Below are 288,358 nucleotides of genomic sequence, written 5' to 3'. Positions count from 1 at the left end.
GAGTGCCCATCATTGAAGAAGAAAACGTATTTATTTACAAAAAAAAAAAAAATTAACAGAAACAAATAAAAAAACTTTTTTTTTTCTCAAAATTTTTGCGCAAAAAAAATTAAATAAAAATTGCAGAGGTGATCAAATACCAACAACAGAAATCTCTATTTGTGGGAACAAAATGATAAAAAAAAAAAAAATGTAGTTTGGGTACAGTGTAGCACGACCGCGCAATTGTCATTCAAATTGCGACAGCACAGAAAGCTGAAAATTGGCCTGGGCAGGAAGCAGCGTAAGTGCCCCCCGGTATGGAAGGGGTTAACCACTTGCCACCCAGGCCAATTCTGACATTTCTCTCCTACAAGTAAAAATCATCATTTATTTGCTAGAAAATTACACAGAACCCCCAAACATTATATATATATATTTTTTAGCAGAGACCCTAGAGAATACAATGGCTGTCGTTGCAACTTTTTATCTCGCACGGTATATGCGCAGCAATTTTTTTGAACTTGCTTTAACCCCTTGCTTACCGGGCACGTGTACCCCCTTCCTGCCCAGGTGAAATTTCAGCTTCCGGCACTGCGTCGCTTTAACTGACAATTGCGCGGTCGTGCGACGTGGCTCCCAAACAAAATTGACGTCCTTTTTCCCCACAAATAGAGCTTTCTATTGGTGGTATTTGATCACCTCTGCGGTTTTTATTTTTTGCGCTATAAACAAAAAAATAGCGACAATTTTGAAAAAAATAAATATATTTTTTACTTGTTGCTATAACCAGTTCCCGACCACCGCATGTACATATACGTCCACAATATGGCACGTACAGGCACATGGGCGTACAGGTACGTCCCCGCCTTACCTCGGTTCGGGGGTCCGATCGGGACCCCCTCCGGTACATGCGGCGGCCGGGAACGGTGTACGGGAGGTCCGGGAGGAGGGGGCGGCTACTGGTTTCCAGCCGTCCCCTCTCGATCTCCCTCGGCGAATCGGATTGCAGCAGAGCCCTCCCTGCCTGTGTAACTGTAAACACAGGCAGGGAGGAAGTGACGTTTTCTCCCCTCTGGCGGTCTTTTCGTTTGATTCCAGAGGAGAGAAGACGTCAGTACTGTGAGTTGCACCAACAGCACACTGACACAGCACACATAGGCACATAACCCCCCCCGATCACCCCCCCCAGCACCCCCAGATCACCCCCTGTCACAGTGTCACTGATTGCAGTGATCATTTATTTTCTGATCACTGCTTTTAGTGTCAGTGTGACAGAAAAAAGTGTCAGGGCAGTTAGGTTTAGGCCCCTTTAGGTCCAGGGTAGCCCCCTACCCCCCCCCCAATAAAGGTTTAACCCCTGATTGCCCCTAAAGTTAACCCTTTCACCCCCTATTGCCAGTGTCACTAAGCGATCGGTTTCTGATCGCTGTATTAGTGTCACTGTTGCCGCTAGGCAGTTAGTTTTTTTTGAGGTTCGCCGCCAGGTTTATATAGCGTTAGGTACCCCCATAAATAAAGGTTTTAACCCCTGATTGCCCCTAGAGTTAACCCTTTCACCACTGATCACTGTATAAGTGTCACTGGTGACGTGGTTAGCCAGTTAGTTATTTAGTTATTTTAGGTTCGCCACCAGGTTTTTAGAAAGCGTTAGGTACCCCCATATATTACCGAATAAAGGTTTTAACCCCCTGATTGCCCCCTAGTTAACCCTTTCACCAGTGATCACCGTATAAGTGTTACGGTTGACGCTGGTTGGTTAGTTTGCTGTTTATAGCATCAGAGCACCCGCCGTATATAACCCAATAGGTTTAACCCCCTGATCACCTGGCGGGTGATATAAATTTAATTTTAGCGCCAGTCAGGGTCTGCGTCACCCCAGGCAGCGTTAGGTTAGAGCCAGTACCGCTTACACCCACTCGCTAAGCATACACCCCCCTTAGTGGTATAGGATCTGAACGGATCGATACCTGATCTGATCAGATCTATACTAGCGTACCCAGCAGTTTAGGGTACCCAAAAACGCATTGTTAGCGGAATCAGCCCAGATACCCGCTAGCACCTGCGTTTTCCCCCTCTGCCCAGCCCAACCCACCCAAGTGCAGTATCGATCGATCACTGTCACTTACAAAACACAAGACACATAACTGCAGCGTTCGCAGAGACAGGCCTGATCCCTGCGATCGCTTACAGTTTTTTTTGAAGCGTTTTCTACATTTGCTTTTCTATAGTCAGGTGCTTTTTTTACCTGTGAATCCTTACCATTGTACCACTAAATTTAGAGTCCAAAATGGCAAACCGAAGGTACAATGATAAGCAGGCCTTTGAGTTCATGTGCATGTCAGATAGTGAAGAGGAGGAGGTCACGCATCTGACAGATTCTGGCTCAGAATATGAACCCATTTACGACAGCGGCTCCATGTCAGATAGCTCGCACGACGAAGTTGAGGTCCCTGCTAAGGCCAGGCGTACCCGATCCCATTCTGATGTTGTTGAGCAGCAAGAACCGCAGGACCCTTGTATGGAGCAGAGATCCAGTACTAGCGCCGCTATTCCTTCTGGTGAATTGGCAAGCACCAGCGGCCTAGTACACCCTGGTCGTTTATCCAGCACTGCAGTAACACTTGGTGACGTGGCGAGTCCCATAAGTGCAGTTGAAGCTGGCGAGGTGGCAAGCACCAGTAGTGTCCCGCTGCCACCAAGAAAAAGACAGAGACAGGCCCGTCGTGCCCTTCCTGTAGAATTTGCCTATCCTGATTGGGTCCCCACCACTTCTACAGCACCTGTACTTCCCCCATTCACTGGCCAACCCGGTATTCAGGTGGATACAGCGAACTTTATGTCACTTGATTTTTATTCGCTGTATTTCACGGAAGATCTCTATAGATCTATTGTGGACCAGACCAATTTATATGCTGGTACTTACATCGCCGCTAACCCCCAGTCTCGCCTTGCCAAAGAATGGAAACCTCTCGAGGTTTCCGAATTTAAGACCTTTCTGGGCCTTACCCTCAACATGGGCATACACAAATTTCCGTCATTGCGGATGTATTGGTCCACACATCCCATTGACCATATGTACATTTTCTCTGCTCACATGGCCAGGAGACGATACGAGGCGATCCTGCGGTTCCTGCATTTCAGTGACAATGCACTTTGTCGTCCACGTGGAGACCCTGAATTTGACCGGCTCTACAAAATTCGGCCCCTCGTAAACCATTTCAACGAACGTTTTGCAGCCTTGTTTAATCCCCAGCAGGTTGTATGCGTTGATGAGTCCCTGATTAAATTTGCTGGCCGCTTGTCTTTCAAACAGTTCCTTCCCAGCAAGCGTGCCAGATACGGGGTCAAGCTCTATAAGCTCTGTGACAGGGCCACAGGCTACACATGGAGCTTTAGGGTTTACGAGGGAAAAGATAGTCAGGTAGAGCCGGAAGGATGCCCAGATTACATGGGGAGCGCTGGCAAGATTGTTTGGGACTTGGTGTCACCCTTATTCGGAAAGGGGTACCATTTGTATGTGGACAATTTTTACAGCAGCGTGCCACTTTTTAGCCACTTATTTGATCAACAGATTGGAGCATGTGGCACCGTGCGACCTAATCGCCGGGGCTTCCCCCAGCGGCTTGTAGATGCCCGTGTTAGGCCGGGGGCGAGAGCCTGCTGCAGATGTAAAAATTTGCTCGCTGTGAAGTGGCGGGACAATAGGAATGTTTTCGTTCTTACCACCCTTCACGCAGACACGACAGTCCAAATTCGTACGGCGACTGGTGTTGTGGAGAAACCCCTCTGTGTCCACGAATATAACCAAAACATGGGAGGGGTGGACCTCAACGACCAGTTGATGGCGCCGTATCATATTGCCCGTAAGACGAGACGCTGGTACAAAAAAGTGTCTCTACATTTATTTCAATTGGCTCTACTGAATGCTCATGTCGTATACAGAGCTTCAGGACGGAATGAATCCTTCCTTCAATTCCAGAGGGATATCATCACAGAACTCCTGTATCCAGGCGGTTCTGTACCTCACCATCTCCTACCAAATGCAGTAAGCCGACTGCATGAGAGGCATTTTTCTTATGTCCTCCAGAGTACCCCTACCCAACGAGCCCCCCAAAGAAAATGTCGTGTCTGTACCAAGCGCGGATTTAGGCGTGACACCCGTTATTTTTGTCCCAAATGTCCTGGCAATCCTGGTCTTTGTATTGGTGAATGTTTTGAACGCTTCCACACACGAGTTAATTATTAGTGTAGGGTGAAACATTTCACAGGCTAGGCTCACTTACACAGGGTCTCCCAAGATGCCATCGCATTTTGAGAGACCCAAACCTGGAACCGAAAAGTTGAAGTTACAGTTCACAGTTACAAAAAAAAGTGTTAAAAAAAAAAAAAAAAAAAGTAAAAAATAAAAACACACAAAAAAATATAAAATAAAAAAACCAAAAATAGTTGTCGTTTTATTGTTCTCTCCCTCTCTATTCTCTCTCTATTGTTCTGCTCTTTTTTACTGTATTCTATTCTGCAAAGTTTTATTGTTGTTATGTTTTTTCATGCTTGCTTTTCAGGTATGTAATTTATTTTACTGTTTTCAGGTACGCCATTCAGCTGTTGCGCGGACTTATTTATCTTGACAGCAACAGCGTTTGCTCCCACGATATATAAAGCCGCGACTCCAGTGCTGTAGGAGGTGATTTCACCACCACAGTTAAAAAAAAGAGCATATATGCCGAAGCATGCGGGCAGCAGGGGCGGAGGAGCGATTTTGCTCCTAATGCCGCGTACATACGGTTGACATTCCTACGGAGGCTTTCCCGTGGAAAAGTCTGACCATGTGTACACGGCATAGAAAAGTCCGACCGTGTGTACGCGGCATAGAAAAGTCCGACCGTACGCGGCATAACTTTTTTGCGGGAGGATGCCCCCATGCTTTGGCATATATATATATTTTAGGCACAGGTTGCGTTAAAAAATGTTTTATTTTTTACTATGTTTTTTTATAGGTATTTGCTTTGCAGGTATGGTATGATCTTACTGTTATACTGGAATGTTACTTTGTTTTAATGTTAACCATCATTTGCTTAGCAGGTACGCCATTCAGTTGCAGTGCGGATTTATTTAGCGTGACAGCAACAGCGTTTGCTCCCACGATATATAAAGCCGCGACTCCAATGCTGTAGGAGGTGATTTCACCACTACAGTTCAAAAAAGAGCATATATGCCGGAGCATGGGGGCATTAGGGGCGGAGGAGCGATTTTGCTCCTAATGCCGCGTACATACGGTTGACATTCCTACGGAGGCTTTCCTGTGGAAAAGTCCGACCGTGTGTGTACACGGCATAGAAAAGTCCGACCGTGTGTACGCGGCATAGAAAAGTCCGACCGTACGCGGCATAACTTTTTTGCGGGAGGATGCCCCCATGCTTCGGCATATATAAATGGTGCATGTATGCCCATCATTAGAAGTGGGTGGATGAAGGGAGGTATTCTAATGGTGGGCATACCCACCGATCAATCTTTTTTTCGTTCAGCCAATAGGCTGCATGAAAAAAAAAAAAGATTACAATACATGTCCAACAAGAACCATCAACGTACTGGTATGTTGCAGGACTTTGAATGGTTATACCAGAATGATGCCTGCGGGTTTAGGCATCATCTTGGTATCATTCTTTTCAGCCAGCGGTCGGCTTTCATGTAAAAGCAGTCCTAGCGGCTAATTAGCCTCTAGACTGCTTTTACATTCAGTGGGAGGGAATGTCCCCCCCCCCAGATATAAACGGCGCCATTGAGAATATGGGAAAGCATTTTATCACACCGATCTTGGTGTGGTCAGATGCTTTGAGGGCAGAGGAAAGATCTAGGGTCTAATAGACCCCATTTAAAAAAAAAAAAGAGTACCTGTCACTAACTATTGCTATCATAAGGGATATTTACATTCCCTGAGATAACAATAAAAATGGTAAAAAAATAAATAAATGGAAGGAACAGTTAACAAATAAAATAAAAAAAGCGAAATAAATATATAAAAAAATAAAAAAATTAAAAAAAGCATCCCTGTCCCCCCCTGCTCTTGCGCAAAGACGAACGCAAGCGTCGGTCTGGAGTCATATGTAAACAGCAATTGCACCATGCATGTGAGGTATCACCGCGAAGGGCAGATCGAGGGCAGTCATTTTAGCAGTAGACCTACTCTGTAAATCTAATGTGGTAACCTGTAAAGGCTTTTAAAGGCTTTTAAAAATGTATGTAGTTTGTCGCCACTGCGCGTTTGTGCGCAATTTTAAAGTATGTCGTGTTTGGTATCCATGTACTCGGCCTAAGATCATAATTTTTATTTCATCAATAATTTGGGCAATATAGTGTGTTTTAGTGCTTTAAAATAAAAAAAAGTGTATTTTTTCCCCAAAAAATGCGTTTGAAAAAACGCTGCGCAAATACTGTGTGGAAATTTTTTTTGCAACACCTACCATTTTAATCTGTAGGGCCTTTGCTTTAAAAAAATATATAATGTTTGGGGGTTCAACTTTACTTTCTTGCAAAAAAATAATATGTTTTTATGTAAACAAACAGTGTCAGAAAGGGCTTTTTCTTCAAGTGGTTAGAAGAGTGGGTGATGTGTGACATAAGCTTCTAATTGTTGTGCATAAAATGCCAGGACAATTGAAAACCCCCCCAAATGACCCCATTTTGGAAAGTAGACACCCCAAGCTATTTGCTGAGAGGCATCGCGAGTCCATGGAATATTTTAGATTTTGACCCAAGTTGCGGGAAATATAAATATATATATATATATATATTTTTTTTTTTGCGCAAAGTTGTCACTAAATGATATATTGCTCAAACATGCCATGGGCATATGTGGAATTACACCCCAAAATGCATTCTGCTGCTTCTCCTGAGTACGGGGATACCACATGTGTGAGACTTTTTGGGAGCCTAGCCGCGTACGGGACCCCAAAAACCAATCACCGCCTTCAGGCTTTCTAAGGGTGTAAATTTTTTATTTCACTCCTCACTACCTATCACAGTTTCGAAGGCCATAAAATGCCAAAATAGCACAAAAAAAACCCAAATGACCCCATTTTGGAAAGAAGACACCCCAAGGAAACTGCTGAGAGGCATGTTGAGTCCATTGATTTTTTTTTTTTTTGTCCAAAGTGATTGAATAATGAGAAAAAAAAAAAAAAAAAAAGAAAAATGTGTCACTAAATGATATATTGCTCACACATGCCATGGTTATATGTGGAGTTGCACCCTAAAATACATTCTGCTGCTTCTCCTGAGTACGGGGATACCACATGTTTGGGACTTTTTGGGAGCCTAGCCGCGTACGGGACCCCGAAAACCAAGCACCGCCTTCAGCATTTCTAAGGGCGCAAATTTTTGATTTCACTCCTCACTACCTATCACAGTTTCGAAGGCCATAAAATGCCAAAACAGCACAAAACCCCCCCAAATGACCCCATTTTGGAAAGTAGACACCCCAAGCTATTTGCTGAGAGGCATGTTGAGTCCATGGAATATTTAATTTTTTTGCCCCAAGTGATTGAATCATGACCAAAAAAAATTAAAATAAAAAAATGTACAAAACATTGTCACTAAATGATATATTTCTCACACATGCCATGGTTATATGTGGAATTGCACCCCAAAATACATTCTGCTACTTCTCCTGAGTACGGGGATACCACATGTGTGGGACTTTTTGGGAGCCTAGCCGCGTATGAGACCCCGAAAACCAAGCACCGCCTTCAAGATTTCTAAGGACATAAATTTTTGATTTCACTCACACAAATCTTGAAGGCAGTGCTTGGTTTTCGGGGTCCCGTACGCGGCTAGGCTCCCAAAAAGTCCCACACATGTGGTATCCCCGTACTCAGGAGAAGCAGCAGAATGTATTTTGGGGTGCAATTCCACATATAACCGTGGCATGTGTGAGAAATATATCATTTAGTGACAACGTTTTGTATTTTTTTTTTTTTGGTCATTATTCAGTGACTTGGGGCAAAAAAATTAAATATTCCATGGACTCAACATGCCTCTCAGCAAATAGCTTGGGGTGTCTACTTTCCAAAATGGGGTCATTTGGGGGGGTTTTGTGCTGTTTTGGCATTTTATTGCCTTCGAAACTGTGATAGGTAGTGAGGAGTGAAATCAAAAATTTATGCCCTTAGAAATCCTGAAGGCGGTGATTGGTTTTCGGGGTCCCGTACGCGGCTAGGCTCCCAAAAAGTCCCACACATGTGGTATCCCCGTACTCAGGAGAAGCAGCAGAATGTATTTTGGGGTGCAATTCCACATATAACCGTGGCATGTGTGAGAAATATATCATTTAGTGACAACGTTTTGTAAAAAATTTTTTTTTTTTTTTTTTGGTCATTATTCAATCACTTGGGGCCATAAAATTAAATATTCCATGGACTCAACATGCCTCTCAGCAAATAGCTTGGGGTGTCTTCTTTCCAAAATGGGGTCATTTGGGGGGGTTGTGTGACATCTTGGCATTTTATGGCCTTCAAAACTGTGATAGGTAGTGATAGGTAGTGAGGAGTGAAATCAAAAATGTATGCCCTTAGAAATCTTGAAGGCGGTGCTTTGTTTTCGGGGCCCCGTACGTGGCTAGGCTCACAAAAAGTCCCACATATGTGGTATCCCCGTACTCGGGAGAAGCAGCAGAATGTCTTTTGGGGTGCAATTCCACATATAACCATGGCATGTGTGAGCAATATATCATTTAGTGACAACTTTGTTCAAAAAAAAAATCAGTTTGTCATATTCCCGCAACTTGTGTCAAAATATAAAATATTCCATGGACTCGACATGCCTCTCAGCAAATAGCTTAGGGTGTCTACTTTCCAAAATGGGGTCATTGGGTTTTTTTTTTTGCTATTTTGGCATTTTATGGCCTTCGAAACCTTGATAGGTAGTGAGGAGTGAAATCAAAAATTTGTGCCCTTAGAAATGCTGAAGGCGGTGCTTGGGTTTTGGGGCCCCGTATGCGGCTAGGCTCCCAAAAAGTCCCACACATGTGGTATCCCCGTACTCAGGAGAAGCAGCAGAATGTATTTTGGGGTGCAATTCCACATATAACCATGGCATGTGTGAGAAATATATCATTTAGTGACAACTTTTTGTAAACATTTTTTTTTTTTTTTTTTTTCGTCATTATTCAATCACTTGGGACAAAAAAATTAAATATTCAATGGACTCAACATGCCTCTCAGCAGTTTCCTTGGGGTGTCTACTTTCCAAAATGGGGTAATTTGGGGGGGTTTTGTACTGCCTTGCCATTTTAGCACCTCAAGAAATGAGATAGGCAGTCATAAAATAAAAGCTGTGTAAATTCCAGAAAATGTACCCTAGTTTGTAGACGCTATAACTTTTGCGAAAACCAATAAATATACGCTTATTGCGATTTTTTTTACTAAAGACATGTGGCTGAATACATTTTGGCCTAAATGTTTGACTAAAATTTAGTTTATTCTATTTTTTTTACTTTTTGTTATAAGAAAAATCATTTTTTTTCAAAATTTACGGTCTTTTTGCGTTTATATCGCAAAAAATAAAAATCGCAGAGGCGATCAAATACCATCAAAATAAAGCTCTATTTGTGGGAAGAAAAGGACGCAAGTTTCGTTTCGGTACAACATTGCATGACCGCGCAATTACCAGTTAAAGCAGCGCATTGCCAAATTGTAAAAACACCTCTGGTCTTTAGACAGCGTATTGGTCCGGAGCTTAAGTGGTTAATAAATATCCCAATTTTTTTCCTCAGTCTAAGCGATACGTATTCTACATATGTTTGCTAAAAAACGCAATAAGCGACTGGTTTGCGCAAAAGTTATACCGCCTACAAAATAGGGGACAGAATTATTATTTTTGTTTTTACTAGTAATGGCGGCGATCTGCGATTTTAATCGGTACTGCGACATTGCGGCGGACACATCGGACACTTTTTGGGACCATTCACATTTATACAGCGATCAGTGCTATAAAAATGCACTAATTACTGTATAAATGTGACTGGCAGTGAAGGGGTTAACACTAGGGGGTGAGGAAGGGGTTAAATGTGTATCCTGGGTGTGTTCTAACTGTGTGGGGGGAGGGGGGTGACTGGGGGAGGGGACCGATGCTGTGTGGGGGGAGGGGACTGACTGGGGGAGGGGACCGATGCTGTGTGGGGGGAGGGGACTGACTGGGGGAGGTGACAGATCGGTCTCCTCTCCTCTGACAGCACGTGGAGCTCTGTGTTTACACCCCATCATTACACACAGAGCTCCACCACGTCCCTGCTGTGTTACCGACGATCGCGTGTACCCGGCGGACATCGCGGCCTCCAGGCACACGCATCGGTATCTCAGTGATGCGGCGGGCGCTTGCCCCGCCCAGTGCCCAGGAGGAGGGGCGGCCGTATAAAGGCGGCGAGTCAGAGAATTAGAGCCACTCTGCGGCCGTTGGGAAGTGGTTAAAAAACACACATTAAAGTTAGGCCAATATTTTTTGGCATAACGTGAAGTTACGCCGACATCTTTGAATGACAATTGCGCGGTCGTGCTACACTGAAATCTTTATCATTTTCCCACATATAGAGATTTCTTTTGGTGGGATTTGATCACCTCGGCGCTTTTTATATTTTGCGCTATAAACAAAAATAGAGCGACAATTCTGAAAAAAAATGCAATATATATTACTTTTTTCTATAATAAATATCCCCCAAAAATCTATAAAACATTTTGTTCCCCTCAGTTTAGTGCGATACGTTTTCTTCTACATATTATTCATAAGAAGAAAAAAAAAGCGTTTGATTGGTTTGCGTAAAAGTTATCGTGTCTACAAAATAAGGGGTCGCTTTATGGTATTTTTATTATTATTTATTACTACTAATGGCGGCGATCAGCGATTTTTGTCAGGACTGCGATATTACGGCGGACACATCGGACCATTGTCATTTATACAGCGATCTGTGCTATAAAAATGCTCTGATTACTGTATAAATGTGACTGGCAGGAAGGGGTAACACTGGGGGGGGGGGGAGGTAATTGTGTTCCCTGGGAGTGATTCTTACTGTGTGGGGGGAGGGGACCGATCGGTCTCCTTTCTCCCTGACAGGACGGGGATCTCGGTGTTTACACCTCATCGTTACACATCTACGGTCCCGCTCAGTTACTGGGCCATCGCGGGTGTGTCCGCCGGGCACGCACATCGAGACCCCAGTGACACGGCGGGCACGTGCCCCCCCCCCCCCACAGGAGGAGAACGGAGAAATCTCCTCATCACACAATCATCACATCCCATAATATATATAGAGAGAGAGAGATGATTGGGGGAGGGGATCCCATAATATATATATATAGAGAGAGATGATTGGGGGAGGGGATCCCATCCCATAATATATATAGAGAGAGATGATTGGGGGAGGGGATCCCATCCCATAATATACATGGAGGAGGAGATGATCGGTATTTATGGCACAATGTGAGATGAGATGAGATGAGATCCTCCCCTCCCCCCCCCCCGGGTGTCACCACAACAGGAAGTGATCGGAACTCTCACTGAGGGGGACACCCCTCCCCCTCCCCCCGATCATCTCCTCTCCCCCCCTCCTCTGTACGATCTCCGGTACTCACGGCGGATCTCCCGATCACTCATCTCCGATCCTCTCCCGCTCTCTCACTTGTATCACACTCCGCTCTCCGCGACTCCTGATTGGCCTCCTCCAGGCCCCGCCCTCATTTAATTGGTCTATCCGGCTGTCACTCACCCAACACCCACCAATCTAAAGAGAGGAGCAACCGCGGGACCAGAAGATTGATGACCTACAACCAAACAAACACGTGACACGAAAGAGGCAGCCAATCACAGCATCGCGGGGCGGAGCGACACAAGTCTCCAAATAGGACACTAATGACCCTCCCCAGACTCCTCCCACACCAGAAGGACCCTCCCCAGTCTCCTCCCACACCAGAAGGACCCTCCCAGACTCCTCCCACACCAGAACGACCCTCCCCAGTCTCCTCCCACACCAGAAGGACCCTCCCCAGACTCCTCCCATATCAGAACGACCCTCCCCAGACTCCTCCCACACCAGAACGACCCTCCCACACCCAGCCCCATACACCTCTACGATTCTATTGTGCGACAATGACGTCACCAGACAGCGCCGGAAAGGAACCCACGTGTGGCCGATCCACCGATCTCCCCCCCTCACCCTCTCTACTCCGCTCCGCTCTATGTTATCGCTATTCTTACCATCCCCCAATAGTGTCATCTCCCTTCCCCTCCTCCCCTGTGTATATTCTGATCTCCCCTCCCCCTGTGTGTAGTGTGATCTCCCCTCCCCCTGTGTATATTCTGATCTCCCCTCCCCCTGTGTGTATTCTGATCTCCCCTCCTCACTGTGTGTAGTGTGATCTCCCCTCCCCCTGTGTATATTCTGATCTCCCCTCCCCCTGTGTGTATTCTGATCTCCCCTCCTCACTGTGTGTAGTGTGATCTCCCCTCCCCTGTGTGTATTCTGATCTCCCCTCCCCCTGTGTGTAGTGTGATCTCCCCTCCCCCTGTGTGTATTCTGATCTCCCCTCCCCCTGTGTGTAGTGTGATCTCCCCTCCCCCTGTGTATATTCTGATCTCCCCTCCCCCTGTGTGTAGTGTGATCTCCCCTCCCCCTGTGTGTATTCTGATCTCCCCTCCCCCTGTGTGTAGTGTGATCTCCCCTCCCCCTGTGTGTAGTGTGATCTCCCCTCCCCCTGTGTGTATTCTGATCTCCCCTCCCCCTGTGTGTAGTGTGATCTCCCCTCCCCCTGTAGGTAATGGATTTGGGGGCGGAGCTCCTGGGGTTGCTGGGGGCGGGGACTCGGTTGGATGTGAAGATGGGGGCGGTACAATGTGTGTTGGGGGTGAGCGGGACCCCCGAGGGGAGGCGGAGCCTGTGTCAGTTCCCAGGATTGGTGGCGGCCATCTTTGATCTGACCTCTGACCCTCCGGTGACCCGGGACTCCTACCACATCCTGGTCAACCTGACCTCTGACCCCGCCTCTCACCGCCCCCTGCTGGACGTCCCCGCCCTTCTCCCCACCCTGATTGGTCGTCTCTTCCAACCGAAATACGAATACACCGACTCCGTCTGCTCCGCCCTCTGTAACCTGAGCCGGGAGGAGGAGCCATGCCGCGCCATCCTGACCGCCCTTCCCCCCACAGGACTGGCACAGATTGTGGAGATGATCTGTGGCCCCCAGCACACCAACCTACAGTACCTGGGGCCCCTCCTCTGCAACCTCACCCAGCTGACCGAGGGGCGGGACTTCCTACTGGACAGGAGCAGGTGAGACGCCTCTGTGGGCGGAGTTCCCCCCCAATCTCCTCCTTTTATGTATTTAAAGTGGATGTAATAAGGCCTTCACCTTGTAGAGTATAGGACGTCATCTGTGCCCGGCATCATCACCAGGAGTTGTTCCAGAAATCCTCTTATCTTTCTTCAGTGAGATAAAAACTGACACACAGCTCCTCCCCCTAGGTGTCAGCTCCTCCCCCTAGGTGGCGGCTCCTCCCCCTAGGTGGCGGCTCCTCCCCCTAGGTGGCGGCTCCTCCCCCCTAGGTGTCAGCTCCTCCCCCCTAGGTGTCAGCTCCTCCCCCCTAGGTGTCAGCTCCCCCCCCCTAGGTGTCGGCTCCTCCCCCTAGGTGGCGGCTCCTCCCCCTAGGTGGCGGCTCCTCCCCCCTAGGTGTCAGCTCCTCCCCCCTAGGTGTCAGCTCCTCCCCCCTAGGTGTCAGCTCCCCCCCCCTAGGTGTCAGCTCCTCCCCCCTAGGTGTCAGCTCCTCCCCCCTAGGTGTCAGCTCCCCCCCCCCTAGGTGTCAGCTCCTCCCCCTAGGTGACCCTGAGCGCTTCACTGGCCCGGCCGGACAATTTCCCAGACAAAATGGTAACCCATTCCTCTGTGGGCACCCGGTGTAGGGCACATTGCCGTTCAAAATCAGCCAGGTACCCATCAATCTCCCCTTCAGTTTCAATGAAGTTCTTAAAAGCAGCAAAATGTATCTTTCTCCTTTCGGTTGGTGCTGCTGTGACTTCTGCTGCTGCAGAACCTCTTTGCCGTAGCCAATTTGCGTCCACAGCCGCTATAACCCGGTCTATGATCTCCGGTGGAGGGTTAGGACCATACTGTGCCAGTCTTAGTTTGACAGCCCGATCAAAGCTTGCCTCCTCCGGGGTCCTGTCCGTTACGCTGGGCCTTTCCGTTACGCTGGGCCTTTCCGTTACGCTGGGCCTTTCCCTTACGCTGGGCCTTTCCGTTACGCTGGGCCTTTCCGTTACGCTGGGCCTTTCCGTTACGCTGGGCCTGTCCGTTACGCTGGGCCTGTCCGTTACGCTGGGCGTTTCCGTTACGCTGGGCCTGTCCGTTACGCTGGGCCTTTCCGTTACGCTGGGCCTTTCCGTTACGCTGGGCCTTTCCGTTACGCTGGGCCTTTCCGTTACGCTGGGCCTTTCCGTTACGCTGGGCCTGTCCGTTACGCTGGGCCTTTCCGTTACGCTGGGCCTGTCCGTAAAAGCTGGGCCTTTCCGTTACGCTGGGCCTTTCCGTTACGCTGGGCCTGTCCGTTACGCTGGGCCTGTCCGTTACGCTGGGCCTGTCCGTTACGCTGGGCCTGTCCGTTACGCTGGGCCTGTCCGTTACGCTGGGCCTTTCCGTTACGCTGGGCCTGTCCGTTACGCTGGGCCTTTCCGTTACGCTGGGCCCTTCCGTTACGCTGGGCCTTTCCGTTACGCTGGGCCTTTCCGTTACGCTGGGCCTGTCCGTTACGCTGGGTCTTTCCGTTACGCTGGGCCTTTCCGTTACGCTGGGCCTGTCCGTTACGCTGGGCCTGTCCGTTACGCTGGGCCTTTCCGTTACGCTGGGCCTTATCGTTACGCTGGGCCTTTCCGTTACGCTGGGCCTTTCCGTTACGCTGGGCCTGTCCGTTACGCTGGGCCTTTCCGTTACGCTGGGCCTTTCCGTTACGCTGGGCCTTTCCGTTACGCTGGGCCTTTCCGTTACGCTGGGCCTTTCCGTTACGCTGGGCCTTTCCGTTACGCTGGGCCTTTCCGTTACGCTGGGCCTTTCCGTTACGCTGGGCCTGTCCGTTACGCTGGGCCTGTCCGTTACGCTGGGCGTTTCCGTTACGCTGGGCCTGTCCGTTACGCTGGGCCTTTCCGTTACGCTGGGCCTTTCCGTTATGCTGAGCCTGTCCGTTACGCTGGGCCTTTCCGTTACGCTGGGCCTTTCCGTTACGCTGGGCCTTTCCGTTACGCTGGGCCTTTCCGTTACGCTGGGCCTTTCCGTTACGCTGGGCCTTATCGTTACGCTGGGCCTTTCCGTTACGCTGGGCCTGTCCGTTACGCTGGGCCTGTCCGTTACGCTGGGCCTTTCCGTTACGCTGGGCCTTATCGTTACGCTGGGCCTTTCCGTTACGCTGGGCCTTTCCGTTACGCTGGGCCTTTCCGTTACGCTGGGCCTGTCCGTTACGCTGGGCCTGTCCGTTACGCTGGGCGTTTCCGTTACGCTGGGCCTGTCCGTTACGCTGGGCCTTTCCGTTACGCTGGGCCTTTCCGTTACGCTGAGCCTGTCCGTTACGCTGGGCCTTTCCGTTACGCTGAGCCTGTCCGTTACGCTGGGCCTTTCCGTTACGCTGGGCCTTTCCGTTACGCTGGGCCTTTCCGTTACGCTGGGCCTCTCCGTTACGCTGGGCCTTTCCGCTACGCTGGGCCTTTCCGTTACGCTGGGCCTTTCCGTTACGCTGGGTCTTTCCGTTACGCTGGGCCTTTCCGTTACGCTGGGCCTTTCCGTTACGCTGGGCCTTTCCGTTACGCTGGGCCTTTCCGTTACGCTGGGCCTTTCCGTTACGCTGGGCCTTTCCGTTACGCTGGGCCTGTCCGTAAAAGCTGGGCCTTTCCGTTACGCTGGGCCTTTCCGTTACGCTGGGCCTTTCCGTTACGCTGGGCCTGTCCGTTACGCTGGGCCTGTCCGTTACGCTGGGCCTGTCCGTTACGCTGGGCCTTTCCGTTACGCTGGGCCTGTCCGTTACGCTGGGCCTTTCCGTTACGCTGGGCCTGTCCGTTACGCTGGGCCTTTCCGTTACGCTGGGCCTGTCCGTTACGCTGGGCCTGTCCGTTACGCTGGGCCTTTCCGTTACGCTGGGCCTTTCCGTTACGCTGGGCCTTTCCGTTACGCTGGGCCTTTCCGTTACGCTGGGCCTTTCCGTTACGCTGGGCCTTTCCGTTACGCTGGGCCTGTCCGTTACGCTGGGTCTTTCCGTTACGCTGGGCCTTTCCGTTACGCTGGGCGTTTCCGTTACGCTGAGCCTGTCCGTTACGCTGGGCCTTTCCGTTACGCTGAGCCTGTCCGTTACGCTGGGCCTTTCCGTTACGCTGGGCCTGTCCGTTACGCTGGGCCTTTCCGTTACGCTGGGCCTTTCCGTTACGCTGGGCCTGTCCGTTACGCTGGGCCTTTCCGTTACGCTGGGCCTTTCCGTTACGCTGGGCCTTTCCGTTACGCTGGGCCTTTCCGTTACGCTGGGCCTTTCCGTTACGCTGGGCCTTTCCGTTACGCTGGGCCTGTCCGTTACGCTGGGCCTGTCCGTTACGCTGGGCGTTTCCGTTACGCTGGGCCTGTCCGTTACGCTGGGCCTTTCCGTTACGCTGGGCCTTTCCGTTACGCTGAGCCTGTCCGTTACGCTGGGCCTTTCCGTTACGCTGGGCCTTTCCGTTACGCTGGGCCTTTCCGTTACGCTGGGCCTGTCCGTAAAAGCTGGGCCTTTCCGTTACGCTGGGCCTTTCCGTTACGCTGGGCCTTTCCGTTACGCTGGGCCTGTCCGTTACGCTGGGCCTGTCCGTTACGCTGGGCCTTTCCGTTACGCTGGGCCTGTCCGTTACGCTGGGCCTTTCCGTTACGCTGGGCCTGTCCGTTACGCTGGGCCTTTCCGTTACGCTGGGCCTTTCCGTTACGCTGGGCCTGTCCGTTACGCTGGGCCTTTCCGTTACGCTGAGCCTGTCCGTTACGCTGGGCCTGTCCGTTACGCTGGGCCTTTCCGTTACGCTGGGCCTGTCCGTTACGCTGGGCCTGTCCGTTACGCTGGGCCTTTCCGTTACGCTGGGCCTTTCCGTTACGCTGGGCCTTTCCGTTACGCTGGGCCTTTCCGTTACGCTGGGCCTTTCCGTTACGCTGGGCCTGTCCGTTACGCTGGGCCTGTCCGTTACGCTGGGCGTTTCCGTTACGCTGGGCCTGTCCGTTACGCTGGGCCTTTCCGTTACGCTGGGCCTTTCCGTTACGCTGAGCCTGTCCGTTACGCTGGGCCTTTCCGTTACGCTGAGCCTGTCCGTTACGCTGGGCCTTTCCGTTACGCTGGGCCTTTCCGTTACGCTGGGCCTTTCCGTTACGCTGGGCCTTTCCGTTACGCTGGGCCTTTCCGTTACGCTGGGCCTGTCCGTTAAAGCTGGGCCTTTCCGTTACGCTGGGCCTTTCCGTTACGCTGGGCCTTTCCGTTACGCTGGGCCTGTCCGTTACGCTGGGCCTGTCCGTTACGCTGGGCCTGTCCGTTACGCTGGGCCTTTCCGTTACGCTGGGCCTGTCCGTTACGCTGGGCCTGTCCGTTACGCTGGGCCTGTCCGTTACGCTGGGCCTTTCCGTTACGCTGGGCCTTTCCGTTACGCTGGGCCTTTCCGTTACGCTGGGCCTGTCCGTTACGCTGGGCCTTTCCCTTACGCTGGGCCTTTCCGTTACGCTGGGCCTTTCCGTTACGCTGGGCCTTTCCGTTACGCTGGGCCTTTCCGTTACGCTGGGCCTTTCCGTTACGCTGGGCCTGTCCGTTACGCTGGGTCTTTCCGTTACGCTGGGCCTTTCCGTTACGCTGGGCCTTTCCGTTACGCTGGGCCTTTCCGTTACGCTGGGCCTGTCCGTTACGCTGGGCCTTTCCGTTACGCTGGGCCTTTCCGTTACGCTGGGCCTTTCCGTTACGCTGGGCCTTTCCGTTACGCTGGGCCTTTCCGTTACGCTGGGCCTTTCCGTTACGCTGGGCCTTTCCGTTACGCTGGGCCTTTCCGTTACGCTGGGCCTGTCCGTTACGCTGGGCCTGTCCGTTACGCTGGGCCTTTCCGTTACGCTGGGCCTGTCCGTTACGCTGGGCCTTTCCGTTACGCTGGGCCTTTCCGTTACGCTGAGCCTGTCCGTTACGCTGGGCCTTTCCGTTACGCTGGGCCTTTCCGTTACGCTGGGCCTTTCCGTTACGCTGGGCCTGTCCGTAAAAGCTGGGCCTTTCCGTTACGCTGGGCCTTTCCGTTACGCTGGGCCTTTCCGTTACGCTGGGCCTGTCCGTTACGCTGGGCCTGTCCGTTACGCTGGGCCTTTCCGTTACGCTGGGCCTTTCCGTTACGCTGGGCCTGTCCGTTACGCTGGGCCTTTCCGTTACGCTGGGCCTGTCCGTTACGCTGGGCCTTTCCGTTACGCTGGGCCTTTCCGTTACGCTGGGCCTTTCCGTTACGCTGAGCCTGTCCGTTACGCTGGGCCTTTCCGTTACGCTGAGCCTGTCCGTTACGCTGGGCCTTTCCGTTACGCTGGGCCTGTCCGTTACGCTGGGCCTGTCCGTTACGCTGGGCCTTTCCGTTACGCTGGGCCTTTCCGTTACGCTGGGCCTTTCCGTTACGCTGGGCCTTTCCGTTACGCTGGGCCTTTCCGTTACGCTGGGCCTTTCCGTTACGCTGGGCCTTTCCGTTACGCTGGGCCTTTCCGTTACGCTGGGCCTTTCCGTTACGCTGGGCCTTTCCGTTACGCTGGGCCTTTCCGTTACGCTGGGCCTTTCCGTTACGCTGGGCCTTTCCGTTACGCTGGGCCTTTCCGTTACGCTGGGCCTTTCCGGTACGCTGGGCCTGTCCGTTACGCTGGGCCTGTCCGTTACGCTGGGCCTGTCCGTTACGCTGGGCCTTTCCGTTACGCTGGGCCTTTCCGTTACGCTGGGCCTTTCCGTTACGCTGGGCCTGTCCGTTACGCTGGGCCTGTCCGTTACGCTGGGCCTGTCCGTTACGCTGGGCCTGTCCGTTACGCTGGGCCTGTCCGTTACGCTGGGCCTGTCCGTTACGCTGGGCCTGTCCGTTACGCTGGGCCTTTCCGCTCCATCCATTTGGACAAGTTCTGTGATCACGTCCATCTTCTTATGGTTGCTGGACGGTTCTCCTGTAGTCCTTGTAGCTGTCCTTTAAGCGATGGAATTATCCCACTGCTAGCCACCAATTGTAACGGAACCCCAAATGGGACAGGGGTTAAATCCGTTCACGATATTCCATTCCACCCAAGACAGCTTATCGACACTCCACAATCAGGCAAACAAACACGACCCATAAGAATTCCCCCCCCAGACACGAGACACACAGCTCTGTGCTTCTGGTTTCAAATGTCAGACAACTTTAATGGTTTCTTCGCTTGCTTATATGCAGTACACAGGTTACAGAAATCACATGAACAATCAAACTCTCCACCCCCCTCGTCACACCATGGGGGGCTTCAATCACATTCTTTTACATAATGATATTCAGAGTTAATTATCCCCCAGACGTTGCGTCTCCGACAAGTACATTCCACACATAAACAGTATACATAATGAGAGGGCTAGGAGCCAGGCTGACTCTCAGCTTCAATCCACAGAAGCAGTCTTAGCATCTCAACAGCCTCACACAATGGAAGGCCTTTCCAGAGCCAGCCTCAATTAGCATGTCGCTAGTCAGGGCTAATCATAGAAAAGAGTCGGTATTGACCGGTGGGGTCACAATATTCTTTACAGACATTATAGAATATATGGTAGATTACTGTCCGTGTTAAAACAATCCAATATATGTCTCTTTATTTCCTGGCTCAACCTGTGCCCAAAAGTCACTCCTGTTACAGGGAGTGTGGAGGCGGGGCGGGGAGTGTGGAGGCGGGGAGCGTGGAGGCGGGGAGTGTGGAGGCGGGGCGGGTGGAGTGTGGAGTGTGGGGCGGGGAGTGTGGAGGCGGGGCGGGGAGTGTGGAGGCGGGGCGGGTGGAGTGTGGAGGCGGGGCGGGTGGAGTGTGGAGGCGGGGCGGGGAGTGTGGAGGCGGGGCGGGGAGCGTGGAGGCGGGTAGTGTGGGGCGGGGAGTGTGGAGGCGGGGCGGGTGGAGTGTGGGGCGGGGAGTGTGGAGGCGGGGCGGGGAGTGTGGAGGCGGGGCGGGGAGTGTGGAGGCGGGGCGGGGAGTGTGGAGGCGGGGAGTGTGGAGGCGGGGCGGGGAGCGTGGAGGCGGGGCGGGGAGCGTGGAGGCGGGTAGTGTGGGGCGGGGAGCGTGGAGGCGGGGCGGGGAGTGTGGAGGCGGGGCGGGGATGAAAAATATGAGAATCGCGCCTCTCAAACATGTGATGAATTTATTGCCGGAGAGAATCTATTCTGGCGGATTACATTCCAGTTATGAATCTTGCCTGTGGCTTGTCGGAGGAAGGAAGGGGGCGTGGAGGTGGGGCGGGGAGCGTAGAGGTGGGGCAGGGAACGTAGAGGTGGGCTGGTGACATGTAGCAGCTTGTCGGAGGAAGGAAGGGGGCGTGGAGGTGGGGCGGGGAGCGTAGAGGTGGGGCAGGGAACGTAGAGGTGGTGTCAGGGCTCCATTCCCGGCTCCATTGAGCTCCCGCGCATGCGCGGTACGGCAGCGCGCCGTGTGCGTGGAAGCGCGCACGTGCAGGTATGCGACAACCCTGGGGCCAATCAGAGGCCGGACACTCCTATTTAAACCAGCAGCCTTCCCTGAACAGGTTGCTGGTTTGTCTTCAGCTCCTATGTGTTTACCTGTTGCCGTACCTGCCTGTTTTGACCCGGAATTCCTGACGACTCTCCTCTCACCTGGAACCTCTGACCCTTTGGCTAATGTTACCTGGATTGCTGTTGTCTCCTGCCCCTTGACCTTGGCTTGCTCTCATGGACTCCCTCTGAACTCTCCTGCCCTTGACCCTCGGCCTGTGACTCGGATTTGCCTTCATCTCCTGTGGACCCTACCAGACTTACCTACCAGTTCCTGCCTGACCAACGCTTGTCTCCAGTCTTCTGCACCTGCCCTGCTTCTGTCAGCTGCACCAAGTCTGCCTGCCAGCTCCCGGCACCGGTGCCTCCTTGTGCCGTCCCTCCTCTGTCCCAACTCCAGGGAGTGGTCTGCACAGGGTCGCAAAGGTGAGCCGCCCTCAGCATCTCGGTGAGTACAGGCGCTGACAGGTGGGCTGGTGACATGTAGCAGCTTGTCGGAGGAAGGAAGGGGGCGGGGAACGTAAAGGTGGGCTGGTGACATGTAGGGAGGAGTGTAGAGGTGGGGCGGGGAGCGTAGAGGTGGGGCAGGGAACGTAAAGGTGGGCTGGTGACATGTAGCGGCTTGTCGGAGGAAGGAAGGGGGCGTGGAGCGTAGAGGTGTGTGGAGGTGGGGCGGGGAGCGTAGAGGTGTGTGGAGGTGGGGCGGGGAGCGTAGAGGTGGGGCGGGGAGCGTAGAGGTGTGTGGAGGTGGGGCGGGGAGCGTAGAGGTGGGGCGGGGAGCGTAGAGGTGGGGCAGGGAGGAGAGTAGAGGTGGAGTGTAGAGGTGGGGCGGGGAGCGTAGAGGTGTGTGGAGGTGGGGCGGGGAGCGTAGAGGTGGGGCGGGGAGCGTAGAGGTGTGTGGAGGTGGGGCGGGGAGCGTAGAGGTGGGGCGGGGAGCGTAGAGGTGGGGCAGGGAGGAGAGTAGAGGTGGAGTGTAGAGGTGGGGCGGGAGCGTAGAGGTGTGTGGAGGTGGGGCAGGGAGCGTAGAGGTGTGTGGAGGTGGGGCGTGGAGCGTAGAGGTGGGGCGGGGAGCGTAGAGGTGGGGCGGGGAGCGTAGAGGTGTGTGGAGGTGGGGCGTGGAGCGTAGAGGTGGGGCGGGGAGCGTAGAGGTGGGGCGGGGAGCGTAGAGGTGGGGCGGGGAGTGTAGAGGTGGGGCGGGGAGCGTAGAGGTGTGTGGAGGTGGGGCGGGAGCGTAGAGGTGTGTGGAGGTGGGGCGTGGAGCGTAGAGGTGGGGCGGGGAGCGTAGAGGTGGGGCGGGGAGCGTAGAGGTGTGTGGAGGTGGGGCGTGGAGCGTAGAGGTGGGGCGGGGAGCGTAGAGGTGGGGCGGGGAGCGTAGAGGTGGGGCAGGGAGGAGAGTAGAGGTGGGGCGGGGAGCGTAGAGGTGTGTGGAGGTGGGGCGTGGAGCGTAGAGGTGGGGCGGGGAGCGTAGAGGTGGGGCGGGGAGCGTAGAGGTGGGGCGGGGAGTGTAGAGGTGGGGCGGGGAGCGTAGAGGTGTGTGGAGGTGGGGCGGGGAGCGTAGAGGTGTGTGGAGGTGGGGCGTGGAGCGTAGAGGTGGGGCGGGGAGCGTGGAGGTGGGGCGGGAGCGTAGAGGTGTGTGGAGGTGGGGCGGGGAGCGTAGAGGTGTGTAGAGGTGGAGCGTAGAGGTGGGGCGGGAGCGTAGAGGTGTGTGGAGGTGGAGCGTAGAGGTGGGGCGGGAGCGTAGAGGTGTGTGGAGGTGGGGCGGGGAGCGTAGAGGTGGGGCGGGAGCGTAGAGGTGTGTGGAGGTGGGGCGGGGAGCGTAGAGGTGGGGCGGGGAGTGTAGAGGTGGGGCGGGGAGCGTAGAGGTGGGGCGGGGAGCGTAGAGGTGGGGCGGGGAGCGTAGAGGTGGGACGGGGAGCGTAGAGGTGGGACGGGGAGCGTAGAGGTGGGGCGGGGAGCGTAGAGGTGGGGCGGGGAGCGTAGAGGTGGGGCGGGGAGCGTAGAGGTGTGTGGAGGTGGGGCAGGGAGCGTAGAGGTGTGTGGAGGTGGGGCGTGGAGCGTAGAGGTGGGGCGGGGAGCGTAGAGGTGGGGCGGGGAGCGTAGAGGTGGGGCGGGGAGCGTAGAGGTGTGTGGAGGTGGGGCAGGGAGCGTAGAGGTGTGTGGAGGTGGGGCGTGGAGCGTAGAGGTGGGGCGGGGAGCGTAGAGGTGCGTAGAGGTGGGGCGGGGAGCGTAGAGGTGTGTAGAGGTGGGGCGGGGAGCGTAGAGGTGTGTAGAGGTGGGGCGGGGAGCGTAGAGGTGTGTAGAGGTGGGGCGTGGAGCGGAGAGGTGGGGCGGGGAGCGTAGAGGTGTGTAGAGGTGGGGCGTGGAGCGGAGAGGTGGGGCGGGGAGCGTAGAGGTGTGTAGAGGTGGGGCGGGGAGCGTAGAGGTGGGGCGGGGAGCGTAGAGGTGGGGCGGGGAGCGTAGAGGTGTGTAGAGGTGGGGCAGGGAGCGTAGAGGTGGGGCGGGGAGCGTAGAGGTGGGGCGGGGAGCGTAGAGGTGTGTGGAGGTGGGGCGGGGAGCGTAGAGGTGTGTGGAGGTGGGGCGGGGAGCGTAGAGGTGGGGCGGGGAGCGTAGAGGTGTGTGGAGGTGGGGCGGGGAGCGTAGAGGTGGGGCGGGGAGCGTAGAGGTGTGTGGAGGTGGGGCGGGGAGCGTAGAGGTGGGGCGGGGAGCGTAGAGGTGGGCTGGTGACATGTAGCGGCTTGTCGGAGGATGGGAGGAGATATTGGAGGTGATTGATCGGGATGGGAGGAGATATTGGAAGTGATTGATCGGGATGGGAGGAGATATTGGAAGTGATTGATCGGGATGGGAGGAGATATTGGAGGTGATTGATCGGGATGGGAGGAGATATTGGAAGTGATTGATCGGGATTGGAGGAGATATTGGAGGTGATTGATCGGGATGGGAGGAGATATCGGAGGTGATTGATCGGGATGGGAGGAGATATTGGAAGTGATTGATCGGGATTGGAGGAGATATTGGAGGTGATTGATCGGGATGGGAGGAGATATCGGAGGTGATTGATCGGGATGGGAGGAGATATTGATCGGGATGGGAGGAGATATTGGAGGTGATTGATCGGGATGGCAGGAGATATTGGAGGTGATTGATCGGGATGGGAGGAGATATTGGAGGTGATTGATCGGGATGGGAGGAGATATCGGAGGTGATTGATCGGGATGGGAGGAGATATCGGAGGTGATTGATCGGGATGGGAGGAGATATTGGAGGTGATTGATCGGGATGGGAGGAGATATCGGAGGTGATTGATCGGGATGGGAGGAGATATCGGAGGTGATTGATCGGGAGGGGAGGAGATATTGGAGGTGATTGATCGGGATGGGAGGAGATATTGGAGGTGATTGATCGGGATGGGAGGAGATATTGGAGGTGATTGATCGGGATGGGAGGAGATATCGGAGGTGATTGATCGGGATGGGAGGAGATATCGGAGGTGATTGATCGGGATGGGAGGAGATATTGGAGGTGATTGATCGGGATGGGAGGAGATATCGGAGGTGATTGATCGGGATGGGAGGAGATATCGGAGGTGATTGATCGGGAGGGGAGGAGATATTGGAGGTGATTGATCGGGATGGGAGGAGATATTGATCGGGATGGGAGGAGATATCGGAGGTGATTGATCGGGATGGGAGGAGATATTGGATGTGATTGGTCGGGATAGGAGGAGATATTGGAGGTGATTGATCGGGATGGGAGGAGATATTGGAAGTGATTGATCGGGATGGGAGGAGATATTGGAAGTGATTGATCGGGATGGGAGGAGATATTGGAGGTGATTGATCGGGATTGGAGGAGATATTGGAGGTGATTGATCGGGATGGGAGGAGATATTGGAGGTGATTGATCGGGATGGGAGGAGATATCGGAGGTGATTGATCGGGATAGGAGGAGATATTGGAGGTGATTGATCGGGATGGGAGGAGATATTGGAAGTGATTGATCGGGATGGGAGGAGATATTGGATGTGATTGATCGGCATGGGAGGAGATATTGGAGGTGATCGGGATGGGAGGAGATATCGGAGGTGATTGATCGGGATGGCAGGAGATATTGGAGGTGATTGATCGGGATGGCAGGAGATATTGGAGGTGATTGATCGGGATGGGAGGAGATATCGGAGGTGATTGATCGGGATGGGAGGAGATATTGGAAGTGATTGATCGGATGGGAGGAGATATTGGATGTGATTGATCGGGATGGGAGGAGATATTGGAGGTGATTGATGGGGATGGGAGGAGATATTGGAGGTGATTGATCGGGATGGGAGGAGATATTGGAGGTGATTGATCGGGATGGGAGGAGATATTGGAGGTGATTGATCGGGATTGGAGGAGATATTGGAGGTGATTGATCGGGATGGGAGGAGATATTGGAGGTGATTGATCGGGTTGGGAGGAGATATTGGAAGTGATTGATCGGGATGGGAGGAGATATTGGAGGTGATTGATCGGGAGGGGAGGAGATATTGGAGGTGATTGATCGGGTTGGGAGGAGATATTGGAGGTGATTGATCGGATGGGAGGAGATATTGGAGGTGATCGGGATGGGAGGAGATATCGGAGGTGATTGATCGGGATGGGAGGAGATATTGGAGGTGATTGATCGGGAGGGGAGGAGATATTGGAGGTGATCGGGATGGGAGGAGATATCGGAGGTGATTGATCGGGAGGGGAGGAGATATTGGAGGTGATTGATCGGGATGGGAGGAGATATTGGAGGTGATTGATCGGGATGGGAGGAGATATTGGAAGTGATTGATCGGATGGGAGGAGATATTGGAGGTGATCGGGATGGGAGGAGATATTGGAGGTGATCGGGTTGGGAGGAGATATCGGAGGTGATTGATCGGGAGGGGAGGAGATATTGGAGGTGATTGATCGGGATGGGAGGAGATATTGGAGGTGATTGATCGGGATGGGAGGAGATATCGGAGGTGATTGATCGGGATGGGAGGAGATATTGGAGGTGATTGATCGGGATGGGAGGAGATATTGGAAGTGATTGATCGGGATGGGAGGAGATATTGGAGGTGATTGATCGGGATGGGAGGAGATATTGGAGGTGATTGATCGGGATGGGAGGAGATATTGGAAGTGATTGATCGGGATGGGAGGAGATATTGGAGGTGATTGATCGGGATGGGAGGAGATATCGGAGGTGATTGATCGGGATGGGAGGAGATATCGGAGGTGATTGATCGGGATGGGAGGAGATATTGGAAGTGATTGATCGGATGGGAGGAGATATTGGAGGTGATCGGGATGGGAGGAGATATCGGAGGTGATTGATCGGGAGGGGAGGAGATATCGGAGGTGATTGATCGGGATGGGAGGAGATATCGGAGGTGATTGATCGGGATGGGAGGAGATATTGGAGGTGATTGATCGGGATTGGAGGAGATATTGGAGGTGATTGATCGGGATGGGAGGAGATATTGGAGGTGATCGGGATGGGAGGAGATATTGGAGGTGATTGATCGGGATGGGAGGAGATATTGGAGGTGATTGATCGGGATTGGAGGAGATATTGGAGGTGATTGATCGGGATGGGAGGAGATATTGGAGGTGATTGATCGGGATGGGAGGAGATATTGGAAGTGATTGATCGGGATGGGAGGAGATATCGGAGGTGATTGATCGGGATGGGAGGAGATATCGGAGGTGATTGATCGGGATGGGAGGAGATATCGGAGGTGATTGATCGGGATGGGAGGAGATATCGGAGGTGATTGATCGGGATGGGAGGAGATATCGGAGGTGATTGATCGGGATGGGAGGAGATATTGGAAGTGATTGATCGGGTTGGGAGGAGATATTGGAGGTGATTGATCGGGATGGGAGGAGATATTGGAGGTGATTGATCGGGATGGGAGGAGATATTGGAGGTGATTGATCGGGATGGGAGGAGATATTGGAGGTGATTGATCGGGAGGGGAGGAGATATCGGAGGTGATTGATCGGGAGGGGAGGAGATATTGGAGGTGATCGGGTTGGGAGGAGATATTGGAGGTGATTGATCGGGATGGGAGGAGATATCGGAGGTGATTGATCGGGATGGGAGGAGATATCGGAGGTGATTGATCGGGATGGGAGGAGATATCGGAGGTGATTGATCGGGATGGGAGGAGATATCGGAGGTGATTGATCGGGATGGGAGGAGATATCGGAGGTGATTGATCGGGATGGGAGGAGATATCGGAGGTGATTGATCGGGATGGGAGGAGATATTGGAGGTGATTGATCGGGATGGGAGGAGATATTGGAGGTGATTGATCGGGATGGGAGGAGATATTGGAAGTGATTGATCGGGATGGGAGGAGATATTGGAGGTGATTGATCGGGATGGGAGGAGATATTGGAAGTGATTGATCGGGATGGGAGGAGATATTGGAGGTGATTGATCGGGATGGGAGGAGATATTGGAGGTGATTGATCGGGTTGGGAGGAGATATTGGAGGTGATTGATCGGGAGGGGAGGAGATATTGGAGGTGATTGATCGGGATGGGAGGAGATATTGGAGGTGATTGATCGGGATGGGAGGAGATATTGGAGGTGATTGATCGGGATGGGAGGAGATATTGGAGGTGATTGATCGGGATGGGAGGAGATATTGGAGGTGATTGATCGGGTTGGGAGGAGATATTGGAGGTGATTGATCGGGATGGGAGGAGATATTGGAGGTGATTGATCGGGTTGGGAGGAGATATTGGAAGTGATTGATCGGGATGGGAGGAGATATTGGAAGTGATTGATCGGGATGGGAGGAGATATTGGAGGTGATTGATCGGGAGGGGAGGAGATATTGGAGGTGATCGGGATGGGAGGAGATATCGGAGGTGATTGATCGGGAGGGGAGGAGATATTGGAGGTGATTGATCGGGATGGGAGGAGATATTGGAGGTGATTGATCGGGATGGGAGGAGATATTGGAAGTGATTGATCGGATGGGAGGAGATATTGGAGGTGATCGGGATGGGAGGAGATATTGGAGGTGATCGGGTTGGGAGGAGATATCGGAGGTGATTGATCGGGAGGGGAGGAGATATTGGAGGTGATTGATCGGGATGGGAGGAGATATTGGAGGTGATTGATCGGGATGGGAGGAGATATCGGAGGTGATTGATCGGGATGGGAGGAGATATTGGAGGTGATTGATCGGGATGGGAGGAGATATTGGAAGTGATTGATCGGGATGGGAGGAGATATTGGAGGTGATTGATCGGGATGGGAGGAGATATCGGAGGTGATTGATCGGGATGGGAGGAGATATCGGAGGTGATTGATCGGGATGGGAGGAGATATTGGAAGTGATTGATCGGATGGGAGGAGATATTGGAGGTGATCGGGATGGGAGGAGATATCGGAGGTGATTGATCGGGAGGGGAGGAGATATTGGAGGTGATTGATCGGGATGGGAGGAGATATTGGAGGTGATTGATCGGGTTGGGAGGAGATATTGGAGGTGATTGATCGGGAGGGGAGGAGATATTGGAGGTGATTGATCGGGATGGGAGGAGATATTGGAGGTGATTGATCGGGATGGGAGGAGATATTGGAGGTGATTGATCGGGATGGGAGGAGATATTGGAGGTGATTGATCGGGATGGGAGGAGATATTGGAGGTGATTGATCGGGTTGGGAGGAGATATTGGAGGTGATTGATCGGGATGGGAGGAGATATTGGAGGTGATTGATCGGGTTGGGAGGAGATATTGGAAGTGATTGATCGGGATGGGAGGAGATATTGGAAGTGATTGATCGGGATGGGAGGAGATATTGGAGGTGATTGATCGGGAGGGGAGGAGATATTGGAGGTGATTGATCGGGATGGGAGGAGATATTGGAGGTGATTGATCGGGATGGGAGGAGATATTGGAGGTGATTGATCGGGATGGGAGGAGATATCGGAGGTGATTGATCGGGATGGGAGGAGATATCGGAGGTGATTGATCGGGATGGGAGGAGATATCGGAGGTGATTGATCGGGATGGGAGGAGATATTGGAGGTGATTGATCGGGATGGCAGGAGATATTGGAGGTGATTGATCGGATGGGAGGAGATATTGGAAGTGATTGATCGGGATGGGAGGAGATATCGGAGGTGATTGATCGGGATGGGAGGAGATATCGGAGGTGATTGATCGGGATGGGAGGAGATATTGGAGGTGATTGATCGGGATGGGAGGAGATATTGGAGGTGATTGATCGGGATGGGAGGAGATATCGGAGGTGATTGATCGGGATGGGAGGAGATATTGGAGGTGATTGATCGGGATGGCAGGAGATATTGGAGGTGATTGATCGGGATGGGAGGAGATATTGGAGGTGATTGATCGGGATGGGAGGAGATATTGGAGGTGATCGGGAGGGGAGGAGATATTGGATATGATTGATCGGGATGGGAGGAGATATTGGAGGTGATTGATCGGGTTGGGAGGAGATATTGGAGGTGATTGATCGGGATGGGAGGAGATATCGGAGGTGATTGATCGGGATGGGAGGAGATATTGGAGGTGATTGATCGGGATGGGAGGAGATATTGGAGGTGATTGATCGGGATGGGAGGAGATATTGGAGGTGATTGATCGGGATGGGAGGAGATATTGGAGGTGATTGATCGGGATGGGAGGAGATATTGGAGGTGATTGATCGGGATGGGAGGAGATATCGGAGGTGATTGATCGGGATGGGAGGAGATATTGGAGGTGATTGATCGGGATGGGAGGAGATATTGGAGGTGATTGATCGGGATGGGAGGAGATATTGGAGGTGATTGATCGGGATGGGAGGAGATATCGGAGGTGATTGATCGGGATGGGAGGAGATATTGGAGGTGATTGATCGGGATGGGAGGAGATATTGGAGGTGATTGATCGGGATGGGAGGAGATATTGGAAGTGATTGATCGGGATGGGAGGAGATATTGGAAGTGATTGATCGGGATGGGAGGAGATATTGGAGGTGATTGATCGGGATGGGAGGAGATATCGGAGGTGATTGATCGGGATGGGAGGAGATATTGATCGGGATGGGAGGAGATATTGGAAGTGATTGATCGGGATGGGAGGAGATATCGGAGGTGATTGATCGGGATGGGAGGAGATATTGGAAGTGATTGATCGGGATGGGAGGAGATATCGGAGGTGATTGATCGGGATGGGAGGAGATATCGGAGGTGATTGATCGGGATGGGAGGAGATATTGGAAGTGATTGATCGGGATGGGAGGAGATATTGGAGGTGATTGATCGGGATGGGAGGAGATATTGGAAGTGATTGATCGGGATGGGAGGAGATATTGGAAGTGATTGATCGGGATGGGAGGAGATATTGGAGGTGATTGATCGGGATGGGAGGAGATATCGGAGGTGATTGATCGGGATGGGAGGAGATATCGGAGGTGATTGATCGGGATGGGAGGAGATATTGGAAGTGATTGATCGGATGGGAGGAGATATTGGAGGTGATCGGGATGGGAGGAGATATCGGAGGTGATTGATCGGGAGGGGAGGAGATATTGGAGGTGATTGATCGGGATGGGAGGAGATATTGGAGGTGATTGATCGGGTTGGGAGGAGATATTGGAGGTGATTGATCGGGAGGGGAGGAGATATTGGAGGTGATTGATCGGGATGGGAGGAGATATTGGAGGTGATTGATCGGGATGGGAGGAGATATTGGAGGTGATTGATCGGGATGGGAGGAGATATTGGAGGTGATTGATCGGGATGGGAGGAGATATTGGAGGTGATTGATCGGGTTGGGAGGAGATATTGGAGGTGATTGATCGGGATGGGAGGAGATATTGGAGGTGATTGATCGGGTTGGGAGGAGATATTGGAAGTGATTGATCGGGATGGGAGGAGATATTGGAAGTGATTGATCGGGATGGGAGGAGATATTGGAGGTGATTGATCGGGAGGGGAGGAGATATTGGAGGTGATTGATCGGGATGGGAGGAGATATTGGAGGTGATTGATCGGGATGGGAGGAGATATTGGAGGTGATTGATCGGGATGGGAGGAGATATCGGAGGTGATTGATCGGGATGGGAGGAGATATCGGAGGTGATTGATCGGGATGGGAGGAGATATCGGAGGTGATTGATCGGGATGGGAGGAGATATTGGAGGTGATTGATCGGGATGGCAGGAGATATTGGAGGTGATTGATCGGATGGGAGGAGATATTGGAAGTGATTGATCGGGATGGGAGGAGATATCGGAGGTGATTGATCGGGATGGGAGGAGATATCGGAGGTGATTGATCGGGATGGGAGGAGATATTGGAGGTGATTGATCGGGATGGGAGGAGATATTGGAGGTGATTGATCGGGATGGGAGGAGATATCGGAGGTGATTGATCGGGATGGGAGGAGATATTGGAGGTGATTGATCGGGATGGCAGGAGATATTGGAGGTGATTGATCGGGATGGGAGGAGATATTGGAGGTGATTGATCGGGATGGGAGGAGATATTGGAGGTGATCGGGAGGGGAGGAGATATTGGATATGATTGATCGGGATGGGAGGAGATATTGGAGGTGATTGATCGGGTTGGGAGGAGATATTGGAGGTGATTGATCGGGATGGGAGGAGATATCGGAGGTGATTGATCGGGATGGGAGGAGATATTGGAGGTGATTGATCGGGATGGGAGGAGATATTGGAGGTGATTGATCGGGATGGGAGGAGATATTGGAGGTGATTGATCGGGATGGGAGGAGATATTGGAGGTGATTGATCGGGATGGGAGGAGATATTGGAGGTGATTGATCGGGATGGGAGGAGATATCGGAGGTGATTGATCGGGATGGGAGGAGATATTGGAGGTGATTGATCGGGATGGGAGGAGATATTGGAGGTGATTGATCGGGATGGGAGGAGATATTGGAGGTGATTGATCGGGATGGGAGGAGATATCGGAGGTGATTGATCGGGATGGGAGGAGATATTGGAGGTGATTGATCGGGATGGGAGGAGATATTGGAGGTGATTGATCGGGATGGGAGGAGATATTGGAAGTGATTGATCGGGATGGGAGGAGATATTGGAAGTGATTGATCGGGATGGGAGGAGATATTGGAGGTGATTGATCGGGATGGGAGGAGATATCGGAGGTGATTGATCGGGATGGGAGGAGATATTGATCGGGATGGGAGGAGATATTGGAAGTGATTGATCGGGATGGGAGGAGATATCGGAGGTGATTGATCGGGATGGGAGGAGATATTGGAAGTGATTGATCGGGATGGGAGGAGATATCGGAGGTGATTGATCGGGATGGGAGGAGATATCGGAGGTGATTGATCGGGATGGGAGGAGATATTGGAAGTGATTGATCGGGATGGGAGGAGATATTGGAGGTGATTGATCGGGATGGGAGGAGATATTGGAAGTGATTGATCGGGATGGGAGGAGATATTGGAAGTGATTGATCGGGATGGGAGGAGATATTGGAGGTGATTGATCGGGATGGGAGGAGATATTGGAGGTGATTGATCGGGATGGGAGGAGATATTGGAAGTGATTGATCGGGATGGGAGGAGATATTGGAAGTGATTGATCGGGATGGGAGGAGATATTGGAGGTGATCGGGATGGGAGGAGATATTGGAGGTGATTGATCGGGATGGGAGGAGATATTGGAGGTGATTGATCGGGAGGGGAGGAGATATTGGAGGTGATTGATCGGGATGGGAGGAGATATTGGAGGTGATTGATCGGGATGGGAGGAGATATTGGAGGTGATTGATCGGGATGGGAGGAGATATTGGAGGTGATTGATCGGGATGGGAGGAGATATTGGAGGTGATTGATCGGGATGGGAGGAGATATTGGAGGTGATTGATCGGATGGGAGGAGATATTGGAAGTGATTGATCGGGATGGGAGGAGATATTGGAGGTGATTGATGGGGATGGGAGGAGATATTGGAGGTGATTGATCGGGATGGGAGGAGATATTGGAGGTGATTGATCGGGTTGGGAGGAGATATTGGAGGTGATTGATCGGGATGGGAGGAGATATCGGAGGTGATTGATCGGGATGGGAGGAGATATTGGAGGTGATTGATCGGGATGGGAGGAGATATCGGAGGTGATTGATCGGGATGGGAGGAGATATCGGAGGTGATTGATCGGGATGGGAGGAGATATTGGAGGTGATTGATCGGGATGGGAGGAGATATTGGAGGTGATTGATCGGGATGGGAGGAGATATTGGAGGTGATTGATCGGGATGGGAGGAGATATTGGAGGTGATTGATCGGGATGGGAGGAGATATTGGAGGTGATTGATCGGGATGGGAGGAGATATTGGAGGTGATTGATCGGGATGGGAGGAGATATTGGAGGTGATTGATCGGGATGGGAGGAGATATTGGAGGTGATTGATCGGGATGGGAGGAGATATTGGAGGTGATTGATCGGGATGGGAGGAGATATCGGAGGTGATTGATCGGGATGGGAGGAGATATTGGAGGTGATTGATCGGGATGGCAGGAGATATTGGAGGTGATTGATCGGGATGGGAGGAGATATTGGAGGTGATTGATCGGGATGGGAGGAGATATCGGAGGTGATTGATCGGGATGGGAGGAGATATTGGAGGTGATTGATCGGATGGGAGGAGATATTGGAAGTGATTGATCGGGATGGGAGGAGATATTGGAGGTGATTGATGGGGATGGGAGGAGATATTGGAGGTGATTGATCGGGATGGGAGGAGATATTGGAGGTGATTGATCGGGTTGGGAGGAGATATTGGAGGTGATTGATCGGGATGGGAGGAGATATCGGAGGTGATTGATCGGGATGGGAGGAGATATTGGAGGTGATTGATCGGGATGGGAGGAGATATTGGAGGTGATTGATCGGGATGGGAGGAGATATTGGAGGTGATCGGGAGGGGAGGAGATATTGGATATGATTGATCGGGATGGGAGGAGATATTGGAGGTGATTGATCGGGTTGGGAGGAGATATTGGAGGTGATTGATCGGGATGGGAGGAGATATCGGAGGTGATTGATCGGGATGGGAGGAGATATTGGAGGTGATTGATCGGGATGGGAGGAGATATTGGAGGTGATTGATCGGGATGGGAGGAGATATTGGAGGTGATTGATCGGGATGGGAGGAGATATTGGAGGTGATTGATCGGGATGGGAGGAGATATTGGAGGTGATTGATCGGGATGGGAGGAGATATCGGAGGTGATTGATCGGGATGGGAGGAGATATTGGAGGTGATTGATCGGGATGGGAGGAGATATTGGAGGTGATTGATCGGGATGGGAGGAGATATTGGAGGTGATTGATCGGGATGGGAGGAGATATCGGAGGTGATTGATCGGGATGGGAGGAGATATTGGAGGTGATTGATCGGGATGGGAGGAGATATTGGAGGTGATTGATCGGGATGGGAGGAGATATTGGAAGTGATTGATCGGGATGGGAGGAGATATTGGAAGTGATTGATCGGGATGGGAGGAGATATTGGAGGTGATTGATCGGGATGGGAGGAGATATCGGAGGTGATTGATCGGGATGGGAGGAGATATTGGAAGTGATTGATCGGGATGGGAGGAGATATCGGAGGTGATTGATCGGGATGGGAGGAGATATTGATCGGGATGGGAGGAGATATTGGAAGTGATTGATCGGGATGGGAGGAGATATCGGAGGTGATTGATCGGGATGGGAGGAGATATTGGAAGTGATTGATCGGGATGGGAGGAGATATCGGAGGTGATTGATCGGGATGGGAGGAGATATCGGAGGTGATTGATCGGGATGGGAGGAGATATTGGAAGTGATTGATCGGGATGGGAGGAGATATTGGAGGTGATTGATCGGGATGGGAGGAGATATTGGAAGTGATTGATCGGGATGGGAGGAGATATTGGAAGTGATTGATCGGGATGGGAGGAGATATTGGAGGTGATTGATCGGGATGGGAGGAGATATTGGAGGTGATTGATCGGGATGGGAGGAGATATTGGAAGTGATTGATCGGGATGGGAGGAGATATTGGAAGTGATTGATCGGGATGGGAGGAGATATTGGAGGTGATTGATCGGGATGGGAGGAGATATCGGAGGTGATTGATCGGGATGGGAGGAGATATCGGAGGTGATTGATCGGGATGGGAGGAGATATTGGAAGTGATTGATCGGGATGGGAGGAGATATCGGAGGTGATTGATCGGGATGGGAGGAGATATTGATCGGGATGGGAGGAGATATTGGAAGTGATTGATCGGGATGGGAGGAGATATCGGAGGTGATTGATCGGGATGGGAGGAGATATTGGAAGTGATTGATCGGGATGGGAGGAGATATCGGAGGTGATTGATCGGGATGGGAGGAGATATCGGAGGTGATTGATCGGGATGGGAGGAGATATTGGAAGTGATTGATCGGGATGGGAGGAGATATTGGAGGTGATTGATCGGGATGGGAGGAGATATTGGAAGTGATTGATCGGGATGGGAGGAGATATTGGAAGTGATTGATCGGGATGGGAGGAGATATTGGAGGTGATTGATCGGGATGTGAGGAGATATTGGAGGTGATTGATCGGGATGGGAGGAGATATTGGAAGTGATTGATCGGGATGGGAGGAGATATTGGAAGTGATTGATCGGGATGGGAGGAGATATTGGAGGTGATTGATCGGGATGGGAGGAGATATCGGAGGTGATTGATCGGGATGGGAGGAGATATCGGAGGTGATTGATCGGGATGGGAGGAGATATTGGAAGTGATTGATCGGGATGGGAGGAGATATCGGAGGTGATTGATCGGGATGGGAGGAGATATTGATCGGGATGGGAGGAGATATTGGAAGTGATTGATCGGGATGGGAGGAGATATCGGAGGTGATTGATCGGGATGGGAGGAGATATCGGAGGTGATTGATCGGGATGGGAGGAGATATTGGAGGTGATTGATCGGGATGGGAGGAGATATTGGAGGTGATTGATCGGGATGGGAGGAGATATTGGAGGTGATTGATCGGGATGGGAGGAGATATTGGAGGTGATTGATCGGGATGGGAGGAGATATTGGAGGTGATTGATCGGGATGGGAGGAGATATTGGAGGTGATTGATCGGGATGGGAGGAGATATTGGAGGTGATTGATCGGGATGGGAGGAGATATTGGATGTGATTGGTCGGGATAGGAGGAGATATTGGAGGTGATTGATCGGGATGGGAGGAGATATTGGAGGTGATTGATGGGGATGGGAGGAGATATCGGAGGTGATTGATCGGGATGGGAGGAGATATCGGAGGTGATTGATCGGGATGGGAGGAGATATCGGAGGTGATTGATCGGGATGGGAGGAGATATCGGAGGTGATTGATCGGGATGGGAGGAGATATCGGAGGTGATTGATCGGGATGGGAGGAGATATCGGAGGTGATTGATCGGGATGGGAGGAGATATCGGAGGTGATTGATCGGGATGGGAGGAGATATCGGAGGTGATTGATCGGGATGGGAGGAGATATCGGAGGTGATTGATCGGGATGGGAGGAGATATCGGAGGTGATTGATCGGGATGGGAGGAGATATCGGAGGTGATTGATCGGGATGGGAGGAGATATCGGAGGTGATTGATCGGGATGGGAGGAGATATCGGAGGTGATTGATCGGGATGGGAGGAGATATCGGAGGTGATTGATCGGGATGGGAGGAGATATCGGAGGTGATTGATCGGGATGGGAGGAGATATCGGAGGTGATTGATCGGGATGGGAGGAGATATCGGAGGTGATTGATCGGGATGGGAGGAGATATTGGAGGTGATTGATCGGGATGGGAGGAGATATTGGAGGTGATTGATCGGGATGGGAGGAGATATTGGAGGATATTGATCGGGATGGGAGGAGATATTGGAAGTGATTGATCGGGATGGGAGGAGATATCGGAGGTGATTGATCGGGATGGGAGGAGATATTGGAGGTGATTGATCGGGATGGGAGGAGATATTGGAGGTGATTGATCGGGATGGGAGGAGATATTGGAGGTGATTGATCGGGATGGGAGGAGATATTGGAGGTGATTGATCGGGATGGGAGGAGATATTAGAGGTGACTGATGGGGATGGGAGGAGATATTGGAGGTGATTGATCGGGAGGGGAGGAGATATTGGAGGTGATTGATCGGGAGGGGAGGAGATATTGGATGGGATAGGAGGAGATATTGGAGGTGATTGATCGGGATGGGAGGAGATATCGGAGGTGATTGATCGGGATGGGAGGAGATATCGGAGGTGATTGATCGGGATGGGAGGAGATATCGGAGGTGATCGGGATGGGAGGAGATATCGGAGGTGATTGATCGGGATGGGAGGAGATATCGGAGGTGATTGATCGGGATGGGAGGAGATATCGGAGGTGATTGATCGGGATGGGAGGAGATATCGGAGGTGATTGATCGGGATGGGAGGAGATATCGGAGGTGATTGATGGGGATGGGAGGAGATATCGGAGGTGATTGATCGGGATGGGAGGAGATATTGGAGGTGATTGATCGGGATGGGAGGAGATATTGGAGGTGATTGATCGGGATGGGAGGAGATATTGGAGGATATTGATCGGGATGGGAGGAGATATTGGAAGTGATTGATCGGGATGGGAGGAGATATCGGAGGTGATTGATCGGGATGGGAGGAGATATTGGAGGTGATTGATCGGGATGGGAGGAGATATTGGAGGTGATTGATCGGGATGGGAGGAGATATTGGAGGTGATTGATCGGGATGGGAGGAGATATTGGAGGTGATTGATCGGGATGGGAGGAGATATTAGAGGTGACTGATGGGGATGGGAGGAGATATTGGAGGTGATTGATCGGGAGGGGAGGAGATATTGGAGGTGATTGATCGGGAGGGGAGGAGATATTGGATGGGATAGGAGGAGATATTGGAGGTGATTGATCGGGATGGGAGGAGATATCGGAGGTGATTGATCGGGATGGGAGGAGATATCGGAGGTGATTGATCGGGATGGGAGGAGATATCGGAGGTGATCGGGATGGGAGGAGATATCGGAGGTGATTGATCGGGATGGGAGGAGATATCGGAGGTGATTGATCGGGATGGGAGGAGATATCGGAGGTGATTGATCGGGATGGGAGGAGATATCGGAGGTGATTGATCGGGATGGGAGGAGATATCGGAGGTGATTGATCGGGATGGGAGGAGATATCGGAGGTGATTGATCGGGATGGGAGGAGATATTGATCTGATGGAGGATTGTTTTCTTACACTGATGAACTTTCAGAGAAATTTCTTTAGAGATTTTTATGAATAGATTCTTTTTTTCGGCACTTCACTGATTTTATAGATTTTTTTTAAAATATTATTTTATCATATTTACTATGCTTTCCCCTCCAGCATGGAGCGCCCCTCACATACACCCCCATAGTCCTCCAGCATGGAGCGCCCCTCACATACACCCCCATAGTCCTCCAGCGTGGAGCGCCCCTCACATACACCCCCATAGTCCTCCAGCATGGAGCGCCCCTCACATACACCCCCATAGTCCTCCAGCGTGGAACGCCCCTCACATACACCCCCATAGTCCTCCAGCATGGAGCGCCCCTCACATACACCCCCATAGTCCTCCAGCGTGGAGCGCCCCTCACATACACCCCCATAGTCCTCCAGCATGGAGCGCCCCTCACATACACCCCCATAGTCCTCCAGCGTGGAGCGCCCCTCACATACACCCCCATAGTCCTCCAGCATGGAGCGCCCCTCACATACACCCCCATAGTCCTCCAGGATGGAGCGCCCCTCACATACACCCCCATAGTCCTCCAGCATGGAGAGCCCCTCACATACACCCCCATAGTCCTCCAGGGTGGAGCGCCCCTCACATACACCCCCATAGTCCTCCAGGATGGAGCGCCCCTCACATACACCCCCATAGTCCTCCAGGGTGGAGCGCCCCTCACATACACCCCCATAGTCCTCCAGGGTGGAGCGCCCCTCACATACACCCCCATAGTCCTCCAGGGTGGAGCGCCCCTCACATACACCCCCATAGTCCTCCAGGGTGGAGCGCCCCTCACATACACCCCCATAGTCCTCCAGGGTGGAGCGCCCCTCACATACACCCCCATAGTCCTCCAGGGTGGAGCGCCCCTCACATACACCCCCATAGTCCTCCAGGGTGGAGCGCCCCTCACATACACCCCCATAGTCCTCCAGCGTGGAGCGCCCCTCACATACACCCCCATAGTCCTCCAGCGTGGAGCGCCCCTCACATACACCCCCATAGTCCTCCAGGATGGAGCGCCCCTCACATACACCCCCATAGTCCTCCATCATGGAGAGCCCCTCACATACACCCCCATAGTCCTCCAGGGTGGAGCGCCCCTCACATACACCCCCATAGTCCTCCAGGGTGGAGCGCCCCTCACATACACCCCCATAGTCCTCCAGGGTGGCGCGCCCCTCACATACACCCCCATAGTCCTCCAGGGTGGAGCGCCCCTCACATACACCCCCATAGTCCTCCAGGGTGGAGCGCCCCTCACATACACCCCCATAGTCCTCCAGGGTGGAGCGCCCCTCACATACACCCCCATAGTCCTCCAGGGTGGAGCGCCCCTCACATACACCCCCATAGTCCTCCAGGGTGGAGCGCCCCTCACATACACCCCCATAGTCCTCCAGGGTGGCGCGCCCCTCACATACACCCCCATAGTCCTCCAGGGTGGAGCGCCCCTCACATACACCCCCATAGTCCTCCAGGGTGGAGCGTCCCTCACATACACCCCCATAGTCCAGGGTGGAGCGCCCCCCATATTCCTGGGCTGGTGGGCAGTTTTGGGGTGAGGGGTCCAGGATTTGCAATGACTCTCCCCTCCATCTCTCCTAGGTGCGCCCTCCAGAGGCTCCTCCCCCATGCTCACACTCCAGGTTCCGGGATCCGCAGAGGAGGAATTGTGGGAACGTTGAGAAATTGCTGCTTCAATCACAGTAAGTGACTCCTCCCCTGCAGGATCTACAGTCCACATTGCTGGCTCCCCGCCCCACCTCCACGCTCCCCGCCCCACCTCCACGCCCCCTTCCTTCCTCCGACAAGCCGCTACATGTCACCAGCCCACCTCTACGTTCCCTGCCCCTCCTCCACACACCTCTACGCTCCCCGCCCTCTACTATGACCTATCCCCTCTCCCAGGTCCCTAGACTTCTCCCAATCCAGAATCTGGAAGTGTGATTGCAGGCTGTCTCCAGTAGGGGGCATCTGTACAGCGGAAGGGGATCACAGACTTTCTATTCCTCCAGTCACAGGACAGTCTTCTCCTCGGGGAGGGGCATAGAGGAGCGCCCGATACGGACTATGAGGGGGAGTGGTTTTTGAGCGGTTGGCGGGAGGGGCAGTGGATGGGGCGGTTGGCGGGAGGGGCAGTGGATGGGTCGGTTGGCGGGAGGGACAGTGGATGGGGCGGTTGGCGGGAGGGGCAGTGGATGGGGCGGTTGTGGGAGGGGCAGTGGATGGGGCGCTTGTGGGAGGGGCAGTGGATGGGGCGCTTGTGGGAGGGGCAGTGGTTGGGGCGGTTGTGGGAGGGGCAGTGGATGGGGTGGTTGGTGGTTCAGAGCAGTGGATGGGGCGGTTGTGGAAGGGGCAGTGGATGGGGCGGTTGTGGGAGGGGCAGTGGATGGGGCGGTTGTGGGAGGGGCAGTGGATGGGGCGGTTGTGGGAGGGGCATTTGGTGGGACGGGCAATGGATGGGGCGGTTGTGGGAGAGGCAGTGGATGGGGTGGTTGTGGGAGGGGCAGTGGATGGGGCGGTTGTGGGAGGGGCAGTGGATGGGGCGGTTGTGGGAGGGGCAGTGGATGGGGTGGTTGTGGGAGGGGCAGTGGATGGGGCGGTTGTGGGAGGGGCAGTGGATGGGGCGGTTGTGGGAGGGGCAGTGGATGGGGCGGTTGTGGATGGGGCAGTTGTGGGAGGGGCGGTGGATGGGGCAGTTGTGGGAGGGGCAGTGGATGGGGCGGTTGGCGGCAGGGGCAGTGGATGGGGCGGTTGGCGGCAGGGGCAGTGGATGGGGCGGTTGGTGGAAAGGGCAGTGGATGGGCTGGTTGGTGGGAAGGGCAGTGGATGGGGCGCTTGTGGGAGGGGCAGTGGATGGGGCGCTTGTGGGAGAGGCAGTGGATGGGGTGGTTGTGGGAGGGGCAGTGGATGGGGTGGTTGGTGGTTCAGGGCAGTGGATGGGGCGGTTGTGGTTCAGGGCAGTGGATGGGGCGGTTGTGGTTCAGGGCAGTGGATGGGGCGGTTGTGGGAGGGGCAGTGGATGGGGCGGTTGTGGGAGGGGCAGTGGATGGGGCGGTTGTGGGAGGGGCATTTGGTGGGACGGGCAGAGGATGGGGCGGTTGTGGGAGGGGCAGTGGATGGGGCGGTTGTGGGAGGGGCATTTGGTGGGACGGGCAGTGGATGGGGTGGTTGTGGGAGGGGCAGTTGATGGGGTGGTTGTGGGAGGGGCAGTGGATGGGGTGGTTGGTGGGAGGGGCAGTTGGTGGGAGGGGCAGTGGATGGGGCGGTTAGTGGATGGGGTGGTTGGTGGGAGGGGCAGTGGATGGGTGGTTGGTGGGAGGGGCAGTGGATGGGGTGGTTGGTGGGAGGGGCAGTGGATGGGGCGGTTGTGGGAGGGGCAGTGGATGAGGCGGTTGTGGGAGGGGCAGTTGGTGGGACGGGCGGTTGTGGGAGGAGCAGTGGATGGGGCGGTTGTGGGAGGGGCAGTTGGTGGGAGGGGCAGTGGATGGGGCGGTTGTGGGAGGGGCAGTTGGTGGGAGGGGCAGTGGATGGGGCGGTTGTGGGAGGGGCAGTGGATGGGGCGGTTGTGGGAGGGGCAGTGGATGGGGTGGTTGGTGGGAGGGGCAGTGGATGGGGCGGTTGTGGGAGGGGCAGTTGGTGGGAGGGGCAGTGGATGGGGCGGTTGTGGGAGGGGCAGTGGATGGGGCGGTTGTGGGAGGGGCAGTGGATGGGGTGGTTGGTGGGAGGGGCAGTGGATGGGGTGGTTGGTGGGAGGGGCAGTGGATGGGGTGGTTGGTGGGAGGGGCAGTGGATGGGGCGGTTGTGGGAGGGGCAGTTGGTGGGACGGGCAGTGGATGGGGCGGTTGTGGGAGGGGCATTTGGTGGGACGGGCAGTGGATGGGGTGGTTGGTGGGAGGGGCAGTGGATGGGGTGGTTGGTGAGAGGGGCAGTGGATGGGGCGGTTGTGGGAGGGGCAGTTGGTGGGACGGGCAGTGGATGGGGCGGTTGTGGGAGGGGCATTTGGTGGCACGGGCAGTGGATGGGGTGGTTGTGGGAGGGGCAGTTGATGGGGTGGTTGTGGGAGGGGCAGTTGATGGGGTGGTTGTGGGAGGGGCAGTTGATGGGGTGGTTGTGGGAGGGGCAGTTGATGGGGTGGTTGTGGGAGGGGCAGTGGATGGGGTGGTTGGTGGGAGGGGCAGTGGATGGGGTGGTTGGTGGGAGGGGCAGTGGATGGGGCGGTTGTGGGAGGGGCAGTTGGTGGGACGGGCAGTGGATGGGGCGGTTGTGGGAGGGGCATTTGGTGGGACGGGCAGTGGATGGGGTGGTTGGTGGGAGGGGCAGTGGATGGGGTGGTTGGTGAGAGGGGCAGTGGATGGGGCGGTTGTGGGAGGGGCAGTTGGTGGGACGGGCAGTGGATGGGGCGGTTGTGGGAGGGGCATTTGGTGGCACGGGCAGTGGATGGGGTGGTTGTGGGAGGGGCAGTTGATGGGGTGGTTGTGGGAGGGGCAGTGGATGGGGCGGTTGGTGGGAGGGGCAGTGGATGGGGTGGTTGGTGGGATGGGCAGTGGATGGGGCAGTTGTGGGAGGGGCAGTGGATGGGGCGGTTGTGGGAGGGGCAGTGGATGGGGCGGTTGGTGGGAGGGGCAGTGGATGGGGCGGTTGTGGGAGGGGCAGTGGATGGGGCGGTTGTGGGAGGGGCAGTGGATGGGGCAGTGTAGAGGCGGGGTATCTGGTGCTCTCTAACAGGAAGGGTCACATCTGGTTTTGCTTGTTTTCCAGGAGATCACAGCTGGCTGTTGGGGGAGGAGGTGGATTTGTTGCCCTTCCTGTTGCTGCCATTGGCTGGTGGAGAAGAATATACAGAGGAGGAGATGGAAAGTAAGACAACCATAGAGAGGGTGTTGTGATGGGGGAGGCCATTGGGGGGTAAATGTTAGAATTGGTGTGGGTGTTAGTGATGGGGGTGGGGGTGGGTGATGGCAGATGTTGGGATTGTAGAGGCTGTTGGTGGGGGTGGATGATGGTTCTGGGGGAGGGGGTGGCGCTGATGGACTGGTTGAGGCTCTCAGTGTTGGGATAGTGGAGACTCTTGGTTTTGGATATTGGGATGGTGGAGGTTGTTGATGGTGGATGTGTTTAGATGATAAGGTATTTGGGGGGGGGGGTTGGATGATGGAAGGGTGTTGGGATTGTGGGAGCTGTTGATGGGGGGGGTGATGAGCTGGTTGAGGCTCCCAGTGTTGGGATGGTGGAAACTCTTGGTTTTGGATATTGGGGTGGTGGAGGTTGTTGATGGTGGATGTGGGGGGGGGGTGGTGGTAGATAAGGTATTTGGGGGGGGGGGTGGATGATGGGAGGGTGTTGGGATTGTTGGAGCTGTTGATGGGGGGGGGGGTGATGAGCTGGTTGAGGCTCTCAGTGTTGGGATGGTGGAGACTCTTGGTTTTGGATGTTGGGGTGGTGGAGGTTGTTGATGGTGGGGGGGGGGGGTGGTAGATAAGGTATTTGGGGGGGGGTGGATGATGGGAGGGTGTTGGGATGGTGGGAGCTGTTGATGGGGGGGGGGGGTGATGAGCTGGTTGAGGCTCTCAGTGTTGGGATGGTGGAGACTCTTGGTTTTGGATGTTGGGGTGGTGGAGGTTGTTGATGGTGGATGTGGGGGGGGGGTGGGGTAGATAAGGTATTTGGGGGGGGGGGTGGATGATGGGAGGGTGTTGGGATTGTGGGAGCTGTTGATGGGGGGGGGGGGTGATGAGCTGGTTGAGGCTCTCAGTGTTGGGATGGTGGAGACTCTTGGTTTTGGATGTTGGGGTGGTGGAGGTTGTTGATGGTGGGGGGGGGGGGGTGGTGGTAGATAAGGTATTTGGGGGGGGGGTGGATGATGGGAGGGTGTTGGGATTGTGGGAGCTGTTGATGGGGGGGGGGTGATGAGCTGGTTGAGGCTCTCAGTGTTGGGATGGTGGAGACTCTTGGTTTTGGATGTTGGGGTGGTGGAGGTTGTTGATGGTGGATGATGAGAAGGTGTTGGGATGTTAGGGGAGGGGGGGGTGGATGATGGGAGGGTGTTGGGATGGTGGGAGCTGTTGATGGGGGGGGGGGGGGTGATGAGCTGGTTGAGGCTCTCAGTGTTGGGATGGTGGAGACTCTTGGTTTTGGATGTTGGGGTGGTGGAGGTTGTTGATGGTGGATGTGGGGGGGGGGGGGGTGGTGGTAGATAAGGTATTTGGGGGGGGGGGTGGATGATGGGAGGGTGTTGGGATTGTGGGAGCTGTTGATGGGGGGGTGGATGATGGGAGGGTGTTGGGATTGTGGGAGCTGTTGATGGGGGGGGTGATGAGCTGGTTGAGGCTCTCAGTGTTGGGATGGTGGAGACTCTTGGTTTTGGATGTTGGGGTGGTGGAGGTTGTTGATGGTGGATGTGGGGGGGGGTGGTGGTAGATAAGGTATTTGGGGGGGGGTGGATGATGGGAGGGTGTTGGGATGGTGGGAGCTGTTGATGGGGGGGGGGGGTGATGAGCTGGTTGAGGCTCTCAGTGTTGGGATGGTGGAGACTCTTGGTTTTGGATGTTGGGGTGGTGGAGGTTGTTGATGGTGGATGTGGGGGGGGTGGTGGTAGATAAGGTATTTGGGGGGGGGGTGGATGATGGGAGGGTGTTGGGATTGTGGGAGCTGTTGATGGGGGGGGGTGATGAGCTGGTTGAGGCTCTCAGTGTTGGGATGGTGGAGACTCTTGGTTTTGGATGTTGGGGTGGTGGAGGTTGTTGATGGTGGATGTGGGGGGGGGGGTGGTGGTAGATAAGGTATTTGGGGGGGGTGGATGATGGGAGGGTGTTGGGATTGTGGGAGCTGTTGATGGGGGGGGGTGATGAGCTGGTTGAGGCTCTCAGTGTTGGGATGGTGGAGACTCTTGGTTTTGGATGTTGGGGTGGTGGAGGTTGTTGATGGTGGATGTGGGGGGGGGGGGGGGGGTGGTAGATAAGGTATTCGGGGGGGGGTGGATGATGGGAGGGTGTTGGGATTGTGGGAGCTGTTGATGGGGGGGGGTGATGAGCTGGTTGAGGCTCTCAGTGTTGGGATGGTGGAGACTCTTGGTTTTGGATGTTGGGGTGGTGGAGGTTGTTGATGGTGGATGTGGGGGGGGGGGGTGGTGGTAGATAAGGTATTTGGGGGGGGGGGGTGGATGATGGGAGGGTGTTGGGTTTGTGGGAGCTGTTGATGGGGGGGGTGATGAGCTGGTTGAGGCTCTCAGTGTTGGGATGGTGGAGACTCTTGGTTTTGGATATTGGGGTGGTGGAGGTTGTTGATGGTGGATGTGGGGGGGGGGGGGTGGTGGTAGATAAGGTATTTGGGGGGGGTGGATGATGGGAGGGTGTTGGGATGGTGGGAGCTGTTGATGGGGGGGGGTGATGAGCTGGTTGAGGCTCTCAGTGTTGGGATGGTGGAGACTCTTGGTTTTGGATGTTGGGGTGGTGGAGGTTGTTGATGGTGGATGTGGGGGGGGGGGGTGGTGGTAGATAAGGTATTTGGGGGGGGTGGATGATGGGAGGGTGTTGGGATTGTGGGAGCTGTTGATGGGGGGGGTGATGAGCTGGTTGAGGCTCTCAGTGTTGGGATGGTGGAGACTCTTGGTTTTGGATGTTGGGGTGGTGGAGGTTGTTGATGGTGGATGATGAGAAGGTGTTGGGATGTTGGGGGGGGGGGGGGGTTGGATTATGGAAGGGTGTTGGGATTGTGGGAGCTGTTGATGGGGGGGGGTGATGAGCTGGTTGAGGCTCTCAGTGTTGGGATGGTGGAGACTCTTGGTTTTGGATGTTGGGGTGGTGGAGGTTGTTGATGGTGGATGTGGGGGGGGGGGGTGGATGATGGGAGGGTGTTGGGAGGGTGGGGGCCCTCGGTGGTTGGACTCCTGTGTCTAGTCGGGTTTTCTGCCACTTTGGAATAGTTTTGTAATTTCTCTGGGTTTTTGGTGTAATGACATCACTTCCTGTCAGTATCCTTTTATGATTTCCTGTCTGTGGGTTGTGGGGGAGGGGTGTTTACCTGTCACTGACCACCATCTCTCCATTCCCAGCACTCCCCTCGGATCTCCAGTATCTCCCGGAGGAGAAGCAGAGGGAGCCGGACCCCGATATACGCCGGATGCTTATCGAGTGCCTGCAGCTGGTGAGGGACCTCGGGGGCGTGGTCTGTACACAGGGTGGGGTTATTCTAGGAGAGCCATCCACCTATAAGAAGGAAGTTGGGTTGTCCGGGTCCTCAGGAAGGCGATAATCGGGATTCATAATCAGCAGAGCTGCCGATAGGAGCAGAATTAACCCCTCGCTTGTCACACATCTCCTGGGGGGAGGGTCCTAAACAATCCACACCCACTGGTCACTTTCCTTGGAGGGAGGGAATAGTCCATCTCTGATAGGGGAGGAGCGGTGTGTGGCCCCGGCTCAGGAGGTAAGTAGAGGAGGAGCCGCCTCCTGAGGGGGGAAGTCGGCAGTTGTGGAACATTCCGGTGTTTCCTGCCATCGGGATAGGACTGCCCTCACCTTACCCTCCCCCACCGTCTGTCTTTTTATTGGTTACAATGAGATGCATCCTGGAAACAAAGACCGAGGGGGTGGAACTGGGCAGGAACTCTCTGGCTGACCTGCCCACTTTCCCCAACATTGGTTACGCCCATAAATTTGGCTTTGGTCGGGGGAGTAAATCTACAGGGGGAGGTCTTCTAGAAAGGGGGCGGCACAAGCGGGTTTTCAGCAGTTTATTGGATATCGGTCGTCCAATCAGCTCCTAGTCCGACCAATCAGAATCCAGGCCGGGGAGCAGCTGTTGTGATGTCCTGAGGAGCCTGGGGGGAGGGGAATTTCCTATCCATTAAAAAGCCCCTGGGGGTGATTGTAGACCATGAGGAGCCTGGGGGGAGGGGGAGGGTGGTGCTGTGTGGGGGAGGATAATGATGAGTCCTAATTTCCTCCCCCTCTCCCCAGCTCTGCGCAACCCGGGAAGGACGCGGCACCCTGAGAGAACGAGGAACCTACCTGATCCTTCGATCGCTGGACTGCTGGGAGACGGAACCCGCCCTGAGGAGGACCTGCGAGAAAGTCATCCAGGTCAGTTATATGGGGGAACTCTGGGGCCCCGGCGGGGGAATGACTCACGTACCGCACAGCTCCCGGGCCCCTGGCGGGGGAATGACTCACGTACCGCACCGCTCCCGGGGCCCCGGCGGGGGAATGACACACATATCGCACCACTCCTGGGGCCCCGGCGGGGGAATGACACACATATCGCACCGCTCCTGGGGCCAGGCAGGGCAATGACACACATACCGCACCGCTCCTGGGGCCCCGGCGGGGGAATGACACACATATCGCACCGCTCCCGGGGCCCTGGCGGGGGAATGACTCGCGTACCGCACCGCTCCCGGGGCCCCGGCGGGGGAATGGCACACATATCGCACCGCTCCTGGGGCCAGGCAGGGCAATGACACACATACCGCACCGCTCCCGGGGCCCTGGCGGGGGAATGAGTCGCGTAACGCTCCCGGGGCCCCGGCGGGGGAATGACACACATCGCACCACTCTCGGGGCCCTGGCGGGGGAATGACTCACGTACCGCACAGCTCCCGGGCCCCTGGCGGGGGAATGACACACATATCGCACCACTCCTGGGGCCCTGGCGGGGGAATGACTCGCGTAACGCTCCCGGGGCCCCGGCGGGGGAATGACACACATATCGCACCGCTCTCGGGGCCCTGGCGGGGGAATGACACACATATCGCACCACTCCTGGGGCCCCGGCGGGGGAATGACTCACGTAACGCTCCCGGGGCCCCGGCGGGGGAATGACTCACGTACCGCACAGCTCCCGGGCCCCTGGCGGGGGAATGACACACATATCGCACCGCTCTCAGGGCCCCGGCAGGGGAATGACTCGCGTACCACACCACTCCCGGCAGGGGAATGACACACATATCGCACCGCTCCTGGGGCCCCGGCGGGGGAATGACTCGCGTACCGCACCGCTCTCGGGGCCCCGGCGGGGGAATGACTCACGTACCGCACCGCTCTCGGGGCCCCCGGCGGGGGAATGACTGACGTACCGCTCTCGGGGCCCTGGCGGGGGAATGACACACATATCGCACCGCTCTCAGGGCCCCGGCAGGGGAATGACACACATATTGCACCGCTCCTGGGGCCCTGGCGGGGGAATGACTCACGTACCGCTCTCGGGGCCCCGGCGGGGGAATGACACACATACCGCACCGCTCTCGGGGCCCCGGCGGGGGAATGACACACATACCGCACCTCTCTCGGGGCCCCGGCGAGATAATGAAACGCATACCACACCGCTCCCGGCAGGGGAATGACACACATACCGCACCGCTCCTGGGGCCCTGGCGGGGGAATGACTCGCGTACCGCACTGCTCCCGGGGCCCCGGCGGGGGAATGACACACATATCGCACCGCTCCCGGGGCCCCAGCGAGGGAATGACTCGCGTACCACACCACTCCCGGCAGGGGAATGACACACATGCCACACCACTCCCGGGGCCCCAGCGGGGGAATGACACACATATCGCACCATTCTGACACACACACCGCACTATTCTCGGGGCCCCAGCGGGTGAATGACACACATGGTGCGGTTCTTTGGCTCTCATTGGCCCCTGTAGAGATGTCGGTGACATGGGATGTTTTTCTCTCTCAGGTTCTGATTGGTGACGAGCCGGAAGCCGGACTGGAGAATCTTCTGGAAGTGTCGGTCCCCCCCGAGGTTCAGGAAAAACTTAATCGTCTGGATGAAGAGGAGGAGAGAGAACTCCAGCAAGAGACCGCCATGTGACCTGACCTGGGAGGAGTCCCACAATGTGGGAGGAGACTGCTTCCCGCCTCTGGAGAGTGGGAGGAGACTGTTTGCTTCCCGCCTCTACACATTCTCCACGAACTCTGTAGACCAGAAATTTCCTGATGGATGAAGAGAGAAGTCTCGGCTCTGTGTGCCGGGAGGACGATAGTTCTTCATTATTCACCATCTCTGGGAGATCATACTGGTTTGGCCCTCACCCTCCTATGGGGGGCCCCCTAGCTCGGCCCTCGTTCTCCGGCAGTGACCTGAAGTCACATTTGTGGTCACATGTATCCATGTTGGTGGTAATGTTGGCTCTTGGAGACAATATGGACACGTTGGTGAGATCTCTGGTAGGGTTGAGCTCGGGGTCAGTTGGTAGTGATGTCGGCTCTTGGAGACAATCTGGACACTTTGGTGAGATCTCCGATAGGGTGGAGCTCAGAGTCAGTTGGTGGGAATGTCGGCTCTTGGAGACAATCTGGACACGTTGGTGAGATCTCTGGTAGGGTGGAGCTCAGGGTCAGTTGGTGGGAATGTCGGCTCTTGGAGACAATCTGGACACATTGGTGAGATCTCCGGTAGGGTGGAGCTCAGGGTCAGTTGGTGGGAATGTCGGCCCTTGGAGACAATCTGGACACTTTGGTGAGATCTCCGGTAGGGTGGAGCTCGGGGTCAGTTGGTGGTAATGTCGGCTCTTGGAGACAATCTGGACACGTTGGTGAGATCTCTGGTAGGGTGGAGCTCAGGGTCAGTTGGTGGTAATGTCAGCTCTTGGGGACAATCTGGACACGTTGGTGAGATCTCCGGTAGGGTGGAGCTCAGGGTCAGTTGGTGGGAATGTTGGCTCTTGGAGACAATATGGACACGTTGGTGAGATCTCCGGTAGGGTGGAGCTCAGGGTCAGTTGGTGGGAATGTTGGCTCTTGGAGACAATATGGACACGTTGGTGAGATCTCCGGTAGGGTGGAGCTCGGGGTCAGTTGGTGGTAATGTCGGCCCTTGGAGACAATCTGGACATGTTGGTGAGATCTCCGGTAGGGTGGAGCTCAGGGTCAGTTGGTAGTAATGTCGGCTCTTGGAGACAATCTGGACATAGTGAGATCTCTGGTAGGGTGGAGCTCAGGGTCAGTTGGTGGTAATCTCGGCTCTTGGAGACAATCTGGACATAGTGAGATCTCCGGTAGGGTGGAGCTCAGGGTCAGTTGGTGGGAATGGCGGCTCTTGGAGACAATCTGGACACATTGGTGAGATCTCTGGTAGGGTGGAGCTCGGGGTCAGTTGGTGGGAATGTTGGCTCTTGGAGACAATCTGGACATGTTGGTGAGATCTCTGGTAGGGTGGAGCTCAAGGTCAGTTGGTGGGAATGTCGGCTCCATTGTTCAGAAGACACAAGAAGGTCCTCTGCAGAGCTTCTCATACCCGTCCTCCGGTTTCTCTGCATCATGTGTTGTGTGAGGTCATCCTTGGGTAAGTCGCTGCCGGGAAAGTCTGGGGGCCGAGGGCCATCATCCAGAAGAGATATGACTGGCTGTGAGGGAGACCACGCCCACCCTCACGTCCCTGTGAGATCACACCCACCATGTTGCCCCTGTTGGTGGAGGATGGTGGCAGTGGATGAAGACTAGAGGCGGGGCTTTTTGTCTGTTGGCCAATAATAAATAATTTTCATTAAAAAAATAAAATGTTTTAAAACCTGAATGTGGAGGTTCTTCTGTGATGTTGGGGGGGGGGGGGCGGCGCAGGTCTGGTGTGATCTTGGAAGCAGTGGTGTATACATGGTATGGCCGCCATGGAGGGGCATCAAAAAAGGCCCTCCCTGCATGGAAAAAAATTACCACCCGTCGTCCTGCGGCCACCTCCTGCACTAATATAGCCCTGGTGCTGGCATGGCACTTTACTTGCAAGTACTGTTTGGCCTGGCAGTGGGTAGGAGAGTGACAGACTGCCCCCCCTGATGAGTGCGACTGGCCAGACCGTCATTCGGTAAGCTCCGCCTACCCTGCTCTTCGCAGCTTGTATTTCTCTCCGAGCGCGTCAGTGATGTCACGACTCACATGAGGTCTCTGAAGAGGAGGACTGACTGAAAGGAGACTTGGATGAAGGCAGCAGGTACTACTTACCGTACTCACAAAAACGTACCTATCGCCACCATCATGTGCTTAATATCTGGATGAAATAAATGATAATTCTGCGTAGATATCATAAAGTGATTTGTGGAATTAGTACCTGCTGTTGTAGAAATCACGTTATTTCTCATATCTATGGCCTTTGCAAAAAAAAGGATTTTTGTACTCACCGTAAAATCCATTTCTCTGAGTTCATAGACGGACACAGCCTTCATTGACCTTAGGGTTATGCTTCTTCCTACCAGGAGATTTAGGCAGAATTCTACAGCACTTAAGGTGTTAAAAACCTTTCCTTCATGCCGCTCCTCCCAGGGGGTGTGGCTCCCCCAGGCATAACCCACACCCTGCTCTAGGAGCCTCAGTCCGTAACAAGCAGTACAAACCAAGGAGGGGTGGGTGCTGTGTCCGTCTATGAACTCAGAGAAATGGATTTTATGGTCCTTTTTTCTCTTTCGTTCATAGACGGACACAGCCTTCATTGACCTTAGGGACGTCCCCAAGCAGTGTCCAAAAATTCGAGGGGTGGGAAAAATAACAGCAAAAACAGGTTACACCCCAAACAAAAACCGGAGTTACTCAACGGAGGAACTCCAACTGTAAACTGCCGCCTGTAACACCTGCGGCTGAAGGAGGCATCAGAAGATGCACTCACATCCACCATATAAAACTTTGAAAAAGTGTGGACCGACGACCAGGTCGCAGCCTTACACACCTGTAACACAGAGGCTTGGTGTCGGAAAGCCCAGGAGGCTCCAATCGCCCTGGTCGAATGCGCCGTGACCCGAAAGGGAGGCGCCCGCCCCTTCAGGGCATAGGCCTGAAGCACAACCTGTCGGATCCACCTAGGAACGGTGGCCGACGAGACTGCCAGGCCCTCTTGTAGGGCCAGCCACCGACACGAACAGTGAGCCCGACTTCCGGAACGGAACCGTAACATATAAGTACACTCGTAGGGCCCGAACCACATCCAGAGGATGAGAAGTGGCCTCCTCTTGGCATTTCGGCCGAGGACATAAGGATGGAAGAAAAATATCCACATCAATGTGAAAAGCCGAAACGACCTTAGGGAGAAAAAACGGCTGCGGCCGCAGCACCACTTCATCCTTACGGATGACAAAGCAGGGAGCCTTGCAAGACAAGGCCGCCAGAACAGACAGACACCCGTCTGATCGAGGTAATTGCTACCAGAAATAAACAAAAAACCTCCTGAATGTCCTCAAAGGGAGCATCCCGAAGCACTGAAAGGACTAAATTCAAGTCCCATGGGGGTAATGGAGGGCGCACCGGAGGGGCCACCTGCCAGACCCCCTGACCCAACGCACGCACCCAGGAGTGCGATGCCAAGGGTCGCTGCCAGTAAAAACAGCCAGAGCAGAAATCTGACCCTTAACCGTACGTAAGGCGAGAGCCGGAACCACTCCCTGCTGCAAAGACAGCAGAATCCTGTACACAACGCATGTACGAGAGTGCCAGTTCATCTCCCCACACAGAGAAGTAGGCCTTCCATGTACGAGAGTGCCAGTTCATCTCCCCACACACAGAGAAGTAGGCCTTTCATGTACGAGAGTGCCAGTTCATCTCCCCACACACAGAGACGTAGGCCTTCCATGTACGAGAGTGCCAGTTCATCTCCCCACACACAGAGAAGTAGGCCTTCCATGTACGAGAGTGCCAGTTCATCTCCCCACACACAGAGAAGTAGGCCTTCCATGTACGAGAGTGCCAGTTCATCTCCCCACACACAGAGAAGTAGGCCTTCCATGTACGAGAGTGCCAGTTCATCTCCCCACACACAGAGATGTAGGCCTTCCATGTACGAGAGTGCCAGTTCATCTCCCCACACACAGAGAAGTAGGCCTTCCATGTACGAGAGTGCCAGTTCATCTCTCCACACACAGAGAAGTAGGCCTTCCATGTACGAGAGTGCCAGTTCATCTCTCCACACACAGAGAAGTAGGCCTTCCATGTATGAGGAAAAAACCTACGTGAGGTAGCCTTCCGTGCAGGCAGCACGGTAGAGACCACCGAGCCCAATAGGCCTCGGTCCTTAAGCCCCTGGCTCTTAACAGCCACGCCGCTAAGGCCGGTGGCTGTGAAACAGGGTGGAAGATCGGACCCTGTAACAGAAAATCAATTCCCAGGGGAAGACGCTAGGGGGGCGTCTGCCACCAGACGCACCTGGTCCGCGTACCAGAAGCGACGCGGCCAATCTGGGGCAATCAGGACCGATAGAATCCCTACAGCTTCCACTCTGCGCAGCAGGCGAAGAAGAAGCTTCCGAGGAGGGAAGGTGTAAAGTAGGCGACAGTGACCCCAAGGAGCCACCAACGCGCCTGACGTGTCCACCCACGGGTCCTTAAACCTGGCCACAAACCGTGGCACCTACCGATAGAGACGGGACGCTAGAAGGTCCACGTCCGGAGTGCCCCACTTTCGGCACAGACCCCAAAACACCTGCGGGTGGAGAGACCACTCTCCTTGGCCCAGTGCAGTGCGACGTAGGTAGACGGCTAGCCAATTCCGTATTCCCGGAATGTACCCAGCCGATAGAGCCGGAACGGACCCTTCGGCCCACCGAAAGGATGTGCGCGACCCCCGTTGCTGCAACAGAACTCCGTGTGCCTCCCTGATGATCAACCTACGCCACGGACGTGGTGTTATCGGACAGGATCCTGACCGGTCGGCCCTGTAGATCACCTGGCAAGGCAAAGCTTGATTGCTCGGAGCTCAAGAACGTTGATCAGTAGGCAGGACTCCAGTGCCCCTGGGCTGACTGGGCGCCCCTCCCCAACCGGAGAGGCTGGCATCCGTCGTGACCACTGTCCAGTGGCCTGCAGAAAAATGACTTTCCAGGCCCGAAGCACCGGAAACGCCAGCCACCACACCAGGGGAGACATGATCAGATGACTCAACTGAATCTGGTAATCCAGAGATGACGGAAGCTAGTCCCATCGTGACAGCAGTTCCCTCCGTAGTACCCTGGCGTGGAATTGGGCATACGGAACCGCCTCGAAAGAGGCCACCAACGGACCCAGAACCTTCCTGCAGAATCGCAGAGATGACCGCTTCTGGGTCGGCAACTGCTGCACAGCAGATAGCAGAGTCTGAAGTTTTTCCGTTAGGAGAAAAACACTCCCGCCCCGGAGGAATCCAGGACTAGTCCCAGGTATTGCAGTCCCTGAGACGGAATCAACCCTGATTACAGGACAATCCAGAAACCAGCCGAACACTCGGAGAGCCTGACATGTGATAGACACGGCTCCACCAATGCAGAGCTCGAAGAAGCTCGTAGGAGAATGTCGTCCAGACATCCCATGATAACAAACCCCCGCTGTCACAGCCGGGCCAGTATCGGGACGAGCACCTTGGCGAAAACCCGCTGAATGGGAAGGACACCATTGAAAATGGCCCCCCCGACCGCAAAGCACAGAATCTCCGGTGGTTTGAGGATATGCAGGTACACGTTCATGACATCCAAGGATGCCAGAAAATCCCCCTGATGAAGTGCCGCTATTACCAAGCGAATCGACACCACCTAAAAGTTTGCACCTTGACAAAACAAACGAGGGACTTGAGGCCCAGGATTGACCGGGCCCCATCCTCCGTGGGGACACAAACAGAATGGAGTAAAAACCCAGAGACCGTTCCAACGAGGGAACTGGCACAAACACTCCCCTGACCAGAAGATCCTGGACAGCCCCTGACAGAGCCAACTCGGCGAACCGGAGGAGGCCAGAAGCCGGAGGGAAAAAACCTGTTTGGCAGACAAGAGAGAAACTCAATCTTGTACCCCAAGGAAAATACTTCGCAATGCGAAGCCAGTCTCCCACCGAGACACGGGCGGGAGCAGACCTTCAGGCGGAAGCAGGTATGTCCGCAGACTTGTTAGGCATGCGGTATCAGGTGCGCTGCTACCCCGCAGCGGGGATTCAAGCACCATGTAGACCTACCCCCACCGCACAGGGCGAGTGAAAAAAGCTCGGAGGTAGGCAAGGAGGGTCCTTGTACAGGGCGAGGTCCCTAGCCCTTCCCAGACTGTGGGAACAGCATGCGCTTACCACCCGTGGCATCCTCAATGATGCCATTCAGGGAAGTCCCAAAAGGACCGTTCACCCTTAACGGCCATCACCAAGGCCACCTTAGACGTCCTTCTTCCAGCTCCTGCAGCAGGAGCTTCGCCCTTTTAGTCGGGGCCCCACCACCATGAATAGGGAGCGGGCCACGGCCTCCACTCTCCTATCAGCGGGATCCTGAAATGCAGGAGCCCCTTCCACAGGCAATGTGGTGGCCTTGCGCAGTCTGGACACAGGGGGGTCCACTGGCGGAGGAGAGACTTAATTTTTTTTTTAAAGCCCCCCCCAAGGGGGTAACGGGTTGCAATGTTTTTTGACAAACTTTTTGCGGTGCATCCCATTCCTTGTATAACATATTGTCCAAATAAGGAACACAAGGAAACCCTTCAGCGGTGCGTGGTAGTCTGCTGGTACTGACACGGAGGTGTCTCCGCCACATCCTCAATTTTTAGAGTCTCACGCACCGCAGAAACAAGAGCTCCAACAAATTCTTGCCAGCAATTGACTGCAGCAGAGTCATCCTCACTATCCATAAGGGTTAAACCCGCAGCCTCTGACATAACAGAACCAGAACAAAACAGCGATTCTGTGTCATCCCCAGAAGCAGGCTCAGGGAGGGGGCGCTTTTTTACCCCCCATCCGGGCACTAGCTGCTTCAAACCTGGCAAGAAACCCAGGACAGCCAACATAACAGATGTGGCAGGGGAAGGGGCGTTAAGGGTTAACTCAGGCATAGCTTGAGAGGGAGACCTGGCTCAGGTTCCACAGTGTCAGCGCTGAGTCACCCACCCTGCAAGGCAGGACAAAAAAAAACACTGGTCACCTCCTTGCTGCTATTGGAGAGCATGGGGGCCCCCGGTATTCACCACCCCACCCAGCTGCAGAGGGATCTGAAAAAACCTGAGGTGTGCTCTGATGTGCTGACTGTGATGTGTCACCTCAGGGAAGAATCACAGCGTTTCACAGCACTAAAACTGTTACAGCACTAAAACTGGTAGAAGAGACCAGAGGCCTAAAAAACTGTTACAGCACTAAAACTGTACAAGATACCAGAGGCTGTGCTGTGTCTGTCAGCGTTACCAAGGAGATTTCCAAGATGGCCGCCGTCTGAGGTAAAAATTACCTCATAGAACACAGCAGCACCCCCCAGAGTAACAACACACGGGCCCCGGTGGTAATAAAGAAAACCCAGGAGGCCCCCCTTCACAGCCACTACCCAGTCAGGGGAAGGGGAGAGAGGAAAGCAGGGCGGACCCTCAGTCGACCTCCCCAGGGAAACATTCCACCCAGACCACTTACCTGAGTAAGGGGCCACTACTTACCCGTCCTGCGACTACCCGGCTGGAGGTATCCCAGACAGATCCAACGTCCGTAAACGGCATGGCTGTCGGCCAGACACACTGTGACAAGGCCATAGAGACCGATCATATGTGTGCCCTAGAACCGAAGTTCCCCGGCCGCACCTGGAGCAACGGGGCCTGTCGTGGACGTCCCAAAGCTGAGCTGAGAAGCTTTAGAAGCAGTGTGTACACCATTCCTACAACGCCTCAAAGATGCGGCTCACAGCACGTTTTTGAGCATCCTGCCAGCGCACCGCTCCGGTGGGAAGGCCCTCCAATGAGTAAGAAAAGAGGCTCTTTCACTGCCGTGCAGCTTCACTGCCTGGCTTTCTACTGCGCATGCACGATGGAATTGCTGAGAACCGCAGCACAAGGATTACTCCGCCTGAGCCCCGAAAACCATCAAATAGTCCCTGCGGAGTAATCCTTGTGCTGCTGATCCCGGAAATTCCATTACTCAGTGTATCTGTATAGAAGAGGACATCGGGACTCGGATTAGATTGTAGGAACTGCTGTATAAGGATAAGAACTTTCTCCTAATAACATTAACTCCTCGTGTTCCTCCCCCAGCTGAGCAGATGGAGCACAGAGCCACAGTGTAATCTGAATCATGTGTCCGGGTGGAAGGAGACCCGGACACATGATTCAAACCCCATACTGTACGAATGTATCCCGATCAGGTGGCAACCCTAGTCAGGACGCCCACTAACACACAGCTCCTTTATCTGCAATGTAGAGAGTGTCCTGACTCTCCTGTAGTCCAAGGGAGGGGGCGAGCACAACACTCCACACCAGGGAGAAAGCCTGGCATTACGGTGTGGAGTTACAGACAGAAGAACAGGAAGTGAGGATTTCTCAGAAGAAATAAGGACATTGGAAGGATGAGGGAAGTGAAGGAGGACGGCACTGAGGGAAGTGAAGGAGGACGGCACTGAGGGAAGTGAAGGAGGACGGCACTGAGGGAAGTGAAGGAGGACGGCACTGAGGGAAGGGAAGGAGGACGGCACTGAGGGAAGTGAAGGAGGACGGCACTGAGGGAAGGGAAGGAGGACGGCACTGAGGGAAGGGAAGGAGGACGGCACTGAGGGGAGTGAAGGAGGACGGCACTGAGGTAAGTGGAGGACGGCACTGAGGGAAGTGAAGGAGGACGGCACTGAGGGAAGTGAAGGAGGACGGCACTGAGGTAAGTGGAGGACGGCACTGAGGGAAGTGAAGGAGGACGGCACTGAGGGAAGTGAAGGAGGACGGCACTGAGGGAAGGGAAGGAGGACGGCACTGAGGGAAGTGAAGGAGGACGGCACTGAGGTAAGTGAAGGAGGACGGCACTGAGGGAAGTGAAGGAGGACGGCACTGAGGGAAAGGAAGAGATTTAGGGAAACTTACCTTTACAACCCCTTTAAGCTTTATCGCAATGTATAATATTGAAATCAAGGACCAGCGGGGTCCTGAACTCCAAAAAAATAGGAATCCTATGTTCCTCATTGCACAGTGCCGGGTCTTTAGTCTCGGGACATCCAAAGCAGTCCATCTGAGGGGTGGGAAATGCAGCAAAGAAATGTCCCTCTAAGGAAGCCAAGGACGGGCTTGATAGAATTGAACCCCCTTACCCCAGAACTGACTAGTGTTGAGCAGAATACGCCATATTCGATTTCGCCAAATTCGAATATTCGTGATATTTTATCGAAATGAAATGATTGCGATTTTTCGCTATTGCGAATGCGAAAATAATTGCGATTTTTCGCCAACTGCGGTAGGAGCACTCTGATTGGCTCAGAATATTCTTGATATGTTTTTCGAAATTTCGCAAAATGCGAATGCGATATTTATTGCGCAATTTCGACAAATGCTGTAGGAGCACTCTGGCTCAGAATATTCGTGATATTTTATCGAAATTTCGCAAAATGCGAATGCGATATTTATTGCGCAATTTCGACAAATGCTGTAGGAGCACTCTGGCTCAGAATATTCGTTATATTTTATCGAAATTTCGCAATATTGCGAATGCGATAATTATTGCGGAATTTCCCCAAATGCTGTAGGAGCGCTCTGATTGGCTCATTCTGAAATCGAATATTCGAGATATTTTAGCGCAATTTCACAAAATGCGAATGCGAAATTGATTGCAGATATTTCGAAAACTGCTGTAGAGCACTCTGAAATCGAATATTTGTGATATTTTAGCGTAAAAAATATTGCGATATATATTGCGAATTTTCGATCGCGCATGCGCAATCGCGCGAACGACACGCGCCCATTTCCTGGACCCTTGCCAGTTTCCTACTTTATGATCGCATCGCAATATCAGAATGGTTGGAAGCAGAACACTGCGGGCTGCGCTGGATGAGGACGTGACGTGACGCCGGTGAGGGTGGGAGGAGCCGACTGCTCCATGGCTGCTAGCGGCGTTTGCCGCACCGAGTCTCCATCGAGTACATCGGCGGACCGACGGACACCAGCGTGAGAGGCTGAGTGACCAAAGGACCGAGCGGGAGACTCATCCCCTCCCAAAGACCCGACGAGTGCGGAGAGTGACCGTACCGCCCCACGATCCCCAACAGCCTGTATCACAACGGATGGCCGAGCGGAGCACAGTGGAACCGATAGCAGGGGCTACATCAAGGTCCCCCCCACGGAACAGCACAGCCCAGCGGCGGTCGGCGAGATGAACTGGGGGATTGGTGAGGCGCTCAGTTGAGCCGAGTCGGGTCGGGCTCCCTGCCCCCCCCTCCCTATTCTCAATATTCCCTTGTGAATGACTTTTTGCTATTTGCTGTGTCTGTTCAACCTTGGGAGGATTACAGGTGCAGTGCACCCTGGGGACTAGCTGCCGCGGATTAGATTCGGGCATGATAGGTTAAAGGAGTGATAAGGCTGCATCCTCTTTTGTGCTTCGGTGGTTTCATTGTTGTAAGCATTGTTTAGGACTCAGGACATATGAAAAGTTCTATTTTTCTCTTGTGAAAACAATCAGGGGAGGTGTTGCAGGGAACTGTAAAGAGGAGCTCCTGAGGTGTGGTGTGACACCCAGAGTAAATTCGGTCACTGTTTTTTTTCTTTTTCTTTCTTTGTTGTTTTTTTTTTTCTCTTTGTGTGTCCTGGTGGTTATATTTCTTAACACTCAGCTCAGTAGCGACATACCTGGTGCAAGAGCAATGAGAGACTGATTAACTTGAGTAAAACCCTGGTGTATTTTCTATAGGAGTATGTAAGGAGGACTATTAAGATAGTCCCCTTTAAAACGTATCTTTTGCCTTATGATCACTAGTGAAGGGGAGATCTCTAATTCAGGAGATTAAAACTAGTCTGAAACCACACAGAAAGGCGCAGGCCTACATCTGGTGAGCAATAAGGCAAAATTGAACATAAGCATTGCTGGCTCTCTCCAGATATCTGAATACCCTATACACTCGATCAACCGTGATAAAACTGTAAGCATAGCGGGCATCTCTAACTGTAAAGATAGACCCCGCAGGCTTAATAGACCGGCTTAAAAGTAGTAAATAAACGGCGAAACAGAGGAGAAATTAACAAGACCGCCCAGGGAAACAGGATCAAATAGGTATGAGGTATACCCCCTTTCTCTACACACCTCTCCCCACAAGGGGGTCAATATAGTTGGCGTTTGGTACGTTGAATACCCCCACGGGCATAGAACCCGAGATAGATAATCAAGTTAGATTACAGACTACTGTGAACAGGGGGAAAAGGAAGGAGAGAAGAAGGGAGGAAGAAAAGGAAGAAAAAAGGGAACAGGGCCCTGAAGCAGGGGTCTGAGAAAGGAGGAGCAAAAGAAACAAATAGCAATTCTTAAACATCTTCAAACTGGGGAAGAGAATCAGACCCAACAATAAAAGCAGGATGAATAGATCAACTAGGGGCGTTACTTCAAAAACACCTAAAAATAATCCTGGAAACGGTTCAATACAGCAATATTTGACTCAAGAAGGGAGTCTCAAAAGCCCAGGGATCACAAAGAGAAATGAAAAAAAGAAGAGTGAGACAAAGAAGGGGGGGAGCAGTGCTGAGAGCTCTAGAGGAGAAACGACAATAGAGAGCGAACAAGAACACAGTAAACTAGTAGAACAAGCCCAAGACACACAACCCCCCACGAAGGCTGAGATGAACACTATGCTACTGAGGATGGAAAACATCATAAAAACAGAAATCAACAGAATAAGATTAGACCTAGGAGGGCTTCTTGAAAGAGTAGAAGGGACAGAAAGGAGAATAGAAGAACAGGACCAGGAACTAAACATACTGAAAAAGCAAGTGAAGGCAATGAGTGACAATCAAAGATTGATGGCATATCGGATAGAGGACCAGGAGAATCGCAACAGGAGGCAGAACCTCAGAATCCGTGCGATTGTGGAAGAAAAGGATGAAGATCTCAGAGCAATTATGAATACAATATTTAACCCCCTGCTAGATAAAACAGCAGAAGCGAAGCCCCTCAAGATTGAAAGAGTACACCGTATAGGTAACCCCCAACAGACAGAAAGATACGGACCAAGAGATGTCATTGTGCGATTCAGGAACTATGTGGACAAAGCGGAAATCTGGGGAAGGCTTAGGGGGAAACCCCCCCTAAGATATAGAGAGACTGAGCTCCAAATATTTCCTGACCTGTCGAGAGAAACGTTGGCAAGGAGAAGGCATTTGAAACCCTTACTAGAGTTGATGCGGGCACAAAATATTAAGTATCAATGGGGTTTTCCGGCATGCCTTATTGGAATAAAGGGGGGTAAAACTGCTCGACTAAGACACCCGGAAGAATTGACGGAATTTTGCTATAAAATGGACTTAACAGTACCTGAGCTACCGGACTGGGTGGATTAGCTTGGTGTTGGTTTCAGCCACATTTGATTGGAGGGGGGGACAACCGGGGGGTGGGAGGGAGGGGGGAGGGGGAGCAGCTAGAGGAGCACTTAGGTACACCACCACTAGGGAGGAGCCGATGGAGAAGACGAGGAGGCAACCAATAGCGGCTCCCAGGCCAGGATCGGGCCAGGGGAGGGGGGGGAGGATTGGGGGGGGGCGGACGGGAGGGGGGGGAACATCGGGGGGGGGGGGGGGAGGGGGGGAAGGGGGGGGAGGGAAACGGGGGGTGGGGGAAAGGAGGGTAATGGGAGGGGGACCATCTGAACGACTCCACAGGAATTCTTCTCAAACTCAAAAAAAAAAAAAAAAAAAAAAAAAAGAGATAAATGACAGATATTAAGTTCTTATCATATAATGTAAAAGGATTAAACTCTCATATTAAGAGACATAAAATTCTTGCCGAACTTACGCAGTATAAAGCAGACATCGTCTACCTACAAGAGACCCACATTACCTTAGAGTCTAATATAAAGATATATTCATCCGATTATCCCGTCTGGTATTATGGAGACACCGTATCATCGAGATCTCGGGGGGTTGCTATAGGATTTGCAAGAGGAGTTAGATACACACTGGTGGACAGATTGAATGATCCGGAGGGGAGGTTTTTGTTTTTAAAAATAAAACTAGGGGAGCAGGACTACACTCTGGCAAACGTATATGCACCCAATGTGAATTCGGCTAAATATATCAGTAAAATACTCAGAAAATTAAAAGATTTTGAAGAGGGACATGTGGTGTTGATGGGGGATTTTAACCTTTGCATGTGCCCGAGCCTCGATAGTACGTCCCATGTTCAGGGGAATAACGGTGAGCAGCTTAAGATACTGAAAAAACAAATGATACAAAATCAAATGGTGGATGTTTGGCGAATTTTCAACCCCAAGACAAGAGATTACACGTTTTTTTCCCCTGTGCATGGGACGTACTCGAGGATCGACTACATCCTCGTAGACCACAGACTCTTGGAGAGGGTGGTCGAAGCAAGATGTGAGATCATAACGCTATCAGACCACGCACCTATAACCTTCAAAATAAGCACTTCCATACAAAAATGCATCCCTCCAGAGTGGAGATTGGATGAAGGTCTGCTGAGGGACGAGGATGTGGTCGAGAGAGTACAGAAAGAATTGGAATGGTATTTCCAGGAGAATGACAAGGAGGGAATCACAGGAGCAACCCTGTGGGACGCTCATAAAGCGTATATAAGAGGGATTTTTATTGCTGAAGGGGCAAAGAAAAATAAAGCAAGAATGAGTAAACTAAAAACATTAAAAGAGGAGATATATAGGCTGGAACAGGAACATAAATTACAAGGCCAAAAGAGGGAAATACTCCGTAAGTTAACTTTAACAAGGGATGAATATAAAGCCCTTGCCGGGCAAGAAACCAAGAATTTCATAGACAGGGTAGAGAGTGAAAGTTATGTCTGGGGAAATAAACCTAGTAAAAACCTGGCCAGAATGGTAAGAAAAAAGAAAACCAGGAACTTTATCGAAAAAATCAGGAATGGGGATGGAGACTTAGATTACGCTACGAATAAAATAGCAGAATCTTTTAGAAGCTATTACGAAAAACTATACAATGTCCAACAGAAGATCAGGGACCCGGTCGAAAAAAAGGATAAGATCAGGGAAGTTTTACAGCAAACTAATCTACCGAAGATAGAAGAGTATGAGATAGAAAGAATGGAGGAAAGTATTACTGAACAGGAGATAAGTGAGGTCTTAAAAAATACTCCCAAAGGGAAAAGCCCGGGTCCAGACGGCTTCACGTCGGCCTACATACAAAGGTTTAGTACTATCTTAGTCCCTAGACTATGTCAATATTTCAATGGGTTGGGGCGAGACTATGAGATGAGCAGAGAGGCATTAACAGCGACGATCACTGTCATTAAAAAAGAGGGAAAGGACAATACGAATTGTTCAGGGTTCCGACCTATCTCACTCCTGAATGCAGATACCAAACTGTATGCAAAAATTTTGGCCGAACGAATGAGGGGGGTGATGACTGCCATTGTCCACCCAGACCAGGTTGGTTTCATACCTGGGAGGGAGGGAAAGGACAATGGGGTCAGGGCACTTCTTCTTATGGAGCAGATCAAAGAAAGAGGGACCCCCGGTCTATTCCTGTCAGTAGACGCTGAGAAAGCGTTTGACAGGGTAGACTGGGGGTTCCTGATACAAACACTCGAATGTATAGGAATTGGCCCAAGGATGATTAAATGGATCAAAACGCTCTATTTCCACCCTTGCGCTAGGATCAAGATCAATGGATCTTTATCCGCACCCTTCGAGATGAGAAATGGAACCAGGCAGGGCTGTCCCCTGTCCCCTCTTCTTTTCGTTTTATCATTGGAACCCCTGCTGGCAATGGTCCGACAAAATCCAGAAATATATGGAATAGAGGTTGGAGAAGATGAGCACAAATTATCCGCCTTCGCAGACGACATTTTATTTTATATAAGTAGCCCAAGAGTCACTCTCCCGAAGTTAATAACTATTTTAAAACAATATGGTGAGGTGTCAAACTTCAAAGTGAATACAGAAAAGACGGAGATCTTAAATATTAATATTCTTAAAGAGGAAGAACAATATCTACGGAAGAAATATAATTTTAAATGGCAAAAAGAAATAAAATACTTGGGAATAAAACTGGCAAATTCCATCAAGAAAATATATAGAATAAATTTTATCCCCCTGCTCAACGAAATAAAAAGGGAAATTAAAAACATATTCAATAGACCTATTTCGTGGTTCGGGAGGATAAATGTAGTAAAAATGGTTCTCATCCCAAAAATCCTATATAAGTTTCAAATGGTCCCAATATACCTACCACCGTCATTCATTAAAATAATTAACTCCCTCATAATGAATTATATTTGGAATAATAAAAAACATAGGGTGTCTGCTCAAATTCTAAAACGGGCCAAGAAAAAGGGAGGCTTAGCTGTACCCGACATCAGATTGTACTATAATGCTTCGGTTCTCTCAAGAGTTATAGAATGGGCTAAAGAATCCCAGGATAAAAGATGGATAAATATTGAATGCACATTAGCAAGGGCACAGTTAGGGAGATTAATTTGGAATCCACCACAACACAGATCCTTACACACTTCAACACACACAATTACTCATAATGCATGGAGGATCTGGGATAGACTTCACAAACAATTAAAATCAGAATTCAACTCACCCTTTATTGATATAAAAGAAAACGAATATTTTATTCCAGGAACAAAAGAAGTAGGGGGAAATTGGATCACAAATAGAACACAGTTAAAAGACATAACACTAGATGGTAAAATTAGGACACTTCACGATATTAAACATAGGATTGGAATTAGGGCGCTCGACGAGTGGAGATACTTGCAGTTAGTGTCATTCGTCAAGCGCCTACCACACCCTTTGAGGTCACAAGAGGATTACACCTTATTGGAACAATTGTGTAGCACCGAAAGCTCAAAAGGAAATATATCTAAAATCTATAATTACTTGCAGAAAATGGAAGAGTCAGACACGCTAAAATACATTCAAAATTGGGAAAAGGACTTAGGGGTCCCAAGGGGGAAAACGACCATAGGAAGAATCCTGAAAATGACGCACACCTCGGCAGTAGATGTAAGAACTGCCGAGATGAACTTCAAATGTTTGACGAGGTGGTACGCCACCCCAGATAAAATGGCAAAATTCAGAGGGGGAGAGTCAGAGAAATGCTGGAGAGGTTGAGAGTCAAGGGGAACAATGGCACACCTATGGTGGGACTGCCCGAAAATTAAAGCCTATTGGAAAAAAATCTTGGCCCTGATAAAGGTAATAACAAAAAAAGAATTGGAAGATAACCCATGGGTAGTGCTCTTTCATGGGGGGGAGACTCCAGAGAAGGAATACAAGGGTTCACTGATCCCTCATTTATTGAACGCAGCGAAAAGATTGATTCCCCTTAAATGGAGAGACGCGAAAAGTCCGCAAATGTGGGAGTGGATCGACTCCGTAGAGGACACTTATAGGAGAGAGAAATTAAAATACGGGAGCTATCAACACAAAGTAGGGGAAAAGGATATATGGGTACCCTGGATGGAATTTAAAAAATCCTGGAGGTTCGCAGAAAACCTGAGAGAGGAATAGGAACGCAGTTTTTCAATTAAGGGAAGGAATTCTTACAGTGGAGTCGTGGGATGGTCAAGGGAGGGGATGGGTAGGGGGGGGAGGGGGTATTTAGTTGGGGAGGGGGGAGATGGGGTGCTGGGCTTTTCTTTGTCACGCAGATAAAACCTTTTAAATAGTTCCGTACTTACTATAAAAGAGTGAGTTCTAAACGGTGAAAAAAAAAAAAAAAAAAAAAAAAAAAAAAAAGAGATGAAAATATAAAAATAAACAAATAAATAAAATATAAATAACAAGTATAAAAAATTGCAAGAGAAATGCACCACAAATGATGCTAAACCTGATGTAGAGACGGAATTATGAATAAAATCATGAGCAAGTCTCTCGCTGTGGGGAAGTCTGAAGTGGCAAAAAAAAAAAAAAAAAAAAAAAAAAAAAAAAAAAAAAGAATGGTTGGAAGCAATTTCACACTCACTGAGGAAAAGATGCTGATTTGTGTAAGTATTTTGACCACTGTTATTTCATTATCTTCAACTGCATTTTAGTCTAGTTTAAAAGTTAGTATATATGATCAGATATTAGTATTTCACAAACAATGTGTCTCCTGCTTTTACAAAACTACAAGTCCCAGCATGCCTGGACAGCTGCAGACACCCTGGTTGGTAAATGTGTATTTAGGCACTTTTCCTTGTTATTTAGCATAATGAATTTAACATTTTTTTGGACATAGGACGTATGCGAACGTCCTGACTTCAGTGTCCTCAAGGCCCAAGGACGTTCGAATACATATTGCCCTTTAGATGTTGCAAAACTACAACTCCCTGCATGCAACTGGCTGCAATTACCCCCCCCTCTCTCCCCCAATGTGAATTTACAGGGTACATTCACATGGGCTGTGGCTTACAGTGTGCTTCTAGCTGAAGCAAATTTGGCGCTGCAGCTCAAACCCTCAGCGGGAAACTACTGTGAACCCCATGCCCCTCTGACTGTACCTTAAAAACACTACACCACACTAAATATAAATGAAAAAACAAAACATATACACATACCCCTACATAGCCACCCTCACCTCCACATTAAAAGAAAACATCTTGTACGGCACTGTTTCCTAAACGGAGCCTACAGCTGTTGCAAAACAACTCCCCGTTATTACCGGACAGCCATTAACTGTCCAGGCATGCTGGGAGTTAAAGTATAATTGTTGTACAGCTGGTGACGGTGAGCTACATGGTGTATCAGAGCATGCTGGTAGTTGTAGTTGTTAAATAACATCAACTCCATTATTTATTCAAAATTAATTCATCAAAAAGTCAAAAGAAACAAACATATTATTGTTCCTATATAAAGATAGGGATGAAAAAAAATAATCTATTGTACAGGCCCATTATCAGTGTCCAAAAAAAATTATAGCGGTCAGATGAATAGCAACGCATATCTCCCCTATACGTGTATCCTGTGTTGTTAATAATATATACATAATTATGCACATGATAATGGCTGCTATATTTATGCAAAAAAGGTGGCGACCGAAATGGCAGGATATAAAATCTGTCATGTTACCCCTGTCATTGATTAATAAGGCGAGAATGCTTCCAATTGTTGAATACCATACATTTACGTCATATATCCATAAGGCTGTCAACAAAAGTATTACAATATACTTTGTTCTTCATCTTGCAGAAGTTCCTAGAAAAGGGCTACGATCAGCTCCGCAGGCAGCCTGAGAAAAAGGCCGTTGTCAGCGCCCTAATGGAGGAATTAGGCGGCCAACACGATCGCCTGGCGATCGTGAAAAAATGGTCTGACCTGAAGAGGCGCCACATGGACCGTGTCAGGCATATCCGGAATAAATATCATCCAGGTAAGTTATTGGTGACAGTTATGTGTTTTTTTTCCAAAGTGTATTTTGTGCGTGAACTCGAGAGAGGAGCCGGACTGCAGGAGTTGGGAGTAGGCAGGCCTCCCCCAGAGGCAATCTGCCATCTTTCTCCATGCCCCGGGTGGCAATGGCGGGTGTGTGAGGGGGTCCTCCCACACAGCCCGCCCTACCTGCTCCGCTTTGAAGCCCAATGGGGCAGAGGGACTCCCTATAAGGGAGTGAGAGGATTTGCCCGCTCAACCAGCCCCGTTAGTCCTTCGCCTCTCTTTTTAGAGACCGCGTGGTCAGAGTGCGTGCATGTTAACCCAATTGCGAGTGCGTGTGTAAGTGTGGTGGTTTTTGTGGGAGGGAGCTGGGCATACTAAGCGCAGGCTTACCTCGCATAGCACACCCACCGGGGGCGGGGCTGAGACCACCAAACTCAATTCACATGTAGCCAAGAGCGGGACCCCTAGCTGCAGAGGTGAAGGAATGGCTTGTCAGCGCAGTGGCAATCGCATTGAGCCACCGCAGCTCCTTTGGTGACAGTAATGTAAGGTCATATGTAATTCATGTAAGGTCAGATGTTGTTAACCAAGACGCCATGTTGTTGTAACATATATCACCACCAGCCAAGGTATTCATAGTACTGTTGAAAAAAGACATGGGACAGCAGACAGGAACACAGAAGTTATATGGGAACATACTTTTCCCATTGCTTTGCATGGGACTTTAAACAAAAACCCCGACCCTCACCAATGTGGGTAGTTAAGGGATAAATTAACGATCCTATACTTTAAGTGGACGTATAGGTAACATGTGACCAAGTGTTATCGAAATATCTACAGCTGTTATGAAGTAACATGTATTTCCCATAGAGTTGAATGGGACTTTAAAGAAAAACCCTGACCAAGGCAAATGGGGGGGGGGGGGTAAGGGTTAAACCACCTATCCTATGTTTGTGGCTGACATATAAGTAACCTGTGTGCCAAGTTTCATGTAAATATCTTTAGCCGTTTGGATGTGATGCTGGAACATACATACATACATGCACACACACGTTGAGTTTTATATATATAGATTCCCACTAAATTCCTGTGTTAGGCGTGGGGTTGTTATAGTAATCCTGTGTACTCCATCAAGCCCTTTTTTTAACATGAGATCGTCTGAACAAAACAAAGGAGACAAAAACAGCTCATTTTACCATGGTGGCAGCCCAGCTCACGCTCAGTCCCCTGTAGTGCCCACAAGACCCTTTAATATAACATTGTCCCATTGGTTAACTGTCTATATAAATTAATTTGTATTCATATACAATACAGCAGAGTACACAGAATTTGCATACGTCATTAGAAAACAATTGTATAATATATGAACATTGTGTTATTATAGGAGCTCCTCTACCAGCTGTGCGCCCCAAGCGCACAAGGCGACAGGCCGCAGAGGAGGAGGAGGATGTGGAAGAGGAGGAGAGGGATGAGGAGGAGCAGCCAGGGCCATCCACATCACCATCCCCAGCTCCTGTGGAGGAGCAAGAGGAGGAGCTGCACCCCCCCCCCCGAAACTTCTGGTGGAGTAGTGGGTGACGAGGAAGAGGAGCAGGATGAGACGGTTAATTTTACCATCAATCAGGAGGGTAAATATGTGCACAGAGATTAATAAAATTTCAACAATAAAATGTAGCTCTAAAAATGGACAGCATTTAAAGCAGGGCTGTGGAGTTGGTAGATACATTTTCCTCAGTTTTATGTACTTCAGACTCCGACTCCTCTGTATTAATATGCGAATGTATTTTATAGATTCCTTGAGGGAAAGAAACGCAACCTACCACAGGACTACTGGCTGGGAAGCCAACAGTCTACTGTATTGCACAGTTTAAGCAAAAGACAAACACAATGAAAACAATCAAGTGACTGGATAGTAGCAGCAGGCATAAACATCAGGAACAGGATCTTTACCAGTTCAAAAATACAGACCACATTATTTGGCTGTTTTAGAACAAAAACAAAGCTTATCTATAATGAACCAAAAACAAAATCTGTAAAACCTAGAAATGGTTTATATTAATCTTGAAATGTAGTTCTAGGCTTAGCAAATGCAAATAAATGCAATGTAGAGTTCTAAGGAAGAGAATTGCCTCTGCCAGATCCTCTTTCATAGAAGCTCTTAAGTCAGACTTTATTATTTTTAGGGCTGAAAATAATCTTTCGTAACGGTCTTTGAAATCCAAATGTTTTTTTCTTATATCCTAACAGTTATACAAAAGCTCAAGAGGAAACAGTCTGCCATGAAAAATATGACGCAGAGAATACTCTCAAATGAGCAGCAGATTCTTTTTTTTACCCGCCAAAATGAACAGCTGGCGCAACAACTGGCGAAAACCATTGATGAGGTGGCAGAGCTTCAGAAGTTCATGTCTTAACTTTTTTTTTTTTTTTTTTTGTGTTTTAATAAAAAATGTTATATTTTGCAAAGGTTTCATTTCTTATTGAGATTGTTAGTTTTTTTAAACACATCTAACTTCACATCTAACACATCAACATCAACACATCTAGCTTAATAATAACCGAAAACATTTTATAATTTTACTAGCTGAATACCCGGTCTTCCTATCTTAACCTTTTGGGGAGGAAAATCATAGTAATATAAATATACCCATCTTTTATATAAGGGTGTTGGTAAGGGTTAATTTAACTGTTATATATTTTTATTTGGCATATAAGTAATATGTAAAGCAGGTATTATTGAAAGGCGTACAGAAGTTATGTGGGAACATACATTTCCCATTGATTTGCATGGGACTTTAAAGAAAAACCCCGACCCTCACAAATGGGGGTAGTTAAGGGATAAATTAACTATCAGTGGTATCAGTGAACAGCAGTGGTAATAGGAGCATATAGAGTGGGAAATAACTTTTTACATAGGTGTCTTGACTGAGCAGCAGCAGTAGTAGTAGTAGTAGTAGATACAGAGTCATATCACTTGGGCAGGAGGTGCCATGATGAACAGCAGTGGTAATAGGAGTATATAGAGTGGGAAATAACTTTTGACATAGGTGTCTTGACTGAGCAGCAGCAGTATTAGTAGTAGTAGTAGATACAGAGTCATATCACTTGGGCAGGAGGTGCCATGATGAACAGCAGTGGTAATAGGAGTATATAGAGTGGGAAATAACTTTTGACATAGGTGTCTTGACTGAGCAGCAGAAGTAGTAGTAGTAGATACAGAGTCATATCACTTGGGCAGGAGGTGCCATGATGAACAGCAGTGGTAATAGGAGTATATAGAGTGGGAAATAACTTTTGACATAGGTGTCTTGACTGAGCAGCAGTAGTAGTAGTAGATACAGAGTCATATCACTTGGGCAGGAGGTGCCATGATGAACAGCAGTGGTAATAGGAGTATATAGAGTGGGAAATAACTTTTGACATAGGTGTCTTGACTGAGCAGCAGCAGTAGTAGTAGTAGATACAGAGTCATATCACTTGGGCAGGAGGTGCCATGATGAACAGCAGTGGTAATTGGAGTATATAGAGTGGGAAATAACTTTTGACATAGGTGTCTTGACTGAGCAGCAGCAGTATTAGTAGTAGTAGATACAGAGTCATATCACTTGGGCAGGAGGTGCCATGATGAACAGCAGTGGTAATAGGAGTATATAGAGTGGGAAATAACTTTTGACATAGGTGTCTTGACTGAGCAGCAGCAGCAGTAGTAGATACAGAGTCATATCACTTGGGCAGGAGGTGCCATGATGAACAGCAGTATTAATAAGAGTATATAGAGTGGGAAATTACTTCTGACATAGTTGTCTTGACTGATCCAGAGGAGTCATGGGAGAAAGTCATGTGGTCAGATGAGACCATAATATAACTTTTTGGTCATAATTCCACTAACCGTGTTCGGAGGAAGAATAATGATGAGTACCATGCCAAGAATGCCATCCCTACTGTGAAGCATGGGGGTGGTAGCATCATGCTTTGGGGGTGTTTTTCTGCACATGGGACAGGGTGACTGCACTGTATTAAGGAGAGGATGACCGGGGCCATGTATTGCGAGATTTTGGGCAACAACCTCCTTCCCTGAGTTAGAGCTTTGAAGATGGGTCGAGGCTGGGTCTTCCAACATGACAATGACCCAAAGCACACAGCCAGGATAACCAAGGAGTGGCTCTGTAAGGAGCATATCAAGGTTCTGGCATGGCCTAGCCAGTCTCCAGACCTAAACCCAATAGAGAATCTTTGGAGGGAGCTCAAACTCCGTGTTTCTCAGCGACAGCCCAGAAACCTGACTGATCTAGAGAAGATCTGTGTTGATGAGTGGGCCAAAATCCCTCCTCCAGTGTGTGCAAAGCTGGTGAAAAACTACAAGAAAGGTTTAACCGCTGTAATTGCAAACAAAGGCGACTGTACCAAATATTAACATTGATTTTCTCAGGTGTTCAAATAGTTATATTCAGCACTGTAAATACATCAGGTCCGGGGCTCCGTCAGGGAATGCATGACAAGGGACCCTTCAGCGCCCTGAACCAACGACGGGTGCCAGAAAGTCACCGCCGATCCAGGACTCATTCATCTTTATGAATGTGAGTCTGTCCACGGAGTCTGTGGACAGACGGGTCCTCTTGTCCGTGACCACCCCACCTGCCGCGCTGAATGTCCGCTCAGATAGTACGCTGGAGGGGGGGAAAGACAATAACTCCAGCGCATACTGAGCGAGCTCGCGGCAGGTGTCCAATCTGGCAACCCAGTACTCCATGGGGTCGTCGGTGCTCATACTGTCAGAAGCACCGACGGACGCCATGTAGTCTGCCGCCATGTGGGCCAGCCGCTGGTGGTGGTACTGGGTCGCTCCGATTGGAAGAACATCCTCATCTCATCCATTAGGTCCCCTGCTCGGCTGCTGCTGGGTGCAGCCACCTGCTGGGTGAAATGAGGGGGGACAACTGGAGGCCGGGGAGTTGCCTGCTCCAACCGGCTGACAATGCCTGCCTGCAGTTCCTCCATCCGGCGCTGCCTCCGGCTGGCTGGGATGAACTGCTCCAGTTTCCCCTTGCACCTGGGATCCAAAAGGGTGGCCATCCAAAAATCATCCCTCGCCTTGATGGTCTTAACCCGGGGGTCCCTCCTGAGGCATCTCAGCATGTGGGCAGCCATGGGGAAGAGCACAGCCCGCTGTGACTCCTCACTGCTGCCCAGGTCAATGAGGTCCGACTCTTCATCCCTGAGGCGCTGCTGGTCACGCTCAGAGATGCCCAACCCCCGGACTATCGGTGCCCCCAACACCGGCTCTCCCTCCTGACCAGGCCCTGACTCCGGGACGACACCAGTAACCACCTCCTCCTCATCATCATCCTCCTCGTCCTGGCCCTGGTCTCGGTGGAGCAGTGTTGCCTCCTCCTGCTCCACCAAGGCACTCTCCCCAGCTTCGAGCAGGCGATCTAGTGTCCTCTCCAGCATGAACACTATTGGCAGCACGTTATTGAGGCCGACATGCTCACTGCTGACCATCTTGGTCGCCTGCTCGAAGGAGGACAACACTTGGCAGACCTGGTGTATCTGCCCCCACTCCGCACAGGCGATGAAAGGGAGTTGTGGTGAAGCCCTCTCAGTGCGTAGGTCCATCAGGTACTCCCTCACCGCCCTTCGCTGCTCCCACAACCTCTTCAGCATGTGGAGGGTGGAGTTCCACCGCGTCACACTGTCCACAATCAGCCTGTGAAGGGGCAGCCTGTTGACCCGCTGCAACTCGGACAGGGACGCGGTAGCGGTTGGGGAGCGCCTGAAGTGGCTGGCAATTCTACGCACCTTTGGCACAATGTCACTCAACCCGGGATAAGTGCGCAGGAACTTCTGCACCACCAGGTTGAGGACATGTGCCAGACAGGGCACGTGGGTCAGACTGCCAGCATTGAGGGCGGAAAGTAGGTTGCTGCCGTTATCGCAGACAACCATACCTGCCTGGAGCCTTCGGGGTGTCAGCCACTTCTGGACCTGAGCCTGAAGTGCTTTCAGCACTTCTTCTCCAGTGTGTCTCCGGTCCCCTAAACTAACAAGCTGGAGCACGGCCTGACAGCGCACGTGCCCCACACTTGAGTAGCTACGGGGGCGCTTGCTGGGAGGCTCAGCAGCTGCGGAGACAGTGGCTTGAGGGAGACCAGCAGTTCTCCCCTGGACAGCCCGGGCGGGCACCACAAGATCTGTTGCCGCCGATCCCTCCCCGGCGCCTCGGAGGGAAACCCAATGGGCCGTGAAGCTGATGTAGCGCCCCTGCCTGCTGGTCCAGCCATCCATTGTCAGATGAACCCTGTCGCTGACAGCGTGATCCAGCGACAGGGTTACATTCTGCACAATGTGCTGGTGTAGGGCAGGGACACCAGTCCTGGCAAAGAAATGGCGGCTGGGGACACGCCATTGGGGTTGGGCCTGCTCCAACATCTGCCTGAAGGATTTGCTGTCAACTATGTTGAAGGGCAGCAGATGTTGGGCAATAACCCTTGCCAGGAGCCCATTGAGGGAACGCACACGTCGGTCTCCAGGGGGGAAGGGAGTGGTGCGTTCAAAGGCGTCTGAAATCGACGCCTGGCGCCGGACGGCAGTGCGGGACACAGACGCGGAGGGTGCTGTCAAAGTAGAGGTCTGGCTGCTGGTACCAGTACCTCTACTAGAGGGAGCGGGGGGCATGACCTGCTGGGAAGAGATGAAGCTGTGGCAGGGGCTGCTGTACCCTGCTCACTTGTGGTGGTGGCGCTGCTACCACCACCACCACGCTTCATCTCGTCATACACCCGCCAGTGGTTGATCCTCAGGTGCTGGTTCAGGGCTGTGGTACCCACCCGAGCCAAACACTTCCCTCTCTTCACCCTCACTTTACAGATCCGGCAGATGGCCACGGTAGGGTTGTCTGCCACCAGGGTAAAGTAGTCCCAGACAGGTGACTTCAGCACCGCCCTCCTGTCAGATGGGGTGACGCTGACTTGCACCTGCTGGGACTCGGTGCGCACAGGTGGAGCTGCCTGCTGCTGCTGCTGCTGACACCTCCTGCTGCCATCACCAGTGGAGACCCTGACGATGGTCTCCCTGGTGGTGACCTGGCGCACCGTTTCCCCAGGGTGCCTACCTTCCCCGTCGTCACTGACGCAGTGAGCCGACGAGTCAGATGGCAACCATGATGGGTCACCCTCTTCGCCCCCAGAGATGTCAGACCAAGGGCTGAAATGTGTTGGTCTGAGGGAACCAACTGACATGGAGCCTCTAGCCTGGCTCCGCTGTCCCCTCACCCACGCCTGGGTCTGACTAGGTGCTGCTGTTTCCTGCACCAAAACAGCAGCACCAGTTTGAAGGGATGTCTCTGGGATACTGCCAGCAGGTATCCCATCCTCCTCATCCATCCCTTCAAAAAGGTCCTGACCATCAGGACAGAGCTGGAGGTCTGCCTGATGCATGGCCTCCCCCAAGAGATCCCTATCACTGTCGCTGTTGAACAGTAAGATGCTGGAATCTTGGGGGCGGGGGGGGGGGGGGGGTACTACAGGCACCGGTGTAATGGTGGTACTACTGTGAGTCGGGACCGACAACTCAGTGGCACTGCTGTGCCCCATGTAGTCCACCACTACTTCAGCCTGAGATGGCAATATCGGGCGGCTGCCCGATGGGAAGAACTCCCGGATCAGGCGGACTCCCCTTGCACCCGATCCTCTACCACTAGTAGGGGCACGAGAGGTACCCCGTGCTGGCAGCGACCCAGCACTGGGAGTAACTCCCCTACCCCTGCTGCCACGGATGCCGCTCATGATTGCTGATGTGTGTGGGGGGGGGGGGGTAAACTTTATTGGGGGGGGGGAAATGTGAGGAAAATGTGTTTTTATGTGTTTTTTTACAAGACAGGCACGCAGACAAAGACGTACACAGACAGCTACTAAACTAGAATAAAACTAGTACACCAAAGACAAGGACTACAAAATTAAAAAAAAAAAAATGCACTAAACAAACACTAACTAAATTATTTTTTTAACAGAAAACACAGACACTAAACACACACTAAGCTAAGCTAGATGAAATAAATGTACACTAACAGTGTGTACACTTACTACACAGAAATCTAACTAACCTGAACAACACAAAACTTAGCTTTTAGAAAAGCTCTTTAAGAAAAACTCTTTTAGAAAGCTCAGCAAAATGTGCACTGAAATCTCTAGCAAATATCACTGAACAGCGAAGCTGCAAGATCAAACAGTAACACAAATGAACAAAACAGCACAAAACGTAGCTTTGAAAAAAGCTCTTGGGTCTATTGCTTTGAAAAAAGCAGTTGATATACTGGAAAAGATCCACTGGAATCACTAAATAGCAATGCTGGTGATGATCTAAATCAATCAAGAACAAAGACACAGGAAACCAGGAACACAGAAACAGCCTCCACACTCTATAGCCAGCTTCTGAATCTGCAATGAAATGGTGCTGGGAGTGAGCTTATATAATGTCCATGCAGGCAGGTTCCTATTGGTTGCTAACCTGTGACGAGTGTGGAAGGAGAACTCTGATTGGCTCTGATGCAAAAGGGCGGAGCAAATAATCGCGCAATATTCCTATTGCCGAATATTCGCATTGCGAATATTCGGCAATATAAAATGATCGCTTCAGCTACTCGGCCCAAGGTCTCTAATCATACCAGCAATGCTTTCAGACGTCTATGGAGATCACTAGGATGTGATCTGTTTTAAAAATGAAACTGTAAAAATCGCTCTGATGCGGAAGATCGGGGCGAGGAAAATAATCGCGCGATATTGCGTTTGCCGAATAATCGCATTGCGATCTTTCTGGAAAATTCAATGAACGCTTCAGCTACTCGGCCCAAGGTCTCTAATGATACCAGCAATGCTTTTAGACGTCGATGGAGATCTCTAGGATGTGATCTGTTTTAAAAAAAAAATTGAATATTCGGAATTGCGAATATTCACCGCGAAATTCGAAATATAGCGCGATTTCTCGAATATGCCATATTCGAGTCGAATATTCGCAATACGAATATTCGTGAGCAACACTAGAACTGACCTCCGAAGAGGCCGGAACATCGACCCGCTAAAACAAACACATGACCGGGTGGCAGCCGGCGGGATCTGATGAGCTTTTCAGCATCAGGCGTCCATCTGGCAGAATGTAGGGGGTTGGGGTTTCCCATTGAAGAATATGGACTCAGGGGTCTCCAATGTCTGACCCATCAAGCCATGTTGGGGCGAGGCAAAGCACAAAGGAGAGTCGGGTGACCTCTCTGGCGCACAATCCTTCGGCAGATTCTCACAACACCAACTACATTATAACAATGGAGAGAAACTTCTTCGGGGCCTCAGGATAGAAAAAGAAAGGGGGCCTCAGGATAGAAAAAGAAAGGGGGGGCCTCAGGATAGAAAAAGAAAAGGGGGCCTCAGGATAGAAAAAAGAAAAGGGGGCCTCAGGATAGAAAAAAGAAAAGGGGGCCTCAGGATAGAAAAAGAAAAGGGGGCCTCAGGATAGAAAAAGAAAAGGGGGCCTCAGGATAGAAAAAGAAAGGGGGCCTCAGGATAGAAAAAAGAAAGGGGGCCTCAGGATAGAAAAAGAAAGGGGGCCTCAGGATAGAAAAAGAAAGGGGGGCCTCAGGATAGAAAAAGAAAGGGGGCCTCAGAATAGAAAAAGAAAGGGGGCCTCAGGATAGAAAAAAGAAAGGGGGGCCTCAGGATAGAAAAAAGAAAGGGGGGCCTCAGGATAGAAAAAGAAAGGGGGCCTCAGGATAGAAAAAGAAAGGGGGGCCTCAGGATAGAAAAAGAAAGGGGGGCCTCAGGATAGAAAAAGAAAGGGGGGCCTCAGGATAGAAAAAGAAAGGGGGCCTCGGGATAGAAAAAGAAAGGGGGCCTCGGGATAGAAAAAGAAAGGGGGCCTCGGGATAGAAAAAGAAAGGGGGCCTCGGGATAGAAAAAGAAAGGGGGCCTCAGGATAGAAAAAGAAAAGGGGGCCTCAGGATAGAAAAAGAAAGGGGGGCCTCGGGATAGAAAAAAGAAAAGGGGGCCTCGGGATAGAAAAAAGAAAGGGGGCCTCGGAATAGAAAAAGAAAGGGGGGCCTCAGAATAGAAAAAGAAAGGGGGCCTCAGGATAGAAAAAGAAAGGGGGGCCTCAGAACAGAAAAAGAAAGGGGGCCTCAGGATAGAAAAAGAAAGGGGGGGCCTCAGGATAGAAAAAGAAAGGGGGCCTCAGGATAGAAAAAGAAAGGGGGGCCTCAGAACAGAAAAAGAAAGGGGGGCCTCAGAACAGAAAAAGAAAGGGGGGCCTCAGGATAGAAAAAGAAAGGGGGCCTCAAGATAGAAAAAGAAAGGGGGGCCTCAGGATAGAAAAAGAAAAGGGGGCCTCAGGATAGAAAAAGAAAGGGGGCCTCAGGATAGAAAAAGAAAAGGGGGCCTCAGGATAGAAAAAGAAAGGGGGCCTCAGGATAGAAAAAGAAAAGGGGGCCTCAGGATAGAAAAAGAAAAGGGGGCCTCAGGATAGAAAAAGAAAAGGGGGGCCTCAGGATAGAAAAAGAAAAGGGGGCCTCAGGATAGAAAAAGAAAGGGGGCCTCAGGATAGAAAAAGAAAAGGGGGCCTCAGGATAGAAAAAAGAAAGGGGGCCTCAGGATAGAAAAAGAAAGGGGGCCTCAGGATAGAAAAAGAAAAGGGGGCCTCAGGATAGAAAAAAGAAAGGGGGCCTCAGGATAGAAAAAAGAAAGGGGGCCTCAGGATAGAAAAAGAAAAGGGGGGCCTCAGGATAGAAAAAGAAAAGGGGGCCTCGGGATAGAAAAAGAAAGGGGGGCCTCGGGATAGAAAAAGAAAGGGGGCCTCAGAATAGAAAAAGAAAGGGGGCCTCAGGATAGAAAAAGAAAGGGGGCCTCAGGATAGAAAAAGAAAGGGGGGCCTCAGAACAGAAAAAGAAAGGGGGCCTCAGGATAGAAAAAGAAAGGGGGGCCTCAGGATAGAAAAAGAAAAGGGGGCCTCAGGATAGAAAAAGAAAAGGGGGCCTCAGGATAGAAAAAGAAAAGGGGGCCTCAGGATAGAAAAAGAAAAGGGGGCCTCAGGATAGAAAAAGAAAGGGGGGCCTCAGGATAGAAAAAGAAAAGGGGGCCTCAGGATAGAAAAAGAAAGGGGGGCCTCAGGATAGAAAAAGAAAAGGGGGCCTCAGGATAGAAAAAGAAAAGGGGGCCTCAGGATAGAAAAAGAAAAGGGGGCCTCAGGATAGAAAAAGAAAGGGGGGCCTCAGGATAGAAAAAGAAAAGGGGGCCTCAGGATAGAAAAAGAAAGGGGGGCCTCAGGATAGAAAAAGAAAAGGGGGCCTCAGGATAGAAAAAGAAAAGGGGGCCTCAGGATAGAAAAAGAAAAGGGGGCCTCAGGATAGAAAAAGAAAAGGGGGCCTCAGGATAGAAAAAGAAAAGGAGGCCTCAGGATAGAAAAAGAAAGGGGGGCCTCAGGATAGAAAAAGAAAAGGGGGCCTCAGGATAGAAAAAGAAAAGGGGGCCTCAGGATAGAAAAAGAAAAGGGGGCCTCAGGATAGAAAAAGAAAAGGGGGCCTCAGGATAGAAAAAGAAAAGGGGGCCTCAGGATAGAAAAAGAAAGGGGGGCCTCAGGATAGAAAAAGAAAGGGGGCCTCAGGATAGAAAAAGAAAAGGGGGCCTCAGGATAGAAAAAAAAAAGGGGGCCTCAGGATAGAAAAAAAAAAGGGGGCCTCAGGATAGAAAAAGAAAAGGGGGCCTCGGAATAGAAAAAAGAAAGGGGGGCCTCAGGATAGAAAAAGAAAAGGGGGCCTCAGGATAGAAAAAGAAAAGGGGGCCTCAGGATAGAAAAAGAAAAGGGGGCCTCAGGATAGAAAAAGAAAAGGGGGCCTCAGGATAGAAAAAGAAAAGGGGGCCTCAGGATAGAAAAAGAAAGGGGGGCCTCAGGATAGAAAAAGAAAAGGGGGCCTCGGAATAGAAAAAAGAAAGGGGGGCCTCAGAATAGAAAAAAGAAAGGGGGCCTCAGGATAGAAAAAGAAAGGGGGCCTCAGGATAGAAAAAAGAAAGGGGGCCTCAGGATAGAAAAAAGAAAGGGGGCCTCAGGATAGAAAAAAGAAAGGGGGGCCTCAGAACAGAAAAAGAAAGGGGGGCCTCAGGATAGAAAAAGAAAGGGGGCCTCAGAATAGAAAAAGAAAAGGGGGCCTCAGGATAGAAAAAGAAAGGGGGCCTCGGAATAGAAAAAGAAAGGGGGGCCTCAGAATAGAAAAAAGAAAGGGGGGGCCTCGGGATAGAAAAAGAAAGGGGGCCTCGGAATAGAAAAAGAAAGGGGGGCCTCAGAATAGAAAAAAGAAAGGGGGGGCCTCGGGATAGAAAAAGAAAGGGGGCCTCGGAATAGAAAAAGAAAGGGGGGCCTCAGAATAGAAAAAAGAAAGGGGGCCTCGGGATAGAAAAAGAAAGGGGGCCTCAGAATAGAAAAAGAAAGGGGGCCTCGGAATAGAAAAAGAAAGGGGGCCTCGGAATAGAAAAAGAAAAGGGGGCCTCAGGATAGAAAAAGAAAAGGGGGCCTCAGGATAGAAAAAGAAAGGGGGGCCTCAGGATAGAAAAAGAAAAGGGGGCCTCAGGATAGAAAAAGAAAGGGGGCCTCAGGATAGAAAAAGAAAAGGGGGCCTCAGGATAGAAAAAGAAAAGGGGGCCTCAGGATAGAAAAAGAAAGGGGGCCTCGGAATAGAAAAAGAAAGGGGGGCCTCAGAATAGAAAAAAGAAAGGGGGCCTCGGGATAGAAAAAGAAAGGGGGCCTCAGAATAGAAAAAGAAAGGGGGCCTCAGAATAGAAAAAAGAAAAGGGGCCTCAGGATAGAAAAAGAAAGGGGGCCTCGGAATAGAAAAAGAAAAGGGGGCCTCAGGATAGAAAAAGAAAAGGGGGGCCTCAGAATAGAAAAAAGAAAAGGGGGGCCTCGGAATAGAAAAAGAAAGGGGGCCTCGGAATAGAAAAAGAAAGGGGGGGCCTCAGGATAGAAAAAGAAAAGGGGGCCTCAGGATAGAAAAAGAAAGGGGGCCTCGGAATAGAAAAAGAAAGGGGGCCTCGGAATAGAAAAAGAAAGGGGGGGCCTCAGGATAGAAAAAGAAAGGGGGCCTCAGGATAGAAAAAGAAAAGGGGGCCTCAGGATAGAAAAAGAAAAGGGGGCCTCAGGATAGAAAAAGAAAAGGGGGCCTCAGGATAGAAAAAGAAAAGGGGGCCTCAGGATAGAAAAAGAAAGGGGGGCCTCAGGATAGAAAAAGAAAAGGGGGCCTCAGGATAGAAAAAGAAAGGGGGCCTCAGGATAGAAAAAGAAAAGGGGGCCTCAGGATAGAAAAAGAAAAGGGGGCCTCAGGATAGAAAAAGAAAGGGGGGCCTCAGGATAGAAAAAGAAAGGGGGCCTCAGGATAGAAAAAAGAAAGGGGGCCTCGGAATAGAAAAAGAAAGGGGGGCCTCAGAATAGAAAAAAGAAAGGGGGCCTCAGGATAGAAAAAGAAAGGGGGCCTCAGGATAGAAAAAGAAAGGGGGCCTCAGGATAGAAAAAAGAAAGGGGGCCTCAGAATAGAAAAAGAAAAGGGGGCCTCAGGATAGAAAAAGAAAGGGGGGCCTCAGGATAGAAAAAGAAAGGGGGCCTCGGAATAGAAAAAGAAAGGGGGGCCTCAGAATAGAAAAAAGAAAGGGGGCCTCGGGATAGAAAAAGAAAGGGGGCCTCGGAATAGAAAAAGAAAGGGGGGCCTCAGAATAGAAAAAAGAAAGGGGGCCTCGGGATAGAAAAAGAAAGGGGGCCTCAGAATAGAAAAAGAAAGGGGGCCTCAGAATAGAAAAAAGAAAAGGGGCCTCAGGATAGAAAAAGAAAGGGGGCCTCGGAATAGAAAAAGAAAAGGGGGCCTCGGAATAGAAAAAGAAAAGGGGGCCTCAGGATAGAAAAAGAAAAGGGGGGCCTCAGAATAGAAAAAAGAAAAGGGGGGCCTCGGAATAGAAAAAGAAAGGGGGGGCCTCAGGATAGAAAAAGAAAGGGGGCCTCAGGATAGAAAAAGAAAGGGGGCCTCAGGATAGAAAAAGAAAGGGGGCCTCGGAATAGAAAAAGAAAGGGGGCCTCAGAATAGAAAAAGAAAGGGGGCCTCGGAATAGAAAAAGAAAGGGGGCCTCGGAATAGAAAAAGAAAAGGGGGCCTCGGAATAGAAAAAGAAAAGGGGGCCTCAGGATAGAAAAAGAAAAGGGGGGCCTCAGAATAGAAAAAAGAAAAGGGGGGCCTCGGAATAGAAAAAGAAAGGGGGGGCCTCAGGATAGAAAAAGAAAGGGGGCCTCAGGATAGAAAAAGAAAGGGGGCCTCGGAATAGAAAAAGAAAGGGGGCCTCGGAATAGAAAAAGAAAGGGGGGGCCTCAGGATAGAAAAAGAAAGGGGGCCTCAGGATAGAAAAAGAAAGGGGGCCTCAGAATAGAAAAAAGAAAAGGGGGGCCTCAGAATAGAAAAAAGAAAAGGGGGGCCTCGGAATAGAAAAAAGGAAAGGGGGCCTCAGAATAGAAAAAGAAAGGGGGGCCTCGGAATAGAAAAAAGAAAAGGGGGGCCTCAGAATAGAAAAAAGAAAAGGGGGGCCTCGGAATAGAAAAAAGGAAAGGGGGCCTCAGAATAGAAAAAGAAAGGGGGGCCTCGGAATAGAAAAAAGGAAAGGGGGGCCTCGGGATAGAAAAAGAAAGGGGGGCCTCGGGATAGAAAAAGAAAGGGGGGCCTCGGGATAGAAAAAGAAAGGGGGGCCTCAGAATAGAAAAAAGAGATTTTTAATACAGCTTACCTGTAAAATCTTTTTCTTGGAGTACATCACGGGACACAGAGCGGCATTCATTACTATATGGGTTATATGGAGTACCTTCAGGTGATGGACACTGGCAATCTCAAACAGGAAATGCCCCTCCCTATATAACCCCCTCCCATAGGAGGAGTACCTCAGTTTTGTAGCAAGCAGTATGCCTCCCAAAATGGTCCTCAAAAAAGAGGGGTGGGAGCTCTGTGTCCCGTGATGTACTCCAAGAAAAAGATTTTACAGGTAAGCTGTATTAAAAATCTCTTTTTCTTTATCGTACATCACGGGACACAGAGCGGCATTCATTACTATATGGGATGTCCCAAAGCAATGCTTACAATGAGGGGAGGGAGAACATCTCCAAGACAAAAGGATTTAATTTAGAGATATACTCAAATCATAATAAATCCAACTTAGTTGAGAAAAATAAAATTTTTAAATTTAACTCGAACAAGAGGAGCCCCCGGAATCCGAGGGTCTCAAACTGCAGCCTGCAGCACTGCCTGCCCGAAGGCAGTATCAGTATTCCTTCTTACGTCCAACTTGTAGAATTTTGTAAACGTGTGGACAGAAGACCAGGTTGCCGCCCTGCAAACTTGAGCCATAGAGATCTGGTGGTGTGCTGCCCAGGAGGCGCCCATGGCCCTAGTAGAATGAGCCTTTAATGATACTGGAGGAGGCAACCCTTTCAAGCCGTAGGCCTGAGTGATTAATTGCTTAATCCACCTAGAAATGGTGGGCTTTGCAGCTGCCTGCCCCTTCTTGGGCCCATCCGGTAGAATGAACAGCACATCTGTCTTCCGAATCTTCTTTGTAGCTTTAAGATAGGCCTTCATGGCCCTGACAATATCCAAGGTATGCAGCAACCCTTCCTTTCTGGAAGTAGGTTTAGGGAAGAAGGATGGTAATACCAAATCCTGGTTCAAATGAAAACTGGATATGACCTTCGGAAGGAAGGAAGGAAGGATGAGGGCGGAGAACGACCCTGTCCTTATGAAAAACAAGATATGGTTCCTTACAGGATAAGGCTGCCAGCTCCGAAACTCTTCTTGCGGAAACTATGGCAACCAAAAATACTAACTTCCTTGTCAGTAGAACCAAAGGAATATCAGCCAACGGCTCAAACGGTTGTTTCTGTAAACTTGACAGAACAAGATTTAAATCCCACGGACAAAGCGGGGATTTAACTGGAGGTCTAATACGTAAGACCCCTTGAAGGAAGGTCTTAACCAGCGAGTGGGTGGCCAGCGGCCGCTGAAACCACACTGACAGAGCAGAAATCTGTCCTTTGATTGTGCTTAATGCCAATCCTTTATCCACTCCTAGCTGGAGAAAACTTAATACTCTATCGATGGTAAATTTGCGAGAAAGCCATCGCTTGGACTCACACCAGCCTACATAGGCCTTCCAGACCCTGTAATAAATCACCCTAGAGACCGGTTTCCTGGCTCTGATTAGGGTAGAGATTACTTTCTGAGACAGACCTCTACCCCTGAGAATCAGGGATTCAGCTTCCAGGCCGTCAAATTTAGATGCCGTAAGGCAGGGTGGAGGATCGGACCTTGCGATAGCAGGTCTGGCCGTAGAGGAAGAGTCCACGGGTCTCCCACTACCATCCTTAAGATTAGTGAGTACCATGCTCTTCTGGGCCATGCTGGAGCTACCAGGATGACTGGTATGTGCTCCACCCGGATCCTGCGCAGCAGGCGGGGTAGTAACTGGAGCGGGGGAAACGCATAAAGAAGTTTGAACTGATGCCAAGGGCAAACCAACGCATCGGTTCCGCAGGCCATCGGATCCCTTGAGCGGGACATGAACCTGTCTAGTTTCTTGTTGAGTCTCGATGCCATGATATCCACGTCCGGCACTCCCCATCTTTGGCAGAGTGCTTGAAAGACTAGTGGATGCAGAGACCATTCCCCCGGCCATAGAGTCTGGCGGCTTAAGAAGTCCGCCTGAAAGTTGTCCACTCCTGGAATGAATATTGCCGATATGCAGGGCACATGAGCCTCTGCCCATAGAAGAATCAAGCTCACCTCTCTCTGAGCGGCTTGACTCCTGGTTCCCCCTTGGTGATTTATGTATGCCACGGCCGTGGCATTGTCTGATTGAATTCTCACCGGGAACCCCTGCAATTTTGACGTCCAAGCCCTGAGGGCTAGTCGAGCAGCTCTGAGCTCCAAGATGTTGATGGGCAACTGCTTCTCTGGCTTTGCCCAAGTACCTTGGCGAGTGCAACCATCCAAAATTGCTCCCCAGCCCGTCAGGCTGGCGTCTGTGGTCACTATCTTCCAAGCCACTGGGCTGAAAGACCTCCCCTTCAGTAGATTCTGAGGGTCTAACCACCAACACAGACTTTGTCGGACTCTTGATGAGAGCGGCAACGGGATATCCAAGGCCTGTGGCCTTCTGCTCCATGCTGACAGGATGGCTGCCTGTAGGATGCGAGTGTGGCTCTGGGCGTATGGTACCGCCTCGAATGTGGCCACCATCTTGCCTAGTAACCTCATACATAGGCGAATAGTCGGTTCTTTCTTGCTTAGAACCAGTAGGATTAATTCCTTGATGGCTTTTACCTTCCTCAGAGGTAGGAACACTCCTTGTTGTTCTGTGTCTAATCTCATGCCGAGATATTCCAACTGCTTTGTGGGCTGGAAAGCTGACTTTTCTCGATTTAGGACCCAGCCGAACCTCTCGAGGTATTGGACCGTGAGGGCCACTGCTCGCTCCAAGCCGGGAGACGAGTGATCTATGACTAGGAGGTCGTCCAGGTATGCTAGGATCGTGACCCCTTGGATCCTTAGTTTGGCTAGGATTGGAGCTAGGACCTTCGTGAACACCCGGGGGGCCGTAGCCAACCCGAAGGGAAGCGCCACGAATTGGAAGTGACGCGAAGCCACCATGAAGCGTAGATATCTTTGATGTGGCTGATAAATTGGAACATGAAGGTAGGCATCCTTTATGTCTATGGACGCCATGAAGTCGTCCTTCTGGAGTGTGGCAGCTGCTGACCGCACGGATTCCATCCGAAATGAGCGGATCTTTAGATATGCATTTACCATCTTTAGGTCCAAAATTGGCCTGACATCTCCCTTGGATTTCGGGATGATGAATAGGTTGGAGTAGAAACCCAGCCCCTGTTTTTCCAGGACTGGTACCTCTACTATTACTTCCTGGGAAAGTAGATGATCCAATGCCGATCTTAATGCGGCTCCCTTTTCCGGATCGTTTGGAATCCTCGACTTCTGGAAATGAGGAGGAGGAAACCTTAGGAAATCTAATTTGTAGCCTGTGGCCACGGAAGACCGTACCCACTCGTCGGGAATGCTGGCTTCCCAAATCTCTGAAAAGAGTCGCAGCCTTCCCCCCACCTTCGTGGGTGGGGGCGCCCCTTCATGAGGTAGACTTGGGGGCTGGTTTTGCTGGTTTGCGAAACCACTGCCTTTTGCCTCTAACAGCCTGTCCTTGTGATCTGCTGTTGAAGCCGAAGTTTGCTTTTGCAGGAGGCCGTCGATACTGCTTGGCATTAGAGGGCCCCTGCCCAGGGGAATACTGTCGTTTAAACGCAGGTCCCTGAACCTTCTTCTTAGTTGGCAAGAGAGTACTCTTGCCGTTTGAAATGGTCTGAATGTATTTATCTAGGTCTTCTCCGAAGAGTCGTCCTCCATGGAAGGGGAACCCTACCAGGAGCTTCTTGCATGGGGGCTCAGCCTCCCAGCTTTTTAACCATAAGAGTCTTCTCATATGGATAAGGGATAACGATAAACGTGACGCTTGCTGGATAGAATCCTTGATTGCGTCTACCGTAAAACATATGGCCTTAGGGACATCCGAAAATTTTTCTGCCTGCTGGGCCGGAATAAGTTTAAGCATCTGCTTAAATTGATCCGATAATGCTTGAGCGACCCCAATCGCAGCCACGGCTGGCTGTACTACTGCCCCTGCAGTAGTGAAGGAGTTCTTAAGTAGTGCTTCCAAGCGCTTATCAACTGGATCCTTGAACACCTGTATGTTTTCTACAGGGCATGTTAACGATCTGTTAACACATGAGATGGCTGCGTCCACTGCAGGAGTAGCCCATCTTTTGGAAAATTTTTCTTCCATAGGATATAGGACAGAGAACCTTTTAGGTGGTAAGAAGATCTTACTGGCTTGTTCCAATCTTGGAACAAAATTCCCTCTAATAGAGGATGGATCGGAAACACAGCATTGCTTTGAGGCGCCCTCAGTGAGCCCAAAGCTGAAACCGTCGATACCTGGAGATCTGGTACTGGCAAGTTGAATGCCCTATGGACCAAGTCCGACAATCCTTGAATCCACCAGCTCTCCCTCAGGGAGACTGCCCCAGACTCCTCTGTATCCGGGTCTTCGATCCCTGAACCTACTTGGTCCTTGTCCAAGAGGTCGTCCAATTCCCCTGAGGAAAGGACCTCCTCTTCTGAGGGTCCGCGCTCGGGCGACGGAGATCTATTCCGCTTACTGCCCCGCATAGCTGCGGATATCATTTTTCCCATGCTTTTCTGCATCTCTTTTAAAGAGGTGAGTAATACCTCCTCCGTGACCATCTTAGGGTTGGACTGACCCGCGTCAGCTCCAGCCCCAGATCCCGATGGTCCCAAGGCTCCCTGTAGGGAAAACAGCGGCATACCATGGTACAATACCGAGGTACACCTGCTACCTATTGGTATTTGGAACTATAAAAGTTAATTGTCCAAACACCTGTTTGGGGGATAAAAAAATGCTTCCTCTCCCCTAGATGACTTTTTTTTTTTTTTTTTTTTTTTTCGTTTTTGTTTCAAATCCAGGAAAGAAAAAACATTCTGTCCCCCTGAGTAGTATTGCAAAGAAAAACTATGAGATGGAAAAGAAACAGCCTATTTCTAGGCTTGAAAAAACAGTCCTCTGAAGACTGCAATATCCTTTCTGGCCACTGTGTGTCCTCGGCGCCCCGTGCTGCCGCTCTGGTCTTTCTCCTCAGTTCCAAAGTATTGAATGGAACAAACAAACAAGGAAGGGCCGCCCCTTCCTTTAAGCCACTGACCCACCCTTCCCCCCCCAGCAATCTCAAACAGGAAATGCCCCTCCCGACAGGGGGAGGGGGGGGGGGGATTTTGGGAGGAAGGGACCTCTCTGTTCCAGCAAACTGCAGCCTGCAGCCTGGAACCATGAGGAGGTCAGCGTTTTGCCTGCTTGCAGGCTCTGAGGAGGAAGACTGAATGGAGCATCGCCTGGAGGCCTGCAGGTAAGCAAAGCTCTCTGACACACACATATATTTTTATATAACACAGGCCCCACTCAATGCTTTTCCAACACTACAAGGGAGGTCACATCTTATGGGGAATAATACATAGAGAGCCATCCTATCTTTATGATATGTGACTAGTTTGCCAGATGCAGTGCATAACTTTAGGCATGTCCCCTGTGACCCCCCAGAAAAAACCTGCTAAGAACCAAGTTCCGCAAGTTTTCCCCTCACTTACCTGCTCCATGCCGCAGGACTTTGCCAAGCAAGAGGCCCAATCTTCCCCCATCTCCGTGGGGATGTCTAGACCTTCAGGCCCTGGGTTCCTATGAAGGATCCACTGTCCTGGGCCCATATAGCACCCTGGCAACAGAAAACTTTAGGTACGCAAAGGTTTCTAAGTTCTGGGCCCAGGGTCCAGCTCTCTAAAAAGAAAAGCATTATGGGCTATACCCCAAGGGTTTGGGGTCCGGTTACTGACCACTTTAGCGCTGAGGCTTTTTTGGACAGAACCGGTAGCTCACCTAATCCCAAGGATGCGGAGGCAAGCTAAACCATGACTAACACCTAAGACACTGGCGTAAAAACTGAGGTACTCCTCCTATGGGAGGGGGTTATATAGGGAGGGGCATTTCCTGTTTGAAGATTGCCAGTGTCTACACCTGAAGGTACTCCATATAACCCATATAGTAATGAATGCCGCTCTGTGTCCCGTGATGTACGATAAAGAAAAGAAAGGGGGGCCTCGGAATAGAAAAAAGGAAAGGGGGGCCTCGGGATAGAAAAAGAAAGGGGGGGCCTCGGAATAGAAAAAAGGAAAGGGGGGCCTCGGGATAGAAAAAGAAAGGGGGGGCCTCAGGATAGAAAAAGAAAGGGGGCCTCAGGACAACTATCTCCATGGAAGACTAGGAACGGCTCCTTACAGGGTGAGGCCAATACCTTGCAGAGGTGATGGCAATGAGGTCGGCCAAGGCAATATCCCAGTGAATACCACCCTGCAAATCGGCCCGACGTAGGAAGTGAGCAACAAGTTTGTACATCGGATGGAAAAATGGCGACTTAGCCAGCCTTCTAGTACCCAGAGGGGCGTGTTATGAAGAATCGGATATCACCAATGGAGGGGGGAGAAGCATAGCTTGCAGGGGAGGGTCAGACTTGGGGCCAATCAGGTGTTTCACACTCACATGTGCCAACAGGAGAAGAGAGCAGAAATATGTCCTCATCATTCTGTCCCTCCTCCTTCACTGTCCAATCACAGGCTGGGGGTGACGAGGGGACTGGATGGACACCCCCCTCCCCCATATATAGATTTTAGATGTCTGCGCTGATTTGCGGCTGTAGAGACGCGCTCTGTCTAATATCACTCAGCAGTGGATGGACGGGGGAGGGGAGATCTCCCCTCACTTCCTGTCCTTGAGACTTTTCACAAAGGGTGTCACCTGAACAGGAAGTGAGCAGAATCTCTTTCAGGGGGTCTCCCCCATCCATGTATTCTCACTGCAGAGAGGACGGGTCTGCTGGCAGCCATGTTGGAGAAGAGGTGGCGCCCTCTCATGGTGAGGTCAATAATGATGCGACACAACATTCTGAATAAATAGTCTGTATTGTGGACCAAGTGAAGAGTAAAAAAAAGAGAAAAAGGAAGGGGCCCCCTGGTGTCTCCGGGGCCCACAAAGTCCAGAATTTGCCTTATTTATTGCCGGTTGGCTGGTCCCGGGTCAGGCGAGGTACAAGGCACATATGTGGTCTGAACAGAGGGAGCGGGTCCCACGCCTGGAATACTCGGGCCCCAGAGAAGGGCCCCCAGCAGTGTCCCTCATGACTTGTCCGCCTGTAAACTCTGCAGGGCCGATTTACTGATTGTCCCGTAGGCCTGGCTGTAACTCTGGAAGGAAGCCTTGGGGTCACCCGCGGCCCCGACATTCGCCGCCCCCTGGAACATCTTCCGGCTGAACTTCTGAGCTGAACGCACCTCGCGGGTCTGCGGGGCCGGTGTGCGCGGGTTCTGTGGAGGAGAACAGAGTCTGATCACGTGTCCTGCCCTGGGAACCTACCTCAACCTTCTCCTGCCCTGGGAACCTACCTCAACGTGTCCCGCCCTGGGAACCTACCTCAACGTGTCCTGCCCTGGGAACCTACCTCAACGTGTCCTGCCCTGGGAACCTACCTCAACGTGTCCTGCCCTGGGAACCTACCTCAACGTGTCCTGCCCTGGGAACCTACCTCAACGTGTCCTGCCCTGGGAACCTACCTCACCGTGTCCTGCCCTGGGAACCTACCTCAACGTGTCCTGCCCTGGGAACCTACCTCACCGTGTCCTGCCCTGGGAACCTACCTCAACGTGTCCTGCCCTGGGAACCTACCTCAACGTGTCCTGCCCTGGGAACCTACCTCAACCTTCTCCTGCCCTGGGAACCTACCTCAACGTGTCCTGCCCTGGGAACCTACCTCAACGTGTCCTGCCCTGGGAACCTACCTCAACGTGTCGTGCCCTGGGCACCTACCTCAACGTGTCCTGCCCTGGGAACCTACCTCACCGTGTCCCGCCCTGGGAACCTACCTCACCGTGTCCTGCCCTGGGAACCTACCTCAACGTGTCCTGCCCTGGGAACCTACCTCAACGTGTCCTGCCCTGGGAACCTACCTCAACCTTCTCCTGCCCTGGGAACCTACCTCAACGTGTCCTGCCCTGGGAACCTACCTCAACGTGTCCTGCCCTGGGAACCTACCTCAACGTGTCGTGCCCTGGGCACCTACCTCAACGTGTCCTGCCCTGGGAACCTACCTCACCGTGTCCTGCCCTGGGAACCTACCTCAATGTGTCGTGCCCTGGGAACCTACCTCACCGTGTCCTGCCCTGGGCACCTACCTCAACCTTCTCCTGCCCTGGGAACCTACCTCAACGTGTCCTGCCCTGGGAACCTACCTCAACGTGTCCTGCCCTGGGAACCTACCTCAACCTTCTCCTGCCCTGGGAACCTACCTCAACGTGTCCTGCCCTGGGAACCTACCTCAACGTGTCCTGCCCTGGGAACCTACCTCAACGTGTCCTGCCCTGGGAACCTACCTCAATGTGTCCTACCCTGGGAACCTACCTCACCGTGTCCTGCCCTGGGAACCTACCTACCTCACCGTGTCCTGCCCTGGGAACCTACCTCACTGTGTCCTGCCCTGGGAACCTACCTCACCGTGTCCTGCCCTGGGAACCTACCTCAACGTGTCCTGCTCTGGGAACCTACCTCAATGTGTCCTACCCTGGGAACCTACCCCAACGTGTCCTGCCCTGGGAACCTACCTCAACGTGTCCTGCCCTGGGAACCTACCTCAAAGTGTCCTGCCCTGGGAACCTACCTCAAAGTGTCCTGCCCTGGGAACCTACCTCACCGCGTCCTGCCCTGGGAACCTACCTCAACGCGTCCCACCGTGTCGTGCCCTGGGAACCTACCTCAACGTGTCCTGCCCTGGGCACCCACCTCAACCTTCTCCTGCCCTGGGAACCTACCTCAACGTGTCCTGCCCTGGGAACCTACCTCAACGTGTCCTGCCCTGGGAACCTACCTCAACGTGTCCTGCCCTGGGAACCTACCTCAACGTGTCCTGCCCTGGGAACCTACCTCAAAGTGTCCTGCCCTGGGAACCTACCTCACTGCGTCCTGCCCTGGGAACCTACCTCAACGCGTCCTGCCCTGGGAACCTACCTCAACGTGTCCTGCCCTGGGAACCTACCGCACTGTATCCCACCCCGCACACCTACCCACAATCACCAACTAGGGTTGTACTCGGCAAATGCTCCGATACTTAATCCGATACCTGGACAGTCCGGGGCGATCGGTGCGGTGGGGGTGGGGAGATACAAGCACCGATCTCCCTCTATAGATTTCAATAAAGCATCTGACAGACACTTCTCCCCCTCCCCCTCCACATCCCCTCCCCCATGTCCCAGATCTGACAGACACTTCTCCCCCTCCCCCTCCACATCCCCTCCCCCATGTCCCAGATCTGACAGACACTTCTCCCCCTCCCCCTCCACATCCCCTCCCCCATGTCCCAGATCTGACAGACACTTCTCCCCCTCCCCCTCCACATCCCCCTCCCCCATGTCCCAGATCTGACAGACACTTCTCCCCCTCCCCCTCCACATCCCCTCCCCCATGTCCCAGATCTGACAGACACTTCTCCCCCTCCCCCTCCACATCCCCTCCCCCATGTCCCAGATCTGACAGACACTTCTCCCCCTCCCCCTCCACATCCCCCTCCCCCATGTCCCAGATCTGACAGACACTTCTCCCCCTCCCCCATGTCCCAGATCTGACAGACACTTCTCCCCCTCCCCCTCCACATCCCCTCCCCCATGTCCCAGATCTGACAGACACTTCTCCCCCTCCCCCTCCACATCCCCTCCCCCATGTCCCAGATCTGACAGACACTTCTCCCCCTCCCCCCCCCCTCCCCCATGTCCCAGATCTGACAGACACTTCTCCCCCTCCCCCATGTCCCAGATCTGACAGACACTTCTCCCCCTCCCCCTCCACATCCCCCTCCCCCATGTCCCAGATCTGACAGACACTTCTCCCCCTCCCCCATGTCCCAGATCTGACAGACACTTCTCCCCCTCCCCCTCCACATCCCCTCCCCCATGTCCCAGATCTGACAGACACTTCTCCCCCTCCCCCTCCACATCCCCCTCCCCCATGTCCCAGATCTGACAGACACTTCTCCCCTCCCCCTCCACATCCCCTCCCCCATGTCCCAGATCTGACAGACACTTCTCCCCCTCCCCCATGTCCCAGATCTGACAGACACTTCTCCCCCTCCCCCTCCACATCCCCTCCCCCATGTCCCAGATCTGACAGACACTTCTCCCCCTCCCCCTCCACATCCCCTCCCCCATGTCCCAGATCTGACAGACACTTCTCCCCCTCCCCCTCCACATCCCCTCCCCCATGTCCCAGATCTGACAGACACTTCTCCCCCTCCCCCTCCACATCCCCTCCCCCATGTCCCAGATCTGACAGACACTTCTCCCCCTCCCCCTCCACATCCCCTCCCCCATGTCCCAGATCTGACAGACACTTCTCCCCCTCCCCCTCCCCTCCCCCATGTCCCAGATCTGACAGACACTTCTCCCCCTCCCCCATGTCCCAGATCTGACAGACACTTCTCCCCCTCCCCCTCCACATCCCCCCCCCCATGTCCCAGATCTGACAGACACTTCTCCCCCTCCCCCATGTCCCAGATCTGACAGACACTTCTCCCCCTCCCCCTCCACATCCCCTCCCCCATGTCCCAGATCTGACAGACACTTCTCCCCCTCCCCCTCCACATCCCCCTCCCCCATGTCCCAGATCTGACAGACACTTCTCCCCTCCCCCTCCACATCCCCTCCCCCATGTCCCAGATCTGACAGACACTTCTCCCCCTCCCCCTCCACATCCCCCTCCCCCATGTCCCAGATCTGACAGACACTTCTCCCCCTCCCCCTCCACATTCCCCTCCCCCATGTCCCAGATCTGACAGACACTTCTCCCCCTCCCCCTCCACATCCCCTCCCCCATGTCCCAGATCTGACAGACACTTCTCCCCCTCCCCCTCCACATCCCCTCCCCCATGTCCCAGATCTGACAGACACTTCTCCCCCTCCCCCTCCACATCCCCTCCCCCATGTCCCAGATCTGACAGACACTTCTCCCCCCCCCCCTCCACATCCCCTCCCCCATGTCCCAGATCTGACAGACACTTCTCCCCCTCCCCCTCCACATCCCCTCCCCCATGTCCCAGATCTGACAGACACTTCTCCCCCTCCCCCTCCCCCATGTCCCAGATCTGACAGACACTTCTCCCCCTCCCCCATGTCCCAGATCTGACAGACACTTCTCCCCCTCCCCCTCCACATCCCCTCCCCCATGTCCCAGATCTGACAGACACTTCTCCCCCTCCCCCATGTCCCAGATCTGACAGACACTTCTCCCCCTCCCCCTCCACATCCCCTCCCCCATGTCCCAGATCTGACAGACACTTCTCCCCCTCCCCCTCCCCCTCCCCCATGTCCCAGATCTGACAGACACTTCTCCCCCTCCCCCTCCACATCCCCTCCCCCATGTCCCAGATCTGACAGACACTTCTCCCCCTCCCCCTCCACATCCCCTCCCCCATGTCCCAGATCTGACAGACACTTCTCCCCCTCCCCCTCCACATCCCCTCCCCCATGTCCCAGATCTGACAGACACTTCTCCCCCTCCCCCTCCACATCCCCCTCCCCCATGTCCCAGATCTGACAGACACTTCTCCCCCTCCCCCTCCACATCCCCTCCCCCATGTCCCAGATCTGACAGACACTTCTCCCCCTCCCCCTCCCCTCCCCCATGTCCCAGATCTGACAGACACTTCTCCCCCTCCCCCTCCACATCCCCTCCCCCATGTCCCAGATCTGACAGACACTTCTCCCCCTCCCCCTCCCACGGCTTTCAGATGCTGTATTGAAATCTATAGAGGGAGATCGGTGCTTGTATCTCCCCCACCCCCACCGCACCGATCGTCCCGGACTGTCCCTGTATACTCCCTTTGTTTCCTCTTCTGGGCTCCTGAGGTCCCCCTCCCCCATGTCCTTCTCCGCTCCCCCTCCCCCCATGTGCCAGATCTGTCAGGGTGAAGAGTGGAGGAAGGAGTCTGTAAATCTGTCATTTACCGGCTCCTTCCTTTTCTGAATGCACAGTGATCACTGACTGTCCAATCATAACTGAGCATTGTAATCAGTTTATGAATGGGGAGGAGCCTCTGTCTCCTGTGCAGATGAGACTGCAGAGAAAAGTGACTGGGGAATCTGTGTCCTCAACCCCTTTCCCTGACTCAGAGGGGAGATATCAGGGGTCTGTAGACACAGTCCACACCTCATCAGTGCCACCTCACCGGATCCTGCCCTGGACACCAACCTCACCGGATCCTGCCCCGGACACTCACCGGATCCTGCCCCGGACACCCACCTCACCGGATCCTGCCCCGGACACTCACCGGATCCTGCCCCGGACACCCACCTCACCGGATCCAGCCCCGGACACCCACCTCACCGGATCCTGCCCCAGACACCCACCTCACCGGATCCTGCCCCGGACACTCACCGGATCCTGCCCCGGACACCCACCTCACCGGATCCAGCCCCGGACACCCACCTCACCGGATCCTGCCCCAGACACCCACCTCACCGGATCCAGCCCCGGACACCCACCTCACCGGATCCTGCCCCGGACACCCACCTCACCGGATCCTGCCCCGGACACCCACCTCACCGGATCCAGCCCCGGACACCCACCTCACCGGATCCAGCCCCGGACACCCACCTCACCGGATCCTGCCCCAGACACCCACCTCACCGGATCCTGCCCCAGACACCCACCTCACCGGATCCTGCCCCGGACACCCACCTCACCGGATCCTGCCCTGGGAACCCACCTCACCGGATCCTGCCCCGGACACCCACCTCACCGGATCCTGCCCCGGACACCCACCTCACCGGATCCAGCCCCGGACACCCACCTCACCGGATCCTGCCCTGGATACCCACCTCACCGGATCCTGCCCTGGATACCCACCTCACCGGATCCTGCCCTGGACACCCACCTCACCGGATCCTGCCCTGGACACCCACCTCACCGGATCCTGCCCTGGATACCCACCTCACCGGATCCAGCCCCGGACACCCACCTCACCGGATCCAGCCCCGGACACCCACCTCACCGGATCCTGCCCTGGATACCCACCTCACCGGATCCTGCCCCGGATACCCACCTCACCGGATCCTGCCCTGGATACCCACCTCACCGGATCCTGCCCCGGACACCCACCTCACCGGATCCTGCCCCGGACACCCACCTCACCGGATCCAGCCCCGGACACCCACCTCACCGGATCCAGCCCCGGACACCCACCTCACCGGATCCAGCCCCGGACACCCACCTCACCGGATCCAGCCCCGGACACCCACCTCACCGGATCCTGCCCCAGACACCCACCTCACCGGATCCAGCCCCGGACACCCACCTCACCGGATCCAGCCCCGGACACCCACCTCACCGGATCCTGCCCCGGACACCCACCTCACCGGATCCAGCCCCGGACACCCACCTCACCGGATCCTGCCCCAGACACCCACCTCACCGGATCCAGCCCCGGACACCCACCTCACCGGATCCAGCCCCGGACACCCACCTCACCGGATCCAGCCCCGGACACTCACCGGATCCTGCCCCGGACACCCACCTCACCGGATCCTGCCCTGGACACCCACCTCACCGGATCCTGCCCCGGACACCCACCTCACCGGATCCAGCCCCGGACACCCACCTCACCGGATCCTGCCCTGGAAACCCACCTCACCGGATCCTGCCCTGGATACCCACCTCACCGGATCCTGCCCTGGATACCCACCTCACCGGATCCTGCCCTGGACACCCACCTCACCGGATCCTGCCCTGGACACCCACCTCACCGGATCCTGCCCTGGATACCCACCTCACCGGATCCAGCCCCGGACACCCACCTCACCGGATCCAGCCCCGGACACCCACCTCACCGGATCCTGCCCCGGACACCCACCTCACCGGATCCTGCCCCGGACACCCACCTCACCGGATCCTGCCCTGGGAACCCACCTCACCGGATCCTGCCCCGGACACCCACCTCACCGGATCCTGCCCCGGACACCCACCTCACCGGATCCAGCCCCGGACACCCACCTCACCGGATCCTGCCCTGGATACCCACCTCACCGGATCCTGCCCTGGATACCCACCTCACCGGATCCTGCCCTGGATACCCACCTCACCGGATCCTGCCCTGGACACCCACCTCACCGGATCCTGCCCTGGACACCCACCTCACCGGATCCTGCCCTGGATACCCACCTCACCGGATCCAGCCCCGGACACCCACCTCACCGGATCCAGCCCCGGACACCCACCTCACCGGATCCAGCCCCGGACACCCACCTCACCGGATCCTGCCCCGGACACCCACCTCACCGGATCCTGCCCCGGACACCCACCTCACCGGATCCTGCCCTGGGAACCCACCTCACCGGATCCTGCCCCGGACACCCACCTCACCGGATCCTGCCCCGGACACCCACCTCACCGGATCCAGCCCCGGACACCCACCTCACCGGATCCTGCCCTGGAAACCCACCTCACCGGATCCTGCCCTGGATACCCACCTCACCGGATCCTGCCCTGGATACCCACCTCACCGGATCCTGCCCTGGACACCCACCTCACCGGATCCTGCCCTGGACACCCACCTCACCGGATCCTGCCCTGGATACCCACCTCACCGGATCCAGCCCCGGACACCCACCTCACCGGATCCAGCCCCGGACACCCACCTCACCGGATCCTGCCCCGGATACCCACCTCACCGGATCCTGCCCTGGACACCCACCTCACCGGATCCTGCCCCGGATACCCACCTCACCGGATCCTGCCCCGGATACCCACCTCACCGGATCCTGCCCCGGACACCCACCTCACCGGATCCAGCCCCGGACACCCACCTCACCGGATCCTGCCACGGACACCCACCTCACCGGATCCTGCCCCGGACACCCACCTCACCGGATCCTGCCCTGGACACCCACCTCACCGGATCCAGCCCCGGACACCCACCTCACCGGATCCAGCCCCGGACACCCACCTCACCGGATCCAGCCCCGGACACCCACCTCACCGGATCCTGCCCCGGACACCCACCTCACCGGATCCTGCCCTGGATACCCACCTCACCGGATCCAGCCCCGGACACCCACCTCACCGGATCCTGCCCCGGACACCCACCTCACCGGATCCTGCCCCGGACACCCACCTCACCGGATCCTGCTCTGGACACCCACCTCACCGGATCCTGCCCTGGATACCCACCTCACCGGATCCTGCCCTGGACACCCACCTCACCGGATCCTGCCCTGGGAACCCACCTCACCGGATCCAGCCCCGGACACCCACCTCACCGGATCCTGCCCCGGACACCCACCTCCAATCACACTGACCCTGGTTTTCTGGCTCTCATATTCAGCACACACACAGCAGTGAAGCAAGAGGATGAACATAAGGATTTGTGACTTGTTCCACTTTACTGACCCCAGGAGGACAGAGGGTGTAGGCCGGGGATAGAAAGGGGGGGGGTACGGGTGAGGGCGGGGGCAGAAGAGGAAAAGGGGGCGCGGCAAGGACAGACGGGAACCATCAAGGGCAAAGGGGGACATGCAAGGATAGAAGGGAGGGTACGGGGGGGGACAGGCGAGGGCAAATGGGGACGGGCATGGACAGCGGCAAAGGGGGACGAGCAGGGATAAAACGGGGGGGGGGGGGGACAGGCTTGGATAGAAGGGAGGGTACGGGGGGGGGACGGACGACAGGCTTGGATAGAAGGGAGGGCACAGAGGGAAGCCTAGCCCCCAATATGCGCGGACTCAAAGTCCTCAGCTACAGACGTCTATCTGGTCCTGGAGCCAGACACGCATTTTCAGTAATGGCGGCCTCCATCTCTCTCCTCCGTCCTACTCACCAGTCTGGCGCTGACTGCTGCCACGCCCACTCCTCCGGGGGTTGCGGCCTCTTTCCGGATGAGCGGATTATTGGGGGCGGCTGCCCGAGCCTGCTGGGTGAGAGAGAAGGAGCGGGTCCGGGTGACTGGGGCTGTTTTTCCTCGCGGCTCCGCCATTTTATTTACCTTCAAGAAAATGGAGAATCCAACGTTAGATAACTTGTCATGTGACTCCATGACCTCCATACAAGTCAGTCCCACACTGGTCATGTGATCACACTCCTGTCCCATAATACCACCCCATGTGTCCCTCTACAGGTCCCATAATCCCTTCCCCCATTCCATACTCGTATACCTACCCCATGTGTCCCTCTACAGGTCCCATAATCCCATCCCCCATTCCATACTGGTATACTTACCCCATGTGTCCCTCTACAGGTCCCATAATCCCATCCCCCATTCCATACTCGTATACCTACCCCATGTGTCCCTCTACAGGTCCCATAATCCCATCCCCCATTCCATACTCGTATACCTACCCCATGTGTCCCTCTACAGGTCCCATAATCCCATCCCCCATTCCATACTCGTATACCTACCCCATGTGTGCCTCTAAAGGCCCCATAATCCCATCCCCCATTCCATACTGGTATACCTACCCCATGTGTCCCTCTACAGGTCCCGTAATCCCATCCCCCCCTTCCATACTGGTATACCTACCCCATGTGTCCCTCTAAAGGCCCCATAATCCCATCCCTCATTCCATACTGGTATACCCACCCCATGTGTCCCTCTAAAGGCCCCATAATCCCATCCCCCATTCCATACTCGTATACCTACCCCATGTGTCCCTCTACAGGTCCCGTAATCCCATCCCCCCCTTCCATACTGGTATACCTACCCCATGTGTCCCTCTAAAGGCCCCATAATCCCATCCCCCATTCCATACTCGTATACCTACCCCATGTGTCCCTCTACAGGTCCCATAATCCCATCCCCCATTCCATACTGGTATACCTACCCCATGTGTCCCTCTACAGGTCCCGTAATCCCATCCCCCCCTTCCATACTGGTATACCTACCCCATGTGTCCCTCTACAGGTCCCATAATCCCATCCCCCATTCCATACTCGTATACCTACCCCATGTGTCCCTCTACAGGTCCCATAATCCCATCCCCCATTCCATACTCTTATACCTACCCCATGTGTCCCTCTACAGGTCCCGTAATCCCATCCCCCCCTTCCATACTCGTATACCTACCCCATGTGTCCCTCTAAAGGCCCCGTAATCCCATCCCCCATTCCATACTGGTATACCTACCCCATGTGTCCCTCTACAGGTCCCGTAATCCCATCCCCCCCTTCCATACTCGTATACCTACCCCATGTGTCCCTCTAAAGGCCCCATAATCCCATCCCCCATTCCATACTGGTATACCTACCCCATGTGTCCCTCTACAGGTCCCGTAATCCCATCCCCCCCTTCCATACTCGTATACCTACCCCATGTGTCCCTCTAAAGGCCCCATAATCCCATCCCCCATTCCATACTGGTATACCTACCCCATGTGTCCCTCTACAGGTCCCGTAATCCCATCCCCCCCTTCCATACTCGTATACCTACCCCATGTGTCCCTCTAAAGGCCCCATAATCCCATCCCCCATTCCATACTGGTATACCTACCCCATGTGTCCCTCTACAGGTCCCGTAATCCCATCCCCCATTCCATACTCGTATACCTACCCCATGTGTCCCTCTACAGGTCCCATAATCCCATCCCCCATTCCATACTCTTATACCTACCCCATGTGTCCCTCTACAGGTCCCGTAATCCCATCCCCCCCTTCCATACTCGTATACCTACCCCATGTGTCCCTCTAAAGGCCCCATAATCCCATCCATACTGGTATACTCACCCCATGTGTCCCAGGCTGGGAGGTGGTCATCTGCTCCTTCTTATTCCTCCAATGAGCCGATCCTCCTAGACAGAAAACAAGTTATGATGTACGAAAGATGAATGGGAACTTTGAGAGACACAAGATGGTGGGTCTGGTACATGCAGGTTCCTCTGCCCCATGTCCCGATCTATGGATGGGAAGACGCCATTCGGTGGCGTGAACTGGCAGATTAGGACACTCCGGCACAAGGGTCGGGAGAGAGCGCCTGGATCTCCACAATTTACCCCAACCTATCAGACTCGGGAAGGGCCAATGGTATCTCCTTTCACATCACCAGCAGAATGCGTCAAAGCTGCCCCCTCCCCCACCCTCTATTTGTACCATCGATCTAACCGTTCCTACGGCCAGGAAGACCCGACCTGAATATCGGCTTGCAAGTAGAAAACCTTTTCCAAGCCTTCGGGACATGCAGAGGACCTTCTCTACTGCCAATCCTCCCTTTGCTGCTTACCATGGTGTCCCCCGTCTACCATGCACCCCACCCTACGAGAGGACCTTCTCTACTGCCAATCCTCCCTTTGCTGCTTACCATGGTGTCCCCCGTCTACCATGCACCCCACCCTACGAGAGGACCTTCTCTTTTCCCGGACACTTCACTCTCTGACCTTCTGTGTGAATTCACCATATGGACCCCTTTCATCTCCAAAGCAAGAAGACCAACAATCCCCCCTTCCCAGGTCACAACGATTCTAACCAGTTTCCCGTTTCAATGGATCTCTCCGCAGAAGTGAGACTCATTAGAAAACTATTATCACCAAAAATGACCGTTTTACCAAAATTCCTGTCCCTCCCGTCTTCTCTGCCCGGTAAGAGACCCGCCACATTCCTCAGCTAATGCAGCTTCCCAAATATTTATTGGCTTCTAGGAACCCAAGACTGCAGAGACCTTCTCTCCCTTCCCAAAGGTAATGGAGGACAGGCCCTTCCAGAGGTACCAACCAACTTGCCACCCGACACGACTTCTCCACCGGCGCAGACACACAGAGATCAGATGTTGGGTGGCAGAGCAGTCCTACTGCCAATCCTCCCTTTGCTGCTTACCATGGTGTCCACCGTCTACCATGCACCCCACCCTACGAGAGGACCTTCTCTACTGCCAATCCTCCCTTTGCTGCTTACCATGGTGTCCCCCGTCTACCATGCACCCCACCCTACGAGAGGACCTTCTCTACTGCCAATCCTCCCTTTGCTGCTTACCATGGTGTCCCCCGTCTACCATGCACCCCACCCTACCATAGGACCTTCTCTACTGCCAATCCTCCCTTTGCTGCTTACCATGGTGTCCCCCGTCTACCATGCACCCCACCCTACCATAGGACCTTCTCTACGACAATCCTCCCAGGCATTGCAGAAATTCCCCATCCTGTGCACCCCAAACTTCCCCATTGGGGCACCTTGAAAGGTCCTCAGAGAAAGATCTGAACCAAATCTCACATGTTCCTTCCACAGGTCCCGGCCCCTCATCCAACGACAACCACGGGGGCCCATTCCATCTTCCTTCTAGAAAGTTCTACAGCTTCAAAATTCATTGCCTCACATCTTTACTAAAATCCATGGTTTCTATTGGACTGCTGTCTCTCTTAGAGGCTCTGAGCGATGGACAGGACCCCTGAGAGGGGAGGATCCATGTACTGGGACCCCTTAGAGGGGAGGATCCATGTACTGGGACCCCTGAGAGGGGAGGATCCATGTACTGGGACCCCTGAGAGGGGAGGATCCATGTACTGGGACCCCTGAGAGGGGAGGATCCATGTACTGGGACCCCTGAGAGGGGAGGATCCATGTACTGGGACCCCTGAGAGGGGAGGATCCATGTACTGGGACCCCTGAGAGGGGAGAATCCATGTACTGGGACCCCTTAGAGGGGAGGATCCATGTACTGGGACCCCTTAGAGGGGAGGATCCATGTACTGGGACCCCTTAGAGGGGAGGATCCATGTACTGGGACCCCTTAGAGGGGAGAATCCATGTACTGGGACCCCTTAGAGGGGAGGATCCATGTACTGGGACCCCTTAGAGGGGAGGATCCATGTACTGGGACCCCTTAGAGGGGTGGGTCCATGTACTGGGACCCCTTAGAGGGGAGGATCCATGTACTGGGACCCCTTAGAGGGGAGGATCCATGTACTGGGACCCCTTAGAGGGGAGGATCCATGTACTGGGACCCCTTAGAGGGGAGGATCCATGTACTGGGACCCCTTAGAGGGGTGGGTCCATGTACTGGGACCCCTTAGAGGGGAGGATCCATGTACTGGGACCCCTTAGAGGGGAGGATCCATGTACTGGGACCCCTTAGAGGGGAGGATCCATGTACTGGGACCCCTTAGAGGGGAGGATCCATGTACTGGGACCCCTTAGAGGGGAGGATCCATGTACTGGGACCCCTTAGAGGGGAGGATCCATGTACTGGGACCCCTTAGAGGGGAGGATCCATGTACTGGGACCCCTTAGAGGGGAGGATCCATGTACTGGGACCCCTTAGAGGGGAGGATCCATGTACTGGGACCCCTTAGAGGGGAGGATCCATGTACTGGGACCCCTTAGAGGGGAGGATCCATGTACTGGGACCCCTTATACTCCTCCCCTGTATACACTGGACACTATATAACTCCTCCCCTGTATACACCGGACACTATATAACTCCTCCCCTGTATACACCGGACACTATATAACTCCTCCCCTGTATACACCCGACACTATATAACTCCTCCCCTGTATACACCGGACACTATATAACTCCTCCCCTGTATACACCGGACACTATATAACTCCTCCCCTGTATACACCGGACACTATATAACTCCTCCCCTGTATACACCGGACACTACATAACTCCTCCCCTGTATACACCGGACACTACATAACCCCTCCCCTGTATACACCGGACACTATATAACTCCTCCCCTGTATACACCGGACACTACATAACTCCTCCCCTGTATACACCGGACACTATATAACTCCTCCCCTGTATACACCGGACACTATATAACTCCTCCCCTGTATACACCGGACACTATATAACTCCTCCCCTGTATACACCGGACACTATATAACTCCTCCCCTGTATACACCGGACACTACATAACTCCTCCCCTGTATACACCGGACACTACATAACCCCTCCCCTGTATACACCGGACACTATATAACTCCTCCCCTGTATACACCGGACACTACATAACTCCTCCCCTGTATACACCGGACACTATATAACTCCTCCCCTGTATACACCGGACACTATATAACTCCTCCCCTGTATACACCGGACACTATATAACTCCTCCCCTGTATACACCGGACACCATATAACTCCTCCCCTGTATACACCGGACACCATATAACTCCTCCCCTTTATACAACGGACACTATATAACTCCTCCCCTGTATACACCGGACACTATATAACTCCTCCCCTGTATACACCGGACACTATATAACTCCTCCCCTGTATACACCGGACACTATATAACTCCTCCCCCGTATACACCGGACACTATATAACTCCTCCCCCGTATACACCGGACACTACATAACTCCTCCCCTGTATACACCGGACACTATATAACTCCTCCCCTGTATACACCGGACACTACATAACTCCTCCCCTGTATACACCGGACACTATATAACTCCTCCCCTGTATACACCGGACACTATATAACTCCTCCCCTGTATACACCGGACACTATATAACTCCTCCCCTGTATACACCGGACACTATATAACTCCTCCCCCGTATACACCGGACACTACATAACTCCTCCCCTGTATACACCGGACACTATATAACTCCTCCCCTGTATACACCGGACACTATATAACTCCTCCCCTGTATACACCGGACACTACATAACTCCTCCCCTGTATACACCCGACACTATATAACTCCTCCCCTGTATACACCGGACACTATATAACTCCTCCCCTGTATACACCGGACACTATATAACTCCTCCCCTGTATACACCGGACACTACATAACTCCTCCCCTGTATACACCGGACACCATATAACTCCTCCCCTGTATACACCGGACACTATATAACTCCTCCCCTGTATACACCGGACACTACATAACTCCTCCCCTGTATACACCGGACACCATATAACTCCTCCCCTGTATACACCGGACACTATATAACTCCTCCCCTGTATACACCGGACACTATATAACCCCTCCCCTGTATACACTGGACACTACATAACTCCTCCCCTGTATACACCGGACACTATATAACTCCTCCCCTGTATACACTGGACACTACATAACTCCTCCCCTGTATACACCGGACACTACATAACTCCTCCCCTGTATACACCGGACACTACATAACTCCTCCCCTGTATACACCGGACACTACATAACTCCTCCCCTGTATACACCGGACACTACATAACTCCTCCCCTGTATACACCGGACACTATATAACTCCTCCCCTGTATACACCGGACACTATAGGGCCACATACAGGGGCCCCATACTCTATACATACCCGGGATGACGCTGTGGGTTATGGGGTTATATACAGGAGATGTTGGTTTGGCCTCCGGGTGACCGGGCCCGGGTGTACAGCGGTCGGCAGGCAGAGATTTGGAGAGGGAGTCAGTAGGCGCGGTTTGCCCGGAGTTCTCCTGGACGGCCCCTGAGGTGGGAGGCTCCGCCTCTTTCTTCTCTTTGGGCTCTGTGGAAGGTTTGGGGTCGGCGTTTTCTTTTTCCCGTTTGTGTCGGCGAGCGTTCACCTTCCTCTCCAGGATCATCTGCAGAGACACCAGAGAACCGGTCAGACATGATGGGGGAGGCGACAAGGAAGACTCCGCCTCTGACCAGAGCTCCTCCCACTCAATTCAAAACATGGAGGAGGGGATGCCAACTCCACCATCAACATGTCACTGAGTGCCCCCATCTGGCCGGATTATAAAACGAGTCACCGCCAGGAGCTACACAGGACACGTGACTGTACAGGGGGAGGGGCTACACAGGACACGTGACTGTACAGGGGGAGGGGCTACACAGGACACGTGACTGTACAGGGGGAGGGGCCACACAGGACACGTCACTGTACAGGGGGAGGGGCTACACAGGACACGTCACTGTACAGGGGGAGGGGCTACACAGGACATGTGACTGTACAGGGGGAGGGGCCACACAAGACATGTGACTGTACAGGGGGAGGGAGGAGCTACACAAGACATGTGACTGTACAGGGGGAGGGGCTACACAGGACATGTGACTGTACATGGGGAGGGAGGAGCTACACAAGACATGTGACTGTACAGGGGAAGGGGCTACACAGGACACGTGACTGTACAGGGGGAGGGGCTACACAGGACATGTGACTGTACAGGGGGAGGGGCCACACAAGACATGTGACTGTACAGGGGGAGGGAGGAGCTACACAAGACATGTGACTGTACAGGGGGAGGGGCTACACAGGACATGTGACTGTACAGGGGAGGGGCCACACAAGACATGTGACTGTACAGGGGGAGGGAGGAGCTACACAGGACACGTGACTGTACAGGGGGAGGGGCTACACAGGACACGTCACTGTACAGGGGGAGGGGCTACACAGGACATGTGACTGTACAGGGGGAGGGGCCACACAAGACATGTGACTGTACAGGGGGAGGGGCCACACAAGACATGTGACTGTACAGGGGGAGGGAGGAGCTACACAAGACATGTGACTGTACAGGGGGAGGGGCTACACAGGACACGTGACTGTACAGGGGAGGGGCCACACAAGACATGTGACTGTACATGGGGAGGGAGGAGCTACACAAGACATGTGACTGTACAGGGGAAGGGGCTACACAGGACACGTGACTGTCCAGGGGGAGGGGCTACACAGGACATGTGACTGTACAGGGGGAGGGAGGAGCTACACAGGACACGTGACTGTACAGGGGGAGGGGCTACACAGGACACGTCACTGTACAGGGGGAGGGGCTACACAGGACATGTGACTGTACAGGGGGAGGGGCCACACAAGACATGTGACTGTACAGGGGGAGGGGCCACACAAGACATGTGACTGTACAGGGGGAGGGGCTACACAGGACATGTGACTGTACAGGGGGAGGGAGGAGCTACACAGGACACGTGACTGTACAGGGGGAGGGGCTACACAGGACATGTGACTGTACAGGGGGAGGGAGGAGCTACACAAGACACGTGAAAATATAGGGGGAGGGGCTATACAGGACACGTGACTGTACAGAGGGAGGGAGGGGCTACACAAGACACGTGACTGTACAGGGGAGGGAGGAGCTACACAGGACACGTGACTGTACAGGGGGAGGGGCTACACAGGACACGTAACTGTACAGGGGGAGGGGCTACACAGGACACGTGACTGTACAGGGGGAGGGGCTACACAGGACACATGACTGTACAGGGGGAGGGGCCACACAAGACATGTGACTGTACAGGGGGAGGGGCCACACAAGACACGTGACTGTACAGGGGGAGGGAGGAGCTACACAAGACACGTGACTGTACAGGGGGAGGGGCTACACAAGACACGCGACTGTACAGGGGGAGGGAGGAGCTACACAAGACATGTGACTGTACAGGGGGAGGGAGGAGCTACACAAGACATGTGACTGTACAGGGGGAGGGGCTACACAGGACACGTGACTGTACAGGGGAGGGGCCACACAAGACATGTGACTGTACATGGGGAGGGAGGAGCTACACAAGACATGTGACTGTACAGGGGAAGGGGCTACACAGGACACGTGACTGTACAGGGGGAGGGGCTACACAGGACATGTGACTGTACAGGGGGAGGGGCCACACAAGACATGTGACTGTACAGGGGGAGGGAGGAGCTACACAAGACATGTGACTGTACAGGGGGAGGGGCTACACAGGACATGTGACTGTACAGGGGAGGGGCCACACAAGACATGTGACTGTACAGGGGGAGGGAGGAGCTACACAGGACACGTGACTGTACAGGGGGAGGGGCTACACAGGACATGTGACTGTACAGGGGGAGGGAGGAGCTACACAAGACACGTGAAAATATAGGGGGAGGGGCTATACAGGACACGTGACTGTACAGAGGGAGGGAGGGGCTACACAAGACACGTGACTGTACAGGGGAGGGAGGAGCTACACAGGACACGTGACTGTACAGGGGGAGGGGCTACACAGGACACGTAACTGTACAGGGGGAGGGGCTACACAGGACACGTGACTGTACAGGGGGAGGGGCTACACAGGACACATGACTGTACAGGGGGAGGGGCCACACAAGACATGTGACTGTACAGGGGGAGGGGCCACACAAGACACGTGACTGTACAGGGGGAGGGAGGAGCTACACAAGACACGTGACTGTACAGGGGGAGGGGCCACACAAGACACGCGACTGTACAGGGGGAGGGAGGAGCTACACAAGACACGTGACTGTACAGGGGAGGGAGGAGCTACACAAGACACGTGACTGTACAGGGGGAGGGAGGGGCCACACAAGACACGCGATGACATCACTCACCTCGTAGAGTTTGTTCCGATATTCGGCTACAGACAATTGTATGTCGTCATCAACAGGCAGGATGACATCATAGTCTAAGGCGGGCTCTCGGGCCAGAGAGTGGAATCTGAGGACAGACATGAGGGAGGTGATGATGGAGATCAGGCGGAGCTCTATGAGGACCAATCATGGAGAACACTTACCTGCGTACATACGGGTGATCCAGAGCGCCCTCCGCTGTCAGCCTCTTCTCCGGATTGAAGATCAGAAGTCTGTGCACGAGATCCACCGCGTCAGGAGGAGACGCCGGGGGGAGGAGATCTGCCAGGGACACCTTGAGCCTGGAGACAGGAGGAGCGCGGCGTACAATCACCGCCATGTTCTGTACAAAGTACCCCCAATGTCTGTACACCCCGATATACAGCGCGCTCCGTTCACCCCGATATACAGCGCGCTCCATACACCCCGATATACAGCGCGCTCCATTCACCCCGATATACAGCGCGCTCCATTCACCCCGATATACACAGCGCGCTCCATTCACCCCGATATACAGCGCGCTCCATTCACCCCGATATACAGCGCGCTCCGTTCACCCCGATATACAGCGCGCTCCGTTCACCCCGATATACAGCGCGCTCCGTTCACCCCGATATACAGCGCGCTCCATACACCCCGATATACAGCGCGCTCCATACACCCCGATATACAGCGCGCTCCATTCACCCCGATATACAGCGCGCTCCATTCACCCCGATATACAGCGCGCTCCATTCACCCCGATATACAGCGCGCTCCATTCACCCCGATATACAGCGCGCTCCGTTCACCCCGATATACAGCGCGCTCCGTTCACCCCGATATACAGCGCGCTCCGTTCACCCCGATATACAGCGCGCTCCATACACCCCGATATACAGCGCGCTCCATTCACCCCGATATACAGCGCGCTCCATTCACCCCGATATACAGCGCGCTCCATTCACCCCGATATACAGCGCGCTCCATTCACCCCGATATACAGCGCGCTCCATTCACCCCGATATACAGCGCGCTCCATTCACCCCGATATACAGCGCGCTCCATTCACCCCGATATACAGCGCGCTCCATTCACCCCGATATACAGCGCGCTCCATTCACCCCGATATACAGCGCGCTCCATACACCCCGATATACAGCGCGCTCCATTCACCCCGATATACAGCGCGCTCCATACACCCCGATATACAGCGCGCTCCGTTCACCCCGATATACAGCGCGCTCCGTTCACCCCGATATACAGCGCGCTCCATACACCCCGATATACAGCGCGCTCCATTCACCCCGATATACAGCGCGCTCCATTCACCCCGATATACACAGCGCGCTCCATTCACCCCGATATACAGCGCGCTCCGTTCACCCCGATATACAGCGCGCTCCGTTCACCCCGATATACAGCGCGCTCCGTTCACCCCGATATACAGCGCGCTCCGTTCACCCCGATATACAGCGCGCTCCATACACCCCGATATACAGCGCGCTCCATACACCCCGATATACAGCGCGCTCCATACACCCCGATATACAGCGCGCTCCGTTCACCCCGATATACAGCGCGCTCCGTTCACCCCGATATACAGCGCGCTCCATACACCCCGATATACAGCGCGCTCCATTCACCCCGATATACAGCGCGCTCCATTCACCCCGATATACACAGCGCGCTCCATTCACCCCGATATACAGCGCGCTCCGTTCACCCCGATATACAGCGCGCTCCGTTCACCCCGATATACAGCGCGCTCCGTTCACCCCGATATACAGCGCGCTCCGTTCACCCCGATATACAGCGCGCTCCATACACCCCGATATACAGCGCGCTCCATACACCCCGATATACAGCGCGCTCCATACACCCCGATATACAGCGCGCTCCATTCACCCCGATATACAGCGCGCTCCATTCACCCCGATATACAGCGCGCTCCATTCACCCCGATATACAGCGCGCTCCGTTCACCCCGATATACAGCGCGCTCCGTTCACCCCGATATACAGCGCGCTCCGTTCACCCCGATATACAGCGCGCTCCGTTCACCCCGATATACAGCGCGCTCCATACACCCCGATATACAGCGCGCTCCATTCACCCCGATATACAGCGCGCTCCATTCACCCCGATATACAGCGCGCTCCATTCACCCCGATATACAGCGCGCTCCATTCACCCCGATATACAGCGCGCTCCATTCACCCCGATATACAGCGCGCTCCATTCACCCCGATATACAGCGCGCTCCATTCACCCCGATATACAGCGCGCTCCATACACCCCGATATACAGCGCGCTCCATTCACCCCGATATACAGCGCGCTCCATACACCCCGATATACAGCGCGCTCCATACACCCCGATATACAGCGCGCTCCATTCACCCCGATATACAGCGCGCTCCATTCACCCCGATATACAGCGCGCTCCATACACCCCGATATACAGCGCGCTCCGTTCACCCCGATATACAGCGCGCTCCGTTCACCCCGATATACAGCGCGCTCCATACACCCCGATATACAGCGCGCTCCATTCACCCCGATATACAGCGCGCTCCATTCACCCCGATATACAGCGCGCTCCATTCACCCCGATATACAGCGCGCTCCATACACCCCGATATACAGCGCGCTCCGTTCACCCCGATATACAGCGCGCTCCGTTCACCCCGATATACAGCGCGCTCCATTCACCCCGATATACAGCGCGCTCCATTCACCCCGATATACAGCGCGCTCCATTCACCCCGATATACAGCGCGCTCCATACACCCCGATATACAGCGCGCTCCATTCACCCCGATATACAGCGCACTCCATTCACCCCGATATACAGCGCGCTCCATTCACCCCAATGTCTGTACACCCCGATATACAGCGCGTTCCATTCACCCCGATATACAGCGCGTTCCATTCACCCCGATATACAGTGCGCTCCATTCACCCCCCGATATACAGCGCGCTCCATTCACCCCGATATACAGCGCACTCCATTCACCCCGATATACAGCGCGCTCCATTCACCCCAATGTCTGTACACCCCGATATACAGCGCGTTCCATTCACCCCGATATACAGCGCGTTCCATTCACCCCGATATACAGCGCGCTCCATTCACCCCGATATACAGCGCGCTCCATACACCCCGATATACAGCGCGCTCCATTCACCCCGATATACAGCGCACTCCATACACCCCGATATACAGCGCGCTCCATTCACCCCAATGTCTGTACACCCCGATATACAGCGCACTCCATTCACCCCGATATACAGCGCACTCCATTCACCCCGATATACAGCGCGCTCCATTCACCCCAATGTCTGTACACCCCGATATACAGCGCGTTCCATTCACCCCGATATACAGCGCGCTCCATTCACCCCGATATACAGCGCGCTCCATTCACCCCCCGATATACAGCGCGCTCCATTCACCCCGATATACAGCGCGCTCCATTCACCCCGATATACAGCGCGTTCCATTCACCCCGATATACAGCGCGCTCCATTCACCCCGATATACAGCGCGCTCCATTCACCCCGATAAACAGCGCGTTCCATTCACCCCGATATACAGCGCGCTCCATTCACCCCAATGCCTGTACACCCCGATATACAGCGCGTTCCATTCACCCCGATATACAGCGCACTCCATTCACCCCGATATACAGCGCGCTCCATTCACCCCGATATACAGCGCGTTCCATTCACCCCGATATACAGCCCGCTCCATTCACCCCCCGATATACAGCGCACTCCATTCACCCCGATATACAGTGCGCTCCATTCACCCCAATGCCTGTACACCCCGATATACAGCGCGTTCCATTCACCTCGATATACAGCGCGCTCCATTCACCCCGATATACAGTGCGCTCCATTCACCCCGATATACAGTGCGCTCCATTCACCCCGATATACAGTGCGCTCCATTCACCCCGATATACAGCGCGCTCCATACACCCCGATATACAGTGCGCTCCATTCACCCCGATATACAGTGCGCTCCATTCACCCCGATATACAGTGCGCTCCATTCACCCCGATATACAGCGCGCTCCATACACCCCGATATACAGCGCGCTCCAGTCACCCCAATATACAGCGCGTTCCATTCACCCCGATATACAGCCCGCTCCATTCACCCCGATATACAGCGCGCTCCATTCACCCCCCGATATACAGCGCGCTCCATTCACCCCGATATACAGCGCGCTCCATTCACCCCAATATTGGGTCTCTGTACTCACCGCCCATTCATCCTGCCGATCACGGAGGCGCCATACTGCGACTTTATGGCCAGGACGTCTGCAGAGGAGAGGACAGAATTCAGACAAGACTTTCTGATCACATTTGATGAAGATCCCGGGGCCCCGCCCTGTGGCCCCGCCCTGTGGCCCTTCACAGTGCCGGATTTCTTTGCTCTGCTGCCTCCCATAGTCATTGGTTTAGCTAGTGTCACCCCAACCAATCCGGCTCCTGTACACTCCGAGACTCCCATTCTCTGGGGCAGAAATATTTCTCTAGGAAGTCTCTCCGTCTTCTCATAGGTCTGACCCATGAAATATGACACTGTCAGTGCTGCACGTGCATGTCTATTACTGCTGCTCTCCCCGCCTTCTCATAGGTCTGACCCATGAAATATGACACTGTCAGTGCTGCACGTGCATGTCTATTACTGCTGCTCTCCCCGCCTTCTCATAGGTCTGACCCATGAAATATGACACTGTCAGTGCTGCACGTGCATGTCTATTACTGCTGCTCTCCCCGCCTTCTCATAGGTCTGACCCATGAAATATGACACTGTCAGTGCTGCACGTGCATGTCTATTACTGCTGCTCTCCCCGCCTTCTCATAGGTCTGACCCATGAAATATGACACTGTCAGTGCTGCACGTGCATGTCTATTACTGCTGCTCTCCCCGTCTTCTCATAGGTCTGAGCCATGAAATATGACACTGTCAGTGCTGCACGTGCATGTCTATTACTGCTGCTCTCCCCGCCTTCTCATAGGTCTGACCCATGAAATATGACACTGTCAGTGCTGCACGTGCATGTCTATTACTGCTGCTCTCCCCGTCTTCTCATAGGTCTGACCCATGAAATATGACACTGTCAGTGCTGCACGTGCATGTCTATTACTGCTGCTCTCCCCGTCTTCTCATAGGTCTGACCCATGAAATATGACACTGTCAGTGCTGCACGTGCATGTCTATTACTGCTGCTCTCCCCGTCTTCTCATAGGTCTGACCCATGAAATATGACACTGTCAGTGCTGCACGTGCATGTCTATTACTGCTGCTCTCCCCGTCTTCTCATAGGTCTGACCCATGAAATATGACACTGTCAGTGCTGCACGTGCATGTCTATTACTGCTGCTCTCTCCGTCTTCTCATAGGTCTGACCCATGAAATATGACACTGTCAGTGCTGCACGTGCATGTCTATTACTGCTGCTCTCCTCGTCTTCTCATAGGTCTGACCCATGAAATATGACACTGTCACTGCTGCACGTGCATGTCTATTACTGCTGCTCTCCTCGTCTTCTCATAGGTCTGACCCATGAAATATGACACTGTCAGTGCTGCACGTGCATGTCTATTACTGCTGCTCTCCCCGCCTTCTCATAGGTCTGACCCATGAAATATGACACTGTCAGTGCTGCACGTGCATGTCTATTACTGCTGCTCTCCCCGCCTTCTCATAGGTCTGACCCATGAAATATGACACTGTCAGTGCTGCACGTGCATGTCTATTACTGCTGCTCTCCCCGCCTTCTCATAGGTCTGACCCATGAAATATGACACTGTCAGTGCTGCACGTGCATGTCTATTACTGCTGCTCTCCCCGCCTTCTCATAGGTCTGACCCATGAAATATGACACTGTCAGTGCTGCACGTGCATGTCTATTACTGCTGCTCTCCCCGTCTTCTCATAGGTCTGACCCATGAAATATGACACTGTCAGTGCTGCACGTGCATGTCTATTACTGCTGCTCTCCCCGTCTTCTCATAGGTCTGACCCATGAAATATGACACTGTCAGTGCTGCACGTGCATGTCTATTACTGCTGCTCTCCCCGCCTTCTCATAGGTCTGACCCATGAAATATGACACTGTCAGTGCTGCACGTGCATGTCTATTACTGCTGCTCTCCCCGCCTTCTCATAGGTCTGACCCATGAAATATGACACTGTCAGTGCTGCACGTGCATGTCTATTACTGCTGCTCTCCCCGCCTTCTCATAGGTCTGACCCATGAAATATGACACTGTCAGTGCTGCACGTGCATGTCTATTACTGCTGCTCTCCTCGTCTTCTCATAGGTCTGACCCATGAAATATGACACTGTCAGTGCTGCACGTGCATGTCTATTACTGCTGCTCTCCCCGCCTTCTCATAGGTCTGACCCATGAAATATGACACTGTCAGTGCTGCACGTGCATGTCTATTACTGCTGCTCTCCCCGCCTTCTCATAGGTCTGACCCATGAAATATGACACTGTCACTGCTGCACGTGCATGTCTATTACTGCTGCTCTCCCCGTCTTCTCATAGGTCTGACCCATGAAATATGACACTGTCAGTGCTGCACGTGCATGTCTATTACAGCTGCTCTCCCCGTCTTCTCATAGGTCTGACCCATGAAATATGACACTGTCAGTGCTGCACGTGCATGTCTATTACTGCTGCTCTCCCCGTCTTCTCATAGGTCTGACCCATGAAATATGACACTGTCAGTGCTGCACGTGCATGTCTATTACTGCTGCTCTCCCCGCCTTCTCATAGGTCTGACCCATGAAATATGACACTGTCAGTGCTGCACGTGCATGTCTATTACTGCTGCTCTCCCCGCCTTCTCATAGGTCTGACCCATGAAATATGACACTGTCAGTGCTGCACGTGCATGTCTATTACTGCTGCTCTCCCCGTCTTCTCATAGGTCTGACCCATGAAATATGACACTGTCACTGCTGCACGTGCATGTCTATTACTGCTGCTCTCCCCGCCTTCTCATAGGTCTGACCCATGAAATATGACACTGTCAGTGCTGCACGTGCATGTCTATTACTGCTGCTCTCCCCGTCTTCTCATAGGTCTGACCCATGAAATATGACACTGTCAGTGCTGCACGTGCATGTCTATTACTGCTGCTCTCCCCGTCTTCTCATAGGTCTGACCCATGAAATATGACACCGTCAGTGCTGCACGTGCATGTCTATTACTGCTGCTCTCCCCGCCTTCTCATAGGTCTGACCCATGAAATATGACACTGTCAGTGCTGCACGTGCATGTCTATTACTGCTGCTCTCCCCGCCTTCTCATAGGTCTGACCCATGAAATATGACACTGTCAGTGCTGCACGTGCATGTCTATTACTGCTGCTCTCCCCGCCTTCTCATAGGTCTGACCCATGAAATATGACACTGTCAGTGCTGCACGTGCATGTCTATTACTGCTGCTCTCCCCGCCTTCTCATAGGTCGGACCCATGAAATATGACACTGTCAGTGCTGCACGTGCATGTCTATTACTGCTGCTCTCCCCGTCTTCTCATAGGTCTGACCCATGAAATATGACACTGTCAGTGCTGCACGTGCATGTCTATTACTGCTGCTCTCCCCGTCTTCTCATAGGTCTGACCCATGAAATATGACACTGTCAGTGCTGCACGTGCATGTCTATTACTGCTGCTCTCCCTGCCTTCTCATAGGTCTGACCCATGAAATATGACACTGTCAGTGCTGCACGTGCATGTCTATTACTGCTGCTCTCCCCGTCTTCTCATAGGTCTGACCCATGAAATATGACACTGTCAGTGCTGCACGTGCATGTCTATTACTGCTGCTCTCCCCGCCTTCTCATAGGTCTGACCCATGAAATATGACACCGTCAGTGCTGCACGTGCATGTCTATTACTGCTGCTCCCTCCGCCTTCTCATAGGTCTGACCCATGAAATATGACACTGTCAGTGCTGCACGTGCATGTCTATTACTGCTGCTCTCCCCGCCTTCTCATAGGTCTGACCCATGAAATATGACACTGTCAGTGCTGCACGTGCATGTCTATTACTGCTGCTCTCCCCGTCTTCTCATAGGTCTGACCCATGAAATATGACACTGTCAGTGCTGCACGTGCATGTCTATTACTGCTGCTCTCCCCGTCTTCTCATAGGTCTGACCCATGAAATATGACACCGTCAGTGCTGCACGTGCATGTCTATTACTGCTGCTCTCCCCGTCTTCTCATAGGTCTGACCCATGAAATATGACACTGTCAGTGCTGCACGTGCATGTCTATTACTGCTGCTCTCCCCGTCTTCTCATAGGTCTGACCCATGAAATATGACACTGTCAGTGCTGCACGTGCATGTCTATTACTGCTGCTCTCCCCGCCTTCTCATAGGTCTGACCCATGAAATATGACACTGTCAGTGCTGCACGTGCATGTCTATTACTGCTCTCCCCGCCTTCTCATAGGTCTGACCCATGAAATATGACACTGTCAGTGCTGCACGTGCATGTCTATTACTGCTGCTCTCCCCGCCTTCTCATAGGTCTGACCCATGAAATATGACACTGTCAGTGCTGCACGTGCATGTCTATTACTGCTCTCCCCGCCTTCTCATAGGTCTGACCCATGAAATATGACACTGTCAGTGCTGCACGTGCATGTCTATTACTGCTGCTCTCCCCGTCTTCTCATAGGTCTGACCCATGAAATATGACACTGTCAGTGCTGCACGTGCATGTCTATTACTGCTCTCCCCGCCTTCTCATAGGTCTGACCCATGAAATATGACACTGTCAGTGCTGCACGTGCATGTCTATTACTGCTGCTCTCCCCGTCTTCTCATAGGTCTGACCCATGAAATATGACACTGTCAGTGCTGCACGTGCATGTCTATTACTGCTGCTCTCCCCGTCTTCTCATAGGTCTGACCCATGAAATATGACACTGTCAGTGCTGCACGTGCATGTCTATTACTGCTGCTCTCCCCGCCTTCTCATAGGTCTGACCCATGAAATATGACACTGTCAGTGCTGCACGTGCATGTCTATTACTGCTGCTCTCCCCGCCTTCTCATAGGTCTGACCCATGAAATATGACACTGTCACTGCTGCACGTGCATGTCTATTACTGCTGCTCTCCTCGTCTTCTCATAGGTCTGACCCATGAAATATGACACTGTCAGTGCTGCACGTGCATGTCTATTACTGCTGCTCTCCCCGTCTTCTCATCGGTCTGACCCATGAAATATGACACTGTCAGTGCTGCACGTGCATGTCTATTACTGCTGCTCTCCCCGCCTTCTCATAGGTCTGACCCATGAAATATGACACTGTCAGTGCTGCACGTGCATGTCTATTACTGCTGCTCTCCCCGTCTTCTCATAGGTCTGACCCATGAAATATGACACCGTCAGTGCTGCACGTGCATGTCTATTACTGCTGCTCTCCCCGCCTTCTCATAGGTCTGACCCATGAAATATGACACTGTCAGTGCTGCACGTGCATGTCTATTACTGCTGCTCTCCCCGCCTTCTCATAGGTCTGACCCATGAAATATGACACTGTCAGTGCTGCACGTGCATGTCTATTACTGCTGCTCCCCCCGTCTTCTCATAGGTCTGACCCATGAAATATGACACTGTCAGTGCTGCACGTGCATGTCTATTACTGCTGCTCTCCTCGTCTTCTCATAGGTCTGACCCATGAAATATGACACTGTCAGTGCTGCACGTGCATGTCTATTACTGCTGCTCCCTCCGCCTTCTCATAGGTCTGACCCATGAAATATGACACTGTCAGTGCTGCACGTGCATGTCTATTACTGCTGCTCTCCCCGTCTTCTCATAGGTCTGACCCATGAAATATGACACTGTCAGTGCTGCACGTGCATGTCTATTACTGCTGCTCTCCCCGTCTTCTCATAGGTCTGACCCATGAAATATGACACTGTCAGTGCTGCACGTGCATGTCTATTACTGCTGCTCTCCCCGTCTTCTCATAGGTCTGACCCATGAAATATGACACTGTCAGTGCTGCACGTGCATGTCTATTACTGCTGCTCTCCCCCGTCTTCTCATAGGTCTGACCCATGAAATATGACACTGTCAGTGCTGCACGTGCATGTCTATTACTGCTGCTCTCCCCGTCTTCTCATAGGTCTGACCCATGAAATATGACACTGTCAGTGCTGCACGTGCATGTCTATTACTGCTGCTCTCCCCGCCTTCTCATAGGTCTGAGCCATGAAATATGACACTGTCAGTGCTGCACGTGCATGTCTATTACTGCTGCTCTCCCCGCCTTCTCATAGGTCTGAGCCATGAAATATGACACTGTCAGTGCTGCACGTGCATGTCTATTACTGCTGCTCTCCCCGTCTTCTCATAGGTCTGACCCATGAAATATGACACTGTCAGTGCTGCACGTGCATGTCTATTACTGCTGCTCTCCCCGTCTTCTCATAGGTCTGACCCATGAAATATGACACTGTCAGTGCTGCACGTGCATGTCTATTACTGCTGCTCTCTCCGTCTTCTCATACGTCTGACCCATGAAATATGACACTGTCAGTGCTGCACGTGCATGTCTATTACTGCTGCTCTCCCCGCCTTCTCATAGGTCTGACCCATGAAATATGACACTGTCAGTGCTGCACGTGCATGTCTATTACTGCTGCTCTCCCCGCCTTCTCATAGGTCTGACCCATGAAATATGACACTGTCAGTGCTGCACGTGCATGTCTATTACTGCTGCTCTCCCCGCCTTCTCATAGGTCTGACCCATGAAATATGACACTGTCAGTGCTGCACGTGCATGTCTATTACTGCTGCTCTCCCCGCCTTCTCATAGGTCTGACCCATGAAATATGACACTGTCAGTGCTGCACGTGCATGTCTATTACTGCTGCTCCCTCCGCCTTCTCATAGGTCTGACCCATGAAATATGACACTGTCACTGCTGCACGTGCATGTCTATTACTGCTGCTCTCCTCGTCTTCTCATAGGTCTGAGCCATGAAATATGACACTGTCAGTGCTGCACGTGCATGTCTATTACTGCTGCTCTCCCCGCCTTCTCATAGGTCTGACCCATGAAATATGACACTGTCAGTGCTGCACGTGCATGTCTATTACTGCTGCTCTCCCCGCCTTCTCATAGGTCTGACCCATGAAATATGACACTGTCAGTGCTGCACGTGCATGTCTATTACTGCTGCTCTCCCCGCCTTCTCATAGGTCTGACCCATGAAATATGACACTGTCAGTGCTGCACGTGCATGTCTATTACTGCTGCTCTCCCCGCCTTCTCATAGGTCTGACCCATGAAATATGACACTGTCAGTGCTGCACGTGCATGTCTATTACTGCTGCTCTCCCCGCCTTCTCATAGGTCTGACCCATGAAATATGACACTGTCAGTGCTGCACGTGCATGTCTATTACTGCTGCTCTCCCCGCCTTCTCATAGGTCTGACCCATGAAATATGACACTGTCAGTGCTGCACGTGCATGTCTATTACTGCTGCTCTCCCCGCCTTCTCATAGGTCTGAGCCATGAAATATGACACTGTCAGTGCTGCACGTGCATGTCTATTACTGCTGCTCTCCCCGCCTTCTCATAGGTCTGACCCATGAAATATGACACTGTCAGTGCTGCACGTGCATGTCTATTACTGCTGCTCTCCCCGTCTTCTCATAGGTCTGACCCATGAAATATGACACTGTCAGTGCTGCACGTGCATGTCTATTACTGCTGCTCTCCCCGTCTTCTCATAGGTCTGACCCATGAAATATGACACTGTCAGTGCTGCACGTGCATGTCTATTACTGCTGCTCTCCCCGTCTTCTCATAGGTCTGACCCATGAAATATGACACTGTCAGTGCTGCACGTGCATGTCTATTACTGCTGCTCTCCCCGTCTTCTCATAGGTCTGACCCATGAAATATGACACTGTCAGTGCTGCACGTGCATGTCTATTACTGCTGCTCTCTCCGTCTTCTCATAGGTCTGACCCATGAAATATGACACTGTCAGTGCTGCACGTGCATGTCTATTACTGCTGCTCTCCTCGTCTTCTCATAGGTCTGACCCATGAAATATGACACTGTCACTGCTGCACGTGCATGTCTATTACTGCTGCTCTCCTCGTCTTCTCATAGGTCTGACCCATGAAATATGACACTGTCAGTGCTGCACGTGCATGTCTATTACTGCTGCTCTCCCCGCCTTCTCATAGGTCTGACCCATGAAATATGACACTGTCAGTGCTGCACGTGCATGTCTATTACTGCTGCTCTCCCCGCCTTCTCATAGGTCTGACCCATGAAATATGACACTGTCAGTGCTGCACGTGCATGTCTATTACTGCTGCTCTCCCCGCCTTCTCATAGGTCTGACCCATGAAATATGACACTGTCAGTGCTGCACGTGCATGTCTATTACTGCTGCTCTCCCCGCCTTCTCATAGGTCTGACCCATGAAATATGACACTGTCAGTGCTGCACGTGCATGTCTATTACTGCTGCTCTCCCCGTCTTCTCATAGGTCTGACCCATGAAATATGACACTGTCAGTGCTGCACGTGCATGTCTATTACTGCTGCTCTCCCCGTCTTCTCATAGGTCTGACCCATGAAATATGACACTGTCAGTGCTGCACGTGCATGTCTATTACTGCTGCTCTCCCCGCCTTCTCATAGGTCTGACCCATGAAATATGACACTGTCAGTGCTGCACGTGCATGTCTATTACTGCTGCTCTCCCCGCCTTCTCATAGGTCTGACCCATGAAATATGACACTGTCAGTGCTGCACGTGCATGTCTATTACTGCTGCTCTCCCCGCCTTCTCATAGGTCTGACCCATGAAATATGACACTGTCAGTGCTGCACGTGCATGTCTATTACTGCTGCTCTCCCCGTCTTCTCATAGGTCTGACCCATGAAATATGACACTGTCAGTGCTGCACGTGCATGTCTATTACTGCTGCTCTCCCCGCCTTCTCATAGGTCTGACCCATGAAATATGACACTGTCAGTGCTGCACGTGCATGTCTATTACTGCTGCTCTCCCCGCCTTCTCATAGGTCTGACCCATGAAATATGACACTGTCACTGCTGCACGTGCATGTCTATTACTGCTGCTCTCCCCGTCTTCTCATAGGTCTGACCCATGAAATATGACACTGTCAGTGCTGCACGTGCATGTCTATTACAGCTGCTCTCCCCGTCTTCTCATAGGTCTGACCCATGAAATATGACACTGTCAGTGCTGCACGTGCATGTCTATTACTGCTGCTCTCCCCGTCTTCTCATAGGTCTGACCCATGAAATATGACACTGTCAGTGCTGCACGTGCATGTCTATTACTGCTGCTCTCCCCGCCTTCTCATAGGTCTGACCCATGAAATATGACACTGTCAGTGCTGCACGTGCATGTCTATTACTGCTGCTCTCCCCGCCTTCTCATAGGTCTGACCCATGAAATATGACACTGTCAGTGCTGCACGTGCATGTCTATTACTGCTGCTCTCCCCGTCTTCTCATAGGTCTGACCCATGAAATATGACACTGTCAGTGCTGCACGTGCATGTCTATTACTGCTGCTCTCCCCGCCTTCTCATAGGTCTGACCCATGAAATATGACACTGTCAGTGCTGCACGTGCATGTCTATTACTGCTGCTCTCCCCGTCTTCTCATAGGTCTGACCCATGAAATATGACACTGTCAGTGCTGCACGTGCATGTCTATTACTGCTGCTCTCCCCGTCTTCTCATAGGTCTGACCCATGAAATATGACACTGTCAGTGCTGCACGTGCATGTCTATTACTGCTGCTCTCCCCGCCTTCTCATAGGTCTGACCCATGAAATATGACACTGTCAGTGCTGCACGTGCATGTCTATTACTGCTGCTCTCCCCCGCCTTCTCATAGGTCTGACCCATGAAATATGACACTGTCAGTGCTGCACGTGCATGTCTATTACTGCTGCTCTCCCCGCCTTCTCATAGGTCTGACCCATGAAATATGACACTGTCAGTGCTGCACGTGCATGTCTATTACTGCTGCTCTCCCCGCCTTCTCATAGGTCGGACCCATGAAATATGACACTGTCAGTGCTGCACGTGCATGTCTATTACTGCTGCTCTCCCCGTCTTCTCATAGGTCTGACCCATGAAATATGACACTGTCAGTGCTGCACGTGCATGTCTATTACTGCTGCTCTCCCGTCTTCTCATAGGTCTGACCCATGAAATATGACACTGTCAGTGCTGCACGTGCATGTCTATTACTGCTGCTCTCCCTGCCTTCTCATAGGTCTGACCCATGAAATATGACACTGTCAGTGCTGCACGTGCATGTCTATTACTGCTGCTCTCCCCGTCTTCTCATAGGTCTGACCCATGAAATATGACACTGTCAGTGCTGCACGTGCATGTCTATTACTGCTGCTCTCCCCGCCTTCTCATAGGTCTGACCCATGAAATATGACACCGTCAGTGCTGCACGTGCATGTCTATTACTGCTGCTCCCTCCGCCTTCTCATAGGTCTGACCCATGAAATATGACACTGTCAGTGCTGCACGTGCATGTCTATTACTGCTGCTCTCCCCGCCTTCTCATAGGTCTGACCCATGAAATATGACACTGTCAGTGCTGCACGTGCATGTCTATTACTGCTGCTCTCCCCGTCTTCTCATAGGTCTGACCCATGAAATATGACACTGTCAGTGCTGCACGTGCATGTCTATTACTGCTGCTCTCCCCGTCTTCTCATAGGTCTGACCCATGAAATATGACACCGTCAGTGCTGCACGTGCATGTCTATTACTGCTGCTCTCCCCGTCTTCTCATAGGTCTGACCCATGAAATATGACACTGTCAGTGCTGCACGTGCATGTCTATTACTGCTGCTCTCCCCGTCTTCTCATAGGTCTGACCCATGAAATATGACACTGTCAGTGCTGCACGTGCATGTCTATTACTGCTGCTCTCCCCGCCTTCTCATAGGTCTGACCCATGAAATATGACACTGTCAGTGCTGCACGTGCATGTCTATTACTGCTCTCCCCGCCTTCTCATAGGTCTGACCCATGAAATATGACACTGTCAGTGCTGCACGTGCATGTCTATTACTGCTGCTCTCCCCGCCTTCTCATAGGTCTGACCCATGAAATATGACACTGTCAGTGCTGCACGTGCATGTCTATTACTGCTCTCCCCCGCCTTCTCATAGGTCTGACCCATGAAATATGACACTGTCAGTGCTGCACGTGCATGTCTATTACTGCTGCTCTCCCCGTCTTCTCATAGGTCTGACCCATGAAATATGACACTGTCAGTGCTGCACGTGCATGTCTATTACTGCTCTCCCCGCCTTCTCATAGGTCTGACCCATGAAATATGACACTGTCAGTGCTGCACGTGCATGTCTATTACTGCTGCTCTCCCCGTCTTCTCATAGGTCTGACCCATGAAATATGACACTGTCAGTGCTGCACGTGCATGTCTATTACTGCTGCTCTCCCCGTCTTCTCATAGGTCTGACCCATGAAATATGACACTGTCAGTGCTGCACGTGCATGTCTATTACTGCTGCTCTCCCCGCCTTCTCATAGGTCTGACCCATGAAATATGACACTGTCAGTGCTGCACGTGCATGTCTATTACTGCTGCTCTCCCCGCCTTCTCATAGGTCTGACCCATGAAATATGACACTGTCACTGCTGCACGTGCATGTCTATTACTGCTGCTCTCCTCGTCTTCTCATAGGTCTGACCCATGAAATATGACACTGTCAGTGCTGCACGTGCATGTCTATTACTGCTGCTCTCCCCGTCTTCTCATCGGTCTGACCCATGAAATATGACACTGTCAGTGCTGCACGTGCATGTCTATTACTGCTGCTCTCCCCGCCTTCTCATAGGTCTGACCCATGAAATATGACACTGTCAGTGCTGCACGTGCATGTCTATTACTGCTGCTCTCCCCGTCTTCTCATAGGTCTGACCCATGAAATATGACACCGTCAGTGCTGCACGTGCATGTCTATTACTGCTGCTCTCCCCGCCTTCTCATAGGTCTGACCCATGAAATATGACACTGTCAGTGCTGCACGTGCATGTCTATTACTGCTGCTCTCCCCGCCTTCTCATAGGTCTGACCCATGAAATATGACACTGTCAGTGCTGCACGTGCATGTCTATTACTGCTGCTCCCCCCGTCTTCTCATAGGTCTGACCCATGAAATATGACACTGTCAGTGCTGCACGTGCATGTCTATTACTGCTGCTCTCCTCGTCTTCTCATAGGTCTGACCCATGAAATATGACACTGTCAGTGCTGCACGTGCATGTCTATTACTGCTGCTCCCTCCGCCTTCTCATAGGTCTGACCCATGAAATATGACACTGTCAGTGCTGCACGTGCATGTCTATTACTGCTGCTCTCCCCGTCTTCTCATAGGTCTGACCCATGAAATATGACACTGTCAGTGCTGCACGTGCATGTCTATTACTGCTGCTCTCCCCGTCTTCTCATAGGTCTGACCCATGAAATATGACACTGTCAGTGCTGCACGTGCATGTCTATTACTGCTGCTCTCCCCGTCTTCTCATAGGTCTGACCCATGAAATATGACACTGTCAGTGCTGCACGTGCATGTCTATTACTGCTGCTCTCCCCCGTCTTCTCATAGGTCTGACCCATGAAATATGACACTGTCAGTGCTGCACGTGCATGTCTATTACTGCTGCTCTCCCCGTCTTCTCATAGGTCTGACCCATGAAATATGACACTGTCAGTGCTGCACGTGCATGTCTATTACTGCTGCTCTCCCCGCCTTCTCATAGGTCTGAGCCATGAAATATGACACTGTCAGTGCTGCACGTGCATGTCTATTACTGCTGCTCTCCCCGCCTTCTCATAGGTCTGAGCCATGAAATATGACACTGTCAGTGCTGCACGTGCATGTCTATTACTGCTGCTCTCCCCGTCTTCTCATAGGTCTGACCCATGAAATATGACACTGTCAGTGCTGCACGTGCATGTCTATTACTGCTGCTCTCCCCGTCTTCTCATAGGTCTGACCCATGAAATATGACACTGTCAGTGCTGCACGTGCATGTCTATTACTGCTGCTCTCTCCGTCTTCTCATACGTCTGACCCATGAAATATGACACTGTCAGTGCTGCACGTGCATGTCTATTACTGCTGCTCTCCCCGCCTTCTCATAGGTCTGACCCATGAAATATGACACTGTCAGTGCTGCACGTGCATGTCTATTACTGCTGCTCTCCCCGCCTTCTCATAGGTCTGACCCATGAAATATGACACTGTCAGTGCTGCACGTGCATGTCTATTACTGCTGCTCTCCCCGCCTTCTCATAGGTCTGACCCATGAAATATGACACTGTCAGTGCTGCACGTGCATGTCTATTACTGCTGCTCTCCCCGCCTTCTCATAGGTCTGACCCATGAAATATGACACTGTCAGTGCTGCACGTGCATGTCTATTACTGCTGCTCCCTCCGCCTTCTCATAGGTCTGACCCATGAAATATGACACTGTCACTGCTGCACGTGCATGTCTATTACTGCTGCTCTCCCCGTCTTCTCATAGGTCTGACCCATGAAATATGACACTGTCAGTGCTGCACGTGCATGTCTATTACTGCTGCTCTCCCCGTCTTCTCATAGGTCTGAGCCATGAAATATGACACTGTCAGTGCTGCACGTGCATGTCTATTACTGCTGCTCTCCCCGTCTTCTCATAGGTCTGACCCATGAAATATGACACTGTCAGTGCTGCACGTGCATGTCTATTACTGCTGCTCTCCCCGCCTTCTCATAGGTCTGACCCATGAAATATGACACTGTCAGTGCTGCACGTGCATGTCTATTACTGCTGCTCTCCCCGCCTTCTCATAGGTCTGACCCATGAAATATGACACTGTCAGTGCTGCACGTGCATGTCTATTACTGCTGCTCTCCCTGCCTTCTCATAGGTCTGACCCATGAAATATGACACTGTCAGTGCTGCACGTGCATGTCTATTACTGCTGCTCTCCCCGTCTTCTCATAGGTCTGACCCATGAAATATGACACTGTCACTGCTGCACGTGCATGTCTATTACTGCTGCTCTCCCCGCCTTCTCATAGGTCTGACCCATGAAATATGACACTGTCAGTGCTGCACGTGCATGTCTATTACTGCTGCTCTCCCCGTCTTCTCATAGGTCTGACCCATGAAATATGACACTGTCAGTGCTGCACGTGCATGTCTATTACTGCTGCTCTCCCCGTCTTCTCATAGGTCTGACCCATGAAATATGACACTGTCAGTGCTGCACGTGCATGTCTATTACTGCTGCTCTCCCCGTCTTCTCATAGGTCTGACCCATGAAATATGACACTGTCAGTGCTGCACGTGCATGTCTATTACTGCTGCTCTCCCCGCCTTCTCATAGGTCTGACCCATGAAATATGACACTGTCAGTGCTGCACGTGCATGTCTATTACTGCTGCTCTCCCCGCCTTCTCATAGGTCTGACCCATGAAATATGACACTGTCAGTGCTGCACGTGCATGTCTATTACTGCTCTCCCCGCCTTCTCATAGGTCTGACCCATGAAATATGACACTGTCAGTGCTGCACGTGCATGTCTATTACTGCTGCTCTCCCCGTCTTCTCATAGGTCTGACCCATGAAATATGACACTGTCACTGCTGCACGTGCATGTCTATTACTGCTGCTCTCCCCGTCTTCTCATAGGTCTGACCCATGAAATATGACACTGTCAGTGCTGCACGTGCATGTCTATTACTGCTGCTCTCCCCGTCTTCTCATAGGTCTGACCCATGAAATATGACACTGTCAGTGCTGCACGTGCATGTCTATTACTGCTGCTCTCCCCGCCTTCTCATAGGTCTGACCCATGAAATATGACACTGTCAGTGCTGCACGTGCATGTCTATTACTGCTGCCCCCCCCCGTCTTTTCATAGGTCTGACCCATGAAATATGACACTGTCACTGCTGCACGTGCATGTCTATTACTGCTGCTCTCCCCGCCTTCTCATAGGTCTGACCCATGAAATATGACACTGTCAGTGCTGCACGTGCATGTCTATTACTGCTGCTCTCCCCGCCTTCTCATAGGTCTGACCCATGAAATATGACACTGTCAGTGCTGCACGTGCATGTCTATTACTGCTGCTCTCCCCGCCTTCTCATAGGTCTGACCCATGAAATATGACACTGTCAGTGCTGCACGTGCATGTCTATTACTGCTGCTCTCCCCGCCTTCTCATAGGTCTGACCCATGAAATATGACACTGTCAGTGCTGCACGTGCATGTCTATTACTGCTGCTCTCCCCGCCTTCTCATAGGTCTGACCCATGAAATATGACACTGTCAGTGCTGCACGTGCATGTCTATTACTGCTGCTCTCCCCGCCTTCTCATAGGTCTGAGCCATGAAATATGACACTGTCAGTGCTGCACGTGCATGTCTATTACTGCTGCTCTCCCCGTCTTCTCATAGGTCTGACCCATGAAATATGACACTGTCAGTGCTGCACGTGCATGTCTATTACTGCTGCTCTCCCCGCCTTCTCATAGGTCTGACCCATGAAATATGACACTGTCAGTGCTGCACGTGCATGTCTATTACTGCTGCTCTCCCCGTCTTCTCATAGGTCTGACCCATGAAATATGACACTGTCAGTGCTGCACGTGCATGTCTATTACTGCTGCTCTCCCCGCCTTCTCATAGGTCTGACCCATGAAATATGACACTGTCAGTGCTGCACGTGCATGTCTATTACTGCTCTCCCCGCCTTCTCATAGGTCTGACCCATGAAATATGACACTGTCAGTGCTGCACGTGCATGTCTATTACTGCTGCTCTCCCCGCCTTCTCATAGGTCTGACCCATGAAATATGACACTGTCAGTGCTGCACGTGCATGTCTATTACTGCTCTCCCCGCCTTCTCATAGGTCTGACCCATGAAATATGACACTGTCAGTGCTGCACGTGCATGTCTATTACTGCTGCTCTCCCCGTCTTCTCATAGGTCTGACCCATGAAATATGACACTGTCAGTGCTGCACGTGCATGTCTATTACTGCTCTCCCCGCCTTCTCATAGGTCTGACCCATGAAATATGACACTGTCAGTGCTGCACGTGCATGTCTATTACTGCTGCTCTACCCGTCTTCTCATAGGTCTGACCCATGAAATATGACACTGTCACTGCTGCACGTGCATGTCTATTACTGCTGCTCTCCCCGTCTTCTCATAGGTCTGACCCATGAAATATGACACTGTCAGTGCTGCACGTGCATGTCTATTACTGCTGCTCTCCCCGTCTTCTCATAGGTCTGACCCATGAAATATGACACTGTCAGTGCTGCACGTGCATGTCTATTACTGCTGCTCTCCCCGTCTTCTCATAGGTCTGACCCATGAAATATGACACTGTCAGTGCTGCACGTGCATGTCTATTACTGCTGCTCTCCCCGCCTTCTCATAGGTCTGAGCCATGAAATATGACACTGTCAGTGCTGCACGTGCATGTCTATTACTGCTGCTCTCCCCGTCTTCTCATAGGTCTGACCCATGAAATATGACACTGTCAGTGCTGCACGTGCATGTCTATTACTGCTGCTCTCCCCGCCTTCTCATAGGTCTGACCCATGAAATATGACACTGTCAGTGCTGCACGTGCATGTCTATTACTGCTGCCCCCCCCGTCTTCTCATAGGTCTGACCCATGAAATATGACACTGTCACTGCTGCACGTGCATGTCTATTACTGCTGCTCTCCCCGCCTTCTCATAGGTCTGACCCATGAAATATGACACTGTCAGTGCTGCACGTGCATGTCTATTACTGCTGCTCTCCCCGTCTTCTCATAGGTCTGAGCCATGAAATATGACACTGTCAGTGCTGCACGTGCATGTCTATTACTGCTGCTCTCCCCGCCTTCTCATAGGTCTGACCCATGAAATATGACACTGTCAGTGCTGCACGTGCATGTCTATTACTGCTGCTCTCCCCATCTGGTGACAACCCTGACAGCAGAGCTCATACCTGGGAAGACTTACCTGTCCCGTCCTCTGAAGATCCCTGCACCTCTCTTCCTTCTGGTGTAGTAGAGCATAATGTGGTGGTGGCCCCCGCAGAGCGAGATTCTCAGGGACTTGGACAGGTAAGTACTCACCGCCTTCTGGTGTAAGGGACTGACCACGTGGATCTCTATAACAACCCGGTCATGGCACAGTGAGAGCGTCCCTCGTGACCTCCCCACAGCGCTAGGCAAGATTTTCCAGCATCTGCATAGAAGTCCACCACTCTACAGCCAAGCTGGTCTTCAGAGTCCGGTACATTCAAGGGTTAGTGTTACCGGACAGGACTTGTAGGTCCTAGAGTGGCAGTGACCATCGTCCAGCACCTTCATAGAGACAACTCTCCCGAGAGCCGAGGGGCAGAGACTCCACCCCGAGAGCCGAGGGGCAGAGACTCCACCCCGAGAGCCGAGGGGCAGAGACTCCACCCCGAGAGCCGAGGGGCAGAGACTCCACCCCGAGAGCCGAGGGGCAGAGACTCCACCCCGAGAGCCAGAGGGGCAGAGACTCCACCCCGAGAGCCAGAGGGGCAGAGACTCCACCCCGAGAGCCAGAGGGACAGAGACTCCACCCCGAGAGCCAGAGGGACAGACGCTCCACCCCGAGAGCCAGAGGGACAGAGACTCCACCCCGAGAGCCAGAGGGACAGAGACTCCACCCCGAGAGCCAGAGGGACAGACGCTCCACCCCGAGAGCCAGAGGGACAGACGCTCCACCCCGAGAGCCAGAGGGGCAGAGACTCCACCCCGAGAGCCAGAGGGACAGACGCTCCACCCCGAGAGCCAGAGGGACAGAGACTCCACCCCGAGAGCCAGAGGGACAGAGACTCCACCCCGAGAGCCAGAGGGACAGAGACTCCACCCCGAGAGCCAGAGGGACAGACGCTCCACCCCGAGAGCCAGAGGGACAGACGCTCCACCCCGAGAGCCAGAGGGGCAGACGCTCCACCCCGAGAGCCAGAGGGACAGACGCTCCACCCCGAGAGCCAGAGGGACAGAGACTCCACCCCGAGAGCCAGAGGGACAGAGACTCCACCCCGAGAGCCAGAGGGACAGACGCTCCACCCCGAGAGCCAGAGGGACAGAGACTCCACCCCGAGAGCCAGAGGGACAGAGACTCCACCCCGAGAGCCAGAGGGACAGAGACTCCACCCCGAGAGACAGAGGGACAGACGCTCCACCCCGAGAGCCAGAGGGACAGAGACTCCACCCCGAGAGCCAGAGGGACAGAGACTCCACCCCGAGAGACAGAGGGACAGACGCTCCACCCCGAGAGACAGAGGGGCAGACGCTCCACCCCGAGAGCCAGAGGGGCAGACGCTCCACCCCGAGAGCCAGAGGGGCAGACGCTCCACCCCGAGAGCCAGAGGGGCAGACGCTCCACCCCGAGAGCCAGAGGGACAGACGCTCCACCCCGAGAGCCAGAGGGACAGACGCTCCACCCCGAGAGCCAGAGGGACAGACGCTCCACCCCGAGAGCCAGAGGGACAGACGCCCCACCCCGAGAGCCAGAGGGACAGACGCTCCACCCCGAGAGCCAGAGGGACAGACGCTCCACCCCGAGAGCCAGAGGGACAGACGCTCCACCCCGAGAGCCAGAGGGACAGACGCTCCACCCCGAGAGCCAGAGGGACAGACGCTCCACCCCGAGAGCCAGAGGGACAGACGCTCCACCCCGAGATCCAGAGGGACAGACGCTCCACCCCGAGAGCCAGAGGGACAGACGCTCCACCCCGAGAGCCAGAGGGACAGACGTTCCACCCCGAGAGCCGAGGGGCAGAGTCTCCACCCCGAGAGCCAGAGGGACAGAGACTCCACCCCGAGAGCCAGAGGGACAGAGACTCCACCCCGAGAGCCAGAGGGGCAGACGCTCCACCCCGAGAGCCAGAGGGACAGACGCTCCACCCCGAGAGCCAGAGGGACAAACGCTCCACCCCGAGAGCCAGAGGGACAGACGCTCCACCCCGAGAGCCAGAGGGACAGACGCTCCACCCCGAGAGCCAGAGGGACAGACGCTCCACCCCGAGAGCCAGAGGGACAGACGCTCCACCCCGAGAGCCAGAGGGACAGACGCTCCACCCCGAGAGCCAGAGGGACAGACGCTCCACCCCAAGGGGCAGAGACTACACCCCCAGAGCCAGAGGGACAGACGCTCCACCCCGAGAGCCAGACGCTCCATCCCGAGGGGCAGAGACTCCACCCCGAGAGCCAAGGGGCAGAGACTCCACCCCGAGAGCCAAGGGGCAGAGACTCCACCCCGAGAGCCAAGGGGCAGAGACTCCACCCCGAGAGCCAAGGGGCAGAGACTCCACCCCGAGAGCCAAGGGGCAGAGACTCCACCCCGAGAGCCAAGGGGCAGAGACTCCACCCCGAGAGCCAAGGGGCAGAGACTCCACCCCGAGAGCCAAGGGGCAGAGACTCCACCCCGAGAGCCAAGGGGCAGAGACTCCACCCCGAGAGCCAAGGGGCAGAGACTCCACCCCGAGAGCCAAGGGGCAGAGACTCCACCCCGAGAGCCAAGGGGCAGAGACTCCACCCCGAGAGCCAAGGGGCAGAGACTCCACCCCGAGAGCCAAGGGGCAGAGACTCCACCCCGAGAGCCAAGGGGCAGAGACTCCACCCCGAGAGCCAAGGGGCAGAGACTCCACCCCGAGAGCCAAGGGGCAGAGACTCCACCCCGAGAGCCAAGGGGCAGAGACGCTCCACCCCGAGAGCCAGAGGGACAGACGCTCCACCCCGAGAGCCAGAGGGACAGACGCTCCACCCCGAGAGCCAGAGGGCAGACGCTCCACCCCGAGAGCCAGAGGGACAGACACTCCACCCCGAGAGCCAGAGGGACAGACACTCCACCCCGAGAGCCAGAGGGACAGACACTCCACCCCGAGAGCCAGAAGCGCCACCCCGAGAGCCAGAGGGACAGACGCTCCACCCCGAGAGCCAGACGCGCCACCCCGAGAGCCAGAGGGACAGACGCTCCACCCCGAGAGCCAGACGCGCCACCCCGAGAGCCAGAGGGACAGACGCTTCACCCCGAGAGCCAGAGACCTACCTGTGGAGGGAGAACCACAGTCACTACCCATTCAGACCTTTCACCATTCGGAGATCTGAGCCCATTGCACCCCAAGAAGCAGGTCATGCACAATGAGATACCGGGGTTCTAAACAACCCAAGAACTGGAGGCAGCACTTCAGTAAACAACCTGAGAGCCGAGGGACAGACCGAATGGTGACACCACAGGCAATCCTCTACTGCAGGAAATAGTGGAGACCCTCGAGGTCCAGAATAGGCTTAACACCTCAGCTGGGCTTGGGAACCGTAAACAGGTTGAAACCAAAGAAGTGAGACTTCTGCCCTTCCAGGACTGGCCAGATGACCCCATGAAACTGCTCTTTCCAGAGCTGCAAAGAAAACGCCCCCCTTTTGTGGCTCTAAAGACCCTTCACCACATAAAAGCGAAGAGGGGGAAGCAGCAAAACTCCAGCTTGTAATAATGGACACCATGGCGGCCATAAAGACCAATAGATGTCTCTGCACCCGAGAGTGGGGGTGCTTCTTCACTAGGAAGAGGGTTGGTCCGTGGACATGGAGGACTTGGGGGTCCAGTTCTTCTTATGGAACTGGCTGGAAAGCTTCTGCTCGGAGGTGAAGGCCTGCTGCTTACGAAAGGAACGCTTATTGGCACCTGAAGGCTACTGGTTTCTGGTGTCGGCCAAGAAAGTCACCCCCACTAGAGGTCCCCAAATACACGCAGAAGAAGTGCGGTCTGCCGTGTCTGGAGAAGCTGCCGGGTGACATCCAGGAGAACCAAAATGCCACCTGCGCATGCACGTCCTTTGTGTCCTGGCCCTGCCTATTCTGACCATCACTATGGTGGTATACTGCTCCATGCCAAAGTACAGCACAACCCATCCCCCCAGCAGAACACAAACAGAGGGTGGTCACACCTTACTTATTCCACAGAGGAACCATTCCAGCAAGCCCAACCTTGACCCGTCACGGTGGGTGCACCCCGAAGGTTGGACCTGTAAAGCACCCTGCCAACAAGGTCCTGGCATACTGGGTACCCCCCCAAGATAGCTGCCCACAAGGTCCAGTGCTGGGCGGCAACATTACAGGGCATCCCTGCTTGTCACCCAATCCCTACCCCCCAACTCTACACGTCACCCAAACCCTACCCCCCAACTCTACACGTCACCCAATCCCCACCCCCCAACTCTACATGTCACCCAATCCCTACCCCCCAACTCTACACGTCACCCAATCCCTACCCCCCAACTCTACACATCACCCAATCCCTACCCCCCAACTCTACACGTCACCCAATCCCTACCCCCCCAACTCTACACATCACCCAATCCCTACCCCCCCAACTCTACACGTCACCCAATCCCTACCCCCCAACTCTACACGTCAGCCAATCCCTACCCCCCAACTCTACTCGTCACCCAATCCCTCCCCCCCCCCCCAACTCTACACGTCACCCAATCCCTACCCCCCAACTCTACACGTCACCCAATCCCTACCCCCCCAACTCTACACGTCACCCAATCCCTACCCCCCCAACTCTACACGTCACCCAATCCCTACCCCCCCCAACTCTACACGTCACCCAATCCCTACCCCCCCAACTCTACACATCACCCAATCCCTACCCCCCAACTCTACACGTCACCCAATCCCCACCCCCCAACTCTACATGTCACCCAATCCCTACCCCCCCAACTCTACACGTCACCCAATCCCCACCTCCACACGTCACCTTTCTAAAGTCTGTGACCAATCGTTTCAGGACAAACATGGGTGGGGGATGATTTTGGAGGCGTGGCCATTAGGGTGTCCTCAGGTTTCATTTTGAAAAGCTTTTAACCTGACTCCATCCCTTACAAGACCCCCCTCTGTGCAGGGACTTACCTTCCTGGGAGGGCGGGGGGATGACATTCATGATTCGTTCAATCTGGTTAATGGTGGACGTCCCCGGGAACAGCGGCTTCCCCAGCAACATCTCCGCCAGAATACAACCCACGCTCCACATGTCCACCCCCTTCGTGTACCTACAGAGGGCAGAGAATGTCATCAGGGACACTTACCCACAGCGCCATTGCCCAAGTGACCTCCCCGCCGCCCCCACTCCCCTAGCGACCTTCCCCCTGCTGCCCCCATTCCCCAACATACCGTTGAGATCCCAGCAGAATCTCTGGCGCTCGGTACCAGCGGGTTGCCACATATTCAGTGAGAGCTGGATTCCCAGAATCCTCCTGGATCTGATACAGAGAGCGTGCCAAACCAAAGTCACACAACTTCACCAGACAGTCCGCGTCCAGCAAGATATTAGACGGCTGCACATAAAAAGAGACAGTCAGAGGGAGACTAGACCCCCCACGTTCACACTCAGTGGTGGTTTCTCACCTTCTGGTCTCAGTCGATGTGTGGTCAGTGGTGGTCTCGGTGGGGGGTGGTCTCGGTGGGGGTGGGTCAGTGATGGTCTTGGTGGGGGGGTGAGGGTTGGTCAGTGGTGGTCTCGGTGGGGGTGGGGGGTGGTCAGTGGTGGTCTCGGTGGGGGTGGGTGGGGGTTGGTCAGTGGTGGTCTCTTTGGGGGGGTGAGGGTTGGTCAGTAGTGGTCTCGTGGGGGGTGGTCAGTGGTGGTCTCTCACCTTCTGGTCTCGGTGGATGACGTTGCCGGAATGGAGGAATTTGGTGGATTTCAGTAGTTGGTAGAGGATGAATCTCATGTGAATGTCCTTCAGCAGATTCCCTTTCTTTATGACGGCGTGAAGATCCGTCTCTAAAGGGACACAAAACACTCTACACTGTACAATGTATAGTATCGGGGACAGGCAACAAGGGGGAGGGGGACAGAGAGCAATGGACAGGCAGCGGGGGGGTGGGGGGACAGGCACAGGGATGTGATGTTACCCATGTACTCAAAGACGAGGTAAATGTCCTTATCATTCTGCGCTCGGATCACATTCAGCAGTTTGATAATATTCGGATGTTCCCCGAATTCCTGCAAGAGGAGACACCGCGAGTGGTCAGTACACCCCATATATACCCACAGAGACCTATATACCCATAGAGACTGTATACACCCCATATATACCCACAGAGACCTATATACCCCATATATACCCACAGAGACCTATATACCCCATATATACCCACAGAGACCTATATACCCCATATATACCCACAGAGACCGATACACCCCATATATACCCACAGAGACCGATACACCCCATATATACCCACAGAGACCGTATACACCCCATATATACCCACAGAGACCGTATACACCCCATATATACCCACAGAGACCGTATACACCCCATATATACCCACATAGACCGTAAACACCCCATATATACCCACAGAGACCGTATACACCCCATATATACCCACATAGACCGTATACCCCATATATACCCACATAGACCAACTACCCCATATATACCCACATAGACCGTATACCCCATATATACCCACAGAGACCGTATACACCCCATATATACCCACAGAGACCGTATACACCCCCATATATACCCACAGAGACCGTATACACCCCCATATATACCCACAGAGACCTATATACCCACAGAGACTGTATACACCCCATATATACCCACAGCCAAAAGGATTCACTCACCTGAAGGAACATAATTTCCCGGAAGGTCCTCTGCAAGAGAAGAGCAAACTGTGGTCAGAGAGATGGGTGGGGACAGATGGCGGACGGTGAAATGGGTGGGGACAGATGGCGGTCGGTGAAATGGGCGGGGACAGATGGCGGCCGGTGAAATGGGCGGGGACAGATGGCGGTCGGTGAAATGGGCGGGGACAGATGGCGGCCGGTGAAATGGGCGGGGACAGATGGCGGCCGGTGAAATGGGCGGGGACAGATGGCGGCCGGTGAAATGGGCGGGGACAGCACATATTCACAATGGTGAACCATACCTGAGCGTCCGTCCGATTTCTGAACGCATCAAAAATCTTCTTCACGGCGACAATCTCCCCCGTCTTCCGATCGATGGCTTTCCACACAATGCCGTACGCCTGTCCAGACAAAGCAGAAGTATAACATTAGGCAAATTCCCTGACCTGGTCCTGGCTGTGTCCCCGCCCACTGTAGGGTGTCCCCGCCCACTGTGGGGTGTCCCCGCCCACTGTGGGGTGTCCCCGCCCTAGCTTTGTACCTTTTATTTGCAGACCTCCGATAATTATTTTTTTATAACTTTATTCAAATTTCACAGTTTGAAATGTATTCAGTTCTATGCAGTAGAGTGGGCGGGGTTTACAGACGCAGTGCGGGAGGAAAAAACGCAGACTTGGCAGATCTCCGCACCGCGGGTTATCAGATGTGTGAACGGGGGACATATAGAAAAAAGGGGGACTTACCTGCAGGACCCGTATCGTGGAGCACAGGGACAGGTGGAAAGTCAGCCGGTTCCGCGGGGGCTGGACGAATTTTGAGCTGTGTGACCCTCCCTGTTAGATGAACGTCTGTGGAACGGACATGTTGGAAAACTTTGGTGGATCAGCGTCTGCAGCCACCGATCAGCGTGAGAGACACTCTCAGAATAGAATATCCTAATGGGGGAAGGGGGAGGGGATTTCCTTCATCCACCTCAACCGTCTATATCAGGGGTCTCCAAACTTTCTAACCAAAGGGCCACTTTTGCTGGACTGGACAGCAGAAATATTATTTTTCTGGCATCAGTGCCCTATCTTTGGTATTCGGATGAGAAATATGGCCCACTGTTGGGTGCCAGTGGCCAGGAAATATGGCCCACTGTTGGGTGCCAGTGGCCAGGAAATATGGCCCACTGTTGGGTGCCAGTGGCCAGGAAATATGGCCCACTGTTGGGTGCCAGTGGCCAGGAAATATGGCCCACTGTTGGGTGCCAGTGGCCAGGAAATATGGCCCACTGTTGGGTGCCAGTGGCCAGGAAATATGGCCCACTGTTGGTGACAGAATAGTGTCTTATATCAGGGGGATAAGTAGTACCTCAAGGGCCGGATAAAGGCAAGTAAAGGTCCGCATCTGGCCCCCGGGCCGCAGTTTGGAGACCCCTGGTCTATATCCAGCTTAGAAAAGAGGGGGTGGGCAACACAGTAAACTGCCAACAAGCCCACCATCTAAACAAACAAGGGTATAAGACCCCAACAAGACAGCTGCATGCAGCACCTTGAGGCCGGAGCTGGGGGAAGCCATCCCAGCCGGGAAAAGACAATCGCATGTAAATCCGTCAGGCTGATTGTACGATGATCGATCAGCTTGCCCATCCATGATTGGAACCGTCTTGGTCTTCGGACAACCTTATTCTTCACTAGGACAATGCCACCAAGTCCGATACTCACCCGACAGCAAGAAAAACCAAGTCCCAGGTGATCTCCGCCAAGGGAAAATCCCGACTCGGTCCAGAGGGCGGCTTCTGAAGAGCCTGAAGTACCAGATTGAAATCCCAACTTCTAGAAGGAAGTCCACCAGGGAGGAAGAGAAGAGCCGAGGACAACCTTCCTCCACATAGGGCACTCAATGCCGATCCAGAGCCCATTGGAGAAAGACCACAATGCATTCCATGGAGGATCCTCTCCTTGCACCATAGAGCAATTCTTTATAATGTACATTGTAGTTCAAAATTTACTTCAAATTACCGGATTTCTCGCTCTGTAAGACACACCTCAACCAAACGGTGTACTAAAATATTTACCGGTCCCCATAAAATGCATCCCGACCGGTCCCCATAAAAAGCATCCCGACCGGTCCCCATAAGATGCATCCCGACCGGTCCCCATAAAATGCATCCCGACCGGTCCCCATAAAATGCATCCTGACCGGTCCCCATAAAATGCATCCCGACCGATCCCCATAAAATGCATCCCGACCGGTCCCCATAAAATGCATCCCGACCGGTCCCCATAAAATGCATCCCGACCGGTCCCCATAAGATGCATCCCGACCGGTCCCCATAAAATGTATCCCGACCGGTCCCCATAAGATGCATCCTGACCGGTCCCCATAAAATGCATCCTGACCGGTCCCCATAAAATGCATCCCGACCGGTCCCCATAAAATGCATCCCGACCGGTCCCCATAAGATGCATCCCGACCGGTCCCCATAAAATGTATCCCGACCGGTCCCCATAAGATGCATCCTGACCGGTCCCCATAAAATGCATCCCGACCGGTCCCCATAAAATGCATCCCGACCGGTCCCCATAAGATGCATCCCGACCGGTCCCCATAAGATGCATCCCGACCGGTCCCCATAAAATGCATCCCGACCAGTCCCCATAAAATGTATCCCGACCGGTCCCCATAAGATGCATCCTGACCGGTCCCCATAAAATGCATCCCGACCGGTCCCCATAAAATGCATCCCGACCGGTCCCCATAAAATGCATCCCGACCGGTCCCCATAAAATGCATCCCGACCGGTCCCCATAAAATGCATCCCGACCGGTCCCCATAAAATGTATCCCGACCGGTCCCCATAAGATGCATCCCGACCGGTCCCCATAAGATGCATCCCGACCGGTCCCCATAAAATGTATCCCGACCGGTCCCCATAAAATGCATCCCGACCGGTCCCCATAAAATGCATCAGTGCCCCAGTCCCCATAAAATGCATCCCGACCGGTCCCCATAAAATGCATCCCGACCAGTCCCCATAAAATGCACTAAAGGTAAAGGATGATTTTATGGGGACCGGTCGGGATGCATTTTATGGGGACCGGTCGGGATGCATTTTATGGGGACCGGTCGGGATGCATTTTATGGGGACCGGTCGGGATGCATCTTATGGGGACCGGTCGGGATACATTTTATGGGGACCGGTCGGGATGCATTTTATATATAATGTTTGGGGGTTCCAAGACATTTTTTAGCAAAAAATGTTGATTTTTAAAGGGGTTGTAAAGACAAACATATTTTCCTCTTAAATTAAAGTCTGGCAGTAGCTGATAAAGTAAAAAGTAACGTTTTGCATTATAACTGTTTTATTCCCCTCCGTCACTCCTGAATCGTTATTCTCACCGACTTCCTGGTTTGCGGTGCGCATTCATTCTTGCTACATCACGGCCTAATGGGAACTACAGTTTAGCCTCCATGCCTGTGAGGGATAAGAGGCATCTTCCCGCAGGGCTGTAGTCATAGGGAGGGGGTGAGGGGCACATTCTGCTTTCCACCATGCAACACGGCTCAGGTGCTGGTGGAAAGCAAGAAGAGGAGAGACAGGAAATGGCATTTTCATACCTGGATTTCTGTGTTTTGGAGGTCAAAAGGAAAAACGAGGTAAGTGATATTTAAATGCTCGAGCTTACAGCAATCAATTGATCGAATAAAAAACGAACCTTTAGTGTTCCTTTAACTTAGGCCCCTTTCACACGGGGGCTGTGGCAGTAAAGTGCTGTTATTTTTAAATGGCAATTTACTGCTAATTGTGCAGCCGAATTCGGATCACCCCCCCCCCCCCCCGCTAGCGGCCAAAAAGGGTTAAAAACCACTGCAAAGCGACTCCGTGACGGCGCATTGCCAGCGGAATAGCCGCAGTGTCCTATTGTTTCAATGGGAAGGAGGGGTGGAGGAGGGGTAAACACACCGCTCCAAAAGATGCCGCTAGCAAGAGACAATATTATTGGGCACGTAATCCGCAGGGGGTCCTGCTGGATACGTGAAGGTCGGGGTCCTGCTGGATACGTGAAGGTCGGGGTCCTGCTGGATATGTGAAGGTCGGGGTCCTGCTGGATATGTGAAGGTCGGGGTCCTGCTGGATATGTGAAGGTCGGGGTCCTGCTGGATACGTGAAGGTCGGGGTCCTGCTGGATACGTGAAGGTCGGGGTCCTGCTGGATACGTGACGGTCGGGGTCCTGCTGGATACGTGACGGTCGGGGTCCTGCTGGATACGTGAAGGTCGGGGTCCTGCTGGATACGTGAAGGTCGGGGTCCTGCTGGATACGTGAAGGTCGGGGTCCTGCTGGATATGTGAAGGTCGGGGTCCTGCTGGATACGTGAAGGTCGGGGTCCTGCTGGATATGTGACGGTCGGGGTCCTGCTGGATACGTGACGGTCGGGGTCCTGCTGGATACGTGACGGTCGGGGTCCTGCTGGATACGTGAAGGTCGGGGTCCTGCTGGATATGTGACGGTCGGGGTCCTGCTGGATATGTGACGGTCGGGGTCCTGCTGGATACGTGACGGTCGGGGTCCTGCTGGATACGTGACGGTCGGGGTCCTGCTGGATACGTGACGGTCGGGGTCCTGCTGGATACGTGAAGGTCGGGGTCCTGCTGGATACGTGAAGGTCGGGGTCCTGCTGGATACGTGAAGGTCGGGGTCCTGCTGGATACGTGAAGGTCGGGGTCCTGCTGGATACGTGACGGTCGGGGTCCTGCTGGATACGTGAAGGTCGGGGTCCTGCTGGATACGTGAAGGTCGGGGTCCTGCTGGATACGTGAAGGTCGGGGTCCTGCTGGATACGTGAAGGTCGGGGTCCTGCTGGATACGTGACGGTCGGGGTCCTGCTGGATACGTGAAGGTCGGGGTCCTGCTGGATATGTGAAGGTCGGGGTCCTGCTGGATACGTGACGGTCGGGGTCCTGCTGGATACGTGACGGTCGGGGTCCTGCTGGATACGTGAAGGTCGGGGTCCTGCTGGATACGTGAAGGTCGGGGTCCTGCTGGATACGTGAAGGTCGGGGTCCTGCTGGATACGTGACGGTCGGGGTCCTGCTGGATACGTGACGGTCGGGGTCCTGCTGGATACGTGAAGGTCGGGGTCCTGCTGGATATGTGAAGGTCGGGGTCCTGCTGGATACGTGACGGTCGGGGTCCTGCTGGATACGTGAAGGTCGGGGTCCTGCTGGATACGTGAAGGTCGGGGTCCTGCTGGATACGTGACGGTCGGGGTCCTGCTGGATACGTGAAGGTCGGGGTCCTGCTGGATACGTGAAGGTCGGGGTCCTGCTGGATACGTGAAGGTCGGGGTCCTGCTGGATATGTGAAGGTCGGGGTCCTGCTGGATATGTGACAGTCGGGGTCCTGCTGGATACGTGAAGGTCGGGGTCCTGCTGGATACGTGACGGTCGGGGTCCTGCTGGATATGTGAAGGTCGGGGTCCTGCTGGATATGTGACGGTCGGGGTCCTGCTGGATATGTGAAGGTCGGGGTCCTGCTGGATACGTGACGGTCGGGGTCCTGCTGGATATGTGACGGTCGGGGTCCTGCTGGATACGTGAAGGTCGGGGTCCTGCTGGATACGTGAAGGTCGGGGTCCTGCTGGATACGTGAAGGTCGGGGTCCTGCTGGATATGTGAAGGTCGGGGTCCTGCTGGATATGTGACAGTCGGGATCCTGCTGGATACGTGACGGTCGGGGTCCTGCTGGATACGTGACGGTCGGGGTCCTGCTGGATATGTGACGGTCGGGGTCCTGCTGGATATGTGAAGGTCGGGGTCCTGCTGGATACGTGACGGTCGGGGTCCTGCTGGATATGTGACGGTCAGGGTCCTGCTGGATACGTGAAGGTCGGGGTCCTGCTGGATATGTGACGGTCGGGGTCCTGCTGGATATCTGAAGGTCGGGGTCCTGCTGGATACGTGACGGTCGGGGTCCTGCTGGATACGTGACGGTCGGGGTCCTGCTGGATATGTGACGGTCGGGGTCCTGCTGGATACGTGACGGTCGGGGTCCTGCTGGATATGTGACGGTCGGGGTCCTGCTGGATTATCTGTTATTGAGGATATTTGGAAAAGATGGCCGGTGATGAGGTCTTATTTTTATTATAGTTTTTATACTTTTATAGTATTTTTGGTCCCATACTAACCTCGGTGTCACACATGGCTTCAGTGGGGTGATTTCCCATCAGAGGGGACGGCTTCTTTCTATTGGCTGTTTCTGGCAGGATATAGTGTTTCCATGATGGAGGTTGGGGATGATCTCCGCCAGGAAGTTGGCACGGCGCTGCGCTAATCACAGGCAGGGAGACATTGTCCCGATGCTCGGCTGCAGAGATCGGGACAATGTCTCCCTGCCTGTGATTAGCGCAGCGCCGTGCACACTTCCTGGCGGACTCTGCACGTGGAGTGTGCGAACACGCCGGAGATCATCCCTAACTGCTTGCCGACCAGCCACCGCAGTTATACGGCGGCAGGTCGGCTCTGCTGGGCAAGATCACGTAGATCTACATCATCTCGCCGTTCAGCCAATAGGGGCACGCGCCCGATCACCCGCGACCGCTCGTTACAGAGCGGGGACCGGGAGCTGTGGGTGTAAACGCACAGCTCCCGGTCCTGTCAGGGGGAGAAATGCTGATCTTCTGTTCATGCAATGTATAAACAGCGATCTGTCATTTCCCCAAGTCAGTCCCACCCCCCCTTCAGTTAGAACACACCCAGGGAACATACTTAACCCCTTCCCCACCCCCTAGTGTTAACTCCTTCACTGCCAGTGGCATTTTTATAGTAATCAATGCGTTTTTATAGCACTAATCGCTATAAAAATGCCAATGGTCCCAAAAATGTGTCAAAAGTGTCCGCCATAATGTCGCAGTACCAATAAAAATCGCTGATCGCCGCCATTACTAGTAAAAAAAATATATTACGAATAATGCCATAAAACTATCCCCTATTTTTTAAACGCTATAACCTTCACCGTACCAATGAAATAGCCTCTTCCTGCAGAGATTGTGATTTAGAAGAATCCCCCCTTCAGGTAATTGAACCTCCTCCTCCACTCAATGTTCTTTCACAATGATAAATATCTGACATGGTATTCACAGGATAGAACATGAAGACCGTAATGTGAGATTTCATGGAAAGTCATAAATTATTGGAGGTTCTCTCAGCTGAAGACCAGCAAATCCTGGAATACAATTCAAGTAACACTGTACTTCTCAATGCCCTTCTCAAAAAGGAGAAATCTGTATTTTTGCCACTCGGGGGAACTGCGGGGGAAGGGCTCCAGTTTTTGTTTGCTTGTAGGCTCCATCTTGAGTTGGGTGATTGTTGGGATACAGTAGGTGATCGTCTCTGTCCTCTTAGGCCTTCATTGACATGCAATGGATACGTGAGCCTCAGAACTGGAGCACAGAGGAATTGAAGGAGGCCTGGGCTGAGTAATCCAAGAATGGTTTGATGAACACAAGGAGATGGAGGTGTTGACTTGGCCTACAAATTCTCCAGATCTCAACCAAATTGAGCATCTGTGGGAGGTGCTGGGAAATCAAGTCTGATCCATGGAGGCCAGAGATACCACAGCATACCTTCAGAGGTCTAGTGGGGTCCATGGCGGGATGGGTTACGGCCGATTGGTGTATATATGGACCACCTCCAGCACCAAAAAATACCTATATACCCATTCCCAGTATCCCCCATATAGGCAGGAGGGAACTGGCAATGGGACACAAAAGGACAGGTCCCTTGCCAACCTGTGAGTAATATTTCATTTTGAATTCATTTAGGGGAAACGCGGCACCCCTGGCTTAGGAAGAGTTTCCCCCTGATGGGGTCTTCAGAGGTGCCCGGAGCTAGGGGCGGTCCTTCTGGTGTATACACTCCATGAACCCCTGCGCTTTATTCATACCCGAGAACTACTGTCGTTTACCATACATCGTTATCTTCTATAGTATTGGGCGTCGTCTGACCGCCACATTGCTCGTGTGTTATCTGTAGCGACATTTCGCTTGACTGAAATATGTTGTTTGTCAATGAAAAACGAAAACTTGAATAAAAATGTATTGATAAAAAAAAGGGGTCTTCAGAGATGGGGGGGGGGGGTCACACCTGTGGGGATCCCCACTTCTCTGGCCTGTATTATAGAACACACCATGCATGACACAAGGAGGAGCTCCAAATGCAACTTTACCGGGACCATCCAAGTAGTGTGCCTAGAACCTCCGGAAGCTGCATCAGCCGCCAGGAGGAGGCGCGACACCTGCCAGGAGGAGGAGGAGGAGGGACGCGACACCTGCCAGGAGGAGGAGGGGCGCGACACCTGCCAGGAGGAGGAGGAGGGGGCGCGACACCTGCCAGGAGGAGGAGGGGGGGGCGCGACACCTGCCAGGAGGAGGAGGGGGGGGTCACACCTGTGGGGATCCCCACTTCTCTGGCCTGTATTATAGAACACACCATGCATGACACAAGGAGGCGCTCCAAATGCAACTTTACCGGGACCATCCAAGTAGTGTGCCTAGAACCTCCGGAAGCTGCATCAGCCGCCAGGAGGAGGCGCGACACCTGCCAGGAGGAGGAGGAGGGGGCGCGACACCTGCCAGGAGGAGGAGGAGGAGGGACGCGACACCTGCCAGGAGGAGGAGGGGCGCGACACCTGCCAGGAGGAGGAGGGGGCGCGACACCTGCCAGGAGGAGGAGGGGGCGCGACACCTGCCAGGAGGAGGAGGGGGCGCGACACCTGCCAGGAGGAGGAGGGGGCGCGACACCTGCCAGGAGGAGGAGGGGGGGGGGCGCGACACCTGCCAGGAGGAGGAGGGGGGGGCGCGACACCTGCCAGGAGGAGGAGGGGGGGGTCACACCTGTGGGGATCCCCACTTCTCTGGCCTGTATTATAGAACACACCATGCATGACACAAGGAGGCGCTCCAAATGCAACTTTACCGGGACCATCCAAGTAGTGTGCCTAGAACCTCCGGAAGCTGCATCAGCCGCCAGGAGGAGGCGCGACACCTGCCAGGAGGAGGAGGAGGGGGCGCGACACCTGCCAGGAGGAGGAGGAGGAGGGACGCGACACCTGCCAGGAGGAGGAGGGGCGCGACACCTGCCAGGAGGAGGAGGGGGCGCGACACCTGCCAGGAGGAGGAGGGGGCGCGACACCTGCCAGGAGGAGGAGGGGGCGCGACACCTGCCAGGAGGAGGAGGGGGCGCGACACCTGCCAGGAGGAGGAGGGGGGGGGGCGCGACACCTGCCAGGAGGAGGAGGGGGGGGGGCGCGACACCTGCCAGGAGGAGGAGGGGGGGGGGGTCACACCTGTGGGGATCCCCACTTCTCTGGCCTGTATTATAGAACACACCATGCATGACACAAGGAGGAGCTCCAAATGCAACTTTACCGGGACCATCCAAGTAGTGTGCCTAGAACCTCCGGAAGCTGCATCAGCCGCCAGGAGGAGGCGCGACACCTGCCAGGAGGGGGCGCGACACCTGCCAGGAGGAGGGGGCGCGACACCTGCCAGGAGGAGGGGGCGCGACACCTGCCAGGAGGAGGGGGCGCGACACCTGCCAGGAGGAGGGGGCGCGACACCTGCCAGGAGGAGGGGGCGCGACACCTGCCAGGAGGAGGGGGCGCGACACCTGCCAGGAGGAGGGGGCGCGACACCTGCCAGGAGGAGGAGGAGGGGGCGCGACACCTGCCAGGAGGAGGAGGAGGCGCGACAGCTGCCAGGAGGAGGAGGGGGCGCGACACCTGCCAGGAGGAGGAGGGGGCGCGACACCTGCCAGGAGGAGGGGGCGCGACACCTGCCAGGAGGAGGGGGCGCGACACCTGTCAGGAGAGGAGGGGGGCGCGACACCTGTCAGGAGAGGAGGGGGGCGCGACACCTGCCAGGAGGAGGGGGCGCGACACCTGCCAGGAGGAGGAGGAGGGGGCGCGACACCTGCCAGGAGAAGGAGGAGGGGGCGCGACACCTGCCAGGAGGAGGAGGAGGGGGCGCGACACCTGTCAGGAGAGGAGGGGGGGCGCGACACCTGGCTTGAGGAGGAGCGGGGGGGCAACACCTGCCAGGAGGAGGGGGGCGCGACACCTGCCAGGAGGAGGGGATAATAGGCTAGTGGGAGGGAATACCCACCAGTGGGAAGGGTTATATGGGGGCCCCTACAATTCTGCTTAAATGGGTCCAATCCCCTAAGTATAGTGCAGGGTCAGAGGTCGGGTTCATGTCACTCACCCCCTTCCCCAGACGCTTCTTGATGTCGTATTTCTGGGAGATGTGATCTTCTACCTCCGGGACGCTCATCGTGCCGCAACCAACCAACCAATCCGTCAGAGAACCATGAGGAGAGCCGGAGATCACCGCCAGGAGAGGAGAGCCGGAGATCACCGCCTGGAGAGGAGAGCCGGAGAGCACCGCCTGGAGAGGAGAGCCGGAGAGCACCGCCAGGAGAGGAGAGCCGGAGAGCACCGCCAGGAGAGCACCGCCAGGAGAGGAGAGCACCGCCTGGAGAGGAGAGCCGGAGAGCACCGCCTGGAGAGGAGAGCCGGAGAGCACCGCCAGGAGAGCACCGCCAGGAGAGGAGAGCACCGCCTGGAGAGGAGAGCACCGCCTGGAGAGGAGAGCCGGAGAGCACCGCCAGGAGAGCACCGCCAGGAGAGGAGAGCACCGCCAGGAGAGGAGAGCACCGCCTGGAGAGGAGAGCCGGAGAGCACCGCCAGGAGAGCACCGCCAGGAGAGGAGAGCACCGCCAGGAGAGGAGAGCACCGCCAGGAGAGGAGAGCACCGCCAGGAGAGGAGAGCACCGCCAGGAGAGGAGAGCCGGAGAGCACCGCCTGGAGAGGAGAGCCGGAGAGCACCGTCAGGAGAGGAGAGCACCGCCAGGAGAGGAGATCTGAGGAGGAACCAATCACATCAACAACCAGTCCATGCTGACATATACCACAGCGCTGTACAAAGACTCACATTGGGAAGAGTGGATGGGTTGAGGGTGGGCTCATAATGGGGGGGGGGGGGGTAATGGGTTGAGGTCAACTTTGGGGGTGGGGGGGGGTGAGGGTGGGTTGAGTTCAGACTTAGCTTGGGGGGGGGGGGATCTACAGTGGTGAAAATGCCAATTGTCTCCCCTGCAGATTGTTACATAGAAATGAATATAATTTCTCTCATAGGTGTATTTTATATGATAGAGACAGAAGATCAACCAAAACTCCAGAGAGATCACATGATACAAATGTTATAAATGGAGGAAAATAAGTATTTGATCCCCTTAGTGGTTGGTGGAGGATCTCTTGTTGGTGATCACAGAGGTCAGACGTGTCTTGTGGTTGGTGGAGGATCCTTGTTGGTGATCACAGAGGTCAGTCGTGTCTTGTGGTTGGTGGAGGATCCTTGTTGGTGATCACAGAGGTCAGACGTGTCTTGTGGTTGGTGGAGGATCCTTGTTGGTGATCACAGAGGTCAGACGTGTCTTGTGGTTGGTGGAGGATCCTTGTTGGTGATCACAGAGGTCAGACGTGTCTTGTGGTTGGTGGAGGATCCTTGTTGGGAGGCACAGAGGTCAGACGTGTCTTGTGGTTGGTGGAGGATCCTTGTTGGGAGGCACAGAGGCCAGACGTTTCTTGTGGTTGGTGGAGGATCCTTGTTGGGAGGCACAGAGGCCAGACGTGTCTTGTGGTTGGTGGAGGATCCTTGTTGGTGATCACAGAGGTCAGACGTGTCTTGTGGTTGGTGGAGGATCCTTGTTGGTGATCACAGAGGTCAGACGTGTCTTGTGGTTGGTGGAGGATCCTTGTTGGTGATCACAGAGGTCAGACGTGTCTTGTGGTTGGTGGAGGATCCTTGTTGGGAGGCACAGAAGTCAGACGTGTCTTGTGGTTGGTGGAGGATCCTTGTTGGTGATCACAGAGGTCAGACGTGTCTTGTGGTTGGTGGAGGATCCTTGTTGGTGATCACAGAGGTCAGACGTGTCTTGTGGTTGGTGGAGGATCCTTGTTGGTGATCACAGAGGTCAGTCGTGTCTTGTGGTTGGTGGAGGATCCTTGTTGGTGATCACAGAGGTCAGACGTGTCTTGTGGTTGGTGGAGGATCCTTGTTGGGAGGCACAGAGGTCAGACGTGTCTTGTGGTTGGTGGAGGATCCTTGTTGGTGATCACAGAGGTCAGACGTGTCTTGTGGTTGGTGGAGGATCCTTGTTGGGAGGCACAGAGGCCAGACGTTTCTTGTGGTTGGTGGAGGATCCTTGTTGGTGATCACAGAGGTCAGACGTGTCTTGTGGTTGGTGGAGGATCCTTGTTGGGAGGCACAGAGGCCAGACGTTTCTTGTGGTTGCTGGAGGATCCTTGTTGGGAGGCACAGAGGCCAGACGTTTCTTGTGGTTGGTGGAGGATCCTTGTTGGCGATCACAGAGGTCAGACGTGTCTTGTGGTTGGTGGAGGATCCTTGTTGGGAGGCACAGAGGCCAGACGTTTCTTGTGGTTGGTGGAGGATCTCTTGTTGGTGATCACAGAGGTCAGACGTGTCTTGTGGTTGGTGGAGGATCCTTGTTGGTGATCACAGAGGTCAGACGTGTCTTGTGGTTGGTGGAGGATCTTTGTTGGTGATCACAGAGGTCAGACGTTTCTTGTGGTTGGTGGAGGATCTCTTGTTGGTGATCACAGAGGTCAGACGTGTCTTGTGGTTGGTGGAGGATCTCTTGTTGGTGATCACAGAGGTCAGACGTTTCTTGTGGTTGGTGGAGGATCCTTGTTGGGAGGCACAGAGGCCAGATGTGTCTTGTGGTTGGTGGAGGATCCTTGTTGGTGATCACAGAGGTCAGACGTGTCTTGTGGTTGGTGGAGGATCCTTGTTGGGAGGCACAGAGGCCAGACGTTTCTTGTGGTTGGTGGAGGATCCTTGTTGGGAGGCACAGAGGCCAGACGTTTCTTGTGGTTGGTGGAGGATCCTTGTTGGGAGGCACAGAGGCCAGACGTTTCTTGTGGTTGGTGGAGGATCCTTGTTGGGAGGCACAGAGGTCAGACGTTTCTTGTAGTTGGTGATCACAGAGGTCAGACGTTTCTTGTGGTTGGTGGAGGATCCTTGTTGGTGATCACAGAGGTCAGACGTGTCTTGTGGTTGGTGGAGGATCTTTGTTGGTGATCACAGAGGTCAGATGTTTCTTGTGGTTGGTGGAGGATCTCGTTGGTGATCACAGATGTCAGACGTTTCTTGCGGTTGGTGGAGAATCCTTGTTGGGAGGCACAGAGGCCAGACGTTTCGTGTGGTTGGTGGAGGATCTCTTGTTGGTGATCACAGAGGTCAGACGTGTCTTGTGGTTGGTGGAGGATCCTTGTTGGTGATCACAGAGGCCAGACGTTTCTTGTGGTTGGTGGAGGATCTCTTGTTGGTGATCACAGAGGCCAGACGTGGTTTGTGGAGGATCCTTGTTGGTGATCACAGAGGTCAGACGTTTCTTGTGGTTGGTGGAGGATCTCTTGTTGGTGATCACAGAGGTCAGACGTTTCTTGTGGTTGGTGGAGAATCCTTGTTGGGAGGCACAGAGGCCAGACGTTTCTTGTGGTTGGTGGAGGATCTCTTGTTGGTGATCACAGAGGTCAGACGTGTCTTGTGGTTGGTGGAGGATCTCGTTGGTGATCACAGATGTCAGACGTGTCTTGTGGTTGGTGGAGGATCCTTGTTGGTGATCACAGAGGCCAGACGTTTCTTGTGGTTGGTGGAGGATCCTTGTTGGTGATCACAGAGGTCAGACGTGGTTGGTGGAGGATCCTTGTTGGGAGGCACAGAGGCCAGACGTGTCTTGTGGTTGGTGGAGGATCCTTGTTGGTGATCACAGAGGTCAGTCGTGTCTTGTGGTTGGTGGAGGATCTCTTGTTGGTGATCACAGGAGGTCAGACGTTTCTTGTGGTTGGTGGAGGATCCTTGTTGGGAGGCACAGAGGCCAGACGTTTCTTGTGGTTGGTGGAGGATCCTTGTTGGTGATCACAGAGGTCAGACGTGTCTTGTGGTTGGTGGAGGATCCTTGTTGGTGATCACAGAGGTCAGACGTGTCTTGTGGTTGGTGGAGGATCCTTGTTGGTGATCACAGAGGTCAGACGTGTCTTGTGGTTGGTGGAGGATCCTTGTTGGGAGGCACAGAGGTCAGACGTTTCTTGTAGTTGGTGATCACAGAGGTCAGACGTTTCTTGTGGTTGGTGGAGGATCCTTGTTGGGAGGCACAGAGGTCAGACGTTTCTTGTAGTTGGTGATCACAGAGGTCAGACGTTTCTTGTGGTTGGTGGAGGATCCTTGTTGGAGATCACAGAGGTCAGACGTGTCTTGTAGTTGGTGATCACAGAGGTCAGACGTTTCTTGTGGTTGGTGGAGGATCCTTGTTGGGAGGCACAGAGGTCAGACGTGTCTTGTGGAGGATCCTTGTTGGGAGGCACAGAGGCCAGACGTTTCTTGTGGTTGGTGGAGGATCTCTTGTTGGTGATCACAGAGGTCAGACGTGTCTTGTGGTTGGTGGAGGATCCTTGTTGGTGATCACAGAGGTCAGACGTGTCTTGTGGTTGGTGGAGGATCTTTGTTGGTGATCACAGAGGTCAGACGTTTCTTGTGGTTGGTGGAGGATCTCTTGTTGGTGATCACAGAGGTCAGACGTGTCTTGTGGTTGGTGGAGGATCCTTGTTGGTGATCACAGAGGTCAGACGTTTCTTGTGGTTGGTGGAGGATCTCTTGTTGGTGATCACAGAGGTCAGACGTGTCTTGTGGTTGGTGGAGGATCTCTTGTTGGTGATCACAGAGGTCAGACGTTTCTTGTGGTTGGTGGAGAATCCTTGTTGGGAGGCACAGAGGCCAGACGTTTCTTGTGGTTGGTGGAGGATCTCTTGTTGGTGATCACAGAGGTCAGACGTGTCTTGTGGTTGGTGGAGGATCTCGTTGGTGATCACAGATGTCAGACGTGTCTTGTGGTTGGTGGAGGATCCTTGTTGGTGATCACAGAGGTCAGACGTGTCTTGTGGTTGGTGGAGGATCCTTGTTGGTGATCACAGAGGTCAGACGTGTCTTGTGGTTGGTGGAGGATCCTTGTTGGGAGGCACAGAGGTCAGACGTGTCTTGTGGTTGGTGGAGGATCCTTGTTGGGAGGCACAGAGGTCAGACGTGTCTTGTGGTTGGTGGAGGATCCTTGTTGGGAGGCACAGAGGTCAGACGTGTCTTGTGGTTGGTGGAGGATCCTTGTTGGGAGGCACAGAGGCCAGACGTTTCTTGTGGTTGGTGAAGGATCCTTGTTGGGAGGCACAGAGGCCAGACGTGTCTTGTGGTTGGTGGAGGATCCTTGTTGGTGATCACAGAGGTCAGACGTGTCTTGTGGTTGGTGGAGGATCCTTGTTGGTGATCACAGAGGCCAGACGTGTCTTGTGGTTGGTGGAGGATCCTTGTTGGGAGGCACAGAGGCCAGACGTGTCTTGTGGTTGGTGGAGGATCCTTGTTGGGAGGCACAGAGGCCAGACATTCCTTGTGGTTGGTGGAGGATCTCTTGTTGGTGATCACAGAGGTCAGACGTGTCTTGTGGTTGGTGGAGGATCCTTGTTGGGAGGCACAGAGGCCAGACGTTCCTTGTGGTTGGTGGAGGATCTCTTGTTGGTGATCACAGAGGTCAGACGTGTCTTGTGGTTGGTGGAGGATCCTTGTTGGGAGGCACAGAGGTCAGACGTGTCTTGTGGTTGGTGGAGGATCCTTGTTGGGAGGCACAGAGGCCAGACGTTCCTTGTGGTTGGTGGAGGATCTCTTGTTGGTGATCACAGAGGTCAGACGTGTCTTGTGGTTGGTGGAGGATCCTTGTTGGGAGGCACAGAGGCCAGACGTTCCTTGTGGTTGGTGGAGGATCTCTTGTTGGTGATCACAGAGGTCAGACGTGTCTTGTGGTTGGTGGAGGATCCTTGTTGGGAGGCACAGAGGCCAGACGTGTCTTGTGGTTGGTGGAGGATCCTTGTTGGTGATCACAGAGGTCAGACGTGTCTTGTGGTTGGTGGAGGATCTCTTGTTGGTGATCACAGAGGTCAGACGTGTCTTGTGGTTGGTGGAGGATCCTTGTTGGGAGGCACAGAGGCCAGACGTGTCTTGTGGTTGGTGGAGGATCCTTGTTGGGAGGCACAGAGGCCAGACGTGTCTTGTGGTTGGTGGAGGATCCTTGGTGGTGATCACAGAGGTCAGACGTGTCTTGTGGTTGGTGGAGGATCTCTTGTTGGTTATCACAGAGGTCAGACGTGTCTTGTGGTTGGTGGAGGATCTCTTGTTGGTGATCACAGAGGTCAGACGTTTCTTGTGGTTGGTGGAGGATCCTTGTTGGTGATCACACAGAGGTCAGACGTGTCTTGTGGAGGATCCTTGTTGGTGATCACAGAGGTCAGACGTGTCTTGTGGTTGGTGGAGGATCCTTGTTGGGAGGCACAGAGGCCAGACGTGTCTTGTGGTTGGTGGAGGATCCTTGTTGGTGATCACAGAGGTCAGACGTGTCTTGTGGTTGGTGGAGGATCTCTTGTTGGTGATCACAGAGGTCAGACGTTTCTTGTGGTTGGTGGAGGATCCTTGTTGGGAGGCACAGAGGCCAGACGTGTCTTGTGGTTGGTGGAGGATCCTTGGTGGTGATCACAGAGGTCAGACGTGTCTTGTGGTTGGTGGAGGATCTCTTGTTGGTTATCACAGAGGTCAGACGTGTCTTGTGGTTGGTGGAGGATCTCTTGTTGGTGATCACAGAGGTCAGACGTTTCTTGTGGTTGGTGGAGGATCCTTGTTGGTGATCACACAGAGGTCAGACGTGTCTTGTGGAGGATCCTTGTTGGTGATCACAGAGGTCAGACGTGTCTTGTGGTTGGTGGAGGATCCTTGTTGGTGATCAAAGAGGTCAGACGTGTCTTGTGGTTGGTGGAGGATCCTTGTTGGTGATCACAGAGGTCAGACGTGTCTTGTGGTTGGTGGAGGATCCTTGTTGGTGATCACAGAGGTCAGACGTGTCTTGTGGTTGGTGATCAAGTTTCCATACAGCTCTTTGGCATCAACTCGACTCGCCGTGATTGGAGGAAGAAGAATGGTGACTATGACCCTAAGAACTCCATCCCTACAGTCACACGGGGGAGGGGGAAACATGAGGATTTGGGGGGTTTCTCTGATAAAGGTCCAGGCCGACTTTGCTGCATTGAGGGGCCAATGGGCGGGGCCACGTATTGTAAGATCTCTGAGGAGAACCTTCTTCCCTCAGACAGAACACTGAAGATGGGTGGGGGATGGGTCTTCCAGCATGACAATCACCCAAAACATACCGCCAAGGCAACAAAGAAGAGGCTCAAGAAGAAGCACATGAAGGTCATGGAGTGGCCTAGCCGGTCTCCAGATCTTAATCCCATAGAAAATGTATGGAGGAGCTGAAACTTTGGAGTTGCCAAGAAACCTTAAGGGAGAAGTATGGAGGGGGCAACGCTGTATCGGTCCCCCGGCGTCTCTACACCGAGAAGAGCGATTGAACACCACCGATGATTGTCACGGATCCCCGGGAGGAGAGCTGCTGATTGTCAATCAATGTCTCTCCTCCTCGCTCATTGGAGGCGGATCTCTGATAGGATGAGACGGGTGTTAGTCTAGGCACCTGGTGGATCCAGACTTTATTGTCGGGATGGCGCGGTGCCTGAGGGGTCTCTGATGTGACCAATAGGAGAAGTCCAGACAAACGCGGTCTGGCTGGACTTCTCCTTTAAGGATTTAGAGAAGAGAAAATCCCTCCTGAGATGTGTGGAGACCTGATCACCAAGAAACGTCCGGCCTCTGTGCTTCCGAACAAGGACCCTCCCCCAACTACTAAGGGACCTCCCCCCAACTACCGAGGGACCTCCCCCAACTACCGAGGGACCTCCCCCAACTACCGAGGGACCTCCCCCAACTACCGAGGGACCTCCCCCAACTACCGAGGGACCTTCCCCCAACTACCAAGGGACCTTCCCCCAACTACTAAGGGACCTCCCCCAACTACTAAGGGACCTCCCCCAACTATCAAGGGACCACCCCCAACTATCAAGGGACCTCCTCCAACTACTGAGGACCCTCCCCCAACTACTAAGGGGGTCAAATACTTATTCTCCTCCATGTATAACAATGTCTGACCTCTGTGCTTCCCAACAAGGAACCTCCCCCAACTATCAAGGGACCTCCCCAACTATCGAGGGACCTCCCCCAAATACTGAGGGACCTCCCCCAACTACTGAGGGACCTCCCCCAACTACTGAGGGACCTCCCCCAACTACCGAGGAACCTCCCCCAACTACCAAGGAACCTCCCCCAACTACCAAGGAACCTTCCCCAACTACCAAGGAACCTCCCCCAACTACCAAGGAAACTCCCCCAACTACCAAGGAAACTCCCCCAACTACCAAGGGACCTCCCCCAACTACCAAGGGACCTCCCCCAACTACCAAGGGACCTCCCCCAACTACCAAGGGACCTCCCCCAACTACCAAGGGACCTCCCCCAACTACAAGAAATGTCTGACCTCTGTGCTTCCCAACAAGGAACCTCCCCCAACTGTCAAGGGACCTCCCCCAACTATCGAGGGACCTCCCCCAACTACCGAGGAACCTCCCCCAACTACCGAGGAACCTCCCCCAACTACCGAGGAACCTTCCCCAACTACCAAGGAACCTCCCCCAACTACCAAGGAAACTCCCCCAACTACCAAGGGACCTCCCCCAACTACCAAGGGACCTCCCCCAACTACCAAGGGACCTCCCCCAACTACCAAGGACCCTCCCCCAACTACCAAGGGACCTCCCCCCAACTATCAAGGGACCTCCCCCCAACTATCAAGGGACCTCCCCCCAACTACCGAGGGACCTCCCCCAACTACCGAGGGACCTCCCCCAACTACCGAGGGACCTTCCCCCAACTACCAAGGGACCTTCCCCCAACTACTAAGGGACCTCCCCCAACTATCAAGGGACCACCCCCAACTATCAAGGGACCTCCCCCAACTACTGAGGACCCTCCCCCAACTACTAAGGGGGTCAAATACTTATTTTCCTCCATGTATAACATTTGTATCATGTGACTTCTCTGGAGTTTTGGTTGATATTCTGTCTCTATCATATAAAATACACCTATGAGAGAAATTATATTGATTTCTATGTAACGATCTGCAGGGGAGACGATCGGTATTCCCCCTCCCCTCACTGTGGGTATGGGGGAGGGGAGGGCTGCAGGTCGGTAGATTGGTTGGAGGGGGTGAGCGGGAAAGGTAGGTCGGAGGTCGGTTGTGGGGGATGGGAGGGCAGTAAGTGATAGAACGGTCAGTGTAACCATCTTATTCTCAGTCGGTTGGTGGGGGAGGGGAGAGCGGTAGGTAGGTCGGAGGGAGGCGGAGAGCGGTCAGTGTACCCGTCTTCTCCTCGGTCGGGTTGGTGGAGGTAGGTAAATAGATCGGTCAGTGGGGGGAGGGGATGGGAGAGCGGTCGGTAGGGGGGAGGGTTGGAAGGGGGGTAGGTACATAGATAGGACAAGGGAGGTGGGTAGGTGGATCGGTCGGTGGGGGGATGGGAGATCGGTCGGTGGGGGGGTGTTGGAAGGGAGGTAGGTAAGTAGATAGGTCGGTGTGGTGGGAGGGGACAGGGGTAGGTGGATCGGTTGGTGGGGAGGGGAGAGAGGTCAGTGTACCTGTCTTCTCCTCGGTCGGGTTGGTGGTGGGGGCGGTAGGTACATAGATAGGACAGTGGGGGAAGGGAGGTAGGTAAGTAGATAGGTCGGTGTGGTGGGAGGGGAGAGCGATCGGTCGGTGTACCTGTATTCTCCTTGGTGGATCGGTCGGTCGGTGGGGGAGGGGCGGTAGGTCGGTGTGGTGGGAGGGGGACAGGGGTAGGTGGATCGGTAGGTCGGTGTACCTATCTTCTCCTCGGTCGGTCGGTGTGAGGGGGACAGGGGTAGGTAGGTAGATGTACCTGTCTTCCCCTCGGTCGGGTCGCGGAGGATGCCGGGATTGGTGGAGGAAGTTGTTGTTCTCGGTCGTTATGGTGACGGCGGGTCGCTCTCCTCCCTGCGCATGCGCCGTATAAGGGAAGGGGCGGGGAGAGAAGATCGGGGCCGCCATTTTGATTGTGGGAAGGCCTGGCGGGGTGATGAGTGGGCGGAGTTTCGGTGTGTGATTACACAGTCCCGCCTACATACAATTCCAACTGTCCAATGACGGAGAGACAATTTGGTGCTCCACCCCCCCGATTCTTTACCCCTCCCACATATCTGGTCACGTCGAGTCGTCTCCTGACTCCTCCCCCGGACCAATCAGAGACATTTCCGGGCAGACACATGAATGGTACAATGAGAGTGGTGGGCGGGGAATACAAAGAGGTGTGATCAGTGACGTCACACACAATGTCCGTTCTCTCAGCGGAGGATGATTGGTCGGTCTGTCTCCACTCACTGAGCATGCGCAGTGCCAAGCCGAGCGTCCGATTGGCTGCCACTGTTTCGTCACATATGGCCAGGGCCGCCATCAGGCATTATAGCAGAGCCCCTTCCACACTGTGCCCATCAAACATTGCCCACTGTGCCCATCAAACGCAGCCACTGTGCCCATCAAACATTGCCCACTGTGCCCATCAAACATTGCCCACTGTGCCCATCAAACATTGCCCACTGTGCCCATCAAACATTGCCCACTGTGCCCATCAAACATTGCCCACTGTGCCCATCAAACATTGCCCACTGTGCCCATCAAACATTGCCCACTGTGCCCATCAAACGCAGCCACTGTGCCCATCAAACATTGCCCACTGTGCCCATCAAACATTGCCCACTGTGCCCATCAAACATTGCCCACTGTGCCCATCAAACGCAACCACTGTGCCCATCAAACGCAGCCACTGTGCCCATCAAACATTGCCCACTGTGCCCAAACGCAACCACTGTGCCCAAACGCAGCCACTGTGCCCATCAAACGCAGCCACTGTGCCACAAAATGCAACCACTGTGCCCATCAAACGCAATGACTGTGCCCATCAAACCTGCCCACTGTGCCCAAACACTGCCCAATGTGCCCATCAAACGCAGCCACTGTGCCCAAACGCAGCCACTGTGCCCATCAAACGCAGCCACTGTGCCCAAACACTGCCCACTGTGCCCATCAAACGCAGCCACTGTGCCCATCAAACGCAGCCACTGTGCCCATCAAACGCAGCCACTGTGCCCATCAAACGCAGCCACTGTGCCCATCAAACGCAGCCACTGTGCCCATCAAACGCAGCCACTGTGCCCAAACGCTGCCCACTGTGCCCATCAAACGCAGCCACTGTGCCCATTAAACGCTGCCCACTGTGCCCATTAAACGCTGCCCACTGTGCCCATTAAACGCTGCCCACTGTGCCCATCAAACGCAGCCACTGTGCCCATCAAACATTGCCCACTGTGCCCATCAAACATTGCCCACTGTGCCCATCAAACATTGCCCACTGTGCCCAAACGCAACCACTGTGCCCATCAAACGCAGCCACTGTGCCCATCAAACGCAGCCACTGTGCCCATCAAACGCAGCCACTGTGCCCATCAAACGCAGCCACTGTGCTACAAAATGCAACCACTGTGCCCATCAAACCTGCCCACTGTGCCCAAACACTGCCCACTGTGCCCATCAAACGCAGCCACTGTGCCCATCAAACGCTGCCCACTGTGCCCAAACACTGCCCACTGTGCCCATCAAACGCAGCCACTGTGCCCATCAAACGCAGCCACTGTGCCCATCAAACGCAGCCACTGTGCCCATCAAACGCTGCCCACTGTGCCCATCAAACGCTGCCCACTGTGCCCATCAAACGCTGCCCACTGTGCCCAAACGCAGCCACTGTGCCCATCAAACGCAGCCACTGTGCCCATTAAACGCTGCCCACTGTGCCCATTAAACGCTGCCCACTGTGCCCAAACGCAGCCACTGTGCCCATCAAACGCAGCCACTGTGCCCATCAAACGCAGCCACTGTGCCCATCAAACGCAGCCACTGTGCCCATCAAACGCTGCCCACTGTGCCCATCAAACGCTGCCCACTGTGCCCAAACGCAGCCACTGTGCCCATCAAACGCAGCCACTGTGCCCATTAAACGCAACCACTGTGCCCAAACGCAGCCATTGTGCCCATCAAACGCAACGACTGTGCCCATCAAACGCTGCCCACTGTGCCCATCAAACGCAGCCACTGTGCCCATCAAACGCATCCACTGTGCCCATCAAACGCAGCCACTGTGCCCATCAAACGCAACCACTGTGCCACAAAATGCAACCACTGTGCCCATCAAACGCTGCCACTGTGCCCATCAAACCTGCCCACTGTGCCCAAACACTGCCCACTGTGCCCAAACGCTGCCCACTGTGCCCAAACGCAGCCACTGTGCCCATCAAACGCAGCCACTGTGCCCATCAAACGCAGCCACTGTGCCCATCAAACGCAGCCACTGTGCCCATCAAACGCAGCCACTGTGCCCATCAAACGCAGCCACTGTGCCCATCAAACGCAGCCACTGTGCCCATCAAACGCAGCCACTGAGCCCATCAAACGCAGCCACTGTGCCCATCAAACACAGCCACTGTGCCCATCAAACGCAGCCACTGTGCCCATCAAACGCTGCCCACTGTGCCCATCAAACGCAACCACTGTGCCCAGCAAATGCTGCCCACTGTGCCCAAATGCAGCCATTGTGCCCAAACGCAACGACTGTGCCCATCAAACGCTGCCACTGTGCCCATCAAACCTGCCCACTGTGCCCAAACGCTGCCCACTGTGCCCAAACGCAGCCACTGTGCCCATCAAACGCAGCCACTGTGCCCATCAAACGCAGCCATTGTGCCCATCAAACGCAGCCACTGTGCCCAAACGCTGCCACTGTGCCCATCAAACGCTGCCACTGTGCCCATCAAACGCTGCCACTGTGCCCATCAAACGCTGCCACTGAGCCCATCAAACGCTGCCACTGTGCCCATCAAACGCTGCCCACTGTGCCCATCAAACGCAGCCACTGAGCCCATCAAACGCAGCCACTGTGCCCATCAAACGCAACCACTGCCCATCAAACGCAGCCACTGTGCCCATCAAACGCAGCCACTGTGCCCATCAAACGCAGCCACTGTGCCCATTAAACGCTGCCCACTGTGCCCAAACGCAGCCACTGTGCCCAAACGCAGCCACTGTGCCCATCAAACGCTGCCCACTGTGCCCAAACGCAGCCACTGTGCCCATCAAACGCAGCCACTGTGCCCATTAAACGCTGCCCACTGTGCCCATTAAACGCTGCCCACTGTGCCCATTAAACGCTGCCCACTGTGCCCAAACGCAGCCACTGTGCCCATCAAACGCAGCCACTGTGCCCATCAAACGCTGCCCACTGTGCCCAAACGCAGCCACTGTGCCCATTAAACGCTGGCCACTGTGCCCAAACGCAGCCACTGTGCCCAAACGCAGCCACTGTGCCCAAACGCAGCCACTGTGCCCAAACGCAGCCACTGTGCCCAAACGCAGCCACTGTGCCCATCAAACGCTGCCCACTGTGCCCATCAAACGCTGCCCACTGTGCCCATCAAACGCTGCCCACTGTGCCCAAACGCTGCCCACTGTGCCCATCAAACGCAGCCACTGTGCCCATCAAACGCTGCCCACTGTGCCCATCAAACGCTGCCCACTGTGCCCATCAAACGCAGCCCACTGTGCCCAAACGCTGCCCACTGTGCCCAAACGCGCCCACTGTGCGCAAACGCGCCCACTGTGCGCAAACGCGCCCACTGTGCCCATCAAACGCAACCACTGTGCCCATCAAACGCAACCACTGTGCCCATCAAACGCAACCACTGTGCCCATCAAACGCAACCACTGTGCCCATCAAACGCAACCACTGTGCCCATCAAACGCAACCACTGTGCCCATCAAACGCAACCACTGTGCCCATCAAACACTGCCACTGTACACATCAAACACTGCCCATCAAACACTGCCCACTGTGCCCATCAAATGCTGCCACTGTGCCCATCAAACGCTGCCACTGTGCCAAATGGAGCCACTGTGCCCATCAAATGCTGCCCACTGTGTTCAAATGATGCCCACTGTGCCCAAATGATGCCCACTGTGCCCAAATGCAGTCACTGTGTCCAAACGCAGCCGCTGTACACATCAAAAGCAACCACTGTGCCCAAACGCTGCCCACTGTGTCCATCAAACTCAGCCACTCTGCCCATCAAACGCAGCCACTGTGCCCAAACGCAGCTACTGTGCCCATCAAACGCAGCCACTGTGCCCATCAAACGCAGCCACTGTGCCCGCCAAACGCAGCCACTGTGCCCATCAAATGCTGCCCACTGTGCCCATCAAATGCTGCCCACTGTGCCCATCAAATGCTGCCCACTGTGCCCAAACGCTGCCACTGTGTCCATCAAATGCAGCCACTGTGCCAAACGCAGCCACTGTGCCCATCAAATGCTGCCCACTGTGCCCATCAAATGCTGCCCACTGTGCCCAAACGCAGTCACTGTGCCCATCAAACGCAGCCACTGTGTCCATCAAACGCAGCCACTGTGCCCATCAAATGCTGCCCAAACGCTGCCCACTGTGCCCAAACGCTGCCCACTGTGCCCATCAAATGCAGCCACTGTGCCCATCAAATGCAGCCACTGTACACATCAAACACAACCACTGTGCCCAAACGTAACCACTGTGCCCATCAAACGCAGCCACTGTGCCCAACGCTGCCCACTGTGCCCAAATGCTGCCCACTGTGCCCAAATTCTGCCCACTGTGCCCATCAAATGCAACCACTGTGCCCATCAAACGCAACCACTGTGCCCATCAAACGCAACCACTGTGCCCATCAAACGCATCCACTGTGCCCATCAAACGCATCCACTATGCCCATCAAATGCTGCCCACTGTGCCCAAACGCTGACACTACACATCAAATGCAGCCACTGTGCCCATCAAATGATGCCCACTGTGCCCATCAAATGATGCCCACTGTGCCCATCAAATGATGCCCACTGTGCCCATCAAATGATGCCCACTGTGCCAAATGATGCCCACTGTGCCAAATGCTGCCCACTGTGTCAAATGCAGCCACTGTGTCCATCAAACGCAGCCACTGTGCCCAAACGCAGCCATTGTACACATCAAATGCAGCCACTGTGCCCATCAAATGCTGCCCACTGTGCTCATCAACTGATGCCCACTGTGCCCATCAAATGATGCCCACTGTGCCCATCAAATGATGCCCACTGTGCCAAATGCTGCCCACTGTGCCAAATGCAGCCACTGTGCCAAATGCAGCCACTGTGCCCATCAAACACAGCCACTGGGCCCATCAAACTCAGCCACTGTGACCCCCCCCCCCGCCCACTTGCTGTCTGCCCGGCACTTACCCTGTCCCGGTGGGGCAGCGACTGACGGCGGCGAGCGGTGTCCTCCATGCGTCTCCTCCTGATAGGCGTCCAATCACAGCACCTGTCGTTTTAGTCAATCAGGTGACGGGTAAGACCTGAGCACCTGATTGGCGGAGAGGCGATTCAATATTCATTCGCTTTTCTAACACACCTGGGCGGTTCACCTATTTTGAAGGCCATGGCTCTTATCAGGTGCTTCAAAAACCCCCCCCCCCCCCCCGGCGTGGTATTTCATGGCACCCAAAAAGTGGGTTAAGCGCTAGAATAGGGCGTGGCAATGCATGAATCGATCCATTGGTCATAGAAAGGGTGTAGAAATGGGGCGGCGCCCGTGCACCCTTATGGACGCACCGCTACTGTTAGAGACCGAGAGCCCAATCTTCACCCATCACAGCGGTGGGGCCCTTCAAGGACTGGGTACCCTTTTCATGTTTTAGGGTCCACTCCCTTGGACCTGTACAGCACCCTATAGGAATGCCTTAGCTCTGTAGTGTCCAGGACTCCAGTTCCCAGGGTCCAACGCTTGAAGGTCACGTTACAGGCAAAACCTCGCAGGATCCTTGCGTCTTCTTTGCGAGGCTCGGGGATCCATTTATTTCAGCATATAAGATCTTCAAATGGATCCGATCGGTCAATCCCTCGATTCATTTAACCACTTCCTGGCCGGCCGTCAGCAGAATGACGACCGGGCGGTGGTTCAGTTATCCTGACTGAGCGTCATATGACGTCCAGCAGGATAACAGCCGCCACGCGCCGATCGGTGGTCATTCTGACACACCGCTACATCGATCGCGGTAAAGAGCCTAACGGAGGCCACATGATCAGCCGTGTCCAATCACGATGTTTATCGGCTTTCCTCACTCATGTCTATCAGACATGAGGAGAGCCAATCAGTGCCATCTATCAGTGCCCATCCCCAATGCCTGCCAGTGCCATCAGTGATGCTTATCAGTGCCATCTATCAGTGCCCATCCCAATGCCTGCCAGTGCCATCAGTGATGCCTATCAGTGCCCATCCCCAATGCCTGCCAGTGCCATCAGTGATGCCTATCAGTGCCATCTATCAGTGCCCATCCCAATGCCGGCCAGTGCCATCAGTGCCATCTATCAGTGCCCATCCCAATGCCATCAGTGATGCCAATCAGTGCCATCTATCAGTGCCCATCCCCAATGCCTGCCAGTGCCATCAGTGATGCCTATCAGTGCCATCTATCAGTGCCCATCCCAATGCCGGCCAGTGCCATCAGTGATGCTTATCAGTGCCATCTATCAGTGCCCATCCCCAATGCCTGCCAGTGCCATCAGTGATGCCAATCAGTGCCATCTATCAGTGCCCATCCCCAATGCCGGCCAGTGCCATCAGTGATGCCTATCAGTGCCCATCCCAATGCCTGCCAGTGCCATCAGTGATGCCTATCAGTGCCATCTATCAGTGCCCATCCCAATGCCGGCCAGTGCCATCAGTGCCATCTATCAGTGCCCATCCCAATGCCGGCCAGTGCCATCAGTGATGCCTATCAGTGCCATCTATCAGTGCTTAGCAGTACCCATCAGTGCCACACATGAGTGCCCATTAGTGCCGCCTATCAATGCCCATCAGTGAAGGAGAAATCTTACTTATTTACAAAGTTTTATAACAGAAACAAAAGTACCCGAGTACCTGTCCCCAGCCCACCCGAGTACCTGTCCCCAGCCCACCCGAGTACCTGTCCCCAGCCCACCCGAGTACCTGTCCCCAGCCCACCCGAGTACCTGTCCCCAGCCCCTCAGAGTACCCGAGTACCTGTCCCCAGCCCCTCAGAGTACCCGAGTACCTGTCACAACCCAGCAGAGTACCCGAGTACCTGTCACCAGCCCATCAGAGTACCCGAGTACCTGTCACAACCCAGCAGAGTACCCGAGTACCTGTCACCAGCCCATCAGAGTACCCGAGTACCTGTCCCCAGCCCCTCAGAGTACCCGAGTACCTGTCCCCAGCCCCTCAGAGTACCCGAGTACCTGTCACAACCCAGCAGAGTACCCGAGTACCTGTCACCAGCCCATCAGAGTACCCGAGTACCTGTCCCCAGCCCCTCAGAGTACCCGAGTACCTGTCACAACCCCTCAGAGTACCTGTCCCCAGCCCCTCAGAGTACCCGAGTACCTGTCCCCAGCCCCTCAGAGTACCCGAGTACCTGTCACAACCCCTCAGAGTACCCGAGTACCTGTCACAACCCCTCAGAGTACCTGTCCCCAGCCCCTCAGAGTACCCGAGTACCTGTCCCCAGCCATCAGAGTACCCGAGTACCTGTCCCCAGCCCATTAGAGTACCCGAGTACCTGTCCCCAGCCCCTCAGAGTACCCGAGTACCTGTCCCCAGCCCATCAGAGTACTCGAGTACCTGTCCCCAGCCCATCAGAGTACCCGAGTCCCTGTCACAACCCCTCAGAGTACCTGAGTACCTGTCACAACCCCTCAGAGTACCCGAGTACCTGTCCCCAGTCCATCAGAGTACCCGAGGACCTGTCCCCACCCCATCAGAGTACCCGAGTACCTGTCACAACCCAGCAGAGTACCCGAGTACCTGTCCCCAGCCCATCAGAGTACCCGAGTACCTGTCCCCAGCCCATCAGAGTACCCGAGTACCTGTCACAACCCCTCAGAGTACCCGAGTACCTGTCACAACCCCTCAGAGTACCCGAGTACCTGTCACAACCCCTCAGAGTACCCGAGTACCTGTCCCCAGCCATCAGAGTACCCGAGTACCTGTCACAACCCAGCAGAGTACCCGAGTACCTGTCACCAGCCCATCAGAGTACCCGAGTACCTGTCCCCAGCCCCTCAGAGTACCCGAGTACCTGTCACAACCCCTCAGAGTACCCGAGTACCTGTCACAACCCCTCAGAGTACCCGAGTACCTGTCACAACCCCTCAGAGTACCCGAGTACCTGTCCCCAGCCCATCAGAGTACCCGAGTACCTGTCCCCAGCCCCTCAGAGTACCCGAGTACCTGTCACAACCCCTCAGAGTACCCGAGTACCTGTCACAACCCCTCAGAGTACCCGAGTACCTGTCCCCAGCCCATCAGAGTACCCGAGTACCTGTCCCCAGCCCCTCAGAGTACCCGAGTACCTGTCACAACCCCTCAGAGTACCCGAGTACCTGTCCCCAGCCCATCAGAGTACCCGAGTACCTGTCACAACCCCTCAGAGTACCCGAGTACCTGTCCCCAGCCCATCAGAGTACCCGAGTACCTGTCACAACCCCTCAGAGTACCTGAGTACCTGTCACAACCCCTCAGAGTACCCGAGTACCTGTCCCCAGCCATCAGAGTACCCGAGTACCTGTCACAACCCCTCAGAGTACCCGAGTACCTGTCCCCAGCCCATCAGAGTACCCGAGTACCTGTCCCCAGCCCCTCAGAGTACCCGAGTACCTGTCACAACCCCTCAGAGTACCCGAGTACCTGTCACAACCCCTCAGAGTACCCGAGTACCTGTCCCCAGCCCATCAGAGTACCCGAGTACCTGTCCCCAGCCCCTCAGAGTACCCGAGTACCTGTCACAACCCCTCAGAGTACCCGAGTACCTGTCCCCAGCCCATCAGAGTACCCGAGGACCTGTCCCCAGCCCATCAGAGTACCCGAGTACCTGTCACAACCCCTCAGAGTACCCGAGTACCTGTCCTCAGCCCATCAGAGTACCCGAGTACCTGTCACAACCCCTCAGAGTACCCGAGTACCTGTCCCCAGCCCATCAGAGTACCCGAGTACCTGTCACAACCCCTCAGAGTACCTGAGTACCTGTCACAACCCCTCAGAGTACCCGAGTACCTGTCCCCAGCCCATCAGAGTACCCGAGTACCTGTCACAACCCCTCAGAGTACCTGTCCCCAGCCCATCAGAGTACCCGAGTACCTGTCACAACCCCTCAGAGTACCCGAGGACCTGTCACAACCCCTCAGAGTACCCGAGTACCTGTCCCCAGCCCATCAGAGTACCCGAGTACCTGTCCCCAGCCCATCAGAGTACCCGAGTACCTGTCACAACCCCTCAGAGTACCCGAGTACCTGTCCCCAGCCCATCAGAGTACCCGAGTACCTGTCACAACCCCTCAGAGTACCCGAGTACCTGTCCCCAGCCCATCAGAGTACCCGAGTACCTGTCACAACCCCTCAGAGTACCCGAGTACCTGTCCCCAGCCATCAGAGTACCCGAGTACCTGTCACAACCCCTCAGAATACCCGAGTACCTGTCACAACCCCTCAGAGTACCCGAGTACCTGTCACAACCCCTCAGAGTTCCCGAGGACCTGTCCTCAGCCCATCAGAGTACCCGAGTACCTGTCCCCAGCCATCAGAGTACCCGAGTACCTGTCACAACCCCTCAGAATACCCGAGTACCTGTCACAACCCCTCAGAGTACCCGAGTACCTGTCACAACCCCTCAGAGTTCCCGAGGACCTGTCCCCAGCCCATCAGAGTACCTGTCACAACCCCTCAGAGTACCCGAGTACCTGTCACAACCCCTCAGAGTTCCCGAGGACCTGTCCCCAGCCCATCAGAGTACCCGAGTACCTGTCACAACCCCTCAGAGTACCTGAGTACCTGTCACAACCCCTCAGAGTACCCGAGTACCTGTCCCCAGCCCATCAGAGTACCCGAGTACCTGTCACAACCCCTCAGAGTACCCGAGTACCTGTCACAACCCCTCAGAGTACCCGAGTACCTGTCCCCAGCCCATCAGAGTACCCGAGTACCTGTCCCCAGCCCATCAGAGTACCCGAGTACCTGTCCCCAGCCCATCAGAGTACCCGAGTACCTGTCACAACCCATCAGAGTACCCGAGTACCTGTCACAACCCATCAGAGTACCCGAGTACCTGTCACAACCCCTCAGAGTACCCGAGTACCTGTCCCCAGCCCATCAGAGTACCCGAGTACCTGTCCCCAGCCCATCAGAGTACCCGAGTACCCGTCACAACCCCTCAGAGTACCCGAGTACCTGTCCCCAGCCCATCAGAGTACCCGAGTACCTGTCACAACCCAGCAGAGTACCCGAGTACCTGTCCCCAGCCCATCAGAGTACCCGAGTACCTGTCCCCAGCCCCTCAGAGTACCCGAGTACCTGTCACAACCCCTCAGAGTACCCGAGTACCTGTCCCCAGCCCCTCAGAGTACCCGAGTACCCGTCACAGCCCATCAGAGTACCCGAGTACCTGTCCCCAGCCCATCAGAGTACCCGAGTACCTGTCACAACCCCTCAGAGTACCCGAGTACCTGTCCCCAGCCCATCAGAGTACCCGAGTACCTGTCCCCAGCCCATCAGAGTACCCGAGTACCTGTCACAACCCCTCAGAGTACCCGAGTACCTGTCCCCAGCCCATCAGAGTACCCGAGTACCTGTCACAACCCCTCAGAGTACCCGAGTACCTGTCCCCAGCCATCAGAGTACCCGAGTACCTGTCCCCAGCCCATCAGAGTACCCGAGGACCTGTCCCCAGCCCATCAGAGTACCCGAGTACCTGTCACAACCCCTCAGAGTACCCGAGTACCTGTCCCCAGCCCATCAGAGTACCCGAGTACCTGTCACAACCCCTCAGAGTACCCGAGTACCTGTCACAACCCCTCAGAGTACCCGAGTACCTGTCCCCAGCCCATCAGAGTACCCGAGTACCTGTCACAACCCCTCAGAGTACCCGAGTACCTGTCCCCAGCCCATCAGAGTACCCGAGTACCTGTCACAACCCCTCAGAGTACCCGAGTACCTGTCACAACCCCTCAGAGTACCCGAGTACCTGTCCCCAGCCATCAGAGTACCCGAGTACCTGTCACAACCCCTCAGAGTACCCGAGTACCTGTCACAACCCATCAGAGTACCCGAGTACCTGTCCCAGCCCATCAGAGTACCCGAGTACCTGTCCCCAGCCCCTCAGAGTACCCGAGTACCTGTCACAACCCCTCAGAGTACCCGAGTACCTGTCACAACCCCTCAGAGTACCCGAGTACCTGTCCCCAGCCCTCAGAGTACCCGAGTACCTGTCACAACCCATCAGAGTACCCGAGTACCTGTCACAACCCATCAGAGTACCCGAGTACCTGTCCCCAGCCCATCAGAGTACCCGAGTACCTGTCCCCAGCCCCTCAGAGTACCCGAGTACCTGTCACAACCCCTCAGAGTACCTGAGTACCTGTCACAACCCCTCAGAGTACCCGAGTACCTGTCCTCAGCCCATCAGAGTACCCGAGTACCTGTCCCCAGCCCATCAGAGTACCCGAGGACCTGTCACAACCCCTCAGAGTACCCGAGTACCTGTCCCCAGCCATCAGAGTACCCGAGTACCTGTCACAACCCCTCAGAGTACCCGAGTACCTGTCACAACCCCTCAGAGTACCCGAGTACCTGTCCCCAGCCCATCAGAGTACCCGTCACAACCCCTCAGAGTACCCGAGTACCTGTCCCCAGCCCATCAGAGTACCCGAGTACCTGTCACAACCCCTCAGAGTACCTGTCCCCAGCCCATCAGAGTACCCGAGTACCTGTCCCCAGCCATCAGAGTACCCGAGTACCTGTCACAACCCCTCAGAGTACCCGAGTACCTGTCACAACCCCTCAGAGTACCCGAGTACCTGTCCCCAGCCCCTCAGAGTACCCGAGTACCTGTCCCCAGCCCATCAGAGTACCCGAGTACCTGTCCCCAGCCCATCAGAGTACCCGAGTACCTGTCACAACCCCTCAGAGTACCCGAGGACCTGTCCCCAGCCCATCAGAGTACCCGAGGACCTGTCCCCAGCCCATCAGAGTACCCGAGTACCTGTCCCCAGCCCATCAGAGTACCCGAGTACCTGTCACAACCCCTCAGAGTACCCGAGTACCTGTCACAACCCCTCAGAGTACCCGAGTACCTGTCCTCAGCCCATCAGAGTACCCGAGGACCTGTCCCCAGCCCATCAGAGTACCCGAGTACCTGTCACAACCCCTCAGAGTACCCGAGGACCTGTCACAACCCCTCAGAGTACCCGAGTACCTGTCCCCAGCCCATCAGAGTACCCGAGTACCTGTCCCCAGCCCATCAGAGTACCCGAGGACCTGTCCCCAGCCCATCAGAGTACCTGAGGACCTGTCCCCAGCCCCTCAGAGTACCCGAGTACCTGTCACAACCCCTCAGAGTACCCAAGTACCTGTCCCCAGCCCATCAGAGTACCCGAGTACCTGTCCCCAGCCCATCAGAGTACCCGAGTACCTGTCCCCAGCCCATCAGAGTACCCGAGTACCTGTCCTCAGCCCATCAGAGTACCCGAGTACCTGTCCCCAGCCCATCAGAGTACCCGAGTACCTGTCCCCAGCCCATCAGAGTACCCGAGTACCTGTCACAACCCCTCAGAGTACCCGAGTACCTGTCCCCAGCCATCAGAGTACCCGAGTACCTGTCCCCAGCCCATCAGAGTACCCGAGGACCTGTCCCCAGCCCATCAGAGTACCCGAGTACCTGTCACAACCCCTCAGAGTACCCGAGTACCTGTCCCCAGCCCATCAGAGTACCCGAGTACCTGTCCCCAGCCCATCAGAGTACCCGAGTACCTGTCACAACCCCTCAGAGTACCCGAGTACCTGTCACAACCCCTCAGAGTACCCGAGTACCTGTCCCCAGCCCATCAGAGTACCCGAGTACCTGTCCCCAGCCCAGAGTACCCGAGTACCTGTCCCCAGCCCATCAGAGTACCCGAGTACCTGTCCCCAGCCCCTCAGAGTACCCGAGTACCTGTCCCCAGCCCATCAGAGTACCCGAGTACCTGTCACAACCCCTCAGAGTACCCGAGTACCTGTCCCCAGCCATCAGAGTACCCGAGTACCTGTCCCCAGCCCATCAGAGTACCCGAGGACCTGTCCCCAGCCCATCAGAGTACCCGAGTACCTGTCACAACCCCTCAGAGTACCCGAGTACCTGTCCCCAGCCCATCAGAGTACCCGAGTACCTGTCCCCAGCCCATCAGAGTACCCGAGTACCTGTCACAACCCCTCAGAGTACCCGAGTACCTGTCACAACCCCTCAGAGTACCCGAGTACCTGTCCCCAGCCCATCAGAGTACCCGAGTACCTGTCCCCAGCCCAGAGTACCCGAGTACCTGTCCCCAGCCCATCAGAGTACCCGAGTACCTGTCCCCAGCCCATCAGAGTACCCGAGTACCTGTCCCCAGCCCAGCGTACCAGTAAAACCAAGAACTGCAGAGGAATGTGGTGCGGTCGCCCTGGAATACTCGGTCACAGGAGCCAGAAGATGGCGCTTTCATGCGACGCGGATGTGACGCCATTCTCACACACAAGCGATTATACGGAACGCCATCACCAGATGCTGAAGGTATTTGTGGAACCGTCTTGGAAACTTTATGTGCACTGCGGTTTTTATTTCCTAATAAAAAACTTCCCTAATTAAAAAAAAAAAAAACATTAATTATAAAACAAAATATTTGTCCCGTCATTCGCAGGGAAGACCTCCAGCATTCTTCATTTTCTGGACTTGAATATTCCTTGTGATGTGGAAGGGGCGGAGCCGTGTCCCCAATGTACAGAAGGCGGGGTCACATATCACCCCACCCCTCTGTAATTCTATACAAGGGGGAGGGGCACAGCACCCAACCCTCCTATCACGTCTGTCAGTCCAGTGTAACTAGACACACTATGCAGCAGGGATGTGGACTGCACTATCTGCCATACAGAGAAGAAATATGGAACAGCAAAGAGAAATAACTGGCGAATATTCCTCGGATTTCTGCAGTAAATTTATTCCGGGTTAAGTGAACACAAAGAATATTCCGGATATAAAAATTCTTTATTTCTAACTGCTGGCTGTCCAGTGATGGGCGGGAACCAGAACACAAAAATGACAGGTGTCACACCCCCACCCCGCCCCTGCAGATCTCACCTGTCCCAACCCATCACTGACTTTATTATTCCAACCAATCCTGGTCCAAGGAGAAAACCAAGATAAAGCAACATAAACCCCTCCCACTTCAACCACAGAAAACCCCTCCCACTTGACCAACCACAGAAAACCCCTCCCACTTCAACCACAGAAAACCCCTCCCACTTTACCAACCACAGAAAACTCCTCCTGATTCACTAGCCACACCCACAGGAGTTTCCTTCAGTTCAGGATTGGCAGCAGCTGATGAAAAGTCACATGACCCATGAAAAGCAACAGCTGATAAGTCACATGACCATTCCAATATTTTCTGCTAGAAATCCAGGAACTGCGGCTGATCCTCTGCTATCCAAACCGCGTGGAATCTTCCAACGAACCCGGCCAATCACAGCGTCCGAAGAAGAGAGACCTGGGAAAAGAGGCGGAGTTCAGACCACAGTCACACCGTCCAACCCATTATATTATATACACCTTCCCTACTCTCCATATCAAATCCCTACTCTGACCCCCATAAAATCCTCCAACCTTCCTCCTCCAACCTTCTCTTCTATCCTCCATCCTTCCTCCTCCAACCTTCTCTTCTATCCTCCATCCTTCCTCCTCCAACCTTCTCTTCTATCCTCCATCCTTCCTCCTCCAACCTTCTCTTCTATCCTCCATCCTTCCTCCTCCAACCTTCTCTTCTATCCTCCATCCTTCCTCCTCCAACCTTCTCTTCTATCCTCCATCCTTCCACCTCCAACCTTCTCTTCTATCCTCCATCCTTCCTCCTCCAACCTTCTCTTCTATCCTCCATCCTTCCTCCTCCAACCTTCTCTTCTATCCTCCAACCTTCTCTTCTATCCTCCAACCTTCTCTTCTACCCTCCATCCTTCCTCCTCCAACCTCCTCTTCTATCCTCCATCCTTCCTCCTCCAACCTTCTCTTCTATCCTCCATCCTTCCTCCTCCAACCTTCTCTTCTATCCTCCATCCTTCCTCCTCCAACCTTCTCTTCTATCCTCCAACCTTCTCTTCTATCCTCCATCCTTCCTCCTCCAACCTTCTCTTCTATCCTCCATCCTTCCTCCTCCAACCTTCTCTTCTATCCTCCAACCTTCTCTTCTATCCTCCATCCTTCCTCCTCCAACCTTCTCTTCTATCCTCCATCCTTCCTCCTCCAACCTTCTCTTCTATCCTCCAACCTTCTCTTCTATCCTCCATCCTTCCTCCTCCAACCTTCTCTTCTATCCTCCATCCTTCCTCCTCCAACCTTCTCTTCTATCCTCCATCCTTCCTCCTCCAACCTTCTCTTCTATCCTCCATCCTTCCTCCTCCAACCTTCTCTTCTATCCTCCATCCTTCCTCCTCCAACCTTCTCTTCTATCCTCCATCCTTCCTCCTCCAACCTTCTCTTCTATCCTCCAACCTTCTCTTCTATCCTCCATCCTTCCTCCTCCAACCTTCTCTTCTATCCTCCATCCTTCCTCCTCCAACCTTCTCTTCTATCCTCCATCCTTCCTCCTCCAACCTTCTCTTCTATCCTCCATCCTTCCTCCTCCAACCTTCTCTTCTATCCTCCATCCTTCCTCCTCCAACCTTCTCTTCTATCCTCCAACCTTCTCTTCTATCCTCCATCCTTCCTCCTCCAACCTTCTCTTCTATCCTCCATCCTTCCTCCTCCAACCTTCTCTTCTATCCTCCATCCTTCCTCCTCCAACCTTCTCTTCTATCCTCCATCCTTCCTCCTCCAACCTTCTCTTCTATCCTCCAACCTTCCTCCTCCAACCTTCTCTTCTATCCTCCATCCTTCCACCTCCAAAACCTTCTCTTCTATCCTCCAACCTTCTCTTCTATCCTCCATCCTTCCACCTCCAAACCTTCTCTTCTATCCTCCATCCTTCCTCCTCCAACCTTCTCTTCTATCCTCCATCCTTCCTCCTCCAACCTTCTCTTCTATCCTCCAACCTTCTCTTCTATCCTCCATCCTTCCTCCTCCAACCTTCTCTTCTATCCTCCATCCTTCCACCTCCAACCTTCCCTTCTATCCTCCATCCTTCCTCCTCCAACCTTCTCTTCTATCCTCCAACCTTCTCTTCTATCCTCCATCCTTCCTCCTCCAACCTTCTCTTCTATCCTCCATCCTTCCTCCTCCAACCTTCTCTTCTATCCTCCATCCTTCCTCCTCCAACCTTCTCTTCTATCCTCCAACCTTCCTCCTCCAACCTTCTCTTCTATCCTCCATCCTTCCACCTCCAAAACCTTCTCTTCTATCCTCCAACCTTCTCTTCTATCCTCCATCCTTCCACCTCCAAACCTTCTCTTCTATCCTCCATCCTTCCTCCTCCAACCTTCTCTTCTATCCTCCATCCTTCCTCCTCCAACCTTCTCTTCTATCCTCCAACCTTCTCTTCTATCCTCCATCCTTCCTCCTCCAACCTTCTCTTCTATCCTCCACCCTTCCACCTCCAACCTTCCCTTCTATCCTCCATCCTTCCTCCTCCAACCTTCTCTTCTATCCTCCAACCTTCTCTTCTATCCTCCATCCTTCCTCCTCCAACCTTCTCTTCTATCCTCCAACCTTCTCTTCTATCCTCCATCCTTCCACCTCCAACCTTCCCTTCTATCCTCCATCCTTCCTCCTCCAACCTTCTCTTCTATCCTCCAACCTTCTCTTCTACCCTCCATCCTTCCTCCTCCAACCTTCTCTTCTATCCTCCATCCTTCTCTTCTATCCTCCATCCTTCCCTTCTATCCTCCAACCTTCCTCCTCCAACCTTCCCTTCTATCCTCCAACCTTCTCTCCTATCCTCCAACCTTCCCCTCTATCCTCCATCCTTCCTCCTCTAACCTTCCCTTCTAACCTCCAACCTTCTCTTCTATCCTCCAACCTTCTCTTCTATCCTCCAACCTTCTCTTCTACCCTCCATCCTTCCTCCTCCAACCTTCTCTTCTATCCTCCATCCTTCTCTTCTATCCTCCAACCTTCTCTCCTATCCTCCAACCTTCCCCTCTATCCTCCATCCTTCCTCCTCCAACCTTCCCTTCTATCCTCCAACCTTCTCTTCTATCCTCCAACCTTCCACCTCCAACCTTCTCTTCTATCCTCCATCCTTCCTCCTCCAACCTTGTCTTCTATCCTCCATCCTTCCACCTCCAACCTTCTCTTCTATTCTCCATCCTTCCACCTCCAACCTTCTCTTCTATCCTCCAACCTTCTCTTCTATCCTCCAACCTTCCTCCTCCAACCTTCTCTTCTATCCTCCATCCTTCCTCCTCCAACCTTCTCTCTACCTCCAACCTTCCTCCTCCAACCTCCTCTTCTATCCCCATCCTTCCTCCTCCATCCTTCCCTTCTATCCTCCAACCTTCCTCCTCCAACCTCCTCTTCTATCCTCCATCCTTCCTCCTCCAACCTTCCCTTCTATCCTCCAACCTTCCTCCTCCAACCTTCTCTTCTATCCTCCATCCTTCCCCTCCTACCTCTCTTCTATCCTCCAACCTTCTCTTCTATCCTCCAACCTTCTCTTCTATCCTCCTTCCTCCCCTCCAAAACCTCTCTTCTATCCTCCAACCTTCTCTTCTATCCTCCATCCTTCTCCTCCAACCTTCTCTTTCTATCCTCCAACCTTCCTCCTCCAACCTTCTCTTTCTATCCTCCTTCCTTCCACCTCCAAAACCTTCTCTTCTATCCTCCAACCTTCTCTTCTATCCTCCATCCTTCCACCTCCAAACCTTCTCTTCTATCCTCCATCCTTCCTCCTCCAACCTTTCTTCTATCCTCCATCCTTCCTCCTCAACCTTCTCTTCTATCCTCCAACCTTCTCTTCTATCCTCCATCCTTCCTCCTCCAACCTTCTCTTCTATCCTCCACCCTTCCACCTCCAACCTTCCCTTCTATCCTCCATCCTTCCTCCTCCAACCTTCTCTTCTATCCTCCAACCTTCTCTTCTATCCTCCAACCTTCCCTTCTATCCTCCATCCTTCCTCCTCCAACCTTGTCTTCTATCCTCCATCCTTCCACCTCCAACCTTCTCTTCTATTCTCCATCCTTCCACCTCCAACCTTCTCTTCTATCCTCCAACCTTCTCTTCTATCCTCCAACCTTCCTCCTCCAACCTTCTCTTCTATCCTCCATCCTTCCTCCTCCAACCTTCTCTTCTATCCTCCAACCTTCCTCCTCCAACCTCCTCTTCTATCCTCCATCCTTCCTCCTCCAACCTTCCCTTCTATCCTCCAACCTTCCTCCTCCAACCTTCTCTTCTATCCTCCATCCTTCCTCCTCCAACCTACTCTTCTATCCTCCATCCTTCCTCCTCCTACCTTCTCTTCTATCCTCCAACCTTCTCTTCTATCCTCCAACCTTCTCTTCTATCCTCCAACCTTCCTCCTCCTACCTTCTCTTCTATCCTCCATCCTTCCTCCTCCAACCTTCTCTTCTATCCTCCATCCTTCCTCCTCCAACCTTCTCTTCTATCCTCCATCCTTCCTCCTCCAACCTTCTCTCCTATCCTCCATCCTTCCTCCTCCAACCTTCTCTTCTATCCTCCATCCTTCCTCCTCCAACCTTCTCTTCTATCCTCCATCCTTCCTCCTCCAACCTTCTCTTCTATCCTCCATCCTTCCTCCTCCAACCTTCTCTTCTATCCTCCATCCTTCCTCCTCCAACCTTCTCTTCTATCCTCCATCCTTCCTCCTCCAACCTTCTCTCCTATCCTCCAACCTTCCACCTCCAACCTTCTCTTCTATCATCCAACCTTCTCTTCTATCCTCCATCCTTCCACCTCCAACCTTCTCTTCTATCCTCCATCCTTCCACCTCCAAACCTTCTCTTCTATCCTCCATACTTCCTCCTCCAACCTTCTCTTCTATCCTCCATCCTTCCTCCTCCAACCTTCTCTTCTATCCTCCATCCTTCCTCCTCCAACCTTCTCTTCTATCCTCCAACCTTCCACCTCCAACCTTCTCTTCTATCCTCCATCCTTCCTCCTCCAACCTTCTCTTCTATCCTCCATCCTTCCTCCTCCAACCTTCTCTTCTATCCTCCATCCTTCCTCCTCCAACCTTCTCTTCTATCCTCCATCCTTCCCTTCCATCCTCCATCCTTCCTCCTCCAACCTTCTCTTCTATCCTCCATCCTTCCTCCTCCAACCTTCTCTTCTATCCTCCAACCTTCTCTTCTATCCTCCATCCTTCCTCCTCCAACCTTCTCTTCTATCCTCCAACCTTCTCTTCTATCCTCCATCCTTCCTCCTCCAACCTTCTCTTCTATCCTCCAACCTTCTCTTCTACCCTCCATCCTTCCTCCTCCAACCTTCTCTTCTATCCTCCAACCTTCTCTTCTACCCTCCATCCTTCCTCCTCCAACCTTCTCTTCTATCCTCCAACCTTCTCTTCTATCCTCCAACCTTCCACCTCCAACCTTCTCTTCTATCCTCCATCCTTCCTCCTCCAACCTTCTCTTCTATCCTCCATCCTTCCTCCTCCAACCTTCTCTTCTATCCTCCAACCTTCTCTTCTATCCTCCATCCTTCCTCCTCCAACCTTCTCTTCTATCCTCCAACCTTCTCTTCTACCCTCCATCCTTCCTCCCCCAACCTTCTCTTCTATCCTCCAACCTTCTCTTCTATCCTCCAACCTTCCACCTCCAACCTTCTCTTCTATCCTCCATCCTTCCTCCTCCTACCTTCTCTTCTATCCTCCAACCTTCTCTTCTATCCTCCAACCTTCTCTTCTATCCTCCATCCTTCCTCCTCCAACCTTCTCTTCTATCCTCCATCCTTCCTTCTCCAACCTTCTCTTCTATCCTCCAACCTTCTCTTCTATCCTCCATACTTCCTCCTCCAACCTTCTCTTCCATCTTCCATTCCTTCCTCCTCCAACCTTCTCTTCTATCCTCCATCCTTCCTCCTCCAACCTTCTCTTCTATCCTCCATCCTTCCTCCTCCAACCTTCTCTTCTATCCTCCAACCTTCTCTTCTACCCTCCATCCTTCCTCCTCCAACCTTCTCTTCTATCCTCCAACCTTCTCTTCTACCCTCCATCCTTCCTCCTCCAACCTTCTCTTCTATCCTCCAACCTTCTCTTCTATCCTCCAACCTTCCACCTCCAACCTTCTCTTCTATCCTCCATCCTTCCTCCTCCAACCTTCTCTTCTATCCTCCATCCTTCCTCCTCCAACCTTCTCTTCTATCCTCCATACTTCCTCCTCCAACCTTATCTTCTATCCTCCATCCTTCCTCCTCCAACCTTCTCTTCTATCCTCCAACCTTCTCTTCTATCCTCCATCCTTCCTCCTCCAACCTTCTCTTCTATCCTCCAACCTTCTCTTCTACCCTCCATCCTTCCTCCTCCAACCTTCTCTTCTATCCTCCAACCTTCTCTTCTATCCTCCAACCTTCCACCTCCAACCTTCTCTTCTATCCTCCATCCTTCCTCCTCCAACCTTCTCTTCTATCCTCCATCCTTCCTTCTCCAACCTTCTCTTCTATCCTCCAACCTTCTCTTCTATCCTCCATCCTTCCTCCTCCAACCTTCTCTTCTATCCTCCAACCTTCTCTTCTACCCTCCATCCTTCCTCCTCCAACCTTCTCTTCTATCCTCCATCCTTCCACCTCCAACCTTCTCTTCTATCCTCCATCCTTCCTCCTCCAACCTTCTCTTCTATCCTCCATCCTTCCTCCTCCAACCTTCCTCCTCCAACCTTCTCTTCTATCCTCCATCCTTCCTCCTCCAAACCTTCTCTTCTATCCTCCATACTTCCTCCTCCAACCTTCTCTTCTATCCTCCAACCTTCTCTTCTATCCTCCATCCTTCCACCTCCAACCTTCTCTTCTATCCTCCATCCTTCTCTTCTATCCTCCATCCTTCCTCCTCCAACCTTCTCTTCTATCCTCCATCCTTCCTCCTCCAACCTTCTCTTCTATCCTCCATCCTTCCTCCTCCAACCTTCTCTTCTATCCTCCAACCTTCTCTTCTATCCTCCAACCTTCTCTCCTATTCTCCAACCTTCTCTCCTATCCTCCAACCTTCCTCCTCCAACCTTCTCTTCTATCCTCCATCCTTCCTCCTCCAACCTTCTCTTCTATCCTCCATCCTTCCACCTCCAAAACCTTCTCTTCTATCCTCCAACCTTCTCTTCTATCCTCCATCCTTCCTCCTCCATCCTTCCACCTCCAAACCTTCTCTTCTATCCTCCATCCTTCCTCCTCCAACCTTCTCTTCTATCCTCCATCCTTCCTCCTCCAACCTTCTCTTCTATCCTCCATCCTTCCTCCTCCAACCTTCTCTTCTATCCTCCATCCTTCATCCTCCAACCTTCTCTTCTATCCTCCATCCTTCCTCCTCCAACCTTCTCTTCTATCCTCCATCCTTCTCTTCTATCCTCCATCCTTCCTCCTCCAACCTTCTCTCCTATCCTCCAACCTTCCACCTCCAACCTTCTCTTCTATCATCCAACCTTCTCTTCTATCCTCCATCCTTCCACCACCAAACCTTCTCTTCTATCCTCCATCCTTCCTCCTCCAACCTTCTCTTCTATCCTCCATCCTTCCTCCTCCAACCTTCTCTTCTATCCTCCAACCTTCTCTTCTATCCTCCAACCTTCCTCCTCCAACCTTCTCTTCTATCCTCCATCCTTCCACCTCCAAAACCTTCTCTTCTATCCTCCAACCTTCTCTTCTATCCTCCATCCTTCCACCTCCAAACCTTCTCTCTATCCTCCATACTTCCTCCTCCAACCTTCTCTTCTATCCTCCATCCTTCCCTCTCTATCTTCCATCCCCCCTCCCCCTACCACTCTTCATCCTGCCCCTCCTTTTTTTTTCTTATCCAAAAATCTTCTGCCCTGCAGTCCACCTACCGGTCACTTTGCTGCGTCTTTGCGCTTGCGGCAGGTGATCAGATATTCGGGATAGGCCTGGGTGTCGTTGAATATTACGAAGATGGAGGGATTTTTCATGTTGCTCACCAGGCTGTCATAGCGGCGCGGTACACTTCCAGAGTTTTCCATTATTGGGGGCGTCCTCATGTTCTCTTTGCCCATAGTGTACTCTCCGGTGAGGACCCGAGCCACAAACACAAACTTCTTCCCTTCCTTATTGGGGGGGGAATAATGATCCCGCGTGGAAATTTCCGACTCCACCGCAAAATACACACCCTGTCCATACAGCGTGGCTGACAACGAGGAGAGGAGACGGGTTAGAGACATAAAAAAAAATGTATATTAAAAAACACACCTATATACACCAATCCTATATACACACACACCATCCTATACACACACACACACACACTATCCTATACACACACACACCATCCTATACACACACACACCATCCTATACACACACACCATCCTATACACACACACAGTATATGTCAGTGAAAATTGTGCGCAACCCACAAACATGTAAAAAAATAAAAAATTAGTAAAGTCTATATCAAAAACTTCTGTGAAAATAAAGTCCAAAGCTTGTAAAATAGTGGTATTGAATGCCTGGAATCAGGCCCGGACTGGGACAAAAAATAGGCCCGGGCATTTTAGACTGAGCAGCCCGGGTGGGGGGGCGACGCAGCTGCACTTTGCGGCGGTTAATCATGAGATGTGGGGTTCCAGCACCCTGCACCTCTGGACCCTTTATATTACACAACACCCTGGACCCCTTTACATTACACAGCACCCTGCACCTCTGGACCCTTTACATTACATAGCACCCTGCACCTCTGGACCCTTTACATTACACAGCACCCTGCAGCTCTGGACCCTTTTACATTACACAGCACCCTACACCTCTGGGTCCCTTTACATTACACAGCCCCCTGCACCCTCTGGGCCCCTTTACATTACATAGCCCACAGTTTGTTACACAGACACCCCCCTAACAGTTCTGGACCCCCTGCATGTTACACAGACCTCCCTACAATGCAGACCCCCTCCCTACAGTGCAGACCCCCCTACAGTACAGACCCCCTCCCTACAGTACAGACCCCCCCTACAATACAGACCCCCCCTACATTTCAGACTCCCCTTACAATACAAAACCCCCCCTACATTTCAGACCACCCCTACAATACAGAACCCCCCCCCCCCCCCCACAATACAGAAACCCCCCTACAATACAGACCCTCCCTTCAGACCCATAATGTACCTCATATCCGTGCGTGACTGCATGTCGGGTTCCCTCCCCCTGTGTAGACATAAAGGAGGCGACTTCACTCTGCGGCTCCGACTCGCAGCTGAGAGTGCACTGGGGGGCAGTGGTGTATTTAGGTTTTGTGCTGCCCTAGGCCTGACTAAACATGTGCACCCCCTAATTTGAATATGACCTACCCCTTTCTGTCAATGCCACGCCCCTTCATGTTTAAAACCTGCCCTATCACCTGTAAATCACACCTCTTCCTCTTAAGGATCCACCTTGATGGCACAATATAAGTACGTAAAATGAAATAAATGAATAACTAGTACAGTGATAGGGCATATTTTTACCACTGATCACTGTATTACTGTCACTGGTCCCAAAAAAAGTGACAGTGTCTGATTTATCCACCACAATGGCCCAGTCCCACCATGTACATGAAAGAGTAAAGCCCAGGTATCCATAGTGTAAATTCATATAGTAGGAAGCGCTTGTAGCTTGGGAACAAGCAGTTTTATATGTGAGTAGCAGCTACTTGTAATGGGAGCAAGTGCTTTGTGAATACTGTTCTTGCCTCTCAATGTTACATCGGCGTAGCGCATATGAGATGCGCTACGCCCGCACAAATATACGCCGCTCTACGTGAGTCCGGGCCATGGTGTTTTTATCATCAAAGAGATAGGTGACAGGCAGGGACAGAAGCTATCAGACCCAGTAGCAGCTGGTGCTCAACATTTTTAGAGGGGCGCAAACAAACTGAAAAATACTGAAAAAAAATCATCAATTGCAGCCTCACTGTGCCCATCAAATGCAGCCTCACTGTGCCCATCTAATACAGCCACTTGTGCCCAATCAAATGCAGCCACTGCGCCTATCAATTGAAGCCACTGTGCCCATCAAATGCAGCCACTGTGCCCATCAAATGCAGCCGCTGTGCCCATCAAATGCAGCCGCTGTGCCCATCAAATGCAGCCGCTGTGCCCATCAAATGCAGCCGCTGTGCCCATCAAATGCAGCCACTGTGCCCATCAAATGCAGCCACTGTGCCCCATCTAATACAGCCACTTGTGCCCAATCAAATGCAGCCACTGCGCCTATCAATTGAAGCCACTGTGCCCATCAAATGCAGCCACTGTGCCCATCAAATGCAGCCGCTGTGCCCATCAAATGCAGCCGCTGTGCCCATCAAATGCAGCCGCTGTGCCCATCAAATGCAGCCACTGTGCCCATCAAATGCAGCCGCTGTGCCCATCAAATGCAGCCACTGTGCCCATCAAATGCAGCCGCTGTGCCCATCAAATGCAGCCGCTGTGCCCATCAAATGCAGCCACTGTGCCCATCAAATGCAGCCCCTATGCCCATCAAATGCAGCCACTGTGCCCATCAAATGCAGCCATTGTACCCGTCAAATACAGCCACTTGTGCCCCATCTAATACAGCCATTTGTGCCCAATCAAATGCAGCCACTCCTGCCCATCAAATGCCATCACTTTTTTACCCCATCAAATGCTGCCACTTTTACCCCGTCTAATGAAATCACTCATGCCCATCAAATGCTGCCAGCTGTGCCCATCAAATGCTGCTACTGTGGCCCCTGCCTGCCCGGCACTTATTCCATCTCAGGCAGTGGGTGATGGTGTCGAGCTGTGGGACAGCTCCTGTGTCCTCCATTCTTTGCTCTCCTCTGTTGTTCCATTGCATCCAATAGGAGCCAATCAGGTAACAGGTATTAGACCCACGCTACCTGATTGGCGGAGAGGCGGTTCAGTGTTAGAAAAGCAAATATTAATTTGCTTTTCTAACACATCTGGGTGGACTGCAAGAACAATGCTTTGTGCTTGCAGTCCTCCTTTTTGAAGCCTGTTAGAGCCTACGGCTCTAATCAGGTGCTTAAAAAAAACACCCCTGCTGCTGTAATTCAGACGCCCGGCATCGGAAAAGAGGCCGGACGCATGAATAGGGGGTGGCAGCGGCAGCCATGGATAGATTCATGCAATGCATGAATCTATCCATTCTACATAGAGGGGGTGGCTGTAGAGAGGGTGCAGTGCCCATGTACACTTAATGGACGGGACACCTCAGACCCATGTGGCATTTAATTGCAGCCATGTGTTTGCTGGGGACAGACCTATACAGCATGGATTGGAGCCATAGGAAGTGCTCTTAAAATCCTCCTCAGCTCTGTGCTAGCTACACAGGTCTGACTGACGGGAGGTGGGCAGAGACAGGAGCCAACAGCTAGGGTACATTAAACTCCTCCTTGGCTACATCGTGCCACACAGGCTTGGCAAGTAGCAGTGGAACTAGCACTTACATTTAGGAGGAGGATGCAATAGTGCTTGCTGGACGTGCAGGTCTGCATGTAAGTTCCCCTCACTCTCTCATCCAGTCCACAGAGCCCGGGCAGGAAGGATGGTGCGGAGGAAGGTGGGCGGAGTATTAGGCTCCGCCTCCGGCAATTGTAGTGAGTGCGGCCAGCCTGGACAATCACCGCCCAAGTTTTTTTCTCACGGGGTTCGGCTTTAAGACACAGCACTGCTCGGGGGGAGACATGCCATGCCGCCCGAGGGCCGTCGCGGGCCACTCGCGGGCCACTGGCGGCCCGCGGGCCACTCGCGGGCCAATGGCGGCCCGCGGGCCACTCGCGGGCCAATGGCGGCCCGCGGGCCGCCGCGGCCCACCGGGCATATGCCCGCTATGCCCTATGGCCAGTCCGGGCCTGCCTGGAATCAATTACAGTCCACAAAAATCAGTCTCTGCCTCCTTTCCCAGTTGAAGCCTGCTTTAGGGTGAAACGCTGCGTAGGTTGGAGCTGTGTGTTTTTTCAAAAACGTTGCCATTACCTAGCCTGTCGGTTGCTACCGAGGCTAATAGGATTTTATGATATCGCTTATATATATTTTTTTGCTTTTGTTTCTGTAAAACTTATCACCCTAAAAGTGTCAAAACTGTGATCTTTTTTTTACCAAGAAACTTCTTTTATTAAAGAGGTGTTTTTGCTGAAAAGTACTACACTATGAAGTCCTCTTCTTTTTTTACTTTATCTCTGCTACTTTTTTAAACATCCGGGGGAGAGCTGTGTATGCAGATTGTCCTACTACATAGGAGTGGATTAGAAGCGCTGCTGCACCTGAGAAGCACAGAGCGTCAGATCCCATCTACCTGCAGGAACTACAGCTCCCAGATCCGTGGTGATATGCTTAAAAGATCGTCTCTCTGGTAAGAGGCTTATCTGGCCGCTTTTTATCTCATTATCTACACTGCATGGATGTTCATATATTTCCATACTGAAGCAAGCTGATCGCTGTTGTCAAAACCAGGAATGTTTTTTGTGGACTGTAATTGATTCCAGGCATTCAATACCACTATCTTACAAGCTTTGGACTTTTCACAGAAGTTTTTGATATAGACTTTACTCATTTTTTATTTTTTTACATATATGTTTGTGGGTTGCGCACAATTTTCACTGACATATACTATTTGCTTGCTGAATATTCCAGCAGACTTTATTATTGCAGCACCTTATTGAAAGTTTTTCATCACAAACTTTTTCCTTCACTCATTGTTACACTCATTCGAGCCTTGAGCTGCTTGATTGGGTTTAACTCTTTATCATCGCTCACTGACAGGTTGTTATCTGCTATCACATTATATATTTTTATATTTAATATTCCTGAGGAGAAGCGCAAATTCACCTTGCCCTACATATATACACACACACACACACACAATCCTATACACACACCCCACCCTTTACACACACACACACCATCCTATACACACACACACACACCATCCTATACACACACACACACACACCATCCTATACACACACACACACACACCATCCTATACACAGACACACACACCATCCTATACACACACACACCATCCTATACACACACACACACCCCACCCTTTACACACACACAATCCTATACACACACCATCCTATACACACACCCCACCCTTTACACACACACACACACACACCATCCTATACACAGACACACACACCATCCTATACACACACACCATCCTATACACACACACCATCCTATACACACACACCATCCTATACACACACACCATCCTATACACACACACACACACACCATCCTATACACACACACACACACACCATCCTATACACACACACACACACCATCCTATACACACACACCATCCTATACACACACACACACACCATCCTATACACACACACACACACCATCCTATACACACACACCATCCTATACACACACACACACACCATCCTATACACACACACACACACCATCCTATACACACACACACACACACACCATCCTATACACACACACCATCCTATACACACACACACACACACACCATCCTATACACACACACACCATCCTATACACAGACACACACACACACCATCCTATACACACACACACACACCATCCTATACACACACACACACACACCATCCTATACACACACACACACCATCCTATACACACACACCATCCTATACACACACACACACACCATCCTATACACAGACACACACACCATCCTATACACACACACACACACCATCCTATACACACACACCATCCTATACACACACACACACACACCATCCTATACACACACACACACCATCCTATACACACACACCATCCTATACACACACACACCATCCTATACACACACACCATCCTATACACACACACCATCCTATACACACACACCATCCTATACACACACACCATCCTATACACACACACACACACCATCCTATACACACACACACCATCCTATACACACACACACCATCCTATACACACACACCATCCTATACACAGACACACACACCATCCTATACACACACACACACACACACCATCCTATACACACACACACCATCCTATACACAGACACACACACCATCCTATACACAGACACACACACCATCCTATACACACACACCATCCTATACACACACACACACACCATCCTATACACACACACCATCCTATACACACACACACACACCATCCTATACACACACACCATCCTATACACACACACACCATCCTATACACACACCATCCTATACACACACACCATCCTATACACACACACCATCCTATACACACACACCATCCTATACACACACACACACACACACACCATCCTATACACACACACACCATCCTATACACACACACACCATCCTATACACACACACACACACACCATCCTATACACACACACACACACACACCATCCTATACACACACACCATCCTATACACACACACCATCCTATACACAGACACACACACCATCCTATACACACACACACACACACCATCCTATACACAGACACACACACCATCCTATACACACACACCATCCTATACACACACACACACACCATCCTATACACACACACACACACCATCCTATACACACACACACACACACACCATCCTATACACAGACACACACACCATCCTATACACACACACACACACCATCCTATACACACACACACACACACACACCATCCTATACACACACACACACACCATCCTATACACACACACACACACCATCCTATACACACACACACACACCATCCTATACACACACACACACACACACACCATCCTATACACAGACACACACACCATCCTATACACACACACACACACACACACCATCCTATACACGCACACACACACCATCCTATACACACACACACACACACACACCATCCTATACACAGACACACACACCATCCTATACACACACACACACACACACCATCCTATACACACACACCATCCTATACACACACACACACCATCCTATACACACACACACACACCATCCTATACACAGACACACACACCATCCTATACACACACACACACACCATCCTATACACAGACACACACACCATCCTATACACAGACACACACCATCCTATACACACACACACACACCATCCTATACACACACACACACCATCCTATACACACACACCATCCTATACACAGACACACACACCATCCTATACACAGACACACACACCATCCTATACACACACACACACACCATCCTATACACACACACACCATCCTATACACACACACACACACCATCCTATACACAGACACACACACCATCCTATACACACACACCATCCTATACACACACACACACACACACCATCCTATACACACACACACACACCATCCTATACACACACACCATCCTATACACACACACACACCATCCTATACACACACACCATCCTATACACACACACACACACCATCCTATACACACACACACACACCATCCTATACACACACACACACACACCATCCTATACACACACACACCATCCTATACACACACCCCACCCTTTACACACACACACCATCCTATACACACACACCATCCTATACACACACACACACACCATCCTATACACAGACACACACACCATCCTATACACACACACACCATCCTATACACACACACACACACCATCCTATACACACACACACACCATCCTATACACACACACCATCCTATACACAGACACACACACCATCCTATACACACACACACACACACCATCCTATACACAGACACACACACCATCCTATACACACACACCATCCTATACACACACACACCATCCTATACACACACACACACACCATCCTATACACACACACACACACCATCCTATACACACACACACACACCATCCTATACACACACACCATCCTATACACACACACACACACCATCCTATACACACACACCATCCTATACACACACACACACACACACCATCCTATACACAGACACACACACCATCCTATACACACACACACACACACACCATCCTATACACAGACACACACACCATCCTATACACAGACACACACACCATCCTATACACACACACACACACCATCCTATACACACACACACACACCATCCTATACACACACACCATCCTATACACACACACACACCATCCTATACACACACACCATCCTATACACACACACACACACACACCATCCTATACACACACACACACACACCATCCTATACACACACACACACACCATCCTATACACACACACACACACCATCCTATACACACACACCATCCTATACACACACACACACCATCCTATACACACACACCATCCTATACACAGACACACACACCATCCTATACACACACACACACACCATCCTATACACACACACACACACCATCCTATACACACACACCATCCTATACACACACACACACCATCCTATACACACACACCATCCTATACACACACACACACACACACCATCCTATACACACACACACACACACCATCCTATACACACACACACACACCATCCTATACACACACACACCATCCTATACACACACCCCACCCTTTACACACACACACCATCCTATACACACACACACACACCATCCTATACACACACACACCATCCTATACACACACACACACACCATCCTATACACACACACACACACCATCCTATACACACACACCATCCTATACACACACACACACCATCCTATACACACACACACCATCCTATACACACACACACACACACACCATCCTATACACACACACACACACCATCCTATACACACACACCATCCTATACACACACACACACACACACCATCCTATACACACACACACACACACACACACCATCCTATACACACACACACACACACACACACCATCCTATACACACACACACCATCCTATACACACACACACACACACCATCCTATACACACACACACACACCATCCTATACACACACACACCATCCTATACACACACACCATCCTATACACACACACACACACACCATCCTATACACACACACACACACCATCCTATACACAGACACACACACCATCCTATACACACACACACACACACACACACACACAATCCTATACACACACACACACACCATCCTATACACACACACACACACACACAATCCTATACACACACACACACACCATCCTATACACACACACACACACACACACACACAATCCTATACACACCATCACCATTCAATATAGACCCACACCATCCTACAAATGTCAGACCCAGTAATATTATGTACACCTAGAAGAGAATCCAGGGTGTTGGCTATAGGGGGACATAACTGTACAGTATGGGGGGAGATCATTACCGTTCTTTCCGCAGAAGCTGCGGTTGAAGCCGCTGTGGCAGATCTCTTTGGCGCTGGTCTCATTGGTGCCGTGGTACAGAACGCGCTCCGCTGGCTTGTTGGGGTCGGTCACCATCCGCAGCTTCTTCAGCTGATACTGATTGTACAGAAGAGGATTGTGGACTTTGTGGACCTGTGTAGTCGGTTACACAAGGGTGACAATATGATTATGGGGACAGAAAGGACTGGAGAGCCTTCATTCTTGTCTTATGTAGGAGCAGATAATGGCTTCTGATTGGCTGTTATTGGGTCAAACACCCCTTCCGAAAATCAGAGGAGTATGGATGGGATAATATTGGGGCATCTAGTGTCCTATACTGGGAGAGAGAGAGGAGTATGGATGGGATAATATTGGGACATCTAGTGCCCTATACTGGGAGAGAGAGGAGTATGAATGGGATAGTATTGGGGCATCTAGTGTCCTATACTGGGACAGAGAGGAGTATGGATGGGATAATATTGGGGCATCTAGTGCCCTATACTGGGAGAGAGAGGAGTATGAATGGGATAGTATTGGGGCATCTAGTGCCCTATACTGGGAGAGAGAGGAGTATGGATGGGATAATATTGGGGCATCTAGTGCCCTATACTGGGAGAGAGAGGAGTATGGATGGGATAATATTGGGGCATCTAGTGCCCTATACTGGGAGAGAGAGGAGTATGGATGGGATAATATTGGGGCATCTAGTGCCCTATACTGGGAGAGAGAGGAGTATGGATGGGATAATATTGGGACATCTAGTGCCCTATACTGGGAGAGAGAGGAGTATGAATGGGATAGTATTGGGGCATCTAGTGCCCTATACTGGGAGAGAGAGGAGTATGAATGGGATAGTATTGGGGCATCTAGTGTCCTATACTGGGAGAGAGAGAAGTATGAATGGGATAGTATTGGGGCATCTAATGCCCTATACTGGGAGAGAGAGGAGTATGGATGGGATAATATTGGGACATCTAGTGCCCTATACTGGGAGAGAGAGGAGTATGAATGGGATAGTATTGGGGCATCTAGTGCCCTATACTGGGAGAGAGAGGAGTATGGATGGGATAATATTGGGGCATCTAGTGCCCTATACTGGGACAGAGAGGAGTATGGATGGGATAATATTGGGACATCTAGTGCCCTATACTGGGAGAGAGAGGAGTATGAATGGGATAATATTGGGACATCTAGTGTCCTATACTGGGAGAGAGAGGAGTATGAATGGGATAGTATTGGGGCATCTAGTGCCCTATACTGGGACAGAGAGGAGTATGGATGGGATAATATTGGGGCATCTAGTGCCCTATACTGGGAGAGAGAGGAGTATGGATGGGATAATATTGGGACATCTAGTGTCCTATACTGGGAGAGAGAGGAGTATGGATGGGATAATATTGGGGCATCTAGTGCCCTATACTGGGACAGAGAGGAGTATGGATGGGATAATATTGGGGCATCTAGTGCCCTATACTGGGACAGAGAGGAGTATGGATGGGATAATATTGGGGCATCTAGTGCCCTATACTGGGACAGAGAGGAGTATGGATGGGATAATATTGGGGCATCTAGTGCCCTATACTGGGAGAGAGAGGAGTATGAATGGGATAGTATTGGGGCATCTAGTGTCCTATACTGGGAGAGAGAGGAGTATGAATGGGATAGTATTGGGGCATCTAATGCCCTATACTGGGAGAGAGAGGAGTATGGATGGGATAATATTGGGACATCTAGTGCCCTATACTGGGAGAGAGAGGAGTATGAATGGGATAGTATTGGGGCATCTAGTGCCCTATACTGGGAGAGAGAGGAGTATGGATGGGATAATATTGGGGCATCTAGTGCCCTATACTGGGACAGAGAGGAGTATGGATGGGATAATATTGGGACATCTAGTGCCCTATACTGGGAGAGAGAGAGGAGTATGGATGGGATAATATTGGGACATCTAGTGCCCTATACTGGGACAGAGAGGAGTATGGATGGGATAATATTGGGGTATCTAGTGTCCTATACTGGGACAGAGAGGAGTATGGATGGGATAATATTGGGGCATCTAGTGTCCTATACTGGGAGAGAGAGGAAGGTTAGCTTATATAAGGGGAGGAGGGAAGTCTCCTCTCCAAATATAGGGATTTTTACGTGAGGTGTGTTGCTCTTAGTATCGAAGGTAGGCGCACAAAACACAAGGTTTTTAGATATCAAAAATAATTTAATTATATAGATATAAAGTTTCACATTTCATAAAATAAGTTAGCAAAAAATGAAATATACATGATCACGACCAAATTTACATGATTTATACAAAAAAGGAAATGAGGGTTATAATTAGAAGAAAAGTAGATGCGATATTGCCAACTAGTTTCGCACTAGATGTGCTTCATCAGGGCTTGCATGATACTTCTGTTCCTTATTTACATGTAATGGTCTGTGTACGACATAAGAGTTAATCATTAATACAGGTATGGTCAATGTAATGTATTTAAACTTTGTAAATGAGTATTCAACACAGATACAAATACTAAAATATAAAAAAGAAAGAATATAGTGCGCTTACCAATATATGTTTAAAAAGCTCAAAGAACCATGGCAGAACAAGCTGCCAAGAAAGTAGCGAAGGCGAACCTGATGCGGACGGAAGGTATTGACTGCTGCACTTTCAATCAGTGGAAGCCAGATCCACTTGATTTTAAAAATGGATCCCTTTGTGGTCAAGCAGATGCAGCTGACTCAGGATTAGATATTGTTAACCTCTCGACATACAATCTCTCATCCACTGAGATTGAGGTGTTGAGACTGGGACTTAGTTTCTGCCCCTCACAAAAAGTGGATAAATTTACCCTAATTAAAGATTTACATTTATTTGCTAGAAATCTTACATATAAATTTATGTTTGATACTGACAGGGGACGTATAGCGTCTAGGGAAGAAGAATTATATAAAGACTTCAAGGTACAAGACTTCAGAGCCTTGAAAATCTTGATCCAATTGTTGGACGAAAACGAGAGCTCTGAAGATCTTATTGACCTTTCCGATGAAACAGAACCAGAAATAGAACTGATTCCGGAACCCTGTAAGTTTAAGACCAAATCACAAAGATTCCCTAACTTGCAAACCTCCCCAGCAGTATGGGCTTTCCCTAAGCAAACAAGAAAACAAATTGAAAATCTAGTAATTCCTAAAATCTCTGATAACAATTTATCAAAAAAACAACAGCAAGCACTTACCGAACTCACTAGCAATAGTGAATTGGTAATAAAACCTTCCGATAAAGGGGGCAATGTGGTTGTAATGACAAGGATCCAATACATTAAAATGTGCGACAAAATTCTATGTAATGACAACTGGTACAAAATAATAGCAGAAGATGATGTTCCAAAAGCCAGATCTGATTATATTTCATTAATCTCACTGGCATTTCAGCAGGGATTGATCGATCAAGATTTGAGGGAATATCTAGAAATTAAGTGGCCTATAACTCCTACGTTTTACTCATTGCCCAAAATACATAAAGACATCAGGGACCCACCCGGGCGCCCTATTATCTCGGGTATAGGCAGCCATACGGAAACTGCAAGTAAGTATGTAGACATGCAATTGAGACCCCATGTAATGGCACTACCATCGTATCTTAAAGATACGTTGGAACTTTTAAAAATAGTCGAAGGCATGAGTGTACCCCCAGGATCAATTTTGGCAGCAATAGACGTAGAGGCCCTCTACTCTAGTATCCCTCACACGAAAGGGATTCAGGTCATTTCCCAGTTTTTACGTGAACAAGACCACAATAACTGGAAACTTTGTAACTTCGTTACGGCCTTGCTTGAGCATATATTGACTAATAATGTTTTTGTCTTTAATGGCTCAACCTACCTCCAGGTACAGGGTGTGGCGATGGGGACTTCTTGTGCCCCATCGTATGCCACCCTGTACCTGGGGGGGTGGGAGAGAGCCATCTTTTCAGATGACTCCGCCGTGATATACCTCCGCCATATCTTATTATGGCGGAGGTATATTGACGATGTTTTAGTCATCTGGACTGGCGGTGCGGACCTTTTGGCCAAATTTATGGAATACCTATCTATTAACAATTATAATTTAAAATTTACGATCCAGTCGGATACCAAAAGCATCCCCTTTCTTGATTTAGAAATCTCAGTAAATGATGATGGTACCCTGTCCACTAATCTGTATAGGAAAGAAACGGCAGGAAACACTATTTTACACTATTCCAGCTCTCACCCAAGATCGTTGGTGCGAAGCATCCCCTACAGTCAGTACCTAAGACTTCGACGCAATTGTGCGAAAGAGGAAGATTTTGAAAGAGAAGCGTCTGCCCTCTATTCACGCCTCTCATTGAGAGGATACAGCAAAAAAGTTCTCAAACAGGCATATGCAAAGTCAAAGATAAACACAAGAGATACATTATTATTTAAGAAAAAGGAAAAAGAGTCCAATCCAACAACTAAATTAATAACCACTTTTAGTTCTGATCAGAACATCTTTCGCCAATTGATTAACCATAATTGGCACTTCCTTGCTGAGGACCCTATCATTTCAAAATATATTTCACAAAGACCTGAAATTGTTTATAGAAGATGCAGGTCCATCAAAGATGGCCTCACACATAGTCACCTGGTACCTGACGCTCCCACTTTACAGGAGCCTGGGATACCGGGTACCTATAAATGTGGACACTGCGATGTTTGCCCCTGGATCGAAGAAGGGGACGGCTGTCCCCTCCCTAGAGGAGGTTTTCTTAAATCCAAGAAACATGCTAATTGTTCAACTACAGGTATTGTATACCTTGCAAAGTGTCGGTGCGGCGCTTTCTATATAGGAAAGACAAAAAGGGCATTCTCTAGAAGAATCAAGGATCATCTTTATTATCTAGAAGCAGGTTTGCTCTACACACCTATTTGTAAACATGTGGGGTTGCACCATAGCTATGATCCATCTTTCATTACTTTCTTTGCATTAGAAGTGATCTCCCCCCCGGAAAGAGGAGGGGATTTTGATAAAAAAATCCTCCAACGTGAGGCCCGTTGGATTTTTGACCAACGAGCCACCTATGTACCAGGGCTCAATACATCCTTGTCCTTTAAACCTTTCTTATAGGGTAATGTCATGGCCGTGATTGATTATCATTAAACTTTATTAGAATACACCTTATATACTCATCTATCACTGGCGCAAATCATAGAGATTTAACTTGTAAACCGTATATATATACCTTAATATAGGTCGCCGTGTCGGGGCTAATTATACCTTTGCCTTGTATACCAGCCCTATATAGATCTACTAAACCATTTTTGTTAAATATATGATATAAACTTGATGATCTATGATTGGATTGCTTTTCCCTCTACTACTGGCTGATATGTATCTCTTGTGCTTTGTTTCTTGCTCTGTTTTGTTTTGTTATGTTTTGTTTTTGTTTTAATTTTGCTTGGAGTGTATTTTGTTTTATTTCACTCTACTTTGCTATATTCAACCTGATGAATTAACAATTGGAAAGTGTGAAAACTTTCCAAAAATATTTACTACTGCAGATGTCTTTTTCATTAACCTTCCCCCAGATAAGACAATGTGAAAATAAACCACTGGATATATAGCTGAGAGAAATCATTAGCATATTCTAATATATCCCTTTATAGTTAAATACACGTTTTATTGCGTATAACTTACTATTAGTGTTTACTAAAACTTTCTGTTTGTGTTTTCAAAGCTCTGAACTATTCCATCTAATATATGGAGGGTTCCTTGATGCGGGGGTAGGTCGGACTTTGCACAACCTTGGTGTGGCCAATCACATGTCCCAATACAGGGGGCGTGCTTTCTTTAACGCCTCCCGTCCTATCATCAACATCAGATGGGATGCGCGCGCACATCCGGCCACCTTTTCGTCTTTGGCCGGTCCGAGACTGTCAACACATGTCTCCTCCCTATGCGCTCCAGCTTACATCATCACGCTGGAGCGCATTGGATGCGCGCGCAAGTAACTTGGGACGCGTGGACCGGATATGATGCCAGGGGTCATGTTTGACTCTTATCATTTCCGGTGGAGATGTCGCTCTTAAGGCCAGCGCTGACACAATGTATGTCAGACGCTGACTTGGACGGCGTGAGGGAGGATATCACATTACACGTGGAACGCTGCTTTAGTCAGCTCTCTGGTGTCACAACATAAATAAGGTAATTACTTTCCAGTTTATCTCCTTAAGTTCTAATCCTCTACGCAGGCTTTCCTTGTCATGGGCATGAACTTAATCTATTTATTATTCTGTCTGTTTATAGAATCGGAACCTAAATATATATAACTGCCCTTGGACCATTCTGACAGCATTGCCTTTAACTATAATGCCACTGGGATAGTATATCCCCCTAGGATAACAGCTTAGAGTATTATATACTCCATGTTATTAACCATCTAAGGTAAACTTTCTTCCTTTTCAATCATATTCTTCTCTAATAGACGGGCACTACGCTGCAATGCAATAGTTACTTTTTAAAAATAAATTGAATTCATCTATATACCTATATGCATACATATTTTGTACTTTACTTACTTATAGAACATATTATGAATTCAGTATGAACTACACTGGACTCTATTGACAGCATTAACCCTATATCCAAACTTCACTACTATTGAGGTAATACTCTCTAGTTTTATATATATTTGCTAGACTTTATTCATACTTATTTAATGCATAGATATTTACTCGGTCTCTGTCTATTTAAAAACAAGATACTTATTTTAATTTTAAAAAATGTCTATAAATATATACGGATATCTCCTTAATTTGCTGTATCATTATTACTCTTTCTTCTCCTTTCATATCTTTATTTTTAATTCCTTAGGAGAGAATTAGATACAACGTACAAATACCTGTATCTCTTCCTCCTCAATTGTGGTGAACCCCCTCTATACATCTCATTGTCCGCACCTGTTAAAATCAAGTGGATCTGGCTTCCACTGATTGAAAGTGCAGCAGTCAATACCTTCCGTCCGCATCAGGTTCGCCTTCGCTACTTTCTTGGCAGCTTGTTCTGCCATGGTTCTTTGAGCTTTTTAAACATATATTGGTAAGCGCACTATATTCTTTCTTTTTTATATTTTAGTATTTGTATCTGTGTTGAATACTCATTTACAAAGTTTAAATACATTACATTGACCATACCTGTATTAATGATTAACTCTTATGTCGTACACAGACCATTACATGTAAATAAGGAACAGAAGTATCATGCAAGCCCTGATGAAGCACATCTAGTGCGAAACTAGTTGGCAATATCGCATCTACTTTTCTTCTAATTATAACCCTCATTTCCTTTTTTGTATAAATCATGTAAATTTGGTCGTGATCATGTATATTTCATTTTTTGCTAACTTATTTTATGAAATGTGAAACTTTATATCTATATAATTAAATTATTTTTGATATCTAAAAACCTTGTGTTTTGTGCGCCTACCTACGATACTAAGAGCAACACACCTCACGTAAAAATCCCTATATTTGGAGAGGAGACTTCCCTCCTCCCCTTATATAAGCTAACCTTTTTATTTTTTACAATTTTGATGGGATTGTGAGTGACTGCTGCTCAAGAGGAAGTCATTCATTCACCTACATACTTGTTTCTCTGGGAGAGAGAGGAGTATGGATGGGATAATATTGGGGCATCTAGTGTCCTATACTGGGAGAGAGAGGAGTATGGATGGGATAATATTGGGGCATCTAGTGCCCTATACTGGGAGAGAGAGGAGTATGAATGGGATAGTATTGGGGCATCTAGTGTCCTATACTGGGAGAGAGAGGAGTATGGATGGGATAATATTGGGGCATCTAGTGCCCTATACTGGGAGAGAGAGGAGTATGAATGGGATAGTATTGGGGCATCTAGTGTCCTATACTGGGAGAGAGAGAGGAGTATGGATGGGATAATATTGGGGCATCTAGTGTCCTATACTGGGAGAGAGAGGAGTATGAATGGGATAGTATTGGGGCATCTAGTGTCCTATACTGGGAGAGAGAGGAGTATGGATGGGATAATATTGGGACATCTAGTGCCCTATACTGGGAGAGAGAGGAGTATGAATGGGATAGTATTGGGGCATCTAGTGTCCTATACTGGGACAGAGAGGAGTATGAATGGGATAGTATTGGGACATCTAGTGCCCTATACTGGGAGAGAGAGGAGTATGGATGGGATAATATTGGGGCATCTAGTGCCCTATACTGGGAGAGAGAGGAGTATGAATGGGATAGTATTGGGGCATCTAGTGTCCTATACTGGGAGAGAGAGGAGTATGGATGGGATAATATTGGGACATCTAGTGTCCTATACTGGGAGAGAGAGGAGTATGAATGGGATAGTATTGGGGCATCTAGTGTTCTATACTGGGAGAGAGAGGAGTATGGATGAGATAATATTGGGACATCTAGTGTTCTATACTGGGAGAGAGAGGAGTATGGATGGGATAATATTGGGACATCTAGTGTCCTATACTGGGAGAGAGAGGAGTATGGATGGGATAATATTGGGACATCTAGTGTTCTATACTGGGAGAGAGAGGAGTATGGATGGGATAATATTGGGACATCTAGTGCCCTATACTGGGAGAGAGAGGAGTATGAATGGGATAATATTGGGACATCTAGTGCCCTATACTGGGAGAGAGAGGAGTATGGATGGGATAATATTGGGACATCTAGTGTCCTATACTGGGACAGAGAGGAGTATGGATGGGATAATATTGGGGCATCTAGTGTAGTATACTGGGAGAGAGAGGAGTATGGATGGGATAATATTGGGACATCTAGTGTCCTATACTGGGAGAGAGAGGAGTATGGATGGGATAATATTGGGTCATCTAGTGCCCTATACTGGGACAGAGAGGAGTATGGATGGGATAATATTGGGGCATCTAGTGCCCTATACTGGGAGAGAGAGGAGTATGAATGGGATAGTATTGGGGCATCTAGTGCCCTATACTGGGAGAGAGAGGAGTATGGATGGGATAATATTGGGGCATCTAGTGCCCTATACTGGGAGAGAGAGGAGTATGAATGGGATAGTATTGGGGCATCTAGTGCCCTATACTGGGACAGAGAGGAGTATGGATGGGATAATATTGGGGCATCTAGTGCCCTATACTGGGAGAGAGAGGAGTATGAATGGGATAGTATTGGGACATCTAGTGTCCTATACTGGGAGAGAGAGGAGTATGGATGGGATAATATTGGGGCATCTAGTGCCCTATACTGGGAGAGAGAGGAGTATGGATGGGATAATATTGGGACATCTAGTGTCCTATACTGGGAGAGAGAGGAGTATGAATGGGATAATATTGGGGCATCTAGTGCCCTATACTGGGAGAGAGAGGAGTATGGATGGGATAATATTGGGGCATCTAGTGCCCTATACTGGGACAGAGAGGAGTATGAATGGGATAGTATTGGGGCATCTAGTGCCCTATACTGGGAGAGAGAGGAGTATGGATGGGATAATATTGGGGCATCTAGTGCCCTATACTGGGAGAGAGAGGAGTATGAATGGGATAGTATTGGGGCATCTAGTGCCCTATACTGGGACAGAGAGGAGTATGGATGGGATAATATTGGGGCATCTAGTGCCCTATACTGGGAGAGAGAGGAGTATGAATGGGATAGTATTGGGGCATCTAGTGCCCTATACTGGGAGAGAGAGGAGTATGGATGGGATAATATTGGGACATCTAGTGTCCTATACTGGGACAGAGAGGAGTATGGATGGGATAATATTGGGGCATCTAGTGTCCTATACTGGGAGAGAGGAGTATGGATGGGATAATATTGGGGCATCTAGTGTCCTATACTGGGAGAGAGGAGTATGGATGGGAAAATATTGGGGCATCTAGTGCCCTATACTGGGAGAGAGAGGAGTATGGATGGGATAATATTGGGGCATCTAGTGTCCTATACTGGGACAGAGAGGAGTATGGATGGGATAATATTGGGACATCTAGTGTCCTATACTGGGACAGAGAGGAGTATGGATGGGATAATATTGGGGCATCTAGTGTCCTATACTGGGACAGAGAGGAGTATGGATGGGCAAATATTGGGGCATCTAGTGCCCTATACTGGGAGAGAGGAGTATGAATGGGATAGTATTGGGTCATCTAGTGTCCTATACTGGGAGAGAGAGGAGTATGAATGGGATAGTATTGGGGCATCTAGTGCCCTATACTGGGAGAGAGAGGAGTATGGATGGGATAATATTGGGGCATCTAGTGCCCTATACTGGGAGAGAGAGGAGTATGGATGGGATAATATTGGGACATCTAGTGCCCTATACTGGGAGAGAGAGGAGTATGGATGGGATAATATTGGGACATCTAGTGTCCTATACTGGGAGAGAGAGAGGAGTATGGATGGGATAATATTGGGGCATCTAGTGCCCTATACTGGGAGAGAGAGGAGTATGAATGGGATAGTATTGGGGCATCTAGTGCCCTATACTGGGAGAGAGAGGAGTATGGATGGGATAATATTGGGGCATCTAGTGCCCTATACTGGGAGAGAGAGGAGTATGAATGGGATAGTATTGGGGCATCTAGTGTCCTATACTGGGAGAGAGAGGAGTATGGATGGGATAATATTGGGACATCTAGTGCCCTATACTGGGAGAGAGAGGAGTATGAATGGGATAGTATTGGGGCATCTAGTGTCCTATACTGGGACAGAGAGGAGTATGAATGGGATAGTATTGGGACATCTAGTGCCCTATACTGGGAGAGAGAGGAGTATGGATGGGATAATATTGGGGCATCTAGTGCCCTATACTGGGAGAGAGAGGAGTATGAATGGGATAGTATTGGGGCATCTAGTGTCCTATACTGGGAGAGAGAGGAGTATGGATGGGATAATATTGGGACATCTAGTGTCCTATACTGGGAGAGAGAGGAGTATGAATGGGATAGTATTGGGGCATCTAGTGTTCTATACTGGGAGAGAGAGGAGTATGGATGAGATAATATTGGGACATCTAGTGTTCTATACTGGGAGAGAGAGGAGTATGGATGGGATAATATTGGGACATCTAGTGTCCTATACTGGGAGAGAGAGGAGTATGGATGGGATAATATTGGGACATCTAGTGTTCTATACTGGGAGAGAGAGGAGTATGGATGGGATAATATTGGGACATCTAGTGCCCTATACTGGGAGAGAGAGGAGTATGGATGGGATAATATTGGGACATCTAGTGTCCTATACTGGGACAGAGAGGAGTATGGATGGGATAATATTGGGGCATCTAGTGTAGTATACTGGGAGAGAGAGGAGTATGGATGGGATAATATTGGGACATCTAGTGTCCTATACTGGGAGAGAGAGGAGTATGGATGGGATAATATTGGGACATCTAGTGTCCTATACTGGGACAGAGAGGAGTATGGATGGGATAATATTGGGGCATCTAGTGTCCTATACTGGGAGAGAGGAGTATGGATGGGATAGTATTGGGGCATCTAGTGTCCTATACTGGGAGAGAGAGAGGAGTATGGATGGGATAATATTGGGACATCTAGTGTCCTATACTGGGAGAGAGAGGAGTATGGATGGGATAATATTGGGACATCTAGTGTCCTATACTGGGACAGAGAGGAGTATGGATGGGATAATATTGGGGCATCTAGTGTCCTATACTGGGAGAGAGGAGTATGGATGGGATAATATTGGGGCATCTAGTGCCCTATACTGGGAGAGAGGAGTATGGATGGGATAATATTGGGGCATCTAGTGTCCTATACTGGGAGAGAGAGAGGAGTATGGATGGGATAATATTGGGGTATCTAGTGCCCTATACTGGGAGAGAGAGGAGTATGGATGGGATAATATTGGGGTATCTAGTGTCCTATACTGGGAGAGAGAGAGGAGTATGGATGAGATAATATTGGGACATCTAGTGTCCTATACTGGGAGAGAGAGGAGTATGGATGGGATAATATTGGGGCATCTAGTGTCCTATACTGGGACAGAGAGGAGTATGGATGGGATAATATTGGGACATCTAGTGTCCTATACTGGGACAGAGAGGAGTATGGATGGGATAATATTGGGGCATCTAGTGTCCTATACTGGGAGAGAGAGAGGAGTATGGATGGGATAATATTGGGGCATCTAGTGTCCTATACTGGGAGAGAGAGAGGAGTATGGATGGGATAATATTGGGGCATCTAGTGTTCTATACTGGGACAGAGAGGAGTATGGATGGGATAATATTGGGACATCTAGTGTCCTATACTGGGACAGAGAGGAGTATGGATGGGATAATATTGGGGCATCTAGTGCCCTATACTGGGACAGAGAGGAGTATGGATGGGATAATATTGGGGCATCTAGTGCCCTATACTGGGAGAGAGAGGAGTATGGATGGGATAATATTGGGACATCTAGTGTCCTATACTGGGACAGAGAGGAGTATGGATGGGATAATATTGGGACATCTAGTGCCCTATACTGGGAGAGAGAGGAGTATGGATGGGATAATATTGGGACATCTAGTGTCCTATACTGGGACAGAGAGGAGTATGGATGGGATAATATTGGGGCATCTAGTGTCCTATTCTGGGAGAGAGAGGAGTATGGATGGGATAATATTGGGGCATCTAGTGCCCTATACTGGGACAGAGAGGAGTATGGATGGGATAATATTGGGGCATCTAATGTCCTATACTGGGAGAGAGAGAGGAGTATGGATGGGATAATATTGGGACATCTAGTGCCCTATACTGGGAGAGAGAGAGGAGTATGGATGGGATAATATTGGGACATCTAGTGCCCTATACTGGGACAGAGAGGAGTATGGATGGGATAATATTGGGACATCTAGTGCCCTATACTGGGAGAGAGAGAGGAGTATGGATGGGATAATATTGGGACATCTAGTGCCCTATACTGGGACAGAGAAGAGTATGGATGGGATAATATTGGGACATCTAGTGCCCTATACTGGGAGAGAGAGGAGTATGAATGGGATAGTATTGGGGCATCTAGTGCCCTATACTGGGACAGAGAGGAGTATGGATGGGATAATATTGGGACAACTAGTGTCCTATACTGGGAGAGAGAGGAGTATGGCTGGGATAATATTGGGGCATCTAGTGTTCTATACTGGGAGAGAGAGGAGTATGGATGGGATAATATTGGGACATCTAGTGTCCTATACTGGGAGAGAGAGGAGTATGGATGGGATAATATTGGGACATCTAGTGTCCTATACTGGGACAGAGAAGAGTATGGATGGGCAAATATTGGGACATCTAGTGTCCTATACTGGGAGAGAGAGGAGTATGGATGGGATAATATTGGGGCATCTAATGTCCTATACTGGGAGAGAGAGAGGAGTATGGATGGGATAATATTGGGACATCTAGTGCCCTATACTGGGACAGAGAGGAGTATGGATGGGATAATATTGGGGCATCTAGTGCCCTATACTGGGAGAGAGAGGAGTATGGATGGGATAATATTGGGACATCTAGTGTCCTATACTGGGAGAGAGAAGAGTATGGATGGGCAAATATTGGGACATCTAGTGTTCTATACTGGGACAGAGAGGAGTATGGATGGGATAATATTGGGGCATCTAGTGTCCTATACTGGGACAGAGAAGAGTATGGATGGGCAAATATTGGGACATCTAGTGTTCTATACTGGGACAGAGAGGAGTATGGATGGGATAATATTGGGGCATCTAATGTCCTATACTGGGAGAGAGAGAGGAGTATGGATGGGATAATATTGGGACATCTAGTGCCCTATACTGGGACAGAGAGGAGTATGGATGGGATAATATTGGGGCATCTAGTGTCCTATACTGGGAGAGAGAGGAGTATGGATGGGATAATATTGGGACATCTAGTGTCCTATACTGGGACAGAGAAGAGTATGGATGGGAAAATATTGGGACATCTAGTGCCCTATACTGGGAGAGAGAGGAGTATGGATGGGATAATATTGGGGCATCTAGTGTTCTATACTGGGACAGAGAGGAGTATGGATGGGATAATATTGGGGCATCTAGTGTCCTATACTGGGAGAGAGAGAGGAGTATGGATGGGATAATATTGGGACATCTAGTGTCCTATACTGGGACAGAGAGGAGTATGGATGGGATACTATTGGGGCATCTAGTGCCCTATACTGGGACAGAGAGGAGTATGGATGGGATAATATTGGGACATCTAGTGCCCTATACTGGGACAGAGAAGAGTATGGATGGGAAAATATTGGGACATCTAGTGCCCTATACTGGGAGAGAGAGGAGTATGGCTGGGATAATATTGGGGCATCTAGTGTTCTATACTGGGAGAGAGAGGAGTATGGATGGGATAATATTGGGTCATCTAATGCCCTATACTGGGAGAGAGAGGAGTATGGATGGGATAATATTGGGACCAGTATCACCAGTAAAGGAATTTGGATCTTCTCACCTGTAGGACATCAATGAACAGTTTCAGGTCCTGTAGAGTGTTCAGGAAGGGTTGGACCACACACTGATATTCCTCCGAGGTGTCTGGCACATCGATCATTTCTACATCTGCGCCTACTTTCAGATCCATGGCATCGATCTTGGCCTGGGCTTGGGAATGGAGGGTAGCAACAATCTCACTCATCTCCTGCCAGCACAGGCTGGGCCCATGTAGAAAGCCTTGTATTTGTAGCTCTCTTTCACCTTTGGTTATTTTCACCTTGTGCTTCTTCTCCAGGGCCTTCAGGATCAGTGGCATGTCTTGTAGGACGTCCATTTCTCTAAAGCTGACCGTGTTTAGTTTCGATGTTATGGCCTTGCGGATGGCTGTACTTGCCACCACGATACTGGTCTCATCTCCAGCAAGAACTTTGATCTCGACCAAGTCTACTCTAAGCACAGCTTCATTGTAGTAAGCCGGCTCTTGAACAATTGGTCTATTGGGCCCTGTGGGCCTTGTAGATTTATTGGGTCTATTGTTGTCATGTGCCGTCTGGTCTTGGAGAGACATTTCCAGGGCTCTTTGGAAGGATTCTTCGGCATCGGGACTTTGGTGCTGGATGAGTGACATCTCCAATACTCTCTGAAGCTCTTCATCCTCCTCCTCCTCCTCCTGTACAGTGGGCCCCTGACTATCCATCGATCTCTGGATGGCCAGGAGTAGCTGGGCTTCTTCATCCAGTTCCCGGTCTGTGTACTCCCTGCGGGACATTTCATACGCTTGGTCCATTTCTTCATCCTTCATCGCAGATATGGTGCTCGAGTCTTTCTCCTTCAAGGGATCGTCTGTATACAAGTCTTCCTCCGAGTCCTCCTTATGGATCTTTTGACCAATAGATGTTGAGCTTTCACTGGATGGGATGTCAATGGGTTTCTCTTCGCTCTTCAAAAGGGTGGCAAACCTCTTTATTCCTTCTGTGGGAGAGAAATCAGAAGAAAGGCCCTTAGGGTATATTCCCAGGCAGAAATGTGAGGCTTGATTGGTCCGTAGGAAGTGTACAGAGGTCAGAACTAAAGGAGGTCATTCGCTAAGCTACCATAGACCTGGGCCTGCAGGCAATTCATATTAAAGCAGCTGCCCAAAAACTTTCCACCAATCATTTCTGTTACAACCAGAGAGGCCAGACTGCCAGTCCAGGCCTGGATACATAACTCTTCTTCTTTCCTCCAATAGCCTTATATAGAAGTTCAACTCCCCGCTCTAGAAAAAGGGGCAGGCCATCGCTACAATAGGACGGCCTTCAGTTCAGTAGACTCCACCTACACTATGGCAGCAGCTGGGGTAATAATATGAAGAAGGGGCCATAGGCTGCGCTATTGGGGCAGATTTTAGTACATTTCCCTTCCTACCAAATACCTCCACTGCTTCCCTCCCATTCTTTGTATAACACCGGGAGACGAATGAGGATTACCCATGTCAGCTTGAAACAGCGGAACGTCTGGCACCTCATCCATGACCATCGATTGGACAGAAGACGTTGTGGCAGCGGCTGTGCCATGGACAAAACTCCAGGGATCGATGTGCTGCGAGATACAAGAAGAGGACACAATGGTCAAAAAATGGAATGGAATCTCCCCAACAGCAAAACGAATCCCCCGACTACAGAGAACAATCCCCTGTCCTCATAGGACGATCCCAATTCCCCCGACTACAGAGGACAATCCCCTGTCCTCATAGGACGATCCCAATTCCCCCGACTACAGAGGACGATCCCAATCCCCCAACTACAGAGGACGATCCCAATCCCCCAACTACAGAGGACGATCCCCCAACTACAGAGGACGATCCCAATTCCCCCGACTACAGAGGACGATCCCAATTCCCCCGACTACAGAGGACGATCCCAATCCCCCAACTACAGAGGACGATCCCAATCCCCCAACTACAGAGGACAATCCCCCAACTACAGAGGACGATCCCCTGTCCTCATAGGACGATCCCAATTCCCCAACTATAGAGGACGATCCCAATCCCCCGACCTCATAGGATGATCCCAATTCCCCAACTACAGAGAACAACCCCCTGTCCTCATAGGACGATCCCAATTCCCCCGACTACAGAGGACAATCCCCTGTCCTCATAGGACGATCCCAATTCCCCCGACTACAGAGGACGATCCCAATCCCCCCGACTACAGAGGACAATCCCCTGTCCTCATAGGACGATCCCAATTCCCCCGACTACAGAGGACAATCCCCTGTCCTCATAGGACGATCCCAATTCCCCCGACTACAGAGGACAATCCCCTGTCCTCAGAGGACGATCCCCTGTCCTCAGAGGACGATCCCAATTCCCCCGACTACAGAGGACGATCCCAATCCCCCAACTACAGAGGACGATCCCAATCCCCCAACTACAGAGGACAATCCCCCAACTACAGAGGACGATCCCCTGTCCTCATAGGACGATCCCAATTCCCCAACTATAGAGGACGATCCCAATCCCCCGACCTCATAGGATGATCCCAATTCCCCAACTACAGAGAACAACCCCCTGTCCTCATAGGACGATCCCAATTCCCCCGACTACAGAGGACAATCCCCTGTCCTCATAGGACGATCCCAATTCCCCCGACTACAGAGGACGATCCCAATCCCCCAACTACAGAGGACGATCCCAATCCCCCAACTACAGAGGACGATCCCAATCCCCCAACTACAGAGGACGATCCCAATTCCCCAACTACAGAGGACGATCCCCTGTCCTTATAGGACGATCCCAATTCCCCCGACTACAAAGGACGATCCCAATCCCCCAACTACAGAGGACGATCCCAATTCCCCAACTACAGAGGACGATCCCCTGTCCTTATAGGATGATCCCAATCCCCCGACCTCATAGGACGATCCCAATCCCCCAACTACAGTGGACGATCCCAATCCCCCAACTACAGAGGACGATCCCAATTCCCCAACTACAGAGGACGATCCCCTGTCCTTATAGGATGATCCCAATCCCCCGACCTCATAGGACGATCCCAATTCCCCCGACTACAAAGGACGATCCCAATCCCCCAACTACAGAGGATGATCCCAATCCCCCAACTACAGAGGACGATCCCAATTCCCCAACTACAGAGGACGATCCCAATCCCCCAACTACAGAGGACGATCCCCTGTCCTTATAGGATGATCCCAATTCCCCAACTACAAAGGACGACCCCAATCCCCCGACCTCATAGGATGATCCCAATCCCCCGACCTCATAGGACCATCCCAATTCCCCAACTACAAAGGACGATCCCAATCCCCCGACTACAGAGAACAATCCCCTGTCCTTATAGGATGATCCCAATTCCCCCGACTACAGAGGACGATCCCAATTTCCCAACTACAAAGGACGATCCCAATCCCCCGACTACAGAGAACAATCCCACGACCTCATATGACAATCCCAATCCCCCGACTACAGAGAACAATCCCCTGTCCTTATAGGATGATCCCAACTACAAAGGACAATCCCAATCCCCCAACCTCATAGGACGATCCCAATTCCCCAACTACAAAGGACGATCCCAATCCCCCGACCTCATAGGACAATCCCAATCCCCCGACCTCATAGGACGATCCCAATCCCCCGACCTCATAGGACAATCCCAATCCCCCGACCTCATAGGACGATCCCAATCCCCTGACCTCATAGGACAATCCCAATCCCCCGACCTCATGGGACAATCCCAATCCTCCGACCTCATGGGACAATCCCAATCCCCTGACCTCATAGGACAATCCCAATCCCCCGACCTCATAGGACAATCCCAATCCCCGACCTCATAGGACGATCCCAATCCCCCGACCTCATAGGACAATCCCAATCACCCCGACCTCATAGGACAATCCCAACCCCCCGACCTCATAGGACAATCCCAAGCACCCCGACCTCATAGGACAATCCCGACCTCATAGGACAATCCCAAGCACCCCGACCTCATATGACAATCCCAATCCCCCGACCTCATAGGACAATTCCAATCCCCCAACCTCATAGGACAATCCCAACCCCCCGACCTCATAGGACAATCCCAAGCACCCCGACCTCATAGGACAATCCCGACCACATAGGACAATCCCAATCACCCCGACCTCATATGACAATCCCAATCCCCCGACCTCATAGGACAATCCCAATCCCCCGACCTCATATGACAATCCCAATCCCCCGACCTCATATGACAATCCCAATCCCCCGACCTCATAGGACGATCCCAATCCCCCGACCTCATATGACAATCCCAATCCCCGACCTCATAGGACAATCCCAATCCCCCGACCTCATAGGACAATTCCAATCCCCCGACCTCAGAGAACAATCCCAATCCCCCGACCACATAGGACAATCCCAATCCCCCGACCTCATATGACAATCCCAATCCCCCGACCTCATAGGACAATCCCAATCCCCCGACCTCATAGGACAATTTCAATCCCCCGACCTCAGAGAACAATCCCAATCCCCCGACCTCATATGACAATCCCAATCCCCCGACCTCATATGACAATCCCAATCCCCCGACCTCATAGGACAATCCCAATCCCCTTAGTCTTATTGTGGGAGAACTCAGAATTCTCTGTTTCTCTTTCATGATTTTAGCTGATTTGCATAATTTTTCTTCTCAGCCCTAAACCAATATCGGCTATACTGAAACTTCTCTCAAGCAGCCTCATCAATTGATTCTTCCATCCACCTGAAGCAGCATGAATAGGAGGACAGTGGCTGCATTGGAACTGATGGGGGATACAGACAGACTTAAGGGGGGGGGGGGCACGAGGGACTGGGAGATACATCAGATTGGGGGAAATACATCCGGAGTGGGAGATGCATTGAATTGGGGGATATATCCAGACCTGGGGGAGGGGGGGGGGGTAAATCCAGACTTGGGGGAGGATACATGGGGACTGGGAGGGATACATCCAGACCTGAGAGGGGGGGGGGATACAAGGGGACTGGGAGGGATACATCCAGACCTGAGAGGGGAGGGGGGATACATGGGGACTGGGAGGGATACATCCAGACCTGGGAGGGAGGGGGGGGGAAATACATGGGGACTGGGGGAAATACATGGGGACTGGGAGATACATCAGATTGGGGGCAATACATGGGAACTGGTGGAAATACATCCGGAGTGGGAGATGCATTGAACTGGGGGATATATCCAGACCTGGGGGAGGGGGTAAATCCAGACTTGGGGGAATACATGGGGACTGGGAGGGATACATCCAGACCTGGGAGGGAGGGGGGGGGGGAATACATGGGGACTGGGAGATGCATTGAATTGGGGGATATAAACAGACCTGAGGGGGAGGGGGGGGATACATAGGGACTGGGAGATCCATATATTTCCCCCAATCCAATGTGATTGGGGGGAGAACATTGGATTGAGGAAAATACATTGGATGGGGGGGATGCATCTGATTGGTAGAAACACATCGGATTGGGAGAAATACATCCAGAGTGGGAAATGCATTGAATTCATGCATATATTCAGACCTGGGGGGGGGGGGAATACATGGGGACTGGGAGATGCATCGGATTGGGGGAAATACATCAAATTGGGGGGAGGGGGGTGGGAATACATCGGATTGGAAGGGGAAATACATCAGATTGGGGGGAGGGGGAGTACATGGGATTGGGAGAAATACATGAGATTTGAGGGGGAAATACAAGGGATTGGAGGGGGAAATACAAGGGATTGGAGGGGGAAATACAAGGGATTGGAGGGGGAAATACAAGGGATTGGAGGGGGAGATACATGGGATTGGAGGGGGAAATACAAGGGATTGGAGGGGGAAATACGTGGGATTGGAGGTGGAAATACGTGGGATTGGAGGGGGAAATACGTGGGATTGGAGGGGGAAATACATGGGATTGGAGGGGGAAATACAAGGGATTGGAGGGGGAAATACAAGGGATTGGAGGGGGAGATACATGGGATTGGAGGGGGAAATACAAGGGATTGGAGGGGGAAATACAAGGGATTGGAGGGGGAAATACATGGGATTGGAGGTGGAAATACGTGGGATTGGGGGGAAATACGTGGGATTGGAGGGGGAAATACATGGGATTGGAGGGGGAAATACGTGGGATTGGAGGGGGAGATACGTGGGATTGGAGGGGGAAATACGTGGGATTGGAGGGGGAAATACGTGGGATTGGAGGGGGAAATACGTGGGATTGGAGGGGGAAATACGTGGGATTGGAGGGGGAAATACAAGGGATTGGAGGGGGAAATACAAGGGATTGGAGGGGGAAATACGTGGGATTGGAGGGGGAAATACGTGGGATTGGAGGGGGAAATACGTGGGATTGGAGGGGGAAATACGTGGGATTGGAGGGGGAAATACAAGGGATTGGAGGGGGAAATACAAGGGATTGGAGGGGGAAATACGTGGGATTGGAGGGGGAAATACGTGGGATTGGAGGGGGAAATACATGGGATTGGAGGGGGAAATACGTGGGATTGGAGGGGGAGATACAAGGGATTGGAGGGGGAGATGCATGGGATTGGAGGGGGAAATACGTGGGATTGGAGGGGGAGATGCATGGAATCGGGGTAAATACGTGGGATTGGAGGGGGAAATACATGGGATTGGAGGGGGAAATACAAGGGATTGGAGGGGGAAATACAAGGGATTGGAGGGGGAAATACGTGGGATTGGAGGGGGAAATACGTGGGATTGGAGGGGGAAATACGTGGGATTGGAGGGGGAAATACATGGGATTGGGTGAAATACAAGGGATTGGAGGGGGAAATACAAGGGATTGGAGGGGGAAATACGTGGGATTGGAGGGGGAAATACAAGGGATTGGAGGGGGAAATACAAGGGATTGGAGGGGGAAATACAAGGGATTGGAGGGGGAAATACAAGGGATTGGAGGGGGAAATACAAGGGATTGGAGGGGGAAATACAAGGGATTGGAGGGGGAAATACGTGGGATTGGAGGGGGAAATACGTGGGATTGGAGGGGGAAATACATGGGATTGGAGGGGGAAATACGTGGGATTGGAGGGGGAGATACATGGGATTGGAGGGGGAGATGCATGGGATTGGAGGGGGAAATACGTGGGATTGGAGGGGGAGATGCATGGGATTGGAGGGGGAGATGCATGGGATTGGAGGGGGAGATACATGGGATTGGAGGGGGAGATGCATGGGATTGGAGGGGGAAATACGTGGGATTGGAGGGGGAGATGCATGGAATCGGGGTAAATACGTGGGATTGGAGGGGGAAATACATGGGATTGGAGGGGGAAATACAAGGGATTGGAGGGTGAAATACAAGGGATTGGAGGGGGAAATACAAGGGATTGGAGGGGGAAATACGTGGGATTGGAGGGGGAAATACAAGGGATTGGAGGGGGAAATACAAGGGATTGGAGGGGGAAATACAAGGGATTGGAGGGGGAAATACGTGGGATTGGAGGGGGAAATACGTGGGATTGGAGGGGGAAATACGTGGGATTGGAGGGGGAAATACGTGGGATTGGAGGGGGAAATACGTGGGATTGGAGGGGGAGATACAAGGGATTGGAGGGGGAAATACGTGGGATTGGAGGGGGAAATACAAGGGATTGGAGGGGGAGATGCATGGAATCGGGGTAAATACGTGGGATTGGAGGGGGAAATACATGGGATTGGAGGGGGAAATACAAGGGATTGGAGGGGGAAATACAAGGGATTGGAGGGGGAAATACAAGGGATTGGAGGGGGAAATACAAGGGATTGGAGGGGGAAATACAAGGGATTGGAGGGGGAAATACGTGGAATCGGAGGGGCAAATGCATGGAATCGGAGGGGGAAATACATGGGATTGGAGGGGGAAATACAAGGGATTGGAGGGGGAAATACAAGGGATTGGAGGGGGAAATACGTGGGATTGGAGGGGGAAATACAAGGGATTGGAGGGGGAAATACGTGGGATTGGAGGGGGAAATACAAGGGATTGGAGGGGGAAATACGTGGGATTGGAGGGGGAAATACGTGGGATTGGAGGGGGAAATACATGGGATTGGAGGGGGAAATACATGGGATTGGAGGGGGAAATACATGGGATTGGAGGGGGAAATACATGGGATTGTAGGGGGAGATACATGGGATTGGAGGGGGAGATACGTGGGATTGGAGGGGGAAATACAAGGGATTGGAGGGGGAAATACATGGGATTGGAGGGGGAGATACGTGGGATTGGAGGGGGAAATACATGGGATTGGAGGGGGAAATACATGGGATTGTAGGGGGAAATACATGGGATTGTAGGGGGAAATACATGGGATTGTAGGGGGAGATACATGGGATTGGAGGGGGAGATACGTGGGATTGGAGGGGGAAATACAAGGGATTGGAGGGGGAGATACGTGGGATTGGAGGGGGAAATACATGGGATTGGAGGGGGAAATACATGGGATTGGAGGGGGAGATACGTGGGATTGGAGGGGGAGGTACATGGGATTGGAGGGGGAGATACGTGGGATTGGAGGGGGAGGTACAAGGGATTGGAGGGGGAAATACATGGGATTGGAGGGGGAAATACGTGGGATTGGAGGGGGAAATACAAGGGATTGGAGGGGGAAATACAAGGGATTGGAGGGGGAAATACGTGGGATTGGAGGGGGAAATACAAGGGATTGGAGGGGGAAATACAAGGGATTGGAGGGGGAAATACGTGGGATTGGAGGGGGAAATACATGGGATTGGAGGGGGAAATACATGGGATTGGAGGGGGAAATACAAGGGATTGGAGGGGGAAATACATGGGATTGGAGGGGGAAATACGTGGGATTGGAGGGGGAAATACATGGGATTGGAGGGGGAAATACGCGGGATCGGGGGAGATACGCGGGATCGGGGGAAATACATGGGATCGGGGGGAGATACATGGGATTGGGTGCAGTCAATGTTTGGCTGATAGTGTTCCGGATGGAGGGGCGGTGACAGAGCCACATTCTGAACTGTAATTGGTGACTTGTTGTTACAAAGCAGCATAAGAGGACGTGGAAGGCGCCATGTTATTCTGAGAGTACTGGGAGCCGGGGGGGGGGGGGGGGGGGGGGGTCACCACCATACAATACATGAACTTGCAGACCCCAGAGACTGCCGGGAGGTAAGTGCTTCTCCTAGGAGGCAGCCCCTGCCCCCCATCATCTACACAGAGAGACGAGCCGGAGGACCCCTTTAATGGGGGTACAGAGGACTCACCTCACAATCTAGAAGGTTCCCGGGAAGCTGCGGGGTGCTACAGAGAGAGACGAGCCGGAGGACCCCTTTAATGTTGGACTCACCTCACAATCTAGAAGATTCCCGGGAAGCTGCGGGGTGCTACAGAGAGAGACGAGCCGGAGGACCCCTTTAATGTTGGACTCACCTCACAATCTAGAAGGTTCCCGGGAAGCTGCGGGGTGCTGATGATGCAATGATACTGCTTCTCGGTGTCACGCAGGATGCGTTTCCAGTCTCCGCCCACCAGGAAATGCGTCACCCAGGGGTACTCCAGTGTAATGGTGCGGGAGGAGAAGGAAGACACCACATGCTGCAGAAGTTCCACCGCCGTCCTACACGAGAAGGTGTCACCCACCACCTGAAACATGTAGAAACATCACATTGAAATATTCCCCCCGAGAACTGTGAAGGATGTCAGTGTAAATCTCCCTGCTTGGTTAAATTGTGGGTTAGATGGATTCATGTGTTACAAGCTATTGACATGTTAATGACCCTTCCTCAGCCAGCTCCCTAGTTCAAATGGTAATTGATTTATTGTGTGTGGGAAGGAGACCGGCCTTACTGTTTACAATGATTAGATAAGTGGCTCATGTTAATTATTCTGATTGCTTCATTGTGGTCAGGCTGTTACAACTAGTAATTAACTCCACTGATGTCTTTATCTAAAGAAATGTGTCTGCATGGTCGGCTCCGACTTGTCTCCTATAATCTGTATGGGAAACCCCACTGTGTGAGGGGGGCGTTCCTAACAGGCTGTAACCACATATAAGCTGAGTTTTTGTGTCAATAAAGTGTCTTGTTCCAGCAGTAAGCTTGGCATGTGTGGCTTTCTGGGCGATTCCAGGGATATCCCTCCTCGTGGAATATTGGGGTGATTGTCGTTATGGGAAGAAGGGAACGTTGACGGGGATATCATACCGATACCGTCACAAGAACGTCCCCCAATCCGAAACACGCTGGGGTCCCAGGATGGGGGTTCCTATTGGTGGACACCCAGAGTAATGAAGCTTCGGAATCATGAAGGGCTTTACTACAACTTTCCTGGATCCCTTCTATATGATTTCTATGTGCTTATCAGTGACGTCCGAAGGTCTCCTCCCAATCCCTGGAAACAGGATCTGACAAAAGTAAGTACACCCCTCTATCTTTTCATGTGACAACACTGAAGAAATGACACTTTGTATCTCCAATGTTGTGTAGTGAGTGTACACGGGGGGGGGGGAGGGGGGGTGTACATGGGGGGGGGGGAGTGTACAGCTTGTATAACAAATAACAACACACAGCCATTAATGTCTAAACCGCTGGCAACAAAAGTCAGGACACCCCTAAGTGAAAATGTCCAAATTGGGCCCAAAGTGTCACTATTCTGTGTGGCCGCCATTATTTTCCTGCACTGCCTTAAGGCTATATAAAATAACAAACATGTTATACTTACCTCCACTGTGCAGTTCGTTTTGCATGAAGTGGCCCCAATCCTCCTCTTCTGGGGTCCTACGGCTCCTCCCCACAAGAGATAACCCCCTCTGGGAAGCTCTCTCCTAAGGTGGTTACCTTGTGGGCGCGATCCAGTTTAATACACTCGGCCATAGTCAAGTGTATAACTTGGCCCCGCCCCCTGATGCACCGTGTCATTGGATGTGATGGACAGCAGCGCGAGCCAATGGCTGCGCTGCTATCAATCTCCAATGACAAGCCGCCTCAAGCAGGGGGAAACCATCACAGGAACGAGCCCAGGAGTTTCACGGCTTAGGTAAGTAAAATGGGGAGGGGGGCCGAGAGTGCAAGCTGCACAGGACGCATTAAGGTGAAAAAACACAAAGCTTTACAACCCCTTTAACCCTCTTGGGCATGGAGGTCAGCAGAGCTTCACAGGATGTCACTGGAGTCCTCTTCCCCTCCCCCATGATGACATCACAGGATGTCACTGGAGTCCTCTTCCCCTCCCCCATGATGACATCACAGGGCTGGTGGATGTTGGAGACCTTGCGTCCCTCCCCCCACAGATGATCAATAGGGTTTAGGTCTGGAGACATGCTTGGCCCGTCCATCACCTTTACCCTCAGCTTCTTTAGCAAGGCAGTGGTGGTCTTGGAGGTGTGTTTGGGGTGGTTATCATGTTGGAATACTACCCTGCGGTCCAGTCTCTGAAGGGGTATAAAAGAAGAAAAGTGCGGTGCAAAAATGCAGTACAAATAATAAAAAATATAAATAAATTGTCCAAGTGCAAATAAAGTGTCCTTTAAATAAACAAATCCAGCAGGGGTGAGAGTGAAGAGGAGACACCAGAGGAAAATCCACCACCAAGGTAAAGATGGACTCTCACCTCATTGCTTCGACCCATAAAGAGTCACAAAGCATATCAGCATCCAAAACTCAGTCAGGACCAGCCTCCAATCTCCAGCATAACACCATATCACATAGATATCCAAGGGTCACCATAAAAGAAAAACACAAACCTCTAAGTGCTCTCTGTATGTACCGGGAATATTTAATAAGGAACAGTGGTACACTTACATTTAAAATCACTCTGAGCCGAGTGCGAGCAAAGCAGCATGTACAGCAAAAATCCAAATACAGCGGCGATGATCGAGGGTGACGTCCGTGCGTAACTCCTCCCCCTTCGTACGCGTTACGTCCCGTGGGCGGGACTTCCTCAGCGTCGGGTGAGAGAGAACGCCGGACGTCCCTAATAGCATAGAATATATAGTAACAGCGAGAGTGAGCGGCCAATCAAAAAGCTCACGAATGTAACCAATGAGAATGCTCAATGGCCAACAACATCCGGGGCAAAGGCCGCAGCCTATCAAATCAATCAGAAATGTGGCCAATAGGATAACTAAACGGCCAACAGCTTCCGGTGCAGAAGCCATAGTGATAACTCAATTGAGATTCGACAGCCACTCGAAAAAAGTCTCAGGATGTGGCCAGGAAAGAAAACTAAACTGGAATCACACATCAGGGACTGTAATAGACAATATACAATAAAATAGAGAGGCATAATTAATTAATACCGGACCAAAACTGAATAGGAAAGGAAAAAGAAAAAACCAAACAGTAGGGTCCAATAGCTCTCATGAATAATTAATTAGCTGGATATAAAAACTATATGCAATCCCCATAAAATTTAAAACATAGTTTTATAAAAATTATACAGAGAAGCCAACTAAATATATTAAAAATATATAAAAATTCCTATAAAATACATAAAAATTATATAATATATATATAAAAATGTATATACAAAAACGGACGTCAACCTCGATCATCGTCACTTTCACAGTGACCAATACCAATAAATTAAGACTATTTGAAACAGAGATACATTAATACAGACAACACTAGTATAAAAAATAATTATAAAAATTTAAAAATATTTTTATTTAATTAATTACCGGTTAGAAATGAAACAATTTAAATCAAACTCAACGTTGAGACCCCCAGGTGAGGCAACCTTGAGCTCAAAGATCCAATAAGATTCACGTCTGCTTAACTGGCGGATAAAGTGCCCCCCCCTCCAATGTCGGGACACTCTCTCAATACCCCAGAATTTCAGACATTTAGGATCACGGTTATGATAACGTCTAAAGTGTTTTGACACGCTATGTGTTTTCACACCTCGTTTGATGCAACGGATATGTTCGCCGACGCGGACATGTAGGGCACGTGAGGTACGACCTACGTATTGAAGCCCACAATCACATTGTAACATGTATATAACTCCTTCAGTGTCACAAGTAACAAGCTCTTTAATAGTATACTCATTACTGGTGACAGTGGAACTGAAGGTTTTACGTTTCTTAACATTGTTTCTCGCATGTTTACACGTGGCACATCTGCCACATGCATAAAAACCAGAAAGAAAATTAAATAATCTCGGTCTGGGCACAATAGGCGCGATCAAATCACGCAAAGCGGGGGCTTTCTTGTAAACGAATTGCGGTCGATCAGGTAATGTCGGTCCTAGAACAGCATCTCCTTTTAACACTGCCCAGTGTTTTGCAACAATCCGTTCAAATTTCTTGTATTGTATATTATAATCCAACACAATTTTGTTATTGGTAGTCTGCTCAACAGCTGATACAACTGGTGGTTTATCTGAGACAATAACCTCCCTATTCATTAAGCGCACCTTTTCAATTTCTAAATCTATATCTGAGGAAGAGTAGCCTTTCTGGATGAATCTTTTGGCAAGTACCTGAGATTGTGTGACATAATCAATTTCTGATGTACAATTTCTACGTAACCGGACAAACTGTCCCCTGGGTATATTACATAGCCACAACCTATGGTGGCAACTGGTCAGGGGTATATACCCATTACGATCCGTAACCTTGAAGTAATTCCTAGTTCTCAACTTGGACTCATTTTTAAAAATCTCCAAATCTAGAAAAGTAATTTTATCACATGAGATATTCCAGGTCAGAATAATATTTTTGGTGTTGGCATTAAGTAAACTCATAAATTGCTGTAAACTAGCCATATCACCCTCCCAAATCATAATTAAATCGTCTATGTACCGTTTGTAACATAGAAGCTGAGGGGGGCGATTATTAAACACCGTCTCTTCCTCCCAGTGGGCCATAAAGAGGTTGGCCACACTGGGAGCAAACCGAGCGCCAATAGCAACTCCTCGTTGCTGTAAATAAAAATTCCTATTGTACCAAAAGTAATTTTTAAGAAGGCAAAAATTTAGACTATCCAGAAGAAATTGAATCTGTTGTCTGTTCAAATCAGTGCCATTCAAGGCCCAAATAGTCGAAGCCATAGCTGCTTCATGATCAATTATGGTGTAAAGTGAGCCAACATCTGCCGTCACTAAGATGGTATCTTTAGTGCACGGCAGAGTGTCTAAAATTTGTATCACCTGTTTTGTATCTCGTAAATAGGCCTCCATTTTGGATACCAACGGTTGAAGGAAATGGTCCAAATATTGGCCAAGTCTAGAGTCAATCCCGTTGACTATGGGACGACCCGGAGGCCGATCAGGGTCTTTATGAAGTTTAGGGAGAAAATAGATGATAGGTGTACGACAGTAAAAGGGGTCCAAATAGGATTTCCTTTTTATTCAAAACCCCCTCAGATCTCCCCTTTTCAACAAGAGAGTGCAACTCATTTTTGAATTGAACCATCGGGTCGCCTCTCAGCAATAGGTAAGTATCATTATCACTAAGTAACCTGGTCATCTCCTCCTGGTAGTATGTTTTACTGAGCACAACCAGGCCACCCCCCTTATCCGCGGGGCGGATTACGATGTCATTCCTAAGCTCTAATGATTTAATACCCTTTTTAATGTGGTGGGAGTCACGTACATTTTTAATCTTTAGATCATCCAAATCTTTACAAACTAGATTCTTGAAAACATCGAGATGTCTAGTATCTTGACCTTGGGGATTGAAGACAGACTTGTTCCTTAAATTAGTATGTTGTACAAAAGATGAGGGAACATTCCTTTGGATAGGGTTGGAGAGGAAGTACCTCTTCATATTTAACCCCCGTACATATTTTTGAACATTAACATACGTATGGAATTTATTCAAATTCCTAATTGGGGCAAATTTCAAACCTCGATCAAGGGCACGTATTTCATCCTCAGAAAGCACAGTGCCACCGAGGTTAAAAATACCAGTCCCTAATGAGATCTTGGCTTTTTGGACTCGTCGTCCCCCCCCTGGTTCCTCTCGGTTTTTCCTTTTTTGACTGAATTGCCCATTTCCGGGAGGGGCCAGTGGGGGCTGGGTGTTTCTCCACATGTCCCTCGGGGGGGGGGGGGGTTGAAATTCCCTCCAATCTCCCCAAGCAGGGGTAGGAGGCGGAGGACCCCTCCAGGGGGTCCCCTCCTGTCCTAAAAAATGATTGGAAGAAGTAGTGGGCTGTTCCCAATGGTCCTGTAAGGGGGTATAATAATTATAAGTAGACAGGGGAGGTGGACCCGCAGGATAACCACCTCTCCCTCGTCGTTGGCCACCACCCCTAGCTGGTGCTGGTCGCCAGGGTAAATTATCCTGGTAATTAAAGGAGGCAGACTGGGCTTGCTGGCCTTTGGGTTGGGAGAAACCTCCCCTATTTTTCCCTTTCCCTTTAAATTTAGGAGGGCCATAACCTTTGTTGTTAGACACATTAGTCCTGATAGGAGTAGTCTGTGCTTCCACCCTATCAGCCCAAGTCTGTTGTGACCCCTGGTTAATCTGATATGAATCATCAGAAGGTGGCTCCATGGTATCCATGGATACTGATTGGGGGGGATCAGTCTGTGTGGTAATAAGGGACTGCCATTTAAACACCAAATTAGATGTAAAGTCATTGTAATCACGCAAGAATTTTTTACGTTTTTTATCTTGACTCTCTTTATCCCATCTTACTAACTTGGTCTTTAACTCACCAGAAAGGCGAGTAAATTCTGGCAATTCCTTACTAGGCTCAAGAAGATCAGTGATGGCCTTAATCTGCCCCTCAAGCCACAACTTTTTGCGTTGTTTACGTGCTGTCAACAACCGAATAAGTTCAAAACTCTTATTGGTAAAGAACTCATACCATTCTTTGTTTGACTCAATATCAGTAAGACCATCATTAGGTGGCAAATCCCACCGTAATCTTCTTGGAATGATCTTAGCTGTCAGATATTGATCAAATGTTGTAATATCCCACCAAGTTTTGATCTTTTTGTCAAATAAATGACTGTGATACATTTGCCTATATGTCTCAGTTTACTGCTCCCTGCTAGCCAGGTTATTGATGTGCTAATGTCCCCTCACTATTTCTAAAGGTTAATTGATCTATTGTGTTGTGTGAAGGAGAGCTGGGTTTAAGTGGCTTGTGTTAATTATTCTGATTGCTTCATTGTGGTAATTATCTCTCTAAATGCGGGGTTGAGCGGTCTGGTTGATGTATTCAGTACAGCTAGTGCTCAGCGTCATTGATGTCATTGTCTAAAGAAAATGTGTTTTCAGCATCGGCCCCGTCGTGTCTACCTATAATCTGTATGGAAGCCCCAGTGTGAGGGGGGCGGAGATTTGTCATTGTAACAGTTTTGGAAATGACATATAAGCTGTGTGTTATAACATTAAAGTCTGTGTTGTTCAAGCAGTAAGCTGGTCTCATGTGTGGCTTTCTGGGCGATTCCAGGGATATCCCTCCTCGTGGAATATCGGGGTGATTTTCGTTATGGGAAGAAGGGAACGTTGACGGGGATATCATACCGATACCGTCACAATTGGTTGGTAGCAGTGGGATTTTTCCCTTCTATTCCCCTTCACACCCGGATTCCAAGCAGACACTGGAAGAACTACTGGAAGTTCGTGGAAGGATTGCTAGCAACAAAACCAAGCGGGTCATCATAGCAGAATTAATGGAGCTAGACCAGGAGAACGGGATTGCAGCAACGCCAGCAGTACAAGAGATGGAGACACCAGTGATTCAGGAGGAGTCACCAACCAACAAGCTAATGAGAGAGAAGCTAGCGTGGTTCGGCCCGAACCCAACGCCAGATGTGGTACTGAAAGTGATGGACCTGTTAGCGAAGGAGGCTAAAGAAATAAGAGACGCAGAACTACAGAAGGATAAACAAATAAGAGACGCAGAACTACAGAAGGCTAAAGAAATAAGAGACGCAGAGCTACAGAAGGATAAACAAATAAGGGACGCAGAACTACAGTTAAAACTGGCAGCAGTCCAACAAGCAGCCGCACCTTCTACGAACAGTGAGTACAGCACAGCAGACGCAAGGAAGATTCCGTTTAGCGCTTTTAAAGCTTTTGATGAAAAGGACTGTGAGATTGATAACTACCTGGCGGATTTTGAGCGACAATGTAACCTGCACCGAATAGCTAGAGGAGAGTGGGTTGCAATATTGTCAGGCAAACTGTCAGGCAAAGCTTCTGATGCTTTCCGGACCGTGCCAGATCAGGATATCCATAGCTACGCCAGGGTTAAAGAAGCGCTCCTGGCTCGTTATGCAGTAACCCCAGAGTCCCACCGACAGAAGTTCAGGGACTCACGCAAAACCACGAAAGACTCTTACGCAGAATGGGCATGCCAGCTGTCCCTGTCGGCCTCTAACTGGGCTAACAGCAGCCAGGCCACCACCGCAGAGGACATTTTGCAACTAATGCTCCTGGAGCAATTTTACAATCACATCCAGACGGACGTCAAGGATTGGGTGAGAGATCGCAGGCCCATGACTCTACCAGAGGCCGCGAAGTTGGCGGATGAATATGCAGATACTCGCAAGACGAACCAGATCACACCACAGGAACAACCTCCACGACCAACGGTGCCCTCACACCCACCAGCCGCTAGATACCCACCTCCTAACAGACCGAGGACATCTAGCCCTCGCTATCCACGCCAGGAGGACAACGAACAACGCTGCTTCCGGTGCAAACAGCTGGGTCACTTCAAGCAGAATTGCCCCATGAATGACAACACCAGGTCAAATTGGTCTCAACCTGGGTACCGCCCACCAGCAGCAGCCCATTGTGTAGACTCGGCTTGGGATCCCCAGGAGCTGGGTCAGGAAGAACCATTGGGCACCCCTTACGAAGCCCTCATGGTACAATCTGTTATTACGGACAACAGGGAACACCATTGTCAGCTGGTCATGGGCGACAGCCCTGAGCCGGAGGGGCCCTGGAGGGAGCTGGGCAGAAAGAGGCACCGCCGGCCACCCTTCAAGAAGAAGAGGTCCTGGAAGCCGTATAACAAGCTGACCTGGGAGGAGAAGAAGCGACTGGAGGAGAGGGAGTCGCAGCGGGCGTCCCAGATGCGTGCCGAGATGTTCGCCAAGGGCCCACCGGTGGCCCCTTACACCACCACCCAGTTCCTGATGATGAAGGACCACGTGGAGAGCCTGCAGGACATGAGCAAGCAGGATCTGATCTGTGAGTACATAGAGCTGGAGGAGTGCATAAGCCGCATGGAGGAGGAGAACAACCACCTGAGGTCACAGCAGGCTGACCCCCCCAGGCTCCATGAACTGGAGATGGAGCTGGAGAAGCTCCAAGAGGAGAACCGGCGGCTGCGGAGGGAGCAGGGGGTGGCTGACCTTATGGGGCTCTGATTCCCCCCCCCCCCGGACTCTGAGCACCAGTGCTACAGCATTTCAACAAATATAACTTTTTCTTTTTATGAATCTCCTGGGATTGTCACTTCAGAGTCATAACCTGCCCCCTCCCATAGCGGGACACCTAGACGGCGGCGCACAGACCCATTCGCTGTCTTCACACTGACTTCTGGTGACTTTGCAGATCGCACAAAGACTTGGGGACTGACCGGCGTGTGATCTGACGACCCGGTGACATACCTGAGTCTGAAGCAGTTGCCAAGGGAGGTCAGTCATGCCAAACGGAGTTAACCTCTGACTAATAGCTCTGAACCCGTCAACCCTACTGGACCAGGGAAGGTCCAACCGGGTTTGCCGGAGCAGGGAGCAAAAGGGGGGCCATTGTGATACATTTGCCTATATGTCTCAGTTTACTGCTCCCTGCTAGCCAGGTTATTGATGTGCTAATGTCCCCTCACTATTTCTAAAGGTTAATTGATCTATTGTGTTGTGTGAAGGAGAGCTGGGTTTAAGTGGCTTGTGTTAATTATTCTGATTGCTTCATTGTGGTAATTATCTCTCTATATGCGGGGTCGAGCGGTCTGGTTGATGTATTCAGTACAGCTAGTGCTCAGCGTCATTGATGTCATTGTCTAAAGAAAATGTGTTTCAGCATCGGCCCCGTCGTGTCTACCTATAATCTGTATGGAAGCCCCAGTGTAAGGGGGGGCGGAGATTTGTCATTGTAACAGTTTTGGAAATGACATATAAGCTGTGTGATATAACATTAAAGTCTGTGTTGTTCAAGCAGTAAGCTGGTCTCATGTGTGGCTTTCTGGGCGATTCCAGGGATATCCCTCCTCGTGGAATATTGGGGTGATTTTCGTTATGGGAAGAAGGGAACGTTGACGGGGATATCATACCGATACCGTCACAATGACCTAGTTTTCTAAAAGAAACATTCAAGTCCCCAGTATCGGAGGCTATAGCTGATTTAGAAAAAACATCTGAGGATAACCTCACGGTTCTCCAAATAGGATTTGATCGCACCGGGGGTCATTGACCCGCCTATTGTGCCCAGACCGAGATTATTTAATTTTCTTTCTGGTTTTTATGCATGTGGCAGATGTGCCACGTGTAAACATGCGAGAAACAATGTTAAGAAATGTAAAACCTTCAGTTCCACTGTCACCAGTAATGAGTATACTATTAAAGAGCTTGTTACTTGTGACACTGAAGGAGTTATATACATGTTACAATGTGATTGTGGGCTTCAATACGTAGGTCGTACCTCACGTGCCCTACATGTCCGCGTCGGCGAACATATCAGTTGCATCAAACGAGGTGTGAAAACACATAGCGTGTCAAAACACTTTAGACGTTATCATAACCGTGATCCTAAATGTCTGAAATTCTGGGGTATTGAGAGAGTGTCCCGACATTGGAGGGGGGGGCACTTTATCCGCCAGTTAAGCAGACGTGAATCTTATTGGATCTTTGAGCTCAAGGTTGCCTCACCTGGGGGTCTCAACGTTGAGTTTGATTTAAATTGTTTCATTTCTAACCAGTAATTAAATAAAAATATTTTTTAATTTTTATAATTATTTTTTATACTAGTGTTGTCTGTATTAATGTATCTCTGTTTCAAATAGTCTTAATTTATTGGTATTGGTCACTGTGAAAGTGACGATGATCGAGGTTGACGTCCGTTTTTGTATATACATTTTTATATATATATTATATAATTTTTATGTATTTTATAGGAATTTTTATATATTTTTAATATATTTAGTTGGCTTCTCTGTATAATTTTTATAAAACTATGTTTTAAATTTTATGGGGATTGCATATAGTTTTTATATCCAGCTAATTAATTATTCATGAGAGCTATTGGACCCTACTGTTTGGTTTTTTCTTTTTCCTTTCCTATTCAGTTTTGGTCCGGTATTAATTAATTATGCCTCTCTATTTTATTGTATATTGTCTATTACTGACTCTGTGCCCAGTCCCTGATGTGTGATTCCAGTTTAGTTTTCTTTCCTGGCCACATCCTGAGACTTTTTTCGAGTGGCTGTCGAATCTCAATTGAGTTATCACTATGGCTTCTGCACTGGAAGCTGTTGGCCGTTTAGTTATCCTATTGGCCACATTTCTGATTGATTTGATAGGCTGCGGCCTTTGCCCCGGATGTTGTTGGCCATTGAGCATTCTCATTGGTTACATTCGTGAGCTTTTTGATTGGCCGCTCACTCTCGTTTTTACTATATATTCTATGCTATTAGGGACGTCCGGCGTTCTCTCTCACCCGACGCTGAGGAAGTCCCGCCCACGGGACGTAACGCGTACGAAGGGGGAGGAGTTACGCACGGACGTCACCCTCGATCATCGCCGCTGTATTTGGATTTTTGCTGTACATGCTGCTTTGCTCGCACTCGGCTCAGAGTGATTTTAAATGTCAGGCCTTGTACTCACGGCAGGACATGTCCGATGAAAACGGTCTGCAGACCGTTTCCATCGGACATGTCTGGCCGGGGACTGCCCGGGGACTTCTGTTCGATGGCTATACACACCATCGAACAGAAGCCCGCGCGTAAACATTACGCGGGGCGTGTCCGCGGTGTCGCCGCGTCGATGACGCGGTGTCGCCGCGACAATGACGCGGCGACGTGGGCGGGCCGCCTTAAATATGCTTCCACGCATGCGTCGAAGTCATTCGACGCATGCGAGGGATGCGGGCGGCAGGACATGTACGGTAGGTCTGTACAGACGACCGTACATGTCCGGGCGGACAGGTTTCCAGCGGACTGTTTTAAAACAAGTCCGGGAAACAGTTGTCCGCTGGAAACCTGTCCGATCCGTCCCAAAATGGTCCGCTCGGGCCAACACACGGCCAAACATGTCTGCTGAAACTGGTCTGCGGACCAGTTTCAGCAGACATGTTTGGTCGTGAGTACGGGGCCTTAGTGTACCACTGTTCCTTATTAAATATTCCCGGTACATACAGAGAGCACTTAGAGGTTTGTGTTTTTCTTTTATGGTGACCCTTGGATATCTATGTGATATGGTGTTATGCTGGAGATTGGAGGCTGGTCCTGACTGAGTTTTGGATGCTGATATGCTTTGTGACTCTTTATGGGTCGAAGCAATGAGGTGAGAGTCCATCTTTACCTTGGTGGTGGATTTTCCTCTGGTGTCTCCTCTTCACTCTCACCCCTGCTGGATTTGTTTATTTAAAGGACACTTTATTTGCACTTGGACAATTTATTTATATTTTTTATTATTTGTACTGCATTTTTGCACCGCACTTTTCTTCTTTTATACTTTGGGAATTGTTTTATGAATACATTCACAGTGCTGGCTTGCATGTTATTTTATTGATTGTTATTTCCCAGCGCTGAATTTTTTCTATTTTCACGTCTGAAGGGAGGGGATCATGCTCTCCTTCAGTAGGTCACAGTACATGTCGGCATTCATGGTCCCCTCAATGATCTGTAGCCCCCCCAGTGCCGGCAGCACTCATACAGCCCCAGACCATGACCCTCCCCCCACCATGCCTGACTGTAGGGAAGACCTACAGTCTGAAGACCTAGGGTTCGGTTAGGTTGGATCTAGAGTTAGGCAAGACCTAGGGTTCGGTTAGGTTTAGGATTAGGTTGAGATTAGGTTAGGATTAGGGGTTAGACCTAGGGTTAGGTTAGGATTAGGTTAGACCTAGAGATACCTTTTAGCTATTACTAAGCACTAGTTTCAGTGCGAAACGCGTCAGCAGTCGAGTTTTATTTTATGTTGCTGTGACTTGTAGTGCAAGGACGTCATTTGCTTCCAAGTGAACGTGAATGGCGTCCAGCGCCATTCACGAATCACTTACGCAAACGACGTAGATTTCAAATTTTGCGACGCGGGAACGACCGGTATTCTTTAGCATTGGCTGCCCCTACTATTAGAAGGGGCAGCCTTACGCTAAACACGCCGTACGGAAACGACGTAACTTGCGTACGCAGGGCTCGCGCAACATTGTGAATCGGTGTTACTATGCAATTTGCATACTATACACAGATCACAATGGGAGCGCCCCCTAGCGGTCATCGCAAGAATGCAGCCTAAAATATGCGTGGCATACGAGCCTTATGCCACGCAGATTTTAGGCTGCAGTCGGCATTACGATGTTCCTGAATCAGGAGCATTCGTAACGCCGGAGCAAGTCAGCAATTGCGCTGCGTAACTATGGTTACGCAGGTGCAATTGCTCTCTGAATCCGGGCCAGGGATAGGTTAGACCTAGTGTTAGGTTAGACCTAGAGATAAGTTAGGATTAGGTTAGACCTAGGGTTAGGTTAGGATTAGGTTAGACCTAGGGTTAGGTTGGACCTGGACATCGGGGTAATCTGGCAACGCTCACCTTGAAGCCAAACCTGTAATTCTCTTCCAGTGGGAAGATTGTCACGGCGTCCATTCCAGCCAGAAGTTCATGGTGATATCTCTGCATGAAGGAAAGCTCAGCCGCTTCCATGACAACTTCAGCCTCATGTACATCAGACGCAACTCTCCCCTCATCTCCCAAAGACATGGAGGTACTCGGAGGAGCGCCCTGGTCCTCGCCTGTGTCTGGGGAAGACATGGAGGTACTCGGAGGAGCGTCCTGGTCCTTGCCTGTGTCTGGGGAGTGTAGTGTCCTTGGGGTGCCAGGCTCATCAGAACTTGCCTGGGAATGAGGTCCTATCTGTGGAGTCTCTGGGACCTCATAATGTGTCCCGTTCTGAGTCTCCTCCACTCCATCACATTCCATTTCATCCAACTGCTCCTCTTTTCCTGGAACATTCGGCTCCACTCTGTCCTCATCCGGGGCGACAAGGACTTGGCCGCCACTCTGCTGCACGATAACAGTATCTAGAGTCTTTGTAGGCTCTTCTTCCTCCATGTCTCTCTCTTGGGCGAGGTCGTGCCCCGGACTTCCCAACAGATCAGGATAATACCTGGAGACGGACAGCTGACAGTTCTGTAGGGTGTGTTGTCTGCCGAGGACCTGATCCACCACTAGAACACAAAACAGACGTTAGAGCCGATCTGCCGAGGACCTGATCCACCACTAGAACACAAAACAGACGTTAGAGCCGATCTGCCGAGGACCTGATCCACCACTAGGACACAAAACAGACGTTAGAGCCGATCGTTCACTCATTGGCTATATAACATAGCGGTGTGAAGTGTCACCTATGTCACCACCCTCTACATCACCGACCTGTCACCTATGTCACCACCCTCTACATCACCGACCTGTCACCTATGTCACCACCCTCTACATCACCGACCGGTCACCTATGTCACCACCCTCTACATCACCGACCAGTCACCTATGTCACCACCCTCTACATCACCGACCTGTCACCTATGTCACCACCCTCTACATCACCGACCGTTCACCTATGTCACCACCCTCTACATCACCGACCGTTCACCTATGTCACCACCCTCTACATCACCGACCTGTCACCTATGTCACCACCCTCTACATCACCGACCGGTCACCTATGTCACCACCCTCTACATCACCGACCAGTCACCTATGTCACCACCCTCTACATCACCGACCTGTCACCTATGTCACCACCCTCTACATCACCGACCGGTCACCTATGTCACCACCCTCTACATCACCGACCTGTCACCTACGTCAGCACCCTCTACATCACCGACCTGTCACCTATGTCACCACCCTCTACATCACCGACCGGTCACCTATGTCACCACCCTCTACATCACCGACCGGTCACCTATGTCACCACCCTCTACATCACCGACCAGTCACCTATGTCACCACCCTCTACATCACCGACCTGTCACCTATGTCACCACCCTCTACATCACCGACCGGTCACCTATGTCACCACCCTCTACATCACCGACCTGTCACCTATGTCACCACCCTCTACATCACCGACCTGTCACCTATGTCACCACCCTCTACATCACCGACCTGTCACCTATGTCACCACCCTCTACATCACCGACCGGTCACCTATGTCACCACCCTCTACATCACCGACCGTTCACCTATGTCACCACCCTCTACATCACCGACCGGTCACCTATGTCACCACCCTCTACATCCCCGACCGGTCACCTATGTCACCACCCTCTACATCACCCACCTGTCACCTATGTCACCACCTTCTACATCACCGACCGTTCACCTATGTCACCACCCTCTACATCACCGACCGTTCACCTATGTCACCACCCTCTACATCACCGACCGCTCACCTATGTCACCACCCTCTACATCACCGACCTGTCACCTATGTCACCACCCTCTACATCACCGACCTGTCACCTATGTCACCACCCTCTACATCACCGACCGTTCACCTATGTCACCACCCTCTACATCACCGACCGGTCACCGATGTCACCACCCTCTACATCACCGACCGGTCATTTATGTCACCACCCTCTACATCACCGACCTGTCACCTATGTCACCACCCTCTACATCACCCACCTGTCACCTATGTCACCACCCTCTACATCACCGACCGTTCACCTATGTCACCACCCTCTACATCACCGACCGGTCACCTATGTCACCACCCTCTACATCACCGACCGGTCACCTATGTCACCACCCTCTACATCACCGACCGGTCACCTATGTCACCACCCTCTACATCACCAACCGTTCACCTATGTCACCACCCTCTACATCACCGACCGGTCACCTATGTCACCACCCTCTACATCACCGACCTGTCACCTATGTCACCACCCTCTACATCACCGACCGGTCACCTATGTCACCACCCTCTACATCACCGACCAGTCACCTATGTCACCACCCTCTACATCACCGACCTGTCACCTATGTCACCACCCTCTACATCACCGACCGGTCACCTATGTCACCACCCTCTACATCACCGACCGGTCACCTATGTCACCACCCTCTACATCACCGACCGGTCACCTATGTCACCACCCTCTACATCACCGACCGGTCACCTATGTCACCACCCTCTACATCACCGACCTGTCACCTACGTCAGCACCCTCTACATCACCGACCGGTCACCTATGTCACCACCCTCTACATCACCGACCGGTCACCTATGTCACCACCCTCTACATCACCGACCGGTCACCTATGTCACCACCCTCTACATCACCGACCGGTCACCTATGTCACCACCCTCTACATCACCGACCGGTCACCTATGTCACCACCCTCTACATCACCGACCTGTCACCTATGTCACCACCCTCTACATCACCGACCGCTCACCTATGTCACCACCCTCTACATCACCGACCGGTCACCTATGTCACCACCCTCTACATCACCGACCTGTCACCTATGTCACCACCCTCTACATCACCGACCGTTCACCTATGTCACCACCCTCTACATCACCGACCTGTCACCTATGTCACCACCCTCTACATCACCGACCGGTCACCTATGTCACCACCCTCTACATCACCGACCGGTCACCTATGTCACCACCCTCTACATCACCGACCGGTCACCTATGTCACCACCCTCTACATCACCGACCGGTCACCTATGTCACCACCCTCTACATCACCGACCGGTCACCTATGTCACCACCCTCTACATCACCGACCGGTCACCTATGTCGCCACCCTCTACATCACCGACCTGTCACCTATGTCACCACCCTCTACATCACCGACCTGTCACCTATGTCACCACCCTCTACATCACCGACCTGTCACCTACGTCACCACCCTCTACATCACCGACCGGTCACCTATGTCACCACCCTCTACATCACCGACCGGTCACCTATGTCACCACCCTCTACATCCCCGACCGGTCACCTATGTCACCACCCTCTACATCACCCACCTGTCACCTATGTCACCACCTTCTACATCACCGACCGGTCACCTATGTCACCACCCTCTACATCACCGACCGTTCACCTATGTCACCACCCACCGCTCACCTATGTCACCACCCTCTACATCACCGACCTGTCACCTATGTCACCACCCTCTACATCACCGACCGGTCACCTATGTCACCACCCTCTACATTACCGACCTGTCACCTATGTCACCACCCTCTACATCACCGACCGGTCACCTATGTCACCACCCTCTACATCACCGACCTGTCACCTATGTCACCACCCTCTACATCACCGACCTGTCACCTATATACCAATCAGACCACAAGACTTTATATCATTTGCCTGTTGCTGAACCCCACCCATAGCCAATTACGTCCTTCCACACCCACAGCCAATCCCCTTCTCCTATGGCTTATCTCCTATAGCCAATTACCTCCTTCCACACCCACAGCCAATCCCCTTCTCCTGTATGGCTCCTATGGCTTATCTCCTATAGCCAATTACCTCCTTCCACGCCCACAGCCAATCCCCTTCTCCTGTATGGCTCCTATGGCTTATCTCCTATAGCCAATTACCTCCTTCCACACCCAACAGCCAATCCCCTTCTCCTGTACGGCTCCTATGGCTTTTCTCCTATAGCCAATTACCTCCTTCCACACCCAACAGCCAATCCCCTTCTCCTGTATGGCTCCTATGGCTTATCTCCTATAGCCAATTACTTCCACACCCACAACCAATCCCCTTCTCCTGCTCCTATGGCTTATCTCCTATAGCCAATTACCTCCTTCCACACCCACAGCCAATCCCCTTCTCCTGTATGGCTCCTATGGCTTATCTCCTATAGCCAATTACTTCCACACCCACAGCCAATCCCCTTCTCCTGTACGGCTCCTATAGCTTATCTCCTATAGCCAATTACGTCCTTCCACACCCACAGCCAATCCCCTTCTCCTGTACGGCTCCTATGGCTTATCTCCTATAGCCAATTACCTCCTCCTACGCCCATAGCCAATCCCCTTCTCCTGTATGGCTCCTATGGCTTATCTCCTATAGCCAATTACTTCCACACCCACAGCCAATCCCCTTCTCCTGTACGGCTCCTATAGCTTATCTCCTATAGCCAATTACGTCCTTCCACGCCCACAGCCAATCCCCTTCTCCTGTACGGCTCCTATGACTTATCTCCTATAGCCAATTACCTCCTCCTACGCCCATAGCCAATCCCCTTTTTCTGTACGGCTCCTATGGCTTATCTCCTATAGCCAATTACCTCCTTCCACACCCACAGCCAATCCCCTTCTCCTGTACGGCTCCTATGGCTTATCTCCTATAGCCAATTACTTCCACGCCCACAGCCAATCCCCTTCTCCTGCTCCTATGGCTTATCTCCTATAGCCAATTACCTCCTCCTACGCCCATAGCCAATCCCCTTTTTCTGTACGGCTCCTATGGCTTATCTCCTATAGCCAATTACGTCCTTCCACACCCACAGCCAATCCCCTTCTCCTGTACGGCTCCTATGGCTTATCTCCTATAGCCAATTACTTCCACGCCCACAGCCAATCCCCTTCTCCTGTACGGCTCCTATGGCTTATCTCCTATAGCCAATTACCTCCTCCTACGCCCACAGCCAATCCCCTTCACCTGCTCCTATGGCTTATCTCCTATAGCCAATTACTTCCACGCCCACAGCCAATCCCCTTTTTCTGTACGGCTCCTATGGCTTATCTCCTATAGCCAATTACCTCCTCCTACGCCCATAGCCAATCCCCTTCTCCTGTACGGCTCCTATGGCTTATCTCCTATAGCCAATTACTTCCTTCCACACCCACAGCCAATCCCCTTCTCCTGTACGGCTCCTATGGCTTATCTCCTATAGCCAATTACCTCCTTCCACACCCACAGCCAATCCCCTTCTCCTGTATGGCTCCTATGACTTATCTCCTATAGCCAATTACTTCCACGCCCACAGCCAATCCCCTTCTCCTGCTCCTATGGCTTATCTCCTATAGCCAATTACCTCCTCCTACGCCCATAGCCAATCCCCTTCTTCTGTACGGCTCCTATGGCTTATCTCCCGCATTCTCTGCAGCCTGTACTAATAGTAAGGCCAGTTACCTTTTGCTGCATCCCTTCCATGGCCTGTCATTTGATCAGTAGTGGCCGCTCATGCAGGGCGCAGCCCCCCTTATCCATGCACCCCCCCTCTATTCTAGAGGGCGCCGGACGCATGGATTCCAATGGTTTTTTTTTTTTTTAGATGCCCGAGGCTCGAATTGGCTTCAAAAAGGGTGGGCTCGGGGGACAGCGCCCACCTAATTGTGTGACAATAGCGAATTAATAGTCGCAAATGTCTTCCCATTTCTCCTCCTGGCCAATCAGGAGGCGGGTCGAGAGAAGCGACTGCCGAAACTCGGGATGAGACGCAGGGGGAAGCCGCCACCTGGATGGGGTAAGTGCGGGGCTGGCGGGGGGTCTGGCGAGCGATGCGGCGATTGAGCGGCAAGGGGGGAGCGAGCGACGAAGGGAATTGATGAGTGTTTGGTTGGTTGGCTGGGGAGCACATCTGCCCCTATCCGTGCGTTCAGGAAAATGGAAGGCGGGCGTCTGTTTCTAGAACATTCCAGGCACAAATATGGGGGGGGGGGGGGGGGGGGGGGGGGGCGACACTAAGGCTTAATGTACACGGCACGGTTTTATAACCTCTCCTGAATGATTTAACTTGACGGATAGTAACCCGCGTTTAAGGCCCGACGTACACGGGACGCTGCTAAACGTACGTTCAGAGGTAGAGGCACGCTTTTCTCAACTGCCCCTGAACTCATTCCATGTTATCCTATGTGACCGTGTACGTCGTCTCGTTTATTGCCGGTTTTAGGCTGTTGCGTTTAACAGCGTTTCTTTGAAAGCAAAAAAATGGGTTCAGACGCAGAAGATTTCCTCGTTTCAGACGCCAAAAGCGACTAAACGTGGCGTTTAGCAGCCTTTTGTTTCTAAAACGCGGCAAGTTTAAGGCTCCATGTACACCGGACATTTTTACGGCTCCTAAATGATTAATGTTGACAGATAGTAACTCACAATTAAAACATCAGTTTTGCCGCGTTTAGCCACTTTGCGCTTAGAAGCGTTTAACTGCTTGAGGACCGCCGGATGATATACGTCGACAAAATGGCAAGGCTGGGATCCCAGCCATGGGTCGCAAGAGCGCTGCCGGCGGCGCAATCGCGACCCGATCCTCTTCTCCGTGACCGTCCCCGCGGGAACAGCGGACCCGATCGCCGCCGGTGTCCCGCGATTGGGTCACAGAGAGGAAGAACAGGAGTGTAAACAAACCTCTCCCCGTGCTTCCTAGTGTGGCTGTCACTGATCGTCTGTTCCCTGTGTTAGGTAACGATGATCAGTGACGTCACACGCACAGCCACGCCCCCCCAGTAAGAATCACTCCCTTAGGGCACACTTAACCCCTACAGCGCCCCCTCCTGGTTAACCCCTACAATGGTCACAAAATAGTGTCAAGTGTCCGCCATAATGTCGCAGTCATGATAAATATCGCTGATCGCCGACATTACTAGAAACATTTTTTTTTAATAAAAATGCCATAAAACTACCCCCTATTTTGTAGACGCTATAAATTTTGCACAAACCAATCAATAAACGCTTATTGCATTTTTTTTTAACCAAAAATACATAGAAGAATACGTATCGGCCTAAACTAAGGAAAAAACATGTTTTTTTTTATATATCTTTTTTGGGGATATTTATTATAGCAAAAAGTACAAAATATTGAGTTTTTTAAAAAATTGTCGCTCTATTTTTGTTTATAGCGCAAAAAATAAAAACCGCAGAGGTGATCAAATACCACCAAAAGAAATCTCTATTTGTGGGGAAAAAAGGACGCCAATTCTGTTTGGGAGCCACGTCGCACGACTGCGCAATTGTCAGTTAAAGTGATGCAGTGCTGAATCACAAAAAGGGGCCTGGTCCTTTAGCTGCATAATGGTTCGGGGCTGAAGTGTCTAAAAAAAATATTTTTTTAAATGGCCAAAAAATATTTTAAAACGCTTCTAAACGCAAACGTGGCAAAACGCCGCTAAATGCTGCAAAACTGAAATTTTAAACATGGGTCACTATCTGTTAAGTTTAAAGGGGTTGTAAAGGAAATGTTTTTTTCCCTAAATATCTTCCTTTCCCTCAGTGCCGTCCTCCTTCACTTGCCTCAGTGCCGTCCTCCTTCACTTGCCTCAGTGCCGTCCTCCTTCACTTACCTCAGTGCCGTCCTCCTTCACTCACCTCAGTGCCGTCCTCCTTCACTCACCTCAGTGCCGTCCTCCTTCACTCACCTCAGTGCCGTCCTCCTTCACTCGCCTCAGTGCCGTCCTCCTTCACTCGCCTCAGTGCCGTCCTCCTTCACTTGCCTCAGTGCCGTCCTCCTTCACTTGCCTCAGTGCCGTCCTCCTTCACTCGCCTCAGTGCCGTCCTCCTTTACTTGCCTCAGTGCCGTCCTCCTTCACTTGCCTCAGTGCCGTCCTCCTTCACTTGCCTCAGTGTCGTCCTCCTTCACTTGCCTCAGTGCCGTCCTCCTTCACTTGCCTCAGTGCCGTCCTCCTTCACTCGCCTCAGTGCCGTCCTCCTTCACTCGCCTCAGTGCCGTCCTCCTTTACTTGCCTCAGTGCCGTCCTCCTTCACTTGCCTCAGTGCCGTCCTCCTTCACTTGCCTCAGTGTCGTCCTCCTTCACTTGCCTCAGTGCCGTCCTCCTTCACTTGCCTCAGTGCCGTCCTCCTTCACTTGCCTCAGTGCCGTCCTCCTTCACTTGCCTCAGTGCCGTCCTCCTTCACTTGCCTCAGTGCCGTCGTCCTTCACTTACCTCCGTGCCGTCCTCCTTTACTTACCTCAGTGCCGTCCTCCTTCACTTGCCTCAGTGCCGTCCTCCTTCACTTGCCTCAGTGCCGTCCTCCTTCACTTGCCTCAGTGCCGTCCTCCTTCACTTGCCTCAGTGCCGTCGTCCTTCACTTACCTCCGTGCCGTCCTCCTTTACTTACCTCAGTGCCGTCCTCCTTCACTTGCCTCAGTGCCGTCCTCCTTCACTTGCCTCAGTGCAGTCCTCCTTCACTTACCTCAGTGCCGTCCTCCTTCACTTACCTCAGTGCAGTCCTCCTTCACTCACCTCATCCTTCCATTTTGCTTTTCAATGTCCTTATTTCTTCTGATAAATCCTCACTTTCTGTTCTTCTGTCTGTAACTCCACACCGTAATGCAAGGCTTTCTCCCTGGTGTGGAGAAAGCCTCTTGAGGGGGCGAGCAGGAGGGTCAGGAAATGAAACGCGGGTTACCGCACTTAGGCGCGTTTGGCGCCTGAACTCATTTTTTTGCCTAAGGCTTATAAACACAACTGTCTAAAAAGCACAATAGAGAGAACATTGAAAAAAGTGCCCAACTGCCTCTGAACATGCGTTGAGCAGCGTCCCGTGTGCACGGGACCTAAAGAGTCTATAAAGAATTATCCGTTTGTTCATTCCTTCTGTGCGAAAAACCAATGTTCTTTTCACAACGAATGCTCCGTTATTATGGGCAGTAGTAGAATGATATACAGTTGTGTGAAAAAGTATTTGCCCCCTTTCCGATTTTCTTTTTGTCACAATTAAATGACTCAAATAAATATTACTACACAAAGGTAACCCGAAAAAATACAAATCTCCGTCTTTAAATGATGGTTTCATTTATTAAAAGGCAAAAAAAGCTCCAAACCTGCCCGGCTTTATGTGAAAAAGTAATTGCCCCCCCCCCCTAAACCTAATAACTGGTCGTGCCACCCTTGGAGGCAACAACTGCAATCGAGCGTTTGCGATAACTGGCAATGCGTCTTTCACGTCGCTGTGGAGGAATTCTTTGCAGAATCGCTTTAATTCAGCCACATTGGAGGGTTTTCCAGCATGAATGGCCTGTGTAATGATCTCAATGGGATTTAAAGTGGAGGTCCACCCAAAAAAAAAAAAGACACCAAAATCCTGCAAAAAATATTTTTTTTTTACTTACCAGAAATGGCGGTTGCTATGCGGATCTTCCTAATCTGCCTCTTCCTAGTCCGCAGCAGGTCTTCTTCCTCGTCCTCCTCGCGTTGTCTTTTGGGGAATGGGGCGCGCTGCATTCTGGGAACTGTGTGTAACCCAGAGAGCAGCCGCCCATTCACAAAGCCCCGCAAGACTCGCGCATGCGCAGTAGGAAACGGGCAGTGAAGCCGCAACGCTCCACTGCCCGTTTCCCTTAGTGAGGATGGCGGCGCCGGGTACTGCCAGGATTGACCTCGGGGGGCTGACATCACGTGCACCTAGGACAGGTAGGTGTCCTTATTAGAAATCACAGTGTTTGTAGCGGCTGACTTTTAAAAAAATAAAACAAATTCCACCCGCTTGAAGTCCGGGCTGACTAGGCCACTTCAAAACCTACATTTGGCTTTCTTTGAACCATTTGGAGGTGGACTTGCTGGTGTGTTTCGGATTATTGTCCTGGTACATATCCCAAGTGCACTTGATGTTGAGGTCAGGAATTGATGGCGGGACTTTCTCGTTCAGGATTTTCTGGTAGAGCTCAGAATTCTAGGTAAGTCGTCCAGCCCCAGACCATCCCCCTACCACCACCATGTCTGACTGTTGGGATGATGTTCTTGTCACCAAATGCTGTATTAGTTTTATGCCACGGGACGCACACCTAGGTACATTTCTTCTCATCAGTCCACAGAATATTTGCCTAAAAGTCTTGGGGGGACACCCTCCCCAAATTATTATACCTCTTTCAGACGATCCCTGTTTTAGTCCCTAAAACCTTTTTTGCGGCCCTACGCTCACTAGCTATCAGATTTCTATGGAATAGGGGGATGCCCAGAGTGAGATACAAGTTACTCACACTCCCGAAGTCACAGGGTGGAGCAGGTCTACCCGACTTTGAGACTTATTACAAAGCCACTCACGTGGCACGCATTCTGGAATGGTTCCCCCGCCCTTTCCTAAAGGCTTCTGTCGCCATCGAACAAGACCTAACACCTGTGGATCTACGGGCCCTTCTCTGGGGATGTGGGTCCAATTTTTCCCGCTTGCCGTCCCTCTCGCCATTGACGATTGCCTCTCTCAGACTATGGGTCCATAGGGGTCTATGCACCTCTTTGTCCTCCGACCCTTCCCCATTGTCCCCTTTGTTCGATAACCCCGTATTCCCCCAGGGCATAGGGGCGGCCACAATAGGGCCCTTTAGGCGTTCTGACTGGCCACAAGCACACTCTTTTGTGGACCCGCTGCGAGGGACCCCGGTCACATCGACGGGTCCCATAGACTGGCTTACCACCCTTCACCTCTCTACATTTACACAGTATCTACACAGTTCCTCCCAAATCCACCGCCCCTACACTGAATTTGAGCGACTGTGCTCCCTCTCTGAAACACCCAGACACCTTCTCTCTACCATATACTGTCTCCTTCAAGCTCTACTACATGGTGATTTGCCTCCTTACACGGGGAAGTGGTCTGCAGATCTGAAAGAGGACATATCCCGATCGGACTGGCAGACCTCGTTTCTGTTTACTCACAAATCAACGATATCCTGCTACTCCCAGGAAAAGAACTATAAAGTTTTGTCACGGTGGTACAGGGACCCCCTCACGTTACACAAATTGTTCCCGTCTACTCCAGCCACATGTTGGCGATGCACCTCTGCTACAGGGACTTATCTCCATATCTGGTGGGAATGCGAGAGGATCCGCCCCTTCTGGACTCAGGTATTTACTTGTTATAATAAAATTTATGATGACACATTGACACCCTCCCCCAAGATCGCCCTCCTTTCCATTCTCCCTGGGTCGGTTTCGTCTCAAAAGAAAAGTCTTCTCCGTTTCTTTATGTCCTCAGCGAGACAGCTCATTCCTTCATTTTGGAAAACGACTGTCACTCCCCCCTTGTCACGGTGGGTTTCAATCATGAACGATACCATGAGAATGGAGGAGATGCTGGCCCTTGACAATGACTCCTTTGATAAATTCAAGATGCTGTGGTCAACTTGGCTCCACTTCTCCGCCTCTGATACTCTCATTAACATGCTGCCACCCCCAACACGACCGCCCTGACCTATGACCCTATTTCTGGGCTGATCGAGGCGTATACCTCCGGATGTCCCTCCCCATTGCCCTCCAGTGACCCTAACCAGCAAATGTTTTCACAGCAGCCCTCGTGCCCTACCCCTACTGTTTCCTGCTCTTTTCTGCTCTTTCTTCTTTCCTTTTCTCTTTTTTCCCTTTCCATGACCTCCTTTAGGTCGTTCGTTTCCTCTCTTTCTTCTTTTTTTATTTTACTTTGAATTTCTCATATGCTATCTGATCGGAAACAATGACACCCGCCTGATGGGAGTCGTTTTCTGCTCCTAAAGACGACCGATGACGTTCATTACTTCCTATAAGACATCAGGAGTTAAGCTGTGGGCGATAGCCATTGGGCTGACTCAAATTACATGTTTGATCACGATCGTCACTTTTATGTACCATTGATTATTGTTTCCTTTTGTATTATTCTTCTATTTTTATGTGTTGTTTATACGAAACCAATAAATACATTTTCAACTCTAAAAGTCTTGGGGGGAAATCAAGATGTCATTTGGTAAATGTGAGATGAGCCGTCGTGTTCTTTTTGGTCAGCGGTGGCTTTGGCCTTGGAACTCTCCCATGGACGCCATTATTGCCCAGTCTCTTTCTTATTGGTGAATGATGAACACTGACCTGAGGCAAGTGAGGCCTGCAGGTCTTTAGATGTTCTTCTATGACCTCCTTAGAAATGGCTCTGTAACCCTTCCGAGACCGACACATGGACATTACTTTGTTTCTAATCTGTTCTTGAATCTTTTATAGATCGCGGCATGATGTGTGGCTTTTTGTGATCGGTTAGCGTGCTTCACTTTGTCAGACAGCTTCTATTTATGTGATTTCTTGATTCAACAGGTCTGGCAGTTCTGGGGTGTGGCAAGTAAAATTTAACTCCTTCTTCCAAAAATTTGTAGTTAATCACAGTTCATTCATGATCCAGCATGGGAGGGGCAATTACTTTTTCACATAGGGCCAGACAAGTCATTTTTACCAAATACATAAGGCAGTGGTTCTCAACCTTGATAGTACAGTGACCCTTAGATAACATTTCCCAAGATGTGGGGACCCCCGCCCCCCCCCAACAGTAAAATTATTTTCGTAGCGTGGGTCGTCAGCATTTTAGGATCTACCACTCTTTCTCTTTGTCCTCCTTGCTTTCCCTTTTATCTCTCTCTGTTCTTGTTCGTTATCCCCCATCCCTCTCTCTAGCTGTCTTTCTCTCTCTCTTTTTCTTTGTTCCTCCCCCTCTTTTCCTCTCCCTTCCATGTATTCTCCATTTCATTCCTTCTCTTACGCCTTGGTGGGGGGGATGGAATGAGTGGCAGTGCTGGGGGAGTTCTGATCGGCCAATTTAGGTGGCTGATGAAGGTCATCTGCTGATCTGAGAAGTGTAGTGGTGACTTTTACTGGAAACTATAATCACATGCCTTGTTACTTGCTGTCTCCCACTTTGTGGTGTCTCATAGCCGTGACACCTATGCCGAAATCAGGAGATGGGGTCTCCTTCAGCCCCTCCCACATCACATTCCTCACCAGTCAGCTGACCTCTAGTCTCTGCCCCCCAGCCATGCTGTGAACTTATTGGGGGACTGTGAAGAGGCCGAGTGGGAAGCCGGATCTGGACGTATTCCTAAATGTATAAAATATAACCAGATACTAACATTTAGAGATAATAACACTAGGGGAAGGGGGAGGGGATCCAGAGAATATCAGATTGGCTCTTGGGCAGTCATGAAGGAAGTCCCTTCAGAAGTAGATTGGATCATGCTTTGTTGGGGGTTCTGCCTGGGTACAGGAATGGACCATGCTTTGTTGGGGGTTCTGCCTGGGTACAGGAATGGACCATGCTTTGTTGGGGGTTCTGCCTGGGTACAGGAATGGACCATGCTTTGTTGGGGGTTCTGCCTGTATACAGGAATGGATCGTGCTTTGTTGGGGGTTCTGTCTGGGTACAGGAATGGATCATGCTTTGTTGGGGGTTCTGCCTGGGTACAGGAATGGATCATGCTTTGTTGGGGGTTCTGCCTGGGTACAGGAATGGATCATGCTTTGTTGGGGGTTCTGCCTGGGTACAGGAATGGATCATGCTTTGTTGGGGGTTCTGCCTGGGTACAGGAATGGATCATGCTTTGTTGGGGGTTCTGCCTGGGTACAGGAATGGATCATGCTTTGTTGGGGGTTCTGCCTGGGTACAGGAATGGATCATGCTTTGTTGGGGGTTCTGCCTGGGTACAGGAATAGATCATGCTTTGTTGGGGGTTCTGCCTGGGTACAGGAATGGATCATGCTTTGTTGGGGGTTCTGCCTGGGTACAGGAATGGATCATGCTTTGTTGGGGTTCTGCCTGGATACAGGAATGGATCGTGCTTTGTTGGGGGTTCTGCCTCGGTACAGGAATGGATCATGCTTTGTTGGGGGTTCTGCCTGGATACAGGAATGGATCGTGCTTTGTTGGGGGTTCTGCCTGGGTACAGGAATGGATCGTGCTTTGTTGGGGGTTCTGCCTGGGTACAGGAATGGATCGTGCTTTGTTGGGGGTTCTGCCTGGGTACAGGAATGGATCATGCTTTGTTGGGGGTTCTGCCTGGGTACAGGAATGGATCACATGCTTTATTGGGGGTTCTGCCTGGGTACAGGAATGGATCATGCTTTGTTGGGGTTCTGCCTGGGTACAGGAATGGATCATGCTTTGTTGGGGGTTCTGCCTGGGTACAGGAATGGATCGTGCTTTGTTGGGGGTTCTGCCTGGGTACAGGAATGGATCATGCTTTGTTGGGGTTCTGCCTGGGTACAGGATTGGATCATGCTTTGTTGGGGGTTCTGCCTGGATACAGGAATGGATCGTGCTTTGTTGGGGGTTCTGCCTGGGTACAGGAATGGATCATGCTTTGTTGTGGTTCTGCCTGGATACAGGAATGGATCATGCTTTGTTGGGGGTTCTGCCTGGGTACAGGAATGGATCGTGCTTTGTTGTGGTTCTGCCTGGGTACAGGAATGGATCATGCTTTGTTGGGGGTTCTGCCTGGGTACAGGATTGGATCATGCTTTGTTGGGGGTTCTGCCTGGGTACAGGAATGGATCGTGCTTTGTTGGGGGTTCTGCCTGGGTACAGGAATGGATCATGCTTTGTTGGGGGTTCTGCCTGGGTACAGGAATGGATCATGCTTTGTTGGGGGTTCTGCCTGGGTACAGGAATGGATCATGCTTTGTTGGGGGTTCTGCCTGGATACAGGAATGGATCATGCTTTGTTGGGGGTTCTGCCTGGGTACAGGAATGGATCGTGCTTTGTTGGGGGTTCTGCCTGGGTACAGGAATGGATCATGCTTTGTTGGGGGTTCTGCCTGGGTACAGGAATGGATCGTGCTTTGTTGGGGGTTCTGCCTGGGTACAGGAATGGATCATGCTTTGTTGGGGGTTCTGCCTGGGTACAGGAATGGATCGTGCTTTGTTGGGGGTTCTGCCTGGGTACAGGAATGGATCATGCTTTGTTGGGGGTTCTGCCTGGGTACAGGAATGGATCGTGCTTTGTTGGGGGTTCTGCCTGGGTACAGGAATGGATCATTCTTTGTTAGGGGTTCTGCCTGGGTACAGGAATGGATCATGCTTTGTTGGGGGTTCTACCTGGATACAGGAATGGATCGTGCTTTGTTGGGGGTTCTGCCTGGGTACAGGAATGGATCATGCTTTGTTGGGGGTTCTGCCTGGATACAGGAATGGATCATGCTTTGTTGGGGGTTCTGCCTGGGTACAGGAATGGATCATGCTTTGTTGGGGTTCTGCCTGGGTACAGGAATGGATCATGCTTTGTTGGGGGTTCTGCCGGGGACAGGAAGGGATCGTGCTTTGTTGGGGGTTCTGCCTGGGTACAGGAATGGATCGTGCTTTGTTGGGGGTTCTGCCTGGGTACAGGAATGGATCATGCTTTGTTGGGGGTTCTGCCTGGGTACAGGAATGGATCATGCTTTGTTGGGGGTTCTGCCTGGGTACAGGAATGGATCGTGCTTTGTTGGGGGTTCTGCCTGGGTACAGGAATGGATCATGCTTTGTTGGGGGTTCTGCCTGGGTACAGGAATGGATCGTGCTTTGTTGGGGGTTCTGCCTGGGTACAGGAATGGATCGTGCTTTGTTGGGGGTTCTGCCTGGGTACAGGAATGGATCGTGCTTTGTTGGGGGTTCTGCCTGGGTACAGGAATGGATCATGCTTTGTTGGGGGTTCTGCCTGGGTACAGGAATGGATCATGCTTTGTTGGGGGTTCTGCCTGGGTACAGGAATGGATCGTGCTTTGTTGGGGTTCTGCCTGGGTACAGGAATGGATCATGCTTTGTTGGGGGTTCTGCCTGGGTACAGGAATGGATCATGCTTTGTTGGGGGTTCTTCCTGGGTACAGGAATGGATCATGCTTTGTTGGGGGTTCTGCCTGGGTACAGGAATGGATCGTGCTTTGTTGGGGGTTCTGCCTGGGTACAGGAATGGATCGTGCTTTGTTGGGGGTTCTGCCTGGGTACAGGAATGGATCATGCTTTGTTGGGGGTTCTGCCTGGGTACAGGAATGGATCGTGCTTTGTTGGGGGTTCTGCCTGGGTACAGGAATGGATCATGCTTTGTTGGGGGTTCTGCCTGGGTACAGGAATGGATCATGCTTTGTTGGGGGTTCTGCCTGGGTACAGGAATGGATCATGCTTTGTTGGGGGTTCTGCCTGGGTACAGGAATGGATCATGCTTTGTTGGGGGTTCTGCCTGGGTACAGGAATGGATCATGCTTTGTTGGGGGTTCTGCCTGGGTACAGGAATGGATCATGCTTTGTTGGGGGTTCTGCCTGGGTACAGGAATGGATCATGCTTTGTTGGGGGTTCTGCCTGGGTACAGGAATGGATCATGCTTTGTTGGGGGTTCTGCCTGGGTACAGGAATGGATCATGCTTTGTTGGGGGTTCTGCCTGGGTACAGGAATGGATCATGCTTTGTTGGGGGTTCTGCCTGGGTACAGGAATGGATCATGCTTTGTTGGGGGTTCTGCCTGGGTACAGGAATGGATCGTGCTTTGTTGGGGGTTCTGCCTGGGTACAGGAATGGATCATGCTTTGTTGGGGGTTCTGCCTGGGTACAGGAATGGATCATGCTTTGTTGGGGGTTCTGCCTGGGTACAGGAATGGATCATGCTTTGTTGGGGGTTCTGCCTGGGTACAGGAATGGATCATGCTTTGTTGGGGGTTCTGCCTGGGTACAGGAATGGATCATGCTTTGTTGGGGGTTCTGCCTGGGTACAGGAATGGATCATGCTTTGTTGGGGGTTCTGCCTGGGTACAGGAATGGATCATGCTTTGTTGGGGGTTCTGCCTGGGTACAGGAATGGATCGTGCTTTGTTGGGGGTTCTGCCTGGGTACAGGAATGGATCATGCTTTGTTGGGGTTCTGCCTGGGTACAGGAATGGATCATGCTTTGTTGGGGGTTCTGCCTGGGTACAGGAATGGATCATGCTTTGTTGGGGGTTCTGCCTGGGTACAGGAATGGATCATGCTTTGTTGGGGGTTCTGCCTGGGTACAGGAATGGATCATGCTTTGTTGGGGGTTCTGCCTGGGTACAGGAATGGATCGTGCTTTGTTGGGGGTTCTGCCTGGGTACAGGAATGGATCATGCTTTGTTGGGGGTTCTGCCTGGGTACAGGAATGGATCATGCTTTGTTGGGGGTTCTGCCTGGGTACAGGAATGGATCATGCTTTGTTGGGGGTTCTGCCTGGGTACAGGAATGGATCATGCTTTGTTGGGGGTTCTGCCTGGGTACAGGAATGGATCATGCTTTGTTGGGGGTTCTGCCTGGGTACAGGAATGGATCATGCTTTGTTGGGGGTTCTGCCTGGGTACAGGAATGGATCATGCTTTGTTGGGGGTTCTGCCTGGGTACAGGAATGGATCATGCTTTGTTGGGGGTTCTGCCTGGGTACAGGAATGGATCGTGCTTTGTTGGGGGTTCTGCCTGGGTACAGGAATGGATCATGCTTTGTTGGGGGTTCTGCCTGGTACAGGAATGGATCATGCTTTGTTGGGGGTTCTGCCTGGGTACAGGAATGGATCATGCTTTGTTGGGGGTTCTGCCTGGGTACAGGAATGGATCATGCTTTGTTGGGGGTTCTGCCTGGGTACAGGAATGGATCATGCTTTGTTGGGGGTTCTGCCTGGGTACAGGAATGGATCATGCTTTGTTGGGGGTTCTGCCTGGGTACAGGAATGGATCATGCTTTGTTGGGGGTTCTGCCTGGGTACAGGAATGGATCATGCTTTGTTGGGGGTTCTGCCTGGGTACAGGAATGGATCATGCTTTGTTGGGGGTTCTGCCTGGGTACAGGAATGGATCATGCTTTGTTGGGGGTTCTGCCTGGGTACAGGAATGGATCATGCTTTGTTGGGGGTTCTGCCTGGGTACAGGAATGGATCATGCTTTGTTGGGGTTCTGCCTGGGTACAGGAATGGATCATGCTTTGTTGGGGGTTCTGCCTGGGTACAGGAATGGATCATGCTTTGTTGGGGGTTCTGCCTGGGTACAGGAATGGATCATGCTTTGTTGGGGGTTCTGCCTGGGTACAGGAATGGATCATGCTTTGTTGGGGGTTCTGCCTGGGTACAGGAATGGATCATGCTTTGTTGGGGGTTCTGCCTGGGTACAGGAATGGATCATGCTTTGTTGGGGGTTCTGCCTGGGTACAGGAATGGATCGTGCTTTGTTGGGGGTTCTGCCTGGGTACAGGAATGGATCATGCTTTGTTGGGGGTTCTGCCTGGGTACAGGAATGGATCGTGCTTTGTTGGGGGTTCTGCCTGGGTACAGGAATGGATCATGCTTTGTTGGGGGTTCTGCCTGGGTACAGGAATGGATCATGCTTTGTTGGGGGTTCTGCCTGGGTACAGGAATGGATCATGCTTTGTTGGGGGTTCTGCCTGGGTACAGGAATGGATCATGCTTTGTTGGGGGTTCTGCCTGGGTACAGGAATGGATCGTGCTTTGTTGGGGGTTCTGCCTGGGTACAGGAATGGATCATGCTTTGTTGGGGGTTCTGCCTGGGTACAGGAATGGATCGTGCTTTGTTGGGGGTTCTGCCTGGGTACAGGAATGGATCATGCTTTGTTGGGGGTTCTGCCTGGGTACAGGAATGGATCATGCTTTGTTGGGGGTTCTGCCTGGGTACAGGAATGGATCATGCTTTGTTGGGGGTTCTGCCTGGGTACAGGAATGGATCATGCTTTGTTGGGGGTTCTGCCTGGGTACAGGAATGGATCATGCTTTGTTGGGGGTTCTGCCTGGGTACAGGAATGGATCATGCTTTGTTGTGGTTCTGCCTGGGTACAGGAATGGATCGTGCTTTGTTGGGGGGTTCTGCCTGGGTACAGGAATGGATCGTGCTTTGTTGGGGGTTCTGCCTGGGTACAGAATGGATCGTGCTTTGTTGGGGGTTCTGCTGGGTACGGGAATGGGATCAGATTTTTTGGGGGTTTGCCTGGGTACTGGAATGGACCAGGCTTTGTTGGGGGTTCTGCCTGGATAACAGGAAGGGAGCGTGCTTTGTTGGGGGTCTGCTTTGTTGGGGGTTCTGCCTGGGTACAGGAATGGATCATGCTTTGTTGGGGGTTCTGCCTGGGTACAGGAATGGATCATGCTTTGTTGGGGGTTCTGCCTGGGTACAGGAATGGATCGTGCTTTGTTGGGGGTTCTGCCTGGGTACAGGAATGGATCATGCTTTGTTGGGGGTTCTGCCTGGGTACAGGAATGGATCGTGCTTTGTTGGGGGTTCTGCCTGGGTACAGGAATGGATCATGCTTTGTTGGGGGTTCTGCCTGGGTACAGGAATGGATCATGCTTTGTTGGGGGTTCTGCCTGGGTACAGGAATGGATCATGCTTTGTTGGGGGTTCTGCCTGGGTACAGGAATGGATCATGCTTTGTTGGGGTTCTGCCTGGGTACAGGAATGGATCATGCTTTGTTGGGGGTTCTGCCTGGGTACAGGAATGGATCGTGCTTTGTTGGGGGTTCTGCCTGGGTACAGGAATGGATCATGCTTTGTTGGGGGTTCTGCCTGGGTACAGGAATGGATCATGCTTTGTTGGGGGTTCTGCCTGGGTACAGGAATGGATCATGCTTTGTTGGGGGTTCTGCCTGGGTACAGGAATGGATCATGCTTTGTTGGGGGTTCTGCCTGGGTACAGGAATGGATCATGCTTTGTTGGGGGTTCTGCCTGGGTACAGGAATGGATCATGCTTTGTTGGGGGTTCTGCCTGGGTACAGGAATGGATCATGCTTTGTTGGGGGTTCTGCCTGGATACAGGAATGGATCATGCTTTGTTGGGGGTTCTGCCTGGGTACAGGAATGGATCATGCTTTGTTGGGGGTTCTGCCTGGGTACAGGAATGGATCATGCTTTGTTGGGGGTTCTGCCTGGGTACAGGAATGGATCATGCTTTGTTGGGGGTTCTGCCTGGGTACAGGAATGGATCATGCTTTGTTGGGGGTTCTGCCTGGGTACAGGAATGGATCATGCTTTGTTGGGGGTTCTGCCTGGATACAGGAATGGATCATGCTTTGTTGGGGGTTCTGCCTGGGTACAGGAATGGATCGTGCTTTGTTGTGGTTCTGCCTGGGTACAGGAATGGATCATGCTTTGTTGGGGGTTCTGCCTGGGTACAGGATTGGATCATGCTTTGTTGGGGGTTCTGCCTAGGTACAGGAATGGATCATGCTTTGTTGGGGGTTCTGCCTGGGTATAGGAATGGATCATGCTTTGTTGGGGGTTCTGCCTGGGTACAGGATTGGATCGTGCTTTGTTGGGGGTTCTGCCTGTATACAGGAATGGATCATGCTTTGTTGGGGGTTCTGCCTGGGTACAGGAATGGATCATGCTTTGTTGGGTTTCTGCCTGGGTACAGGAATGGATCATGCTTTGTTGGGGGTTCTGCCTAGGTACAGGAATGGATCATGCTTTGTTGGGGGTTCTGCCTGGGTACAGGAATGGATCGTGCTTTGTTGTGGTTCTGCCTGGGTACAGGAATGGATCGTGCTTTGTTGGGGGTTCTCCCTGGGTACATGAATGGATCATGCTTTGTTGGGGGTTCTGCCTGGGTATAGGAATGGATCATGCTTTGTTGGGGGTTCTGCCTGGGTACAGGAATGGATCATGCTTTGTTGGGGGTTCTGCCTGGGTACAGGAATGGATCATGCTTTGTTGGGTTTCTGCCTGGGTACAGGAATGGATCATGCTTTGTTGGGGGTTCTGCCTAGGTACAGGAATGGATCATGCTTTGTTGGGGGTTCTGCCTGGGTACAGGAATGGATCGTGCTTTGTTGTGGTTCTGCCTGGGTACAGGAATGGATCATGCTTTGTTGGGGGTTCTGCCTGGGTACAGGATTGGATTGTGCTTTGTTGGGGGTTCTGCCTGGGTACAGGAATGGATCGTACTTTGTTGGGGGTTCTGCCTGGGTACAGGAATGGATCATGCTTTGTTGGGGGTTCTGCCTGGGTATAGGAATGGATCATGCTTTGTTGGGGGTTCTGTCTGGGTACAGGAATGGATCATGCTTTGTTGGGGTTCTGCCTGGGTACAGGAATGGATCATGCTTTGTTGTGGTTCTGCCTGGGTACAGGAATGGATTGTGCTTTGTTGGGGGTTCTGCCTGGGTACAGGAATGGATCGTGCTTTGTTGTGGTTCTGCCTGGGTACAGGAATGGATCGTGCTTTGTTGGGGGTTCTCCCTGGGTACATGAATGGATCATGCTTTGTTGGGGGTTCTGCCTGGGTATAGGAATGGATCATGCTTTGTTGGGGGTTCTGCCTGGGTACAGGAATGGATCGTGCTTTGTTGGGGGTTGTGCCTGGGTACAGGAATGGACCATGCTTTGTTGGGGGTTCTGCCTGGGTACAGGAATGGATCGTGCTTTGTTGGGGGTTCTGCCTGGGTACAGGAATGGATCGTGCTTTGTTGGGGGTTCTGCCTGGGTACAGGAATGGATCGTGCTTTGTTGGGGGTTCTGCCTGGATACAGGAATGGATCATTCTTTGTTAGGGGTTCTGCCTGGGTACAGGAATGGATCATGCTTTGTTGGGGGTTCTGCCTGGATACAGGAATGGATCATGCTTTGTTGGGGGTTCTGCCTGGGTACAGGAATGGATCGTGCTTTGTTGGGGGTTCTGCCTGGATACAGGAATGGATCATTCTTTGTTAGGGGTTCTGCCTGGGTACAGGAATGGATCATGCTTTGTTGGGGGTTCTGCCTGGGTACAGGAATGGATCATGCTTTGTTGGGGGTTCTGCCTGGGTACAGGAATGGATCGTGCTTTGTTGGGGGTTCTCCCTGGGTACAGGAATGGATCATGCTTTGTTGGGGGTTCTGCCTGGGTACAGGAATGGACCATGCTTTGTTGGGGGTTCTGCCTGGGTACATGAATGGATCATGCTTTGTTGGGGGTTCTGCCTGGGTACAGGAGTGGATCATGCTTTGTTGGGGGTTCTGCCTGGGTACAGGAATGGACCATGCTTTGTTGGGGGTTCTGCCTGGGTACAGGAATGGATCATGCTTTGTTGGGGGTTCTGCCTGGGTACAGGAATGGATCGTGCTTTGTTGGGGGTTCTGCCTGGGTATAGGAATGGATCATGCTTTGTTGGGGGTTCTGCCTGGGTACAGGAATGGATCATGCTTTGTTGGGGGTTCTGCCTGGGTACAGGAATGGATCGTGCTTTGTTGGGGGTTCTGCCTGGGTACAGGAATGGATCATGCTTTGTTGGGGGTTCTGCCTGGGTACAGGAATGGATCATGCTTTGTTGGGGGTTGTGCCTGGGTACAGGAATGGATCATGCTTTGTTGGGGGTTCTGCCTGGGTACAGGAATGGATCATGCTTTGTTGGGGGTTCTGCCTGGGTACAGGAATGGATCATGCTTTGTTGGGGGTTCTGCCTGGGTACAGGAATGGATCGTGCTTTGTTGGGGGTTCTGCCTGGGTACAGGAATGGATCGTGCTTTGTTGGGGGTTCTGCCTGGGTACAGGAATGGATCATGCTTTGTTGGGGGTTCTGCCTGGGTACAGGAATGGATCATGCTTTGTTGGGGGTTCTGCCTCGGTACAGGAATGGATCATGCTTTGTTGGGGGTTCTGCCTCGGTACAGGAATGGATCATGCTTTGTTGGGGGTTCTGCCTGGGTACAGGAATGGATCATGCTTTGTTGGGGGTTCTGCCTGGGTACAGGAATGGATCGTGCTTTGTTGGGGGTTCTGCCTGGGTACAGGAATGGATCATGCTTTGTTGGGGTTTCTGCCTGGGTACAGGAATGGATCATGCTTTGTTGGGGGTTCTGCCTGGGTACAGGATTGGATCATGCTTTGTTGGGGGTTCTGCCTGGGTACAGGAATGGATCATGCTTTGTTGGGGGTTCTGCCTGGGTACAGGAATGGATCATGCTTTGTTGGGGGTTCTGCCTGGGTACAGGAATGGATCGTGCTTTGTTGGGGGTTCTGCCTGGGTATAGGAATGGATCACGCTTTGTTGGGGGTTCTGCCTGGGTACAGGAATGGATCATGCTTTGTTGGGGGTTCTGCCTGGGTACAGGAATGGATCATGCTTTGTTGGGGGTTCTGCCTGGGTACAGGAATGGATCATGCTTTGTTGGGGGTTCTGCCTGGGTACAGGAATGGATCATGCTTTGTTGGGGGTTCTGCCTGGGTACAGGAATGGATCATGCTTTGTTGGGGGTTCTGCCTGGGTACAGGAATGGATCATGCTTTGTTGGGGGTTCTGCCTAGGTACAGGAATGGATCATGCTTTGTTGGGGGTTCTGCCTGGGTACAGGAATGGATCATGCTTTGTTGGGGGTTCTGCCTGGGTACAGGAATGGATCGTGCTTTGTTGGGGGTTCTGCCTAGGTACAGGAATGGATCATGCTTTGTTGGGGGTTCTGCCTGGGTACAGGAATGGATCATGCTTTGTTGGGGGTTCTGCCTGGGTACAGGAATGGATCGTGCTTTGTTGGGGTTTCTCCCTGGGTACAGGAATGGATCATGCTTTGTTGGGGGTTCTGCCTGGGTACAGGAATGGATCGTGCTTTGTTGGGGGTTCTGCCTGGGTATAGGAATGGATCACGCTTTGTTGGGGGTTCTGCCTGGGTACAGGAATGGACCATGCTTTGTTGGGGGTTCTGCCTGGGTACAGGAATGGACCATGCTTTGTTGGGGGTTCTGCCTGGGTACAGGAATGGACCATGCTTTGTTGGGGGTTCTGCCTGGATACAGGAATGGATCGTGCTTTGTTGGGGGTTCTGCCTGGGTACAGGAATGGATCATGCTTTGTTGGGGGTTCTGCCTGGGTACAGGAATGGATCATGCTTTGTTGGGGGTTCTGCCTGGGTACAGGAATGGATCATGCTTTGTTGGGGTTCTGCCTGGATACAGGAATGGATCGTGCTTTGTTGGGGGTTCTGCCTGGGTATAGGAATGGATCATGCTTTGTTGGGGGTTCTGCCTGGGTACAGGAATGGATCGTGCTTTGTTGGGGGTTCTGCCTGGGTACAGGAATGGATCGTGCTTTGTTGGGGGTTCTGCCTGGGTACAGGAATGGATCGTGCTTTGTTGGGGGTTCTGCCTGGGTACAGGATTGGATCATGCTTTGTTGGGGGTTCTGCCTGGGTACAGGAATGGATCGTGCTTTGTTGGGGGTTCTGCCTGGGTACAGGAATGGATCGTGCTTTGTTGGGGGTTCTGCCTGGGTACAGGAATGGATCATGCTTTGTTGGGGGTTCTGCCTGGGTACAGGAATGGATCATGCTTTGTTGTGGTTCTGCCTGGATACAGGAATGGATCATGCTTTGTTGGGGGTTCTGCCTGGGTACAGGAATGGATCGTGCTTTGTTGTGGTTCTGCCTGGGTACAGGAATGGATCATGCTTTGTTGGGGGTTCTGCCTGGGTACAGGATTGGATCATGCTTTGTTGGGGGTTCTGCCTAGGTACAGGAATGGATCATGCTTTGTTGGGGGTTCTGCCTGGGTATAGGAATGGATCATGCTTTGTTGGGGGTTCTGCCTGGGTACAGGATTGGATCATGCTTTGTTGGGGGTTCTGCCTGGGTACAGGAATGGATCATGCTTTGTTGGGGGTTCTGCCTGGGTACAGGAATGGATCATGCTTTGTTGGGGGTTCTGCCTGGGTACAGGAATGGATCATGCTTTGTTGGGGGTTCTGCCTGGGTACAGGAATGGATCATGCTTTGTTGGGGGTTCTGCCTGGGTACAGGAATGGATCGTGCTTTGTTGGGGGTTCTGCCTGGGTACAGGAATGGATCATGCTTTGTTGGGGGTTCTGCCTGGGTACAGGAATGGATCATGCTTTGTTGGGGGTTCTGCCTGGGTACAGGAATGGATCATGCTTTGTTGTGGTTCTGCCTGGGTACAGGAATGGATCGTGCTTTGTTGGGGGTTCTGCCTGTATACAGGAATGGATCATGCTTTGTTGGGGGTTCTGCCTGGGTACAGGAATGGATCATGCTTTGTTGGGGGTTCTGCCTGGATACAGGAATGGATCATGCTTTGTTGGGGGTTCTGCCTGGGTACAGGAATGGATCGTGCTTTGTTGGGGGTTCTGCCTGGGTACAGGATTGGATCATGCTTTGTTGGGGGTTCTGCCTGGGTACAGGAATGGATCGTGCTTTGTTGGGGGTTCTGCCTGGGTACAGGAATGGATCGTGCTTTGTTGGGGGTTCTGCCTGGGTACAGGAATGGATCATGCTTTGTTGGGGGTTCTGCCTGGATACAGGAATGGATCATGCTTTGTTGGGGGTTCTGCCTGGGTACAGGAATGGATCATGCTTTGTTGTGGTTCTGCCTGGGTACAGGAATGGATCGTGCTTTGTTGGGGGTTCTGCCTGGATACAGGAATGGATCATGCTTTGTTGGGGGTTCTGCCTGGGAACAGGAATGGATCATGCTTTGTTGGGGGTTCTGCCTGGGTATAGGAATGGATCATGCTTTGTTGGGGGTTCTGCCTGGGTACAGGAATGGATCATGCTTTGTTGGGGGTTCTGCCTGGGTACAGGAATGGATCGTGCTTTGTTGGGGGTTCTGCCTGGGTACAGGAATGGATCGTGCTTTGTTGGGGGTTCTGCCTGGGTACAGGAATGGATCATGCTTTGTTGGGGGTTCTGCCTGGGTACAGGAATGGATCGTGCTTTGTTGGGGGTTCTGCCTGGGTACACGATTGGATCGTGCTTTGTTGGGGGTTCTGCCTGGGTACAGGAATGGATTGTGCTTTGTTGGGGGTTCTGCCTGGGTACAGGAATGGATCGTGCTTTGTTGGGGGTTCTGCCTGGGTACAGGAATGGATCATGCTTTGTTGGGGGTTCTGCCTGGGTACAGGAATGGATCATGCTTTGTTGGGGGTTCTGCCTGGATACAGGAATGGATCATGCTTTGTTGGGGGTTCTGCCTGGGTACAGGAATGGATCATGCTTTGTTGTGGTTCTGCCTGGGTACAGGAATGGATCATGCTTTGTTGGGGGTTCTGCCTGGATACAGGAAGGGATCGTGCTTTGTTGGGGGTTCTGCCTGGGTACAGGAATGGATCGTGCTTTGTTGGGGGTTCTGCCTGGGTACAGGAATGGATCATGCTTTGTTGGGGGTTCTGCCTGGGTACAGGAATGGACCATGCTTTGTTGGGGGTTCTGCCTGGATACAGGAAGGGATCGTGCTTTGTTGGGGGTTCTGCCTGGGTACAGGAATGGATCATGCTTTGTTGGGGGTTCTGCCTGGGTACAGGAATGGATCATGCTTTGTTGTGGTTCTGCCTGGGTACAGGAATGGATCGTGCTTTGTTGGGGGTTCTGCCTGTATACAGGAATGGATCATGCTTTGTTGGGGGTTCTGCCTGGGTACAGGAATGGATCATGCTTTGTTGGGGGTTCTGCCTGGATACAGGAATGGATCATGCTTTGTTGGGGGTTCTGCCTGGGTACAGGAATGGATCATGCTTTGTTGTGGTTCTGCCTGGGTACAGGAATGGATCGTGCTTTGTTGGGGGTTCTGCCTGGGAACAGGAATGGATCATGCTTTGTTGGGGGTTCTGCCTGGGTACAGGAATGGATCATGCTTTGTTGGGGGTTCTGCCTGGGTACAGGAATGGATCGTGCTTTGTTGGGGGTTCTGCCTGGGTACAGGAATGGATCGTGCTTTGTTGGGGGTTCTGCCTGGGTACAGGAATGGATCATGCTTTGTTGGGGGTTCTGCCTGGATACAGGAATGGATCATGCTTTGTTGGGGGTTCTGCCTGGGTACAGGAATGGATCATGCTTTGTTGTGGTTCTGCCTGGGTACAGGAATGGATCGTGCTTTGTTGGGGGTTCTGCCTGGGAACAGGAATGGATCATGCTTTGTTGGGGGTTCTGCCTGGGTATAGGAATGGATCATGCTTTGTTGGGGGTTCTGCCTGGGTACAGGAATGGATCATGCTTTGTTGGGGGTTCTGCCTGGGTACAGGAATGGATCGTGCTTTGTTGGGGGTTCTGCCTGGGTACAGGAATGGATCGTGCTTTGTTGGGGGTTCTGCCTGGGTACAGGAATGGATCATGCTTTGTTGGGGGTTCTGCCTGGGTACAGGAATGGATCGTGCTTTGTTGGGGGTTCTGCCTGGGTACACGATTGGATCATGCTTTGTTGGGGGTTCTGCCTGGGTACAGGAATGGATTGTGCTTTGTTGGGGGTTCTGCCTGGGTACAGGAATGGATCGTGCTTTGTTGGGGGTTCTGCCTGGGTACAGGAATGGATCATGCTTTGTTGGGGGTTCTGCCTGGGTACAGGAATGGATCATGCTTTGTTGGGGGTTCTGCCTGGGTACAGGAAGGGATCATGCTTTGTTGGGGGTTCTGCCTGGGTACAGGAATGGATCATGCTTTGTTGGGGGTTCTACCTGGATACAGGAATGGATCATGCTTTGTTGGGGGTTCTGCCTGGGTACAGGAATGGATCACATGCTTTATTGGGGGTTCTGCCTGGGTACAGGAATGGATCATGCTTTGTTGGGGGTTCTGCCTGGGTACAGGAATGGATCATGCTTTGTTGGGGGTTCTGCCTGGGTACAGGAATGGATCATGCTTTGTTGGGGGTTCTGCCTGGGTACAGGAATGGATCATGCTTTGTTGGGGGTTCTGCCTGGGTACAGGAATGGATCATGCTTTGTTGGGGGTTCTGCCTGGGTACAGGAATGGATCATGCTTTGTTGGGGGTTCTGCCTGGATACAGGAATGGATCGTGCTTTGTTGGGGGTTCTGCCTGGGTACAGGAATGGATCATGCTTTGTTGGGGGTTCTGCCTGGGTACAGGAATGGATCATGCTTTGTTGGGGGTTCTGCCTGGGTACAGGAATGGATCATGCTTTGTTGTGGTTCTGCCTGGATACAGGAATGGATCATGCTTTGTTGGGGGTTCTGCCTGGGTACAGAAATGGATCATGCTTTGTTGTGGTTCTGCCTGGGTACAGGATTGGATCGTGCTTTGTTGGGGGTTCTGCATGGGTACAGGAATGGATCATGCTTTGTTGGGGGTTCTGCCTGGGTACAGGAATGGATCGTGCTTTGTTGGGGGTTCTGCCTGGGTACAGGAATGGATCATGCTTTGTTGGGGGTTGTGCCTGGGTACAGGAATGGATCATGCTTTGTTGGGGGTTCTGCCTGGGTACAGGAATGGATCGTGCTTTGTTGGGGGTTCTGCCTGGGTACAGGAATGGATCGTGCTTTGTTGGGGGTTCTGCCTGGGTACAGGAATGGATCGTGCTTTGTTGGGGGTTCTGCCTGGGTACAGGAATGGACCATGCTTTGTTGGGGGTACTGCCTGGATACAGGAAGGGATCGTGCTTTGTTGGGGGTTCTGCCTGGGTACAGGAAGGGATCATGCTTTGTTGGGGGTTCTGCCTGGGTACAGGAATGGATCATGCTTTGTTGGGGGTTCTGCCTGGGTACAGGAATGGATCGTGCTTTGTTGGGGGTTCTGCCTGGGTACAGGAATGGATCGTGCTTTGTTGGGGGTTCTGCCTGGGTACAGGAATGGATCATGCTTTGTTGGGGGTTCTGCCTGGGTACAGGAATGGATCATGCTTTGTTGGGGTTCTGCCTGGGTACAGGAATGGATCGTGCTTTGTTGGGGGTTCTGCCTGGGTACAGGAATGGATCATGCTTTGTTGGGGGTTCTGCCTGGGTACAGGAATGGATCGTGCTTTGTTGGGGGTTCTGCCTGGGTACAGGAATGGATCGTGCTTTGTTGGGGGTTCTGCCTGGGTACAGGAATGGATCATGCTTTGTTGGGGGTTCTGCCTGGGTACAGGAATGGATCGTGCTTTGTTGGGGGTTCTGCCTGGGTACAGGATTGGATCATGCTTTGTTGGGGTTCTCCCTGGGTACATGAATGGATCGTGCTTTGTTGGGGGTTCTGCCTGGGTACAGGAATGGATCGTGCTTTGTTGGGGGTTCTGCCTGGGTACAGGAATGGATCATGCTTTGTTGGGGGTTCTGCCTGGGTACAGGAATGGATCGTGCTTTGTTGGGGGTTCTGCCTGGGTACAGGAATGGATCATGCTTTGTTGGGGGTTCTGCCTGGGTACAGGAATGGATCGTGCTTTGTTGGGGGTTCTGCCTGGGTACAGGATTGGATCATGCTTTGTTGGGGTTCTCCCTGGGTACATGAATGGATCATGCTTTGTTGGGGGTTCTGCCTGGATACAGGAATGGATCGTGCTTTGTTGGGGGTTCTGCCTGGGTACAGGAATGGATCATGCTTTGTTGGGGGTACTGCCTGGATACAGGAAGGGATCGTGCTTTGTTGGGGGTTCTGCCTGGGTACAGGAATGGATCATGCTTTGTTGGGGGTTCTGCCTGGGTACAGGAATGGATCATGCTTTGTTGGGGGTTCTGCCTGGGTACAGGAATGGATCATGCTTTGTTGGGGGTTCTGCCTGGGTACAGGAATGGATCGTGCTTTGTTGGGGGTTCTGCCTGGGTACAGGAATGGATCGTGCTTTGTTGGGGGTTCTGCCTGGGTACAGGATTGGATCATGCTTTGTTGGGGTTCTCCCTGGGTACAGGATTGGATCATGCTTTGTTGGGGTTCTCCCTGGGTACATGAATGGATCATGCTTTGTTGGGGGTTCTGCCTGGGTACAGGAATGGATCGTGCTTTGTTGGGGGTTCTGCCTGGGTACAGGAATGGATCGTGCTTTGTTGGGGGTTCTGCCTGTATACAGGAATGGATCATGCTTTGTTGGGGGTTCTGCCTGGGTACAGGAATGGATCATGCTTTGTTGGGGGTTCTGCCTGGGTACAGGAATGGATCGTGCTTTGTTGGGGGTTCTGCCTGGATACAGGAATGGATCGTGCTTTGTTGGGGGTTCTGCCTGGGTACAGGAATGGATCATGCTTTGTTGGGGGTTCTGCCTGGGTACAGGAATGGATCGTGCTTTGTTGGGGGTTCTGCCTGGGTACAGGAATGGATCATGCTTTGTTGGGGGTTCTGCCTGGGTACAGGAATGGATCATGCTTTGTTGGGGGTTCTGCCTAGGTACAGGAATGGAACGTGCTTTGTTGGGGGTTCTGCCTAGGTACAGGAATGGATCATGCTTTGTTGGGGGTTCTGCCTGGGTACAGGAATGGATCATGCTTTGTTGGGGGTTCTGCCTGGGTACAGGAATGGATCGTGCTTTGTTGGGGGTTCTGCCTGGGTACAGGAATGGATCGTGCTTTGTTGGGGGTTCTCCCTGGGTACATGAATGGATCATGCTTTGTTGGGGGTTCTGCCTGGATACAGGAATGGATCATTCTTTGTTAGGGGTTCTGCCTGGGTACAGGAATGGATCATGCTTTGTTGGGGGTACTGCCTGGGTACAGGAATGGATCATGCTTTGTTGGGGGTTCTGCCTGGATACAGGAAGGGATCGTGCTTTGTTGGGGGTTCTGCCTGGGTACAGGAAGGGATCGTGCTTTGTTGGGGGTTCTGCCTGGGTACAGGAATGGATCATGCTTTGTTGGGGGTTGTGCCTGGGTACAGGAATGGATCATGCTTTGTTGGGGGTTCTGCCTGGGTACAGGAATGGATCATGCTTTGTTGGGGGTTCTGCCTGGGTATAGGAATGGATCGTGCTTTGTTGGGGGTTCTGCCTGGGTACAGGAATGGATCATGCTTTGTTGGGGGTTCTGCCTGGGTACAGGAATGGATCATGCTTTGTTGGGGGTTCTGCCTGGGTACAGGAATGGATCGTGCTTTGTTGGGGGTTCTGCCTGGGTATAGGAATGGATCATGCTTTGTTGGGGGTTCTGCCTGGGTACAGGAATGGATCGTGCTTTGTTGGGGGTTGTGCCTGGGTACAGGAATGGATCATGCTTTGTTGGGGGTTCTGCCTGGGTACAGGAATGGATCGTGCTTTGTTGGGGGTTCTGCCTGGGTACAGGAATGGATCATGCTTTGTTGGGGGTTGTGCCTGGGTACAGGAATGGATCATGCTTTGTTGGGGGTTCTGCCTGGGTACAGGAATGGATCATGCTTTGTTGGGGGTTCTGCCTGGGTACAGGAATGGATCATGCTTTGTTGGGGGTTCTGCCTGGGTACATGATTGGATCATGCTTTGTTGGGGGTTCTGCCTGGGTACAGGAATGGATCATGTTTTGTTGGGGGTTCTGCCTGGGTACAGGAATGGATCATGCTTTGTTGGGGGTTCTGCCTGGGTACAGGAATGGATCATGCTTTGTTGGGGGTTCTGCCTGGGTACAGGAATGGATCATGCTTTGTTGGGGGTTCTGCCTGGGTACAGGAATGGATCATGCTTTGTTGGGGGTTCTGCCTGGGTACAGGAATGGATCGTGCTTTGTTGGGGGTTCTGCCTGGGTACAGGAATGGATCATGCTTTGTTGGGGGTTCTGCCTGGGTACAGGAATGGATCATGCTTTGTTGGGGGTTCTGCCTGGGTACAGGAATGGATCATGCTTTGTTGTGGTTCTGCCTGGGTACAGGAATGGATCGTGCTTTGTTGGGGGTTCTGCCTGTATACAGGAATGGATCATGCTTTGTTGGGGGTTCTGCCTGGGTACAGGAATGGATCATGCTTTGTTGGGGGTTCTGCCTGGATACAGGAATGGATCATGCTTTGTTGGGGGTTCTGCCTGGGTACAGGAATGGATCGTGCTTTGTTGGGGGTTCTGCCTGGGTACAGGATTGGATCATGCTTTGTTGGGGGTTCTGCCTGGGTACAGGAATGGATCGTGCTTTGTTGGGGGTTCTGCCTGGGTACAGGAATGGATCGTGCTTTGTTGGGGGTTCTGCCTGGGTACAGGAATGGATCATGCTTTGTTGGGGGTTCTGCCTGGATACAGGAATGGATCATGCTTTGTTGGGGGTTCTGCCTGGGTACAGGAATGGATCATGCTTTGTTGTGGTTCTGCCTGGGTACAGGAATGGATCGTGCTTTGTTGGGGGTTCTGCCTGGGTACAGGAATGGATCGCGCTTTGTTGGGGGTTCTGCCTGGGTACAGGAATGGATCGTGCTTTGTTGGGGGTTCTGCCTGGGTACAGGAATGGATCGTGCTTTGTTGGGGGTTCTGCCTGGGTACAGGAATGGATCATGCTTTGTTGGGGGTTCTGCCTGGGTACAGGAATGGATCGTGCTTTGTTGGGGGTTCTGCCTGGGTACACGATTGGATCATGCTTTGTTGGGGGTTCTGCCTGGGTACAGGAATGGATTGTGCTTTGTTGGGGGTTCTGCCTGGGTACAGGAATGGATCGTGCTTTGTTGGGGGTTCTGCCTGGGTACAGGAATGGATCACATGCTTTATTGGGGGTTCTGCCTGGGTACAGGAATGGATCATGCTTTGTTGGGGGTTCTGCCTGGGTACAGGAATGGATCATGCTTTGTTGGGGGTTCTGCCTGGATACAGGAATGGATCATGCTTTGTTGGGGGTTCTGCCTGGGTACAGGAATGGATCATGCTTTGTTGTGGTTCTGCCTGGGTACAGGAATGGATCATGCTTTGTTGGGGGTTCTGCCTGGATACAGGAAGGGATCGTGCTTTGTTGGGGGTTCTGCCTGGGTACAGGAATGGATCGTGCTTTGTTGGGGGTTCTGCCTGGGTACAGGAATGGATCATGCTTTGTTGGGGGTTCTGCCTGGGTACAGGAATGGACCATGCTTTGTTGGGGGTTCTGCCTGGATACAGGAAGGGATCGTGCTTTGTTGGGGGTTCTGCCTGGGTACAGGAATGGATCATGCTTTGTTGGGGGTTCTGCCTGGGTACAGGAATGGATCGTGCTTTGTTGGGGGTTCTGCCTGGGTACAGGAATGGATCATGCTTTGTTGGGGGTTCTGCCTGGGTACAGGAAGGGATCATGCTTTGTTGGGGGTTCTGCCTGGGTACAGGAATGGATCATGCTTTGTTGGGGGTTCTGCCTGGGTACAGGAATGGATCATGCTTTGTTGGGGGTTCTGCCTGGGTACAGGAATGGATCATGCTTTGTTGGGGGTTCTGCCTGGGTACAGGAATGGATCGTGCTTTGTTGGGGGTTCTGCCTGGATACAGGAATGGATCATGCTTTGTTGGGGGTTCTGTCTGGGTACAGGAATGGATCATGCTTTGTTGGGGGTTCTGCCTGGGTACAGGAATGGATCACGCTTTGTTGGGGGTTCTGCCTGGGTACAGGAATGGATCATGCTTTGTTGGGGGTTCTGCCTGGGTACAGGAATGGATCATGCTTTGTTGGGGGTTCTGCCTGGGTACAGGAATGGATCATGCTTTGTTGGGGTTTCTGCCTGGGTACAGGAATGGATCATGCTTTGTTGGGGGTTCTACCTGGATACAGGAATGGATCATGCTTTGTTGGGGGTTCTGCCTGGGTACAGGAATGGATCACATGCTTTATTGGGGGTTCTGCCTGGGTACAGGAATGGATCATGCTTTGTTGGGGGTTCTGCCTGGGTACAGGAATGGATCATGCTTTGTTGGGGGTTCTGCCTGGGTACAGGAATGGATCATGCTTTGTTGGGGGTTCTGCCTGGGTACAGGAATGGATCATGCTTTGTTGGGGGTTCTGCCTGGGTACAGGAATGGATCATGCTTTGTTGGGGGTTCTGCCTGGGTACAGGAATGGATCATGCTTTGTTGGGGGTTCTGCCTGGATACAGGAATGGATCGTGCTTTGTTGGGGGTTCTGCCTGGGTACAGGAATGGATCATGCTTTGTTGGGGGTTCTGCCTGGGTACAGGAATGGATCATGCTTTGTTGGGGGTTCTGCCTGGGTACAGGAATGGATCGCGCTTTGTTGTGGTTCTGCCTGGATACAGGAATGGATCATGCTTTGTTGGGGGTTCTGCCTGGGTACAGAAATGGATCATGCTTTGTTGTGGTTCTGCCTGGGTACAGGATTGGATCGTGCTTTGTTGGGGGTTCTGCATGGGTACAGGAATGGATCATGCTTTGTTGGGGGTTCTGCCTGGGTACAGGAATGGATCGTGCTTTGTTGGGGGTTCTGCCTGGGTACAGGAATGGATCATGCTTTGTTGGGGGTTGTGCCTGGGTACAGGAATGGATCATGCTTTGTTGGGGGTTCTGCCTGGGTACAGGAATGGATCGTGCTTTGTTGGGGGTTCTGCCTGGGTACAGGAATGGATCGTGCTTTGTTGGGGGTTCTGCCTGGGTACAGGAATGGATCGTGCTTTGTTGGGGGTTCTGCCTGGGTACAGGAATGGACCATGCTTTGTTGGGGGTACTGCCTGGATACAGGAAGGGATCGTGCTTTGTTGGGGGTTCTGCCTGGGTACAGGAAGGGATCATGCTTTGTTGGGGGTTCTGCCTGGGTACAGGAATGGATCATGCTTTGTTGGGGGTTCTGCCTGGGTACAGGAATGGATCGTGCTTTGTTGGGGGTTCTGCCTGGGTACAGGAATGGATCGTGCTTTGTTGGGGGTTCTGCCTGGGTACAGGAATGGATCGTGCTTGGTTGGGGGTTCTGCCTGGGTACAGGAATGGACCATGCTTTGTTGGGGGTTCTGCCTGGATACAGGAATGGATCGTGCTTTGTTGGGGGTTCTGCCTGGGTACAGGAATGGATCGTGCTTTGTTGGGGGTTCTGCCTGGGTACAGGAATGGATCATGCTTTGTTGGGGGTTCTGCCTGGGTACAGGAATGGATCATGCTTTGTTGGGGTTCTGCCTGGGTACAGGAATGGATCGTGCTTTGTTGGGGGTTCTGCCTGGGTACAGGAATGGATCATGCTTTGTTGGGGGTTCTGCCTGGGTACAGGAATGGATCGTGCTTTGTTGGGGGTTCTGCCTGGGTACAGGAATGGATCGTGCTTTGTTGGGGGTTCTGCCTGGGTACAGGAATGGATCATGCTTTGTTGGGGGTTCTGCCTGGATACAGGAATGGATCATGCTTTGTTGGGGGTTCTGCCTGGGTACAGGAATGGATCATGCTTTGTTGGGGGTTGTGCCTGGGTACAGGAATGGATCGTGCTTTGTTGGGGGTTGTGCCTGGGTACAGGAATGGATCGTGCTTTGTTGGGGGTTCTGCCTGGATACAGGAATGGATCATGCTTTGTTGGGGGTTCTGCCTCGGTACAGGAATGGATCATGCTTTGTTGGGGGTTCTGCCTGGATACAGGAATGGATCGTGCTTTGTTGGGGGTTCTGCCTGGGTACAGGAATGGATCGTGCTTTGTTGGGGGTTCTGCCTGGGTACAGGAATGGATCATGCTTTGTTGGGGGTTCTGCCTGGGTACAGGAATGGATCATGCTTTGTTGGGGGTTCTCCCTGGGTACAGGATTGGATCATGCTTTGTTGGGGGTTCTGCCTGGGTACAGGAATGGATCATGCTTTGTTGGGGGTTCTGCCTCGGTACAGGAATGGATCGTGCTTTGTTGGGGGTTCTGCCTGGGTACAGGAATGGATCATGCTTTGTTGGGGGTTCTGCCTGGGTACAGGAATGGATCGTGCTTTGTTGGGGGTTCTGCCTGGGTACAGGATTGGATCATGCTTTGTTGGGGTTCTCCCTGGGTACATGAATGGATCGTGCTTTGTTGGGGGTTCTGCCTGGGTACAGGAATGGATCATGCTTTGTTGGGGGTTCTGCCTGGGTACAGGAATGGATCGTGCTTTGTTGGAGGTTCTGCCTGGGTACAGGAATGGATCATGCTTTGTTGGGGGTTCTGCCTGGGTACAGGAATGGATCATGCTTTGTTGGGGGTTCTGCCTGGGTACAGGAGTGGATCATGCTTTGTTGGGGGTTCTGCCTGTATACAGGAATGGATCATGCTTTGTTGGGGGTTCTGCCTGGGTACAGGAATGGATCATGCTTTGTTGGGGGTTCTGCATGGGTACAGGAATGGATCGTGCTTTGTTGTGGTTCTGCCTGGGTACAGGAATGGATCGTGCTTTGTTGGGGGTTCTGCCTGGGTACAGGAATGGATCGTGCTTTGTTGGGGGTTCTGCCTGGGTACAGGAATGGATCATGCTTTGTTGGGGGTTCTGCCTGGGTACAGGAATGGATCGTGCTTTGTTGGGGGTTCTGCCTGGGTACAGGAATGGATCATGCTTTGTTGGGGGTTCTGCCTGGGTACAGGAATGGATCGTGCTTTGTTGGGGGTTCTGCCTGGGTACAGGATTGGATCATGCTTTGTTGGGGTTCTCCCTGGGTACATGAATGGATCATGCTTTGTTGGGGGTTCTGCCTGGATACAGGAATGGATCGTGCTTTGTTGGGGGTTCTGCCTGGGTACAGGAATGGATCATGCTTTGTTGGGGGTTCTGCCTGGGTACAGGAATGGATCGTGCTTTGTTGGGGGTTCTGCCTGGGTACAGGAATGGATCATGCTTTGTTGGGGGTTCTGCCTGGGTACAGGAATGGATCGTGCTTTGTTGGGGGTTCTGCCTGGGTACAGGATTGGATCATGCTTTGTTGGGGTTCTCCCTGGGTACATGAATGGATCATGCTTTGTTGGGGGTTCTGCCTGGGTACAGGAATGGATCATGCTTTGTTGGGGGTTCTGCCTGGGTACAGGAATGGATCGTGCTTTGTTGGGGGTTCTGCCTGGGTACAGGAATGGATCATGCTTTGTTGGGGGTTCTGCCTGGGTACAGGAATGGATCGTGCTTTGTTGGGGGTTCTGCCTGGATACAGGAATGGATCGTGCTTTGTTGGGGGTTCTGCCTGGGTACAGGAATGGATCATGCTTTGTTGGGGGTTCTGCCTGGGTACAGGAATGGATCGTGCTTTGTTGGGGGTTCTGCCTGGGTACAGGAATGGATCATGCTTTGTTGGGGGTTCTGCCTGGGTACAGGAATGGATCATGCTTTGTTGGGGGTTCTGCCTGGGTACAGGAATGGAACGTGCTTTGTTGGGGGTTCTGCCTAGGTACAGGAATGGATCATGCTTTGTTGGGGGTTCTGCCTGGGTACAGGAATGGATCATGCTTTGTTGGGGGTTCTGCCTGGGTACAGGAATGGATCGTGCTTTGTTGGGGGTTCTGCCTGGGTACAGGAATGGATCGTGCTTTGTTGGGGGTTCTCCCTGGGTACATGAATGGATCATGCTTTGTTGGGGGTTCTGCCTGGATACAGGAATGGATCATTCTTTGTTAGGGGTTCTGCCTGGGTACAGGAATGGATCATGCTTTGTTGGGGGTACTGCCTGGGTACAGGAATGGATCATGCTTTGTTGGGGGTTCTGCCTGGATACAGGAAGGGATCGTGCTTTGTTGGGGGTTCTGCCTGGGTACAGGAAGGGATCGTGCTTTGTTGGGGGTTCTGCCTGGGTACAGGAATGGATCATGCTTTGTTGGGGGTTGTGCCTGGGTACAGGAATGGATCATGCTTTGTTGGGGGTTCTGCCTGGGTACAGGAATGGATCATGCTTTGTTGGGGGTTCTCCCTGGGTATAGGAATGGATCGTGCTTTGTTGGGGGTTCTGCCTGGGTACAGGAATGGATCATGCTTTGTTGGGGGTTCTGCCTGGGTACAGGAATGGATCATGCTTTGTTGGGGGTTCTGCCTGGGTACAGGAATGGATCGTGCTTTGTTGGGGGTTCTGCCTGGGTACAGGAATGGATCATGCTTTGTTGGGGGTTGTGCCTGGGTACAGGAATGGATCACGCTTTGTTGGGGGTTCTGCCTGGGTACAGGAATGGATCATGCTTTGTTGGGGGTTCTGCCTGGGTACAGGAATGGATCATGCTTTGTTGGGGGTTCTGCCTGGGTACAGGAATGGATCATGCTTTGTTGGGGGTTCTGCCTGGGTACAGGAATGGATCATGCTTTGTTGGGGGTTCTGCCTGGGTACAGGAATGGACCATGCTTTGTTGGGGGTTCTGCCTGGATACAGGAATGGATCGTGCTTTGTTGGGGGTTCTGCCTGGGTACAGGAATGGATCGTGCTTTGTTGGGGGTTCTGCCTGGGTACAGGAATGGATCGTGCTTTGTTGGGGGTTCTGCCTGGGTACAGGAATGGATCGTGCTTTGTTGGGGGTTCTGCCTGGGTAAAGGATTGCATCATGCTTTGTTGGGGGTTCTGCCTGGGTACAGGAATGGATCATGCTTTGTTGTGGTTCTGCCTGGGTACAGGAATGGATCATGCTTTGTTGGGGGTTCTGCCTGGGTACAGGAATGGATCGTGCTTTGTTGGGGGTTCTGCCTGGGTACAGGAATGGATCATGCTTTGTTGGGGGTTCTGCCTGGGTACAGGAATGGAGGTTTTCTATCGCTTGGACTTTTTTTATCCATTGGACTCTTGATGTATGAAGCGGGTACTGAGAACAGATGGGATGGGGTGTGATATACGGTCAGAGACCACCCTTTGGGTTCAGCAGGCAGGATATTTAAGAAGATGGAGCTTCCCTATTGATTCAGACAGAGGAGCCCAGTGACCCCGCACTCACCGTTCCAGTCATGGAAAGAGACCACGGCAAATTCTTCCCTCAGGACGGTCACGGACCTCAACGCGCCACCTCCACTGCGCTTACTCTCGAAGTACATCTCCAGGAGCTCCTCTGTTATCTGACTCCCAATATTTCCCACCAGGATGTCCCCACTGGCCCGGACACGGAGCACAGAGATCGATCGATCGTGTAATTTCTTTTCTTCCACACGAGTGAATATATGGTTAAGATCTGAGACAGAAAAATGAGAAATGTCCATGGAGATGACACAATGGAGACCGTACAATGTTCATGGAGATGACACAATGGAGACCGTACAATGTTCATGGAGATGACACAATGGAGACCATGTAAAAAGGGGGGGAACTAATGCGCAAATCAACCTAACCACGGACAGCTAAGCTAAAATAATAAAATAAAGTATCAACTAGTATGCAGCAGCCACGACTAATAGTGCTCTCACACTGACAACAGATAAAACAAGGGTGGGTGTAATGGCGCTTGCAAATAAAATAATTAAAAATGAAAATAACAATTCCTGTAGATAAGGTAATTCTCCACAGAACAAAGGAATGAATCCAAATGACGAATGAGTCAATCCGCCACCTGCTGTGGGTCTAAATATGTTCCACTCTAAATACGTCCAAGAATACCACCCAGCATTAAGGATAAATGTGGAGGGTACTGAGAGTGGTAAATAATAAATACCTAGTTCAGGTAAACACATGTGCCAAACTCAGCACAATGTTGAAATAAACCATATAATCGCCATAAAAAATATTATAGAAATATTAAAAACTGTAAATGCAATACAATAAGTGATATTCCATAAAGTGCTTCATCCATTTAAAAGTGCATGGGGCAGTAGTCTGTGAATTAATGGTGAAAGAATGTCCCACAAAATGTATATAGTAGACACAATTCCTGGAAAATATAATCAATGGCATGCACAAGTGGGCATGGAATTAATAATTATAACAGTGAAAAAAATAATATTTCTAATGATCACCAAAGAATCAAACGGAATCAGGTGTAGTGTTCATCGTGTCCAGTGCACAAAAACGTGCAACAAATAATAATAAGTCCAAAAAAATCAATCAATAATTGTTCTTAAGTGCAAAGGTGCTCCAATAGGATCCTATGATTAAGTGACGTTTGGCTGTCACGATACGCGTGAGGACGTGGAGAGCTGCTGGTGACGTCATCCGCTCGCGGCCGCAGAGCGGAGACACTTGGTTTACACGCTGATTACTCGTAGCTGCTTGTGAGTGTTTATTTGCTTTTTATTTAATAGATCTTAAAGATTTTATGCTATGGAGGCTTCCCTTCCTTTATTTTTCGTTTGAGAGACACCGTTTTAACCCTAATGAGCCGTCGTGTATGGGATTGGATCAGCAGGCTGGCTGTGGGAGTATTACACATAGGCTTTTTAATACAAGCCTTCTTAAGGTAAGGGGCTGGAACACACTATCTGCCAGACACTGTGGGAAGCCTGACGTTGGTATTTACAAGCACTGAAGTTATGATGTATGGATCTGTTGGAGCACCTTTGAGAACAATTATTGATTGATTTTTTTGGACTTATTATTATTTGTTGCACGTTTTTGTGCACTGGACACGTTGAACACTACACCTGATTCCGTTTGATTCTTTGGTGATCATTTGAAATATTATTTTTTTCACTGTTATAATTATTAATTCCATGCCCACTTGTGCATGCCATTGATTATATTTTCCAGGAATTGTGTCTACTATATACATTTTGTGGGACATTCTTTCACCATTAATTCACAGACTACTGCCCCATGCACTTTTAAATGGATGAAGCACTTTATGGAATATCACTTATTGTATTGCATTTACAGTTTTTAATATTTCTATAATATTTTTTATGGTGATTATATGGTTTATTTCAACATTGTGCTGAGTTTGGCACATGTGTTTACCTGAACTAGGTATTTATTATTTACCACTCTCAGTACCCTCCACATTTATCCTTAATGCTGGGTGGTATTCTTGGACGTATTTAGAGTGGAACATATTTAGACCCACAGCAGGTGGCGGATTGACTCATTCGTCATTTGGATTCATTCCTTTGTTCTGTGGAGAATTACCTTATCTACAGGAATTGTTATTTTCATTTTTAATTATTTTATTTGCAAGCGCCATTACACCCACCCTTGTTTTAACAATGGAGACCATACAATGTTCATGGAGAGCATACCATGTCCATGGAGAGCTTACAACGTCCATGGAGAGCGTACAACGTCCATGGAGAGCGTACAATGTCCAAGGAGACCGTACAATGTCCAAGGAGACCGTACAATGTCCAAGGAGACCGTACAATGTCCATGGAGAGCGTACAACGTCCATGGAGAGCGTACAACGTCCATGGAGAGCGTACAACGTCCATGGAGAGCGTACAATGTCCATGGAGAGCGTACCATGTCCATGGAGAGCGTACCATGTCCATGGAGAGCGTACAATGTCCATGGAGAGCGTACCATGTCCATGGAGAGCGTACCATGTCCATGGAGAGCATACAATGTCCATGGAGAGCGTACAATGTCCATGGAGAGCGTACAATGTCCATGGAGAGCGTACAATGTCCATGGAGAGCGTACAATGTCCATGGAGAGCGTACAAAGTCCATGGAGAGCGTACAAAGTCCATGGAGAGCGTACAAAGTCCATGGAGACCGTACAACGTCCATGGAGAGCGTACCATGTCCATGGAGAGCGTACAACGTCCATGGAGAGCGTACCATGTCCATGGAGAGCGTACAACGTCCATGGAGAGCGTACAATGTCCATGGAGAGCGTACAATGTCCATGGAGAGCGTACAATGTCCATGGAGAGCGTACAAAGTCCATGGAGAGCGTACAAAGTCCATGGAGACCGTACAACGTCCATGGAGAGCGTACCATGTCCATGGAGAGCGTACAACGTCCATGGAGAGCGTACAACGTCCATGGAGAGCGTACCATGTCCATGGAGAGCGTACAACGTCCATGGAGAGCGTACAATGTCCATGGAGAGCGTACAATGTCCATGGAGAGCGTACAATGTCCATGGAGAGCGTACAAAGTCCATGGAGAGCGTACAAAGTCCATGGAGACCGTACAACGTCCATGGAGAGCGTACCATGTCCATGGAGAGCGTACAACGTCCATGGAGAGCGTACAACGTCCATGGAGAGCGTACAACGTCCATGGAGAGCGTACAACGTCCATGGAGAGCGTACAACGTCCATGGAGAGCGTACAATGTCCAAGGAGACCGTACAATGTCCAAGGAGACCGTACAATGTCCAAGGAGACCGTACAATGTCCATGGAGAGCGTACAATGTCCATGGAGAGCGTACAATGTCCATGGAGACCGTACAATGTCCATGGAGAGCGTACAATGTCCATGGAGACCGTACAATGTCCAAGGAGACCGTACAATGTCCATGGAGACCGTACAATGTCCATGGAGAGCGTACAATGTCCATGGAGAGCGTACAATGTCCATGGAGACCGTACAACGTCCATGGAGACCGTACAACGTCCATGGAGACCGTACAATGTCCATGGAGACCATACAATGTCCATGGAGACCGTACAATGTCCATGGAAATGACAGAATAGAGACCGTACAACGTCCATGGAGACCGTACAACGTCCATGGAGAGCGTACAACGTCCATGGAGAGCGTACAACGTCCATGGAGAGCGTACAACGTCCATGGAGAGCGTACAATGTCCATGGAGAGCGTACAATGTCCATGGAGAGCGTACAATGTCCATGGAGAGCGTACAACGTCCATGGAGAAAGTACAACGTCCAAGGAGACCGTACAATGTCCATGGAGAGCGTACAATGTCCATGGAGAGCGTACAATGTCCATGGAGTGCGTACAATGTCCATGGAGTGCGTACAACGTCCATGGAGACCGTACAATGTCCATGGAGACCGTACAATGTCCATGGAGACCGTACAATGTCCATAGAGACCGTACAATGTCCATAGAGACCGTACAATGTCCATGGAGACCGTACAACGTCCATGGAGACCGTACAGCGTCCATGGAGATCGTACAATGTCCATGGAGATGACAGAATAGAGATCGTACCATGTCCATGGAGACTGTACAATGTCCATGGAGACCGTACAATGTCCATGGAGACCGTACAATGTCCATGGAGATGACAGAATGGAGAGCGTACAATGTCCAAGGAGACCGTACAATGTCCAAGGAGACCGTACAACGTCCATAGAGACCGTACAATGTCCATGGAGACCGTACAATGTCCATGGAGATGACAGAATGGAGACCGTACAATGTCCATGGAGATTGTACAATGTCCATGGAGACCGTACAACGTCCCTGGAGACCGTACAATGTCCATGAAGACCGTACAATGTCCATGAAGACCGTACAATGTCCATGGAGACCGTACAATGTCCATGGAGACCGTACAACGTCCACGGAGACCGTACAACGTCCAAGGAGACCGTACAACGTCCATGGAGACCGTACAACGTCCATGGAGACCGTACAACGTCCATGGAGACCGTACAACGTCCCTGGAGACCGTACAACGTCCCTGGAGACCGTACAACGTCCATGGAGACCGTACAACGTCCAAGGAGACCGTACAATGTCCAAGGAGACCGTACAACGTCCATGGAGACCGTACAACGTCCATGGAGACCGTACAATGTCCAAGGAGACCGTACAACGTCCATGGAGAGCGTACACCGTCCATGGAGACCGTACAATGTCCAAGGAGACCGTACAACGTCCATGGAGACCGTACAACGTCCATGGAGACCGTACAACGTCCATGGAGACCGTACAACGTCCATGGAGAGCGTACAATGTCCATGGAGAGCGTACACCGTCCATGGAGACCGTACAATGTCCATGGAGAGCGTACAATGTCCATGGAGACTGTACAATGTCCATGGAGACCGTACAACGTCCATTGAGACCGTACAACGTCCATGGAGACCGTACAATGTCCAAGGAGACCGTACAACGTCCATGGAGACCGTACAACGTCCATGGAGACCGTACAACGTCCATGGAGAGCGTACAACGTCCATGGAGAGCGTACAATGTCCATGGAGAGCGTACAATGTCCATGGAGAGCGTACACCGTCCATGGAGACCGCACAATGTCCATGGAGAGCGTACAATGTCCATGGAGACCGTACAATGTCCATGGAGAGCGTACAATGTCCATGGAGATGACAGAATGGAGACCGTACAATGTCCAAGTCAGCCACTACAAACACTGTAGCTGCTGACTTTTAATAAGGGCACTTACCTGTCCAGCGAGCTCACGATGACGGCCCCCTGAAACGATCCATCCCTCGGATCGGATGCCAGCGCCGCCATTGCAACTAAGGGAAACCAGAATTGGAGGGTGCTTTGTGAATAGCTCCGTCGTCTTCTGGGACACACACAGGTCACAGAAGACAACGGGGGAGCTCCCCGAAGAGGAGAAAGAGGCGGAACATCACCACGGACTAGGAAGAGGCAGATTAGGAAGACTGCCTAGCAACAGTGGTTTCTGGTAAGTAAAAATAGGATTTTTATAACAGCTTACCTGTAAAATCCTTTTCTTGAAGTACATCACGGGACACAGAGAAGCATAGTAATTACTATGTGGGTTATAGAGAGTACCTTCAGGTGTGGACACTGGCACGCCCTTAAGGCAAGAAGTTCCCTCCCCTATATAACCCCTCCCATACTGGGAGTGCCTCAGTTTTGTAGCAAGCAATAAGTGTCCCAATTTCCCCAAAAAGAGGGGCGGGTGCTCTGTGTCCCGTGATGTACTTCAAGAAAAGGATTTTACAGGTAAGCTGTTATAAAAATCCTATTTTCTTTATCGTACATCACGGGACACAGAGAAGCATAGTAATTACTATGTGGGACGTCCTAAAGCAATGCTATGAGGGGAGGGAGACCCCAAGAAATAAGCCGGGCGCCATCAGACATGAGGAATCAAACTGCAGCCTGCAGCACACTGCGCCCAAAGGCGCTCTCCTCATTCTTTCTTATGTCCAATTGATAAAATTTTGGGAAACTATGGACAGACGACCATGTCGCGGCCTTGCAGACTTGAGCCATGGAGGCTTGATGATGCACTGCCCAGGAAGTACCCACCGCTCTAGTGGAATGTGCTTTAACCTTAAACGGGGGAACCTTTCCCCTCAAGCCATAGGCTTGAGTAATGACCTGCCGAATCCATTTGGAGATAGTGGACTTCGACGCTGCCTGCCCACATCTGGGACCTTCTGGCAGGATAAACAATGTATCAGTTTTCCGGACCTGAGCAGTAGCCTTAAGATAGATCTTAACTGCTCTTAATACGTCTAGCGTATGTAAAGACTTCTCCCTTGCAGAACTAGGCTCTGAGAAAAAAGACGGGAGAACAAGATCCTGATTCAAATGAAATTTTGAAACAACTTTAGGTAGGAAAGCCGGGTGGGGCCGTAGGACCACTCTATCCTTATGGAATATAAGGTACGGTTCCTTACAAGATAAGGCCGCCAACTCTGAAACCCTCCTGGTGGAGGTTATGGCTACCAAAAATATCACCTTCCTGGTCAGAAGGACCAAAGGAATATGAGCCAAGGGCTCAAATGGTTGTTTCTGTAAGACAGAAAGGACCAGATTCAGATCCCATGGACACAAGGGAATCTTGACTGGTGGACTAAGCCGGATCACACCTTGCAAAAAGGTTTTGATCAGGGAATGTGTAGCTAGTGGCCTTTGGAAAAAAATCGATAAGGCCGAGATCTGGCCCTTAATGGTGCTTAGGGCCAACTTCATGTCTGCCCCTAACTGCAGAAACTCCAGAATTCTGCCAATGAGATACCTCCGGGGATGCCAACCCCTGGTCTCGCACCAGGCCACATAAGATTTCCAAACTCGGTAATAGATAAGTCTGGATGCCGGTTTTCTGGCATTAATCAAAGTAGATGCCACCGCATTAGAGAGACCCCTTTTCTTTAAGATATGGGACTCAATAGCCAAACCGTCAAATTGAGAGACGGTAAGGAAGGATGGAATATTGGCCCCTGGGACAATAGGTCCGGCCGAAGCGGAAGGGACCACGGTTGCCCCACGGACATCCTTACAATGTCCGCGAACCAGGCCCTTCTGGGCCACGCTGGAGCCACCAGAATCACTGGTCTTCCTTCCGACTTTACCCTGCGAAGAAGACGGGGTAATAATTGCAGCGGAGGAAACGCATACATTAGGGAGAACTGGTCCCATGGGAACACCAGTGCATCCGTGCCGTAAGCAAGTGGATACCTTGTCCGGGACAGAAAGTTGCCCACCCTTGCATTGAACCTCGATGCAAAGAGATCGACATCTGGTGTTCCCCACCTCTGACAAATGCTCTGGAAGATGTCGGGGTGAAGAGTCCATTCCCCTGGAAGCACCTGTTGGCGGCTTAGGTAGTCTGCTCGCCAATTGTCTATTCCCGGAATGAACACTGCAGATATGCATGGGACATATTTCTCTGCCCAGGTCAGGATTCGATTCACCTCTCTTTGGGCTGCCCGACTTCTTGTGCCCCCCTGGTGATTTATGTATGCCACAGCAGTGACATTGTCTGATTGAACCCTGACCGGAAGACCCTTCAACCTGTCTGACCAAGCTGACAGGGCTAGATAGACTGCTCGAATTTCCAGCAGATTTATGGGTAGAGACCTTTCGGAGGCTGACCATTTCCCCTGGAGAGACAAACCTCCCAGGACTGCACCCCAGCCTAGCAGACTGGCGTCCGTGGTCACAACCTGCCATGTCACGGGAACAAAGGACTTCCCCTTTAGCAGGTTCCGGGGAACCAGCCACCAACAAAGGCTCTGCCGGACTGACCGGGAGAGAGACATAGGGAGATCCAAGGCTTGAACCTTTTTGTTCCAAGCGGACAGAATGGCATGTTGAAGCTCCCTTGAGTGGAACTGCGCAAATGGAACGGCCTCGAACGAGGCTACCATCTTTCCCAATAACCTCATACAGAGGCGAATGGGAGGCTGACGCTTTGCTTTGACTAGTTGAACTAGTTCTCTTAAAGCCTCGAACTTCCTTTGGGGCAGGAAGACCCTTTTTAGCTTTGTGTCTATGAGTAGACCCAAATATTCGAGCCTTTGCACAGGCATTAAGGCTGACTTGTCCAGGTTGAGAACCCAACCCATGGATTCCAGAAATTTTACGGTTCTGTGTACCGCTGAGTTTAGATCGGCCACTGACCGGTCTACTACCAATAGGTCGTCTAGATAGGCTACTATGGATATGCCTTGAGACCTTCGATAGGCTAACAGTGGAGCCAATACTTTCGTGAAAACACGAGGAGCGGTGGCCAGACCAAAAGGTAAGGCCACGAACTGGAAGTGGCGCTGATTTACCGCGAAGCGAAGCAGCTTCTGATGGTCGAGAAAGATAGGAACGTGCAAGTATGCGTCCTTTATATCGATGGACGCTAGTAGTTCCCCTCCTTGCAGGGAGGCCACCACTGACCTGATCGATTCCATCCGGAATGATTGGACCTTTAGGAACTTGTTTAAGGCCTTGAGGTCCAGGATGGGTCTTACATCCCCGTTTGGTTTGGGGACGGTGAAGAGATTGGAATAAAACCCCAAACCTTGTTCTTCCACTGGCAGTTCTCTGATTACCCCTTGGGATAACAGATGATCTAAGGCCAATGTTAAGGACCTTCTTTTGCCGAGGTCCTTTGGGACGTTCGAGGTTAAGAAGCGCGGTGGAGGAAATTCGCTCAACTCCAGCTTGTAGCCCCCGGAGACCGTAGAGAGGACCCACCTGTCTTGGATCCTGTCTAGCCAAGCCTCCGCAAACAGCTGAAGCCTTCCCCCCACCCGGCTGAGTGGGGGAGAACCTTCATAATGCTGACTTAGTTGCTGGCTTGGCCTGTGGCTTACGGTTCCAAGGCTTTTTGGAAGCCTGAGGCTGGCCCTGTGGCTTCCCACCTGCATTGAATCGTCCAGGAGGCCGTCGGAACTGCCTGGTACCGGAAGTACTAGGGATAGGAGAGGAGGATCTCTTAAAGGAGGGGGAACCCCTAAACCTTTTCTTTACTGGCAACAGTGTACTTTTGCCACTGGAAATTTTCTGAATATAAGCATCCAGATCTTCCCCAAACAAACGCTCTCCATGAAAGGGAAACCCCGCCAGTAATTTTTTACACGGGGCTTCAGCAGACCAGTTCTTCAGCCAGAGTAACCTGCGCATATGAACTAGCGAGAGAGTGAGACGTGAGGACTGCTGAATGGAGTCCTTAATAGCATCTATGGCAAAACATAATGCTCTGGGAAACCCAGCCAAATTCTGGGCCTGTTGTGCCGGCAATTCCTTTAAGACCCCTTTAAACTGGTCCTTCAAGGCCTGGCAAATCCCAATAGCCGCAATTGCAGGCTGGGTTATTCCTCTCGCCGAAGCAAAAGAGGTTTTTAATAAAGTCTCTAATCTCTTGTCTGTCGGATCTTTGAATACCAGAACGTTCTCTACTGGACAGGTCAAAGATTTGTTTACGCAGGACACAGCTGCGTCAACCTTGGGGATGCCCCATTTTTTTGTGAATTGTTCCTCCATGGGGTATAAAATCGAAAACTTCTTAGGAGGAAGAAAATATCTATCTGGATGTTCCCAATCCTTGTAGATAAGCCCTTCCAGCAGGGGGTGAACCGGGAAGGAATAATTAGCTTGAGGAGCTTTTAAGGAGCCTAAAGATGAGACTGCACTTGAAGCTGGCTCTGAAAGTGGCAACTTGAAGGCCGAACGGACCATCTCAGTGAGGGACTGGACCAACAATTTTTCGGATTGCAACGCCGAAAAGGGTTCTCCCAAAGTGGAATCCTCAGAGTCCACTACTTCCAGCTGACCTTCTGCCAGATCTCCAGAGGGTAAATCAACCTCTTCTGAGGATGCATGCCCCAAATCGAGGGACTCCTCAGAGGGAGAGGGGGACCTTGTGCGTTTTTCCCTTGAGAGAGAGGATGCAATCAAGGTCGCTAATCTCTGCTCCAGACCCCCCATAGCTGAGGCCAGAGCCTCCTGTGTCACAAAAACTGGAGCAAGTGGGACAAGGGCAGAACAGGCATCTGACAGCCCTGATGGTTCACCCTGGGCCTCCTCCAATTTATCAGGAGCAGCCGCAGGAGCATGCCCGAGATCCTCTGAGCCAGATGGCGATCCCTTTGCTTTTTTGCTTCTAGTCCCTGAACCTTTAGCCATGATAAAGCTGAGGTACTCACAATAGTTGCAACTACTTGCGAACCTATAGACCAGCACTGACGCTGCTATTTGATGGTTGGCAAGGTGCAGAGCCCACTATGCGCCTTAAGCAGATGTCACTGTCCACCACCAGTACTAAATACTGAAAGTATGTGCACAAGATCTCTGTGTCCACCGTCAGCCAGAACCAGTTAGGTGGACTGGAGCATATAAGGACTAGGTGTAATCACCTGACCTGCTCTGTCCTGTAATCTCAAGTCTCATAGAGAACAGCTGAGATAGACCCCCTGCGCGCACGCCGCTGCTTAGGCGTGTACCACGAGGCTACGCGCGCACACATAGCCGCACGCACGCACATGTCGTCACACGCATCTCACGGAGCACGCCGCGCACATTCGTGCGCACCGAAGCAGCGTATAAAAAATTCATTTGTGCGCGCGCGTGCGCCTAAGACACATCAATGTCGCGCGCGCATGACGCTACGCGCTCATGCATGAGGATGGAACACCACAGCTCCATGTGAGCCCAGGTAAGCCAAGTGAAGCCAAACACTTTGGACAACTTTTTTCTGCTTTTAACCTGCACAGGAGGGGCTAACTACCTGACTAGAGATACCCCTCCTCCCCACAACACACAGGACCATATAGGAGAAGCACAGACAGATAGCTTTAGGCAAACATAATGGCTCAAATAAAGGAAGGTTACTCCTAGGACCAAGTCCTGAAGCACCTTCACTTACCTGATCCAACGCTGCAGGACTCTGCATAACAGACAGTCCAATCTTCACCCATCATGGAGAGCAGCGTCTATAGACCTTCAGGGACCGGGGTCCATGGACAGGAACACCACACCCCTGGACCCATATCGCACCCTGTCAGTAAACTTTTGGTATTAGGAAATTGACCAAAGTACTGAATAACCAGGATCCAGCTCTCAAAGAGAAGCATTACAGGCCAAACCCCGTTCTTCTTAACCGGGGCCCGGGTACCGTCCACTTTGGCTCAGAAGCACTTTGGACGGATCCGGATTTCATGGAGGTTTTTTACATCCAATATGGATCCCTCCAGTGGAGCTCCTTGGAGCACATGTTCACTCGTGACCAACACCTTAGACACTGGCAAAAAACTGAGGCACTCCCGGTATGGGAGGGGTTATATAGGGGAGGGAACTTCTTGCCTTAAGGGCGTGCCAGTGTCCACACCTGAAGGTACTCTCTATAACCCACATAGTAATTACTATGCTTCTCTGTGTCCCGTGATGTACGAGAAAGAAACATTATTTTTTTAAAGAACATTTTAATGTTTTTTAGGGTGGACCTCCGCTTTAAATCCGGATGTATTTCTACTAATAACCGGATACAAATATTTATAGGGAATGACCCCGGGGGGGATCCAGGGAATAGCCAATTGCTGACAACACAGGATGGAGATCATACAAATGTCCATGGAGAAGACGGAATGGAGACCTACTGGCTTCACCTACCTTCTTGGCTCAGCTCTTGCTGGAAGGAGACAATGGCGGCGGTCTTATCTGCAGAGCGCAGGACGCTGAACTCTTGCCGGCCACTCACGGCCTCCACATATAATTCCAGGAGAGCCTCCGTTATGTCCGGATCCAACCCGCACAGAGCCACCATCCTGGGGTCCCATGGGGGAGGACGCCTCACCTGAACAGTCACATGGTTTAAGCGGTGCTCCCCCTTAGACAAGACCCTCTCCGCATCTGGAAAACAAAAGACCAAATCCGCTCACCTGACTGAACTAGCGTACAGCGCCCTCCAACCACCCTACCGTACGCCACCCGCCAATCGCCCCCCAACCACCCTACCGTACGCCACCCTCCAACCGCCGCACCGCCCTCCAACCACCCCACCATCCTCCAACCACCCTGCCGTACGCCACCCGCCAACCGTCCCCCAACCACCCTACCGTACACCGCCCTCCAACCATCCCCCAACCACCCTGCCGTACGCCACCCTCCAACCATCCCCCAACCACCCTAACGTACGCCACCCTCCAACTGTCGCACCAACCTCCCTACCGTAGGCCACCCTCCAACCGCCGCACCGTCCTCCAACCACCCCACCGTCCTCCAACCACCCTACCGTACACCGCCCTCCAACCACCCTACCGTACGCCACCCTCCAACCGTCCCCCAACCACCCTACCGTACGCCGCCCTCCAACCGTCGCACCGCCCTCCAACCACCCCACCATCCTCCAACCACCCTACCGTACGCCACCCTCCAACCACACTACCAACCACCGCCCTCCAATCATCCCCCAACCACCCTACCGTACGCCACCCTCCAACCATCCCCCAACCACCCTAACGTACGCCACCCTCCAACTGCCGCACCAACCTCCCTACCGTACGCCACCCTCCAACCGCCGCACCGTCCTCCAACCACCCCACCGTCCTCCAACCACCCTACCGTACACCGCCCTCCAACCACCCTACCGTACGCCACCCTCCAACCGTCCCCCAACCACCCTACCGTACGCCACCCTCCAACCGTCCCCCAACCACCCTACCGTACGCCGCCCTCCAACCATCCCCCAACCCACCAACCAAAGAATAGAGGTCATGTGACCCACCACCCAGAGAATAGAGGTCATGTGACCCACCACCCAGAGAATAGAGGTCATGTGACCCATCACCCAGAGAATAGAGGTCAGGTGACCCATCACCCAGAGAATAGATGTCATGTGACCCATCACCCGGAGAATAGAGGTCATGTGACCCATCACCCAGAGAATAGAGGTCATGTGACCCATCACCCAGAGAATAGAGGTCATGTGACCCACCACCCAGAGAATAGAGGTCATGTGACCCACCACCCAGAGAATAGAGGTCATGTGACCCACCACCCAGAGAATAGAGGTCATGTGACCCATCACCCAGAGAATAGAGGTCATGTGACCCACCACCCAGAGAATAGAGGTCATGTGACCCATCACCCGGAGAATAGAGGTCATGTGACCCATCACCCAGAGAATAGAGGTCATGTGACCCATCACCCAGAGAATAGAGGTCATGTGACCCACCACCCAGAGAATAAAGGTCATGTGACCCATCACCCAGAGAATAGAAGTCATGTGACCCATCACCCAGAGAATAGAGGTCATGTGACCCACCCCCGGAGAATAGAGGTCATGTGACCCATCACCCAGAGAATAGAGGTCATGTGACCCATCACCCAGAGAATAGAGGTCATGTGACCCATCACCCAGAGAATAGAGGTCATGTGACCCACCACCCAGAGAATAGATGTCATGTGACCCATTACCCAGAGAATAGAGGTCATGTGACCCACCACCCAGAGAATAGAGATCATGTGACCCATTACCCAGAGAATAGAGATCATGTGACCCACCACCCGGAGAATAGAGGTCATGTGACCCACCACCCAGAGAATAGAGGTCATGTGACCCACCACCCTCCAACCACCCGGAGAATAGAGGTCATGTGACCCACCACCCAGAGAATAGAGGTCATGTGACCCACCACCCAGAGAATAGATGTCATGTGACCCACCACCCGGAGAATAGAGGTCATGTGACCCACCACCCGGAGAATAGAGGTCATGTGACCCACCACCCTCCAACCACCCGGAGAATAGAGGTCATGTGACCCACCACCCAGAGAATAGAGGTCATGTGACCCACCACCCAGAGAATAGATGTCATGTGACCCACCACCCAGAGAATAGAGGTCATGTGACCCACCACCCAGAGAATAGAGGTCATGTGACCCACCACCCAGAGAATAGAGGTCATGTGACCCACCACCCAGAGAATAGAGGTCATGTGACCCACCACCCTCCAACCACCCGGAGAATAGAGGTCATGTGACCCACCACCCAGAGAATAGAGGTCATGTGACCCACCACCCAGAGAATAGAGGTCATGTGACCCACCACCCTCCAACCACCCGGAGAATAGAGGTCATGTGACCCACCACCCAGAGAATAGAGGTCATGTGACCCACCACCCAGAGAATAGATGTCATGTGACCCACCACCCAGAGAATAGAGGTCATGTGACCCACCACCCAGAGAATAGAGGTCATGTGACCCACCACCCGGAGAATAGAGGTCATGTGACCCACCACCCGGAGAATAGAGGTCATGTGACCCACCACCCAGAGAATAGAGGTCATGTGACCCACCACCCAGAGAATAGAGATCATGTGACCCACCACCCGGAGAATAGAGGTCATGTGACCCACCACCCAGAGAATAGAGGTCATGTGACCCACCACCCAGAGAATAGAGGTCATGTGACCCATCACCCAGAGAATAGAGGTCATGTGACCCACCACCCAGAGAATAGAGGTCATGTGACCCACCACCCTCCAACCACCTGGAGAATAGAGGTCATGTGACCCACCACCCAGAGAATAGATGTCATGTGACCCACCACCCTCCAACCACCCAGAGAATATAGGTCATGTGACCCATCACCCAGAGAATAGAGATCATGTGACCCACCACCCAGAGAATAGAGATCATGTGACCCACCACCCAGAGAATAGAGATCATGTGACCCACCACCCAGAGAATAGAGGTCATGTGACCCACCACCCAGAGAATAGAGGTCATGTGACCCACCACCCAGAGAATAGAGGTCATGTGACCCACCACCCGGAGAATAGAGGTCATGTGACCCACCACCCGGAGAATAGAGGTCATGTGACCCACCACCCAGAGAATAGAGGTCATGTGACCCACCACCCAGAGAATAGATGTCATGTGACCCACCACCCAGAGAATAGAGGTCATGTGACCCACCACCCAGAGAATAGAGGTCATGTGACCCACCACCCAGAGAATAGAGGTCATGTGACCCACCACCCTCCAACCACCCGGAGAATAGAGGTCATGTGACCCACCACCCAGAGAATAGAGGTCATGTGACCCACCACCCAGAGAATAGAGGTCATGTGACCCACCACCCTCCAACCACCCGGAGAATAGAGGTCATGTGACCCACCACCCAGAGAATAGATGTCATGTGACCCACCACCCAGAGAATAGATGTCATGTGACCCACCACCCAGAGAATAGAGGTCATGTGACCCACCACCCAGAGAATAGAGGTCATGTGACCCACCACCCGGAGAATAGAGGTCATGTGACCCACCACCCGGAGAATAGAGGTCATGTGACCCACCACCCAGAGAATAGAGGTCATGTGACCCACCACCCAGAGAATAGAGGTCATGTGACCCACCACCCAGAGAATAGATGTCATGTGACCCACCACCCAGAGAATAGATGTCATGTGACCCACCACCCAGAGAATAGATGTCATGTGACCCACCACCCAGAGAATAGAGGTCATGTGACCCACCACCCAGAGAATAGAGGTCATGTGACCCACCACCCGGAGAATAGAGGTCATGTGACCCACCACCCGAGAATAGAGGTCATGTGACCCACCACCCAGAGAATAGAGGTCATGTGACCCACCACCCAGAGAATAGAGGTCATGTGACCCACCACCCAGAGAATAGAGATCATGTGACCCACCACCCGGAGAATAGAGGTCATGTGACCCACCACCCGGAGAATAGAGGTCATGTGACCCACCACCCAGAGAATAGAGGTCATGTGACCCATCACCCAGAGAATAGAGGTCATGTGACCCATCACCCAGAGAATAGAGGTCATGTGACCCATCACCCAGAGAATAGAGGTCATGTGACCCACCACCCAGAGAATAGATGTCATGTGACCCATTACCCAGAGAATAGAGGTCATGTGACCCACCACCCAGAGAATAGAGATCATGTGACCCATTACCCAGAGAATAGAGATCATGTGACCCACCACCCGGAGAATAGAGGTCATGTGACCCACCACCCAGAGAATAGAGGTCATGTGACCCACCACCCTCCAACCACCCGGAGAATAGAGGTCATGTGACCCACCACCCAGAGAATAGAGGTCATGTGACCCACCACCCAGAGAATAGATGTCATGTGACCCACCACCCGGAGAATAGAGGTCATGTGACCCACCACCCGGAGAATAGAGGTCATGTGACCCACCACCCTCCAACCACCCGGAGAATAGAGGTCATGTGACCCACCACCCAGAGAATAGAGGTCATGTGACCCACCACCCAGAGAATTGATGTCATGTGACCCACCACCCAGAGAATAGAGGTCATGTGACCCACCACCCAGAGAATAGAGGTCATGTGACCCACCACCCAGAGAATAGAGGTCATGTGACCCACCACCCAGAGAATAGAGGTCATGTGACCCACCACCCTCCAACCACCCGGAGAATAGAGGTCATGTGACCCACCACCCAGAGAATAGAGGTCATGTGACCCACCACCCAGAGAATAGAGGTCATGTGACCCACCACCCTCCAACCACCCGGAGAATAGAGGTCATGTGACCCACCACCCAGAGAATAGATGTCATGTGACCCACCACCCAGAGAATAGATGTCATGTGACCCACCACCCAGAGAATAGAGGTCATGTGACCCACCACCCAGAGAATAGAGGTCATGTGACCCACCACCCGGAGAATAGAGGTCATGTGACCCACCACCCAGAGAATAGAGGTCATGGTGACCCACCACCCAGAGAATAGAGGTCATGTGACCCACCACCCAGAGAATAGAGATCATGTGACCCACCACCCGGAGAATAGAGGTCATGTGACCCACCACCCAGAGAATAGAGGTCATGTGACCCACCACCCAGAGAATAGAGGTCATGTGACCCATCACCCAGAGAATAGAGGTCATGTGACCCACCACCCAGAGAATAGAGGTCATGTGACCCACCACCCTCCAACCACCTGGAGAATAGAGGTCATGTGACCCACCACCCAGAGAATAGATGTCATGTGACCCACCACCCTCCAACCACCCAGAGAATATAGGTCATGTGACCCATCACCCAGAGAATAGAGATCATGTGACCCACCACCCAGAGAATAGAGATCATGTGACCCACCACCCAGAGAATAGAGATCATGTGACCCACCACCCAGAGAATAGAGGTCATGTGACCCACCACCCAGAGAATAGAGGTCATGTGACCCACCACCCAGAGAATAGAGGTCATGTGACCCACCACCCGGAGAATAGAGGTCATGTGACCCACCACCCGGAGAATAGAGGTCATGTGACCCACCACCCAGAGAATAGAGGTCATGTGACCCACCACCCAGAGAATTGATGTCATGTGACCCACCACCCAGAGAATAGAGGTCATGTGACCCACCACCCAGAGAATAGAGGTCATGTGACCCACCACCCAGAGAATAGAGGTCATGTGACCCACCACCCTCCAACCACCCGGAGAATAGAGGTCATGTGACCCACCACCCAGAGAATAGAGGTCATGTGACCCACCACCCAGAGAATAGAGGTCATGTGACCCACCACCCTCCAACCACCCGGAGAATAGAGGTCATGTGACCCACCACCCAGAGAATAGATGTCATGTGACCCACCACCCAGAGAATAGATGTCATGTGACCCACCACCCAGAGAATAGAGGTCATGTGACCCACCACCCAGAGAATAGAGGTCATGTGACCCACCACCCGGAGAATAGAGGTCATGTGACCCACCACCCGGAGAATAGAGGTCATGTGACCCACCACCCAGAGAATAGAGGTCATGTGACCCACCACCCAGAGAATAGAGGTCATGTGACCCACCACCCAGAGAATAGATGTCATGTGACCCACCACCCAGAGAATAGATGTCATGTGACCCACCACCCAGAGAATAGATGTCATGTGACCCACCACCCAGAGAATAGAGGTCATGTGACCCACCACCCAGAGAATAGAGGTCATGTGACCCACCACCCGGAGAATAGAGGTCATGTGACCCACCACCCGGAGAATAGAGGTCATGTGACCCACCACCCAGAGAATAGAGGTCATGTGACCCACCACCCAGAGAATAGAGGTCATGTGACCCACCACCCAGAGAATAGAGATCATGTGACCCACCACCCGGAGAATAGAGGTCATGTGACCCACCACCCGGAGAATAGAGGTCATGTGACCCACCACCCAGAGAATAGAGGTCATGTGACCCACCACCCAGAGAATAGAGGTCATGTGACCCACCACCCTCCAACCACCTGGAGAATAGAGGTCATGTGACCCACCACCCAGAGAATAGATGTCATGTGACCCACCACCCTCCAACCACCCAGAGAATATAGGTCATGTGACCCATCACCCAGAGAATAGAGATCATGTGACCCACCACCCAGAGAATAGAGATCATGTGACCCACCACCCAGAGAATAGAGATCATGTGACCCACCACCCAGAGAATAGAGGTCATGTGACCCACCACCCAGAGAATAGAGGTCATGTGACCCACCACCCAGAGAATAGAGGTCATGTGACCCACCACCCGGAGAATAGAGGTCATGTGACCCACCACCCGGAGAATAGAGGTCATGTGACCCACCACCCGGAGAATAGAGGTCATGTGACCCACCACCCAGAGAATAGAGGTCATGGTGACCCACCACCCAGAGAATAGAGGTCATGTGACCCACCACCCGGAGAATCCTATATACAGATTACTGATCTATCACTGCTTCCTCCTCTATCTGACACGTTATATACAGGTGATATCTATGCAGTTAGTGAAGATATTACACTAAGGGGCGATTGGGGGGGGGGGGTTCTGCCTCTGGAGGTTGGTTGTGATTGGTCGGTGTGGAGAGTCACTTACCTCCAGGATCTGAAAATGTGATTAGCCCCACCGACCCATTCCTGGAGACCGACTGTATTGCCCCGCCTCCTGACCGACGTTTATTCTCAAAGTAAAGATGAAGAAATTCGTTGTCCACGTCTTCAGTAAGACCCAAAACCTCCACCTCCGCCCTGAGGACAGACAAAAATCACATTACATAGCTATTCGTCCAAACCACCTGTATGTACATTCGTATTGTGAGCTGATCAACTACTGCGAAACTGGGGCAAAAATCACACGTTCTCAGTGTATTACCCCCCCCCTGATCGAATGTTCTCAGTGTATTACCGCCTCTGATCGAATGTTCTCAGTGTATTACCCCCCTGATCGAACGTTCTCAGTGTATTACCCCCTCTGATCGAATGTTCTCAGTGTATTACCCCCCCCTGATCGAATGTTCTCAGTGTATTACCGCCTCTGATCGAATGTTCTCAGTGTATTACCCCCCTGATCGAACGTTCTCAGTGTATTACCCCCTCTGATCGAATGTTCTCAGTGTATTACCCCCCTGATCGAATGTTCTCAGTGTATTATCCCCTCTGATCGAATGTTCTTCAGTGTATTACCCCCTCTGATCGAATGTTCTCAGTGTATTATCCCCTCTGATCGAATGTTCTCAGTGTATTACCACCTCTGATCGAATGTTCTCATTGTATTACCGCCTCTGATCGAATGTTCTCAGTGTATTATCCCCTCTGATCGAATGTTCTCAGTGTATTACCCCCCCCTGATCGAATGTTCTCATTGTATTACCGCCTCTGATCGAATGTTCTCAGTGTATTATCCCCTCTGATCGAATGTTCTCAGTGTATTATCCCCTCTGATCGAATGTTCTCAGTGTATTATCCCCTCTGATCGAATGTTCTCAGTGTATTATCCCCTCTGATCGAATGTTCTCAGTGTATTATCCCCTCTGATCGAATGTTCTCAGTGTATTATCCCCTCTGATCGAATGTTCTCAGTGTATTACCGCCTCTGATCGAATGTTCTCAATGTATTACCACCTCTGATCGAATGTTCTCAGTGTATTACCCCCCCTGGTCGAACATTCTCAGTGTATTACCGCCTCTGATCGAATGTTCTCATTGTATTATCCCCTCTGATCGAATGTTCTCAGTGTATTACCCCCTCTGATCGAATGTTCTCAGTGTATTATCCCCTCTGATCGAATGTTCTCAGTGTATTACCACCTCTGATCGAATGTTCTCAATGTATTACCACCTCTGATCGAATGTTCTCAGTGTATTACCCCCCCTGGTCGAACATTCTCAGTGTATTACCGCCTCTGATCGAATGTTCTCATTGTATTATCCCCTCTGATCGAATGTTCTCAGTGTATTACCCCCTCTGATCGAATGTTCTCAGTGTATTATCCCCTCTGATCGAATGTTCTCAGTGTATTACCGCCTCTGATCGAATGTTCTCAATGTATTACCACCTCTGATCGAATGTTCTCAGTGTATTACCCCCCCTGGTCGAACATTCTCAGTGTATTACCGCCTCTGATCGAATGTTCTCATTGTATTATCCCCTCTGATCGAACGTTCTCAGTGTATTACCCCCTCTGATCGAATGTTCTCAGTGTATTATCCCCTCTGATCGAATGTTCTCAGTGTATTACCCCCTCTGATCGAATGTTCTCAGTGTATTACCCCCTCTGATCGAATGTTCTCAGTGTATTATCCCCTCTGATCGAATGTTCTCAGTGTATTACCCCCTCTGATCGAATGTTCTCAGTGTATTATCCCCTCTGATCGAATGTTCTCAGTGTATTACCCCCTCTGATCGAATGTTCTCAGTGTATTATCCCCTCTGATCGAATGTTCTCATTGTATTACCCCTCTGATCGAATGTTCTCAGTGTATTATCCCCTCTGATCGAATGTTCTCAGTGTATTATCCCCTCTGATCGAATGTTCTCAGTGTATTACCGCCTCTGATCGAATGTTCTCAGTGTATTATCCCCTCTGATCGAATGTTCTCAATGTATTATCCCCTCTGATCGAATGTTCTCAGTGTATTATCCCCTCTGATCGAATGTTCTCAATGTATTATCCCCCCTGGTCGAACATTCTCAGTGTATTACCGCCTCTGATCGAATGTTCTCAGTGTATTACCCCCTCTGATCGAATGTTCTCAGTGTATTATCCCCTCTGATCGAATGTTCTCATTGTATTATCCCCTCTGATCGAATGTTCTCAGTGTATTATCCCCTCTGATCGAATGTTCTCAGTGTATTACCCCCTCTGATCGAATGTTCTCAGTGTATTATCCCCTCTGATCGAATGTTCTCAGTGTATTATCCCCTCTGATCGAATGTTCTCATTGTATTACCCCTCTGATCGAATGTTCTCAGTGTATTACCCCCTCTGATCGAATGTTCTCAGTGTATTATCCCCTCTGATCGAATGTTCTCAGTGTATTATCCCCTCTGATCGAATGTTCTCATTGTATTACCCCTCTGATCGAATGTTCTCAGTGTATTATCCCCTCTGATCGAATGTTCTCATTGTATTACCCCTCTGATCGAATGTTCTCAGTGTATTACCCCCTCTGATCGAATGTTCTCAGTGTATGTGCCCTTCTGATTGGAGGGTTTATGTTCGGGGGCCTCGCAGGGACCATTCCTGGATTTCATATTGATCAGAAGAAGGAAAGTTTCTTACAGAGAATGTCTTTTCACTACAAAGTCACCAGGAGAAGGGCCCCACATTTACACTGCACGCTCCTGGGGCCCCACATTTACACTGCACGCTCCTGGGGACCCCACATTGACACTGCACACTCCTGGGCCCCCACATTTACACTGCACGCTCCTGGGGCCCCACATTTACACTGCACACTCCTGGGGACCCCACATTTACACTGCACGCTCCTGGGGCCCCCACATTTACACTGCACGCTCTTGGGGACCCCACATTTACACTGCACGCTCCTGGGGCCCCCACATTTACACTGCACACTCCTGGGGCCCCCACATTTACACTGCACGCTCCTGGGGCCCCCACATTTACACTGCACACTCGTGGGGCCCCCACATTTACACTGCACGCTCCTGGGCCCCCACATTTACACTGCACACTCGTGGGGCCCCCACATTTACACTGCACGCTCCTGGGGCCCCCACATTTACACTGCACGCTCCTGGGGCCCCCACATTTACACTGCACGCTCCTGGGGCCCCCACATTTACACTGCACGCTCCTGGGGCCCCCACATTTACACTGCACACTCCTGGGGCCCCCACATTTACACTGCACACTCCTGGGGCCCCCACATTTACACTGCACACTCCTGGGGCCCCCACATTTACACTGCACACTCCTGGGGCCCCACATTTACACTGCACACACCTGGGGCCCCCACATTTACACTGCACACACCTGGGGCCCCCACATTTACACTGCACGCTCCTGGGGCCCCCACATTTACACTGCACGCTCCTGGGGCCCCCACATTTACACTGCACGCTCCTGGGGCCCCCACATTTACACTGCACGCTCCTGGGGCCCCCACATTTACACTGCACGCTCCTGGGGCCCCACATTTACACTGCACGCTCCTGGGGCCCCACATTTACACTGCACGCTCTTGGGGCCCCCACATTTACACTGCACGCTCTTGGGGCCCCCACATTTACACTGCACGCTCTTGGGGCCCCCACATTTACACTGCACGCTCTTGGGGACCCCACATTTACACTGCACGCTCTTGGGGACCCCACATTTACACTGCACGCTCTTGGGGACCCCACATTTACACTGCACGCTCTTGGGGACCCCACATTTACACTGCACGCTCTTGGGGACCCCACATTTACACTGCACACTCTTGGGGACCCCACATTTACACTGCACACTCTTGGGGACCCCACATTTACACTGCACACTCTTGGGGACCCCACATTTACACTGCACACTCTTGGGGACCCCACATTTACACTGCACACTCTTGGGGACCCCACATTTACACTGCACACTCTTGGGGACCCCACATTTACACTGCACACTCTTGGGGACCCCACATTTACACTGCACACTCTTGGGGACCCCACATTTACACTGCACACTCTTGGGGACCCCACATTTACACTGCACACTCTTGGGGACCCCACATTTACACTGCACACTCCTGGGACCCCACATTTACACTGCACACTCCTGGGACCCCACATTTACACTGCACACTCCTGGGGCCCCCACATTTACACTGCACACTCTTGGGGACCCCACATTTACACTGCACACTCTTGGGGACCCCACATTTACACTGCACACACCTGGGGCCCCCACATTTACACTGCACACTCTTGGGGACCCCACATTGACACTGCACACTCCTGGGGTCCCCACATTTACACTGCACACTCCTGGGGTCCCCACATTGACACTGCACACTCCTGGGGTCCCCACATTTACACTGCACACTCCTGGGGTCCCCACATTGACACTGCACACTCCTGGGGTCCCCACATTGACACTGCACACTCCTGGGGTCCCACATTTACACTGCACACTCCTGGGGTCCCCACATTTACACTGCACACTCCTGGGGACCCCACATTTACACTGCACACTCCTGGGGACCCCACATTTACACTGCACACTCCTGGGGACCCCACATTTACACTGCACACTCCTGGGGACCCCACATTTACACTGCACACTCCTGGGGCCCCCACATTTACACTGCACACTCCTGGGGCCCCACATTTACACTGCACACTCCTGGGACCCCACATTTACACTGCACGCTCCTGGGGCCCCCACATTTACACTGCACACTCCTGGGGCCCCACATTTACACTGCACACTCCTGGGGCCCCGACATTTACACTGCACACTCCTGGGGTCCCCACATTGACACTGCACACTCCTGGGGCCCCCACATTAACATTGTACACTCCTGGGGCCCCCACATTTACATTGTACACTCCTGGGGGCCCCACATTTACATTGTACACTCCTGGGGCCCCACATTTGCACTGTACACTACTGGGGCCCCCACATTTGCACTGCACACTCCTGGGGCCCCCACATTTGCACTGTACATTACTGGGGCCCCCACTTTAGCACTGCACACTCCTGGGGCCCCACATTTACACTGCACACTCCTGGGGCCCCCACATTTACACTGGACAGTACTGGGGCCCCGTAGGGACAGTTAATGTAAATGGAGAGAGGAGAAGTCACTCATACTCACCGAACGTCCATCATGGAAAATCCACGATCACCCAAAGAGGTGCAGAGTCATCCAGGGAGGAAGTTGGGGGGTCACCCTAGGAGGGGTGCACGCTCACCCTGGTTGGGGGTGGGGAGGGGTACAGTGTCACCCTGGTTGGGGGTGGGGAGGGGTGCAGTGTCACCCTGGTTGGGGGTGGGGAGGGGTGCACGGTCCCCCTGGTTGGGGGAGGGGAGGGGTGCACGGTCACCCTGGTTGGGGGAGGGGAGGGGTGCAGTGTCACCCTGGTTGGGGGAGGGGAGGGGTGCAGTGTCACCCTGGTTGGGGGAGGGGAGGGGTGCAGTGTCACCCTGGTTGGGGGTGGGGAGGGGTGCAGTGTCACCCTGATTGGGGGTGGGGAGGGGTGCAGTGTCACCCTGGTTGGGGGAGGGGAGGGGTGCAGTGTCACCCTGGTTGGGGGAGGGGAGGGGTGCAGTGTCACCCTGGTTGGGGGAGGGAGAGGGTTACGTCCAGCACAGAGATGAGTTGCGGAGATGAAAGTCCTGAAATGAAAGTAGAAGTAAATAAGGAGGCGGGGAGGAGAGAGGGGAGGAGAGAGGGGAGGAGAGAGGGGAGGAGAGAGGGAGGGGAGAGGGGAGGAGAGTGGGAGGAGGAAGAAGGGGGATGACTTGCACTTCCTGTTATACATTATGTTGGAGATCTGATTGCTACATTGTATGTGAGGGGCGAAAAAAAGACACAAATACATCACTGATGTGGGGGAGGGGACATTAGAGTGTAAGCTCCTCTGTACAGAGACTGATGTGATGTGGGGGGAGGGGACATTAGAGTGTAAGCTCCTCTGTACAGAGACTGATGTGACTGTGGGGGGAGGGGACATTAGAGTGTAAGCTCCTCTGTACAGAGACTGATGTGATGTGTGGGGGGGGAGGGGACATTAGAGTGTAAGCTCCTCTGTACAGAGACTGATGTGATGTGGGGGGGGAGGGGACATTAGAGTGTAAGCTCCTCTGTACAGAGACTGATGTGACTGTGGGGGGAGGGGACATTAGAGTGTAAGCTCCTCTGTACAGAGACTGATGTGACTGTGGGGGGAGGGGACATTAGAGTGTAAGCTCCTCTGTACAGAGACTGATGTGATGTGGGGGGGGGGACATTAGAGTGTAAGCTCCTCTGTACAGAGACTGATGTGATGTGGGGGGGGAGGGGACATTAGAGTGTAAGCTCCTCTGTACAGAGACTGATGTGATGTGGGGGGGGGAGGGGACATTAGAGTGTAAGCTCCTCTGTACAGAGACTGATGTGATGTGGGGGGGGAGGGGACATTAGAGTGTAAGCTCCTCTGTACAGAGACTGATGTGATGTGGGGGGGAGGGGACATTAGAGTGTAAGCTCCTCTGTACAGAGACTGATGTGACTGTGGGGGGGGGAGGGGACATTAGAGTGTAAGCTCCTCTGTACAGAGACTGATGTGATGTGGGGGGGAGGGGACATTAGAGTGTAAGCTCCTCTGTACAGAGACTGATGTGATGTGATGTGGGGGGGGACATTAGAGTGTAAGCTCCTCTGTACAGAGACTGATGTGGGGGGGGGGAGGGGACATTAGAGTGTAA

At 52.0% G+C, this 288,358-nt stretch overlaps 4 protein-coding genes across 4 annotated transcripts in view; 1 reads left to right on the top strand and 3 right to left on the bottom strand.

Annotated features, from left to right (window-relative positions):
• The window catches only part of LOC120921860 (tonsoku-like protein), a 25,352-nt gene extending 13,543 nt beyond the window's left edge, over window positions 1-11,809 (bottom strand). The window contains exon 1 of the mRNA XM_040334343.1: window positions 11,604-11,809. Coding sequence (XP_040190277.1) covers window positions 11,604-11,625 — 22 coding nt within the window. The 5' untranslated portion in view covers window positions 11,626-11,809. The remainder of the gene's footprint in view (window positions 1-11,603) is intronic.
• An 894-nt stretch (window positions 11,810-12,703) lies between these two features.
• HGH1 (HGH1 homolog) lies at window positions 12,704-50,605 on the top strand. Its single transcript, XM_040334345.1, has 6 exons — window positions 12,704-13,297; window positions 39,688-39,788; window positions 42,844-42,942; window positions 46,136-46,227; window positions 47,043-47,165; window positions 48,767-50,605. The coding sequence occupies exons 1-6, from the start codon at window positions 12,786-12,788 to the stop codon at window positions 48,899-48,901; spliced, it is 1,062 nt and encodes a 353-aa protein (XP_040190279.1). The 5' UTR covers window positions 12,704-12,785; the 3' UTR covers window positions 48,902-50,605.
• A 38,314-nt stretch (window positions 50,606-88,919) lies between these two features.
• MAPK15 (mitogen-activated protein kinase 15) lies at window positions 88,920-145,563 on the bottom strand. The gene is made up of 14 exons (XM_040334344.1): window positions 145,378-145,563; window positions 135,434-135,532; window positions 135,129-135,158; window positions 134,402-134,492; window positions 134,140-134,270; window positions 133,661-133,824; window positions 133,400-133,539; window positions 111,605-111,662; window positions 107,517-107,654; window positions 107,335-107,440; window positions 104,323-104,587; window positions 99,785-99,849; window positions 97,887-98,051; window positions 88,920-89,340 (listed from the first exon to the last, which is right to left on the bottom strand). Exons 1-14 carry the CDS (start codon window positions 145,444-145,446, stop codon window positions 89,152-89,154), a joined length of 1,710 nt encoding a protein of 569 aa, XP_040190278.1. The 5' UTR covers window positions 145,447-145,563; the 3' UTR covers window positions 88,920-89,151.
• Window positions 145,564-169,295: 23,732 nt separating this feature from the next.
• PARP10 (poly(ADP-ribose) polymerase family member 10) lies at window positions 169,296-286,842 on the bottom strand (the record flags this gene model as incomplete). Its single annotated transcript, XM_040334342.1, is given in 11 exon segments — window positions 169,296-169,865; window positions 177,296-177,609; window positions 186,853-187,024; window positions 201,354-202,306; window positions 202,804-202,915; window positions 210,753-210,965; window positions 224,043-224,677; window positions 262,559-262,789; window positions 274,294-274,533; window positions 281,545-281,696; window positions 286,767-286,842. Coding segments are annotated over 10 exon segments (3,033 nt in total). The 3' UTR covers window positions 169,296-169,865; window positions 177,296-177,298.
• Window positions 286,843-288,358: the final 1,516 nt, after the last annotated feature.

Source organism: Rana temporaria (assembly GCF_905171775.1).
Source record: "Rana temporaria chromosome 5 unlocalized genomic scaffold, aRanTem1.1 chr5y, whole genome shotgun sequence".
Lineage (NCBI taxonomy): Eukaryota > Metazoa > Chordata > Amphibia > Anura > Ranidae > Rana > Rana temporaria.
This window is presented reverse-complemented; position numbering and strand designations above follow the sequence as displayed.

Coding starts and splice junctions, on each gene's coding strand:
- HGH1 (XM_040334345.1), top strand. CDS start 12,786: ATGGATTTGGGGGCGGAGCTCCTGGGGTTGCTGGGGGCGGGGACTCGG. Junction 39,789..42,843: donor AAATTGCTGCTTCAATCACA/GTAAGTGACTCC, acceptor CTTGTTTTCCAG/GAGATCACAGCTGGCTGTTG. Junction 42,943..46,135: donor TACAGAGGAGGAGATGGAAA/GTAAGACAACCA, acceptor CTCCATTCCCAG/CACTCCCCTCGGATCTCCAG.
- MAPK15 (XM_040334344.1), bottom strand. CDS start 145,446: ATGAGCGTCCCGGAGGTAGAAGATCACATCTCCCAGAAATACGACATC. Junction 133,825..134,139: donor TCATCCACCGAGACCAGAAG/GTGAGAGACCAC, acceptor TTTTATGTGCAG/CCGTCTAATATCTTGCTGGA. Junction 107,655..111,604: donor ATCGGCAGGATGAATGGGCG/GTGAGTACAGAG, acceptor TCCTGTCTCCAG/GCTCAAGGTGTCCCTGGCAG.